This window comes from Lissotriton helveticus, chromosome 9 (assembly GCF_964261635.1).
Source record: "Lissotriton helveticus chromosome 9, aLisHel1.1, whole genome shotgun sequence".
Lineage (NCBI taxonomy): Eukaryota > Metazoa > Chordata > Amphibia > Caudata > Salamandridae > Lissotriton > Lissotriton helveticus.
The window spans coordinates 626286331-626574688 of NC_136070.1; the positions used below are offsets into that span (position 1 = coordinate 626286331).

At 43.3% G+C, this 288358-nt stretch overlaps 1 protein-coding gene across 1 annotated transcript; it reads left to right on the forward strand.

Moving 5' to 3' along the window:
• The first annotated feature begins 4407 nt into the window (after positions 1-4407).
• Positions 4408-213228, forward strand: LOC144781708 (cytochrome P450 2F3-like). Its single transcript, XM_078660682.1, has 9 exons — positions 4408-4587; positions 9519-9681; positions 14182-14331; positions 84113-84273; positions 90720-90896; positions 111396-111537; positions 190312-190499; positions 190978-191119; positions 212979-213228. Exons 1-9 carry the CDS (start codon positions 4408-4410, stop codon positions 213158-213160), a joined length of 1485 nt encoding a protein of 494 aa, XP_078516808.1. The 3' UTR covers positions 213161-213228.
• The last annotated feature ends 75130 nt before the right edge of the window (positions 213229-288358 follow it).

Below are 288358 nucleotides of genomic sequence, written 5' to 3' on the forward strand. Positions count from 1 at the left end.
TTACTGCTTATGCAGATGATATTTTGCTCTGCATCTCTTATCCAGCCACTTCCTTACCCTAACTCTTCTCTTTACTACATGATTACTCTTCAGTCTCTGGATACAAATTGAATGTAGATAAATGTGAAGTCCTACCTCTAAACAAGGATCTGTCTTTGAGTGGAATCCCAGATATATTAAGTGTTTAGGTATTCTTTACGCCAATACTATTAGAGAAACCATCAGACTCAACCATACTGATATACTTTAACCACTTGGATGCTGAGCTTGTGCATGGACATTCAATGTAATTTCCATTGAAATTAATGGGCACTCCATGACGAGCTGAGCTCGTCATGAGCGTCCAAGGGGTTAAAGGATTTCCTCTCTCATAGACGGTTGGTCCCCCCTTTTCTTATCCTGGTGAGGAAGGCTTGCAACTATTAAAATGATGCTTCATCCCATTGTCAATTATTTTTCTTGATGCTTCCTACTTCTCTCCCACATTTTTTCTTCAAAACCATAAACAGCCTCCTATTCAAATTCTTATGGAAAAAGCGCAAAGCTAGGATTTTTCTTGCTCGTCTTCAATAACCCAAAGAATTAGGTGGGGTTAATTTTCCTAACATTTCTAGATTTCACTCAGCCTTTACTTTAAACCAAATTTGGCCTTTCCAAACAGATTTGTCTTCTCCTCCCTTAACTGCCTGGAGCTCACTAGAACTTGCGCAACTCTCTCCTTTCTCTTTCCTTACTGCTACTCGCCTATCTCAACCTCACATACTCTTCCCAATACCCCTTGCTTACTCATGCCATAACCTCTATCATCTCTCAGAATAGATCCCTAACCACCACCGTCCCAACTCTCTTATCCCCACCAGATTTTTCTATTGCCTTTAGGGCTGCCGCCATTTATAAATTACTTTCCCTTCCCACTACTGAGAGGCTTAAATCTCCACTTAAACTCTTATGGGAAAGAGACCTCATTCAAGAATTTTCCCTCCAGGTTTGGGACACTTTATGGTCTAAAATACATACTGTCTCCCATTCTGCCAGCACCACACATGCTTTATACTTTTTTTTATAACAGACATTGTTGTACTCCATCTGATCTAAACAAATTCAAGTTACTTGACTCCAAAAAACGTTGGTCCTGCTCCTATGCAAGCAGTGACTTATTACAAATGTTTTTTCATTGTCCTGTGGCTAAATCCCTTTGGTCTCATATCTGGTCAAAATTAAATGACATTTTAGATACGAATTATCCTTTTGAGATTGTACATATTTTTTTGGGTGGTTCTTCACCTATATGGAATGTTCATAGTAATGTACGTAAATGTATAGATCTATATATAGCTATCTCTTTTCAAATAATCACAACCAACTGGAAGGATACTTCGAAGATTTCATATAATGCTTGGTGGAATTTGTTATGTCATCACCATAGGCTCAATCGTGCTTTTGCCATCACTATACCTTTATTAATCAAAAAAGATTTGTTATGGTTGCCTTTAACTGATTTCCTCTCTAGACATGTTACTCGAATTTTTACCTGTCATTCCTTTACTTCTTGCGCGATATTTGTTAATTGCACTTCACTTTCACTTTCCTATAGCATTTTAAGATATTGAATTTGTTTATTAGTTGGCATCCTTTTCTTCCCTTCTTTCCTCTCTCTCTCTTTCCTTTCTCTTTCTTTCTCCTTCCCACAAAATAAAATGCCTTTAAAAGTTTAGACCCAGATGCATCAAGCTAGAATCCGCTCGCAATGGGGCAGATTCTCAGAATCTGCCCCTTTGCGACTGGTATTGTTGCATTTGGGATGCATCATCCCAAATGCAAAAATCGCAAATTAGGAAATCGCAAAATTGCTATTACTTGCATTTAAGGAATCTCAAACTTAGATTCCTTAAATGCAATGCATTAAAGTTTAAAAATAGCGATTTCGCTAATAGGGCTCGCAAATTACCATGAAGTTGAACTTCATGGTAATTTGCAAAAACTTTGCATTTTTCAAAGTTTCAAGGGCATGTGTGTGCCCAACATATGTGCACAAATCAATTTCAGGGGGGGCAACAGGGTGTCCTTTGGACACCCCTGCACCCTTGAAATCGCATTCTCAATTTGCGATTCGCTAATTGCAATTCGCAAATTGAGAATGTCTTCCCATTCATTCCTATGGGCCTCTAGGCTCATAGGAATGAATGGGAAGGTATTCCTTAATTGCGACTCGCAATTTGCGAGTCGCAATTAAGGAATGTTAAGAAATCGCTATTTTTTTTGTGATTTCTTCATGCATTGCATTTTGCTATTCCTTAATAGCGAATCGTTATTTTTCGCTAATAAAGAATAGCATAATGGGTTCTTGATGCATCTGGGGTTTTGTTCCTTAGTATAGTTCTATAGCCCTCTTGGGGATTGTATTGCATACTGTTACATTGTATTATTCCTCTATCTCTCTTCATTGCCACTTGTTTTTGTAATGTTTTACTTGGTTTATCTTCTTTAATAAAGCTTTTTAAACAAAAAAAATAAAAGACTAGTCAGCCTTGGTATTTCAGTTTTACAAGCGTGCATGTAGTCGCTAAAGGTACATCATTGCAACATCATTTTTTAACATTGATCCTAGCCCAGAATAATTGCCTGCTTCATGCTATATCACCGGAGAGGCGTTTCCTGCTTCAAAAAGCAAAATGCCCATTTATGAGAAGTTTGTCTCAGACCATGAAACCAGCTACGCAGGTGTGCATTTAATTCCCTGTGTGCCTTTCAGAGAGGATTTAAAAATCAAACATTACTCCCTGCTCAGGAATGAATGGGTTAACTACAGGTGAAGTCTGTGAAGGCTTACGACATGTGGGAGGGAAGGATGGCTTTCTTGCTCAATGACCGTATATCTTTTGCTCGAACCGGGTATAAATATCATATGGTGGGAAAAACATTCTACAGAAATTAGGTCGAGAGGTCCCGCTTGAAAAGGAGCCAGTATATAGGATTTTATTTCAGTCACTCGTGGGTTCTACTCTCATCTTGGAGGCAGGCCAGTAAAAGGTGAGTGTAACTGCATACTATCTGTAACTATCAGCAACACATTTGAATACTGCCCAACTGTGTGTTGCACTTTACCGGCCATGCTGCTGTATTGGATTAAATCCACACTCCAGTGGTGTAACACAGAATTATGGTGCCCCCCCCTCACAGAATGTGTTGAGGGTCCCATTGAGCCTCCTATATCGCAGAGAAATCTACAAGCCTGAAGAAGAATGGATGCCCCTTGATGGTGACCCCCAGCCCCTTTGCAGAGGCTGCAGTGGCCTGCCTTAGGCCACCTCCACACTCTTGATTGTTACATCAGTGAGTATCCAAAAGCTTGACACTGTGTCAGCTGAATCCATTATTCTTGTCTCTTTACATTCATAATTTTGTGTTCCATATTTAACATTCAAAATATCGCAACTGACTCCATCCTAGCTTTTGACCCATTCAGGTTAACTTTGTGTTGTTGAGTTACTATGTAAGCTGTCCTTGAAGGCACCCCCCAACTTCCCTGGAAGGTTGTTGAGCCTCAGATATCCTATGAGGAGCATCGTGTTTCACCCAAAAGAGAGGCAATGAAATGTGTGTGATTGAGTAGGTGAAAAGGGGAAGATTAGGTGATAACCAATACATGAAATAGTTGTAAGAAGGAATGTGATTAGCTGTAGTGAAGATATGTGATGTCCAGATATTGTTTTCGTGTGGGTCAATACATTTTTCGTCTCACTGACAAAAAAAGGACACTTCCCATCTAATGTGCTTCTCTGGGAAAGTTCGGGGCTGTCAGGACCCCATCTCACTTCTCTTTTTTCATTAGCTGTTGTTTTCTAGACTCCACAGTAGTAAAGTCCAAGGGCCTGAGTTATATATAACCTGGTGAACGAGTACTGCCTCTGGTCACCCCTGTTGACATTAATAGCCTGACCATCCCCACACGAGACCATCATGGATAAAAAAAGAAGTTAAGTTAATACACCAGGAAATAAACTTGCATTCAAATCAGATTATTTTAAGCACTGCATGCACCATCATGCTGTAATTTAGAATTAAACAACTCGTAGATATTGCAAAGGTCATCAGCCTGACCTGCAGCACTGTGTATTTGTTTATTTAATGATGCACATAGGATGCAGAAAGGCAAAAAAAGCAAACTTCAAGCAGCTATAGGGACCTAAGATTATGAATTTTGGAAGAGGAAACTTTTATTTCATTTTATTTTTTGTTGTGTTTAATATTATTATTTTCATACATTTTAGTTTTTTGTGATAACGAGTTGGTTTTATGCACGGTCATTGTTGAATCATGCTTTGATTGCAGTCAGATATTTATGCCACTGTTAAACTGAAATGTTCCACCCCTCGCAGGACAGGAAAGAAGCACAAGCAGTGCGGGATGGAATTCAGCACAGCAGTCCTGTTACTCCTAATCCTGTGTTTATCCTGCCTGATTCTTCTTCGCATTAGAAAAGCGGGGAAGAGGCGGGCGCAGATGCCACCGGGTCCATCTCCGCTGCCAATTATAGGCAACTTGTTGCACGTGAACACAAAAGATATGGTAACATCGCTCAATGCAGTAAGTCACATTTAATAAACTAGGATTTTCTTGTTTACCTTCGACCTATAGCATAGTGCTATTAAAGGATACTACTTTAAAAATAATTTCAATTTCACTGTAGGACTTAAAACATCTTAAATCAGTAACATTGTAAGATACCTAGGGCCTGACTAAGATGTGATCGGTCTATTCCGACCTGTGCATAAACCCTTATTTAGTTCTGTTTGGAATTACTAGTTAAAGGATATTCTATGTTTCTGGTAATTATCAGATGCGTTAAATACCTCAAAGCTCGTTACATTTTGGCAGGTCAAAGCATTCGGTATTTACATTATCGTGCGGATTTTGGTGCGTTAAACACTAAGGGCCAGATGTAGGTCGCCAAATACCGGTCGGTAACGGCCGATTTCGGCTGTTACCGACCGGTATTTGGGATTTGACATGTAGGTGGCCTTAATGTTACAGAATTGGTATGTTTACCGATTTCGTAAATTTACAGAATCGGTAAAAAACCGAATCGGTAAATTTACCAATTCTGTAAATTAATATGTAGGTGGCACTGTAATCAGTGCCACAGGCCCTTACCGAATAGTTATTTACCATGGAATACTATTCCATGGTAAATAACGAATTCCAGCGTACATGCACATGTGTGCATGTACACCTGTGCCATGTGGCACACATACATGACCTAAGGGCATGTATGTGTGTCACATGGCACACAAGCCAGAAACAGGGGTGCAACAGGGTGTCAAAGTGACACCCTGTCCCCCTTGTAAAATCAGTAATTTTACCGATTCGGTAATTACCGAATCGGTATTTGCTATTGAATCCTATGGGCTTCAAGGCCCATAGGAATCAATGGCAAATACTGATTCGGTAATTACCAAATCAGTAATTACCGAATCGGTAATTACCGAATCTTACCGATTCGGTATTTTTACCGAATTTTTTACCTACATAGCAATTACCGAATAGTAAATACCGAATCGGTAAAATTCGGTATTTACCATTCGGTAATTTGCTATTACCTACATCTAGGCCTTAAACCTTTATGTTATTCTCCATGAACTCATAATAGATGCTTTTCATTGCCCTCGATAAATAACGTACTCCATGGTATCATTATCAGGCGAGCTAATTCACACTGACACTCGTAATCAGGCGCCCTAGAATCAGTACTTTGAGCCATTGATCAATATGTTGAGTATGCTTACGTAGGACTCATCCTTCTCTTTGTCTGTTTTTATACAGGACAAATTAACTTAACAAGTGTTAAGGTTATGTTAGGATATGTGGCTAAGTCTCCCTGTGCAGAGAAGGAAAGTGGTCATAAAAGCATTACATAAAGGTATCACACCGCAAACACTCTTGAACAGTGGATAACTGGCTAGCAATAAGCATGGAAATTCTGGAAAGGGGGGATATATGAATATTATGTGTTTGTCTACTTCATGGTGGTCATCCGAATATAATCAGAGTCCAGCTTGCCACCTTCTGCGGTTGTGATGAGCTTTGAGATAGTTAGACAGCGTGGTGCCTGCTGCTTTGTGCACGCAAAGGCAGGGGGGTACCATAGGTACCCCCCATGTGCACCCTCCACCCCCCCTTCACCCAGGGGGCCCGCAACGGGCCCCCGAAGTGAAGATCCGTATGCTTTTCCACGGCGGAAAAGCATCTCTTTTATACCATCCTAATATGTCTGGCGGTGTCTGAGAGACACTGCCACCATATTAGGCCTTTTCCGCCGCGGTTGTAAGCCAACCGCGGCGGAAAAGCGGCGGACTGAAACCAGGACCCACCAGCCATCCTAATGTGGCGAAGGTCTTTGGTGGGTCCGCCGAGGATTTTCTGCATCCTCCGGGCCGGCGGTGGCTTCCGCCGGCCCGGAGGATGCGGAAAATCCTCCATCGTAATCAGCCCCTTAATCTGTCTGTAGCAACTGTAAATGCTGTAAAGCCTCCCTACATTTCCGTATATTTGCAATTCTTAAAAGTGGCTTTAGAAACCGATTATTATTTTTTTTTTTGTTCTGTATAAAGTTCACAGAAGAAACAAGCATTAGCATAGCCAATAGGTCTCGCCTTTGGTACCTTATAAGTGTTTAGTCATGAAACACTTGATTTTGTTGCACCAAGGATATTGTACTGGATAAATAAACACTTATATGGTCCCAACGGCGAGACCTATTGGCTATGCCAATGCTTGTTTTCTAAGTATTAACTAAGCAAGTTGAAGTTGTGAAGGCAATAAATGATGTTACAAGAAAACAAGCAAGATGCGTGTTCATAATTTGATTCATAGCAACATTGATATCGCCAACTTGCTGCTTGTTGACTGTTCCAAGCATCAACTAATCTAACTCAAGATCGGAACATTACATGCAGTCTTACCTTGGATTGGAAAAACATGGACTCAACCGTGTCTCAGACTTCCCTGCCTACCCATCAGGCAGCACCTAAACATTAAGAGACACTGGCTTGATCCAGAAATTCCTGTCAGGAATTGTCCGTTTGCTTTATCTTTAAAACAAGCATTGGCAAAGCCAATGGGTCCGTTCTTGGACAGAGCATTGGCAAAAGGGATGGGAGTTCACATGATAGGAACGAACAGGATATGAGAACAGAGGATGGGAGAGGACAGAGAATGGCACATGGTGGAGAAAAGCACACAATGCCGAGAGAACAGCATAGGAAAAGAGAGGAGAGCACAGGACCAGAGAGAGAATTTGTAGACAAATAGAGGAAAGCAGGGAACAAAGATTATTGTTTTGAGTGTACAATCAGAGAATGCAAGAAGGGACAGGGACCAAATGGTAGATCACAGGAACACAGAAGCAGAGGATGGGAGAAAACAAAAGATCGCTGCAAGGTGAACGAGAGTGCCGGATGTAGTAGACCATAGGTTGGGAAAGAGCATAGAAGGGTGAGAACATGGCGCCTGGGACCAGAGGATGAGTAAGCGTATATTATGAGAGAATTCATCCCATGATGGGAGAGGACAGGATAGATGAGAGCCTGGAATTTGAAAGAACAGAGAAGAGAAGGGAGAGAGCACAGAATGGGAGAGGTAACATAATAAAAAATTATGAGAGTAGAAGATGGAATAGTGAGGCAATGGGAAAGCAAATGAGCACATGTGGAATGTGGGAGGTAACAAGATAGAGACATGCAGGAAATATACAACACAGGAATGGGGAGAGCTCAAAGAAGAGCAGCACTTCAGTGGTTGTATAATGTGGGAAAGTGCAGTCACAGAACGAAAGATTGAGAGCACAGAAGATAGATGAGAAGGGTGGATCAGAAAAAGCAAGTGATGGGAGAGCACAATATGTTATTGGGCTGACTGAAGAAGACAACAATTGAGAATAACAATCGGTCAGTTGAATGCATTTGAGAATGGAAATGGTGATGAGAGGGTAAAGGGTGATGGGGCACTGGATGTACGAGGGCAGGATGGATAAGAACACAGAATGGTTGAAGCACATCACATCAAGGATGAGAACACATTGGAAATACACAGTATTGGGGAGCATCGGATGAGGGCGCACAAGATGCAATTGATTGGTCTAGAGAGAGCACCGTATGAAGAACATAGGATCACGGAGCACAGAAAGACAGCCTCATAGTACTGAGGCACAGGACTGAAGAGGCAGTATCGTAATTGAAAAATCCATGATGAGATATCACAGTGCTGGGAGGAGGATGGATGGAACATAGGAGAGATAAACACACACCAGGATAGAAAGAACCTCATAGGAAGAACTCAAAATGTGAATGAAACACAATGTGATATAGCTGCAGATAAGAGAACAAGGGGTGCGAGAATGCAAGATGGAAGAGCACAGGATGAGGAGCACAGAACATATGATTTTTGAGCGGGATGGCATGAGACGGGGCTTTATATGACTAAAGAGGTCACAGAATAGGAGGAACCACACAACATGAAAACACAGACTGGAATGAGAATAAGAGCAACCATGTTTTAGAAGACCAAACAAGATTCGGGAGCACGGGCGGTGGGAGAACGTATAATGGTTGAGAATGGGCTGGGCAGATCCAAGCATTGCAGACCACATAATAGGAGATATCAGGAGAGAAAATGGTGAAAGACAATTTGTGTGGAGAATGTCCAAGATCACATTAGATACTGACACTCACTATGTTATTGGAAGAGCAGCCTAAATAGTTAGGATTTACGCTACTATACTGACGCCTGGCATAATAGTATTAGTGGACCACAATAGTTTCCAGCGTGTCCATTTCCCCTCAAAGTAGAAACTACTGCTTCATGTGTTCCTCTTTTTTTCTGTGCTGTTGCTTACATTTACAAGAATCTTCCATTTACAAATGCAACGTTTCAAACACAAAATGCTTAACAATTCGTTAGTTTGTGGTTGAAAATATGGAGTGATTCTGTTGGCCCAAATTTATTCATGCTTGCTTTTGCCAAATACATATGGAAGCCATAGGTCTTATCGTGCGGCATTATGCCAAACCTTGCAGGTGCATGCTTCACATTGTAGTGTGTAGGTGATCATATTTGCTCTTCTTAGCCTGGCATTTGCCATCAGGTTAGTATGAGAATTTTAGCATAGTATAGTTACTCTTAGACGCAACTAGACAGTCTTAGGTTAGGTGGGATTCGATCATAGATACTTTATATATGGTAAATTCGTTATTAAAAAAATACTTTGTATATTTTTAAATATGGTAACCTTGTCATTGTATGAATACGTTTTATTCGATGGGTACTTTATGGTCACTATATTTCGAGCCTGTTTCCCTAACCGATGTAACACAGGTTCCTAGCAAACATGTTCTCCGGCCACTCATGAAATGATCTCTTTGATGGATTGTACCGATTCATAATTTTGCATGTCTGTGCACTTTGTCTGCAATGTATGGGTCCTCTATAGGCAGACAATAAATATGGTTAATCTTTCACAGTTCAGTGAAAAATATGGCCCTGTCTACACCATTTACTTGGGGCCCACTCCCTCAGTGGTGCTGAACGACTACTTATCAGTGAAAGAGGCATTGATTGATCAAGGAGAAGACTTCAGTGGCCGAGGAGATGTACCTATGTTCTACAACTTCACCCAAGGAAATGGTAAGAGCCTGTTGAAAGGATGCCTAGGAACAATCACCATTTTAAGCAAAATATGTCCTTAATTGTTGAGTGTAAAGTTTAAGATATGTTGCTCTGCTCTGAATAGTAGCTGTCAAAAACAGCAACATGGCAACATTGTTTAGGGGAGAATGTTTATAGTGTGGGTTTGTAATGGGAGGCATGTCTATGAACTTGAAAAGGGATATCTACAAATGGATACAGTAGCTGAACAAACTTTAGAGAGGTCACAGCACAGTCTGAGTGGAAAAAAACACAGAGGAGCTCACTGACGGAGCATTTAGAAGGCATGAAGAAAATGAGATGGGACATTAAAAGAGGCGATCAACAACACACAGAACCTCATTCCAAATGCTTTTTTTATTCTGATGGATCCTGTAACTGAAATTATGGGGCCAATAAGAGTGGTTTGTTTAGTCTGAATACCACTGCTGAGTGGTAATCTCCTAGATTTCGCCTGGTGCATGCAAGAGATGTTTCTGGGTAGGATGTGTGGAAAAACAAGCAGGGATTATCACTGTTAATCAGTTTCCCACATGTTATTCCCCAAACACCTATGCTACCCATTATTTCCTTTTTCCACAACCAAAGTGATTCCCAATAACAGTAAGATGGGGAATATGATGGATCATTTGTAATCAGGACACAGATGCATTACATCAACCTACAACAGCAATAACTGGAATAGACTTAAATGGATTTCATAAATTACTGTTAGATTAAAACCATTGATAAGCTTGTTTTGAAAGACGAATGAAGAGCAACAGGGAGGAAATAAATCAAGCAAAAAATGTACATTTGTCTTGGATGTGTTCAAAACTTAAAGTGCAAACAGAAGACCAATAGGGTAAGGCGATGGAAAGCAGGTGATTGTAAACAGGTATTGATGATAAAGCCAAGAGGCTACAGATATGTCTGCTCTAGTGAGAAACTGAGCAAATGTATATTAGTAGATAAGGATACAGAACATAATAGCAAAAGGATGCATCTCTTCATACTTGCAAGCCAAGGAGTATACGTTGAGAAGAGGTTTCTAGAGAGAATTTCTATGTTCACAATGCATTAGAAATCTAGCATAATGGACTATAAGGACCTTGCAGAAGCTGTTTCTAGCAAGCAAGCTAGAGGAACAACTTTAACTAGAAGACAACCTTGACTGGAGGTTCTTCTAAGAAAGTGGTAAACATTTATATGAGGGTTGTGTAAGAATAGTGAAACCAAAGAGTACAATCATAGAGAGCAAGGCAATGAATCATGCAACAGGAGCAGCTTAGTGAGATAGAGAGAGAGAGAAGTCATTGCGTGTGGTGAAATAATTTGATATGCCACCCTTGGAAATATCTGACGCAGAGGACACAGAGCGGAGATAATTTGTGCCATGGGAACCAATTTGTTCACATCAATAATTCAATGGCTATGTACATGAAACCTGAAACACTCAAACACTGACATGAGGAGGTTGTTGTTGCTTCTGTTTACTCCATAACAGAAGAGCTGAACAGGATTTAGTGCTAAGCTGCACACATATTATCTAACACCCTACAAACATTTACTTACAGATTAAACCTGTATTGCTGGAGCTCAGATTCCAGTGTGACTGGTTTGCAAGGTCTAAGAAGCAGAGTTGATTCACCTTAGTCTAATGATTGGAATGTGCAGTGCATTTCTCCTTTAACCTGTTGGCACGCCAACCCTACCTAACGAAGTAATTAATAGTTGTTACCTTGTAATCACATTCTCCTTCTTAGATGTGCATCCTAATCACATTTAGCTCTGTCAAAGTTTGTTCATGTAAAACATGTGTTGGAATAGAAAGTTCCCAAAAAGCCATGTTTATTTATTGAATTAATAAGTTGGCAAAGCACTGTTCGCCGCAGAACAGTGTCATGACACTTAAATAATGGTAGCTTAATAATAACATCTAAGTACTCTGAAATCTCTCAAGAGCAATATAAATGAAGTCTGGGAATTGTCAGCATCACTCTTTGCATTGCTGTTTTAGAGGCTATTACTCATACTACCTCCGGAAAACAGAGGACCTGCTAATTCATTAAAAGTACCTGAATAAGTAAGTACTTCAAGTCAAGTCATGCTTTACTACTTGGTTAGATTTACAATATAAAAACTGTACAATCAAATACATTATCATATTATTATAAATGCCTTATTGCACTCTTTTGTGATCACCCTGACTTGAGGAACATTCAAAGTTTGTGGCCAGAGAATGAGACTCGGACTATCATGGCTAGAGAGTGCAATTGACAGAATGGTTTCTGGAATCTGGACAAATGTATTATAACAGTGTCCATAAAGTAAGGATGTTCAGCTAGAGAGCCATAGGTTTAAGGCATGGCATTCTCAAAGCCTCTTGCCTAAGGTGTGAGTGATTCTCTAAAGAGCATCTGGATCTCTGGGTTAATTAAGTGCCACTGATGGGATAGACTTGTAAACAATCATTTAATGTATGGCCTGGTGGTAGGAGCACTCCCTTGATGATAATAGTTCTATTTCAAGACTAGGGACTTAATTACGAGTTTGACAGATCAAGACATCCATGAAAAAGATGCAGACATTCTGTCCCCCATGTCTTGCATCAGTGCACTCACATTAATATGGGAGATGGTACACATTAATATGGTAGACGCAGCAACCTCTTCTTTTTAGCAGATGTCGAACATCTGCCAAACTATAAGTCCCTTAGTGAACCTGTTTTGCACTTTTTCACTCAAAGGCAGTGCTTGATTTGTATGTGAATGAGCGCCGGTGCCAAAAGCTCTGCTCAGAATCTAGTGGCCAGTGCAGTTAAATCTCTTGGTAGAGGGCTTCATTGTAGGGCTCAATCCTAAAGGGGTTAGGCATTTAACAGTGGAATTTTATAGGAGATTGACAGAAAGGAATTAATCTGGAAAGCAGAGGTTCAGCTTTGTGGTGCTATAGGCTGATCTCTCTCAAGTCGTTTTACAAGTTATAATTTCACTGAGTATTTCATAATTTGAAAATAATCCACATTGGTCATTATTGTATAATTTATGCAAAAGTGATCTTTATTTGAAATTATAGTACAGCCAGCACGCTCGTGTTTCGAGAGATAACTCTCCTCTCAGGGCTGATATTGTCCATTGATGATTGCATCCATGGTATATTTTTTTACCAAACAATTTCTTAGGTATAGGCCAAAAATTGCCCCATTCAGGTAACAGAAATTCTGCTGCATCTGTGACCTTCACTCATTACTCTGGCTTGCGTATACGTATACATGTGTTGGATGGCTGTACAGGAGGGGATACAGAGCATATCTTGCCACCAAACACTAAAACTCCTTACCCCTTTATATTAGACTCTCTCTTCACAAATCTTCCATCCATCAAGGTGGTCGAGGACATTATGTTCACCACTGTGACAGATTACCGCGTGTCAATTCCAGAGCTGACCCCAGGTCCAGTTGTCATCTCTGTACATTGAAAGAAACTGCAGCCACAGCAGTTCCTTTCAATGTACAAAAGGTTTGATGGATGACAGATGTCAGTTTTACCAGCCACTCAAGTCTTCAAAGTTTTAGTTTTTCTGAAGCAAACTCTGTAAGCGGCAGTTGGTTTAAAAAAAAAAATCTTGACCATCACACACTTGGAGAGTTCTCCCTGATTGTGGGGGTCATCATTTTTTCTGTCCCTCAACACTAGGTTTTTCATGGTGGTGATCGACAAGAAAAAAGGCATTGCAACATCCACCTTAAGTAATGCTGATGGTGCAATGTCATCCCTCCAAAGACCCCAACTCCATTGAAAATTTGGAGGAAGCTCTCTGTTGACAGAGCAAAGGGAGGTTTTGCTGATAGTAAACTTAACATCTGTCCATCTCCAATGAGGAAAGTGCACTGGGGCTTTGAAGGACAGTGTACTCCATCGCATTTGTGACAGAGTACCCTGTCATTTAACTCAACAGGCCTGATTCAAAATGGGCCTCTGTACTCCTGGTGGAGCCCCACAGTCGTGGAGGAGTATTCGCACTTGGGGCGTAATCTCTGCAATCATAATTCTCATTTCAGAGGTTCCACCTCGATGGTGGAGACTGCCCCATGACTGCGGGCCCTCAGCCAAAAGTACAGAGTCCCTTTGTGAATCAGGCCCTAAGTCAGGCCCTAAGTTCTCAAAATGACTCTTGAAGTGAGCCTAAAATGTGTTTCTCTAGCTGGCACTCAATAAAGACTTCTATAAGTTTCGCTTAAGGAATATCCAGATTGCTTTGTAGCGCTTGCTCCATGATCCCAGTTTCCAGATTGCTGTGTGGTGCCTACACGATGATCCTGTTTAGAGTGTGTGAAGTGCTCCTTGGATAGTTGGACCTAAAATAGTTATCGAGCTGAGGAGAATTGTGGCTTGTTAGAAAGATGCTATACAACATAAATTAACCCTGAATTAATTATATTGTTTTAAATACTTCTTTATTTTAATTTGATCTTTCCTCTCTTTTGTCCAATATCAGGGATAGCTTTTAGCAATGGAGAAAAATGGAAAATTCTTCGTCGATTCGCTTTGCTGACCTTAAGGAACTTCGGGATGGGCAAGAGGAGTATTGAAGAGCGTATTCTTGAAGAGGCTCAATATCTGGCCAAAGAATTTAGACACACAAAAAGTTTGTATCTGAAATCAGGAAATACAATGTGTTGTTTTTTAATTGTTTTGGATAGAGAGGCCATGTGATGCTACAATCATAGTGTTTCAGTTGTGCCCCGGTTTAAGATTTCTGATATTGAACAATAAGTATCTGAGAGGTGTACTTTAATGCACATATGCTATATTCTTCAAAATTACTAGTGGAAAGTCATTTGGAAGGAACACAAAAAAACACTTTCTAACTGCACTGTCCATATTACCCACATAGCATAGAAAGTCATATCACATCCCTACTTCAAATGAGAGATCACCCTGAAGCAACCTAGTGAAGAAATATGAGAAACCAGGGCTTTGCACACCTGCCTCCTAAGTTAAGCCTGCCTGCCTGCCCGCAGCCTGCTACCAAGGATTGAGCATGGGAATAATTTATTGAGACCTTGTCTGGACCTTATATTGTGCTTGTGGCATTATTAGTAGCGGTGGGTACCTACCTACACCTATTAATGAACCACCTTCCAACCAGAACACAAAAACAGAATCAGAAACATATTACAGTTTGTTTTTTTGGGCCAATGCAGCTATTATTACCAAAACAAAATCCCCAGAACACACACACAAACTAATTACAACACAAGGGATTACCTGACCACCTTAAAAAGAATGACCAGTTTCTGAAACCCTAAAACACTCAGCCAACAGCATCCAAAAATACTAGCATACATCGTTCAGATTTAAGCCAACAGTACAATAGTATGTTAAACTTTCTTGCACTAATAACACACACTAACTGCAGGTGTGAACCTGCTTGATGAAATGTGCTAATAAGCTGAAATTCATCGAGATCTAAATCATAAAGCACACATTTCTCAAGTAAGAAGCACTTGGAGGACAATCAACACAAACACTTTCTTCATCACAGAAGTGATTTACTTCTCCCAAAAACAAGCTCTACTCTTTGGGTACCATCCTAGAATTATCATTTACTTATAAGCTCTGGCCCCAAACAACTCATCTTAAGGGATACCAATCAATGGGTTAGTAGCCCTGAGAAAAGATGCATATAAAAAAACCTAGAGGCACTAATAAATATAGCAGCATACACAGTTGAACAATTCTGTAGATGGCGTTTAAAACTAATATCAATACAACAATCTGAACAGGGCTACTCCAGTTTGGGCTCATGATGATGAGGAGGATAATGATATGTCATTTATATAGCACAAGCTGCCACAGAGGAAACTGTTCTGGTACAAGAGGATTAAAGGTAGGATGAACGAAAGGTTTATGTGATTAGATACTGTGTGGGTAGAAGTGAGTCTTAAGTGCTTTCTGAAATTATACATGGTCTTCAATCGTCCTTAAGGATGTGGAATGGGAAGGCCATATTTTGGTTGCTAGATATGAAAATGATCAGCTTTCCAGTTGTGACTTGTTAACGTTGAGTATTTTCGAGAGTATTTTCAACAAGCATCAAAGCTGCCGAGTGCATGGCACAACTCCTTATTAATTTCCACCTCAGCCCGTTTTAAAAATGCATCCATTGTCCCAGCACCACCACCACTCCTCCGCAAAGTTTTGCTCATAATTGGTGATAATAGCAGCCTTCCAAAACCAAGATAGTTAATTGATGAGCCCTCCTACCCCAAGTTAATACAGACGAGCAGGACTTTAGGAAAACAATTGTACCGTCATATCAAGATTGTCACAACGTTAGGGGGGTGGCCCGTCCCGTCCTCCTCCGTCCCCGGACGGCCACAGACGGCCCGCCCTTTGCCCGGGCTTAGCCCGGCGCAGACCGCGCGCGGGCGCTGTCCGTTATTTCAAGCGCCTCCGGGCGCACAGGTGGTGTTGTGACTTCCGCCGCTGAGGAGCCGCTAAGGAGCCTGGTTCTTGTGGTCCTCTTCTCGGCGGCCTGCTTGAGTGGTAGGTAGCGGCGGCGAGAGGACCAGCTGCGCAGGGAACCCCCGAGTGTCAGCAGCAGGGAAAGGCAAAGGATTCAAACCCCACTGTCCAGAAAATAATTGCGGTACAACTCATTTTTTTTAATCTGAAGAGTGGGCCAAATCTGTTTATACCCTGTGTGCAATACACAAGGCCAGTAAGGAAAGCTTGCGTGATGTGAGACGTGCACGTTTTGTTAGGTTGTAGATTAGTCGTACTGTTGCATGTTGGATGCGGCCAAGGAAAAACATCAGAAAATTTGGCAAACCAAGCTATAGGGAGTTGAAGTAATCCGGCTGTGCGAAGAATCGATTACTGCATGAACTACAAACTGACAACGGAAATTTTCTTAGAAAGGAATATTCTTCTTGAGAAGCCTTACAAGGTAAAATCAAAAAAATATCATTTTGTTGAATAGTGGAGTGAGTGAAAGTGACTGCTCGAATCACAAGCCCACGATTTGGAATGTTGTTTGCCAGAATCAATTGTTCAAGTTGTGCAGATAGTTATTAGGAATTTGGTAGTGAGTTTGAGTTTTTCCCTATCAGGAGAAACTCTTTTTTTGTCAGTGATACCTTTCAAGAATGTTCTGACATCTATTGAGCTGCATTTAGACAATTGTGGAAGCAGTGCATGTTTCTGAGATGTTTGGGTGAAAGTCAACTATGATCCTGTGTACTAAGCTATAATGTGTTTATGCAATATTCTGTACACTTTAGCAGCAGTGGTAATTGTACATGGGTAGATTCCCCATTGTTACTACATGGTACATAATATTGATTTGCAAGTACTCACGTTATGTGCATTGATACAAACCAACAGAGTATTGGAAAAAGGATGCCTGAATGAGCGGTTGCCTGTATGCAGTAGTTAGAATTGTTTATGGTTTCTTAAAAATTTGAACATGTCATATTTGTTTTACATCACATCGTCTTTTTATTTAGAAAAATGCTGTTTGACATTTTATATATAATATTTAAATATACATTTGGAATAAATATCTAGTGTGGGTGATATTTGTGCAAATATCAGGATAAATAACAAATAATAATTGTGTTATATTTATACATTGCTCCTTCAAATTTTGTCTTAGAGTTCCTAATTACTTTCAGAGTGAGTAATATTGTGACACTATACCCATATTGAGCTTTTATAATGAAGTACAGAAGTACAGAAGTATACAGAAGAGAGTTTTTGTTTGCTATTAATAGCAGTGCCCCTTTGTAATGAGGGAGATTAGTCTTTTTCTGTTTCTGCTGGTTGATCACTAGTATGCAATGACATAAAAAGTAGGTGGCCTCATGGCTCTAACAAGAGGACCCAATTGACCGGAGAGGACAGAAACGTGCAGCTGCCTTTCTGGTGAAAGACCTGGTGCTTTGAAGCCTATTTGGCAATTTGGAGGCTGAAGTAGTGTCCAGAAAACACCTTTCTAACAGGTGGAGAAAAGGGAACATTAGAGCAATATTTAGAGTTTGAGATGAGGGATATGACATCAAAACTTGGCAGATTTATTACAAGTACCATGGGCTATGAAGCACTTGTAATAAGGCATTCGCCACTTTTGTGACAGTTCAATTCAATTCAATTCAATTCAATTCAATAATTTTATTTGATTTAGTTCTCTTACGAGAACAACAAATTTATACACGGTACAAATTAAATTTTTAGCTAAAAGAGATTATCACATTAATATAATTTTAAAAAAGACTTAAAAAAATTGTACAGGTTAATACACACAAATTCATTGGGTGGAGCATTGGAGAGGGAAATCAACATCTGGACCGAGTTTATATTACATTTTGTTTTGATCGGGGTAATGTATCTGTTCCTAGCTGCTACCACGATCTCGCTAGGACATACAAACAGAACATGTTCTAGATCTTGCACCCCACCTTTGCATAAGTCACAGAGATTCGTCTCTCCTTGATTTGATGCCCACTTAAAGGTGTATGATTTCAGCGGTAATATTCCTAGCCGTATTTGAAGTATAGCTCGCCTTACTCCATGATTTAGGTTAAAAAAGATATATGGTTGTGTTTTTTAAAAAACTATTGTGTCCGCTAACTGTTTGTACATTGAGAGCCTGGAGCAGTGTTGAATATCCAATTCCATGCTTAACCTCGGTGTTAAGTGCTTCAAGCAGAGTTTCAGCTGGGCTGGTGTCCAAGATATTAACATTTCTAGAGAGACTGATGATAATTTAAAAGCATTACTTAGGTTTTTTCCAAATATATACTTTCGATAGTCTTGCTCCAGTGTCTCTATTTTTAACAGTGCTCTAAGTGTTCCTGGGTCTGCGTGAGCTAGGTTATATGCCCATCTAATTATGTTTATGATCCCTCTGGCATAGGAACTAACTAACGATAGTTCTAGCCTGAGAGCTTGAACTGGAACAGCTTGCGGCATCCTGGTTAACTTCCGCAGGATTTTCCCTTCTTTGACATCTATTTGAGACCATTCTTTTGTTGGGATATGTTCTATTGCAAATGATAAAACTGCAGGAATTTTTGCATTATAAACCTGGAGCAAGGAAGAGAATTGTCTTCGACCAGTGGATGAGTAAAGTCTTTGGAGAGCCCCAGTATGGGCATCTGCTTTATGTCCCATTTTTTGCAAATGAGGCTGGTTGCGCAATGTCTGAGTAAATGTTCTCCCAAGATATATATATTCTTTTACGATTTCCAGTGGATTACCTCCTAGTAGCCAGTTATAATTGCAATAAGTCTTCTTTCCTGTAAATGGTAGAATTTTTGTTTTAGTGGTATTAGGGATTAAACAGTTTTCATCTGTATATGTAGTGAGTGCCCTGAGGTTTCGTTGGAGACCAAAGGGAGTCAGATCCAAGATTACTACATCATCGGCGTACATCAGGCAGTGAATTTTGGTGGAAGCAATCTTCGGCGGAAAGTTATTGACCTGATTAAGAGTTTCTGGTAGATCGCTCAAATATAAGGAGAATAATAGGGGGCTAAAAGACACCCCTGTCGCAGGCCGTTTGGAGTTGGAAATGGGGAGGTTAGATCATTTTCCCTCCCCATTTGAACTTGGCACCAAGTCCCAGAGTACAATGATGTTATTAAATGGAGAAGATGTTGTGGTATTCCCATTTTCTGTAGTTTGTTCCAAAGTTTGACTCGATGGACCTTGTCGAAGGCAGTGGTAAAGTCGACAAATACTGCATATACTACCTGCGATTTTTTCCCCACGTATTTTTCTAGTATTGTTTGAAGTACTGCAATATTATCTATGACTGAGTGTTTGTGTCTGAATCCTGCTTGGTAGAGTGGAATGGAGCCGGTTGAGAGTGCCCATTCTTTTAGGTGATCTAGAAGTACGGCAGCAAAAATCTTCCCTGTTGCATCTAGGAGAGCTATTTGTCGGTAGTTCCCGGGGAGCAGTCTCGAACCCTTTTTATGAATCGGGATTACTATGCTTCCCTTCCAGGACTTTGGGGTTTCCCCTGTGCGAAGTATGTGGTTATAAGTGCATGTTAAAAAGTTACTCCACTCTTTTGGGTTGTTCTTTAAGACCGTAATCGGAATTTGGTCTGGGCCCATTGCAACCGAGCTTCTTGCCTTTTTTTATGTAATATTCTACTAAGGAAGGTGTTAGTGGCTCGATGTTTATGACTTTATCCTGTCCTATATCGATTTGCATTACTGTGTCGCAGTTAGAGACTTGGTTTACTTTGTATAAATTAGTTATATATGTTTCCCAGTCTGAAGGTGGGACAGGGTTTGATTTTAACATTTTTTTGGTTCTTGTTTCTTGTGCTATTATAGTCCAATAAGTACGTTTGTCTTGTCTTTTTGCTGCTAACTGGATGTCTATCCATTTTTTATCCTGTAAGATTTGGTTTTCTTTTAATTTTTGTCTTCTGCGATAGTTTTTTAGTTTATTGATTTCCTGTTTTCTGGTGTCAGAGAAATACAGGAATTGTGCCCTAATTAATTTGTTTAATTCCCTTGCCTTGGGATCTGAGGTCAATCTTTTGTTGCCTTGTGTTTTTATCATTCTTCGTTTTCCGCTCTTCTGTAGTAGTTGAACAAGATTCTTGGCAACTGCCTCAAAATTTAATATTGGGTTTATGTTGTGATTAATTGAAAGTAAATTTGAGTTTTCAATGGTTTGGGTGATTTTTTCGAAGGTTTTAGGGTTCCACGCTAGCCGACCTTGGACTTGATTTATGAGAGCTGTTTTGTGCAGTTCCATTATATGTACTGAAGTTGTTTGTTTCTTGGTTATACCTGTTGTAGGCCTGGACTGCAGATCATATAGTCAAGGATTGATGCACTGAATCCTCCCCTTCTTGTAAAGGAAGCAGGAATGTCACCTTCTATATTGCCATTTAAAAGTACTCCGTTGAGAGTAGCAAGTGATGCTAAAATGATTTTCCCTCTCTTATTTGGTTTACATCCTGAGGGAAATTGAGGAATGGATATTGCCTGGGCCTCATTTTTTTCTCCTAAATGTTTCTAATAAATCATTAGAGATTTGTCCGTTTAGGTCTCCTATAAGGAGCATGTGCGGGAAATTCTGATCTTCTACCACCTTTTCGATATCCTCGAAAATAGTTATCGATAATGCATCCATTTTTGCTCCCAGTGGAATATAGACGTTACAGATAAGCATTTTGGTCAAGCTTCTGGTCTTATCAGTCCCTATTTTGATTTTTAAACATTGAAAGTTCTTTGAATGTGTTGGAATAATTTCCTGATCCCAGTGATAGTCTTCAGATAGGAGGATAGCGATCCCTCCTTTTGCGTGTCCATGGTTAACCGGTTCTGCTGGAATATCATACACAAAGTAGTCGGGGAAATCGAAGTTTGTAGTTGCCCAAGTTTCTTGTAGAGCCACGATCCCTGGCCGATCTTGGGAAATTGTTGCTAGTTTTTCTTGAGATTTTCCTGCGATGTTCCAGGAATAGATGGGTAGACCGTGGCTAAAAGGGGCGCTTGATTTCGGGACCGGTTTTTTTGTTATTAAGGTTTTCTGCCATCCAAGCCCATGAGTTGTCCATTGGGATTATTTGCAGAGATTGGTTATTCTTGACCCAGCTTCGTCTTTGTCCGTTGTTAATTGAAACCGAAATGTCATCTTTGTAGGGATTTGACCAGCTGTTATTTGTAAGCCGGGATGCTACTAAATAATGATGTTTGACTCGATGGCGTTCTGGTGTCGGACCGGTTTCCACCTTTACAGGGGCCACGTCGAATCCTAGTTTATGAAGGGTCTCTTTTTCTTTATATATTATTGCTGGGATGACTGGTGACCAAAATTCTGCAATAGCTAATGTAATTTTGTTTTCATCTGGGAAGGAGACAAATTTGATGTCATTTCTTGCAAGCGCTTGTAGAGGTTGTATCCGTTGAAGCAAATTTACTATTCTTTCCCTATTTAGGGGGTCCTTTCCCGAGGGAAAGAGGTCTGTAATTTCCACTCCACAGTTATAATTTACCTGTGATTTGAAAGGCACCTCCCTCATCATTGGGGTTTGTTGTTGGTTTTCCTTTTGCGTCTTTAATTCTTTATCTGTAATCTTAGGGACAAATATTGGGGTAATAGGATTTAGAGGTAGGGAAAGCACTGCTTGCGCCTTTGAGGTCGTATACTGTTGCCTTTGCTCCGGAGAGTTATTGCATATCTGATGTTCGTTTGTTTTTGCATTGATAATTGGTGTTGTTTCTGGGAATCTTGGTTTTCGTTCCTTTTGTTTTTCAATCGTTCTATTTATTCCTTTCTTTATCCGCTTACGGCAGTTGACATTTGTTCTCCTGATTTTTGTAGTCACTAGATGCGGAGATGGGTCTAATGATGTATTTTTTGGTGTTTCTACTCTTTCTTGATTTGTCGCTTTTAGCTCTTTTGATAGGTTTTTTGTTTTTGTTTTATTAAATAATGGATAGTAAGTTATAGACTGTTCCACCGATTTGGACTCTTTTTGCTCCCTAAAGAGTTTTCTCAATGAATATGTTTGATTATACTTGTTCTTTTCTTTTTTTTCTTTTTGTTTACTTTGACCAGTATCTGTCAACTAAATATGAATTAAGTCCTTTTTCTTCCACCTCTGGAGAATTGGGGCAAGGTTTTGAGGCTTCCTTAAAAGTGTCATACCATATGTGGCTATAAAAACATGTTTGCTGAGCTTGGAACTTTTCCTTGGGCTTAAAATGGTTTCACTACGACCCCATGTTAAGGTTACCTGGCTTTGTGTAGCCCTGCCAGGCTACAACTTCCGGTCTAGCCCAAAAAAGTGATGAAGATAATACTTGTGATGGGGTGATGCAGCAAATGGTATTTAGACAAAATAATGAACATTTAATATTGACCTATATAAATATCGAGTTGCAAATATAATATAGAAATATCATCAGCAATAATATATTTGACAAGAATATAGATTTTAAGGTAAGTAATATTGATGTTAAAAATATATGTGTTAATATTGATTTAAAAAATATCTATGTTGTTAATATTGATGTTAAAAGTATCATTGTTAATAATATCGATTTTTAATTACTTTTGTATATTTTAATATATATGTTAATTGTATATGTTATACATTGTTTGCATACATATTGCTAATGTTTATTAATATCGTTTGTACATTTTTAGTAGTGTTTAAATGTAATGTCATGGTGTTTTGACATTTTTAGTACCACTGTGGGTTGTGGGTTTATTAGGGTACAAGGTGAGAAATAAATAGATTATAATTTATTAATAATGAATTTTTAGTTAATATTAAATATTTAATTGAAAAATATTTATGTTACTGTATCATTCATGTTTTGTTTATGTTAAGTTTTAGGTACAGGTTGTGGGTTTTGTAGGGGTATAGGGTGGGAAGTAAATTATTTATATATAATAACTTTTTTTAAGTAAAGTTTGAGATGTGGGTTGTGGGTTTTGTAAGGGTATAGGGTGGGAAGTAAATTAATTATAATTAATTTATCATTTATTTTATTTTTAGCTAATAACAATTATTTGATTGATAATTGTTTATGTTAATTGTATAATTAATATTTGTTTGAGTTAGGATTTATGTGCAAGTTGTGGGTTTTGCAAGAGGCATAGGGTGGGAAGTAAATTATATATAAATATTTAACATGTATTTATTATTATAAATAATTATTTAATTTATACTTTTTAGGTAAAAGGTATTTATGAAATTAATTATAATACTTAAAGTTAATTGATAATAATTAGTTAATTGTTAATTAATTATGCAAATTGTGAAAATATGAAACTGTTTAAGGTATATATTAGCTGTGAGTTGTATTTGTAGGGGTAAAGTGTGGGCAGATAATTAAATACAATTAATCTATTATTCGTCAACTAATATTGTTAATTGTTTACTTGATAACTAATTATGTAAATTTTGTAATAAAAAAAAATTTAATTTATAAAGTAGGTGTGTGTTTTTTTTTGTACAAATAAATGCTGTAAATATAATTATTTTTGCTATTCGTTCATTATTATTATTATTATAATTGAAAACCAATTATGTAAATTGTGCAAATATAAGTTTTTTAGATGTGTGTTGTGTAGTCTGTAGAGGTTTAGGGTAGAAAGTAATAACAAATTTAAAAATAGTCAATTATTTTTTGATTTATGTTATTTATTATTGCATGTGTTAATTCTATTCTGTTTTTTATTTGTAAATAGTAATGTATTTATTTGTTGATGTTATTTTGAGAATATATTTTGGTATTTTAATTAAAATAATATTTGTATTATTTTGTGATATGTATTAAAGAATATAAAAAATATGTAATTTGTTCGTTTTGAAAAAAATACATATAGAATTTCTACATTTAAATATGTATGTTTTTTGTTATTTAGTATAGTTTCAGATATTTTATTTTCTGGAACTTAATTAGTCTCTTTCTAATGTTGCAGTGGGAGCAGTAAATTCAACCCTCTTCAATCCAACACTTTCTCTACTTTTGCACTGAGTGTAGTGGGAATAGTACATTTACCCCTCCGCAATCCAACACATTCCCTACTGTTGCACTGACTGGAGTGGGAATAGTAGATTTTACCTATCCGCAGTCAAACACATTTCCTACTGCTGCACTGACTGGTGTGGGAATAATACATTTTACCTTTCTGCAATCCAACAATTACCCTAATGTTGCACTGACTGGAGAGGGATTAGTAACTTTTGCCTCTCCGCAAGCCAACACTTTTCATACTGTGGAGAGGCGTGGCTCAATGGTTAGAGCGGCAGACCCTGATGCAAAGGTCTGGCCCGGGACCAGGGTTCAATTCCCGCCTCGGCAGCTCTTGGATTCAATTTCCCCGGACCTGATAATTCTCGCCTCGGTGCCTAGTCTAATCATGAGTCCCACTCTGTGACTCTGGGCAATAGCTTGCTTAATCTCCACAACGGCCCCAGCAGCGCTTGGATGCCTAGCTTCACCTTGGGGGTGCCCAGGAGTGGACATTTCACAGGAAAGCCAGGATGGGTTCCACAGCGGTATGAATACAGCGCTACGAGACCTCTGGGTAGAAGTGCGCTATATAAATACAAACACATACTGTTGCACGGAATGAACTGGTAATAATACATTTTGCTCCTCCACAATCGAACACTTTCCCTACTGTTGAACTGACTGTAGTGGGAGTAGTAAATTTTACCCGTCCACATTCCAAAACCTTTCCTTCTGGTGCATTGACTGGAATGGGAACAGTAAATTTTACCCCTTCGCAATCCAACATTTTCTCTACTGTTGCATGGACTGGTGTGGGAATAGTACATTTTACCTCTCTGCTATCCAACGCTTTCCCTACTGACGTACTGAGGGAGTAGTAATCGTGGGCCAGATGTACAACTATTGAAGTTTGTGAATCGCAAATTGCGACAAATTGCGAGTTGCAAACTTCAATGTACAACAGTGTCTCAGACACTGTTTGCGATTCCCAATGGAGTCGCAAATTGCATGCCTCATAAATATTAATGTGGCTGTCACAATTTGCGACCCCATTAGGAATGGCTGGCACTCCCAAGTATGGGGGCCTGGTGGGGTCAGCAGACCACCATGTCTGGGACTGCTTTGTCAATATTTTTTTTAATGCATCCTGTTTTCCTTAAAGGAAAATGGGATGCATTAAAAAAAAGGAAACTTTTCAGTTTCATTTTCTAAGTGAAGGCAGTGTTCCCTGGGGCCACTACCTGCTCTTGCAGTTGCAAACGAATCATACATTGGGTAAGGACTTGCTATTAGGAAGGGATGCCCTTGGCAGACCCCTTTCTAAAAGCGAGTCGCTAACCCTATTTTGCAAGTCGCTAATAGGTTAGCGGCTCAAAAAATAGGGTTAGGACATTGGGCTGACCTATTTTGCGCTCGCAAAGGGGCAGGAATCCCCTTTACAACCGCAAATAATGGTCGGACATCTGGCTCAGTAACGTTTACCCCTCCACAATCCAACACTTTCCCTACTGTAGCACTGACTGAAGTGGGAATAGTAAATTTTACCTATCCACAATCCAAAACTTTCTCAACCTTTGCACTGACTGGAGTGGGAATAATACATTTCACCCCTCTGCAAACCAACACTTTCCCTATTTTTGCACTGACTGGAGAGGGAATAGTACATTTTTCCCTCCCTTAATTCAACACTTTCCCTACTGTTTCACGGACTGGCCTGGGAATAGTAAATTTTACTCCTCCACAAGCCAACACTTTCCCTACTGTTGCACTAACTAGAGTGTGAATAGTACATTTTATCTTTCCACATTCTAACCATTTTCCTACCGTTGCATTGATTGGAGTGGGAATAGTAGATTCTACCCCTCTGCAATCCATTATTTTCACCATAGTTGCATGGACTAAAGAGGGAATAGTAAATTGTACCTCTCCGCAACCCAACTCTTTCCCTACGGTTGCACTGACTCCAGTGGGAATAGTACATTTTACTGCTATATAATCCAACACTTTCCCTATTGTCGAACTGACTGGAGTGAAAATAATAAATTTTCTGTCTCCACAATCCAACAGTTTCCCTATTTTTGCATTGACGGGAGCGGGAATAGTAAAGTGTACCCCTCCGCAATCCAACACTTTCTTTACTGTTGTACTGACTGGAGTGGGAATAGTGGATTTTACCCCTACTGAGTTTAACGCTTTCCCTACTGTTACAAAAATTGGAGTGGGAACAGTATATGTATTATTTGTGTAATTTTATAGTTTAGTTTTATATTGTTTACATTTATATTATGTTTTTGTGTTGTTAAAATTATATGAATTATGATTATTATTGTTTTTATAATGCAATTTTCTTTTTACATTGCAATATTTTATGTTGTCTAATTTATTCAATGTAAATAAATTGGTATGTTTATTATTTTCTTCTGCAATTCAGTATATGTGTATGTGTATATATATATATATATATTCCAGCTCCAACCGTCCCTGAATCCAAGGAAACGATCACGCACTCACGGGGGTATAGTTCTCAGTTGATTTTATTACCGGCTTTCTCCAACAAACAGAGAAACGCGTTTCGGACTGTAAGTCCTTCGTCAGTGTCAATGCATGCAATGTTATCCAGCACATTATAAGCAGACCTCACTTCCTGTCACATGTGAGGGGAAAAACAGACACCATTACGTACTGTGTAAATGGAGCGGCCATTTATAAGTGGGTACTTCTCGTGCATGGTTCTATTAACACCATGCAAGTTTGACCCCGGATTTATACTGATTCCTACATTCACTTAAATGGCAGTGAATACAATAATCTTGCTGTGGATCGGCAAATCACGGAATCCAGCAGATCCTATTTACAAAGTATTTACAAATTCCAACATATCAAATCAATTTATGATCAGAGTCCCATTGTGCCATGAGTTGTTTGTGAATCATCATTATTTGCATTACATACAAAAACAAACCCAAGTCGGTGATAAATCACAAAAATCTCGCCGTGTATCGGCATGTCACCGACTTTGGCAAAGCCAAAACTTCAGAAAATCTTAATCAAGCCAGATTAGCACTATGTACAATATATACAGTATATACAGTATAACCAAGTTCATCCCTTGTGGTCATCATTACATATTGCAACTTTTTATGCCATTTGAAGGGGAACAAAGGAAATTGGAAAAATATGGGGGAAGAGGGATAAAAACGGTGGGGGGAGAAAAAGAATTAGAATTAATTAATAGATTAATAGATTAAGCAAGTGGGAGAGAAGAAACACAAGAAGAGATTGAGAAATAATTCATATTCATGTTCGAAGTGCACAAAGAAACAATCTGACTAGCGCTGCAAGTGACACATGTCTGATGCATGTGTAAGAAAGACAACATGGAGCAAGTAATCATCAGCAAATGTAACTGCAGGTTCCAAAGTTCACATTTCATCCTAGACCTTCTGCATGTGTACACTGGCTATGCTCCATAAAAAGGGGGGGAGGGGCCTAGAGTCTAAGACTTAAGGCTATTTACCCAGATGGACACCTAATTCCTCTCCAATGTTCAAGCCCCCAGGCTGTTTCGTCTGCATGTCAATTATATGACGTGATTCCAATCTGCGTAGACGCGTAAGTCTATCCCCACCTCTAGGGTTCAGGGGGACATGATCTATTCCAAAATATTGGAGAAGTTCACGGTTGCTCTGGTGTGATTGGGCGAAATGTCTCGCCACCGGGTATGTTATGTCCTTATTCATAATGGCCCGTTGGTGTTCTAAGACCCGCATTTTAACCCCATTTATTGTACTCCCTATATACTTGTGCCCGCAGGGACACAACAGGCAGTACACCACATATGGTGTTGTACATGTTATAAAATGCTTAATCTTCTTTGGTTGTTTCAGGCCCGGGACAGAATAAGAGAGAATTCTCCGGCTGTTTTCACATGCGCGGCATTTCCCACAGGGAAAGAATCCAGCCATATCTCGCAGTGTACCCTGTCCAGAACTTTTCATGGGTGTGAGATGACTCTGTACCACCATATCCTTAATCGAACGTGATTTTCGGAAAGTAATCAGTGGTCTCTCCGGCACATCACTCCCAATCACTGGATCAGTTCGCAATATATGCCAACTCTTGTTGAGCATCACTCTGAGGGCATTCGCTCCATCTGAGAAAGTAGTTATCATTCTAAATTTGTTGATGTTTTCGCTATCTCCCTTTCTTTCCTTTTTTCTAGACTCGCACGTTAGGAGTTGTCGTCTGGGGATCCTAGACACTTTATTCAAGATTAGATCTAACAATTCCGGATCATACCCTCTCATGCGGAATCTCCGTATGCACTCATTGGCAGCTATTGTAAAGTCCTCCTCACGGGAACAATTGCGTCTCAGCCTTAGTAGCTCACCGTATGGAATACTTTTTACTAGGCTGGGTGGATGACTACTCTTGGCGTGGAGGATACTGTTCCCTGCCGTGGGTTTTCTGTAGAGGGTAGTTTGTAACTTTTCATCCTCTACAAAAACTCTGATGTCTAAGTAGTGAACTTCCTCACTACTCACATCAGCAGTAAATATCAGATGCAGATCATTATTATTCAGATCCCTGATAAAATTGTTGGCTTCTGTGGAGGAGCCCCTCCACACCACAAACAAGTTGTCAATATAACGACGCCACACCACAATGTTATCCGCCCATTTTCTGTTGACCCCGGCAATGGCCACCTGCTCCTCCCACCAGCCCACGAAAAGATTCGCGTAGCTGGGGGCGAAGCAGGTTCCCATGGCGGTCCCAGAGATTTGTTTAAACAGGGTATCCTGAAATAAAAATATATTATTTTGCAAACAAAATTCCAACATTTCAATCAGCATTATACCATGCTCCCTGTATTTGCCGGGTCTCTTATCAAGAAAATACTCAACAGCCTTCACCCCCAGATCGTGCCTTATGCAGGTGTAGAGGCTCGTGATATCGAGAGTAATGAGCAGAAAAGATTTGTCCCAAGTGATGTGTTCGATCTGTTCTATAAAATGTTTCGTATCCCTCACGTATGATTTTAAGTTCACCACAAACTCAGCCAAGAAGTAGTCAATGTAGATGGATAAATTCTCCGTAAGTCCACCTTTAGACGAGACGATAGGTCGTCCTGGCGGATTGATTATGTCTTTGTGTACTTTTGGGAGTTGGTAGAACGTGGGAGTGATTGGTTCAGGATTTCGCAGAAATAGAAACTCATCCATGTCCAGCATGGACTTGTTCCGCCATTTCGTTAGGAGATCATGGTACATCTTAATACTGCTTTCATACTCCCTCACATCAGTGATAATATAGTTTTCTGAATTATGCAATTGGCGGAGGGATTCCTTGCAGTACTGCTCTCTTGATAATAGGACGATATTACCGCCCTTATCAGATGGCTTCAATACCATTTTCTCATTTTTCTTGATGTTATCCAAGGCGGATTGTTGTTCTATGGTTAGATTATGTTTCTGTTTCACATTCCACTTGTTGCTGGTGTTCATTCTGTAATGCACAAGATCCTGTGTAACTGCCTCTGAAAATGTATCTATTGCATCAAAAGGCATCTGAGGGATAAACTGTGAGACAGCTCTAAAATGAGTTTGCGGTGATTCCTGCTCAATACCTATTGTTGTCTCAGTTGTTTGTGTTTGTTCCTCTCTTAGGTCTTGTAATGTCTGAACAGAGCGTAAATCTCTTACCGTTAAAATGTCAGTGGATTGTATGGCAGTTTTCTTTTTCTTCTTACTCTTGTGATGCAATTCACCATCCCTAGGTTTCATTTTGTGTAATTTATGTAACTTCATTTTTCTTACGAGTTTGAAAAGGTCGATTCTTGTTTGTGTGAATTCCAGTCTTTCACTCGGGCAGAAAGTGAGGCCCAATTGCAAGGTGTCTTTCTCAACATTCGATAGGTCTTTATCAGTGAGATTTATTATTGTTAGATTATCATCACCGTCTACCACCTGTTGCCTTTCTTGCGGGTATTGGAACTTGTCGTTTTGCCTCTTCCTCTTCCTCTGCCAACCGCCCCTTCTTGTACATCGTCGTCGTCTGGGGGTTTGCTCTTTCCCCCTCTCAGCCACGTTTTTTTGATTAGGTTGAATTCCAAGTGAAAAGGATTCTTCCGCACTTGGCTCGTTGTTCCCAGATTTTCTTCCCCGGAGGGCTCCTCATCTGTGGCACTCGACTCTGAGGTGACTAGTTCCACCGTTGGTTCCGCCATTTGCTTTTTGCTTTTATCCTTCATGGCTGCTCTGGCACCATCGTATTTCTTCGAAAACGTTAATACTCTCCCTTGACTGTAATCACGTTCGTCCCTTTCGAACTTTTCTTGTTTTCTAGATCTTATTTTGAGTTCATATTTCATAAGTCTCTTCTTCATTTCATCCCTCAGTTGCTGTATTTTTGTTTGGTCCTCCTCTTTGGAGAGGTCATTCTCCAGGGATGTGATTTCTTCTAGGGCTTTCTTTCGGTCACTCCAGGCGAACTTGACTAATAAGTCCAACATTGCCTTGCAGGACGCAGCCATCAATTCAGCCCATTGTTCCAGTAACATGGGGTCTGGATTTTCATATGCCGGCACAATATAAATCCGGAGCCCCCGTATATATATATATATATATATATATATATATATATTACCTACTGGCGGTCGCCAGTAGGTATATATAGTTAGGATTTTTTCCCTATGGGATTTTTGAAAATTCTATGTCTAATAACTTTGGCGTTTGTGGACGGAATTGGCTGAAATTTTCTGGAAAATGGAACATTTTGTTTCTGAGCAGCCCCTGAAAATTTGGGGGGGGTTCGTCCAGGGGGGGCCGAGAAAAAAGGGGGGTCCCAAAACGTGTTTTTAACATTGAGTTTTCCATAGGGCGGTTGGCCTCACTTTTAGCCCGAACGGCTGAATGGATTTGCACGAAACTTGGCAAAATTGTAGGGACTGGTAGCCCGATGTGCCTTTTGTAGGTCTCAATATATGTGCTTCAGTGGATTTTGAGAAATTAACGTTTAAAAAAAGATATATATCTGTAACAGCGGACCGGGCAGCGCTCCAGTTCGCGTACTTTTCGCGTAACGGAACTTCGCGTAGCGAAGCTGATTGGCTCTCCGGTGTCTGTCAACATTCTAAACAGTCCGGAGCGGCCGCCATCTTGTCTCTCGGTAGGATTGAGAGACAAGAGGAGGCCAAAACAAAGGTGGAAATAACCATAAGGGGGCATAGTAGATTCTCCCTGACCCCCTAGGTTTAATGTGGAGGCTTTAAAAGGGCCCCGCGGTGTGGTAAATAAATAAATAATACCCTATTTTTGACTAGACATATATCATAACAGATAGCTCAATAAATAAGAGTCAAGATTCGAGGTAGTGGGAGTTTTGCAGGTTTATTACAGCATAAAGGACAGGAACAGGACAACCTGCATAGGAATAGGATGACAGGGCCCAGCAGCTGCTGGGGCTGGGTCTGGGATGAGCGCGCTGACTTTTAATAACAATACATGAGCATATATACATAACGCAAACACATAGCATTACATTGCAGTAGGCGTAGCAGTGGGTGGAGCAGAAGGCGTGACGCGTAGCAGTCGCGAAAGATAAGAGTAAAAAGAAGGTGTAACTCAGGCATGTGATGCAAACGTAACAGAATATGTCATGAATGGGCGGAAACATAGGAGGGGGCTACCTAAGGAGCCGGGGCCTCTAACCTGGTGGTGCGCGCAAACTGGCAATGACGTGTTACGAGGAGAAGCTGGGGGCTATGAACTCTGTGCTAGGAGCAGAGACTAAAGTTTGGAGGGTCGGAGCGACATGTACCTAAACAGTATCTAGTATCTGATGTTTAGAGAACATGTTGATAGGAACTAGAAGTTAGGAGGGGAAAGGCTAACTTGATTCTAAGACTGGACCATGCATTATTCTACATGTAGTGCGTGATGAAGAATATTAAATGACCATTAAATACAGTATTTCTCTTAACATGGAGCCGCATAGGCTAGACAATGACGGAAACTATTGATGTAGTTCAGTAGCTTAGGAATGCAGAGAAGGAGGACTAAACTGATAACTGGAATCATAACATAGTCTTGGCAGACTCAGAGGCAGAGCCAAGCTGCACCGGGCACTGCGAGGCAGGAAGTAAGTGGAAGGTCGAGGATACAGGTGGGGGCTGGATCGCTCCTCAGCAAGGCTTCAGGAGACAGGAGCTGAATCTGGTGTCCAGGCCCTTTTGAGGCCTAGAAACGGGGACTTTATAATGAAATAACGTGCACACTGAGAAACGTGGCAACGTAGCTTTACATAGGCCTAATATTCGTAGTATTCACGAGGACTGGAAACTGGCATACTAGAGGAGGACACAACTGTAATTGCGTCTTGAATCGGACATGGGGAATAACATATGCATATTGGTCATGCACACATAACATATGATGGATGACACGTAGAGACACAGAACATGGCAAAATTTACTTTTCCACATTCCCTCCTTGTCACTACGTTTCCATCAGGAAACATCAATATTCATGATACCATCTATCATTTCATACAGTACCATTTGTTCATCTCGAATTGTCTTGGAACGGGATTTAGAACGGGGCTTGGGACTAGGAATACAAGTGGTAGCACACATGCCGCAAATCGCAGGGCCACATTGTATACAGAGGCAGCAGCTGAATATGATCGCTACTGCGATACCTAGAAAGGACAGGACTTTCCATCCCCAGGCGGAAATTATATTCCAGAACCAACCGGACCATGTCCAGGTGCCTGGATCTTGGTGTAACAGATGGGCAATTTTATGAAGTCTGGTTATAGCTGAATAAACAGACGGCGCGTTATTTGGAATGAAAATGCAACAACTGGATCCGATGACTCTACAGGCCCCGCCCCTATCGGCCAGTATGACGTCAAGGACGAGACGATTCTGGAGCACAACAATTCTCATAAAGGATTGCTCTTCGGTTAAGTTACCTAGAGCGGAGGCAGTCTCATCTACTACAGCTTCAAGGGTTCTTGTTAACCTACGGATTAGCTTACTATTTACAACTGTACCTAAATAAGGGAAAACACCTTTATCAATATCAATGAATTGCTCTGCAGCAGTTTCAGTATAGTCGACAATCGGGAGATTTCTCTTGTGTCTAGTATGTACTAGATGTGTATTTCTATGATAATCAGGTGGGGCTAGGAAAACAGGTGGCAGTAGGAAGGCAATGTAACAGGTTCCCTCCCAATCGAGGGGCAGACGAACATATGCGGTTTGACCACAAACAAAATAAGAATGACGTGAAGCTTTAAAAATAGATTTCCCACTGTCACTATACTGGATAATAGTAGTACAATCACTATGTCCTACGTGTACAGAACCATAATTACGGACACATAATTCGCCTTTGACTGGTAATACTGAAATAGCAGGTGAGTCTGGAGTAGTATCAGACTGAACATTCAGGACCATAAAATTCGACGAATAATTACCTAAATTATACACTTCATTTTCTAGATCTAAACCTGTTCGGTGAGGGAGACCTTGCTTGTCTGGGAAACATGTACTGTTAAGAAAAGACATGTCTGTTGAGGATGACGTTAACGTGGACCATGCTCCACACGAACCATTATGTGAAAAAGGATAAGGAAAGAGTGGCAGAACTCCCTTTGACGTCTGGAAAGGGGGGAGTCGACCACACACCCAACAATTAGTGGCATTGCTGGTTTGATGTGAATAATGCAACATGCGGATAAATGTATTGTTACGCATAGCGAGGCGGTATGAATATTCGTGAGGAGGCAGATCACTAAACGTGTGCTCTACTGTAACATTAGAAGGCTTATTTACATGAGGAACTGGAAAACACAGGAAAAATGCGTAACTAGTGCAGGAAATCAAAAGGCTGAGAAATAATATGAAACTTAGAAAAACGATACATCGGATTGAGTTTTGACTAACTCTCTCACTATGGGGGTCTATTTTATACATGTCAGAAACAGTCTAACCGTTTCACCTAGGGGAGGACTTAGACAATCAAACTGACTGACTTATTTTACTAGACCTTAATTTCTGTTTATACTCCTGTTGCGGAGTTTTCTCTAACAGGGGAGGGGTTGTGTCAATGTCATTTGCGGGACAGTCCTTAGGAACAATGTTTTGACAAGTCTTGATATCCTGGGAAATGTTCTTGGAGACCGGTTTCAATCCGTAGAATTTCTTGACGTGCGAAAGGTGCACCTAGCCGCGGCGTCCTTCCAATTTCACAGCTGTACGGGTGGTGAGGAGGACCTGACGGGGCTCCTTCCAACGTGGCTCCAGCGGACTTGATCTGTCGAAGTTACGTACGAGCACCATCGAACCTGGAACGATTTCATGCGGTGCCACCTCGGTATTGTCTGGAAATGTGGCGGCAACCTGTGAACGACATGAGTTGAGGGCAGACATCAAGGAAGCTAGGTAATCTGTCAGCATATTACATGAAACATCAGTAATACTTCGGGGTCTAGGAGTACCCCACATGTTAGGGGGGTGGCCGAATACGACCTCATACGGGGACAGACCTGATCTGGAATGTGCGACCATGCGCATATAAAACAAAGCAACTGGCAGAGCTACTAGCCAGTCCACACCCTTATCTTTACATATTTTGGCAATTCGGATTTTCAGAGTCTGATTATGTCTCTCGACTAGACCGGCTGCTTCAGGATGGCGTACACAATGAAACTTCCACTGGTACCCTAACAACAGGGAAACGTGCTTCATCAACTCAGATGAGAATGGCTGACCGTTATCAGAATATACGACTCTAGGGAGTCCATATCGAGGGAAAAACTCACGAACCAACTGCTTGGCAGTGGTCGCGGCTGTGTAATCTGGGACTGGATATGCTTCTGTCCATCTGGACAAAGCGCATACAACTACAAGAACATACTTGAAACCTCGACATCGCTCCATCTGAATATAATCCATCTGGAGGACCTCAAAAGGGTGGTCAGGAGGCTGGAAACCACCTTGTTCCACCGGGACACTTTTACCTGGATTAAACTGACAACATATCATACAGGTACGGACTTTCTGCTTGGCTGCAGCTCGTAAATGCTTGTTGAACCAAATGTTCTGGATACTGTCTAACATTGCTTTTTCTCCTAAATGTGCTGGACTATGTGCGGTATTAATGATGACTTGAACCATAGAGTCGGGGAGAAACCATGCGGTCCTACCCTTCGTCACCCATCCTTGATCTGTCTGGACCCCTCTTTGTTCGGACCACTTCTTGATTTCATCGGGAGTAGCATGTAACTGGATATCTATGACATCTTGAGTAGGGTCCTTAACTGTCATACATGTAATCGGATCTGGAGTATGTGTCATGTTAACTGGACTGTCTAGAGTCTGTGCTGTAAACTTGGTTGTGCGATCTGCTAGATCATTACCTTGGGAAATAATGTCAGTGACTTTCGTATGTGCTTTGCATTTCATGATAGCGATAGATGTCGGTAAATGTACTGCATCTAACAGAGCTTGAATAAGGAGACCATGCTGAATCTTGGTTCCATGAGAAGTCATGAAACCTCTCTCCTGCCAGAGCACTCCAAAGTCGTGTACAACTCCAAATGCGTAACGTGAATCTGTGTAAACATTAACTTTCAGGTTCTTGGCGTGTATACAGGCTTGTGTCAGAGCAACTAGCTCTGCTGCTTGAGCGGACAGAGTATCAATACGGTGTGTTTCAATAACTTCAGTGTCAGTAGTCACTGCATACGCGGCGACTAGTTCTCCTGTACTAGTTCTCATACATGAACCATCCACATAAAGTGTCAGGTCAGGATCTGGTAACGGAATGTCTGTCAGGTCTTGTCTTGGCTTTGTCGTAATGTTAACTACTTCCACACAATCATGTGTGGCAGAATTTGAACTAGCTGATGGTAACAGTGTAGCAGGGTTCAGGATGTTGCAGCGTCTAATATCTATGTGTGGCTGAAACAGTGTCAATTCATAACCTGTTAAACGTGCAATTGTCAAGTGCTGTGTTTGTGTTCGATTTAAAAGAACTTCCACGGAGTGTGGGACTTGTACTGTCAAGGTATGTCCTAAGACTATAGAATCACTTTGTCTGATAGCTAGTGCTGTGGCTGCAACTGACTTGAGGCACGCAGGCAACGCCTGGGCGACTGGATCTAATGTGCTAGAAAAATAAGCACAAGGCTTGTATTGTCCTGCTTGGTCTTGTGTGAGAACAGATAATGCTGTACCTTCACGTTCAGTAACGAAAAGTGTAAAAGGCTTACTGTAGTTCGGTGTAGCTAGAACTGGAGCTTGGCATAAAGCTTTCTTTAACTCGTTGAAACTAAGTGTATGTTCAGATGTCCAAGGGAGAACAGTCGATACGGCTGCCTCCTGTGTCGTTAACTGTATCAGTGGCTTGGCTAGAAATGCATACTGAGGAATCCATTGTCTGCAATAAGAAGTAAGGCCGATAAAGGCACGTACCTCCTTCTGGGTCTTGGGCTGAGGAAGACTCGCTATTAACTGGATACGGTCTGGTGTCAACTGCCTACCCCTCTTGGACAGTAAGTGTCCTAAGTAGACCACTTGCTGGACACAGAATTGAAGCTTCGAAGGGGACACCTTGTGCCCCATCTCGGCTAGGAAATACAGAACCGTCAGTGACGCTCGCTCGCAGTCACGTTCAGAACGGGCTGTGATCAGTAGATCATCGACATACTGGAGCAGGGCAGTGTCAGTTGGCATGTGAATATTGTCTAGTTGTCTCTTAAGTGCTTGACTGTAAATACTAGGACTTTCTGTGAAACCTTGAGGAGCGCGTGTGAACATATAGCTCCTTCCATTTAAACAAAATCCGAAAAGAAACTGGCTGTCTGGATGGATGGGAACACTAAAAAATGCGTTCTTGAGGTCTATGACAGTGAAGAACGTGGCTTCGGAATCAATAGCAGTTAACAGGGAAGAGATATCTGGGACAACTGGGTACTGCGGAATAATACATTTGTTAAGTTCCCGTAAATCAATCACTAATCGATATACTGGGGGTGCATTTGGATCAGTACGTTTCATGACTGGAATGATCGGAGAATTACATACATTGGAGTCAGTTTCTACAACTACTCCTTGAGCCATGAGCTCGTCTATAATTTTGGATAAGGCTGCTACAGCCTCAGGTGGCAATCTATACTGCCTGATTCGTGGTAACACTACACCTGGTTTGAGAGTCACACGATGGGGTGTGATTTGCATATAACCTACATCAGTTGGACCTTGCGCCCATAAATGCTGCGGGACATTAGACAGTCTTGAATCAAAATCTCGTAATACATAGTGACCCTTAAAGTCACGTAGGAACAGACGTATTCCCTCTGGGGAACAACATATAACTGCACCTAACTCTTTCAGTGTCTTAATGCCTAATAGATTTTCTGGACATGACTTAGTAAGTAACAGATCAGTAGTGCGGGACAATGGACCTACTTCTAGAGTGACTGGCTTTGAAATCTCATTAACGATAGGCTTTCCTGAAAATCCAAGGGAAACATTTCTTGAGCCTGAGAGCGGAGCCCCTGGAACTTCGGCATGACTAATTGTGGTCCTACTTGCCCCTGTATCAATCAAAAACTTTCTGTCTTTCCCTAATACTTGACTGTGAACATAGGGACCTTCTTGATCTACAGGTATCTCGATGAGAGGCAAACCTACCTCCCTCTCTAGGCTGTTTCATGAATATGGCTGGTACTCTGGATACTCAGACTGTGCATACTGGTACATCTGCGATGTAACATGCTGTGTTGCAGCAATAGGCTGCGGTGCTGTAACTGTCTGTGGTGCATTCTGTGGCTGAAGAGTCTGTGAAACTTGTTCCTGTCTAGGCGGACGTGGTCTTTCTTTGGTCTTACCAGTAGCTATGTTATGTTTCAGAACTGCACACTCATTTATAAAATGACCTGGCTGTTTACAATAATTGCAGTTCCCTTTAACGGGAGCTGCAGGATGACCGACTTGATTCGGACCCCTCTTCTGACTGTCTTGGGGAACAGATTGTGCAACTAGCACTTTCATTTTCGTGTCTTTCATACGTTTTCTTTCGTGTTCTTGCTCTTCCCTGATTCTATTCTGGTGGTACTGGAGCATCTGGAGCATCTGGGACGGAGTATTTGCTTGCCAGGTGCTTTCGACTTTCAAAACTCGGTTTTTAATTGGTGGACTTGAATTCTCGACTAATTTGGTAACGAAAAGGTGAGGGTATGACTCACTACTTGTCTTGAGGCCACTATTGATACTAAAGCACTTTTCAAACCTAGAATAAAAATCACTAATATCTTCATCTTGTTTCTGTTTACAGGCTGAGATTGCATCCCAGTCTTCTTTTCTCGTTGTTAATAATCTGGGTAAAACTTGAATTAATAATTCTGGTAATTCTTTACATTTCTCTCCAAGACCAGTACCTGGTACACGTATCTTATCTTCTGCTTCTAGGACTGCCCAATCTATCTTTTTCTCTCCCACCTCCCATTCTTTTTCCTTTAGCTTTTCATACACCCCTGCGGGTAGCAGAACCTTTAACATTTTAATGATATCTGGGTAAGTGTATTCTCCCATACGGAGCATGTCTTTTAATTCTCTATGGAACCCTGCTGGATCTTTGTCATGACAGGGAATTAATTTCTTCATTTCGAGGAGTTCCATCTTTGTGATTGGAGTGTATACAAACACTCGCTGCATTTCGCCACCCTCTCCTCTGACTGGGTGGACTTCTCGTAACGGATTCTGTCTGTCTATGTAGAATGATTTACTTTCTGGGGGTGAGACATGAACAAAATGCGGGTTCAAGAATGTTCTATATTTGTGGCGCTGTTCTAGAATGACACTAATTAAATCGGTACCTAGACCTCTCCATTTGTACTGGAGTAACTCGTTCAGGATATCATGTAACGGGCCTGGATCAGAATGTTGACCCTCATACAGAGTAATGAGGTGCTGAATCATATACATACCCACCAGTCGCTGCTCGGCTGGGGGCATTTTCAGAAACATTTGTGCCACTTTTTCGTCTGGAAAAGTGGTAGAATCAGTAATCCATCTGACTGCTGATCGGACTAGTTCCTGTTCATGCATAGTACTTAACTCACTATAACCGATTCGTGATTTCAGAATGTGATCGGTAGCTTGAAATACTTGTTCTAGGGAACCTTGTTCTGGTGCTGAATGATGGAAAGTAGACTTGTGTTCTAGACGTAAATGGCGATCTGGAAATCTAGATTTTCCTACATACGCTATTCTGGCGGTATTCTCGTCGTCTTCCTCTTCAGGATCAGAGGTACTTTCTTTCTCGCTTACTTGTGCTGCTTTACGCTGTTCGTGTATCTTTATTATCTCTCTACGGATTTTCTTGTACATACTTTCCATGGCACCAATGGTATTGTGCTTTCCTTCGGCTATATTATCACTCCATTTTGTTAGAGTTTTCATTTCTTCCGGGTCTTTAGACGGGTAATCCTGTTCTCTTATTAGACAGTTAATTAAGAACTTTAATATCATGCGCTGAATCTCGGCTTTCCTTTGAGACATGGCATCACTAATACTTTGTGGGTCATCCCCTGTACGGATGAAACGATATATCCTGTCTAGATCTTCTTTCATATTCGGCAGGGTGACTAGATACTCGGTCACTCTCCTTACGCGTACGGAATATAAAACCATATTAAACTCGCCTGGAACTGGGTCATAGACACATTCGCCAAGGGTTTGCCTAATCTCTGCAACAGACTTATTACTTTTAGGAGTACGCTGTGATGCTTGAGCATGTAATTCGAGTGCTGATAAACGCTTGTATGGCGGCGGGGTTTGAGGAAGACCTCCTCCTGCGGCCCCTAAACTAGAATCATCAACTGATGCTTTCCGTCCTGGCAGGGTCGGTAATTGTAACGTGGGCTGGACTTGTATGGCGGGCTGACCCGGGGGGGCTGTTAAGGGCACCCCGGTGTCTGGAGAAGCAGGAATTACCTGATTTACAGGGACTGGCGGAGCGCGAACAGGATTTGCATATTCGGGGACTGTGTCGTCCAGATAGGACGAAATAAAAATATCAGCTGCGGTCGGTTTGTGACGTAGCTTGGTCGGAACTAATGGTGGCGGGAAATTACTGGATGCCTCTGGGGTCGCTTTTGGCAAGCCTTCGGCAAGAAGAGGATACATACCCTTAATGAGGGCATTCCTCTGTCTGTCTGATTGCTCAGTTCTAACTCGTTCACCTATCTCGATTAATTCTCTTTCTTGGGCTCGTTCTTGGGATTCTCTACTTAGTTCTGACTTTCTGATTTCTTTTTCGGTTCTTTTATGAGCTTCTTTACGCCATAACTCGATGGCGTCTTTCTGTGATTGTCTGGCTTTCTTTTTCCATAATGCTTCCTCTACTCGCATGATGCATTCGGCATCCCATGTACCCGATACGGGCCATCTATACTTTTCTTCTAACTGTTTGGTATACTCTACCCATAAATCTAGATACAATATGGCGCTTATGCCATGCTTCTGATACATAAAGTGACCTGGACTGTCCCTGGGCGGGACGGGAACTGCTGCTTCCAGCAGACCCTTTCTAGTTTTTAACTGACGTAACTTGGAAAATATGGGCATGACTGAACTGTAATCTAGACACAATACAATACACAATAAACACGATACTTATTTCCCATTCATACCACGACATTGGAATACATAAAAAACATTTAAAACAACAGTTCGAACAGAATACTACCTGGAAATACTTGAAATTTCTCGAGAACAGAACTGACTAGAACAGAAACTAGATGCACTGCTGAAACAGCACGAAACTTACCGGTCTCTTTAAAGAGACACGTCAGGACCCGCATCCACCGAAGTGGACACTTCGTTTGTGGGACTGTGTACCACCAACCCACAGACCAGAGTCAATTAAATTGACCCTGTCTAGATACCACCCCAGTAACGGTACTCACCGGGCAGCAAGAACGGAAGGCCTCGGACTGGACTGGACTGCTACGACGACGAACTTCGGACTTCGGACTTCAGTTACGGGTGGACCTCCGGATACCTCGGACCTTGGACTCTTGGCTTGGGCTCTGGTCGGGACTCGCCGCGTTCCTCCACCGTCTCGTCTGGATGCTGGACCGCCTCCTCCGTCTCCTCCGTGGGCCTGAGGGATACTTGAGCAGAAATATCTGCCACTGCGCAGAAGAGTTCCGTCACGACTGCAGAGGGTCAGGGGGTCGGCGTGGCTTCACCGACGCGTGGGGAAAGGGCAAGTCCCTATTCGGGCGCCATTATGTGGTAAATAAATAAATAATACCCTATTTTTGACTAGACATATATCATAACAGATAGCTCAATAAATAAGAGTCAAGATTCGAGGTAGTGGGAGTTTTGCAGGTTTATTACAGCATAAAGGACAGGAACAGGACAACCTGCATAGGAATAGGATGACAGGGCCCAGCAGCTGCTGGGGCTGGGTCTGGGATGAGCGCGCTGACTTTTAATAACAATACATGAGCATATATACATAACGCAAACACATAGCATTACATTGCAGTAGGCGTAGCAGTGGGTGGAGCAGAAGGCGTGACGCGTAGCAGTCGCGAAAGATAAGAGTAAAAAGAAGGTGTAACTCAGGCATGTGATGCAAACGTAACAGAATATGTCATGAATGGGCGGAAACATAGGAGGGGGCTACCTAAGGAGCCGGGGCCTCTAACCTGGTGGTGCGCGCAAACTGGCAATGACGTGTTACGAGGAGAAGCTGGGGGCTATGAACTCTGTGCTAGGAGCAGAGACTAAAGTTTGGAGGGTCGGAGCGACATGTACCTAAACAGTATCTAGTATCTGATGTTTAGAGAACATGTTGATAGGAACTAGAAGTTAGGAGGGGAAAGGCTAACTTGATTCTAAGACTGGACCATGCATTATTCTACATGTAGTGCGTGATGAAGAATATTAAATGACCATTAAATACAGTATTTCTCTTAACATGGAGCCGCATAGGCTAGACAATGACGGAAACTATTGATGTAGTTCAGTAGCTTAGGAATGCAGAGAAGGAGGACTAAACTGATAACTGGAATCATAACATAGTCTTGGCAGACTCAGAGGCAGAGCCAAGCTGCACCGGGCACTGCGAGGCAGGAAGTAAGTGGAAGGTCGAGGATACAGGTGGGGGCTGGATCGCTCCTCAGCAAGGCTTCAGGAGACAGGAGCTGAATCTGGTGTCCAGGCCCTTTTGAGGCCTAGAAACGGGGACTTTATAATGAAATAACGTGCACACTGAGAAACGTGGCAACGTAGCTTTACATAGGCCTAATATTCGTAGTATTCACGAGGACTGGAAACTGGCATACTAGAGGAGGACACAACTGTAATTGCGTCTTGAATCGGACATGGGAAATAACATATGCATATTGGTCATGCACACATAACATATGATGGATGACACGTAGAGACACAGAACATGGCAAAATTTACTTTTCCACAGCGGGGCAAAAAAAAAAAAAATTTTTTTTGTTTTTTTGCGTGGGTAGCGCCCGGTCCGCGAACCGGGAAGCGTTCTGGGCAGCGTACTGCAATGAAAAATGAATGAGAGACTTTTCAAATGCAGTATGTTAATTGATTGTTGGTTTTGTTGATTATTTTTTATTTTCTTTATTTTTTAAGCATTTTTTTTATACCTACTGGCGGTCGCCAGTAGGTATATATAGTTAGGATTTTTTCCCTATGGGATTTTTGAAAATTCTATGTCTAATAACTTTGGCGTTTGTGGACGGAATTGGCTGAAATTTTCTGGAAAATGGAACATTTTGTTTCTGAGCAGCCCCTGAAAATTTGGGGGGGGTTCGTCCAGGGGGGGCCGAGAAAAAAGGGGGGTCCCAAAACGTGTTTTTAACATTGAGTTTTCCATAGGGCGGTTGGCCTCACTTTTAGCCCGAACGGCTGAATGGATTTGCACGAAACTTGGCAAAATTGTAGGGACTGGTAGCCCGATGTGCCTTTTGTAGGTCTCAATATATGTGCTTCAGTGGATTTTGAGAAATTAACGTTTAAAAAAAGATATATATCTGTAACAGCGGACCGGGCAGCGCTCCAGTTCGCGTACTTTTCGCGTAACGGAACTTCGCGTAGCGAAGCTGATTGGCTCTCCGGTGTCTGTCAACATTCTAAACAGTCCGGAGCGGCCGCCATCTTGTCTCTCGGTAGGATTGAGAGACAAGAGGAGGCCAAAACAAAGGTGGAAATAACCATAAGGGGGCATAGTAGATTCTCCCTGACCCCCTAGGTTTAATGTGGAGGCTTTAAAAGGGCCCCGCGGGGCAAAAAAAATAATAATTTTTTTTGTTTTTTTGCGTGGGTAGCGCCCGGTCCGCGAACCGGGAAGCGTTCTGGGCAGCGTACTGCAATGAAAAATGAATGAGAGACTTTTCAAATGCAGTATGTTAATTGATTGTTGGTTTTGTTGATTATTTTTTATGTTCTTTATTTTTTAAGCATTTTTTTTATTGTGATTGTGTTTCATAATTTATTAAACTTTCTAACATTTCATTGTCAGAAATTTCATAATTATCATGGAATATACATTGTAGTCTCTGAGGGTGTAAAATGTCCTCATTTGCAAGGAGGTTATCTACTGCTTGTACACATTGCAGTAGTTCATTGTCCCAAGTTTCATCGAAAAATTCAATGTCAATTTGATCAATTGTATCAATCAATTCTTGGCTGCTCTCTTGCAGGTCCATTTCAAAAGAAACTTGGTTTTCGCCTTCCATTTTGCCTGAAATTTTGATTAAAAAAATATATATTAGTAGAGATAGGGCAATGTTGGGAATAATTTTAGATAGGTATTTTTTATCAGTGAATTTATCTTTGGGCAGTGTATAGTATCAGAGTGGAAGTAGGAATATAAAAAAGTGTATGTGATTTAACGTAAGTAAATTCATAATTATACAAGAGAAGCCTAACTCCATCCATAACTATAACAGAGAAGTCTCTCTAAATCTATAACTACTACAGAGGGATAGTATATATCTATCAGAAAAAGTTTACCATATTAACTTATAGTGTACAAAATACTTCAGTTTTAAAAATAAAAACTTACCTTTAGAAAGAAGTTGAAGGAATTAGTGAAAATACTATTGAAATGTACAGCAAGAAGTAGTAGTCAAAATGGCTGTGTTTTCTTCTCTTCCTTTATATATATTCAGGTATATAACCAATGAAATGTCAGGTAAAAAAAGTAGAAAATGAAAGTAACATTTTCATTGGTTGTCAATTCCAACACTTCAGATGTGTTTTGTGAAGTAATTTACCTCAGGGTATTTAGAGAGGTCTACAGGCTAAATGACTAAATGGAATTCCAATCAAATTTGTGAAAATGGTAGGGATTGGTATGTAGTATGAGCTAATCTATATTTGGTGAAATTGTCTCCAGTGGCTTTTCTGTGAACTACTTTCCCACCTTTTTTGATGGTGCGCTTCCCAGGGAGCGACCCGGTACGCGAACCGTTGAGCGCCTCGGTTCGCGGACCTTAAGCGTTCCGGGAGTCCACCATTTTGTGTTTCGGTCGAATTAAGATACAAGATGGAGGGCAAATAATGTTCAGAATGGGTAGAAGGGGGCACGGTAGAGTTATCTTGACCCCCTAGGTTTTGTGAGGGTGGCTGAGGAGGCTTATATGTGCGAAAAAAAAACATTTTTTAAAAAAATTTCGCGAGGTTAGCTCCCGGTTCGCGTACCGGGTAGCGCCCCAGGGAGCGTACTTTGTTGAAAATTAGTGAAAAATGTTAGAGTAAAATAATAATTGTGAGTGATTAGATGTAGGGTAGCTCTGAGAAGAGCTTTTGGGTTTATGGTACATTTAGGTACTTATAAGTAGGTACCAATGCACATTCTTAAATTCAGAGTGAAAATTCTGTTGCCCTCATCTGAGAAGTGAACTCCATCTCCTCTGTAGATATCTTGCATGTAGTAACGCAAGTTATTGTTGTACAGGGAGCCCATTCCATGGTCTCTCATGTAAGCTGAAACAGATTTGTTTACATGCTTCCTCGACTTCTCAATTTGTGGACAAAATTGGTTTGACCACCTCCATTTCTGTCTTTGGCATATATTTGAATATACCAAGGCAGTCTGAGGAAAAAGTGCCATTAATTGCTCAAAGGTGTCCTTTAAAAGCATTTCCAGACCTACACCAGTCAAAGTGCCCAAGTCAATACCTCCACAGTGCACAATTAACAGGTCAGGTTTGGGCAAATGCATAAAGGTTTTCACCAATGGTATCAATTGGTGACATTTTAATCCTCTGTGGCCAAACCACTTAATTTCCACATCTTGTAAATTGAGGTTAGGTAAATTCCTGTTTTCAACGTACCTTTGAGCCCAGTGAATATAACTATGTCCAACAATCCAGACAGAAAACATGGTGAGAGAAGGTTCTCCTGCAGTCAGATGAAGTGTGGCAATGAAATGGCAGTTGAAAAAATGAGAGTGTAAAATGAAAAAAAAACTGTGGAGTTTCTGTGTTCATGAAGCAGTAACAGTGATTGGTGGATTTTGATTGCTGAAAACAGAAAGTTAGGGTGCACGGATGTGTTCTTTGAAAGATGTATTTTGAGTGGTCAATAAAAAATCATTAAATGAAAGAATGCACTGGATATGCAGGTGCACTGAGAGTTCAGAGTTCAATTGCAACATTGTTGTGTGAACTTGCAAACAACAGAGGTCTTCCAAGAGGTGGTTGCCATGCAGATAAGGCAGAAAGGGCTGAGGGGGGATGGGTTTTCATTTGAAAAAAAGTGAGGGAAGACTTTTGATTGGGTGACATGAGAGATATGTGTGAAGAATTACAGCATTTCTGTGCTTTTGATAGCTGCAGACTCTGGAGTGCATACCTTTTGCTCTGCTGAAGACAAATTGGTGTGTTTCTGAGACTGTTTTCAAACTCAAAGTATTTGCTAAGGTGAGAAAATATTTCTTTAATTTAGATAGAGAATAGTGTGCTTTAAGGAGAAAATTATGAATTATGTGGCGCAAATTGCTTGTAAATATGCTCCCACCTGTGCATGGAAAATTTAGATTTTGAATGTTTGTGTTACATAGCCATGTTAAAAGTGATACAAACATGCTGCAAAGGCAATCAAAAAACGCTTTTATGTGTCTTAAGGACATTTTAAGTAATTTTCCCATGTGCAGTGTTTTGAAATTATGATTTGAAAATCGTTTTTGGGGAAAAGGAATTGTTTTGAAATTTATGACAAGGACATAATGGTGTATGCTTCTTTATAAGGCAATTGACTGTCCCTGATGTTATTTTTCCCATTTTAATGTAAGACCTTTCTCTGTGGCGCAAATTGCTTGTAAATATGCTCCCACCTGTGCATGGCAAATTTAGATTTTGAATGTTTGTGTTACATAGCCATGTTAAAAGTGATACAAACATGCTGCAAAGGCAATCAAAAAACGCTTTTATGTGTCTTAAGGACATTTTAAGTAATTTTCCCATGTGCAGTGTTTTGAAATTATGATTTGAAAATCGTTTTTGAGGTAAAGGAATGTTGTTAAAATTTATGTGCGCCATATGCCCCCAAATTTCTTTTTCAGGGGTGCAGCAGGGTGTTATTGAGACACCCCTGCACCTTTGGAAAAATTCCTAATTTGCGATGAGCAAATTGTTAATCGCAAATTGCACCTTCATATATATGAGCCTCCTAGCCCATGGAAATGAATGGGTAGTTTGCAAATAACAATTTGCTCATCGCAAATTTGGAATGGTAAAGAATCGCTATTTATTCCTTAAAATTCGCTATTTTGGAAATGCAAAATAGTTATATGATACATATGGCGGTTGATGTCTAACAAGATAAGAAGCTTTGGGATACATTTATGATGACTGGCGCAATGAAGTGGACATCACTTACTTCATTGGTAGAGCTTTACATGTATTATGTCCTCTGTATTCTTCATCAAGCGTAACTTTAATCTGCAATCCTGAGTAGGCCTCACCTTAAACAAACCTCTGGATAGGCCACATCTTATTGTCATCCTGAATTAATCATTTAAAATGCTAGGGACAGATTTATGATAGGTGTATGCCTCTTTTGCGCCACTTAGAAAACACTGTCCATGGGGAAATGACTTAAAATGTCCTTAAGACACATGAATGTGTTTTTTTAAAACGTTTGCAATTTTTTAGGGTCACTTTTAACATGGCTATGTGACTCAAACAGTCAAAATCTAAATTCGCCATGCACAGGTGGGAGCATATTTACAAGGAATGTGCTCCATGGGGAAAGGTCTTATAATGTAATATGGGAAAAATGACATCAGAGACACTGAAATGCCTTATAGAGAAGCATACACCATTATGTCCTTGTCATAAATTTGCAAACCATTATTTTTCCCCAAAAACGATTTTCAAATCATAATTTGAAAACACTGCACATGTGGAAATGACTTAAAATGTCCTTAATTTAAAATTTGCTATTCCTTATTTTGCGATTGCACTGAAGGATTTGCAAATTTTGCGATTCCTTAAATGCAATGTATCAAACAAAAAATATGTAAAAAATGATATTAAGGATTTGGAAACTACCACCAACTTCTAGTTTGTGGTAATTTGCGAATTCTTTTCAAAAAGCATTTTTTTCCAAAAAACAAAAGGTCCCATATGACGCCCATACATGCCCTTAGGGCATGTATGTGTGCCATATGCCCCCAAATTTCTTTTTCAGGGGTGCAGCAGGGTGTTCTTGAGATACCCCTGCACGCTTGAAAAAATTCCTATTTTGTGATGAGCTAATTGCTAATCGCAAATTGCAAACTTCATTCCTATGAGCCTCCTAGCCCATGGAAATGAATGGGTAATTTGCAATTAGCAATTTGCTCATTGCAAATTAGGAATGGTAAAGAATTGCTATTTATTCCTTAAAATTTGCTATTTAGGAAATGCAAAATAGTTTGATGGTACATATGGTGGTTCATCTGTAACAAGATAAGAAGCTTAGGGATACATTTATGATGACTGGCGCAATAAAGTGGACATTACTTACTTCATTGGTAGGCCTTTACATGTATTATCTCCTCTGTATTCTTCATCAAGCGTAACTTTAATCTGCAATCCTGAGTAGGCCTCACCTTAAACAAACCTTTGGATAGGGCACATCTTATCGTCATCCTGGATTAATCATTTAAAATGCTAGGGACAGATTTATGATAGGTGTATGCCTCTTTTGTGCCACTGTGCGTCACTTTTATGATGCAGCGGCGGTGCAAAAGATTTGCTATGAGGCGACAACATTACAAATTTATGCATTTAGGCAGATATGTCATGGTGTAAAAAAAACGTACCACATGAAACCGATGCAGCAGTGATGCAAAAGATACACCATGTCGCAAGACAGGCCTCACTTGGGGCCATATGTATCAAGCTAATTAGCATTCGCAAAGATCAAAATTCTACGAATTTCGGCCTTTGCGAATGTTAATTAGACAAATGGTAGGTATCAAACAAGTTTGATGCAAAATAAGGAGTAGCAAAATTTGCTATTCCTTATTTTGCAATTGCACTGAAGGATTTGCAAATTTTGTGACTACTTAAATGAAATGTATCAAACAAAAAATATGTAAAAAATGACATTAAGGATTTGGAAACTATTGTGGTAAATTGGTGGTAATTTGTGAATTCTTTTCAAAAAGCTTTTTTTCAAAAAAACAAAAGGTCCCATATGACGCCAACACATGCCCTTAGGGCATGTATGTGTGCCATATGCCCCCAAATTTCTTTTTCAGGGGTGCAGCAGGGTGTTCTTGAGACACCCCTGCACCCTTGGAAAAATTCCTAATTTGTGATGAGCAAATTGCTAATCGCAAATTAAACCTTCATTCCTATGAGCCTCCTAGCCCATGGAAATGAATGGGTAACTTGCAATTAGCAATTTGCTCATTGCAAATTAGGAATGGTAAAGATGTGCTATTTATTCCTTAAAATTCGCTATTTAGGAAATGCAAAATAGTTTAATGCTACATATGGCGGTTCATCTGTAACAAGATAAGAAGCTTAGGGATAGATTTATGATGACTGGTGCATCACCAGGGATGTGTCAGTCATCCTGCGCCGCTGTTCCGCCACCCATGGTGTGCTGCATTTAGAATGTGGGGCATCATGGGGCAAAAATGACACAGATGCGTGACGTATCTGTGCTGTAAAGGTAGTGATTGCTGGAGTTGTATCGCAAGTGCGATGCAGCTCAAGCAAGGCTCAGGGGTGCCCCATCTCCACAATGTTGCGTCAAGACCTATGCCTGCTTAAAGCAGGCGCAGGGTTTTGACGAAGCTTTCTCCTATCTGATTGTAAATACGGCACACCATGGGTGGCAGAGTAGTGGTGCACGTTAACTGGTGCATGCCTGGGGATGTGCCATTTAACATAAATCTGCCCCTTTACATTTAAGTATGTGCAGGACACACAGAGTCGGTGAGGCTTATCCAAGGTTAAGGAGAGATGAGTCCTGTTCACTGAAAATTTAGACATAGTCTTCACCTGCTCAGCATTGTTGGACATGGCTAAATAATAGCTGCAAAATATTACTCTTGTTAAACAATTTTACTATTATAATCTCTGAGATTTGTCTCTTACTCTGCAACATCTCATTGTTGTTATCTTTCTTTAAAGATAAAGACACCCTCAACATGAGCGACAATCTGCAATCAGTTGATTTTGACCTCATCATTGAACTTGTAATTGAAACATCAGTGGATGTTGATCCCTTGGATGATTTAAATCCTGAGGATGAAGAAGAGCGTGATGAGGATGCAGATTTGTCCGAATTATATGACATAGGATGGGAAGCTGACCTGCTTGAGCCTATGGAAATATAAACATTTATTTTTAAAATTTATAATTAATAAAAAGTAAAAAGGTAAACCGTTTAATTTAAAAATAAAGACACCTTCAAAAGCAGGTTATGTGTAGTGTCTTCAATAAAATATTAAAATATGCTCATAAAATTAGATCAGATTCACATATAAAATAGCATAGGTAACATAAATATAAATGTCATTTCTTTTCTGCTATTTCTGTATTGTAAATTTGCAAGGACTAAAAAATCTTCTATTTAAAATGTCAAGTAGTGTGTTAAGTTTTTGATCACTGTTATTGTTTTACTGTTTGGTAATAATGGTTAATAACATTTTTTATTATATTTTACCACAGATTCAACTGCAGATCATTTCAAGATTTCACCATGCCAACAATAGAAAGACAGAGAAAGGCTGCAAAACGTCAAAGACAGCAGGTGAAAGAAAATAAGCAGCAGTCCTCTAACAAAAAGATTTGTCAAGTCACGAAGAAAGCACCGGGTAAGAGCACAAAATATTTCATAAGAAATATGTGTAGTAAAAAAAATATTACTACAGAAAATGTTTCAGTCCATAAAACGAGAAGGAATTCAAATGGAAAGGAAAGGCCAATCAAAAATGTTAGTGCTAGAGCAAGAGATAACTCTGTGCATGATAGTAGAAGGAAACAACAGTTTAGGGAGATTCGTAAACGAATGTTCCGCAACAGGATAATTGGCAATTTGTTAAAAAATATTAAGAAAGGTCAACAGAAATTAGTTTTTTATAAGAGAAAAAAAAAAGTTGAGAAAGTTATTGATCAGGCATTTGAAATTAAACGTAAGTTATTTATTTTGATAATCAATAGAATTAGGAAGCTAAACAAGGCAATTTATGATTTCAAAAGAAATAGTAGATGGAAGAGAATAGTTAATCGTAGTAATTTTTGTGAAGTTTTTTCTGGAGAATGGATGCATAGTTCAAGCTGTGAGGCATTTTTTAATGAGGAGAGTTATTTCCAGGATAATGATTTGGTGCATGCAGTTGACACCAGTGGTCGTGCTTATGAAGTGAAAGATGGTTGTCCAGTTGAAAAAGAAAAACTTGTGACAACAGAGGCAGAAGAGGTGTTAGGTAATGAGGTTTTAGGAAGACGTGCTAAGGGTCCTGTGTACACCTGGAAGTGTAGTAGTATTTGCAGTGTGCGACAGGATTCCATCAATTTGCTTTGTGATTTTGTACGGTCATTTAATAAGAAAAGTTTGAAGCAGAAAATAAGGTTGTTGCAAGAATTAGATCCTTGCAGAGTAAGAGAAGTGACAGGTTTGCATGGTCATTCACTGGCTTGTCTTTCCAGGAGAGTATGCCAGAGTGTTTTTCATCATTTCAGGATGCTAGCAGTGCATCATAATAAAGTGAGGAAATTAGTTAGAATGTTGTATTATGCTAAGAGTCCAGCAATTATGCTTAAACAATTATGCGCTGCTCTTTTGCATGGTTCTGAAATAGATGTGAAGAATATATGTGAAGAAATTGAGTTTTGTTACTTTGGAAGTAAAGAGGAGAATGTTGAAATTGAGCAAGAAGAAGAGGGTCATGTGGAAGATAGTGTACAGGTTTCCAGTACAGATAATTTCCAGAGGGAAATTGCGACGTTTGAGGTGAAATCAAGTGAGAGGCCTAATTTCACTTGTGTGTGTTGTCGACGCACTTATTATAAGAATCAGACTAAGTTAGTGGATTTATATGCAAAAAGTGAAAGGGAAAATAATAGTGAATGGAAGGATTTCGCAACATACTTGATGGTAGAAAATTGTTTTGATTTGGGATTGGATCAACGTGTGTGTAGTTATTGTTGTTGCAAATTAAATCAAAACCAGATGCCTGCTAGAGCAGTTCATAATAATCTGGAATTGGTTGAGATTCCTTCTGAATTGAAGGATTTAAATACTTATGAATCTATTTTGATTCAAAGTATCCATCCCTTTCAGGCTATTGTAAGAATGGAGCCAAAGACAGGGAAATTGCCTCCATCAGATTTACAGAGAGGATTAAAGGGAAGAGTTGTTTATTTGCCTCTAGATTTGAAGAAAAACATTAACACAATTGGAGTAGAAAAAGTGGAAGAGGAACCTCTGGTTATCTTAGTTAATGGGGTTCCGACAAAGAATAAGAAAATATGGCAAGATTTAGTAGATGTTAGGAAAGTTAAAAAGGCAACATTGTATTTGAAAAAAAATAATAAATACTATAAGAATGTATATGTTGCAGAAGAGGAAGTAAGTGAGGAAGAGGATAGCGATTTGTGTGCTGGTCAAATTGAGAAAGTAGAACCCTCTACAAGTGAAGAAATATATGAACATTATAGTGTTCATCCTTTGCATTCCAAGGAAGTCATGGGGAATGCTATTGAGTTGTTTCAAATGAAACAAGCCAAAGGGAGTCCCATTAGTGTTTGGGAGGAAAGTTTGGAAGCTCGGTGTTTCCCACAGCTTTTTCCAACAGGTCAGGGAGGAAGATATGATGAGCGACCTCATCAAATTCCTGCTTCTGAATACCGGACTTTGCGATTGTATGCAGGAGATGCTAGGTTTCGACAATGCATTCCTTATTTGTTTCATCTCCTGTTTGAAAGCGATCTGTCTGGACTGTCATATGCAGTGAACCACATCTTGAAAAGTGGTATACACATGCAAAACATCTCGGCAAGTGACTTTATGGATAAAGTCAATGTCCAAGACAGTATTTTGGATTCTCACCTGATTAATCTCATGGCGTGTCAGCGTGGTACTAATGAGTACTGGTACCGTCGTCATGGTGATTTAAAATGTATGCTGAGGAACTTAGGTACTCCCACATGGTTCCTCACTCTGAGCTGTGCCGAGTATGGCTGGGAAGACTTACTTGAATTTCTACGAGAGGCAAATGCTAACGTAGATAACATCGAATTCAAGACACCCGGAGAACTGTGCTCTTTGGATCCAGTCAATGTATGTAGGTACTTCAATCATAGATTTGAAGCTATGATGTCTTTCATCATGAATAAGAAGAATCCACCTCTTGGAGAGGTGTTGGATTTCTTCTGGAGAAAGGAGTACCAAGCAAGAGGTGCTCCTCATATACATATGTTGCTGTGGATCAAGGATGCACCTAAATTTGGAACGGATCCAGAAGACTCAGTGATGAGTTTCATCCAACAGTATTCTACGTGTGCTGTTCCAAACGCAAAGGAGAAGAAAAGCCTAAGAGAAAAAGTTCTGCGTTTCCAAAGCCATCGATGTGGAAAGTACTGCCGTCGTAAATTCCGAAACAAGGACAAGTTCTACACTAAATGTCGTTTCGGCTTTCCACGACCGGTGATTTCTAAAGGAAGAGTAAACAGTTTGATGTCTTCGCTGCGACACAATGTCATGAAGAAATCACCTAAAAACACTTACAATTTGAAGAGGAACGAAGAGTCCAAGTACATCAACGACTACAACCCGGTGATTTTGTCCATGTGGAATGCTAACATGGATATACAGTTTGTGGCTGATAACTGTATGGCTGTGGCTCGGTATGTGACGTCTTACATCACCAAAAAAGAGAAGACAGAATTGAAGGATATGTGGGAGGACATTTCCCATGAAAAGAGCCTCAGCAAGAAGTTGTACAGTTTCAGTCTGAAGATGTTGTCGCATCGAGAAATCGGAGCGTACGAATGTTCTGACCGGTTGTCTTCAGCAAGTCTCTATGCCAAGTCCAGGAGTATCGTTTGGGCGAGTCTTGGTCTTGCTGCAACGCGTAATCGAGTTCTCAAACCTGTGCGGGAAATTGAGTATTTGGCGGAAAAGGAGCCAAACAGTACCGACATTTTGAAGACCAACATGTTGGATACATATTATCCAAATCGAAGCATTCACCTCGACAATGTTTGTCTGTATGAGGTTCTTCAAAATTACATATTCAAGAGGAACATCAAAGAAGATACTGAGAAAGGAGTGTATGCTGTAATAGGAAGTGAGGGATGTCTGGTCAAGCAAAGCAAATGCCACTTGGTAACCATCGAAAATTGAGTGGCGAATCTCCTGAAAAAAAGGAGTTTTTCTATTTAGCACTTTTGCAACTTTTCAAGCCTTGGCGTGCAGAAGAGGAACTGCTTGGAGATTTCCTCTGTTACGAAGACTCTTTCAATGCCGCCAAGGAGACCATAGAATGTCCTGCTTTTCCCAAATATGTAGAAATGTTGAATGCGGAAATTGAGCAGGAAGCAACGATTGCAGCCGAGATTGCCAGAGACAGTTCCCAGGACAGTCAGAGTTCTGCTTCATTGAGTCAGGATCCACTAGGAGGACCTGTTATTGAAAATGAAGCTGCCACTGCTATGAATGAAGTGGAAAGAGCCATGGCACATGCTCAAGAGGATGCGGTTAACTTAGAAGAGTTGGAAAGACAACTCAACGTTGAGCAGAGGAAAATATATGACGAAGTTACCATGCAAATTGATCATGGATTAAGTCATGATAAGAAAGAGTGCTCATGTACGTCGTTGAAGCCTGTCCGACTGTACGTGAGTGGAGAAGCGGGAACTGGAAAAAGTTTCCTCATTAAAGCAATTTCATGCTATTTGCAGGAAAGGACAGAGTCATCGCTGTCTTGTGTTGTCACTGCTCCAACTGGACTGGCAGCACATAATATTAAAGGGATTACTTTACATCGTTTACTGATGCTGCCAGTGGAGCATGACAACAAATTACAATATCACAAGCTATCTGGAGATGCTTGTTTTGAAGTTTCAAGAATCTTGAGGAAAATGAAACTTCTTATCATTGACGAAGTAAGCATGGTTTCCAATGTCATGCTTGCCTTTGTGCATTTGAGGATGCAAGAAGTTCTCAAAACAGAGTATGATGTGTTATTTGGTGGCAAACACATCATTGTTTTCGGAGATCTTCTGCAGCTGACACCAGTGAAAGGGCAACCTGTGTTCAAAATGCTCACGCATGAAGATACCAGGAAGTGCCTAGGCAGCATTGGCAACGTCAATATATGGTTAAACTTCAATTATGCTGAACTGCATGAAAATATGCGTCAGGCAAAGGATGAAGTTTACAAGACTATTCTACAAGATGTTAGAATTGGAAAAGTGACCGAGCATGGGAAAGAAGCTTTACATGCACGATTACTGTCAAATTTATATCCAGAACAAGATGTTGTGCCTGAGAATATTTTTCAGAAAATTACTGAGAAGAAATCTGGAATATGTTTGATGCCAACTCTTGCAGAATGTGCCAAATTTAACAACAAAATGTTGCATTTAGAAAAGCAAGAGATTGTGAAACTGGAAGCTATTGATAGAGTAGAGCATATGGGATCAACAATTATTTTGTCTGAGAATCTGAAAACAAAATTGGATTCATTAGAGAAGAGTATATCTAAAACTGCAGGTTTTGAAAAGACTCTGAATGTGTGCTTGAACTGCCGTATAATTTTAAGAAGGAATTTACATGTTGAAAGAGGTCTGGTAAATGGATCAATGGGTAATGTTGTTGATTTTGTGAAATACAGAAATAGAGATGGAATTGAATTTTTAAAAATTAAATTTGATGGCATTGAGGAAGTACAGCTAATTGGTCGTTGTTCTGCTAGATTTTTGCTTGTAAAAGACTTATATGTTCGCCGTAAGCAGTTTCCTGTTTGCTTGGCATATGCGGTGACAATTCATAAATCGCAAGGTTTAAGTGTAGACAGTGCATTGGTGAATATTGGCAGTTCTGTGTTCAAGGAGGGTATGGCATATGTGGCATTGTCACGAGTTAGAACTTTATCGGGATTGTACTTGATTGAGTGTGATGTAACAAACATTTGTGCGGATCTAGATTGTGTTAAGGAATACAATAGGTTAAGAAGAGAGTATGCGCCACATTTGCCTCAGTATCCTTTGTTTGAGAAACGTGTGGTAGGCCGGAAACGAAGAAATGAGAACAATACTGGGGAGGTTGTAGCAAAAAGACAAAAAGTCAATGAACCTAAAATTACAAGCAGAAACAAAAAGGATTCTGTTGAAGATGTTGTTGGTTTTCAGTTTGAAAACAGTTCTGGTGTCAACTGCTATGCTAATGTAGTGGTTAATGTTTTGTTTTCTCTAGAAAATGTAAAAGAAGAGATTGTGGTCAATTCTGATCAAAGATTTTGCAGTTTGTTAAATTCTGTGTTAGAGAAATGTAGCACTGATAGAAGAAACATAGAAAGTGTGTCTGAAATTCGAAATCTGTTAGACAGATGTTCAGGCCAAACACAATTCTCTCAAAATATTCAGCAAGATTGTCAGGAGTTTTTAATGTATATGCTTGATGTATTACATGCTGAAGGTGTAGATGTAGATCAGCTGTTTGGGCTTTCTTATCAATGGCAGCATGACTGCGAGAACTGTATGGTATCAAGTACTACTAGTGTAGACTCAGAAAGATTTATATATTTAACTTTGCCAGACAGTAAATCAGTCTCCTTTAATAAGCTAGTAAAAGCAGCTGATCACAACATGGAGTGTAGCCAATGTAAATCTGAAATGATGTCCACATTATTTATACGAACATATGGCCAGTATGTCATTTTAATGTTCCAACGATGTAGGCCTGATGGAACAAAATTGACAACTTTAATTAAAAATTTTGTAGCTTCGCAGTTGTCAATATCAGGAAGGACTTTTGTAACTGCAGCAATTATATATCATGACGGCCCTTCAATAACATCAGGACATTACACAGCTTATTTAAAGTCTAGAAATGGCTGGTCATTCTGCAATGATTCTGTTTTAATTTTCAAAAAAAAATTGCCGTATGACCTTAAAAACTCTTACCTGGTGTTTTTAAAACCAAAATTTTAGGGAAATAATCTCGGGATGTGCTCTGTGGAATTTCAAGAAGTTCTAATGGCTCCTACACAATTTGGCCTTGAGGATAAGTGTAGTTCAGAGACATAACTTCTAACCATAGGACTGGACGTCATGGAGAAATACGTGCACTTTTAATGAGTTCAGAAAAACTGTTTCTTTTTATAAGCTAATTGAAGCAGCCAATCAAAACATGGAGTAGAGGGAATGTAAGTCTGCAATGCTGTCTACTGTTTTACATTGCTTTGTGATTAAAAGTGATGTAGAGAATTAAATAATTGTAGTAGTCATAGAGGTAGTGTAAGTCTGCTTCATAGTAAGCAGTATCAGTGTCATAGGAAATGTAGAACATGACTGAGCAAGAAGGGGAAGATATTACTATTCCAGGATTGTGAAAATGATCTTCAACATTTTAATTCTGAAAGTTGCGGAAATGCCAAATGACGGGATTGGCTTACAAGAAATCCAAGAGTTATAAATGGCTCTGACCAGATTTGGCCTTGTGGAAAATTGTGGTAGAGAGCAAGAAGTCATTTATTGCATGTAACGTGTTTTTAAAAACGATGGAGATTTTCTTTCAGAAAGTGGCGGGCTGAAAGTAATAACAGCACAAAAGAGTGTAAGCTGTTCATAGGACATCCTTGGACGTCATGGAAAGTAAGTTAACTTTAAGGAGTTCTGAATTTTGATTTCTGATGTTGTATGGGTTTTTTAAACACAATCATTTTGATTGTGTTTTTTTTTCCCCGCTGTTACATGATGAATACCTTCTCACTGTTTTTAGTGAAATTTGGTACATTCTGAGAACAGCAAAAATAAACCATTTAACATGTATAATTAATGTTCTACTTTTTGTACTTATGATATACATTTAGAAATGTGAGGTAGATATGGAGAAACTGAGGCTTCTGTAAGTGTCAAAGTTAATGCTTACAGTGCTGCACTTCTGGGTACTGTTTTTTTTTGAAAACTGAATAGGCCTCACCTTAAAGAAACCTCTTGAAAGGACACATCTTATTTGTATCCTGAAAGAATCATTTAAAATGTTAGACACAATTTTATGATGGCTTTACATCTTTTTTGCGCTGCTATTGCATCACTATTGTGAGACATCAGCAGTGCAAAAGATGCACCATGTTCCAAAATAGGCCTCACTTCATCAGCATCAAGATACTGTTTGTTTAAAATATATATCTTTAGGATTGTGTAGGGGACGTATAGCAGCAGAGGCTTCTGTAAATCTCAAAGTTTTTGAAAAACTGTTTCTTCTTGAACCTTTTCCCTTGTCTTTTCAAATTTTTAAATACATGTTTTAATATTTTTGAAATGTTTCTTCTCTCTTTTACAGATTGAAAGTATGAAAAAATATTTGAAAAAGTTAACAAGAATTATAAGGTAAATGTTTTCTACTCTTTTAACCCGCAATCCACTGCTGATGATGTCATTGACTATGTCATGAATGATGTAATAAGTGGACATGACTTACTTCATTGGTAGGCCTTCACATGTATTAATGCATACACTGCTGCACTTCTGCGTACTGTTTCATATGCTGAACTACATCTGCACTATGAGATACCTAAGCAAAGGCAACACAGGTGATGTGATTTTGAAATGAGCAAAAGAAACTCCACGTTTTTCAATTACATTACTTGTGTTTTCTAAGTTTGCGGATGACATTGTGCAGATGAACTTTAGGTCTGTCTATGGACACAGAAGAGGTCTGGCCGTTGTTCAAGAGTGAAGTGGACATGTTTTACTTCAATGGTAGGCCTTCACATGTATTATCTCCTCTGTATTCTTCAACAAGAATAAATTTGATATGCAACCCTGAGTAGGCCTCATCTTAAACTAACTTTTGGAGAGGACACACCTTATCGTCATCCTGAATCAATCATTTAATCTATCACATTTAACATCTATTAGTTCTAATGCTTCATTTCTTTAATCCTTACTTTCCTGCGTTTGCTACTTCTCTCATTCCTTTCTCTATTACTTAATTATTCTACTCCTTCCAGTATTTTTCTCAGTCCCTCTCTTCTCATACTTCTTCATTATTATTCACTCATTCTGTCTCTATTAATGTTACTGTTTCTGAATGATCTCAAAAAAATTTTAAAACAAGAACAGTAAGTATAAGGATAGGAAACATACATTTATGTTACAAGAAAGACAGCTATAGGAAGTAAACAAAAGATACTGTTACTCGCAATCCACTGCTGATGATGTCACTGACCATGTCAAGAATGATATAATATGTGACATGATCAGAAGTGGATTGCGGGTAACAGTATGTTTTCTTTACTCCCTGTAGCTGTCTTTCTTGTAACATAACTGTCTGTTTCCTTCCCTTATACTTACTGTTCTTTTTTAAAAAAAAAAATTTTGGTTCGCGTACCGGAGTGCGAACTGGAAGCGAACTAAAAGAAATAGAGGTTGGCAGAATTTCAAAAATTCTACCAATTTTTTTTATAATGGGGAGGTAGTTCTGAAAAGAACTGTTTTTTTTGGTTTTTGTTGTTTTAAATTTTTTTTATTATTTTTCTGAACATTTTTTATATTTTTTTTGTTTTTTCTGAACATTTTGTAATTTTTTTGTTTTTTGGGGGGGAGGGGGAAAACAAAAATGATTCATTGAGAAGGGCTCAACAGGAGCAACGAAAAAAAGAAGAATTTATTTTTTGGGGCGTTTCGGGCAAACATGATTTTTGATAGCTCTCATTATAAGAGTAATGCTACTTTCTCGGTAGCAAAGTGTTTGGCTGCACCACACGCACACTTGCTTTACTTCCCCCATGTCCATTTGAATGTTCGGGATCACCTCCCTCGCCTCTGGTCCCGATACTTCTTTGACAACAGATCTTCTCACCATTGCCAGGGGATTTTGCTGTTCATCACGAAGCTGGGCAGCACTATAATTATTTGGGTGCCACCTACTCATATGCCTGTGCATCGTATAATTTCCGAAGCTGTATTTCTTGTCAGTGCCCCTTGAAAGTCGATCGTTGCAAATACGGCAAAACACATATCTGGCATTGACTTTTTTTTGCCCTGCTGGAAATTAAAAAAATTGCCAGATGTAGTTTTCTTTTCTATTGTACCTCCAGGGCTCCTCTGGCAAAAACTCAGGCTCTTCCTCCTCTTCCTCCTCTTCTTGATCTTCCTCTTCTTCAAAGTTTGGTTGAGCAGGTGGTCCTTTCTTCCCTTGAGGAGGTGGGGGTGGTGGTGGGGGAACACTAGCTGAAGCAACAATGGAAGCCATTTCTCTACAATGAAAAAGGGTCTTTCTCTCACCAAGATGAAAGTCAGAGTGAGGAAAGAAGGAGGGGTTTTTATCATTTGGGAAAAGCAAAAGTTCTCAACCAATGAATAGTGTTATTTTTAGGTCACCTGACCTAGCCTTCCATCATTATGAAACCAAAAGTGAAATGAACCAATGAAAAAGTTTATTACCAAGTCACATGACCTCTCACGCTCATGTTACGCGCTGCGGAACGCTCCCCGGTTAGCTTCCGGGTCGCTAAGCTTCGCGCCTCGGTCCGCGCCCCGGGACACTTCCGGGTGCGCTAACGCGATACGTCACAAGACGCATTACGCGGCAACGCGATACGTCACAAGACGCATTACGCGGCAACGCGGATCGCTTCTGGGTCGCTGCGCTTCGCGCCTCGGTCCGCGCCCCGGGACACTTCCGGGTGCGCTAACGCGATACGTCACAAGACGCATTTCGCGGCAACGCGATACCGTCACTATGTTGATTTCTTATCGGTTCGCGGACCGGGTCGCGGCATCTATTTGAGCTAACGGAAAGCTTCCCGGTTCGCGGAACGGGAGCGAAACAAAAAAAATATTTTAAAAAATTATTAATAAACATATAAAATATATTTTTGTATTTAAAGAAGAATACATTTTACAGCTATAGATATTAGCTTTTAAAAAACCAATGAAATTCATTGAAAAAACCATAGGTTATAGACCATATATAGTTAGGAATTAGCATTTACAAAACCTTGAAAATTCACTGAAAAAACCATAGGTTGTACACCATATATAGTTAGGAATTAGCATTTAAAAAACCTTATTTTACTCACACAAAACCAATGAAATTCCATATATAGTTAGTTGTACTAACTATATATCACGCACCCGCAATCCACTGCTGATGATGTCACATATTACATCATTCATGACATGGTCAGTGACATCACTGATGACATCACTGATGACATCTCAAATGACATCACTGATGACATCACTGATGACATCTCAAATGACATCACTGATGACATCACTGATGACATCTCAAATGACATCACTGATGACATCACTGATGACATCTCATTTGACATTACTGATCACATCACTGATGACATCATTCATGTGATAATACGATGAACCTCTTCAGACTCTAATATAACCTTAGATACACTCAGTGTAAACAGACACTCACAGACTGTCACTCATCCATGGAGTTACTCACACACCTAGTCAGTCATGCAAAGAATCAATCACACCTCCATTTCCTCAACTATACAGTTATACACACCTTACTTATTCAAACATATACTAACACATATTTACTCTATTATACAATCCCTGATACAAGTTCACAGTGATCCATACATCCACTCACACATTCACTGGCTCTTATGCACAGTTATTTATATATGTCAACTCTCACATGTACTGTGTTTTACATATGTACTTACTTTGACATGCAGCACTGAGATATCCATTCACTCACCAATACACTCATGCACACAGTCAACCGCCCATACAGCTGTTTCCACATGCACTTTTGAACCCATACATCTAGTGAATCAACTGCTCACACATCTATGCACAGAGTCATACACCTCCCAGCCACCCACACACACACTCAGTCTCCCATACAAATACTTGGGCAACCAATCAATAACCCATATAGTTACTCATATAGCTACTGATCAACACATGCAGCAGTTTACAGAACAACAATCAATCAATCAATCAGGTCATTTGTAGAGCGCACTACTCACCCGTAGGGTCTCAAGGCGCTGGGAGGGGGGGGTGCCGCTACTGCTCGAACAGCCAGGTCTTGAGCTTCTTCCTGAAGGAGAGGTGGTCTTGGGTCAGGCGCAGATTGGTGGGAAGTGAGTTCCAGGTCTTGGCGGCCAGGTAGGAGAAGGACCTTCCTCCTGTTGTCTCTCTTCGGATGCGGGGGACGGCGGCGAGGGCGTGGTTGGTTGATCTGAGGAGGCGCTTGGGAGTGTAGAAGTTGATCCGGTTGTTGAGGTAGCTCGGGCCTTGGTCGTGTAGGGCTTTGTGCGCGTGGGTGAGGAGACGGAAGGTGATTCTCTTGTTGACCGGGAGCCAGTGCAGATCTCTCAGGTGTCCGGAGATGTGGCTGCGTCGGGGGATGTCGAGGATGAGTCTCGCCGAGGCGTTCTGGATCCGCTGGAGTCTCTTCTGGAGTTTGGCCGTGGTTCCGGCGTAGAGGGCGTTGCCGTAGTCCAGTCGGCTGGTGACGAGGGCTTGGGTGACCGTCTTCCTCGTCTCGGTGGGGATCCACCGGAAGATCTTACGTAGCATGCGCAGGATGTTGAAGCATGACGAGGAGACGGCGTTGACTTGTCTGGTCATGGAGAGGGAGGAGTCCAGGATGAAGCCCAGGTTGCGTGCGTGGTCCGTCGGTTTGGGCGCGGTGCCCAGGGCGGGGGGCCACCAGGAGTCGTCCCAGGCGGAGGGCGTGGGGCCCAGGATGAGGACCTCCGTCTTGTCTGAGTTCAGTTTCAGGCGGCTGGTCGTCATCCATTCGGCTACGTCTCTCATCCCTTCGTGCAGGTTGGCTCTGGCGGTGGCGGGGTCGTTGGTCAGGGAGAGGATCAGCTGGGTGTCGTCGGCGTAGGAGATTATGTTGAGGTTGTGTTGGCGTGCGATGGCCGCGAGGGGGCTCATGTAGACGTTGAAGAGGGTGGGGCTCAGTGAGGATCCTTGAGGGACGCCGCAGATGACTTTGGTGGCCTCTGACTTGTACGGTGGTAGGCGGACTCTTTGTGTTCTTCCGTCGAGGAAGGAGGTGATCCATTCCAGTGCCTTCTCCTGGATTCCGATGTTGCTGAGGCGCTGTACTAGGGTGCGGTGGCAGACAGTGTCGAAAGCCGCGGAGAGGTCCAGGAGGATGAGGGCCGCTGTTTCTCCGTTGTCCATCAGAGTTCGAAGGTCGTCGGTGGCGGCGATGAGGGCGGTCTCGGTGCTGTGGTTCGCTCGGAAGCCGGACTGTGAGGGGTCGAGGGATCCATTCGTCTCGAGGAAGGCGGCCAGCTGTTTGTTGACGGTCTTCTCGATGACTTTGGCCGGGAACGGGAGGAGCGAGATGGGACGGTAGTTCTTGAGGTCGGTGGGGTCTGCTGTGGGTTTCTTGAGGAGAGCGCTGAGTTCGGCGTGCTTCCAGCTCTCAGGGAAGGTGGCGGTGTCGAAGGAGGTGTTGATGATGTCCCGCAGGTGGGGTGCGATGACAGCGTCGGCTTTGTTGAAGACGTGGTGAGGGCAGGGGTCAGTCGGAGATCCGGAATGGATGGAGTTCATGGTGCGGATGGTGTCTTCGGTGCTGATCGGGGTCCAGGTGCGGAGGGTGGTGGTGGGTGGCGTCGTTGCGGTTGTGGCTTGCGTTGGTTGGTTGTTGAAGCTGTTGTGTATGTCCGTGATCTTGTTGTGGAAGTAGGACGCGAGGGAGTTGCAGAGTTCTTGCGACGGGGTGATGTCATTGTTTCCGGCGTTGGGGTTGGATAGCTCTTTCACGATGTTGAAGAGTTCCTTGCAGTTGTGTGCGTTGTTGTCCAGCCGGTCCTTGTATGCATTTTTCTTGGTGGCGCGGATCAGTTGGTGGTGCTTCCGGGTGGCGAGCTTGAGGGTGGTCATGTTGTCCGTCGTTGGTTCCCTTCTCCAGGCTTTCTCGAGGGCTCGACAGTTCTTCTTGGAGCTCTTGAGTTCGTCGGTGAACCATGGTGTTTTTCTGCTGCAGGATCTGCTGGGTGGGGTTCTCAGAGGGGCGAGTTCGTCCGCGCAGTCGTTGATCCATTTCGTGAGGTTGTCGGCGGCCTGGCTGGGGTTCGCTGAGTTGGCGGGAGGGTGCTGGTTCAGGGAAGCGGTGAGCTGGTCGGCTGTGATCTTGTTCCAGTTTCTTCGAGCAACCTGTTGCTGGTGGTGGTGGATCGTCGTTCTTCTGAAGGTGAAGTGGACGCAGCTGTGGTCCGTCCAGTGGAGTTCTGTGGCGTGGCTGAAGGTGACGTCTTTGCTGGATGAGAAGACGGCGTCGAGTGTGTGTCCGGCGAGGTGGGTGGGGGTGGTCACCAGTTGCTTGAGTCCGAGGTTGTCGAGGTTGTCGAGCAGGCTGATGGTGTTGCGGTCGTTGTTGTTCTCCAGGTGGAAGTTGAGGTCCCCCAGGAGGATGTAGTCGGCGGAGGGGAGAGCGTGCGGGCTGACGAAGTCGGCGATGTCCTCGCTGAATCGTGTGCGTGGTCCCGGGGGTCGGTAGATCAGGGTGCCTCTGAGGGTGGTGGTCGGGTTGGTGTGGATCTGGAAGTGCAGGTGTTCAGCGGTGGTGAGGGTGTCATCGGTGTTGGTAGTGATGCGGATGGTGTCTCTGTGGATGATGGCGATGCCTCCTCCGGTCTGGTTGTTGCGGTCCCTCCGGGTGATCTTGTAGCCCTCTGGGATGGCGATGGCGATGTCTGGGGCTGAGGAGGCGTTCATCCAGGTCTCGGTGATAAAGGCAACGTCGGGGACGGTGGTGTCGAGCAGGTTCCAGAGTTCTACGGCGTGTCTGTGGACGGAGCGGGTGTTGAGCAGGATACACTTGAGGTGGGTGCTGCTGGAGTTCGGCTTGGCGGGTGCAGGGAAGGTCCGGATGCAGGTGAACTTGCAGGCGTGGCAGCTGAAGGGACCGTGGGTGTGCTTCGGGGCGGCTCGGTGACATCCTGGGATGCGGCCGGTGTTGAGTGCGTTGAGGTCGGCGGCGCTGTAGGTTCGTCGGGTCGGCTTCCGTCGGTGGGGGCCAGGGGTCCTGGCACTGGGCGCGGTCCAGGCGCGGACGGGCGCAGACGGGCTTACCTTTGGCACGCCTTCGGCGCACAATCGGCGCGCCCGCTGCGCGTCAACGCTGCGCGTTCGCACGGTCGCCATTTAAGGCGAAGTGCGCGGGTGGGCGGGGCAGCTGGGAGGCGGGAGCGGGGAGGGATACAGAAGAGAAGAAAGGGGCGGGGCCAAGCGGCGGTGGCGGGAAGGGAGGGTGGAGGGCGGCGGAAAACACGAAGGAAGAACAAAACAGGCACAAATCAGCAACAAAACAAGGGGTATGAGGGGGAAAGATACCAGGAACACGGAGAAACTATACAAGCACAACTGTTGGACAAAACAGGCAAATGCGGAGAAAAAACAAAAGGAGATGCACGGAGTTTGAGGAGAAAAAAAACAGGCACAAATGTTAGACAAAACAACCCTGCTGCGGGGGCAGCCGGCAAAACGAGGCAGTCGCGAGGCAGAGGGCGAGCAGGGGCACACACAGCAGCTGGTGGCCGTGCGGCGCGGGGGTGTGACATAATGATGCACAAATTAAGACAGTTTAGTCACTAACCCATGCACTCAGTGAGACACATTTAATCACTCACTCATACAGTCAGGCATGCACCTACTAAATCCTTCATCCAGACACTTATACATCCACTCATTCTTCAATATGTAAGACATATTTTAACTTTACAGAAACATAGTCACTGGATGTTGTCATCAGTGATGTCATCAGTGATGTCATTTGAGATGTCATCAGTGATGTCATCAGTGATGTCATTTGAGATGTCATCAGTGATGTCATCAGTGATGTCACTGACCATGTCATGAATGATCTAATATGTGACATCATCAGCAGTGGATTGCGGGTGCGTGATATATAGTTAGTACAACTAACTATATATGGAATTTCATTGGTTTTGTGTGAGTAAAATAAGGTTTTTTAAATGCTAATTCCTAACTATATATGGTGTATAACCTATGGTTTTTTCAGTGAATATATATATATATATATATATACATATATATATATTTTTGGAGCTGTAGGAGTGCCGTTTCCACTCACCTGTTTGCCTGCACGGACCTACTGTCTTCTGTCTGCTCGCCCACGCCACTGGCCCAGTTTTGACCAAACAGTGCATTCTGGGATGGGTAGTTCTCAGGACTGTCAATGAACTGCCCAGGTGTGTCTACGACATTAGGGGGAGAAGTCTTAGTGCAGACGCGCATTTTGCACAGGATGGAGTAAGAGAAAGAAAAGGACTCATAACAGTGATGGGCACTGAAGAAGGCCTATTGCCGAAATGCATCTGCCGCCACTGACGACACCAAAATAAACGTGCTGTTTCCTTGAAGCTCCCTCTGGCCTCTTATTTCTTCCACAAAGAAATTTTCCGCCATGTAATCTTCGCCTGCCAGAGACGCAGTAAAGAAGGCCCTGCCACGCAAGTGTCCCGGTTCCCATCTGGCATCCCGCTGCTGCAGAGCTATTGTTGATTGAGTTATCAATAGGGCCGGAGACCGCCAGGACCCTCGGGCGAAGTTCGGAAGAAGGAGGTACTTTATCTCAATTGGGCGTGACGCCTCGCATTTGGCAGCCCCTACCCGAATATTTACCTGAGGAGAATGAGAGTGGCGGTATGAGGGAACCCAGGGGAGCATCGTGGATTTTTTTGGAGCTGTAGGAGTGCCGTTTCCACTCACCTGTTTGCCTGCACGGACCTACTGTCTTCTGTCTGCTCGCCCACGCCACCGGCCCAGTTTTGACCAAACAGTGCATTCTGGGATGGGTAGTTCTCAGGACTGTCAATGAACTGCCCAGGTGTGTCTACTACATTAGGGGGAGGAGTCTTAGTGCAGACGCGCATTTTGCACAGGATGGAGTAAGAGAAAGAAAAGGACTCATAACAGTGATGGGCACTGAAGAAGGCCTATTGCCGAAATGCATCTGCCGCCACTGACGACACCAAAATAAACGTGCTGTTTCCTTGAAGCTCCCTCTGGCCTCTTATTTCTTTCACAAAGAAATTTTCCGCCATGTAATCTGCGCCTGCCAGAGACGCAGTAAAGAAGGCCCTGCCACGCAAGTGTCCCGGTTCCCATCTGGCATCCCGCTGCTGCAGCGCTATTGTTGATTGAGGAATCAATAGGACCAGAGACCGCCAGGACCCTCGGGTGAAGTTGGGAAGAAGGAGGTACTTTATCTCAATTGGGCGTGACGCCTCGCATTTGGCAGCCCCTACCCGAATATTTACCTGAGGAGAATGGCTGTGGCGGTATGAGGGAGCCCAGGGGAGCACTCGTGGATTTTTTGGAGCTGTAGGAGTGCCGTTTCCACTCACCTGTTTGCCTACACGGACCTACTGTCTTCTGTCTGCTCGCCCACGCCACCGGCCCAGTTTTGACCAAACAGTGCATTCTGGGATGGGTAGTTCTCAGGACTGTAAATGAACTGCCCAGGTGTGTCTACTACATTAGGGGGAGGAGTCTTAGTGCAGACGCGCATTTTGTACAGGATGGAGTAAGAGAAAGAAAAGGACTCATAACAGTGATGGGCACTGAAGAAGGCCTATTGCCGAAATGCATCTGCCGCCACTGAAGACACCAAAATAAACGTGCTGTTTCCTTGAAGCTCCCTCTGGCCTCTTATTTCTTCCACAAAGAAATTTTCCGCCATATATATATATATATATATATATATATATATATATATATGAATTTGAGCAATGTGGATACAAACAAAGCACTGGAAGGATTTGTTCTATGTCTAGCAGTATGACCAGTATGCACTGTCACTTTAAAAAGGTATCCTACAAGTTGTAGCGCTGTCATGTCATGTGATCAAGGATGGGATCTGTGGAAACGCTGCATGGCGGATAGACTTTTGGTGTAATAAAACTTAATTACACAGAGGTCTGCTCGTGACGCAGAACCTATTGCCCTGAAGTCTTGTGCTGCTGTGCTCTGTCTGAGCTAGTATTGGAGCCAGAGGAGCTGTTTTACACTTGTCTCGTCGTTGGAGGTTTTTAAGGACCAACTTGTGGCCGCAGCGGAGTGAGAGGCGCCGGCCCCGGGACTGCGAGAACCAGCATTCAACACCTCGCAGCTGGTCCTCTTCCCGGGTGAGCCGCGCCCCCTCCCAGAGCCACACCCCCAGCCAGCAAGATAACTTCTCGCGGCCCCTGCTTCGCGGGGGCCGCTCGTGACGCAGAACCTATTGCCCTGAAGTCTTGTGCTGCTGTGCTCTGTATGAGCTAGTATTGGAGCCAGAGGAGCTGTTTTACACTTGTCTCGTCGTTGGAGGTTTTTAAGGACCAACTTGTGGCCGCAGCGGAGTGAGAGGCGCCGGCCCCGGGACTGCGAGGACCAGCATTCAACACCTCGCAGCTGGTCCTCTTCACGGGTGAGCCGCGCCCCCTCCCAGAGCCACACCCCCAGCCAGCAAGATAACTTCTCGCGGCCCCCGCTTCGCGGGCGCCGCTCGTGACGCAGAACCTATTGCCCTGAAGTCTTGTGCTGCTGTGCTCTGTCTGAGCTAGTATTGGAGCCAGAGGAGCTGTTTTACACTTGTCTCGTCGTTGGAGGTTTTTAAGGACCAACTTGTGGCCGCAGCGGAGTGAGAGGCGCCGGCCCCGGGACTGCGAGGACCAGCATTCAACACCTCGCAGCTGGTCCTCTTCCCGGGTGAGCCGCGCCCCCTCCCAGTGCCACACCCCCACCCTAACCAATAGGGTGTGACAATACTTCTACTAAAGCAACCCCAGTTACGCGCTTAGCGGGACGCGCGCGGGGCAAAGCCCGGGCAAAGGGCGGGCCGTCTAAGGCCGTCCAAGGTCGAGCAAGGACGGGTCGGGCCACCCCATTTTCACCTTTAATCTTTTAATTTGTATTTCTTCGCTACCTGGCCAAATTTGCTTCTTCTCAATTAGTATTTTTCACACAAGCAGAGACTAGTCATAACGTGGAAAACTACTGTTTAAGTCACTCCGATTGCTGACCACTTATACTGCTTACATTTTTGATCTTACTTAATCACGACACCTAATATTGAAGATCTCCTACTTAACTGATTTTCTTTATGGCATACAAAAAACTAAGATCTCGTACCATCTTTATGAAGAGAATGGGTACTGAGGAAGCAGTAAGAAAAAGTTCTGTAAAAGCAGTTAAACAAGGTCAGTTAATCGGTACTTCTGCTATCAGTAATTATTTTTTGGCCTTATCACCAAAAAATCGTTCTGGCTTACCAGCCCATGAAATGTCCAAAACATTGAAAAAAACATCATCTACAGAGGCTTCTGAGTTGCCACCTACGGAAATACTGACTACCTCCATCTTAAATGATTTAGGTCCTCATTCTACAGATCCAATTCTATGTCTAGAACAGGAGTCTCAAATTTTAACTCTCAACTCTTCTAATCCCATTACACCAATAAAACAAATGACTAACTTCTTGGATATCGTGGATCTTTGTACTAATGGTATACAACCAATGGAAATCACTCCTGAGATACAAATAGAACCAGATAATCCTCAAAATAACTCACATGAACAGCTATTTGATTTCAAAAGTGATCTGGATACATCACTAGAGACATTTCTACCGAATAATACGATCTCTTCTAATACAGTGACACCCATCTCAAAGGCTCTCTTTACTCTACAGGAAATACTGGAATCTGTCCTCTCTTTCTTAGGCAACATCTTAGATAACTCGGATCAAACCTTGGATGTGCAAATTGGAATACTGAAATTTTTAGTTGATGAAAAGAAGAAAAAAGATCAATCTGAATTAATAAACAGTTTACAGCCTCAAGAGGAAAGAAAGGAGCACTCTAAATCTTTCCCCCCGACTAAAATTTCGTCTCCTGAATGTTCAATGAAACGTGACAATAGTACTCAAACATCTGATCACCAATCGGAACATCAAAACACTGCTATGAACAAGAAAAACTCCAAGGAGGCCCGAATATACTCCTTAAAAAAACTGTTTAGAGAGGAGTCCTCTTCGACAACTAAAGAATATCCGATATTCACAATAACAAAGAATAACAATGTGATAAAGGAATTGGATGACGGAGTGGATGTAAAAAATACCTCCGAATCAGTATCAGTTGTAGCTGGAGATCAAAATTCCCTCCAAATGAAATGTGACAATAGATCAAAAGGAAAAATTAGGAAAAGGAAATCACTAAGACGAATTAACAAAAAGAGGTCTAGAAAAGTCAGATTCAAAAATGAAATCATTAACCATAAAAATGAGGATGGTCTATTTGACGAAGTGGTCATTAATCAATCTTCGACCGAGGAACGAAAAGAGATAATAAATAAATTATCTATAAAGCAATTGAATCCTAAAGCCACTGAATATTTACCTCCCAGAACAAAAAATAGTACTGACCTAATAAACGAAGATAGTGAGACTAGTAAGAGGTTATCTCTTGGAGGGGAACAATCTATGACTAAATATCTACAGTTTGAAGAACTTTTCCCAACTGATGATCTACCATTAAACCGTGAAAGGATAATCAACCTGCTGCAACAAATCTATATGCTACAATCCATCACTAGCAAAGAAATAGATTTAGTAACATTTCCTATAAAAGAAAATCAAAAAATCGTGGAAGTAGCTTTTTGGTCATCTGTTATTCCTGCTATCATCATGAGGGAAAAAGAAATATTGCACAAGCATGGATATGATGTCATGGAGATATCTTCACCAATGTACTATAAGAATAAAGTGACTGGTCCCCTAAACATGGTCATGAGTACTATAACAAACAAGTGGTCTGCAAACAACTCTGTCCATGTTGAATTGGAACGTACTAATACCAGGAAGGATATCCTGAAAATCCAAGTAAACAACGGTCAAAGGAATGTTTGGAGCCAATCTCAAGAGGGAAAAGAGGTCAGAAAAACAACTGAATCTTGGGCATGGGTATCTGAGGCCTTAAATAGCAATAAACAAGTTCATCGACCGCAATGCAATGTTTAACAGCAACTTAAAGATCACCTCCTGGAATATAGCCGGAAAAACCACCGATAAGTTGGACATTGTGTTAAAAGATAACCCTGACATTGTAGCCTTACAGGAAACATGGGCGACAAAGGTATTCAAGCAGAAGGGTTACTATGTCTATGACATCCCGGCTATAGCAGTGAGTAAAGGTCATGCAAAGGGTGGTTTAGCTATTCTTTTAAGTGAGGAACATCAATGGACTCAAGAAATAGTCGATTCTAAATCTGACAATTATCAGTGCATCAAGATCACGTTAAAAACTAATATTTCTGACCACAATAAGGCCCTGTTGCTTTTCAACATGTACATCCCACCAGGTACCTCTCAGGATGTCATTTTCATAGAGACTTTAGATTCAATGTCTAAAATAATTGATGAGAGAGGAAATATTCCGTTTTTAATTATGGGTGATGTGAATGGGAAAATTTCCAACGCTGAAATTGGTAAATGGGCAAAAACTTACGAAGACGAAACTTTAGATTTTCCTACTCCAATATTCCCAAAAGGAAAAGCCTCTGATAAAAGAGGGAAAATGTTATTAGCATCGCTTCCAAGCATAAATGGGTCAATTTTGAATGGATATGTAGAGGGTGATAGACCGGCATCTTTTACAAGGCGTGGAAACGGATCCCCCTCAACTATCGACTATCTAATATGCAATATAGAGTTAGCGGACACATTTCATTATTTGAAAATTATTTTCACAGAAGTCAGCGATCACGCACTCTTATGCTTAAACACTGGGTGGTCGCTCAAATCATCTTTATTAAACCCAAATATGTATTTTGATGGGAATGTTGAAATTAATAATAAGCAAAGGCGAATTTTCTGGAATGCAGGAACGGTAGACCACATAAACGGAATGATTCTGCAAAATAAAATTTTAACAAATCTACATTCGGAAGATCAAATAATAAATAATAAATTTCGAATGTATTATGACATATCTTAAAAAATTTCTCATTGATAGGGAAAATTCACGAAGAAATATAATTTACAAAACCTCCAACGACAACGTAATTAGGAGGAAAATAAATAAATGTATACGAGGGCAATTTTTAAATTATTCATCTGATATCCAACAAGAGATAAACAAATTAAAAAACCAACTCAGAAGAGACAAGAATAGAAAGAAAAGACGGCAACACGACAAAAACTGGGTGGACATACACGAAGCGGCAAAGCTATATAACCAAAGAAAATATTGGTCATTGATAGGTAAAATTACTGGAGCTAAAAAGAAATTGTATGCTATACCGGTACCACCCCAGGAATGGGAAACCTATCTAACTGACCTATATAAAGCAAACCCAACTGGAACTGATAATAATGCAGATGATTTTACCTCGGAAAGTAACTTAACCCCATTAGAGAAAAGCACAGTATTTTCTATTGAAATTCACATCAGAAAAGCCAGGAACACCTCCGCTTCAGGTCCAGATCTGATTCCAATTAAAGTTTTACAGTCAAACCCAAGGGAATGGAGCCAAATGTTAACACCGTTTTTTAATTTTATTTTTAGTACTAGGAGAATACCAAAATCATGGCAGGGAAGTATTATAATACCCATATTCAAAAAAGGGAACCAAAACGTGGCGAGTAACTACCGCCAAATCGCACTAATGGATGCGACAGGTAAAATCTTCGCTGCTGAGGTACTGGATAGATTAAAAGACTGGTGTTTTTCAAAGGGTATAATTCCAATGTATCAAGCAGGCTTTCGTCCGAATCACTCAGTACTAGACAACATCTCAATTCTCCAGACTATACTTGACAAATACATTGGGCGGAAATCACAACCAGTGTATGCTGCATTTATAGACTATTCCACTGCGTTTGATCGCGTGGATAGACAACTACTATGGAAAAAATTGCGAAGACTGGGGCTATCTGAAAGTCTGTTGCAAATTATAATCCAACTACATACGAATACCTGGTCCCAGGTCCAAATGGGAAGCGAAAAAGGTCTGACGAAACCAATTAATACTTCGAATGGTCTTAAGCAAGGATGCCTTATTGCACCAATTTTATTTTCACTATATCTGAGCGACCTGCCACTCTGCTTACAACAGTGCTCTAGTTTGCCACCAAAGGTTGCTAATCAAAGCATACAAGCGTTGTTGTACGCAGATGATATAGTTATGTTAGACCTTACACCGTTTGGCCTCCAAAACCTATTGGACTCTTTAAATGTTTATTCGAAGGAACATTTCTTAATCCCGAATTTGACAAAAACAAAAGTAGTAGCGTTCTCTGGCAGGAAAAACAGTGCTAAGTATAGTTGGAACCTTAATGGGATAAAAATCGAGGAAGTAGATGAATATACCTACCTCGGCAGGATTTTCACGAAGAAATTACAAAATTTTAAACAAATTAGTAATCTAAAGAGAAAATCCGAGATACACGCTGGGGCATTATCCAGAATGTACACCGCTACCGGAAACAGGCATTTTTCTTCACTGCTTAAAGTGTACAAAGTAAAAATACCTTCGGTTCTGTCTTATGCAACTGAACACTTACCAGTAAAACAATGGTCTTTCATGGACAAAACTGAAGGAAAGATTTTGAAAAGAATACTTAAGGTTTCAGCATCGACACCTGTACAGGCCCTTAGACTGGAATTTGCATTAACAAGCTCATATGCCACAGCTGTGGCAAATGTCATTCGATGGGCCTTTAACATCTTGCATGCAAAGGAAGGGACATTGAGATTCTTGTTAAAGACTGAGATATTTAAATCTGATTCTCGTCAATTTATCTTTGCCAAGAATATGTCTGATGCATTTGAACTAGCAAATATTACTGAAGATATCTTGCTATCCTGGACAAAATCCCAGTTAAAACTCTTTTTGAAATGCTTTACTCCGAGGCTAAGTTATGACCTTGACTTTATGCATTGTAGTAAGTTATCTACATACAAAATTTACATAGAGTCGCTGGAATATAAGCAAAAAAGACCGTATCTGGGGTTCTGTCTAACCCATGGTGCAAGAAGATCTATTGCTATGTTGCGCTTAGGCATTTTACCTGTTTCCGCTTACATATCAAAATGGTCACTAGGTGATTCCCCTATCTGTAGCCTTTGTTTAGGTGGTGATCAAGATATTGTGCATATCATATTTGTATGTCCACATGCAACTGTTGTTAAAGCGCGTAAAAGATATCTTGAACCTCTTTATCAGAAATGCAATATTACTACAGTAAACGGCTTAGTACAATTATGTAAATATCCGACTAATGAATGGGTTTGCTATAATTTTTACAAATTCTTAAAATCTTTTTTAGTATTATATTAATGATTATGCTTATTTGTAAACTGTTTTTTAATTTGTGGTCCTCAGTGGAGTACCAAAGCAAATAAAAACTTTTTGACTTTGGCTAGACTTTGGCTTTGGCTTGGCAGAGGTCTGCTCTCGTTTATTTCCCACAGTGAGGATTTGCGAAAACAAGCAACTTACATATATATATATATACATTGTGTGCGCTGCCACGGCGCATTTTGAGCCCCACCCCACAAAGTTGTCCAGCATTAGCGGTGGCAAGTGCTATTTTGGGTTACCTCATGGACCGGGGAAACGCTGAACCACCACATTTTGTAGAAGCAGCCTACCATTGGTTGGACCGTGACTGCACAAGGGAGCATCTTGCACTGTTGGGATCCTCCGAGGTTGCGGCTGCGCTATGTTGGGGGGGTGAAGGTCCAGGCCAGCCGCTTTTTCACAAGTAAGATCCAGGTACATTTGGGGAGTAAAGGCAGTCACCGCCCACTTGGGTAGTACTAACACTGTGTGACTGCCTTACTCGAGATCCGGAGTGCTGAGTTTTGAGATACTCCCCAGTATCTGCCAGACGACTTCAGCCAATAGTAGAGAGACTATCTGGTTTAAAAGGTGCACATTTGCGAGCATTCATGATTTGAAGACATTTGAAAATGTTTAATTACGAAACGCGTTATGCCTGAAAGCCAATTAAAAGTGCTCTGGACCTGTTACCTGTGTGTGGCTCGTTCTTTTTCTTGTTGAAGGGGATTTGAACTTGGATATTGTGTGTGCAGCTACTGCGTATTTTTAGCCCCCACCCCAAAAAGTTGTTCAGCGTTAGTGGTGGCAAGTGCTTTTTTGGATTACCCCATGAACTCGGGAAACGCTAAACCACTACATTTTTCAGAAGCAGCCTGCCATTGGTTGGACCGTGACTGCACAAGGGAGCATCTTGCACTGTTGGGATACTCTGAGGTTGCGGCTGCACTATGTTAGGCGGGTGAAGGTCCAGGGCACCGGCTTTCCACAAGTAAAAACCAGGTACATTTGGGGAGTAAAGGCAGTCAGCGCCCACGCTGTGTGACTGCCTTACTGGAGACCCAGAGTGCTGAGTTTTGAGATACTCCCCAGTGCCTGCCAGATGACTTCAGCCAATCGCAGAGAGTCAATCTGGTTTAAAAGGTGGACATTTGCTAGCATTCATGATTTGAAGGCATTTGAAAAAGTTTAATTATGAAACGCGTCATGCCTGAAAGCCAATTAAAAGTGCACTGGACCTGTTACCTATGTGTGTATCGTTCTTCTTCTTCTTGAAGGAGATTTGGACTTGGAATAGTTATATTTATTTTTAAATGAGTTAAGTATATGTAATTTGCATTATATTACTGTTACTTTTTATTAGATATAGGGCCTGATTATGATGTTGGTTGGAGTTGCCTCTGACCGGCATCTTTGTAGTTTCAGAACAGACCAACCTCTGGTCGGCGGTCCGGAGCCACAATTACAATGCAGCCGCACATGGTTTGGTCGCAAACTCCAATTTCCCTATAGGTCAGAAACCTGCTCCCATAGAGAAATGGGAGTTACTGTAAATTCCTGCACCATGTAGCAGGCACCTCGTGGTGCCTGCCACACAGTGCAGGTATTTATATGGGGCATGTCCATAACCATACACTGCATAGAGAAGGGGGCCCTGCTAGTGTTCCCAAAAGTCACTTTCCAACAGGCTTTCCTTGTCAGAAACCCTGACATGGAAAGCCCGTCGGAAACCAACATCATAATCCCAACAGTGTAAATGCCGTCTGTAAGGGATTATGTGGCGGCTCCGACTGGCCAACGGGCTTCTTGAGCCCATTGGAAGCCAATCAGATTGAACGGCCGGTTTGGACTCTGACCGCCATCTTTGTAATACGGCAGTTGGACTTCAAATCAAGGATGTCGATCAGTAAGCCTCCGAGGAGTGGTCGGAAGCTTACCGACTGACATCCTTATCAGGCCCATTAATGTTTAATATCTATACATATTTTTTTTAAGAGCGATATTTTGTACAACAATATTAGTAACAACGATATTTTTAATCCTATATTTTTGTCATTTATTTTATAAGTATAGGATGATGATATTTTAGACATCAATATTTTTGTCATGATATTTTGGCAGGATGATATTTTAAGCTTCCTTTGATATATTGTCAGTGAAATGCAGCAAATATATCACAGTAGAGAAATGACGTCAGTGGCTATGAAATCCAGTGTGGTCCCGCATCATTAGGAGCCTGACAATGGTGTATCTCACTTTAAGGGACCCTTGCTGCCTTCATCTTTGGATGTTGTGCATTTAAGACCTTGTGTTCCAAAAAAGTCAAAAAGAAAAACCTCTGACCAGGATTACCTATTTGGAGTGTTTGTCCTTCTCTTAATCGCAGTCTGCCTGAAATCACACATTGGGCAATTGCGACTAGGTATTTTTCAAGGACACTTTACCTTTTCTATGTGCATTTTACCTTCAAATTTGAAAATACCACATCTACACTTCCCCTTAGACTCTTTTGATTATGTTGGTGGCTGTTTGCTTGTAATTGCTTTCTTTTTTACTAAATTGATTTCGGAATTTGATTGTGTTGTTTTCTTTATTTTAAAATGCTAATGCAGCTTGACTTGGGCTAGTACGCATTCCTCTAGGGAATTTCCTGCTGCTTTTGACATAGCTATCAGGTGCTGAGCAGTGTTTCACTGTGACTTGTGTTGAGACCTAACCAGGGCAATTAATCTCTTGGAACTGTGTGATAGGAAGCTTCCTATTAAATATTGTACTGAAAGTTAAAATTTGGAGAATCGTCATCATGGTAAGATCAGGCAAAGATGCTTAACTTACCCTAGAAGAGTGCAACTGTGCTGCCTACATTTTCCCTGTTTGTCAAACTCTGAGCTTGTCACTGACAAATTAGAGGCTACCATGGATAAACAAAAAACTATCTAGCCATGAGGAGCCGCATTTGGCCATATCTCCCAGTCATGTTCCTTGATTTTCAAGAAGTTATTTTAAAGTGCACAGGGAAAACTTTTGATTGGGATGAACAACAAACCCTTGCCAGAACTTGCTTTGTCATGGTTGACAGCAAAGGGTGCCTTAAAGTCAGTACTCAGTAAAACAGGATCATGGCAAACCTACAACCTATATCGGACCTCATTTCATTGCTCGTCATCTTCAGGTAGGGCCGATGGGTGTGGTCTCCTGCACCAAATCTATTTAGATTTTATTTTAGTTTCCTATTTTCTTCTATTGAATTGTTTTTAATAATTATATACCTGCTGATCAATGCAACATCTTTTAGTAGTGTTGATCTTATTTTATTCATTACATTTCATTAATTGAAGGTATATTAGTTTAGACATTTTTACTTATTTATTTCTTAACTCTAATGATATTTTAGCATTGCTGTTTATGTACCACATGCAGTTTTCTCTAAGGAAGGCCATGCTGCGAATGCTGACTCATAGAACAATGTTCACTTAGGAACTAAATTGTTTTACCTTTAAGAATGTTCAAGTATGGCTCACAATAATATTATTGCCTCTCATGCCTTCCATTTAATCCACTGGAAACGGAACCTCAAAAGACTTTGTATGCACCAAGTCAGTGCAACAGATTATGCAAATGCTAAGTTAGGAATCACATCAGATAAATTGCTATAGAATTTGTAATTACAATTATGAACTACTATGCGCACATTAGAAATCCAAGCAAAATGCATAGGGAAGAATAGAGATAGAGGGGTGCGCTTGCTCCCTTGCAATATGCAAAGGAAAGCACAAATAGGTTGTGACCATTTTGTGGTTGCAAACCAGGGAAAGGTTACCACTTGCTGAGAGCAAGTGCTGAAAAGTTCAAGCTCTAAAAATTGGGAAAATATCAACTGTTTTTGCAGTTGGGAGGTATGCAGAAGTGCAAACACTAATCGGACAGACTGCTGAATGTACTTCACAATGTAAAAATCCCAGCATAATACTTGTTGTGGCATGGTGACCATATTTCTTTTAAGGGGTCCCTGAGAAAGCACCTGTTTTTGCACGGACGCCCCATTGTTTGTCGACTGATTCTGCTGGTTTTGAATTCCAAACATTAAGGGCCCGATTCCGATCTGGGTCGGAAAGCTCTCCGATCAAGCCGGATCCAGAGTGTTTTCCGACCGAGCCAGACTCCTGCAGTACGACAGAGCGAGTACGATGCAGCCGCATGCTGCCGGACTCGGTTCGGTCGGACTCCCATAGAAGTCAATGGGAGCCGGTTGTACGACACGTACATGGGCTCCCATTAACTGAATGGGTACGTCTTACACAAAGGTGCCCCCTACAGTGGGTACATGTCAGTGCCATCCGCCCTGTACATGCCTGTGTTGGGGAGACCCTTGGGTCTCCCCCTGTGTCCGAGTCGTAAGGCTGCGGGTGACAGGGGGTCTGACTGGGACCACCAAAGGCAACTTCCCGGACGTTTTGCTAGCCGGAAACTTTGGCTCGAACTGGCTGTCCGACGCGTGCATCGTACTGGCTCGGTTGAAAATTGCATTTATTGCACGCCGCTGTTTACATACGGATGAGACGTACGGAGCGGTTCGGACCCGGAAACAATTTTGGTCAGTGAATTTTGCGTTGCTCGCATCGTACTTGCTCGCTCGTACAGCTGTACGAGTCGGGCGGAAAACACGCGTACGGCTCGTACTTTTTCCAGCCGGATCGCGTTTGGTTCCCTTCCGAGCGAGATCGGAATTGGGCCCTAAACGTTGCCATCCTGGCCCTAATGCATGTGCTCTGACACTAAAACATGACAATATTGGCTAACTTCTAATTGGTATATTTAACTTTCCATTAAGGCAATTACATATGATAAACAAAATATAGGGAAAATTAAATATCACCTGTGGACTGCAGCACGTGTTGTGCAACCAGCTGGGCTGAAAAAAACATATCTCCAGGCCTGCCTGTGCAGCTTGGCTGATACAGTCTTTAAACCTGCAGTGAAATCTGTCAAAATAGCCTTTTTTGACATTAAAGAGACATCTTTTAAATATTAAATAGGTTACCCATAGGTAGGGTGCCATGTATTTTAAAGTGGTATGTGCAAGAAATGAGTGTTGGTGTGCACCTACTTTGAGTAGCCTGCATATTATCTATTCTTTGTAAAATCATAAATCTGATTTCTTTGGTGTGGGTCAAGCTACCATAATGATGCATTAAAGATTATTCTGACTGATTCAGCCACTATTTTTAATGGTCATTTAAAATCCAATCAATGGTGAAGATTCTGTCTGCCAAAACCCTTAGCTTGCTAATTAGCTTTAGCCTGCCAGCAGCTGACCCCTACCAGTGCTTACCCATAACGAGGTGTGAAATCTGCTCTCAGAGCAGAAACAATGGCTAAGGTCTTTTGGCAGTAGGACATGGGTGTGAGGTATGGGACTGGTTCCTATCAGATCAGGAAGAGTAGTTGGGGAGGGTTCAGGAACTTTGGTAACTTGAAGGGGTCTATGGTGGGTCTTTCAGATTCATAGGTAAGTGTAAATGGAGATCTGGGGAAGGGAAACGCTTGTCCCTATGCCATCTATACCCAGCTTGCTACCAGCTCATTGGGAGGGTGAGCTGTTCCCAGTACCAGTTTAGTGTAGTTGAGAAGGAGGGAACAGTTAATTTGCCCAAGCATGCCTTGGCTGGTATACCAGCGGTCTCTAAGGGCAAAAAAGCACCCATAATGGATTTACGCCAGATAAGTACACGGTCAGATTGCTTGCAGTAAGGCAAACAGCATGTGCTTCAACAATTAGTAGGCTTGCCCATGGGAGGCGTTTTCTCATTGGTTAGGGAGTGTCTAGAAGTGATTGCCCCCACTGGCTAGTGAGTCCTACACAAATGTCACCTCACCAACAGCTCATGAAAAAACACTTGGACCTGAGGAAGAGCAGAAGAGAAGTGGAACCACTATCTGTAACTGGTATGGAGTACTGAAGAACAGGACCTGCTCCCACTGTTCCCAGGACTCAGAAGTGTTAAGTTATTCAGGTTTGTAGAATGCACGATCACCCGGGATGGTATCCTGGTGCTGAGCAGGAGTGAGTCTAGACACACCTAGTGGGACTACTCAACAAGGCAGGTCTTGAGCTTTTTGCCGAATTCAAGAAGTGAGGAGAAGGTTCATATATATGGTGCAGGTTGTACCATGCTTTAGGAGCGATGCAGGAAAAGGCTCGACTGCCAGATCTGGTTTTCCACCTGCATGGGGTTTGTGCAAGTCGGAGTCCAGATAAGCGGAGGTGTCTGGAAGGATTCCGAAAGCTGATGCGATTGTTGAGATATGGTCGGCCAGTGTTATGTAGTGGCTTGAAATTCTGGGTGAGGAGTTTGAATTGTGCTTTTTGTGTATTGGGAGGCAGTGGAGCTCCTTCAGGTGTGGAGTGATGTGATGTGAGTATTGTATTTGTTGATCCTGGCACAGTGTGTGTTCCCATATTACAATGTGCCAGTGACCAGGGCTTGTGTGAGGGTTTTACGGGTGCTGTTCGTGAGCCACTTGGAAAAAAAATTCAGCATCTTCAGGCTATTGAATCAGGAAACTGTGATAGCATTGACTTGGATAGTCATGCCTAGTTAAATGTCGATGATGATCCTGAGGTTCTTGGCATGGGCCGTAGTTATGGATGTCAGACCCATCCCTGTTGGCCACGTGTTCCACTGTGATGTGCTCCTCTTTCCAGAGTCCTATTGATGTCATCCATGGAGGCCATGAGGACATTTTCCATGCAGTGATTGGGTCTGAAACCAGACTTAATGGTGTTGAGTAGTTGGTGGTTGTTAAGGTCGTTGGTGAGGTGTCTGTTGATGATTTTCTTTAAAACGTTGGCTGGGAATGGAAGCCGGGAGATCGGTGTGTAGTTAGCCAGCAGTGAAGTGTATGCTGAGGGTTTCTTTAGCAATGGGAGGACAGTGTCATGGTTCCAAGCACCTGAGAAGGTCGTGGAAGAGGTGAAGGCATTCAGAATGAGTGTGAAGATGATGCTGATGGGTTGCAGTCCTCTGCAGTGGGTACGGTGGGGCAGCAGTCCGATGGGCCCCTGAGGGGATGAACTTCATGGTGTCCGCAGTTTCTTCTGGGGTGATGACAGGCCGTGGAGTTAGATTTGTTTTTTGGATGAGAGCTGGTAGCATTTGGCATGGTCTAACAGGTCTGGCTGCATACTAAAGTAGCTGTAATGGTGGGGATTTTGTTGCTGAAGAATTGAGAGAGACTGTTGCAGCGGTTCTGCGAGGGGGTGATTGAGTTGGAATTGGCCGATGATGAGGTTAAATCTTTCATAATGGTGAAGATTTTTTTAATTTTGTTGGAGCTGCCACAGATCAGTCCACCAGAGCAGCGCGTTTGATGGCCCGGATCATTTGCTGGTAGCATCTCAGGGTGTATTTGAAAGTGCTGCTGTCTGCATTGTCCTGGCCCATTCTCCATTTGAGTGCCAGTTATTTTAAGGGGATGGAAGGGATCAGTTGGCTGAACTCCTCTGTGGCTACAGGACACAACAAGCTGCAACAGGGCTTTTTCCTGGAGCGACCAGCTGACTAGTAGCAGCTGGGCCTGAACTGAACACTGAAGGTGGCCTCTGTTTAAGTGAGCCCTGACCCCGAAGTCTGCCCCCTGAGATCTTGGCAGCCTATGAAGAGACCAAGAGGAGCTGCTCCAGGAAGTGTGAAAACTTCCCAATTAGAAAATATTTGGCCTTTCGATTCCTCCAGAGCATCAGCAGACCTTGCAGCAAAGGTGTCCAGCTGTGAAATGACTTCTTAAAAAGAGACTGAGTCCAAAGGTAGAAACCTTGACCAGGTGAAGGCGCAAAGGTTATTCTTCTAATGAGAGGTCTTCGAAGCTGTGACATTTAAATTTTCCTGCTTGTAGATTTTACAGGCAAATCCAGCAGCTTCAGCGGGATGTCGTCCATCGCTATCCGATTATGAGAAGACTTTGCCGGATTTTGATTTCAGCAGATAAAATCATTGGCAGGGATGTACCTATTGGTGTAGTCAACATCCACTCTCTAGGGGTCGGCCTGAAAAAGCTCCAAGGTCCTGGCAATGAGCAAACAGTTACTTATGATTGATGTTTACTTTTCCTTGGTGTTCTTTGCCAAAACATTTTTTTAATTATTTCTGTGGTTCTCCTTATTGGATTTTAGTTGCTTTGTTGTGAATATTATTCATATTACCTTTTTTCTGATTTTTTAAAATTAGTTTTAGGATTTTAATATGTTGTACTTTGACTTTTTATTTGTTTCAATACTGCTAAATACTTTACTCACATTTTCTTATGTTAGGCCTGTCTGCATTAGCCCTACCTACTAGATGTTTAGCTCTTGTTCATTTATTGAACTTGTGTGTTATGCCTAACAGGTTTTGGACTTATTACTTGGGAAAGAGTCACATCTTGCCCAACTAAAAAAACATTTTCTTGCAGGATGAGTGTTACAACATCAAGACTCTGCAATTTTGAATTATGGATATAAATCTGCTGTTACAAGCAAGACTTCATCCAACATTTGCAAGCTTTTCACTACGAGTCACAAACGAATTCTGCCTAATTAAGATTATTTAGGCAGGTCGTTTTGCACTCCTCATACAATATGTGATGGTACCTATTTGTACATAGGCGGTTTCTTCTCTTGGGCAGGGGAGCCCACTGCGAGCTGCGCAGAAAATGATAAAATGGCAATGAAAAGATTTCATTGCCCTTTTATTTTTTACCATGGTGCTTGCTGTAGCAGTCAGCCTGCCCTGACCTCGGAGACATACGGTACGTGTGCTCTACTGCCGATTGGCAGTAGAGGACAGGAGCAGTGACAGGCTGGATGCTCCAAAGTGTGCATATCACTTTGAACTGCTGTATTGCGCCGTTTACAGTGACATGTGTACTTTGAAGGTCTCCACCTAGCTGTCTTAGACAGCTGGGTGGAGACCAAGCCCAGGCCTGAAGTGCCTGAAGGAGTGTTCGGGCAGGACGCTTCATCCAATCCTGGCCCTGTAGAGCAGAGCCATGATTGGTTAAGCAAGTCGGCTGGTCCCGTCCTGCAGGAAAGAGGAAGGTCAGGTCCGGAGTGAGGTACGCAGTCAGGTAAGTGGCCTTTATCTCTTTTTTCGATAGCTGGCAGCGGCCACTGCTTTTGGTGTACATCCTTGGTTTACAAATGGGAATAGTACCTGAGGTTGTCAGCTTCTTTCTATGATTGTTGACTGTAAACATGTAGGAAATAAACACATGTATTTAGGTGTTGCTGGGGTTGTAGTCACTGCAAGGTTGATTTATGTGCATTTTTTACTGTAGGGATAAAGAGGGCAATATTCACTGTGACATAAAAGGTCATTTAAATCATGGGCTGAAATATACGATTATGTGTGTACATTTTTTAATCACTTTTCATCCTAGATATAGAACCCTTGGGCCAGATTTACATTGGTAAACTGAGACGTAAGTCTAACTTTACGACTTTTGGTCTTCATAGAGGGCTTTTACTACTCGTAAATGCCCCTTGTGAATACCAAAAGTTTAATTTTACGACTTTCGGTATTCTCAAAGGGCATTTATGAGTAGTAAATGCTCTTTGTGAATACCGAAAGTCGTAAAGGTAGACTTTCGTCTCATTTTACCTTTGTGAATCGGGCCCTTTGTTTTTAGCAAAATCACAAATGGTAAATGGCCTAGTACTCTGCTTGAGCATTACAACTTTATTATCTGTGCGTTAACATTCAGGAAATGTTAACATTCTTTTACAGATTCTTTGATTTTTTTGTGAAATTATGTTCGATGGCCTTATACTTCATTGTCCTTCATTCCTTACAGCATTGCCCATTGATCCTACTTTGTACCTGAGTCGCGCAGTCTCCAATGTCATCTGCTCCATTGTTTTTGGGAACCGCTTTGACTATGAAGATGACAGTTTTCGAACGCTGCTCAGTCTGATCAATGAGAACTTCCAACTCATCAGCTCTATTTGGGGAACGGTAATGAGTGCATTTAATTGATCATGTTAGTGCAGATTTATCACTTATCTGTTAACCTTATCTTCTTTTTTTTGGTAAATATTTCTTAATATTTAGAAAGCAGTAACAAGATATATAACAACAAAAGGATGCAACAATAGTATATATTACAGAGCAGTATAACTGTTAGTCAAGCTATAATATAACAAAATAATTATTGTACACAAACTACGTTAACCTTATTTTCAAATTACATTTTTCCATTTGAGAGCTGCATGCATTAACATTGTGTAATCTTGTGTTTATTATCATTCCACATGCACCCTTTGTCTAAGATGAATGGTGCTAGTAAGACCTGATTGTAAGTAACAATAGATCAATATTTGAATGTCTTATTTGTGGCCCTGTCAACATAGATTATGATGACAGTACAATGAGTAGGAATATACTTAAAACACCGCTAATCTAATTGCATTATGTTAGTGATATTGTGCATGAGACACCCTTGAGGGATATATGAGGCTAATTGGTAGAGAGTGAGGGAGACTTGCACTGTAGGGCCATAACCTCGGTAGGACTGGAAATGCTGATGACTATTTCATTGTTAAACCTTTCCGGGAATAACTTTATGAAATGCAATATTTTAGTCTTGTTGAGTTCTGCTTTACCATCGTGGATGGAGCTCAGTGCAACATTGGAAAACTTGCATTATGTCTGTATATGGAGACCACTGTAACATGGCTGCCAGGAAGAAGATGCCTCTTCCTGGAGGGATTCAGCATCAGCTCCTCCATTGCCTCATGGTTTACTGTGGGGTAGAACTAAAGCAATGCATGCTGCTAGTCTTTCCTTTGGCTGCTAAAGAAACAGCAACAAGACTTAACTTCAATGCCTTGGTGGCATTTAGACTGTATAGAAAGGCATGGAGGAATATTCAGGCCTGATAAGGGCTGACCGTCTTTTAGGGAAAGGTGGAGATGCTGTGTTTTTTGGGGAGCAATTACACAAGTTTTAAATGAGATATGGCAGAGCGACACTTCAGTGTGACATGAGGGAGAAATAAAAAAAAATTAAAAAAAGAACTGGAGATGGTCATTGAGTCCAGGAAGTAAATCATCTTCTGACTTGTTTCTTATGAATAGAGAACAAGCAGATGAATCGGTCGTAAACGAAACTGCATGGAGCAAAGATGTAGACGATGTATCACTTTTGAGCAATGTTTGGTCTAAAAGACCTCAGATGTTTAGTATGGATAGTGTGGTTTCAGGTACTTCAACCTAAAAAGTTCAACAAGCCTTTCCAGCCTTTCCAGACTATTATTCAGATAGAGGATTTATTTGCACTGAAAGTTCATGTGTCAGGGGCATAAGATGATTATATTGGATCATCAGTCACTGGAACTCGTAAAACTCTGTAGTAGCTGTCATATATTGTCCATCAAGGTAGAGTATGTAGGAGGAGGTCTCATTGGAGGATATCTGCATATCTGATCACTCCAAGCAGCAAGAGTAAATCCAGTTTCCAAAGGAGGAACATTAAAAGGCTAATTGGACATTCGAGAAAGGCATTTTACTTAATCAGGGTCTAAGAATAGATAGATATTCTGTAATACTCATTTCACTTTATATTGTTTGTAGACCCAACTGTAAAGTTACCCTTAAAATGAGAAATCTGACATAGTAATACATACTTATTCCACATAAAATTCACAACCGCTTTTCTTAGTGCTAACCAGGAGGAATGGTGTCCACAGGTAACAGAACACGTTTTCCTATCAGGAATGTCCAAATTTTTAACAGAACATCATCCTTATCACAGCAGTAGGAACCTGCTGTGCAGGAGGCTTGCTGCTGCCAACTTAGCAGAGGGAGAGTTGGATATGTAGTGTATTGTACTATCAAGCAGTACCTAAATAGCGCTTACTACCCCTGTATGTGGTGCTGAAGCACTTGCCTACATGAATAGCATGCTACACCAAGTAGAGTGTGTGGTTGGAAGGATGAGGTGTTTGTTTTTATCCTATGTGAGAAGTGTTTCCATGTCATTTGTGACGACCACAGAGGCGGGGTTAACATGTTATGGGACCCAGTGCATAGCAGTGTGTTGGATGATGAAGTGTAAGAGACAGGTGTACAGTTTAACCCCTCCCACGCTGGTGACGAACCCCAGCCGTTACGCCCCGCGGTGGGCGTGTGCTGATGACGGCTGGGGTTCGTCACGGCCCCGCCCTGTTCGTTTGTTTACAGCACGGCAGAAAAATTGCGGCCGCAGCGAAGGGGTTAAAGGATTTCATTATGCTGGTTGCTAGGAGTAGCTCTGCAGGTACTTGATATGATAATGTCTGGTTAGCTGGTTATTGCATTGGTTCGTCCAATGTGAGATTTTGTGCATAGTTTTGGTCTTCATCTGGCATGATTGGAGGGAGGGAGACATGGAAGGATATGTTGGAATGGGCATTGTATTAATATAATCCCATATGTGAGAGTTTTTGTGAGATGTAAAGAAGTAGTCAGATTGTACAGATATTTGCGACCGGTTGAGTTTGCAATTTGTGTGTTGTAAGCTGAGGACTTTGCTTCATAGTGCAACTGTTTTCTGGACTCTGCTGCTGGGATGTGGGTGGTGCAATTATCTAGGAAATAGTCATGTTTTCAGCTGCCTTCGGCAGTTTATATGCTCCTGGGTGCTTCTAATGCTAGATGGTAGTGAGTTTCAGAGCTTTGCAGCTTGTACTGAGAAAGCAGTGTCTCCTACAGATTTCTTATGGTAAGGTGATATGATGATAATTGTTGGAAGCCAGGAGCACAGTATTCTGTTTCATTTGCATTGCTTGGATTTTAACTTGTAAGTATAGCGGTGCATTTCCTTGGGATGCTCTGTGAACAATCCAGAAGGACGTATGATGTTACAATGCATACATTTACATTGCGGTACATTGCATTGCGGTTTTTACAATGCAAGCCGTTACAACGACTTGCGTTGGAGGGCGCTGGACTTAGGAGTAGTATAATTTACTATTCCAACTCCAGTCTACGTACAGTAGGGAAGGTGTAGGATAGTAAATTATACTATTCCTTGTCCTAGAGCGCCATCTATCGCAAGTCGCTGTAATGACTTGCGTTGTGAAAAACGCGATGTAATAGCATTGCGATGTAATCCCCGCGTTGTAAATGATGTTTTCCATCCAGAGTGTCTCAAACATTGCCCTTTTGGCTGTATGTAGCCAGTGGAGAAATTACAGGACTTGGGTCTAGGTAGCAAAGAAGCCTTGTGGCAGCATTTGAATGAGCCGTATTTTGCATATTATGAAAACGGGTGGGCCAAGGTATACGCTGGTGGCATAGTCAAGCTTGGGGATGACAAGCGTAAGGATGGTTTACAGTTTATGTTAATGTGCAGGGTATGGGAAGATGTGACATGTTTTCATTGTGTAGAAGGCACTCTTTGTGACATTGTTAGCGTGCGGTATCAAGGATAGGTCTGAATCCATGGTTACTCCGAGGTTTCTAGCTTCTATTGATGTTGTTGGGGGTGCTTTAAGTTCCTTAGGCCATGGTGTAATTCTGGAAGTTTTGCTATTGTCCGCAGGTCATAATATCTCTCTTTGCTTTGTTGATGGCTTTTCATCTTCCATGTGTTTATGGCATGAAGGCAGTTATTGAGTTGTGAATTGTACAGGTGTTCAGAGCTATCCATTAAAAAAATAATTTGGGTGTTATCTGCATAGTTTTAACAGGTGAGGTTGTATGATTTAACGGGATTTGGTAAGGGGTTAGGTAGATATTGAATAACAGAGGGGATAAGATGCACCCCTGAGGAACTCGACAGTAGTGTGTGGGAGGAGGCGATGTAATAAGTAAGGTGTGTGAGATAAGAAGCAATCAATTGGAAAGAATAATCACAATTCCAATATTGTGAAGTCTTTTTTGTAGTATGTGGTGGTGGGCAGTGTCAAATGCAGCTAATAAATCTAGAAATAATAAGCCAGGTACTCCGTTTTTGTCTGCTGTGAGTTTTAGATCACCCAAAATGGATCTGATGGCAGATTATATTAGCTTTTTTCATTTCCAGACTCGGACTTCGGTAATGCCATTCTGGAAAGTATTCTGTTCACAAATTTAACCCTAAAAAGCTGTGCTCTATTCGAGGCTGGGCTGTTTTACAATGCAAAAATTATGAGAATGCCACCTATTTTCCTTGACCTTCACTGGCTATGCATTCCAGTCACAAGCCAATCCAAAATACATATCCTTTCTCACAAGGCCATAAGAAAAGACAATCCTACCTCATGACTGCATTTATTACCATTCTCATGAGGTTCTAGGGGAATGGAAAACTACAGACTCTTTGCTGGTAGAAGTTCCAAAATTCAAGACTTCAAAAACTCTTTCTGGGGCAGTGGTGTTGGCATAAAACTCTCTCCCTAGGCCAAATCAAAGTACATTGAAGCTCACATTATGAAAGCTCAATGTCCCAAAAAGATTTGCTCTATGCTTAATGATATGATAAGCCTTGCCAGTACAAGTCGTGTTTTTTAGTCTGCGAAAATAGAAATGATCTTCCAAAACAAAAATCTGCAACCTGCTAACTTGTAGTCTATATTCTGAAGCCTGAGATGCACAACATATAAGGCAGGCTCTTGCTGCAACACAGTGTGGTACAGATGGTAGCTTGGAATGATAGGTATATAAACAATATTGTCCTCTTAAAAGGGACCAGTTTGGTGCAACACTTCAACACTACCAGCACCTGTATATTCAAAGGGAAGGCTAGTCTAAAACTATTTAACCAAATAATTGTGGTAGAAGTGGTATTGAAATGTTTAGTAAGCATCAAAAAGACCCTCTAATAATACTATTAAAAAATGTTCAATAGTAGACCAGGGCGAGGTTTTCATTATGCTAGCTTAATCTTTCAGGATCACACAAATTATGTGTTACGCGTGTTGTGTGAAAATCCCGAAATAGCTCATTAAACTACAGGAACAATGCGAACAACCAGAACTTTAGCTTCTGTTCTCCCCAGGACTTACATGTGTTCCCCGTTTTTATTGTGAAATGTGTCCTTGCATCCAATGTGGTTGTGAGGATGTATGCTGAGCTCAAATATAGGTTTTACATTTCACATGATTAGGCAAAAGAAAATTGTGTTACTTTTGCACACCCCTAATAAGCAGTTGTGAAATAGGTAATGTCCTGGTCTAGATGGATCATAAAGGAAAGTGGGTTAAATTTGAGAACCCAAATCTACCTCTTGGTTTGTCTTTCGTCTTTGACCTCGGTTTTTTAGTTGGTATGGGTTTGTGGTTACTTAGGTGTTGATTATGATGGTGGACGGACTTGCGTCCGTCCGCCAACCCCGAGGTGGAGGGACCATCCGCAAGGGCAGCGGTGTTCCCTCCATGCCAATTAGGATGTGACCGCCACCCTGGCGGTCACATCCTGTATCTTTAACATTGCGGCGGGTGCTGCTTCAAGCAGCACCCGCCGCAATGTTAAAAATGCATGCATTGCAGTTGCATGCACGAAGCGGCAGGCACCGCGCGGTGCCTGCCGCTTAGTGCATGCACATGCAGGGGGGTACCATAGGTACCCCCTATGTGCACCCCCACCCCCCTTCACCCTGGGGGCCGCAAGGGCCCCCCAGAAGCAAAGGTCCATATGCTTTTCCACGGCGGAAAAAAAGCCGCGGAAAAGCATGATTACACACGCTTCCTAATTTGGCTGGCGGTGTCTTGCAGACACCGCCACCAAATAGCGGTCTACACCCCGCGATCAGCGGCGGACGGACCTGCCGTCCGCCGCTGATCCAACCGCCATCCTAATCTGGCGGGTGGTGTTGACAGGGAGCGTGGCGGTGAATCCGCATCCTCCGGGCCGGCGGTGGCTTCCACCGGCCCGGAGGATGCGGATTCACCACCATCATAATCGACCCCTTAGTTTGCAGAAGGGCGCAGATGGAAATAAGCACCTGATGCAAGAGAATGACAGAAAAAAGCTCAACAGAAGAAAACTTGAAGGGTTGAAATCTGAAGTAACCTTTTTCTGTGCACAAGGAAGTCAAAACTGTATCTTGTGGTTGTATGACTCTACATGAAGGTCAATAAAATCAAGGTACAATACCTACATTTCCTCTACTTCACACAGAACTATATTGGTATAGCGAGGATATTTTAGTTATTCTTATCTCTGCATCAACGTACATACTCTTACTTTGCAAGGCGTTGGTTAGAGCTACACAGTGGCTCAATAATATTGTAATGCTGTATAATGCATGTGAAAGAGTGAGGAGTATACCTATCAATTTCTTCATTAAAAATTACAATATATCTTTATTTTTGAGAACAAGAAATTACCGTTTTTTCAGACAAGGTAATGAAAACCTGGGAAACAGTGATTAAAAAGCACCTGAGGGCTGAATTGTGCATGAGCATCTCCTCCACAGATGATGTTCTTCTATCCTTGCAGATGTACAACATGTTCCCCTCTATCATGAAGCACCTACCAGGACCTCACAACAAAGTTTTTGACAACTTTGAGAAGCTAAGGCTGTTTGTGTTGGAGAGAATCAAAATGCATGAGGCGTCGTTTGACCCCAGCTGTCCCGGGGACTTCATAGACTGTTTCCTCACCAAAATAAAGCAGGTAGGTGTGCCTAAGCAAAAACGTTTGTGTAGCTGTTTTTGTGTGACCTTTGTAATAACTTCTCCTTTCCTTCTTTTTTTTTTTCAATCCTTGTTGTTTTATTTATAATAACCCACTTGTAAGCTGCACCACACTGAATAACAACTTTACTGTTGCAAAGTGTTACATAAGTGCCACTGTGCAATACTGTACCTTTTAAAAAACTGGAAACCTAATCAAACAGACTATCCTTTGAAATGTTTGCTCAATCGCAAAATACTATTATCATATATTAAAATAAACTGTTGCACTCATAACAGTGTTTTATCTTAAGTTTAGAATACCCATACACATTCTAGATAAAATAAATGTTGTCATCCCTTACAACTTCTAAACATTAGCTTCATTAAAAAAAAAAAATTTTTATTGAAAATTCATTGGTACAAAACAGATACAGCTTAATAAGGAAAATTCCATTATTTCATACTAGTTTTCGATAAGCATTAAAGCATCATAGATAAAGCCAGACATTCACTAAATAAATAGATAGGTGTTTACATATAAGAATAAATATACAGATAAGAAACTCATCACCAGTTGATTAAAACTGCCCCTCCCTCCAGTTTTTAAAGGGGTCCCATACCTTATTTCCAAAATCACGCTTTTTCTTACCCTTATAAGAATATAGAGTAGATTCGATGTTGGGAATGCCAAGAAGCCTGGTCAGCCACATTTGGAAGGTTGGGGCATTAGGGTCCTTCCAAGCGGCTGAGAGTAGGATACGTAAGACGGCAACAGCTAGAAAGATAAAAGCCTCTGTTTCTTTATTCAGAAGGGCCATTTTACTATCACTCCCAAGGATCATTATTGTCGGGGATAGGCAGATCTTTAAGCCTAGCAGCCCCTCTAAAAATTTCTCTATCTCAGTTTTAATCAAACTAAGCTGCTCGCAGTGAAAGAACATATGTAATAGGTCTCCTGGACCTTTCTGGCACCTAGGGCAGTTACTGTCGATCCTCATGCCCCAATCATGTAGCTTAGATGGTGTGTAATGCAGGTTAAAAAGTGTAATGCTGAACCTTCAGATTTGAGGATCGAAGTACCTGCTTATCCAAACTCAGAGCCTTATCGAGGTCAGTATCCGGATCTTGAAGTCTAACTGCCCAGGCAGCTTCATGTTTCTCAAGATCATCAGGGGATTTTTCAATAAGGGCTTGATATATATTACTAATCCTATCTCCTCCTCTTAGCAAATACCCTAGCACAGGGCAGTATGACTCTGGCAAGATATCAGAAATAGCCGATTTAAGTGTTTGTGAAACTTGAAAGTACTTAAAGATTTGGTCGTTGGGGAGACCATATTTCTCTTGCAACCAGTTGAAGCTGGCGGTGCTTCCATTCAACATCACATCGCCCACAGTCCGAATACCCAGCTGCTCCCAGCATTTCCAAGCCCCATCCACACTCAAGTTTGGTGTATACCCTGAGTTCCACAGTGGGGTATATAGATTTATCTTGGGGATATGACACAGTTTCTGCAGATTTTTCCACAAATCCCAGGCGCTCAATGCCGCCTTATACCGGGATTTTTAAAAAAATCTGCAACTGGTTTTTCTCAGCAATACCCCCACGGCCTCCTTTCCCATCAGCAATTCATAAATTGATGGCAAGACGTATAGATCTGAGGTAGGGTCGTATGTATATCTCCCTCTGGAAACTGGCTCGAATAATATAGACATCTGAGTTAGCAAACCAGCCCAATGGAAGAATCTGATATTTGGAATTGCCAAACCTCCACGTTCGTGAGGAAGCGTCATAGATTTTAGTGCCCTCCTGGTTTTACCATATTGCCATAAAAAACTGTTAAAGATAGACTCAATCTTTTTTAACATCCCTTCCTCAATTAAATATGGAATACATCTAAACAGATAGAGGAGTTTAGGTAGCATGGTCATCTTTAACACGTTGGCTCTCCCAATGAGTGTTAAGTGCAATGAGTCCATCCGCTTTAAGTCCGATTCGATTTTTTTAAGAAGCGGGAGGTAATTATCTTGTATAATAGAACCTGTTTCAGCATTAATTACTACCCCAAGATAAGTGGCAGAATCGACATATCTTTGATTGATTTTAACAATCTCCTTGGAACAGATTACCTGGGTCTTCGACTCATTCAGGCGATACCCCGAATGCATACCAAACTCGCTAGCGATTTCTACCAGTATCTGCATACCCTCGACTGGCTTTGGTGTAATTACTGCCAGGTCATCGGCATATGCCAATATTTTGCTAGTAAATCCATTAGTTACTGCCGGCTGTATTCCCCCATTCTCGAGAATCTGCCTAACCAGCGGGTCAATATACAGAGCAAACAGGATAGGTGAGCAAGGACAACCCTGGCGGGTGCCCCTGCTTATCCCAATTCTGTCCGAACTTTGGCCCATCAGCTGGATTCGGGCCATTGGGTCGCAATACATGGCTTTAAAGGCCGTCCTGATTTTTGGGCCAAACCCTCTCTCCATCAATACATTCCATAGCTAGAGCCACCTGACTCGATCAAATGCTTTTTCAGCGTCAAGGAGGATCATGGCGACTCCTCTCCCCCCAGCAGCATAGGCCTCGAACAGCAAGATTGCTCTTCTAACATGGTCCGCCGGTCCTCGACCAGGGATAAACCCATGCTGCCAGGGGGAGGCGAGCCCACCAATAACCCTCCCCAACCGCATGGCCAGGATCTTGGCATACAGCTTATTATCAGAATTAATCAAAGATATAGGCCTATATGACCCTGGGTTTTCCCTCGGCTTTCCTTTTTTATGGAAGACTATGATGTTGGTATCTTTCCATGTTTCCGGGATCTTACCCGTACCTATTATGCCATTAAATAGATCCACCAGTATTGGACCCAGTTCTCCTGAGAGGCATTTATACATCTCGAGAGGGATACCATCTGGCCCAGCAGCCTTACCAGCAGCCAGGTCAGATAGTGCCTCGCGGATCTCATCCCCCGTTATATCCAGCTCCAATTTTTCTCTCTCTGCTGGTCCCAGTTTAGGCCCATTATCCGGATACCTGCGGTTGTGCGTGTACCACCCATTTCCTCCTTATACAAGATTTCATAGAAATTCGCAAAGACTGAGAGGATGCCCTGGGGTTCCACCACATCACGTCCATTCTCGCGAATGCTTGTTATTATATTCTTAGTATAATCTTGCCTGATCCTTAGCGCTAATTCCTTGCCAGCCTGCTCCCCAATTTCATACACCCTCCCCTTATATGTCCAATATTCTGCTGCCGCCTTTTCTGCAAAATGTTTTTGTAATTCTGCTTTAATTAGGCAGATGTTGGTTTGGCTCTCTCTACCTTCCCTTCCTTGGGTTATATCTTGGCAGTGTTGTTTTTCTGCCTTACCTAGATCTCCCAAAAGCTTAACCCTGGTGGCTTGTTCTTTTTTCCTGGACTGAGCAGAATAGCTGATAACCTCCCCCCTTAATACCGCTTTAAATGAATCCCACACACAATTCCTTGATGCGCTATACCGATTGGCATCAAAGAATTCGCGAGCCCATTTTTGCATATGTTCAACAAACTGTACATCAGCCAGAAGCTTTCGATTGAATGTCCAAGCCCTACAATTCCTAACTAGCCCCCTACCTTTGTATATAATTGCCAACGGGTTATGATCCGAGAGGACCTTGGGAAGTTTCCTGATACTGATTTTACTAATTTCTGTAGATGATATTAAGAAATAATCCAATTTGCTATACCTCTGGTGAGGACAAGAGAAGTATGTATAGCCTGGATCTCTAGGCTCCTTTGCCCCCCAGACATCTATTAACCCGTGCGAGGACATCATAGAATGGAGAGCCATAAATACCCTTGGTTTTCTGCCAGCATATGTACTTCCCTCAAAAAGATCTGTGGAGATATTAAAATCACCACAAACCAGTATGGGAATCATCCAAGATGACAGTTCCTCTTCCAAAATTTCAAAAACCTCTGGGTCGTCCTGATTTGAGCCATATATGCCACAGATAGTAAGACCTCCTGCCAACTCCACCAGAGCCCATCTACCAAGTGCGTCAGATTTAGCCCGTTTTGCCTCCCCCAGAAAAGATTTCCCCAGAGTCACTACCCCCCTTACAGTTGACGTTTGGGTAGAACATGCCAAAATATTGAACCCTCCAACCCTCAACAGCTGCCTCTTCGCCCATGGTAGATGGGTTTCCTGTAGGCACAAAATATCTACAGACTCAGTCTTGACAAACTGTGCCAGTTTTGATCTCTTCCTCCAATCGTTTAACCCCCCTATATTTATTGAATATACATTAAGATTTGCCATGCTTATTGCTAGAGAAAAGCCTTACTTTCAGCTGAACATCATAATCATAAAAAAAACCTCTTCCAAAACAGATTTACCATTTCCCAAAAACACCAAAGCTGTAAAAAACATTGTACCACAAATTCTCATTTTTTTCTGCTTTTTTACCCCCCTTACCCTTCCCACCAGTGCCCCCCCTGAGAACCCCTCCCTCTTCCACCTCCCACCCTTCTTATCCCCCCTCCCACTGGAAGCACTCAGACCTTGGTCTGAGCTAATGATGGTTGTGTGCAGCAGCGTGGAACATGGGTGCAGCTATTTCTTAAATCGCAACAATCATAAGAACCATATCTTACCATATCTTGCCTCCCCCAGCCCGTCCCCCCTAAGAAATGAAACAGAATCCCACTGTTGAACCAATCAGTTTCAAATAGATAGTACACCACACATCAAAGATATTCTACATTTTAGACACCTTGGTGGACTTAATACTCCACCAGTCAGACTATTTGAATCACAGAGAGTCCAGGAACTCCTTTGCCTTAACTTCTGATGAATAATATATGGTCTTCCCATCTTTCAGTATCTTGAGCTGCGCTGGATTTACTAAATAAGCCTGAGTGTACTTGTCCTGAAAGGGCTTATTCAGCTGACGGAGTCTCCACCGCCTCTCCACTGTCGCGTGACAGAAGTCTGGCCTCATGAAGAAAGAAACCCCCTCACTAGATCTTTTAGCATCGGGCGAGCCTTTTCAAATATGATCTGCCAGAGAACAAAGTTACCCAAAAATATTAAGACTGCCCTAGGTTTATCATCGCTTCCAGCTCCCCGGCGAGCTCTAAACGGAGTACGATGAATTCTCTGCATTTCCGCAGCCCAGTTCCACTCAGATAGTTCCGGGAATGCTTTTTTGAACAGGTTGATCATGAAGACCCTAATATCTGAGCCCTCTGCCCCTTCCGGAACTCCTAAGACTCGAAGGTTATTGCGCCTCAGCCGGTTCTCCATATCTTCCAGTTTCCACTGGATGTCGACAACCTGAGCACACTGGGAATCTACCTTAGAAGATGCTGCTGCGGCTTCTGCTTCAGTTGCCACAATCCTTTCCTCTAAATTAGTGACTCTGTCCCCCACGATGGTGCATGCCTTAGAGAGTTTTCTAACAGCCCCCTGTATCTTACGCATTGCTGCCTGTGACTTCCGGGTGTCCTGCCTAGCTTCTTCTCTATGCGTAAGGATGGTCTGATATATGACATCCAACAATGGAGGGTACGATGATGGGGCCTCGGTATTAGGGTTTCCCTGTAGGGGCGTAGCTGAAGAGTGATCCCAAGTCAAATCCCGCATCTGATGCGCACGGGCCTCTCCATGACCACCCGGTCTTTTGGCCGTACTGGGGGGGGGGTCCCGTTCTAAATCGCTGTCACTATCAGAATCCAGATTGCTCCCTTCCTGGGAGCTCCTCTCCTCATCGGACCATTCCGCATCCTCTGTCACTGAGAAGAAGCACTCACTGCTATCTTTCTCTCTCTCTTGCTCCTTACCCCCTTCATCCGTGGGGGTGAGCTGAGCTAATGGGCAAAGTAGCGTGATTTCTTTCTCCTTCCCTTTATCCATGCCCTCTTCAGTCACCAAACATTGTCCCGTGGCCTCCTCTAGCTGTTCATGGAGCAGGTGAACAGGAGGTGACAAAGTTTCAGTTATCCCCCCGTTATCTAATGCAGCCCCATCAAATTGTTTATCGGTACCTGTACCTGTAATCACCGGGGTCCGTGAGGCTGGCTCTTGCCCCCTTGCCTCAGCCTGCTCCTCCTCTGCCTGCGTAGCAGTTGACAATGATGCAACTTCCTGCCCCACTACCTCATCCAGGGGGAGGATAGGTGCAGGCCCTCCAATCTCCTTGGGGTTCTGTGCCATTAGCTCCTGAACTAGGGGTTGAGGCTTCTCAACAACAACCGCGTTCTTCTGACTCCTTCCCCCGCAAATTAATAGCTCCAAAATAGAAGGGGACTGCCGGGGATGCTGTGTCACCTGTTTACCTCTCTTGGGCGGCAATGGTGTTTCATCGCCTTCACCATATTTCGGATCCACTGTGGACAGAGATGTGTCTTCCGTCCCTTGGTGTGCTTGCTCCGAGTTTAGGGGTGAAGCTGGAGCCGCCTGTGCTGCCTGCGCCGCCTGCGCTGCTTGGGCTGCCTGAATTTTTTTCTTTGCTGCAGCTGCAGCTTTAGCTGCTGCACTAGCTGTCATTTTCGGGGCCATTGCCAGCGCGTTGGGAGCAGAGTGCTCCTTCAGCCGAAAAAAGTTAATCGGCAGAGAGATTCTGCCTGCTTCTGCTCCCCCGGCTTCCACTGCCTGCCTCGGCCTCGGTCAGCAGCTGCCACGCCCCCAACGCCGTGGATGTCGGAGCCAGATCACCAGCAGCCCATCCGTGATCGCCGACCGCCTCCACTGGAGGCTCGCCGCTCCGGACCACCAGGGAACGATCAGCATCGGCTCTCCTTCACACCGAGAGTCAGCCAGGTGAGCCGCTGCTTATATGGGGGGGGTCGGGGAAGATTGCTGCACCTCGCCCACGCCGCTGCTCTGCGGCTCCTCACACAGCCGCCATCTTGCTTCCCTATCCCTCCTTTCCTTCTTATGAGTTTTTGTGTGGTCTTGTGACATTGTCTTCAAGGAGGGCATACTGAAAATATTACTGAGCCCTCTGAAAGCCGCTTGCGATGCCCTATGCCATTTAAATGACCCACATATCTTAGGGGCTGATTGACATGTTGACGGAACAGGTATTCCATTGCAATGGTGATAGAGTTCCCTTCCCATAAAAATATCATCCACCAATCAAATTTAAAAGTGAGTAGACCATAGATGGACAATGGTAGAGACTCCTCCAGCTCTGCCGTGGAAAACGTGTCCATATGTCCACTCACCCACTTTAGGAGGACAGACATGTAGCTGTCATTTACTGCCCGTCTCCGCCAGGGAAACTCTGGCTGCAAGGGGAAAGTAAAAACATAAAAATGTTCCCCTCACCATGGGAGATGTCTTCCATGGCGAGGGGGGCATACTTTTTTTTTATTTTCTAAAGCAAAATCCCAATTAGGGGTTTTGTGTTCGACAATTAAGAAAACCTTGTAACTTTTCTGTATGGCTCTGTCATGTTTGAAGGAGCCACAAGACAAAGTTGTAACGTCAGTTCCTATTGTGGTAGCGGAACCCCAATAATCATCTGAACTCTAGTATTTAATCATCCCAATATTTTACCAAAGTAATTTGGCTACAAGGTGTCCAGTTGATCTAAAGGTTAGAGACTATACTCCTCCTCAGGTCACACAAATTTATCAGAGTTAAACGGGATAAAATAATGAAAGCATAAAGAATACATTTTCTAGATGAAAAATTAAAGAAAAATGTGGATTTAATATAAGCGTGGGCGTAAAATCCGCTACGCCCGCGGATTTGCGGATTTTTGGGAAATCCGCAATCCGCGTATTTTGCGGATTTCCCACAAAATCCGGGAAAAAAAATCCGCGGACGTAACGGGTTCAAACTCGTGTATACAATGGCGCCAGCAAGCTGCCAGCGCCGTTGTAAAATAGTTACAAAGTTAGCTTGCACAGGAAGCACTTAGATAAAATAAAGCAGCACCTGCTTTATTTTATCTAAATGCTTCCTGTGCAAGCTAATTTTGTAACTATTTTACAACGGCGCTGGCAGCTTGCTGGTGCCATTGTAAAATAGACAGTGACCCCTGCGCCCTTCGGCGCGATTACATAGTAACACACACATGGTCGCTGGAACTAGTTGAAGCTCAAATGCAGTGACTCATTCATCAGCCCAGAAACAATCGTGAGCGTCTTGGAGGCTGGGCAGATGTGCCTTCTTCCCAAATCTACCATCGAAAATCAGCTGAGATGCTGGATAGAGGCCTTTGCATCCTTGCCTTTCACGAGCGCAATCCCCGTGCTGTTCCTGTGACCAGGAGCTTCTGTATCTTTATCTGCTGCTCTGATAGGTCTCTGACCTTTTATACACAGAAGAGACATGTGCACTCGCATGGCAGCCCCGCCCGTTTGGCCCCACCCACACCCTAGCGGTGTGCACCGTCTTCCCGCCATTTACCGACTATGATGGACAGCTCACTCAAGAGACCCCTGCGCCCTTCGGCGCGATAGCATAGTAACACACACATGGTCGCTGTAGACAACTCTCTGGCACTTTAGGAAGCTGTAGTATAGTAAAAGCACTATACATTTACCCAACGAGGTAGCACTTACTGATTATCCAGTAGAAAGTACTCCAGTTGAGTAGAGGTATGGCAAAAAACGGTGGCGTCTTCTTGAATAAATATGAAGGGCAGGGTTCATTCTGGCACGATGGTCCTGGCACAAAAATTAAACCTCAACAGGAAGCACTTACAGATATCAATAAAGCATGTGCCCTAGTTGAAGCTTAAATTCAGTGACTCATTCGTCAGCCCAAAAACAATCGTGAGCGTTGTCAAGGCTGGGCAGATGTGCCTTCTTCCCAAATCTACCGTCGAAAATCAGCTGTGATGCTGGATAGAGGCCTATGCATTTGTGTTCGCACGGGTTTCTGCCCGTTCGCGAGTGTTTTGTACAATAAAACCCTCGCGAACGTGCAGAAACCCGTGCGAACACAAAAAAAAAATACGCTAGGATCCGCGGATTTTGCGTATTTTCGAAATACGCAAATCCGCAAATCCGCAAATCCGCAAATCCGCAAATCCGCGGATTGCCGATACGCAAAATCCGCCCATGCTTAATTTATTACAGAATAATTAAAATATGGTACAGCGAAAATAATGCATAAATCGACACTAAGACCCAATTACAAAAAATACACATAAAAACTAAATCGTAAATTATTAATCCCTAGTTAATGAGGATCTAAACAACAATTCTACATGTCAAACTCATATATAACACTGACATCATCATAACAGAAGTTTATAAGCAAAAGCGGAGCATGTAATATTACCTACAAGGAAAATGGTAAAGACAAAATCCCCATCAAAATAAAAAGTAAAAACTCTCACAAAATAAAAAAGGAAAGTTCTCCACGAAAGACACAAACCCAAAGGTTCTATAGATAAATCACACAAGCTGTTAATAGTTTCTGCAAATTCAGCTTAATATGATAATGATATGGCCACATTGGCATATCAGAAAAAGCAATGTAATTTATAAATCATTAGTGTAGGAAGCTTCCTTTTTATATAGTGTAAACACAACGAAAGCCCTCATTATGCACCACATATCTGATGTTTGTGTGGGCCCCCTGTTATTGCTTTTAATTTGGGGAGGTTCTAGTGCATATCTATGAACCATCTGATTATGTGTGTTTTATGAAAACTAGGTCCCATGCCTCGTGGTGAATCCTAGATATGAGAAAAAAATGTGTCAATAGAAAGAGTCTAACGTAAGCAAGCACCAAAGAACGATTGGCAGGTTCTCGCCAACTTGCTCACTCTTTCATCTTCTGCAGCCTTCCTATGTTTGGGAAAGGAACCAACACCCAGACAACTGCAGAAGAATGTTGTGTGTGTGGGTAACTTCAATCATTTGTGGTACACATCTCAATTACTCCCCATGGGTCCCCTTGAAGGGAGGGGAACTTCCTCCTCACAAGCAAAAATGGTTAGAAATGTGTTGCGATAGGCCCACTCCATACGTCTTGAATTTGTAATGCCTGTACTCATGATTAGACCATTTTAAGCAGGATATCCATGTATGTATTGTACCAAACAAAGGGAACACTATGTAGAAAGTCCAGGAAACCCTTATTGGCTTAGAGGGTTTAAATTAATACTCCCTAACGCTCTCTTTTGTGGTAGTGTCGTCAAGCCGTTTATTCTTATCAGAGGGTAGTGTTAATGCATTTGTTGAACATACACAGAGTCAATAAATGAGACACATGCTAAAGAAAAAATTCAAGACTGCCTGATAAAACTCACACTTGGTTTTATATATTTTTTAAGACCTAGAACTTCAATCTTATGTAAGTACTTTTCAAGATAGTAATTTCCACGGAATAGAAAATGCACTGTATTTGCAGAGTAACACTGAAATGTAATCCTATGGAGAAAAACAAACTGCATACATTCACTTGTCAATGAGTTACAGGACTGTTCTTCTGGACATAAGGTAAGTAGGTGTCAAGGTGCAAGGCAGCATCAACAGGACACCTTGGTTGGCTCTGAAGCATCTGGGTGCAGAGGTGATTGTTGGTGTCAGGAGCTCCGGTAAAGTCATTGGGGAAGAGTACTTGTAAAAAGAAGCTGCAAGTGGGACCTGGGGGCCAGTCCAGTTGAACCCAAAGGAGGGCTTGGTTCTTTAGGGTCTCTGAAGCTGGCATGCACTAACGGTCAAACTGGACTTGAGCTATGGGACTTGTGTGCAGTGGTCTTTGGTATGGCGGGTCGCTGCAGTCGAAGGCACTCAGTTTTGGAGAGCTTCCCTAAAGAGACTGCAGGCGGAGACTGGGGTACCAGTGTGGTCGAATTCACAAGTGACCTCGGGTATTGGTGGATCTCTGGGTGCTACAGATGCTGTTGGTTGTGCTAAACTCATGCTGTGGAGCTTGGGTGCAGTGGTCTTTTGTCCGGTCTGTCTCAGCGGTCAAAGGCACTTGCTACAGGTGACAACCTGGAGATGGGGACACAATAGGACAGCTGTGCCACTCTCAGTACTGGCTTCTGTGGTGCTGACTTCCCTCAGCAGCTGGTCAGTCAGTGTAGGGTTAGTGTCTGCATTGGACCAACAACAAGTCTTGGCTGCTGCACGGGGTCCGATACCACGGGTATTGGTGCTGGATGGCTTCTGAGGGGTCTAGTGTCTTGTTACTCACTGCAGAGATGGGTCTAACCTCAGGGAGCACGGAACATCTCCTCCTGGGTGGCTGATGCATTGGTGGTCAGCAGTTCAGTGAACTAGAGCTTGTGATTGGTACCTGCAGGACACAGGGGAGTAGCTCCTCTACTCCAAGGGAGTTGCTAGCTTGATTTATGAAGTGCCGGCAGCTCTCTGAGGGTTTTGGAGGGTGCACAGCTGAAGGATGAGTTATCTTTTGCAATTGTCGGGACAACAGGCAGGCAGGGTTTGGTGCCATGTCTGGTTCTGGTCCACAGTCCTTGTTTCTGTGGCTCTTCTTGGTCCTTCTTGTTCTGGAGTCAGTCGAATCTGAGCTCCTGGCAGCAGTGGGCCACCTAAATACTCAATTTATTGGCATTAAGGGGATTGATGGGCAGTATCCAATGGGTTACTAACCCTTGAAGACACTACACTCCCTATTTGACCACTTCCAGTGGGGAGTATGTATAACCCTGTCCCAGAGCTCCTACTGCCACCAAAATCAAGATACTGCAATCCTTCTTTTGTGGGTCACATCAGGCAGCCCACCTTAGGGGAGTTACTGAACTGATAGTGCACCACACCTCCCTGCATAACTAATTTCCGCTCTGTCATGGGGCCAAATGGGCCCCAGGGCATGGAGCGGCATCTCCCACATATGGGGGTAGCCAGGGTCACATATCAAAGATGACTGGGACTTTGAAGTGCCTGGCCCTGATATGCTAAATAACTTGCAATCCTGCTGAAGTAGGTGGGAACACCTTCCTCTGGAATAGGCATTGCTTCTGGCCTCAGAGAGCATGGCCTCTCAACTGCAGGGAGTCATAAACCTGTCTCCGGTGGCAGGCTGGATTACACCAGACAGCTAGCATACTAGAGGTTGGTAGGTTTTTGAGGGGGAACCTCAAAGGTGCCCTCTGGGTGCATTTCTTAATAAATCCCCTACTGGTATCAGTATGGATGTATTAAGACAAGGTGTTTGATACTAAACACCATAGATGTCAGTGAAGCAATCATGTAGCTGGAACACTCATAGTGACCAGTGCCCAGTACATATACCTAAGATGGCATTCCTGTTCACTTGAACTATCCAGTAATTGCACTAGACAGCGTAGAGACATTTCTGCTCATACCGATATGTCCACACATGTAATATAATGCACACTACCTTAGGGCTATAAAGGCCTGCTATAGGGGTGACTTACATATATTGCATGCAGTGTCAGTGGGCATGGCACACAAGGTGTGTCCCATGTTGTGTTTTCCCTTTTGTCTGCACCATTTCAGGTAGCCTGCAATGGTAGTCTGCATGAGTTTTGATGGTGTGTCCCTTAGGGTGGCGCAATGCATGCTGCAGTCCTTCGGGACCTTCTTTAATACCCATGCCGTAGTTACCAGAGGTACCATTTCCCAAGGACTTACAGGGATGCTTAAGGCCTTGCCAATCAGGGCCAATTGAACAGTTACCTTGTTTTATGGAAAGAGAACTAGCACCGGGGACCTGGTTAGCTAGAACCCAGTGCACTTCGGTCAAAATTGCGTCAAATATCAGGCAAAACGTGGAGGTGACTATGTCAAAAAGGGGCACTTTCCCGCAATTAGCACAACCCCATTTTTTAAGATAAAAGAAACCTTTAGTAACTTCCTCATCATCTGCACTCCAGAGATGTACTGCACAAATGAAGCATTTATTAAACAGTGGCTCATATAATTAAAATGACATAGAATTGACAGGATAACACTTCCAGCAGAAGTCCCGGAAAATGATACTTTGGGCACATGATTGAAGCTTTATTCACAGTATACACTTTCTAACATTGTTATATATAGCTCTTACATTTATGTCATTCACTTGATGAGCATAAAAAAGTTGAGTAGAACACCTGAAACACCTGAAGCTGCATCCATTTGAAAGGAATGGTGTATTATCACAAATGTGGCGTAACTATTCATAGCATTATTTATACTACTAAATGACCTAGGCAATTTGTTCCAAAAACAACATCATTAGTTCATCAGTTAATACTCAATGCATCATAAAAATGCTAATTATCAGAAATAATTTTCATACAAAATTTGCACATGTTTGTATATTTCGAAAACGTTATAACGCTGTAAATGTTAGAAATGTCTTCCAGTCTGACAGACATGTTTTAATGTACCTGCTTGGACCTCTTCCAGGGCAAAGCAGTAAGATTTTCATTTCTCTGGCAGAAGATGGCCCGACCACCAAAAATCTAAATCAGGGCCTTAGTTCTTTGTTGTAGTCAGGTCATTTCAGCATACTGATCCAGGCAGGGTGATTCTTTTTTCTTCTGTGATACCTGCCTATGGTGAAGATTAGGATTTTCTAAATGGATGTTGCATTTCGAGGTTCACAAACCATCCCAGTGAAGAAGCCATACTCAAAGCTTCTAATCTATTCTAAATGAAGAATATGTGGGGCAACAACCCAAGGTAACTGATTTCCACTAATAGCAAGTAAAGGATTCATAAAAGAGGCAAGGTTGATGCAAAGTTCTTCAATTTCTGGAGAAAGTTCTAAATCCTCAATTGGTGAATGCTCCTCCACTAGAGAATCTATCAGTAGAATTCATTTCTGTCCATTTGCTGAGGTCATTCCACCGGCAGATTCTCCACTTGCGGTAAATACTCCAGTAGATCTTCCTTTAGAGGTAGTGGTTGGCAAAATCAAAACATTTGCTCATTGGAACAATGCATACATTTCTTCTCGCTAGTGGTCTGAGTGAAAAACATGAGGTAAGGCATACTTCATGTGCAAGAATCAGAATACTTTTGGGAGAATGGTTTGCACAGAAAATTTCTCATAGCCACTGTCCACGTCAGTTTCAGATTTCCCTTGTTACATCTCTTGCTTGATTGAGTCTCATGTGAACAGTATGCAAAACCTGGAAATGGGGGGAAATCACATTACATGTCTGTAAAGCGTTATACCATACATATCAAAGGAGGGAGTGGAGAGGGAACGTGTCCACGCGGACACAGGGAGTGTATTCAATCTCCCCAACTGTAATTTATAAACACGTAGAATCTACCCACACAAGATAGGTGAAAAACTGAAAATGGTCTGAGGTTTGATGTGCTTCCTACAATGGTGGGAAGCAAGTTGTGTCATTTAAATACCCCTCACACACCAAAAGGGCCCTTGCTGTCATGCTTCATATTAGGGGTTTTCGGTCCCTCAACGGAACGCGGTGTGCTACTTACCGACGGGTGCGTGGGAGCACTGATGTAATCACTATGTGTAGTGTGAGAGGGTTATGAGTGGTAGGGTCAGGAGTGGATGGTGAGTGAGTTATTAAAAAATATCTGGCAATGCCACTTTAAGTGAGTGAGTTTTCATCATTACATTGGAATTACCATCCCAACATATTATTCAGGCAGAGGTTTAGAACCTGTTGTAATATATACTTGTGTTCAAAAGTCAAGCCTTATGTGCCACTTCTTGCAGGATATGGAGCTAAAGCTGTGACCTTTGACCTTTCTGGATGAGAAACATGGGCTTACTTTTACATCATTCTAGTCCAGCAAAAAACCAGAGCGACATTATCAACCTCTGTGTGCTGACAATGTGGGCATTCATCTGGACAAATAAGCATGCATCATTCAGACCTCATTAAGAAAGATGTTATGTGCTAGATTAATACCTGGTGAATATTTGTAGATTCCCTTTCGCGGGCAAGGAAGCTACATTGTTTCTAAATATAAGTTGGTGAAGGCATGTGATGGTTTAATTGGTTACAATTTACAATGACATAACTCAGGCTGATAGAAATGCTAAGGAGCAGCAAAAATGTTCTGTCTCGATCATCTGCCTCTCAAGTCTCTAGATATCTTGGCAATTTATGTACGCTTTGTGGATTACACTTATTGCAGAAATATGCTGTTGTTTGAGACTGAATTTGCCATCAGTTGGTGCATCAGAATTTCAGGGAACACTGTCGGGCTTATTTATCAACTATATTTTGTAGTATGAGAAGTAGTACTGCTGTAGTACGACACACATATAACAACAAATGTTATGTGCGGGGATCTCCATTAAGTTGGCGCAGATCTCTGCACCCGTATGTGAACTACTTTGTAGTAAATGTGGGATATCCGCTCCTTAATGGGAAGGGTTTAGGAAAAAATAAGATGGGGTTTAAGGAGCTGCATGCTAATACAATCACTCACCCACAAAACAGTCAGATCAATGCTATTCACAAACAAAACGCTTGAAGTTATTACAGCTCTAAAGGTCACAAAACGTTGGAAGTCTACATAATCCCAGCTTTGGAGAGACTCAAACTCCACGCAAGGCCGCTCACAGATACTGAGAAAAACACACATCAAAAATAATAGAGTTGGAGAATTATAATAATGCCTATTGGAAATGATGTTTTCAAATTTTAAATGAAAAAAACAATATATGTGATTTTTAGTTTTTCCACTCATAAACTCAGCTTTAGATGTCTCCAACCCTGAACTGAGGAGGCAGACATATATCATTTTACAAATAGGTGTACCTGTACCCTTTGAAATGGTGTGTAGAAAAAAAGTTAAGAGTTACCCTTAGTAGATTAATAAATATACACTTGAGTAAATATCTATCTATCTATCTATCTATCTATCTATCTATCTATCTATCTATCTATCTATCTATCTATCTATCTATCTATCTATCTATCTATCTATCTATCTATCTATCTATCTATCTATCTATCTATCTATCTATCTATCTATCTATCTATCTATCTATCTATCTATCTATCTATCTATCTATGTATCTATCTATCTATCTATCTATCTATCTATCTATCTATCTATCTATCTATCTATCTATCTATCTATCTATCTATCTATCTATCTATCTATCTATCTATCTATCTATCTATCTATCTTTCTATCTATCTATCCATCCATCCATCCATCCATCCATCCATCCATCCATCCACCCACCCACCCACCCACCCACCCACCCACCCACCCATCCATCCATCCATCCATCCATCCATCCATCCATCCATCTATCTATCTATCTATCTATCTATCTATCTATCTATCTATCTATCTATCTATCTATCTATCTATCTATCTATCTATCTATCTCTATCTATCTATCTATCTATCTATCTATCTATCTATCTATCTATCTATCTATCTATCTATCTATCTATCCATCTATGTATGTATCTATCTATCTCCTATCTGTTCACTGAAAAAAAACAAAGATTAAAGGAAGGTTATAGTTAGGTGAAAATGTCAGTTAAAACATACCGTTTTGAATTATCAAAGCCACTAAAATTCACCAGTTATGGTTATCTGAAGTAACTATAATTCATGCCTGAAAGTAACTATAACTCACACCCCTGCCACGAACAGTGTTGTCGTGAATTATGTAATTGCAGATGTTGCAGTGACGTTATCAATTATGCCATTCAACATGTCATGAGTGGTGTAATATATTTGGAAATTAGCAGGCATGGCAAGGGCACAAGATACAGCCACTTTTGGGAGCCTTATCAGTAACTTTGCATCTGCTCAGGTGTAGAAGCATTTTACTCTGCTCCTGACTGGATGAGAGAAAAATGGTGTTTCCTGATGGGGAGAGTGCAAGAAAGGAATAAAGTTTGTATTTCCTGCTCACACACTCCCGGGCAGGGACACAACAATATCCCAGAGAATTGGTTTGTGGGTCTGATTGAAAGCTTGTGGAAGGGGAGGCGTATGCCCCTTCCCAAAATTAAAATCACTGCCCCAGGGGATGGGGTCCTGGTGAGGGGGAGCCACAAGCCTCCCTTCCATATTTGAGATTTCAGCCCTAGGGGATGGGCTCCATGTGGCCAAATTTAGGGATATCCCATCCTCTGAAATATAAATCCCAATATATCCTATGGGATTTATATTTTGGCAGATAGGGTATTCGTCACTGTTATGATGGGGTAGCCTGTCTGCCAAGGTCAGGCCCTAAATATGAGGGAGGGGGCCTCTCGCTTCTTCTCCCCTTTAAATTAATGTGGCTCCAAGTATCAGGGAGGGCAGGCGTAGCCCCCCTCCCCTATAACAGTATATCCACCATCCCCTGGGCCCTGACCCACCCCGGGTTTGTCAAAATGAAAACAGACGGGAGACCTTTTTTTTATAGGAGACGCAAATCCTCTGCGGATCTGCGGTGTCAATAAAGAAAAAAAGTATTTGGCCCTCTGGAGAGGAGAGTCCCTTTGGGATCCTGTCAGTAGGCTTAGGGTAGGGAACAAGGTATCCCTACCCTGTGCCCTATAACTTTTTGTAACCTTTTGACTGGACAGGGGACTGAATCCCAGAGTCCTAAAATGGCTGCCACCACATCTTTGTTGATGTGATGGCCATCAATGAGATCTTCCCTCAAGATCTGGTGGCTCTGCGGACCCTACATGGCATGAAATATCTATACATTTTGAGGCTTAGTTTCTCAAAAAGTAATGAACGAATTCACACCAAATCACACAAAACATGCTTCTTGGCCAAGATCTAGACTTTGCCTATTTTGGGACACGCTCTTTCGTGGTCCCTGGTTGACAGATCACTCCAAAATCTTCACAGGAAGGACATGAGGTGGATGAAGTTTTTGGGGAAGTTTCTTGAAGATTCGTCAAACAATGCCACAGTCATTAGCAAACCAAAACATTTTTAATCTATGGAAATATTACCCAGTGGCATCAACCACTGGGTAATATCTATCTACAGAAACCAATATTTGTTGAGAGGCCTGTGTTTCTAGCAATTGTGCCCAATGCTCAAAACACTTTGCATTTTAAAGGATATAGGGTCAGATGTAGGTCGCCCAATACCGGTCGGTAATGACCAAAATTACCGAATTTCGTCCGTTATTGACCGGTATTTGGCATATGAGATGTAGGTGGCATGATTTCTGGATTCAGTATTTTACAGAATCGGTAATTTAAGTAATCGGTAAATTACTGAATTCTTAACATACCGATTTGGTAAATTACCAAATCCGTAATGTAGGGAGCACTCAAGTTAGTGCATTCCTGAGTTAAGGATTCGTTATTTACCACCAATTACAAGTTGGTGGTAAATATCGAAAACCTTTGAAAAAGCAATTATTTTGCTTTTACAACAGTGCGATGTGGCAGACATACATGCCCTTAGGGTATGTATGTGTGCCACATGTGCACCCAAGCACTATTCAGGGGTGCAACAGGGTGTCAATGTGACACCCTGCCACCCTTGAAAATGTTCCCCCTATTACCAATTCGGTATTTACCGAATTGGTATTACCGAATGGATTCCCATTCATTCCTATGGGCTCCAGGGCCATAGGAATGAATGGGAAATACCGAATTGGTAAATACCAATTCTTAATTACCGAATCCTACTGATTCGGTAAAATTAACTGAATAACTATCTACATCCCATTTACCTATTCTTAAAATCTAAATCAGTAAAATTCGGTATTCAAGAATAGGTAAATAGAGATTACCTACATATGGTCTATGAGATGAAGGTGCCCCCTATTTCTTTGAGGTCCAATAGGAGGGGAAATATAAGCAAAACTATGAGACCTCTTGTCAGACCTATCTAGGTTGTCAAAAATGGCATTTACTCAATTAACAATTTACAAATGTACAGCACAGGTACAACATTTCACATACAAGTTGAAATCTTATTAGTTTCTGTTTTATTGTCAGAAATATTTGACTGATGTCTGACTTCTTTGTTTATAATTGTGTTAAGAATACTTTTCTAAGTTGTTTTTACATCAAAAATAATAAAAAAGAAAAATAAGTAAGACAGAAGTAAATAGAAAGAAAAAATATGCACTTTGAACAATAAAACAGAAACGAATAAGATTTCAACTTGTATGTGAAATTTTGTACCTGTGCTGTATATTTGTAAATTGTTAATTGAGTAAATGCCATTTTTGACAAACTAGATAGGTCTGACAAGAGGTCTCATAGTTTTGATTACCTACATATGGCCCATAATCTTTTATTTAATATGAGTATTATGGACATATTTGCAACTTTGGTAATACAGTTTCAATGACTAAATCGCCAAGTGTATTCCTATATGGCTGTGAATATCGTAAACTAACCAACCTTGTGGGTGTGTGTGTATGTGTGGGTGAAAAGCATGTTTGCATTGCATGAACTTGGCTACTCTTTGACATGACCCTTTTACCCCTTGAGATCCACACTTCTATTTATGCATATTTAATGACAACATGCATTGTGCAAGGTGTAGTATAGAAATAGAGTAACCAAAAGGTTGCCTGACAGAAATATTTTGAATTTCGTCTTCAAAAAGATCACTTCTCCGAAGTTAATAACAGAAAATCTAAAGATATAAACGTGATGGGACAATATTTCTGAAAATTATATTTAGTACACCGCATTTCTGTGAAAGTATATTTTGCTAGCAATTATTTTACATACAACCTTATGAAATAAAATATATTACACCTATATATGATACACTAACACATTTTTATCTCAGCTGGCTTTGGGTCAGTTAATCATCAAAACATTTCCCTCAAGTATAACATATTTACCTGCAGGCATAGCTTCAGGCTTTTCTCAGGAATATTTTACTTTATTATATTGGTATTTGTGTAGCACCTTCCTACCCCTTGTGAGACCCAACAAACATTCTGGATGGTTTGATTGCTGTGCTTCATTCCCTCTGATTGTGCCATGCAGCGTTGGCTCCCCTGCAAAGGCGGAAGAGCGTCGCCCCACTGACTTCAATAGGAAAAAATAAAGCAGTTTACACTCCTTAAGTGTGCGTGACTGCTTGGTCTCAGACTGGCCAAACAGTCCTGTGCACTTTGCATCTTCCCCACCAGGCTTGCTTTACATAGCCTGGTGAGGAACATGCAAAGCCTCCCAGTATCCATCCGAGTGCTGTGGTTTGGCATTCAGAACAATGACAGTGCTGCATTGCAGCATTGTGATTGGCTATGGGGAGCCTAGGAGCCCGTGGGCTTCCTGCTCCTTCCTACAGCCGGTTGAAATAGGCAGAAGAGGATGGAAAAGAAGCGCCAGCCGGCCAAACCAGGTAAGTGTTTTTTTAAATTTTCATTCCGTCCTGCAATCCCCCGGCCCCCTCCCCACCACTTCAGCTCGGTAGCAGCGCCTACTGATGTCATGTCAGATTTTCAGAACAGACTTTTAACGGTCAAAATATATTTTTTGCCTAAATGTGTTTTTGCTGTATAAACATAAAAATTGCATGAACACAAAATGGAAAAATATCTATTTTAATTATTTTCTCTCCAATACTACGTTGGTTTCAATACTAATGATGGTGTTTCTAATCTGTTGCTAGGAGGAGAAGAACCCCAAGACTTATTTTCAGACTGAAACTTTGGTGATCACAACTCACAACCTATTCTTTGGTGGAACAGAAACCGTTAGCACAACTTTAAGATATGGATTCCTGATTCTCATGAAACACCCGGAAGTGGAAGGTACAATGTAATTTTAGGCTATGCCGGTCCCAATCGATAATAAAAGCTTAGAAACAAGCTGCTACTTCAAGCTGCTACTTCAAACAAACATTACATTCTACTTCTCTGATGTATTGCTTGCACTTCCCTATGAACACCTAATGCCTGATTGAGATTTGGGAGTAATGGAATATCTTATGATTTCTGAAGAAAATGCTACATCTACTTAAGCTACTGCACTGGGTGTGTTTTTCCCTCATATGCCTGGGAAAAACTTTGATTACGCCGTTGTAATCAGAGTAATTTTGGTAATTCACATTACTTTTTGATGCGGATCTGCAGATTATTATGTGACTCCTCCTCCTTGTGTAATTAAGAGTAAATTATGGGAAAAATCCTACGGCAAAAATCCATTTAGCGAGCACGACTGGCTGTTCATGCTCATTATTCATGTTCTGCTGCATTTCTTTTTTTGCAGTTTTATATAGTGTAAACAACCCAAAAGTATTTGAGCACCTCAATGAGGACCAGTTGCATTCAACAAGGAAACATTCATTTCTGTATGTACAGGGAGATTAAGTTATTTGCAAAACACACAAGATGATGGACGGAATGTTACACATTGGCAAAACATTCACCCCAAGTCACAGATCTGGGTTTAATCCATCGTTATTTTGCTCACCACGCCATCCCAGTTCAGACATGGCCATATGCAAATCAGTCTTGACCCTGTGCCTCATGGGAACAGTCCAGCCCGAATTGGCAAGCCATGTCTTCCCTGGACCGGAATCAGGCATCCTAGGACCGGTTTCTGGCTATCAGCCGTCATCAACCAGGATAGCTTGACTCCAGTGGCGTAGTGAGCACGGGACCCACGTCTGGGCATACCCTTCCCACATGGGGCGAACAGCAAAACACACAAGACGATGGACGGAATGTTGCACATTGCCAAAACATTCACCCCCAGTCACAGATCTGGGTTTAATCCATCGTTATTTTACTCACCACGCCACCCCAGTTCAGACATGGCCATATGCAAATCAGTCTTGACCCTGTGCCTCATGGGAACAGTCCAGCCCGAACTTCCAAGCCATGTCTTCCCTGGACCAGAATCAAGCATCCTAGGATCGGTTTCTGGCAATCAGCCGTCCTCAGCCAGGATAGCTTGACTCCAGTGGCGTAGTGAGCATGGGACCCACATTTGGGCATAATCTTCCCACATAGGGCGAACAGCAAAACACACAAGATGATGGATGGAATGTTTCACCTTGGCAAAACACACAAGATGATGGACGGAATGTTGCACAATGGCAAACATTCACCCTCAGTCACAGATCTGGGTTTAAGCCATCATTAATTTGCTCACCAAGCCACCCCAGTTCAGACATGGTCATATGCAAATCAGTCTTGACCCTGTTCCTCAGGGGAACAGTCCAGCCCGAACTGCCAAGTCATGTCTACCCTGGACCGGACTCAATCTTCCTAGGTCCGGTTTCTGGCTATCAGCCGTCTTCAGCCAGGATAGCTGGACTTCAGTGGCATAGTGAGCAGGGGACCCACGTCTGGGCACACCCTTCCCACATAGGGCGACTAGCAAAACACACAAGATGATGGACGGAATGTTGCACATTGGCAAAACATTCACTCCCAGTCACAGATCTGGGTTTAATCCATCGTTATTTTGCTCACCACGCCGCCCCAGTTTAGACATGACCATGTGCAAATCATTCTTGACCCTGTGCCTTATGGGAACAGTCCAGCCCGAATTGCCAGGCCATGTCTTCCTATTTGCCCAGAATCACACGATGTTGAGCCAACGCCGAGACTTGAACCTGGTTCTCTTGTTCCAAAGTCGACATGTCTTTTACGCCACACCCATGTTGGACACAAGGGTGCATTTTTCACTATGAATATAGTGCTAAATGGCAGTAATAAGTTGAAGAAAAATCTTACCCCAAGAACATATTTTGCCAGCGTGAGTGGATGCCTGTGTAAGCTATTTGTGTTCTGTTGAATTTAGCGCTTTGTCTTAGCGTAAAATGCATCCTTGCATCCATTTTTGACACTAGGGGACATTTTTGTTTAAAGAAATAGTGCCAAATGCAGAATTGCTCTTCTCTCATAATTCAAGCATAATCTTGCAAAATTTTTAGGTCATTCTGCATGATTACGTTACATGCAATTACGCAAGTTATGTCCACCTCTACATAATAGCCCTACGATGGATACAATACTAACAATGGATTGTTCTCCAGATTTAGCACTTCATATATAAATTAGAGAATTGTCTATCAATACCCAAAGTTCGAGGAGTCCCCGATCTCTGCATTCATATGTCTATTCACTGACACTTTTGCTTTTTAGTGACCGTAACTATTTGGGAAAGACTGCCAACATGAGCACAGCAAAGGAACTACGGGGCATATTATCAACAACTAGCGATATTTATCGCTAAAGAAGCTTAACAAAAAAATTTTTATGGGCAAGCTTCGCTGGATTTTATCGCAGAGATAACGTGCTATTAGCAACGTTTATCTCCAATGCAATAAAATATCTGCCGATAGCGGCGAAATGCGTGAATATCGCTGGTAAACCAGCGATATTCAGGCATTAACGCCTATAGGGTCTTAACCGGAATATCCACCTCCCATTGGATATACAGGTTAAGAACTGGTCTGAGCAGGAGTTAGTTTTTAGCGATATTCCCGCTTAGCGCGATTTGTTTTATTGCTACTCCTGCCTTGCTAATACGCGATAGCGACGTTAGTGACTGCTTTCAGTCGCTAACTGGTTGGGTACACCCATTTTGCATGTCATTAGCGCTGACATGCAAAGCGGGCCCCAAACCGCTCGCTATCACCTAAAAGCTGTCGGTAACTGAGGTTAGCGACAGCTTGTTAATAGGGCGATGAAATTATCGCCGCCTAGCGGCCGCAAAAGCCCCATTACTTTCATTTTGCCTGCCTTGTTAATATGCCCCTCCATTTTTCCTTTATTGGTTATCGTAAAAAGTTTGTAGTGAGTAGGTTTCACTTACTCTTGAATTACTCTTTACTTACTACTACATTTCTGTAGTAAGCCAGGGGTTCCCCATAACTAAGCAACAGCAAATTTCTTGTGAATCAGTTTCACAATATTATTTTTCCTTTTAGGATGTGTTTCAGACTGCTCTTAGTGGCCAAATTACCCATGTCATGTGTGTCATCTTCAGCAGGTCCCAGTTGTTAGGTTGCAGGATATTGTTATGTATGACTTCCATGGGAAGCCATCAAGTAAAACACAGTATTTGAAACCTGGTGATTCACTTTCCTAACATAAGAACAGTAAAAGATCAGTAGTCGAGCCCCAGTCTTCAAGCCTGTGGTCAGATTCACGGAGATCTGCCTCGTCCACCAGGCCTCTGAAAACCCGAGGGGGATAGGGCAAGTGTGGGTGGTTGTCCTGTGCCACAAACTCTAATCTCCTTTGTCATATGCACGCTCACGCTGACAGGGGAAGCAAGATGCAGTGAAAGTCAGACCCGCGCTGGCTCTCCACCCTCGACTCTCAATGTGATGGCTTGGTGCAGGGAGAGAGAAAGGATGTTCACCAATTTAGATGCTTGTCCAAAGAGTATACAAAAGCCTATCTATGTGTACATTTAACTTTGTGGCAATTTAAGTCGGGGACATAGTTTCCCTGGCTTGCTTTATTAGCTAGGGTATACAATCGTTGATTCTTATTATAGAGAAATACATTCTCAGTAGCATTTCTGAGAAGGGAAAAGGAACAGGAGTGATACAACAGTCATCATTTCTATTGTGATAGTTTGAGGATGTGGATGTTTAATAGCACTGGTGCATCTCTGTTTAATGTTACTAGAAAAATTAACCACGTCTGTGTCTGACTGAACTACACCAGTCTCTACAAAATATAGTTTATGCAGCTAATAATACTGATGTCAGTACAGTAAAGTAACGAATGTTCAAAGGGGCTAGAGCTGTGTGTATCTCCAAAGGATATGTTACTATTAACTTTTATATAGGCAATGATTGCGAAAGAGTAACCACTTTGGAATCTAATCTAATCTGCGCTTGATGTGATTTGCAAACGATTTTTAATTCCTTCCAGCTAACTCAGTGAAACCTGACCAAAGGTAGGCAAAAAAAATGTTATACAAATCTGGAATCAAATTAAAATCTTAAAAAGAACAGTTGATAAATTTGATTGGAGCTAGTAAAATTCATGGAGTTTTCGTGTTTAATTTGAGGATCCCATGTATTTCTTACTTTGTCATTCAAATTTTCAGATCCATGTTACCTACATGTAGCATTCATTTTACATGCCTACGGCATGTGTAATACAACAGTTCTACACGTCAGCATATCCCCTGATTGAGGCCACCACCAAACTTTGACGCTGTGTGGACCTGGATGCTTTCCCCTGGACGGACCAGCTTTTTCTCCCAAATCGGAGTCTATTGTCCTCTCCACCTCAGATTTGTTATGCCTTGCTCCCTCCTATAATCACCAGTGTTCCATCGGGTGTCAAATACTTCCATCCCACCCTGTCTCAATAGGCTTTAAATATAGACCTTCCCCATCAAGGATACTGTTAACTGAAATGTCCCTTTGACTTATATTGTACTTCACTGAACAAGATGACAACCTACCGCACCCCCTACTGCATTAGGTCTCCAGTATCCATCAGGTCTCATTGCCAGACCATCTCTGCATCAAGTACTCAGCATCCATCTTGCTCCTCAAGTGTCCTGTGACCAGCTCCCTCTGTAGTTTTCCCATGTCCCCTGCCTTCAACTGTCCACACCTTTGACCGTCCTGATCCTACCAGAAGCGGTCGCTCCCCCACGCAGCTCCCCAACCCGACTGCAGTGGTATCGTAGCGCCTCACATTTGATATCTGCCTTCCTCGCTCTTCATATTAATCATTGCTGCCAATTGAGTATTTATTTAATTAACTTTGCCTCGTACACACGCATTTGTGACTGTCTGCTGGCGGGGGAAGTCAATTACCGAAACGCTACAATTTACAAGCGCGCAGTGAAAGGAATCGCATTGTGCCTTTAATTAATTTTATTTCACTGTATGGTTGCATAGCGTGTTTTGATAGGTATTGCCCCAATCCAGTTTCGTTTCTTGCCTGCTGCCATCTTGAAGTTAGTTGTTGTGACTCCCTGCCCGGACCTACACCCCGCCCTCCGCCTCCCAGCTGACCCTCCCTCCCACAGACTCATCTGGCCCTACCCTCCGGCATCTCCTCTGTGACCGTCCTGATCCTACCAGAAGCGGTCGCTCCCCCACGCAGCTCCCCAACCCGACTGCAGTGGTATCGTATCGCCTCACATTTGATATCTGCCTTCCTCGCTCTTCATATTAATCATTGCTGCCAATTGAGTATTTATTTAATTAACTTTGCCTCGTACACACGCATTTGTGACTGTCTGCTGGCAGGGGAAGTCAATTACCGAAACGCTACAATTTACAAGCGCGCAGTGAAAGGAATCGCATTGTGCCTTTAATTAATTTTATTTCACTGTATGATTGCATAGCGTGTTTTGATAGGTATTGCCCCAATCCAGTTTCGTTTCTTGCCTGCTGCCATCTTGAAGTTAGTTGTTGTGACTCCCTGCCCGGACCTACACCCCGCCCTCCGCCTCCCAGCTGACCCTCCCTCCCACAGACTCATCTGGCCCTACCCTCCGGCATCTCCTCTGTGACCGTCCTGATCCTACCAGAAGCGGTCGCTCCCCCACGCAGCTCCCCAACCCGACTGCAGTGGTATCGTAGCGCCTCACATTTGATATCTGCCTTCCTCGCTCTTCATATTAATCATTGCTGCCAATTGAGTATTTATTTAATTAACTTTGCCTCGTACACACGCATTTGTGACTGTCTGCTGGCGGGGGAAGTCAATTACCGAAACGCTACAATTTACAAGCGCGCAGTGAAAGGAATCGCATTGTGCCTTTAATTAATTTTATTTCACTGTATGATTGCATAGCGTGTTTTGATAGGTATTGCCCCAATCCAGTTTCGTTTCTTGCCTGCTGCCATCTTGAAGTTAGTTGTTGTGACTCCCTGCCCGGACCTACACCCCGCCCTCCGCCTCCCAGCTGACCCTCCCTCCCACAGACTCATCTGGCCCTACCCTCCGGCCTCTCCTCTGTGACCGTCCTGATCCTACCAGAAGCGGTCGCTCCCCCACGCAGCTCCCCAACCCGACTGCAGTGGTATCGTAGCGCCTCACATTTGATATCTGCCTTCCTCGCTCTTCATATTAATCATTGCTGCCAATTGAGTATTTATTTAATTAACTTTGCCTCGTACACACGCATTTGTGACTGTCTGCTGGCAGGGGAAGTCAATTACCGAAACGCTACAATTTACAAGCGCGCAGTGAAAGGAATCGCATTGTGCCTTTAATTAATTTTATTTCACTGTATGATTGCATAGCGTGTTTTGATAGGTATTGCCCCAATCCAGTTTCGTTTCTTGCCTGCTGCCATCTTGAAGTTAGTTGTTGTGACTCCCTGCCCAGACCTACACCCCGCCCTCCGCCTCCCAGCTGACCCTCCCTCGCCCCCGCCCCCCCACCATCCATATATGTCAGATGCATTTTCGCGCAGCGTTCACGTGCAGCGGTCGCGCCCCATGCGCGCCGAAGGTGCGCCAAAGGTAAGCCCGTCTACGCCCGTCCGTGCCTGGACCGCGCCCAGCGCCAGACCCCCTGGGCCCCGCAAACCGCACTCCTCCTGCATATCGTATGATGCCGCCACCCTCCTAGCCCTTAACCCCGGACGCACACCACGATGCTACGAAGCTGCCCCAGGACGTACCCAAGGTCCATTCGCCTGCCACTCCTGTAAGTTCGCCTGCTTCAAGACCCACACCAAATCCACTTCCTCAAAACACAGCTCCGACTCTAACCACCTGAAGTGCATCCTGCTGAACACCCGCTCGGTCCACAGACACGCCACTGAACTCTGGGACCTACTCGACACTGCGTCACTGGACGTCTCCTTCCTTACAGAAACCTGGATGAACGCATCATCAGCACCCGACATCGCCATAGCCATCCCGGACGCTTACAGGATCATCCGAAAAGACCGCACCAATCAAACAGGAGGAGGCATCGCCATCGTCCACAAGAACACCATCAAAATCACGACCAGTTCCGACTATATCCTTGCAACTGCCGAACACCTCCACTTCCAGATCCACACCAACCCTAGGACCACACTTAGAGGCACCCTCATCTACAGGCCTCCAGGAACCCGTAAACAATTCAGCGATGACATCACTGACTTCATCAGCCCACATGCCCTCGCCTCCGAGAACTACATTCTACTGGGAGACCTCAACTTCCACCTGGAAAACAAAAATGACAGAAACACCACCACCCTTCTGGACAACCTGGCCAATCTCAGACTCAAACAACTTGTTGACTCCCCCACCCATGTTGCCGGACATACGCTCGACCTTATCTTCACCTCCTGCAAACACATCTCCTTCGATCACACCACAGCTCTCCATTGGACGGACCACAGTTGTGTTCACTTCAACTACAAAACCACCTCGACCCACAGCCCCCCACAACCTATTCCGCGAAGAATCTGGAACAAAATCACCACCGACCAACTCCTCACATTACTCAACAAAAACCCTCCCACCCTCTCATTGGACCCAAACCAAGCTGCCACCAAACTCAAGCAATGGATCACTCACAGCGCTGACGAATTAGCACCCATGAAAAACCACCATATCTAATCAGGTAACAAAAAGGCTCCCTGGTTCAATGATGACCTTAAGAAATCCAAGAAGCTATGCCGTACCCTAGAGAAAACATGGAGAAAAAACCCAACCACCGACAACATGACCACCTTCAAGGCAGCCACCCGCAAACACCACCAACTGATTCGAGCCACCAAGAAATCAGCATTCAAGGATCGACTCGACAACAACGCCCATAACAGCAAGGAACTTTTCAACATCGTCAAAGAATTCACCAACCCCATAGCAGCCTCAAACGACATTACTCCCTCCCAGGACCCCTGCAACTCGTTATCCTCCTTCTTCTACAACAAAATTGCCGACATTCACAACAGCTTCGAGAACATTCCCTACGAACAATCCTCTCCACCCCCCTTAGAACCCACACCGCCATCCAACATCCTCTGCGCCTGGAACCCAATCACCACTGAAGACACCATCCGCCTAATGAACTCAATCCACTCTGGCTCACCAACCGACCCCTGTCCCCACCACATCTTCAACAAAGCAGACTCCATCATCGCACCCCATCTCCGTGATGTCATCAACTGTTCATTCAACTCTGCCACCTTCCCAGAAAGCTGGAAACACGCCGAACTCAGCGCCCTCCTGAAGAAACCCACAGCAGACCCCTCTGAACTTAAAAACTACCGCACATATCCCTCCTCCCATTCCCTACCAAAGTCATTGAGAAAGCCGTCAACAGCCAGCTCGCCGCCTTCCTTGAATCCAACAATTCACTCAACCCCTCACAGTCCGGCTTCCGTGCCAAACACAGCACCGAAACCGCCCTCATCGCAGCAACAGACGACATCCAAACACTACTGGACAACGGAGAAACAGTAGCCCTCATTCTACTCGACCTCTTCGCCGCTTTCGACACAGTCTGTCACAGCACCCTTATACAACGCCTCAGCAACATCGGCATACAAGGAAAAGCCTTGGATTGGATCATCTCGTTCCTCGCTGGGAGAACTCAAAGAGTCCGACTTCCCCCATTCAAATCAGAGGCCACTGAAGTAATCTGCGGCGTACCACAAGGATCATCACTCAGTCCCACCCTCTTCAACGTTTACATGAGCCCACTCGCATCCATCGCGCGCCAACACAACCTTAACATGGAGTAGTGTGGCTCACTGGTTAGAGGCGGCAGGCCTGAGAGCAGAAGTCAGCCTGGGACCAGGGTTCAATTCCCGATGCGGCAGGGTCGTGGACCTTGGTCAGCGGACTCGATAATTCTCGCTTCGGTGCTTACTCTAATCAGGGGTTCCACTCGGCAACTCTGGGCATTAGCTTGCCTAATCTCCACAACAGCCCCACCAATTCCGGGAATGCCTGGCTCCACCTTGGGGACTCCCAGCAAGGGACCATCCCACAGGGAAAGCCAGGACGGGTTCCCCAGAGTTATACAGCGACGGGACGCCCCGTTGCTGGGGCAGCTGTGCGCTTTACAAGTATACTACATTTACATTTACATCATCTCCTACGCTGACGACACCCAGTTAATCCTTTCCCTCACCAAAGACCCTAACACCGCCAAAACCAATCTCCACGAAGGCATGAAAGAAGTAGTCGAATGGATGAAACACAGCCGCCTAAAACTTAACTCAGACAAAACGGAGGTGCTCATCCTAGGATCTTCCCCCTCTGCCTGGGACGACTCATGGTGGCCCTCTGCTCTGGGCACAGATCCCATTCCCACAGACCACGCACGTAACCTTGGCTTCATCCTAGACTCCTCACTCTCGATGTCCAGACAAGTCAACGCAGTCTCATCCTCCTGCTTCAACGTACTTCGTATGCTCAAAAAAATCTTCCGTTGGATCCCCTCCGAGACCAGAAAGACTGTCACCCACGCACTTGGCACGAGTTGACTGGACTATGGAAACACACTATACGCCGGAATCACAGCCAAATTACAGAAAAAACTCCAAGGCATCCAAAACGCATCAGCGAGACTCATTTTGGACATCCCTCGCCAAGATCACATTACCGGACACCTGAAAGGCCTCCACTGGCTTCCCGTCAACAAGAGAATAACGTTCCGTCTCCTCACCCACGCACACAAGGCCCTTTACAAACTAGGACCCGAATGCCTCAACACCCGACTGTCCTTCTACACACCCACCCGCCAACTAAGATCCTCCAACCAAGCCCTCGCCGCAGTCCCGCGTATCCGAAGATCCACCATGGGAGGTAAATCCTTCTCCTACTTAGCGGCCAAGACCTGGAACTCACTCTCCACTCACCTCCGCCTTACACAGAACCACATCTCCTTCAGAAAAGACCTTAAAACCTGGCTATTCGACAAAAAATGAACCCCCCCCCCTCCCCAAGCGCCTTGAGACCCTCTGGGTGAGTAGTGCGCTATATAAATCCCTGAACTTGAACTTGAACCTTTCTTCAGGTCCCTGTTCTCACATTCCCCCCAGTTTTGCACCTCTGACCATCATGCCCCTGAACAAACAGCCCATCATGGTTTTACATCTCCGAAGTTGTCTTCTTCCTCTCCAACAGCTTCCTCAGTGACGTTGTCTTATGCAAGAGATGTAAAGAGTGATAATTATGTATGACATTTAATGTTATTGCAAAATATGCTTTGATGGATACACACTCACTGACGGACATCCACAACAACACACATACATTCACCAGCTCGTACATTTATCTATTCAAACAACTAATCAATTTCACAGGAGTATTTGGAACCAGCTGTGATCAACATGGTCAGGGTTTGACTACATTAAAGATTCTGTAATGGAATAGAGTAATGCTTATTTAACAGTTCATATGCTGTGATTATAAAGGGAAAGGCGTAACCAGAAAAATCTTCTGAGCACACTTTGTTAGCTGCCCCTTGGTAAAATGTACAAGTTTGATTCATGGAGCTAAGGGTGCTCTTAGGCTTAGATAATTTAAACATTTACTTTAAGGGTGTTTGTTTCCCTAAAACTGTCCTACTTGTGAGCTGTGGAGAGGGCAGCATCCCTTCATTCTCACCCCAACCTGACACTCAATCACAATTCTACCACTAAACTGCTGGCTTGTTCACCTACTCACTCACTCTTCCCATCACCCTCCTACTCACTCACTCTACAATGCTCCTACCACACACACATTTATCTCCTAACTCACCCACTTACCTCATGCTGCATTTCCACCCTTGCTCATCCACTCAGATAAGCACTTATAGTCACAGTCTGCAATACTTAAAATTACTTTTAAACACAGACACCTAAACACTTATAAGTATCGCCCAATCACTTTTAAGTCCATTGTCCGCCCCATGTCCAGTTCCTGAATAACATAGAATAACACTTAAATATGAGCCACTCTTATATACACATGCACATGCATTCAAGCGCTCATATCCCACAATCTCTTACAATGGTTGTGTGTTAAATCATACAGTAAAAACACAGTGTCACCTATTCACAAACTCAGATGAATCAACATGGTTACACACTTATGCAATGCCCAATTCATGTACACTAGCACCAACACAAACACCACACACACACACACACCCAGACAATTGCACAAACATGCCAACTTACACAAGAGTACTATACTCATGCAAATCCATAATTCTTCTAAGGGTTTTAAATAAGTCTTCTGAAATGCACTGTGCTTGTGCTTAAATCTCTCCCATGATGGAGCTGAATTCAAGTGGAAAAAGGGGGTTACAGGTGCAATGAAAGAAACAGGAAATTGTGAAATTTTGCTACACAAAAATGTAGGTTAAAAAATGTTGGTAAAAAAAGTGACAAGTTTCATGTCATTTTCTTAATACTAACATTCAATGTATTCGAGCTTGCAGGGACATAAACAAACCCAACATAATTGATGAAATAGAATCAAAACATCTACAGCATCTTCACGGCTGTCCTTCAGTAGCACAGCTGTCTTTCCAGACTGCCAAGCGGGATAAGCAAGAAATGGCACATTCCTGCTCTCTTTCTGAGCGGATGCACTAGTGGTTGCCAAGTGTCATTGCAGGCCCCTTTCCACCATAGTGCAAGGGTGCCTGCGTTGCAGGGAGGATTGTTTTTGTGCAGGAAGGGGCAACTTTCTGCACAAACACAATACTCTGAGTTTATTCTTGTTTCTATGTGTGCTGTAGAGCGCAGCACATGCAGAAAGAGGAAAAACAAGGATAAATAAACATATATTTTTCCTTGTTACACCTCCCAGGTTTCCAACTGATAATACATCTGGGAATGTGCCAAAAACCATGAGTGGATGTGTGAGATCACTTAAGCTCCACCCATGGAACTTCTTCCCAGGGCAGAGTAACGCAATGCAACAACTTACGCTGTCTTGCCTTACTCCAAATGTTGCTATGCCAAGCAGAGCCATGCAAGGTGGCTGTGCGTCGCATAGTAAATCTCACTTAAGGGCTTTGCAATGCAATTCTATTGAGAAAGAGGGTTTTTAGGATGGGGGAAATACCTGGCTATCAAAAATATTAAATGAAGATTTGACCTTAAAAGACATTGGTGTTCTCTCTGACAGCTGCGATTTGATCTTTTAGGTGTCCATCGTGACACAAAATCTGTACTTTTTCTTTGGATGTCTGCAACAGACATTTGTTTGTCCTGGCTTTGCAATGCAAGCCCTCATTAAATCTGGGCAGGTGTGTCTAAGCTGTGAACAAAGCAAGCATTTTCGAGTGGCATTACATTTAAGATGAGAGAACAATATAAGCGGAAGTGTTGTATGCCGAAAGTAATTGCATGTTATTTAACTCAAGAAAAAAACATTTGCAAACAATTTTGCCTGCAGATGAAATTTCCAGCTAATGTTGCATGCAAAATGTGGTTTGTTAAATAAAGGCATAATCACACAGAACCTTGGTATTAGACAAGGTTCGAAACTGGAAATCCACACAATCCTGCTGGCAGCATAACATTTTTATCTACACTTGGAACTGAGCTGAAACCTGTGGAGCATTGGAAACATAGGCATGTTTCTGACAAGGAAAGTTGAGGCAACAGGCCAGATCTATTATTATTGGATGCAACACAGAAAGAAACTGGGAGAGAGCAGAAATGAGCCACATTTACCAACATATACCGCATTCCTGCTCTCTGCACTGGTGCACTGTGTGCTGACTAGTGCTAAAAACAGGTACCCTTTCGCCATGGTGCAAGGGTGCCTGCATTGAAGGCAGGATTGTTTTTGTGCAGGATGGGACATCTTCCTGCACAAAAACAATCCTTAGAATCATTTTCCTTTTTTGCAGGGTGCTGCAGAGTGCAGAGTAAACAACAAAGAGAAATAAAGATATTTCTCCTCGTTGCGCCTCTATAGGGAAAGCGTACCATTTTGACACATTTCCCAAGATTACCTGTCTTGGTTAATCTAGGAATGCACCGAAATACATGGGTAAACGTGTGGGAACACCCACTCTTCACCAATGTAATGTTTTTCCAGCACAGAAAAATGCAAGGCAGCGAATGTCGCAGTCTTGCATTACTCCACATTTACAAAGCAACACAGGGCTAAGCAAGGTGGCCTTGCGTGGCATGGTAAATCTGACTTAAGGATTGTGTTGCCCTTACGTTCCCCTGCATGGTGGAAGGGCAACACAATCCTTTGATAAATCTGGCTCAACGTATATTGTTGCTCAGATATGAATTTACCGTAAAGAAATTTAAACACAAGAGGCGTTTGGCAAACTACGAACAAGTTGGTTTAATTAAATGCAGCAGCCGGGAGAGCATCGGCAAAGTCATGTCTGAAGATTTTCTCCATGTACAGAGGTTTGGGCTGCGCATTTATACAGTTTGAGTGGTACAATAAACCAATTTAACATTCTTATATTCTTGTACATGTTTTACCAAAGCGGAAGCATAAACCATAAATCCAATCATCTGATAAGGGGATACAGAGGGCTCTTGACTTTGCAGGGAGCTATTATGGGCCAGTGTCTTTTGTCAAGATGTCCGGCATGGGGAGCGCATGATCACAACGTGTTGTGTGTATTGATTGGCTGACCACGTGTGGCATCTGACTTTGTGGTATTTTGGGAAAGGGCGCCTCTGACCAAACATGTTTGATTGGGGCCAATTTCCTTGAACCTGTTGTGGTGTAGCTGCCTATCTGTGGGATCGATCTGGGTTTTACTGTGCATGCGCTTGTCTTTGGGCTAAGTGTAACCCCACATTTAGGCTATCAATCCGTATGCTTGGGTTTTGGGTTGAGGGGCTGGTCTGACCACGTACCTCTGACTCGGAGTTCATGGGGAGGTCATCTTGGGTGAATTTGACAGCAATGAAACGAGTTCATTATTGTGTGCACATAAAAACTGGTGGTCGTTGATCTCAATTTACCGTCATTCTCATTATTATGCATACAGTTGTTATAGTGTACATCAACATAATCTTTACTGATATTAACATTGTTATGCAGTCATAAAGTACGGTGTACATCAACATGGTACTTGCTGATATTAACATTGTTATGCGTGCATAGGTTATGACGTACATCGATATTCCATTTATTGATATTGCTGTTGCTATACATTCATATATCATGGCGTACATTGACATTGGGGCATATTATCAAGAACAGCGTTAAAATTATCACCGGTTTAGCGGCAGAAAACTGCAGCTAAAGTGGCGATAATGGGCTTGATAATATTCCCTGGAGAATTCCAATAGAAGCCCATGTTCACATCAGAACATGGACTTCTATTGGAATTCTCAAGGGCATATTATCAAGCCCATTATCGCCGTTTTAGCGGCAGTTTTCTGCCTCAAAACCGGCGATAATTGTTAACGCCGTTCTTGATAATATGCCCCATTATTTTCATCACCATTAACAATATTGTACTGTATTAGATGTGGGACAGGGTTCTTTCTAGGGCATATTGGAAACTGCACATTTTGTTTACTTGGATAGTTCTAAAAAATAGATTGTGTTTATTTTGGTATAATGGGAGCAGCAATATGTGCTTATTGTGGCATTATAGAAATGAGCAATATGCTTACTGAATATAGGTTCAATAAGCTTAAGACATTATTAAAACAAGGCCAACATGGATGCTGGGTTGAACTGTATATATAAAATGCTTACTGAGGAACAATGGGACATTCATGGAAACTGTTCAAAATGTGTAAATGGGGTATTTTAGCAAATGCACATTCTCCACACTCATGGCAACACAATGCAAAAATATCCAATTCCCATTTCTTTTCAACATAAAAATGAGACAACCTTCAGATGTTATCTTCTCCTTTAGTCTAAACTGCCATTTGTATGCTAAGGCACATTCAAATTCTAATCAATCTCAGCCAGCCCGGGCTCTTCTTCCATCAGCCCATATTTGCAGGCTACAAAGTAACAAAGTATTGGATGGATAAAAGTTTATTTTGCCTCAATTCTAACAAAACAGAAATCAGGACTTTCTGAATGAGAAACTAACTAGTGATTTCTTTCACATGATCAACTCACTGCTTTCCACCACCTAAGCTTGCTGAATCAGTCTAAAAAGCCCGAAGTGCTACTTGGAGCTATCTGGTTGTACCACACTGGGAGAAAGTCACAAGTTCAAGCTGACTGCAAACAAGAGTGGGTCGGATACAGGGACCAGGTTGGCCCAGTTGAAAACTTACCTTTTCAATCAAGCACAAAGAGTCATGTTCATGGTAAAAGGGGCCCCAGGGAGAAGGGAAGCAATGGGGAAGCTCCTCGATGGAGCACAAAGAGCAGCGCTGGCGTCAATGACGATTGTCGTGGTAGCATGAAGATCCTGTTGTCATGAGTGGCTGGGCTAGAGCTTTGCAGTGGCACTCCCCACAAACGGTCAATGCTGTAACATGAAGAGACCGGTTGATGGAACTTCGTATTGGCAGGCTGTGCGAGCAACAAAGTTTTGGCACCAACAGGCCCATTCTTGGTTGTGAAGAGCCCAAAAACCTCAATTTAGCTTCACTGAGAACACACCAAGGGTCCAGGACCTGAGGGCACCACTTGAGTTTTGGGCTGGTTCCAGCTAGATCTGGGTGCTGGTTCAGGTGGTTGGCAGCCTATTTTGTCCCTGTGGCTTTGAAAAAGAGGCTAGAAAACTAACTTTTGGAGTCACTCTGGAAGTCCCAAGCTCAGGGGCAGGTCCAAATCCCTCAGATGAGAAGGCAGCAGGGCAGTAATCCAGCAAAGCAGCAGGTCAACAACCCAGTAGTCAAGCAGCGCAGCAGTCCAGCTGAGTGGTAGACCTTTCAGCAGCACAGCAGTCTTTCTTCCTGGCAGAGTTTTGACAGGTCCAGAAGTGTAACAAAGAGTTGGTGTCTGAGGTCAATATTTATACCAGGTGCTTCCTTTGAAGTGGTAGAAGCTTCTAGAGGATTCCCTTTGAAGTGAATGGGTGTCCTGCCTCCCCTGTTCTGGCTACAGACTAAATGCAGGAGATATGCAGCCCTTTGTGTGGAGGCAAGACACAGCCTATTCATTTGTAGGGGCTGCGCCCAGCTCCTCCCTACCATCCTGCCAGTGATGGCCCATTCAGGAACACCTAAGCCCTCTATTGTGTGTGGCTGTCTATGAGGAATGCACAAAGTCCAATTGTCAGCTTCACCCAGTCATGTGACCCAGAGACAGACTGCGGACATTAAATGGCTAAAAGTTTGTCAAAAAAAAGGCAACCCAATAAACCCTTTTGTGCTTGGGAAATTAAATATCAGGTAGTAGTGCCTACAAGGGGTATATTTTGGGATCTTCTTTGCTGAATTCTCTTTTTTGTATCAGATATCTGACCATGACATCAAGACATCAAGAAAACAATTATGACCATGCTCATACACGTTATTCAAGATACGAAATTTGCAACACCGGGTGTGTCTCTTATTCATTATATTTCAAGAACTGTGCTTAATTCTTTCTGTCTGTCTTGTGGTACATCTATGAGACATCTTAAATTAGTAGTGATGTGGCCGACGTCAGTGGTCTTCTATTGCGTTCCACATGGAGTTGGATGCTGTCAACTACTTTAATGAAATGCAACTGAAGTTAATAAATGTTGACTCGTATTGTTCCTTGGCATTTGAAATTCTGCAACTGCATGAGAGAATTAATTTTCAGAGCCTTTGACTCATTGATGAAGGGGTCTTGGATCTTCATATGAATTGTTTTGTTCTAAAGATGGTCTCATAGATGTACCACAAGAGAGACCGAAACATTGTCGTCTTTTAACCCAATTTTCCTTTTAGTTTTTGTTAAGACATATTTGGGGAGAGCTAGATCCTTTGTATAGGACAGACTCCATATTTTTTCATTATATGGAATGGGTTATGTTACATTGACTAGTGGAATCTAACTTAGAAGAACTTGAAGTTCTCTCATCAATGTATTGGAGTATTTTCTGGTTTTGAACCATGAGTGACCGGTTCCATACTTTAGCAGAACAGCGATATACTTGTGGGGATGTGGGACCAGAGATCCTGGACTGTGTTGTGCACACTGCCAAAGGAATCTGATGTGCACAAGCTGGAGACTGTCCTTTGAAGGGACCATGCACCCTGCCTGAATAGTAACTGCGCACGCATGTGCAGTTCTCGCAAGACGTACGTCGGACGTTAACGTTTGAGGGAGAGAGACCACGGCGAGGAGGAGGGCAGCCCGGAGATGCCACAGTACATGTAAGTGCCATTTTTCCATTCAAATTTGTGTTTTAATATATTTTTATTAGGAGGTGGAGGCGGGAAGTTTTTTTTTGTCTGGGGGCTGGCTAACTCCGCTCCACTGTGGAGTTGGAGTTTTGCCTAAATTTTGCATTCTAAGCGGAGCGCGGAGTAGGCTAAACTCTGCACACTCCGCTGGCAGAGCAGAGTTCTCTGCCCGGCCATAGTCATGAGTGATGTAATATGTGAGGTCATAAGCAGTGCTTTGCGGCGGTGTGAGTTGTGGTTAACTTAGATAACTGTAACTGCTTAATTCCTATGGTTTTGTGCGTGTGTAATCTGAGACTAACTATAAAGTCCCTGTAACCTTTGGCTCTTTCAGTGAATTTCTAGGGTTTCTTAAATTCTTTTTCCTAACTATAACATCCCTGTATCCTTTGGATGTTCAGTGAATTTCTGCAGTTTTTTAAATGTCATTTCCTAGCTATGACGTCCCTGTAATGTTTTTTTTTTAATGAATTTCTATGTATTTTTAAATTGAATGTCCTAACTATAACCTTTGACACTGGGTATGCATGTGGCAGTATAGGTTGGTGAGTGGGTGTGTGAGTGACTGTGTGGGTCTGTGAACGGGTGTGAGAGTGCCTGTGTAGATTTGTGAGTGGGTGTGAGAATGGCTGTATGAGGCTGCGAGTGGGTGTGAGAATGCCTATGTGGGTCTGAGAGTGGGTGTGTGTGAGTGGCTGTTTGGGTCTATGAGTGAGTATGTAAGTGCCTGACTTCATCTGTGAGTGGGTCTGTGAGTACGTGTGTGGTTCTGTAAATAGGTGTATGAGTGGATGTGTGGGTCTGTGAGTGGTTCTGTGAGTGCCTGTGTGGGTCTGTGAGCGGGTGTGTGAATATCTGAATTGGTATCTAATTGGGTGTGTGAGGGCCTGCATGGGCATGTGAGTGGATGTATGAGTGGCTGTGAGGGTATGTGAGTGAGTGTGAGAGGAGCTGTGTGGATGTCCAAGTGGTAAGTGGTATGTTTTTTCAAAGTGCGCCAAGATCCATAAAGTCATTGTCCATTTACATGGGAGTCGTGGTGAGCACCGTGGCAGATCTGCAAATTTCTGCTATGGGAAGCAAAAGGTTTTAAGGCAATTTCTTACCCAATATAGGTCCCTCTGAGTCCCCTCTAACACCTGCATGGGGCCAGGAGACCTCTACCCTGACCCCTTTAATTTACCGAAAGATGAAGTCCAGGAAGAGGTGTGGCACCGCGGCTAGGGCGACTGACTCTGGAATCTGGGGATCACGGTTCGATCCCCGGCACCGGCGGCAGATTAGCCCAGCACCATGTGACTCTGGGCAATAGCTTGCGTAATCTTCCCAACGGCCCCCAGCGCCTAGAGACCCTTACGGGTGATTGTGCGCTTTACAAATGTGGATTATTATTATTATTACTTGTGCCCCCCTTTTTTATCACTATAAAAAATGGGAAGGGGTCGCATCTGGGGCCAATTTAGACCCCATGGACCCCATCCCCCGGGGTATGACCAGAATCAAAAAAAATGTTAAAGTATATTTGGAGGGGGCTGCGTGGCCCCCCTTGAGGCCTATTATGGCCCTGGGGACCCCATCCCCAGGGACCTGGCCTCACCATTGGAAACTGTGGGGGGAGCCCCAATGCCCGCACGGTCCCGCCTGCTCCCCACCTCCTGTGGGAGCCGGCATTGCTTTTGAGCAAGGGGAGCTGCTGACATGCAGCTCCCCTTGCTCAAAAGCAACCCTGCTTTGCTTCATTGAAGCGAGAGCAGGTTTTCCTGCTCCCGCTTCAATGAAGCAAAGCAGGAGTTTGCTATTACAAGGTGAGAGCTGTGCTCCCGCCCTGTCCTAGCTGACTTGCAGCTTCCTGGGGGTAAAAAGCAAAGTGTGCTCACTTTGAACAAGCAAAAGCAAAGTGCTCTTGCTTGTGTAAAGGGAGCGCACTGTTTGCTATGGGATGGCAGAAGCATCACTTCAAACTAGTCCTGGTTTTAAGTGATGGGAATGTGTCGGAGTCGGGATGGGGCATTGCAGTCATCGGGGAAGCGTTGTCTGAGACTTGCACAGTGGCGGTGATTTGGAGGCAGTGCATCAGCAAAATCGGGGCTGCATTGTAAGTAGAGGTCCTTGCTTTGCACACTCGGTGAGTGGTGCCCACAGTTTTGGTGCAGGCAGCGGCAATGTGTCAGTTTCATAGGGAATGCGCCTGTTCTGAATGACGCTTTGGAGTTGATACATTGGCCTCTTGGGTTACAGCACCAAACACTCACTACCAAGGTCCCAAGACTGTATTTGGCACCACTTGGTAGAGCAGGACTCACATCAGAGGAGCCCAGGTGCTGGCAGTAAGCTGTAGCTTAAGTCTTTGATAACCCTGAGACTTCAGTAAGAGAAGGCAAGCCTAAACAAGCCTTGGAGAACATTGAGATGCAGGATGTAGAGAATAAAGTCCAGACTGCTCACTCCCAAGCAAGAAGCAGCAGGCCAACACAGTAATGCAAGCAGAAAAGTGGCAGTCCCTCCTGGCATCACAACAGCTAGCAGAATGCCCCCAGTCTGGAAGTGTTCTGAGTATATGGTGTCAACGGTCCAGTACTTATACCCATTTTAGCCTTTGAAGTAGGGGGACTTTAAAGAAAGGTCTGTGCAGTACACAATACCCTTCCCTTCTTGGCTCCAGATACACTATAGGGGGTATGCAGCTCTTTGAGTGGGGACAGACACAGCCCTTTTCACGTTTAAGTGTCAGCTCAGCTCCTCCCTCTCTCTCCAGCTCAGGAAGAAGCATCAGCCTGGTGATGGGCAATCAGGATCTACAGGGCACACCACATCTCCCTTTGTGTGTGACTGTCTAGAGCAAATGCACAAAGTCCAGCTTTCTAAAAAGTGGCAGTTTAAACTTCACTAAAAGTTGTGTTATTAAATTGTGAGTCCAGAGACACCAAACTCCAATCTCCTATCTGCTCTCAATTGGACATTACATTTGTAAAGTGTTACAAGGTAACTCCAATGCTAAACTATGAGCGAGACAGTGAAAATTGTTGTAGTGAAAAATGAATTCAGCAGTTTTTCATTAATAGGATGTGTAAAACTCATCAACAAATGGCATACCTTTTAAATACACTGTACCCTGTCCAGGGGGCTACCTAGGGCCTACCTTAGGGGTACCTTTCTTGTAACAAAAGGGAAGGTTTGGGCCTGGCAAGTAGGTGAACTTGCCAGGTCAACATGGTAGTTTAAAACTGCACACACAGGCTCAGTAGTGGCATGCCTGAGATAGGTGTGAAGGTTGAAGGGCTACTCATGTGGGTAGAACAATCAGTGCTGCAGTCCCACTAGAAGCATTTCATTTACAGGCCCTGGCACACTTACTAGGGATGTATCTCTAAATCAAATATGCCAATCATGAAGATACAAAATGGTATTACATTTTAGACACAGAGCACATGCACTTTAGCACTGGTAAGCAGTGAAAAGGTATCCAGAGTCCTAAAACCAGCACACAGTCAAAACAGGAGAGCAGAAGACAAAAAGACAGGAGAAATCACGTCAAAAAATGCCAGGTCTAACTAACAATTCCTATGGGAAATTGTATGGGGAAAATGTGTTTTAGAACTCCCCTTTTTTCTCGGCCCCTGCTCGATGAATCGCCCAGAAACTTTCAAGGCAACAGCTGAAGAGAGTGGGGTACTAGTTTTGAGGCTTTCATGAAGATTCGTCAAACGACGCCCAAATTATTAGCAAAACAATAAACACTTTGTCTATGGAAACCAGGTCCTAACTATAAATACCTACCGGCGACCACCAGTGTTTGTAGAGTGCAAATACTCATTTCCAGAGGGATTTGGGATATCACTGCACTGAAATTGCCACACATCCTATCTATTAATTTACCAGGGGAAGGGGCAATTTAATAGATTGAGTCAGTTACCCAGGGAAGAGCCATGTTTTAAGATTTTCTTCTGTATCTAACATAGTCACTAGTGAGGCGGAGGTCCAGAGTTAAAAGCTTTCACTAGACTGCTGCGAGACAGCTAAAAGAGCGACCTCAGCTTTGACTATTTTGACTAGATTGGTTTTGACTAAGGCTAGATTTACTGATCTCAAATTTCTTCTAGGTTTGTATAACTCAACCTTATTATCTTTTTAAAGGTATATACATGCTTAACTTAATATTTATGGTGTATAGTAATACAAAATACATTCTGCAGGATTGTTGTGAGATGTTTTTAATATAATGTTATTATGTACCCAAAATATATCACATAACAGAAAATTATTGTGATTGGAGTTAGAATAATGTGTCTGACCCCTAAAATATCGGCATTTTCATCCGTGTTAGTTGAACAGGATTTAGAATGTAAATCTGCCCCCCACCAAAATATGTATGTTCCCCAATTGGTTTTGGGCTGAAGTTAGATTAGTAAATCTGTCTCCAAAAGATATACACCTTCCCCATTTTATGTTGAGTTGGAGTTAGAAACATAAATCTCCTCTCTCTTTAATAAAAGTTTTTTAAGGTTTTTGAGACTGCCGTAATAACATATTTCACCGCTTATATATAGGTAAATTCCTCCATTTTTGTTTGATTAGTAAATCCCACCTCATTGATGTATGCAGTTTACTACATTTTTGTTGACTTGTGGCATTTACCTGCTTAAATTGAGTGGTATAATCCTTGCCTCTAGAATTTCTGTCGTGAATGCAAAGAAATTGTACTTTCTATATCTGATTCAAAGTCAAGGATTATGCATTTTAAAAGTCTATTTGCTACCAAAGAAGGTACTCCCTGTTTAATAAAAAAAAGTCTTAAAGGACAAATTGCAGACCACTGCGCCTCTCCCTTATTGTAGTTCTTTCTTCATTCTTAGGAAAAGGCTTTAGATGCTATTGCCCCTCTGTCTGAAATACCACCAAAGCATGAATTGTTGATGCCATCCTCTGAAATGATCCAATTAACATGTCTGGTGATTGTCAATGAAAACGTTACAACAAAGGGATTTTAGTATTTCCCAATAAGTGGGACGGCTATGCTCAGGAGTGGGTCCAGTGCACACAGTGTCACTGGAGCCAAATTATACCTGGCTGAGGATCCCTAAGCAGGGTAAAACAGGTCCTGGGGTGATTGCGTTCTGGTTCTGGCCCAACTGTCCCCATTCGAGCAGGGTCAAGGCTGGTTTGCATATGGTTCGGCCCAATTGAGGTAGCATGGTGTGCAAATTAACGGTGGATTGGGATGCGGCCTGAGTAATTACCAGTGACAGCGAATAATTCATGCCTTCCATCCATCACTTTTTGTATCCATTAAAATAATACAAAACTGTAGCATTCCAGGTTTTGGTACAAGTTAAGAGTTCTGTTGCAGTAGATCATACTCTTCACCAATTTCAACAGAGACATGTGAGGCTGACACTCAGTCTCAGAATGGTGACTAGATATCCATAGCAAACACAAAGAGATCATGGACGGAGCGCTGAAACTTTTCAGACACTCTCCCCCAGTCACAGATCTGGGTTGAATCCATCATTGTTCTTTAGCTCACTTCACCACCCCACTTCAGACACAGATATATGCAAATCAATCTTGACCGTGTGCTTCATGGGAACAGTCCAGCCTGAACTGCCAAGTCATGTCTTCCCTGGACCGGAAACAAGCATCCTCGGACTGGTTTTGGGCTAACAGCCCTCATCAGCCAGGATAGCTTGAATCCATTGGTAAAGTGAGCCATAGACCCACGTCTGGGCATACCCTGCCAACTGAGGGTGAACAAAGCAAATAAAAAGAGATGATGGACGGAGCACTGAAACTTTACAGACACTCACCCCCAGTCACAGATCTGGGTTGAATCCATCATCGTTCTTTAGCTCACTTTGCCACCCCAGTTCAGACACAGCTATATGCAAATCAGTCTTAACCCGGTGCCTCATGGGAACAGTCCAGCCCGAACTGCCAAGCCATGCCTTCCCTGGACCAGAAACAAGCTTCCGAGGACCGGTTTCTCGGAAGGTGATGGATCAAACCCAGATCTTTTGACTGGGTGTGAGTGTTTGATTAGTTCAGGTGCTCCGTCCATCACCACCCCCTTTTGTACCACTTTGGCCGCCATAAGTGTGGCAGGGTATGCTCAGACGTGAGTCCCTTGCTCACTTTGCCACTGGATTCAAGCAAGCCGGGCTGAAGAAGGCTGTAATGCCAGAAACCGGTCCTCGGAAGCTAGTTTCTGGTCCAGGGAAGGCATGGCTCGGCAGTTCGGGCTGGACTGTTCCCATGAGGCACAGGGTCAGATTGATTTGCATATAGCCATGTCTGAACTGGGGTGGCAGGTTGGGCTAAAGAACGGTGATGGATCAAACACAGATCTTTTGACTGGGTGTGAGTGTTTGATTGGTTCAGATGCTCCGTCCTTCACCACCCCCTTTTGTTCCACAAGATTTGTAGCATCTGCCACGGATGTTGTGACCGAGTCTAGAATTGAAGAATATCCTTTGGGTTTTGTTCTGATTCCCATGGCTATGTATCAACACTTCCAAGTACAAATACATTATTTATTTATTTATCTATTATTTATTCGACCACTAACACGATCATAGACAGTACAAGAAAAAATCATAAAACATATAAAATGCTGTCAATGCAATCCATGCACAATAATAAAATGTTTGACATAGCAAGCAGGTTTAAGAGTTGATGTATAAAAATATGAAATGGATTAAAATGTAATTAAAATAAAAGAAAGTATACCATTGTTTCTACAACTTTTTAAACTAGAAACCCATTCTGACTACCCACTGTATTTATGCCCAAGCAGCTACAATGGGTCTATTTTAACCACTCTGGATCTCTGCCACCAAGCATAGAGGAGGTACCTTGATAAGGTGAAGACAAGCCAACTTGTTGTATCGGAGCTAAATATACGTAGAACATCTGTGCGACAAGTAAATACCAACAGCCAACAAGCAGGGATAATCCATAATTTCCTCAAATTGGCATAAGGAGGGCAAAAAAAACCCATAATACTCTATAGTTTCTATTTAGGAATTACAAGACGGGCACATAGAAGTGACAGTGGTTTTCGCCCAACTGCTTTTCGTGGCATTCAGAGGTAGGGTTCCCTATCTAAATTGTATATAAAGTGCTCATGCTTGCGGTGGTTCAATATCATCCACATAAAATTCGAGGTTAAAACAACTTTTAACATTTAAAAAACACGATGTTAAAATGCCAAGTGCCTAGGACTCATTGCCAAAGGAATCAACGAAGTTCCAATCGGTTGCTTTGAACTGTGGTAGCATATTCTTTGTAATAGAATGTAGATCATCCCACAAATTTCCTACCCCCAATCTAAAGGGTCAAACTTTGATTTTCCCAAACCATGGAAGGCAGCCAGATCTCCTTTGGAGGATTAATAGTTCTTTTACTGCATCTTTGATAGGAACTTGGGTGTTACTAGTCCAAAGTCTAAACCAGAATGTGAGCGCCTTGAGGACAGCAAGTGAGTAATGGACTTTAGACCAAGATCAAGGCGTAAGGGTAATACAGGAGTGTTCTTAGGAAGAAGTAAAAGAGCTCTTAAAAACTTTTTTTCAGTGACTTCCAGCTGGCTAGTATTCTCCAACCCTCATAATTCGACCCTTTTGATCTATGTATTTGTAAGGTAGGCAAGATTGGACGAAAGGTTGAGCGCTTAACTGTCTTTACGATTGCACAATCCGCATGCTGAAGGGTCAGCACGCTTTTCTGGATTTGGGGGGACCATGCCAGATATTCACTAATTCTTACACCCAGATAATCAAATGCCTTGACCTGTTCTAATAATTGAGTATCAAGCCTCACCTTCTCTTTGGTGGATTCGTAGGGGTAAAAAGCTATGAACTTTGGGGCATATTAGCAAGGACCTTGTTAAAATGATTGCCGTTTTAGTGTCAGGAAACTGCTGCTAAAACGGCGATAATGAGCTTGCTAATATGCGTTATGGAATTCCAATAGAAGCCCAGGTTAGATGTGCAGGACATCTAACCTAGGCTTCTATTGGAATTCTATAACGCATATTAGCAAGCCCATTATCGCCGTTTTAGCGGCAATTTCCTGCTGCTAAACCAGCAATAATTTTAACGAGGTTCTTGCTAATATGCCCCTTTGTTTTTAGACTATTAATTTCAAGGCCACAAGCTTTACAGGCTATTGCAAACTTGGTTAACACATTTTGGATGCCCATTGATTTTTTTTTATATAAGCATCATATTGTCTGCAAATAACAGAGCTGGAATTTGCCTGTCTCCTTGTTTGGGTGGATCACCTCTACAATCATGCAGCTCACTTTTAAGCCCATTCATAAACAAAGTGAACATTGTTGGGGGCAGCATACATCCCTGATAGACTCCTTTCATGATGGGTATACTGGTGGTTCGGCTACCATCAGGGTTCCATCTGACCATGGCATAGTTGTTCTGAAGTAAACTAATTATAAGTTGGAGCAAGCCAAGGGGAAGTCCCAAATCCCTAAGGGCGACCCATAGTTTAGTACGGTCGATGGGGTCAAATGCCATTTTGAGGTCAACAAATACTACAAAGAAATGACCTCTCTGTAGTTTGACCAACTTCCATATCAGCATGAGAAATCAAGAAACCTGGTCAAGGTGCTGGTAGAGGCTCTGAACCCTGCTATATTATTGTCCTCTATCCAGCTTTGAAGTTGTAGAAGAATTATTTTACTAAACATTTTCTACAGATGTGGGTTCCTTGCTCACTGTGCCACTGGATTCAAGCAAGCCTGGCTGAAGACGGGTGACATACCCTGAAACTGGTTCCAGGATGCTTGTTTCCAGTCCAGGGAGGACCTAAATTGGCAGTTCGGTCTGGACTGTTCCCATGAGGCACAGGGTCAAGACTGATTTGCATATGGCTGGGTACAAAATGGGATGGTGTAGTGGGCAAAAGAACAATGGATTTAACCCAGATCTTTTGACTGGGGAGAATCTTTGCATTGTCAGCACTCCGTACATCATTTGTTTGCTGTAACACTTTTCGCTCTAAGTGGGAAGGGTATGCCCAGACGTGGGTCCCGTGCTCACTGTGTCACTGGATTCAAGCTAGCCTGGTTGAAGAAGGGTAACATACCCTGAAACCGGTCCCAGGATGCTTGTTTCCCGTCCAGGGAGGACCTGGCCTGGCAGTTCGATCTGGACTGTTCCCATATGGCTGTGTCCAAACTGGGGTGGCATAGTGGGCAAAAGAACAATGGATTTGACCCAGATATTTTGACTGGGGGAGAATGTTTGCATTGTCAGCATTCTGTCCATCATTTGTTTACTGTAACACTTTTTGCCGTGGGTCCCTTGCTCACTGTGTCACTGGATTCAAGCTAGCCTGGCTGAAGAAGGGTCACATACCCTGAAACCTGTCCCACAGGGCTTATTTGTGGTCCAGGGAGGACCTGGCTTGGCAGTTCGGTCTGGACTGTTTCATTGAGGCACAGAGTCAAGACTGATTTGCATATGGCTGGGTCCAAAGTGGGGTGGGCAAAAGAGCTGTAACACTTTTCGATCTATGTGGGATGGGTATGCCCAGACGTGGGTCCCTTGCTCACTGTGCCACTGGATTCAAGCTAGCCTGGCTGAAGAAGGTAAACATACCCTGAAACCGGTCCCAGGATGCTTATTTCCGGTCCAGGGAGGACCTGGCCTGGCAGTTCGGTCTGGACTGTTCCCATGAGGCACAGGGTCAAGACTGATTTGCATATGGCTGAGTCCAAACAGAGGTGGCGTAGTGGGCAAAAGAACAATGGATTTAATCCAGGTCTTTTGACTGGGGGAGAATGTTTGAATTTTCAGCATTCCGTCCATCATTTGTTTGCTGTTAAAATGTTCGGCGGCACATCTATGAGGCTTATTGTCCTATAATTTGCAGGGTCACCTTTTGCCCCTTTTTAATGTATTGGGATGATTTTGGCGCTTTTCCAAATTGCCGGTACATCACCCCCATGTGCGATGGCGTTAAATACAGTGTGGAGCATGGGGTCCCATATGTTGGGTTCAGATTTATAAAGATCTCCTGGTAATCTGTTCAACCCAGGGGCTTTCCCATTTTGTAGTGTACTGATTGCATACAAAGTTTCCTTTAAGGAAAAACAAACTACCTCTGGGTCATCTGGCTTTTTAATATAGGCCTCCGCTAACTCAACTGCCTCCTGGGCGGGGTCGCAGTCCATTTCAAAACATAATTCCTGGAATTATTCTTCCCAGAGATGTGGTTGTATATAAAAATCAAAGTAATCAACTGAGGAGAGAGGAGAAATTGTATATCTTCCATTCATTTCCCCATTTTTAATATTTAGGTAATCAAGTGGTGGAATGGACACTTGTAACTGCTGGACCTTTTGGTTAGCATGGATCACCCTCATAAACGCTATGTTGTTCGAATGCGGTATATTACTGTACTCCGCCCCACATTAGCGTTGTGGCATTATCATCGGCTGTCCAATTTTGTGCTGTATGCCAGCCTCACCCAGAGGCAACCTCAGATTCTGGCAGCAGTGTCCAGAGAATAAAAAATAAAAAATAAAATATGAGGGAAAATGTTGTTAAAAAACAAAACTTAACCTGAAGAGGACTTTATTGAAAGGTTAAGTCTGTCCTTAAAAAGTGGTGGGTATAGGTTAGGGAACAAGTTAAAGGATCTCACTATACCACTTTATGAATAGCGTCGACATGTTTCAGCTCCTTAGTGCCCAGCCGGGTCTATGGAGCCTTCGTCAGGACAAACACACATAGATTACTTACACTACTTGTGTAGTAATTGGCAGTGTCGTATTGTGACCACTGAGTTAATTGCTCTCAAATCTGTAGGTAAAGAATAAAAAGAAAAAAACAAGCAAATATATGCAGAAAAGCTTATTCAAATACATATCAGCACAAATTCATATTGTACAAAAAAAATTATTTTTGTGGATTTTAAAGCTTATCTTAAGTTCATGTTTCAGAAAAGGATTGTGTCCCCGTATTGCTCTAGTGCAGACAGCCGAGGTACAGTATTCTCCCGCAGCTGTGCGCTGCTTAGACTTAGTAATCAACTGAGGAGGGAGGAGGAATTGTATATCGTCCATTCATTTCCCCATTTTTAATATTTAGGTAATCAAGTGGTGGAATGGACACTTGTAACTGCTGGACCTTTTGGTTAGCATGGATCACCCTCATAAACGCTATGTTGTTCGAATGCGGTATATTACTGTACTCCGCCCCACATTAGCGTTGTGGCATTATCATCGGATGTCCAATTTTGTGCTGTATGCCAGCCTCACCCAGAGGCAACCTCAGATTCTGGCAGCAGTGTCCAGAGAAGAAAAAAGAAAAAAGAAAATATGAGGGAAAATGTTGTTAAAAAACAAAACTTAACCTGAAGAGGACTTTATTGAAAGGTTAAGTCTGTCCTTAAAAAGTGGTGGGTATAGGTTAGGGAACAAGTTACTGGATCTCACTATACCACTTTATGAATAGCGTCGACATGTTTCAGCTCCTTAGTGCCCAGCCGGGTCTATGGAGCCTTCGTCAAGACAAACACACATAGATTACTTACACTACTTGTGTAGTAATTGGCAGTGTCGTATTGTGACCACTGAGTTAATTGCTCTCAAATCTGTAGGTAAAGAAAAAAGAGAAAAAAACAAGCAAATATATGCAGAAAAGCTTATTCAAATACATATCAGCACAAATTCATATTGTACAAAAAATTCTTTTTGTGGATTTTAAAGCTTATCTTAAGCTCATGTTTCAGAAAAGGATTGTGTCCCCGTATTGCTCTAGTGCAGACAGCCGAGGTACAGTATTCTCCCGCAGCTGTGCGCTGCTTAGACTAAGTAATCAACTGAGGAGGGAGGAGGAATTGTATATCGTCCATTCATTTCCCCATTTTTAATATTTAGGTAATCAAGTGGTGGAATGGACACTTGTAACTGCTGGACCTTTCGGTTAGCATGGATCACCCTCATAAACGCTATGTTGTTCGAATACGGTATATTACTGTACTCCGCCCCACATTAGCGTTGTGGCATTATCATCGGATGTCCAATTTTGTACTGTATGCCAGCCTCACCCAGAGGCAACCTCAGATTCTGGCAGCAGTGTCCAGAGAAGAAAAAATAAAAAATAAAATATGAGGGATAATGTTGTTAAAAAACAAAACTTAACCTGAAGAGGACTTTATTGAAAGGTTAAGTCTGTCCTTAAAAAGTGGTGGGTATAGGTTAGGGAACAAGTTACTGGATCTCACTATACCACTTTATGAATAGCGTCGACATGTTTCAGCTCCTTAGTGCCCAGCCGGGTCTATGGAGCCTTCGTCAGGACAAACACACATAGATTACTTACACTACTTGTGTAGTAATTGGCAGTGTCGTATTGTGACCACTGAGTTAATTGCTCTCAAATCTGTAGGTAAAGAAAAAAGAGAAAAAAACAAGCAAATATATGCAGAAAAGCATTTGTCATCTCCCTCCAATACGGGTTTGATGTCGTCAGATTGGTCTAGTTCTAGATCGGAGGACTTAAAAATATGTGTGTCCAGGAATGAAAGGCGAGTGTCATATAAAAATCCTCCTCTTAAACAAACTGTGAAGGATGATCAGTCTAAATGGAGTTGGTTACCTGGAGTTTTAGCGAGTAAATCTGCTTCCTGCCCCAAACCGCATTCAAATTTTTAACAGAGAGCTGAAGCTCATTTCGTGGAATACTGCAGGTTTTAAAGATCATAAGGAGAAACTATGCTTCTTGCATTCCCATAAGGCGGATATAATCTGTTTACAAGAAACATGGGTGGAAGGGAGATTAGCTCTAGAAAAAGATTACTTTGTTTTGGAAAATAGTGCAACCTCCTCTAGAAGAGGCCATGCAAAGGGAGGTATAGCATGCTTGTTAACAAATAGAATAAAATGGAATTATTCACATTATCTCGATCCAGGGAAATTGTTCCAGGCAATAACCTTAAAAGATGTATTTGAGGATTGCCCTAATAGATCGCTGGTAGTGATAAACATCTATATTCCCCCAAATTGTTGCTTTAATGATGGTCTAAAAACACTGTTCTCCTTTTTAACTAAAACGATGGATGCTTCCCCGTCTCCTCATGTATTAATGGTTGGGGATTTGAACTGCAATATATCCAATTGTGGGCTGGATTTGTTTAGAAACAACCTTAGGGAAGAGTCTCTGAATATACCATCGGCCCAGTTCCCTGCTAAAGTTAAAACTAACAAAAGAGGTAAACTTGTCCTAGAAAGCCTACATAAAGTTGATTGTTTAATAGTAAATGGGAGGCTCCCCTCTGACACCCCGGCAGCTTTTACGCATAAATCAAATAAGGGAAAATCTATCATTGACTATGTTATGGTAGATTATGCTTTATTTTCCCAGTTGAAAAATATGAAAGTCATAGAGTCTAATCTTAGCGACCATAATGCGTTGATGCTTATAGTCTCTGTCAGTCTTCCGAAAGTGGATTCTTGGAGTATGGATACGGATCTGGTGAATTTTGACTCCAATTCAGGGAAATGTTTCTGGAATTTTCGCTCTTTTGAAAGTTTGGTGTCCCTTTTGAATCAAACTGTCAAGAGTGTACCTCTCTGGGAAGGGAGAGAGCTGTTGGGATTTGCTAACTTTTTAGAATCGGTAATTTCCGTAGCGAAAAAGAAACTTTGTGTGAAAAAATCTTTTGCAGTCCCTCTTCCACTGCGGGCTATAAATATAGAAATAAATAAAGTAATAAGGGGGCAATATTTATCATTTACCCAAGAAGCCAAGCTTAAGTTGTCAATTTTAAAAAGAAGGAGAGTTAGGCTTAAGGCCCGTTCAAAACGCAATAAGGAAGACTCTCTTTGGATACAACTGAGGGAAGCTTCTTATAACGGCCAAGCCAAGATTTTCTGGTCTTTAATTGGCAAGGGTTGTGGGACTAGAGCCAGTGCCACTCCTATTGCCATTGAGGAACAGATTTGGGTCCAATATATCGAGAATTTGTACAGTAACAATAATTCACAATTATACATGGTGGAATCTAATTATGTTTCACGTGTATTTGATTGTCCATCGGAAAAGGAAATTGAATTTGCTATTATGAACATGCGTTCCTCTGGTGCGATGGGTCCAGATAAAGTCCCCATCTCTGTATTAAAACAACAGAGTGAACTTTGGAGCAAAATCCTCTTTCCAGTGTTTAAATTTTGCTTCTCTAATGGAACAGTCCCCCCCTCTTGGAAAGGAAGTATCATTGTTCCTTTATATAAAAAAGGGGCAAAAGATCTTCCCCAAAATTATCGTCAAATCGCTTTGCTTGACGCCATTGGTAAGGTTTTTGCAAAATGTATTCTTACCTTAATGAACCAATGGGTAACTGAGTTTAAAATCCTGCCTATTGAACAAACAGGTTTCAGACAAAATCACGGAACTCTAGATAACTTGACGGCACTACAAGTTATCACGGAAAAATATGTGAAAGTCCGTGGTGGGCAGGTATATGGCGCTTTTATTGATTTCTCCACCGCATTTGATAAAGTGGATAGAATATTGCTGTGGAGAAAGTTATTTGATTTAGGTATGCCCCCCTTTCTTATTAAGTTAATTCGCGCTCTCTACTCAGATACCTGGTGCAGAGTTCTACTGGGAGGTGAACGTGGTTTATCTAAAATAATTTTTACCTCTAATGGGTTAAAGCAAGGTTGCCTTTTGGCTCCTTTGCTGTTTTCCCTTTATACAGTTGATTTACCTTTTGCCCTCTCAGTATGCGCTGGTATTGCCCCGTCTTTGGGTGGAGTTCCAATTGCATGCCTTATGTATGCAGATGATCTCTTGATTTTGGATCTTACCCCGAAGGGCTTGAATAATCGCTTGCAAGCGCTTTCTGAATACGCTGAAAACCATTACCTATTGATAAACACGGCAAAAAGTAAAGTGATGTGTTTCTCCGGTAGGAAGAAACCTAAATTCCTTAACTTTCCTTGGGTTGTGGGGGATCAAAAATTGGAAATTGTGAAATCCTACACCTTCCTTGGCAAAATTGTCACAAATAATCTAAGTGACAAAGCACATATAGACAATAACTCCCGGAAGGCTATTTCACAGGGAAAGAGTTTAGTATCCTTGTATAAAGCCACAGGTAGAAGGCATTTTTCTATTCTTCTAGATGTATTTAGAGCGAAAGTTCCTGCCTCCCTGTTATACGGAATAGAGTTAATAGATCTAAAAAAGTGGAGTTTTTTAAACTCCGCGGAAGGGAAAATTTTGCGTAGTTTATTATCTGTTAGTACAGCAAATTCGACTGCTTCCCTGAGATAGGAACTTGGTATACGTAGTAGCTGGGTTCAAGGTTTGGCCAGTATCATACGTTGGGTAGTAGGTATAGCAAAAAGTGAGTCTAACACCTTAAGACATCTTATAAAAAATGAATTGCTGGGAAACTTCAATGACTATTCCATGATTGTAAAAAACTTCAGATTTGCCGTGGTACAATTGAAACTGGATAAAGAGACTTTATTTTCTTTATCCTCTTACCAATTAAAAACCATCTTGAAGTCTACCACATGGGAACTGGGGTTTTGTCAGGATAGAGATTCCCGGCTGTTAAAAAAAGGTTGTACTCCTGTTATTGAGTCCTGTATTTTGCGGAAAGCTCAACCTTATATGTACTGGAACATCTCTCATGGCGTTCAACGCTTAGTGTACTTAATAAGACAAAATCTGCTTCCGTTGAAAGTTCTTTGTGCCAGATGGTATGGCCATTCAGCACTTTGTGATCTTTGTCAGATGTATGACCAGGACTTAAATCATGTTATTTTTGTTTGTCCTGCCCTGATGCCTTTCAGGCGTAGATGGTTACGACCAATTTGCCATCAACTCAACATTCTCTCAGCTTCGTCATTTCAGGCGGCCTTGATTAACCCACCTAATGAAATGTTTTGTTTTAAACTGTACAGTTTCTTTAAATGTTTTTTGGACCTGTATTAAGATGTTAATTTTTATTTTGTTCTTAGTGTTGAAATGACATTTTATGTGCTTCTTGCTTTGTATGTATATTCTGGCTTTTATGTGGACCTCATAAAGAGTTCCTTTATCATAATAAATAAAACTTGAAACTTGATGCAGAAAAGCTTATTCAAATACATATCAGCACAAATTCATATTGTACAAAAAAATTCTTTTTGTGGATTTTAAAGCTTATCTTAAGCTCATGTTTCAGAAAAGGATTGTGTCCCCGTATTGCTCTAGTGCAGACAGCCGAGGTACAGTATTCTCCCGCAGCTGTGCGCTGCTTAGACTAAGTAATCAACTGAGGAGGGAGGAGGAATTGTATATCGTCCATTCATTTCCCCATTTTTAATATTTAGGTAATCAAGTGGTGGAATGGACACTTGTAACTGCTGGACGTTTTGGTTAGCATGGATCACCCTCATAAACGCTATGTTGTTCGAATGCGGTATATTACTGTACTCTGCCCCACATTAGCATTGTGGCATTATCATCGGATGTCCAATTTTGTGCTGTATGCCAGCCTCACCCAGAGGCAACCTCAGATTCTGGCAGCAGTGTCCGGAGAAGAAAAAATTAAAAATAAAATATGAGGGGAAAAGTTGTTAAAAAACAAAACTTAACCTGAAGAGGACTTTATTGAAAGGTTAAGTCTGTCCTTAAAAAGTGTTGGGTATAGGTTAGGGAACAAGTTACTGGATCTCACTATACCACTTTAGGAATAGCGTCGACATGTTTCAGCTCCTTAGTGCCCAGCCGGGTCTATGGAGCCTTCGTCAGGACAAACACACATAGATTACTTACACTACTTGTGTAGTAATTGGCAGTGTCGTATTGTGACCACTGAGTTAATTGCTCTCAAATCTGTAGGTAAAGAAAAAAGAGAAAAAAACAAGCAAATATATGCAGAAAAGCTTATTCAAATACATATCAGCACAAATTCATATTGTACAAAAAAATTCTTTTTGTGGATTTTAAAGCTTATCTTAAGCTCATGTTTCAGAAAAGGATTGTGTCCCCGTATTGCTCTAGTGCAGACAGCCGAGGTACAGTATTCTCCCGCAGCTGTGCGCTGCTTAGACTAAGTAATCAACTGAGGAGGGAGGAGGAATTGTATATCGTCCATTAATTTCCCCATTTTTAATATTTAGGTAATGAAGTGGTGGTATGGACACTTGTAACTGATGGACCTTTTGGTTAGCATGGATCACCCTCATAAACGCTATGTTGTTCGAATGCGGTATATTACTGTACTCCGCCCCACATTAGCGCTGTGGCATTATCATCGGATGTCCAACTTTGTGCTGTATGCCAGCCTCACCCAGAGGCAACCTCAGATTCTGGCAGCAGTGTCCAGAGAAGAAAAAATAAAAAATAAAATATGAGGGAAAATGTTGTTAAAAAACAAAACTTAACCTGAAGAGGACTTTATTGAAAGGTTAAGTCTGTCCTTAAAAAGTGGTGGGTATAGGTTAGGGAACAAGTTACTGGATCTCACTATACCACTTTATGAATAGCGTCGACATGTTTCAGCTCCTTAGTGCCCAGCCGGGTCTATGGAGCCCTTGTCAGGACAAACACACATAGATTACTTACACTACTTGTGTAGTAATTGGCAGTGTCGTATTGTGACCACTGAGTTAATTGCTCTCAAATCTGTAGGTAAAGAAAAAAGAGAAAAAAACAAGCAAATATATGCAGAAAAGCTTATTCAAATACATATCAGCACAAATTCATATTGTACAAAAAAATTCTTTTTGTGGATTTTAAAGCTTATCTTAAGCTCATGTTTCAGAAAAGGATTGTGTCCCCGTATTGCTCTAGTGCAGACAGCCGAGGTACAGTATTCTCCCGCAGCTGTGCGCTGCTTAGACTAAGTAATCAACTGAGGAGGGAGGAGGAATTGTATATCGTCCATTCATTTCCCCATTTTTAATATTTAGGTAATCAAGTGGTGGAATGGACACTTGTAACTGCTGGACGTTTTGGTTAGCATGGATCACCCTCATAAACGCTATGTTGTTCGAATGCGGTATATTACTGTACTCTGCCCCACATTAGCATTGTGGCATTATCATCGGATGTCCAATTTTGTGCTGTATGCCAGCCTCACCCAGAGGCAACCTCAGATTCTGGCAGCAGTGTCCGGAGAAGAAAAAATTAAAAATAAAATATGAGGGGAAAAGTTGTTAAAAAACAAAACTTAACCTGAAGAGGACTTTATTGAAAGGTTAAGTCTGTCCTTAAAAAGTGTTGGGTATAGGTTAGGGAACAAGTTACTGGATCTCACTATACCACTTTAGGAATAGCGTCGACATGTTTCAGCTCCTTAGTGCCCAGCCGGGTCTATGGAGCCTTCGTCAGGACAAACACACATAGATTACTTACACTACTTGTGTAGTAATTGGCAGTGTCGTATTGTGACCACTGAGTTAATTGCTCTCAAATCTGTAGGTAAAGAAAAAAGAGAAAAAAACAAGCAAATATATGCAGAAAAGCTTATTCAAATACATATCAGCACAAATTCATATTGTACAAAAAAATTCTTTTTGTGGATTTTAAAGCTTATCTTAAGCTCATGTTTCAGAAAAGGATTGTGTCCCCGTATTGCTCTAGTGCAGACAGCCGAGGTACAGTATTCTCCCGCAGCTGTGCGCTGCTTAGACTAAGTAATCAACTGAGGAGGGAGGAGGAATTGTATATCGTCCATTAATTTCCCCATTTTTAATATTTAGGTAATGAAGTGGTGGTATGGACACTTGTAACTGCTGGACCTTTTGGTTAGCATGGATCACCCTCATAAACGCTATGTTGTTCGAATGCGGTATATTACTGTACTCCGCCCCACATTAGCGCTGTGGCATTATCATCGGATGTCCAACTTTGTGCTGTATGCCAGCCTCACCCAGAGGCAACCTCAGATTCTGGCAGCAGTGTCCAGAGAAGAAAAAATAAAAAATAAAATATGAGGGAAAATGTTGTTAAAAAACAAAACTTAACCTGAAGAGGACTTTATTGAAAGGTTAAGTCTGTCCTTAAAAAGTGGTGGGTATAGGTTAGGGAACAAGTTACTGGATCTCACTATACCACTTTATGAATAGCGTCGACATGTTTCAGCTCCTTAGTGCCCAGCCGGGTCTATGGAGCCCTTGTCAGGACAAACACACATAGATTACTTACACTACTTGTGTAGTAATTGGCAGTGTCGTATTGTGACCACTGAGTTAATTGCTCTCAAATCTGTAGGTAAAGAAAAAAGAGAAAAAAACAAGCAAATATATGCAGAAAAGCTTATTCAAATACATATCAGCACAAATTCATATTGTACAAAAAAATTCTTTTTGTGGATTTTAAAGCTTATCTTAAGCTCATGTTTCAGAAAAGGATTGTGTCCCCGTATTGCTCTAGTGCAGACAGCTGAGGTACAGTATTCTCCCGCAGCTGTGCGCTGCTTAGACTAAGTAATCAACTGAGGAGGGAGGAGGAATTGTATATCGTCCATTCATTTCCCCATTTTTAATATTTAGGTAATCAAGTGGTGGAATGGACACTTGTAACTGCTGGACCTTTTGGTTAGCATGGATCACCCTCATAAACGCTATGTTGTTCGAATGCGGTATATTACTGTACTCCGCCCCACATTAGTGTTGTGGCATTATCATCGGATGTCCAATTTTGTGCTGTATGCCAGCCTCACCCAGAGGCAACCTCAGATTCTGGCAGCAGTGTCCAGAGAATAAAAAATAAAAAATAAAATATGAGGGATAATGTTGTTAAAAACAAAACTTAACCTGAAGAGGACTTTATTGAAAGGTTAAGTCTGTCCTTAAAAAGTGGTGGGTATAGGTTAGGGAACAAGTTACTGGATCTCACTATACCACTTTATGAATAGCGTCGACATGTTTCAGCTCCTTAGTGCCCAGCCGGGTCTATGGAGCCTTCGTCAGGACAAACACACATAGATTACCTACACTACTTGTGTAGTAATTGGCAGTGTCGTATTGTGACCACTGAGTTAATTGCTCTCAAATCTGTAGGTAAAGAAAAAAGAGAAAAAAACAAGCAAATATATGCAGAAAAGCTTATTCAAATACATATCAGCACAAATTCATATTGTACAAAAAAATTCTTTTTGTGGATTTTAAAGCTTATCTTAAGCTCATGTTTCAGAAAAGGATTGTGTCCCCGTATTGCTCTAGTGCAGACAGCCGAGGTACAGTATTCTCCCGCAGCTGTGCGCTGCTTAGACTAAGTAATCAACTGAGGAGGGAGGAGGAATTGTATATCGTCCATTCATTTCCCCATTTTTAATATTTAGGTAATCAAGTGGTGGAATGGACACTTGTAACTGCTGGACCTTTTGGTACAATATGAATTTGGTCTGATATGCGACACTGCCAATTACTACACAAGTAGTGTAAGTCATCTATGTGTGTTTGTCCTGACGAAGGCTCCATAGACCCGGCTGGGCACTAAGCAGCTGAAACATGTCGACGCTATTCATAAAGTGGTATAGTGAGATCCAGTAACTTGTTCCCTAACCTATACCCACCACTTTTTAAGGACAGACTTAACCTTTCAATAAAGTCCTCTTCAGGTTAAGTTTTGTTTTTTAACAACATTTTCCCTCATATTTTATTTTTTATTTTTTCTTCTCTGGACACGGCTGCCAGAATCTGAGGTTGCCTCTGGGTGAGGCTGGCATACAGCACAAAATTGGACATCCGATGATAATGCCACAACGCTAATATGGGGCGGAGTACAGTAATATACCGCATTCGAACAACATAGCGTTTATGAGGGTGATCCATGCTAACCAAAAGGTCCAGCAGTTACAAGTGTCCATTCCACCACTTGATTACCTAAATATTAAAAATGGGGAAATGAATGGACGATATACAATTCCTCCTCCCTCCTCAGTTGATTACTTAGTCTAAGCAGCGCACAGCTGCGGGAGAATACTGTACCTCGGCTGTCTGCACTAGAGCAATACGGGGACACAATCCTTTTCTGAAACATGAGCTTAAGATAAGCTTTAAAATCCACAAAAAGAATTTTTTTGTACAATATGAATTTGTGCTGATATGTATTTGAATAAGCTTTTCTGCATATATTTGCTTGTTTTTTTCTCTTTTTTCTTTACCTACAGATTTGAGAGCAATTAACTCAGTGGTCACAATACGACACTGCCAATTACTACACAAGTAGTGTAAGTAATCTATGTGTGTTTGTCCTGACGAAGGCTCCATAGACCCGGCTGGGCACTAAGGAGCTGAAACATGTCGACGCTATTCATAAAGTGGTATAGTGAGATCCAGTAACTTGTTCCCTAACCTATACCCACCACTTTTTAAGGACAGACTTAACCTTTCAATAAAGTCCTCTTCAGGTTAAGTTTTGTTTTTTAACAACATTTTCCCTCATATTTTATTTTTTATTTTTCATTCTCTGGACACTGCTGCCAGAATCTGAGGTTACCTCTGGGTGAGGCTGGCATACAGCACAAAATTGGACATCCGATGATAATGCCACAACGCTAATGTGGGGCGGAGTACAGTAATATACCGCATTCGAACAACATAGCGTGTATGAGGGTGATCCATGCTAACCAAAAGGTCCAGCAGTTACAAGTGTCCATTCCACCACTTGATTACCTAAATGTATATAAAAATCTTCTACGCTGACCTGGTGGGTTACCCCTTTAGAAAAAAGATGCCAAAGTATTCTACTGTCCCTCTGCCTGGAAGCCTCAACTAAAGTACTCCAGTTATCTATTTTCCAGTCACGTTTAGCTTCGACTTGCATTCTTTTGTAGAGCCTTCTTTTGTAAATTATGTCAGACTGAGGCCCTGCTTTTACTGCTACTATAAGGTCTCTCCTAGATTGCTTACAGGCTTCATTATACCATGGGGCTTTATTGCAACTAACATATGGTGGCCTTCCCTGATTACTGAAATATGGCTGAATATTATTTGACAATTCTTAATAACTATTAAGAATGGTATTCACATTTATATTATCGTTGCTCCATTTCTCTAGTACTTGAGCAACCTTACTATAAATGTGTGAGAGGGCCTTTCCATCAGACATGAGATTTGCCCGCTTGACTCTCCTGTTATTGTTAGTTATGACCAATGACCTATTCACTCTGGGTGGCTGGATCTGAAGGGTAGGAAGCTCAGAAAGACTTAAAAGCAGCGCATTGCGATAGCTGTCATTACGGTTAAGAATACACATCGCTAATTACGGACTAAATATCAAGATCTACAATGATGTAGTCAATCCTGCTTTTAACATTTCCCCTTTTAAAAACAAACTTTATTGTCAATTTGCACACTAAACGCAGGGACCGGTACCCCAGAGGCCACTGCAGCATCCAGTTATAAATTTGCATGAACGCAATTGACCTTTTCATAAACAGAACAGCCAAAATCTTTAACGTTGAGTGTCCTTCCATATGACAACCCCACTCACCCCAACTCCCCCCCCCCGAGTTGCGCTACTGTCACTGAGGACCACCCATCTGCCGATAACAGAGGACCAAAAGGGAAAAATAAAATAGACAAAATACCAGAACTGAGGAAAGACAATACCAAGCTTAGCACACACAAAACCCAGGCAGCCCCCCACCCCCGGTGACAGTCCCAACCACCTCATCTCTACCCTTATTCCACTGGAATAACCTCTGTTGCAGCCGGAGGCTCCAGCACAGGCCCCTATAGTCCGCCCACCGCTTCCATATTTTATAATGCTTACGCGGACATCCCCGGGCCACAAAGATGGGCTGCTCCAGCCCCATGCAGAAATCCAGGCCATTTTTCCAGGCGGCCGCCATGGGGGCCCGTGTATCCTTCCACATCCTGGCAATATTCCGTTTTGCCAACGTGAGGCCCAGCTGCATAATATGCCGCTTATAAATATTGCCCCCAATCCCGTCCATCACATGCAGCAGGGCGAGCTGTGGCGTGTGTGGGAGCAACCACCCCAGGACCTGAGATAGGCAAGAGAATACCCCCCTCCAGAAGCGGTCCAACGACGAGCATTGCCAGATCGTGTTAGGAATGTGCCCTCCACCCCACCACACTGAAGTCCTTCCGGGGAGGAACATTTCCCCTTTTAAAAGTGTGGTTGGCATTGGCATCTGACAGTGTCCACTCATTACATGCTTGCACCCCATAATCAAGGGTGAATGATAAAACTTGTTGCCCAATACATGTGTATTTTTTAAGGGTTGGTAATTGGAGCTTTTTGACACCTCTTGCTTGTTCTTCATCCTGAACAATATCCTGGACATAACCTACGGGCTCAAAAGTTGTATTAAAATCGCCTGCTCTGATGAGGTGGTAAACATTTTTGGGGCTGTCCAGTTAATTTGAAAGTGACAACATAGTGTCCGAGGGCTTATGGGGACTTTTAAACCGATTATATATGTGAATTAGTCTAACACAAGTGCCACCTCTGAGCGGTTCCAAGTCAAAACCAAGGAGCTCCTGTGAATCTATATCTAGGCACCTAATTTTGCATCCCAGCTTCTATACTGAATGTTGAGATATCCACCCTATGGGTCTGTTCTGTAGCCTAAGTTTCATTACATTCATGGAAACAAAAAGTAAAAGGTTTGGCAAAATCATGGAGACCTAAGGCCGATGCAGAAGCTAATGCCTGCTTAATGTTCATATATGCATTTTAGGCTTCCCCAGACAACTGCAAAGGTTCAGGGGTACCTTTCTTTCACAGGATCCTGCAAAGGCTTCGCTGTCTTGACATAGCCCCAAATCCACTGCCTGCAATACCGAGCCATGCCCAGAAAGATACATTCCTAGGAGACAATTACAGAGCAGGACATTTTATAATTGGCATTAACTCATCCAGAACACAGGTGTTGCTTGCCAGCAGAGATTTCATGACCAAGGTATTGCACTCGGGAAGGCAGAACTGTTCTTTCTCCTTTGATGCTTCATACCCTTTATTTGCCAATCCAGTGTGGAGACAGACGTTTCATTTCAATAATCTAGAGTAACAGATGCCAAATGCAGATCATTAACATATTGGACTAAAATAGAACCCGGGAGGGAAACCAATGTATCTAGATCCTTCTTTGGTGCCTGTGAAAATCTGGAGGGGGACTCCATACATCTTTGATGAAGTTGCTGCATGAAGTTAAGACACAGAATATGAATTAGAATAGATACTGACTGTTCTCATGTATGGGAGTAGAGAAGAAAGCAGAGCAAAGGTTAAAATACAATAAACCATTGAGCTATTGCTGGGATACAAGAAAGGATGGTGGCTAAATTGGGAACCACAGAGAAGATACGTCCAGTATGAGACGGTACATGCTGGCTTTCCCTACCTTGCCTATTAGGAGAATAGTTATGTTACATTAACTACCAATAGATTAGACAACCCCTTGCTTAATTGAAAGTGCTAGTACTGGGCAAATACTTTCCTCCGCCTCTGGTTTTAAGAGATACTGAGATATTCTGGGTAGCTTTTTCTGAAAGGCAACTGTCACCTCCACTGACTCCATCGATGATATGAACTCCACATTACGGGGCCCTGAGTACCACAGAGTAGATGGGACTTCTGAATGTAACTCAGTTAAATCAGGGGACATTGCAGTTTCTATTGCATAAGTTGGCCACTTTGTGCTCAGACAATAGTGTTAATACTTTGTTTTCTTTCTGACAGGGTATATTTAAGAATACACCTTTAGAAGGTAAAATTATGTAAAATGTAATTTATAGAGAATGAATGAATCAATGAAAGAGTCCTGTACAGTGCAACAGCTGCTCCATTAGGAGAGTCCCTGCACTGTGAGCTGGGGTGTGATAGTAAGTAGCTTAAAGATTGAAAAGATTAGGTGTTCTAGCTTTTTCTTAAATATGTGAACAGAATGTTACTGTCTGACAGTTTAGTAAGGGATGCTGGACTGAAGAAAGAGTAATGTTTAGCACTAATGGGTCCCAGATATGTATATGTCAAATACATTCTAAAATCCCTCTCTGAACTGAGTGGAGTTTTCCCAGATGTTAGGGAATTGTTTCTTATTGATCATTAAATCAGAGGGGTCTGATTGAGGAAGAAAAGTTCTCATCCTCGGTTCATCATCAGTCTGTCTCAGAGTTTTTAGAGTAATAGTTGAGCTTCATTCCACTGCAGTCTAATGCACAGACCAGGCTTTATCCTGGTCCTAGACTGATTCATGGTAGTGTAGTCAGCCTCTACACTGCTTGCTTGCACCTCTCTACTGGGTGCTTTACTGTAATTCGGTCATATTGCAATGCTCATGTGCACATTACCCCCTTGTACTGCAGTCCCTGGCAGTTACACAGGCACTGCTTCCTTTCCAGGTGCATCTAGGGCTGATCCTCCAACACCTTCAGTTGGCATTGGAAACAAATTAACTCTTCTCTCTCACACCCTCACTGTCGAAGGTAAACTAAGAAGGCACTTACTCATTTTGGTATTCACAGAAGACACTTACTCATTTCGGTATTCACAGAAGTTAGGAGTCCTAACTTTAGGACTCCTAAATGCCTTCTGTGAATACCGAAAGTCTTAAAGTTAGGATTTTTCTCAGTTTAGGAGTAGTAAAGTTAGGACTCCTAACTTTAGGACTCCTAAATGCCTTTTGTGACTACCGAAAGTCTTAAAGATAGGATTTTTCTCAGTTTAGGAGTAGTAAAGTTAGAAGCTTTCGTCTCATTTTACCTTTGTAAATCAGGCCCATAAACTTTAAAACAGTAAATTCTATATGAACAATAGTGTCAGTTTTACATAATGCCATTGCATTTACAAGGTGGGTTTTTCTCCAGCAAACAACATAGTAATACAATCCTGGCTCTTGGTCTGGAGTAAACTGGGCAAAGGAACAACATATACTGCTCAGTTTCCTCTGTGAGGATACATGCAGGGCATACCATTGGCACAGAGAATCACCACGTAGATGTAAAAGTGGCTAATGGCATGATACCATACTTAAACTTCATAAACAGAATCCTGAACATAATGGATTTAATTTATTCCAGAAATTCCTTGTAGGAGAGTGAGGTCTGCTTCCTATGGTCACCCCCATATTTTGCTGTGATTTTCTGGTTTTTCGACTTTAGTGTGGATGTGGGCCTGCTAATCAGACCCACAGCCCAGCTGTTCTCCCTCTAAATTGATACTATGTACTTTAGGTAGATACCAGATTGGGTATTGGGTCACCTTTTTGAGCCCTTGTATAGTGTTAATCCAAAAAACTTTTGTAAAACAAAAGTCAGAAACCTGGCCGGTAGATAGTATTCACAACGCTTGTTGGGGTTGGAATATCTGGGTGATGTAGATAGAAAGAAAAAGATATCCTACTGTCAATGAGTTAGGTATGCCTATTCACTTGTGTCAACATGTTTCGAGATTCCCATATCTCTTCTTCAGGACTACACAGGGACCAGCCCTGTGTACGCCACTCCTAACCAGTGCTAAATTAAGGAAAAAAGTGAATGAAATTAAAGAAATAAATGCTGCAATAATAAGGCATGCATTAGTACATTCGTCCTAATGGTCACGTTGTACATTGATATGGGACCTAACTCTGCCCCATGGTCTGCGGAGGAATGCTCGTATCCTGCCCAAATTTGGTATTCAGGAATACGTGGCTCATTCACCTACAAACCTTCCTCCGGACCGCATCATTGACAGTAGGATCCCTAGTTCTCTACCCCACTTTTAATATACCACCCAGGAGCAAGAATAAATCATTTATAGCTCACTAGGCAGGTATTTTTAACACACATAGATCATACCACTCCATATTCACAAACACCACTTGCACCACACATAGTCCATCACAAGAAAAGTGCTCCTACGTAGTTCACAAGTCATAGCACGCCTCAGTCTGTAGAGGACTGGGATGGCCCCAATGATGAAGCATGTCACCGTGGGGAAACCCTGGTGAGTGAGGGGACTCAAGAAAGGAATATCCTTTTCTTTCTATCTACATCACACAGATATTCCAACCCCAACGAGCGTTGTGAATACTATCTACCGGCCAGGTTTCTGACTTTTGTTTTACAAAAGTGTTTTTGATTAGTGCTAATGATAGGAGGGTGAACCTGGCACTACCCTTTTTCTCCCCCCTTTTGATGTAACCCCTGTATAGTGTGCCATAGGTACCCAGGGCATAGGTGCATCCAAGGCCTACCAGGGACTGCAGCATGTATTATGCCACCCCTGGCTGGCCCTCCAAACTGACACCACAGGCTGATCACTGAGCTTGGGAAAGGTGGTGTAATCACCCCTTACTTAGATATAGTATACCTATATCCACCTTATATATAGACACATATGCACCTATAAGTCACTCCTATGGTAGGCCTCGACAATCCTGGAGGCAGAGTGCTTGGTTTTATGTGAGAGGGTGCCCTAGCATGAGCTGAGCCCCTCTGCAGCTTTCGGAACCATATCCTTATAGCTGTTCTATGATATAGCCATACCATATACTCTTAAGTGCATTATAATCCTCGCGGTTAATGCTAACTTTGGTTTGGCTTTATCAAAACATGTCATGTAAGGTGTCAAACACTTTGGAAAACTACCCCCCTCCCCGCCAATTCTGGCAGCGGGGGTAGCATTCCACCCTTCTAGAAGGAAAGGACATGTATGTTACTGCTTTACCCGGTTAAAGTTAAACAGAGCCTCAGCATCACAAAATGGATGCTGCTGCCACAGACACAAGTCTGAACTCCTGGTGCTGGGGGAAACTCCAGCAAGGGCGGCCTCGACAATAGGTTTCCTGTCCAGGGAGGTGCCAGCACCTCCCCAGACAGGGGTTTTGTGTATTGGGTTAGGGAGGGCAGCATTCAGTGAATGGATCTAGACACTGCCTGGGGCACACAAGGTGCTCCATGCACAGCCCGGTTCAAACCAAAAGCTGGGGCGCTCCAGCCCCAGCTCTGGCGCAAAACTGGACAAAGGGAAAGGGGTGTAACCACCCCCATTCTCAGGTCCACCCATAGGAGGGACCTAGGCAAGTAATCCAACCCCTTAGCTTAGTATAAGTATAGGAGCTGTGTCCCCATGACTTTAGATTATCCTGTAAGGAAACTTTGATACAGAACTCGTGGACCTTCGACATTCTATTCTGACTAGAATACGGAAGACATCTCCCTTGTGGTCAAGGAGTGACCACCCTGTGCAAACAGGCACCACCAGTAACTTGCCGGTCTGCTTTCTCGACGCTCCCGTCGGAATCCGAAGACTCAGCGGCACAGGAACTGGACTCTCAGACTTCTCTAACTCTGACCCACATCCACAGCAAAGCTGAGACCCGTGGCGGACACGGGAGACGTGGGACCAGATACCCTGGACTTCCTGCATTTTGCTAACTGCTCAACTACCGAGGTACCCTTGCAGTTGTGCATTGGGGTACGAAAGCCCCAGACCCAAGCATCATTTGCAACGAAGCTCAACCCTCCACACTCCACGAGTGCCGCTTGGAGCCCGCTCTTGCATTTCAGCTCGACGCGTCTTCCTGGTTCCTTGCCCATTTGCTAGTGAGCCCCCTGAAGACTTTCCTTTTGAACTAAACTGCTTTCCTGGTTTCTCCAGGCTTTCTCCAGCTTCCCTTCAAAGGAGAAGTGACACAGACCTTGCTGGTCTGCAACAGAGCAAATCTTGACATCCAGCATGGGTTGCGGTTGCCAAGGCTTGTTGGGTCCAATCCAGATACCGACACCGCAGTCAACTAGATCATTTGTGGGACAGCTCGAATCCAGTGCCTGGTCATTGTCGATGCCTCCTGGACCTCGTGGCTGAAGAGACAAGCTCACCTTCTTCACCTTCAAGCACGCGACATTGCCTGGTTCCTTCCTGGTCACTGGCTAGTGACCCAGACTCTGTCCCCTCTGCTTTCAGGTTCTTCACATCGTCGAACCACCCTTGGATCCACCCGGAGACTTTTCCTCTGGTCGCCTGCAGCACTTCTTTGCAGCTCTCCATAGAAAACGACGACGAAACCCGACACCAAAAGGCACCTATGCACCCGGCTTCCCTGGGTGAGGTAACACGAGTACTCTGGTGCTCCCGTGGGCCTTGACTCTCGAAGTGTCCTAGTCTAAAGGGGTTTATCGTAGTCTATCCGGAAATGTCCTTAAACAGTAACTTTGTAACTTCTTTGTTTCCCATTATAAGTCAATGGTAACTCGTGACTGTGTTTAGACACTGCACGCGTCTCCCGTAGGCCTCCTACTTCCTAACCTTTGGTTGTTTAGTGTAGTCCCAGCGATTCTACAGGCACTAGGCCTGCTGTCTTACTCTCACGTGGTTCTCTTATACCACTTGCTTAGTATGTGGTTTGTGAGGACCCTAGGGCATAACTGTATTTGTGCAACTTATTGTATGTTAATTGAGTAACTTGTGATGTACTTTTACCTCTGACCTCATAAAGAGTGCAGAGGGGTTGTGTTTATAATAAATACATATATATATTTGATATATACCTTGTGTGGTGTCCTTTCATTTGGTATTCAAGGGATTATAATTGATAAAACAGCTTGCTTCACATGCTCTCTGATGTCTTAGCCTATGACTGCTGGTCCAAGCTACCACTAGGATAGCTTGTCTGTAAGGGTGACTTTACAACCACCATCAATAAGGGTCGATTAGACAGGTGCAAGGTGCCCACTAGAATAGTGGACATCATATGCCAGGCTAACTTCTTACATTGGTGTGCAGAGGATGGGATAAGAGCTTGCTGTTGTTTTACCATATAATCTTAAGATATCATTTAAAAGATCACAGTAAGGTACCTGTAGGTACATATAAATCAAGTTCTTATAATACATAAGTTCTACTGAACTTAGCAGTTGTAGGTGGTAAGGGCCTAGCACACCCTGACTACAACTCCTAGAGAGGTTCTAGTAGGAAAACATTTAGTGTAGGTAGGTGCACACACCACACCCCACTAAAAAATGTCCTTGGATGCAGGGCTTAGTGGGTCTCTGCCAGAAGCTGACCCTCCCAGGGCACCTTCTAAATATGACACATTCACTTTTCATGAATTGAGAAGCCTGTGTACAGCCAGAAGGCTGATACAAGGACAGAGTCCAACCTTTAACCACCTGGTAGATATTTTAGTGGAGTATGATGTAGAAAAGGCATCCACCCCAGATCAAACAGGTAGTACAGAGGGGGGGCAGCCCTCAACAGAAGATCCCACTGGTGAGAACCCAGAGGATTCTGATGATGATGTGGTTACTAACCAGGTAGAAGTCAGGGAACTGAACCAGGTTAACCTAGGACTACTTGGGACTGGAGAAGGAAGAATCCAATTCAGGCCCCCAAGTAGGCCTTACCCTGAGCACAGAAGAAGAAGGTCACTCTCCAGTGAGTCCAACCACTCTGATGACTCAGTAGGGTCCCATGCCTCAGCTCTAGGGAGAATGACTTCCCCTCAGAGGAGAGAGCATAAGGCTAGGATGAGGGAATCCAAGCTTAGAATCAGGAGGCAAGAAGTTGCCCTTGCAAAAGAGACCCTGGCTCTTGAGAGAGAGAGGAAATTGTGTGCTAGAGCCCACTGGTGGCAGCATAGTACCTAGAGACAGGGAAAGGTCTCATGACCTTAGAAACCTGAACAAGATTGTCCCTCCCTATCAGATTGGGGATGACATACACAAATGGATAATTTCTTTGGAGAGGGCTTGCAATCCAAGAGAAGGTCCTGGCCTGGACCACATCCTTCCTCTCTGGCAGAACCCAAAGCGTCCGCCTCCCACCCTTCCGCTCCAAGACCACCGAGATCATCTGCGGCATTCCACAGGGATCATCCCTCAGCCCGACGCTGTTCAACATCTACATGACACCACTCGCCCACGTCGCCAGACAACATAGCCTCAACATCATCTCCTACAACGACAACACCCAGCTGATCATCTCCCTCACCGAAGACCCCCACACCGCCAAAGCCAACCTCCACAGAGGAATGAAGGTCGTCTCCGAATGGATGTAGGACAGCAGACTGAAGCTGAATTCAGACAAGACGGAGGTCCTCATCCTCGGCCCCACCCCCTCAGCCTGGGACGTTTCCTGGTGGCCAACCTCGCTAGGTACAGAACCAGAACCCACCGACCACGCACGCAACCTAGGGGTCATCCTCAACTCCGCCCTCTCCAAGACCAAGCAGGTCAACGCCGTCTCCGCTTCCTGCTTCAACACCCTCCGAATGCTCCCCAGGATCTTCAAACGGATCCCCTCCGACATGAGAAAAACCGTTACCCAGGCCCTCGTCACCAGCAGACTGGACTACGGGAACGCCCTCTACGCAGGAACAACAACCAAGATCCTGAGATGGCTACAACGCATCCAGAACGCCTCGGCACGACTGATCGTCGATGTCCCCCGACGCAGCCACATCACACCCCACCTGAGAGGTCTGCATTGGCTCCCCGTCGACAAGAGGATCACCTTCAAACTACTCATCCACGCACACAAAGCCCTACACAACGCCGCACCAGCATACCTCAACAACCGACTCAGCTTCTACACCCCCACCCGCAGCCTCCGCTCCGCCAACCTCGCCCTCGCCACAGTTCCATGCATACAGAAAACTACCGCCGGCGGCAGATCCTTCTCTTACCTCGCCACGAAGACCTGGAACACTCTCCCTACCAGCCTACGACAGACCCAAGACCTGCTGGTCTTCAGAAGACTTCTCAAGACCTGGTTCTTCGATCAGTAGCAGCCCCTCTCCCCCCCCCCACACACAGCGCCTTGAGACCCTCACGGGTATGTAGCGCGCTTTACAAATGATGATTATTGATTGATTGATTGAAACTACAGCAGGTACCCCAAAGTCAGTGGGCAGCAAACTGGTGGCTGTCTTTTTCAGATAAAGGCAGAGACAAGCTCCTGACAGTTAATGAACAGGATGCTGACAACTACTATGTCCTGAAGAGTGCTCTGATAGATGGGTTTGGCGTAACCACTGAGCAGTACAGGTTGCTGTTCAGAGATACCCAGAAGACACAGACTCAGGACTGGACTGACTTTGTAGATTGTGCTACTAAGGCTGGTTACTGGGCAGTAAGGTCAATGACTAAACAGGATTGTATAATTTAATTATGAGAGAACGAATTCTTAACAACTGTCAGAACCAGTTATTGCATCAGCACCTGGTTGACTCTGATCTGACCTCTCCCCAAGAATTGGGAAAGAAGGCAGAAAAATGGGTCAGAACCAGGGTGAAGCAGAAGGTACAGAACCAAGGTGGTGATCAGAAGAAGCAAGACCAAAAGGGTGTGGAGAAAGCAAAATACCAGAAGTCTTCTAAAGGTCCCCAAAAAGCTTCTAATTGTAGGGGTTCCCAACCTGCAAAAAATAAAGAAGGCCCTAAGAAACCATGGTGCAAAATATGTAAGGTAGATACTCACTGGACCAGTGAATGCACCAAGAAGGAGGCAGCTCCAGCCACCATTGCCCCTAAGGCAACTATTCCCCCTAGTACAGCTAATAGTGGTGGTTCTCAACAGAAGGGTGTAGTAGGGTTAACCCTGGGAACTGAGATTGATTCTGGCCTTGTCAGAATACCAACTCAAGCTGTTCTTGTCTGTGTTGTGGACGTGGCTATATCCTCTACTGTGAGCCCAAGAACAGACAGACTCCTTTAATTAATAACAAAGGGGCTCAGGCCTACAGGGACACATGTGCTAGTGTCACAATGGTGAACCCCAGCTTTGTGGACCCTGGACAGATAATACTAGGTGACAATTACCTAGTGACCAATGCAAGCAATGTCACTACCACCCATAGTATGGCAATTGTTAATTTCTCCTGGGGAGGGGTAGCTGGCCTCAAAAGAGTTGTTGTTAGTTCAGACCTCCCTGTAGAATGCTTGCTTGGCAATGACCTAGAATCTTAAGTCTGGTCTGAAGTGGAGTATAGGACTCATGCAGAGATGTTAGGTATATCAGCACATGTCCTTGCTGTGACCAGGTCACAGGTCAAAAATTGCAAAACTGGACAGGCCCTGGATCCTGAAATAATGGACCAGTTGCCTACCAGGAGAAGAAGCAGTAGGGTTAAGGCAGTGCCTTCCTCTTGCCTCAGGAAGAGGATCAGCCTTCTCAGGAAATTGATTGTGAGACCCAAGAGGAAACTGTCCTAGAAGAGCTTGAGCCTGATCAGGTTGAGTTTCTTGGGACAGGGGGACCCTCCAGGGTAGATCTGAGGCAGGAGCAGTTGGACTGCCCTTCTCTTGAACCCCTCAGACAGCAAGCTGCTGCTGAGGCTGCTGGGAATGCTAGTGGGATCCACAAAGTCTATTCGGATGATGGGCTCCTGTATTCAGAGGCTAGAGACCCCAAGCCTGGTGCTTCCAGGAGGTTGGTCATACCTTTGGTGTTCAGGGGCTTTCTTCTCATACTAGCCCATGATGTTCCCCTTGCAGGACATCTTGTCCAGAATAAGACTTAGGACAGGCTTGTCCCTCACTTTCACTGGCCCCACATGTCAGAAGACACCAAGGAGTTTTGTCTCTACTGTGTCACCTGCCAAGCCACTGACAAATCAGGGGGCAACACAAAGGCCCCCCTAATACCACTACCTGTGGTGGGGGTTCCCTTTGAAAGAGTAGGGATTGACATTGCTGGACCAATGGATCCCCAAACAGCCTCTGGGCACAGGTTTATTCTGGTGGTAGTGGATCATGCCACCAGATACCCAGAAGCTATTCCCCTAAGGACCACAACAGCACCTGTTGTGGCAAGAGCCCTCCTGCGAGTTTTCGCAAGATTGGGTTTTCCAAAGAAGGTTGTCTCAGACAGAGGTGCAAACTTTATGTCTGGATATTTGACTGCTATGTGGAAGGAGTGTGGAGTGAACTACAAGTTCACCACACCCTATCATCCACAGTGCAATGGTCTGGTGGAGAGATTCAATAAGACCTTAAAGGGCATGATCAAGGGTTTATCTGAAAAGCTTAGGCGAAGATGGGACATCCTGCTGCCCTGCCTTTTGTTTGCTTACAGAGAGGTCCCACAGAGCGGGGTTGGCTACAGCTCTTTTGAGCTTCTGTTTGGGCATCCTCTGTAAGGGGACCCCTTTGTCTGGTGAAGGAGGGCTGGGAGTTACCTCTCAAACCTCCCAAACAAGACATTATGGACCGTGTACTTGATCTCCGCTCCAGGATGGCTGAGTACATGAAAAAGTCATCCAAAAACCTCAAGGCTAGTCAGGAATTGCAAAAGGCCTGGCATGACCAAAAGGCTGTGCTGACTGTTTGCCAGCCAGGATAGAAAGTGTCGGTGTTGGAGCCAGTGGCCCCAGCAGCTCTCCAAGACAAATGGTCTGGACCCCACACTATTGTTGAGCAAAAGGGAGAGGTAACCTATTTGGTTGATCTTGGAACTCCCGGGAGCCCTCACAGGGTGCTTCATGTCAACAGATTGAAACCATATGTTGACAGGGCAGACATGGGCTTGCTCATGGCTACAGATGATGGACAGGAGGAGGAGAGTGACCTTCTCCCAGATCTGCTTTCTCAGAACCCTGATGATGGTTCAGTTGATGATGTAGCCTTGGCAGGCAGCCTCACTGACCAACAGCAACAGGACTGCAGACAAGTTCTACAGTCCTACAGACATATGTTTTCTCTGACTCTAAGTCAGACTACCTGGTGCACTCATGAAGTGGACACTGGGGACAGTCGGCCTGTTAAAAGTAAGATTTACAGGCAACCTGATCATGTCAGGGACTGTATCAGGACAGAGGTCCAAAGGATGTTGGAGTTGGGAGTCATTGAGCCCTCAGAGAGCCCTTGGACCGGTCCTATAGTCCTGGTGCCTAAACCTCACACCCAAGATGGTAAGAGAGAGATGAGGTTTTGCGTGGATTACGGAGGCCTCAATGCTGTCACTAGGACAGATGCCCACCCAATACCAAGGGCAGATGAACTCATTGACAGATTGGCATCTGCCAAGTTTTTGAGTACATTTGACTTGACAGCTGGCTACTGGCAGATCAGATTAGCTGATGATGCAAAAGCCAAAGCAGCATTTTCAACCCCAGGAGGACATTATCAATGTGTGGTAATGCCCTTTGGTCTGAAAAATGCACCTGCCACATTCCAAAGGTTGGTAAACCAAGTCCTCTCAGGTATGAATGACTACTGTTTAGCTTATCTAGATGATATTGCTGTCTTTAGCTCCACTTGGGAAGATCACCTGATCCACCTAAAGAATGTTTTAGAGGCCCTGCAAAAGGCATGCCTAACTATCAAGGCTACCAAGTGCCATATAGGGCAGAGCAAGGTTGTATACCTGGGCCACCTTGTAGGTGGAGGTCAGGTTCAACCATTGGAGAGAAAGATCCAGATCATAAAGGACTGGACTGCTCCCACCACCCAGACACAGGTCTGAGCTTTCTTGGGCCTGACTGGGTACTACAGGAAAATTGTCAAGGGATATGGTTCCATAGTGACACCCCTTAATGACTTGACTTCCAAGAAAATGTTGAAGAAAGTTCAGTGGACAGTAAGCTGTCAAAAGGCATTTGATGACTTGAAGCAGGCCAGACTACTCCAAATAATTCATTGTTCAAACCGATGCTTTTGAGTTGGGGGTAGGTGCGGTTCTTTCACAACTGAATAAAGATGGTCAAGACCAGCCAGTAGCTTTTATTAGCAGAAGGCTGACCCCTAGAGAGAAACGTTGGTCAGCTATTGAGAGGGAGGCCTTTGCTGTGGTTTGGGCACTGAAGAAGCTGAGGCCATACTTGTTTGGCACACACTTCAAGATTCAGACAGACCATAAGCCCCTCTTGTGGCTAAATCAGATGAAGGGTGAAATTCCCAAACTGCTTAGGTTATCCATTTCCCCACAGGGGCTGGACTTTACAGTGGAACATAGACCTGGGACTGACAGATGGACTCTCCATAAATTTCCATTTAGAACTTGAAGACTCAACTGGTCAAGGTTAGTTTAATGTCCCTGCGTTGGGGGGGGGGGTTATGTAGGAGAGTAGGGTCTGCTTCCTATGGTCACCCCCACTTTTTGCTGTGATTTTTTGGTTTTTCGACTTTAGTGTGGCTGTGGGCCTGCTAATCAGACCCACAGCCCAGCTGTTCTCTCTCTACTTTAGGTACATACCAGATTGGGTATTGGGTCACCTTTGTGAGCCATGTATAGTGTACCATAGGTACCCAGGGCATAGGTGCATCCAAGGCCTACCAGGGGCTGCAGCATGTATTATGCCACCCCTGGCTGGCCCTCCAAACTGACACCACAGGCTGATCACTCAGCTTGGGTAAGGTGGTGTAATCACCCCTTACTTAGATATAGTATACCTATATCTACCTTATATATAGACACATATGCACCTATAAGTCACTCCTATGGTAGGCCTCGATAATCCTGGAGGCAGAGTGCTTGGTTTTATGTGAGAGGGTGCCCTAGCATGAGCTGAGCCCCTCTGCAGCGTTCGGAACCATTTTCTTATAGCTGTTCTATGATATAGCCATACCATATACTCTTAAGTGCGTTATAATCCTCGTGGTTAATGCTAACTTTGGTTTGGCTTTATCAAAACATGTCGTGTAAGGTGTCAAGCACTTTGGAATACTACTCCCCCCACCAATTCTGGCGGTGGGGGTAGCATTCCACCCTTCTAGAGGGAAAAGACATGTATGTTACTGCTATACCCGGTTAAAGTTAAACAGAGCATCAGCATCAAAAAATGGATGCTGCTGCCACAAACACGAGTCTGACCTCCTGTTGCTTGGGGAAACTCCAGCAAGGGCGGCCTGGACAATAGGTTTCCTGTCCAGGGAGGTGCCAGCGCATCCCCAGACAGGGGTTTTGTGTATTGGGGCAGGGAGGGCTGCATTCAGTGAATGCATCTAGACACTGCCTGGGGCACACAAGGTTCTCCATGCATAGCCCAGTTCAAACCAGTTGCTGGGGCACTCCAGCTCCAGCTCTGGTGAGAAACTGGACAAAGGGAAAGGGGTGTAACCATCCCCTTCTCAGGTCCACCCATAAGAGGGACCTAGGCAGGTAATCCAGCCCCTTCGCTTAGTATAAGTATAGGAGCTATGTCCCCAGGACTTTAGATTATCCTGGAAAGAAACTTTGATACAGAACTCTTGGACCTTCGACATTCTATTCTGACTAGAAGACGGAAGACATCTCCCTTGTGGTCAAGGAGTGACCACCCTGTGCAAACAGGCACCACCAGTAACTTGCCGGTCTGCTTTGTCGATGCTCCCGCCGGAACCCGAATATTCAGCGACACAGGAACTGGACTCTCAGACTTCTCTAAATCCGACCCACATCCACAGCAATTCAGAGACCCGTGGCAGACACGAGAGACGTGGGACCAGACACCCTGGACATCCTGCATTTTGCTAACTGCTCAACTATCGAGATACTCTTGCAGTTGTGCAGTGGCATTCGAGAAACCCCACACCCGAGCACCATTTGCACTGAAGCTCAGCCCTCCACACTCCATGAGTGCGGCGTGGGGCCAGCTCTTGCATTTCAGCTTGATAGGTCTTCCCGGTTCCTTGCCTGTTGGCTAGTGAGCTCCCTGAAGACTTTCCTTTTGAACTAAACTTTGTTCCTGGTTGCTCCAGGCTTGCTCCAGCTTCTCTTCAAAGGAGAAGCGCCACAAACCTTGCTGGTCTGCAACAGAGCCAATCTCGACATCCTGCGTGGGTTGCAGTTGCCAAGGCTTGTTGGGTCCAATCTGGATACCGACACCGCAGTCAACTAGATCCTTTGTGGGCCAGCTCGAATCCAGCGCCTGGTTATCGTCAATGCCTCCCGGACCTTGTGGCTGAAAAGACAAGTTCACCTTCTTCACCTTCAAGCACGCGATATCGCTTGGTTCCTTCCTGGTTCCTTCCTGGTCACTGGCTAGTGACCCAGACTCTGTCCCCTCTGCAGGTTCTTCACATCGTCGATCCACCCTTGGGTGCACCCGGACACTTTTCCTCTGGTTGCCTGCAGCACTTCTTAGCAGCTCTCCATAGAAAACAATGACGAAACCCGACACCAAAAGGCACCTATGCACCCAGCTTCCCTGGGTGAGGTAACACGAGTACTCCGGTACTCCCGTGGGTCTTGACTCTCGAAGTGTCCTAGTCTAAAGGGGTTTCATCATAGTCCATCCGGAAGTGTCCTTAAACAGTAACTTTGTAACTTCTTCATTTTCCATTATAAGTCAATGGTAACTCGCGACTGTGTTTAGGCACTGCGCGCGTCTCCCGTGGGACTCCTACTTCCTAACCTTTGGTTGTTTAGTGTAGTCCCAGCGATTCTACAGGCCCTAGGCCTACTGTCCAACTCTCACGTGGTTCTTATACCACTTGCTTAGAATATGGTTTGTGAGGACCCTAGGGCATAACTGTATTTGTGCAACTTATCGTATGCTAATTGAGTAACTTGTGATGAACTCTTACCTCTGACCTCATAAAGAGTGCAGAGGGGTTGTGTTCAGAAAAAAATATATATATTTGATATATACCTTGTGTGGTGTCCTTTCATTTGGTATTCAAGGGATTATATTTGGTAAAACAGCTTGCTTCACATGCTCTCTGAAGTCTTAGCCTATGACTGCTGCTCCATGCTACCACTTGGATAGATTGTCTTTAAGGTTGACTTTACAACCACCATCAATAAGGGTCGATTAGACTGGTGCAAGGTGCCCACTAGAATAGTGGACATCATATGCCAGGCTAACTTCTCACATTCCTCAGTCACAAACACACATTTCAGGAGCAAAATAGTGTGGGATCGACTTCACAACCAACTCCTTGTTGTCTCATACACAATGACAACTGTGCAACTATTTCTAAACCACACATATTCAACAACCAAACAATACAGGCCATGCAAAGCAACAAGCGAACAAATATTGGGTAACTGCAGTAAGACTTCACTTACATTTTGATTCAGTCATACTCATGCTTCAAGGTGAGTGCTGAGACATGCTCAACCCCCGTCCTCCGGGTGAAATTACCCCCATACCTCTGGTGATTAGGGTCATCATGTAACTTGGGTTTAATGCAAACCAAATGCACAGCGAATAATCAGGGGACAATTGTCTTTTCAATCAAACAAAGGTTGCACCCAACATGGTCAGTTAGAGCATGTAATGCTAAAATGTATACAAGGTAACCAGTCAAAATATCGAGTTTTTTTTATCGACTAGACATAATATCGAGTCAAAAATATAGAACAGACATAATATCGACTAGACATAATATAGACTACCAAAATATCGACTAGAAAATTGTAATATCGAATGGAATGGACATAATATCGAATCAAAAATATAGAATGGACATATTATCGACTAGACATAATATAGACAACAAAAATATCGAATTATAGGTAAGTTAATATTAATTGTTTTTGTGTAATATAAATCTGTAGCGGCTTGTGGGTTTATAGGGGAATAGGGTGGGAAGTAATTTAATTATAATTAATTACATATGTTAATTTATATATTGTTATTTATTTAGAATTAATTGTTAATTAACTATTAATTGGTGATTAATTAAAATATAATTGGTAATTAATTTTAATTGATTAATTGATAAATATTTTAATTTTAGTAATTTATTTTCTGTAGTGGGTTGTGGGTTTATAGGGGAATAGGGTGGGAAGTAATTTAATTATAATTAATTAAATATGTTAATTAATTAATTGGTAATTATTTTGAATTAACAATTATGTGAATAATATTTTTTTTTCAGTAGCGGGTTGTGGGTTTATAGGGGAATAGGGTGGGAAGTAATTTAATTTTAATTAATTAAATATGTTAATTATTAATTGATTGGTATTTATTTAGAATAAATTGTCAAATACATTTTAATTGGTAAATAATTACATTTTTAATTGATAATTAATTTTTATGAATTGAATAATTGATAATTATGTGAATAATATTATTTTATTTTTAGTAGCAGGTTGTTTGTATATAGGGGAATAGGGTGGGAAGTAATTTATTATAATTAATTAAACATGATAATTAATTAATTGGTATTTTATTTAAATAAATTGGTGATTCATTTTTAATTGGAAATTAATTAATTCTTAATTGGTAATTAAAATGTAATAATTGATTAATTTATAATTATGTGATTTATATTAATTTATTTTCACTACAGTGGGGATATTAAAATGTACCCCTACGCTATCCAATGCTTTCCCTACTGTTGTACTCGCTGGAGTTGGAATAGTAATTTTTACCCTACGCTATCCAACGCTTTCCCTACTGTTGCACTCTCTGGAGTGGGAATAGTAATTTTTACCCCTACGCTATCCAACGCTTTCCCTACTGTTGCACTCTCTGGAGTGGGAATAGTAATTTTTGCCCCTACGCCATCCAACGCTTTCCCTACTGTTGCACTCTCTGGAGTTGTAATAGTAAATTTTACCCCTACGCTATCCAATGCTTTCCCTACTGTTGCACTCGCTGGAGTGGAAATAGTAATTTTTACCCCTACGCTATCCAACGCTTACCCTACTAATGCACTTGCTGGAGTGGGAATAGTAATTTTTACCCCTAGCTATCCAACGCTTTCCCTACTGTTGCACTCTTTGGAGTGGGAATAGTAATTTTTACCTCTACGCTATCCAACGCTTTCCCTACTGTTGCAGTTATTGGAGTGGGTATAGTAATTTGTACCCCTATGGTATCCAAAGCCTTCCCTACTGTTGCACTCGCTGGAGTGGGAATAGTTATTTTTACCCCTACGCTATCCAACGCTTTCCCTACTGTTGCACTCTCTGGAGTGGGAATAGTAATTTTTACCCCTACGCTATCCAACGCTTACCCTACTGATGCACTTGCTGGAGTGGGAATAGTAATTTTTACCCCTACGCTATCCAACGCTTTCCCTACTGTTGCACTCGCTGGAGTTGGAATAGTAAATTTTACCCCTATGCTATCCAATGCTTTCCCTACTGTTGCACTCGCTGGAGTGGGAATAGTAATTTTTACCCCTACGCTATCCAACGCTTACCCTACTGTTGCACTCCCTAGGAGTTGGAATAGTAATTTTTACCCCTACGCTATCCAACGCTTTCCCTACGGTTGCACTCTTTGGAGTGGGAATAGTAATTTTTACCCCTACGCTATCCAACGATTTTCCTACTGTTGCACTCTTTGGAGTGGGAATAGTAATTTGTATCCTTACGCTATCCAACGCTTTCCCAACTTTTGCTCTCACTGGAGTGGGAATAGTAAATTTAAACCTCTCGCTATCCAACAAAAAAAATATTGTATATGTTTTTTTAATAATATGTATATATAGATATATATATATATATATTTAAAAAATATATATATTTTTTTTTAAGTTACAATAATTATTTATTAATTTTAGGTTTATTTAAGTATTTAAAGTATGTTTTAATTTAATATATTTATTATTATAGTACTTTAAAATTACTTTTAAGATATTTTAAAAAATCGATATTTTGACTGTCTATATTTTTTCCTATCGATATTTTGGAGTCGATATTTTTGTACTTACCTGTTTGTAGATAGGAAGTCGATATTTTGGCATTCTATGTTTTTACCTCGATATTTTGGTAAGTCGATATTTTGACTGTCGATATTATGTCAGTGATCAGTATACAAATGTGAATGAATTATATGTATGTATTTCTTATTATAGGTTGATGGGGTGCACATGCTATTGGAGGCCGATTTTTAGAAATGTGTTTTTTGGTTGGTTAGGGTATACACCTAAGCCAGGCAGAATACACCACTATAGTCAGGATAAGGGGATTTCATTTCTAAAATAATCACTGCTCGCCGCCTAAGCAGCTTGGCTCAAGCAGTCAGGCTTGTGTCAGAGGCAATGTGTAAAGCATCTGCACATAAAAAACAGTAATACAGTGAAAACACTACAAAAGGACACCATACCAGTTTTAGAAAAATATTCAAAATTTATCTCTGTAAAACAAGACCAAAAGAGCAAAAATCCAACATACAGTTAGCAAAATACGAATAATGCAAAATATAGACTTTATATACAGTCCCTTGAAGTCGATAGCTCCATCCAGGGCAATCACAGCATTTTTAGCAGCAAATCCAACAGTTCCGGCTGGTTGCGGCATTGCGGCCCAGCTACGCTGTTGGGGAGACTCGTAACACAGTACCTTTGGAGATACAGGGTGTCGGACCTTGCGGTGAGTTCCGGAAGACTGGCGTAGGCAGGCATCGGTTCCGGAAGTCACATGTGTTGCAGGTCAAACTCTGGGAGTTTGAATTCAGGAGCGCCAGCAGGCATCGGGGCTGCAGTTTGAAGCGGAGCAGTGTGATGTGCAGTGCCCTCAGGTTGGGTTCAGACGGCGGCTCAGTGACGGTCATCCAGCGGCCTCAGTGAGACCAGGGCTGCAGTGAGAAGTGGGCGGTGCTCGTTGTGATGCTGACAGGTCACAGTGCTGGCAGTGGTATCATCGATGCTGAAGTGATGTCGTCTGTAGACCTAATGCTGCTGTGCAAGATGGAGTAATGCGGTGTGCAGGGCCCACAGGTTGCGGTGCAGGCAGCAGCATCTGTTGACAAACTGGAGTCAATGGCGCTGGCATCAGTGGGCCACGGCTGAGGTATGAGATGGAGCACTGCATTGGGTAACTTATGAGCAGTGCCCCCAAACCATGTTGCCGGCAGCTGCATCAATGTCAGCTTGGAGCGTTGTCATCTGTGAGACCACGGCTGCAGTGCAAAGCAGGAAGGTGTTCTGTGTTCTCCACGAGCGCTGTCCAAAGGTCACGGTACAGGCAGCAGTGTCACACGATTGTCGGGCATGCCAGGGTGGCAGGGTGAAGTGAGGCTGTGAGGAGTGTGGGGCCCACAGGTCATGTTGCAAGAAGCGGGTCAGTGGCGGCATCGGATAGTGGCAGTGGATGGCGGCTGTGGTGAGACCAGGGTTGCGATGTGAAGTGTGGTGGTGCCTTTTGCGGTGCTTTCAGGTCACAGAGCTGGCAGTGGCATGTTTGAAGGTGTTGGGTTACCTTTCTCCTGTATAGCAGCTGAATACTCCAGTTCCAGAAGCTGATACCCAGAAGATATTGAAGTCTTTGATTTCCCTGAGACTTCCAACGGGAGGCAATCACTACATCAAGCACTAGGCGATATTTATTGTGCAGAAAGAACAGTCCAGACCTTTTCTTGCACAAGACAGAAACAGCAACTACAGGCGAACCCAACAAAGTAAAAACAGCAAAGGGGCAGTACCCCTCCTGGCACGTCTTCCAGCTCCTCTTCCTGCAGGTTCCTTAGTCCAGCCTAATCTAAAGTTCTGGGGTCAGGGCCTCACTATATATATATATATACCTAATTTTCCTTTGAAGTTGGCGTAAACAAAGTTCCTCTGGTATACATAAACGGGTTCTGCCTGGCTCATGCCAGGTTCACTACAGGAGGTGGAGACAGCTATGTGGAAGGCAGCCACAGTCAATTCAGGTGCACGTGACAATTCCTCCCACTACTCTTATTGCAGCCATGTCTATTAGGCCAGGCTATGAGTAACCAAGGAAAGGCAGGACACACCTCAATCCCCCCCTTGTGTCTGTCAAGTGTGAATGCACATCCCCACCCCCAATGGTGAATACACAATCGGCAGAGGCACTCAGGATGGTTAATCAAGAAAAGGCCCACTTTCTCAAAGTGGCATTTTCAAACACACAATAAAAAAATCATCTTTATGAAAAAATTATTTTAAATTTTGAGTTCAGGAAGCCTATACTTTATTTGTCTATCTTGCCCCAATGGAAAATTAAGCTTGTAAAATGTTACAGTGCAGCTCCCATGATAGCCTAGGGAACAGATAGCCTTCCAGAAGTGAAAAAAAATACACAGTCTTTCACTAGAAGGACATGAAAAACACACAGCACATGTTCTGCCTTTCATATACAGTGCACCCTGCCCCTGGGGGTACATTGGGCTCACCTGAGGGATGCTTTATATGTAAGAAAAGGGAAGGTTAGGGCCTGGAAAGTGGGTGCACTTGCCAGGTCGACATGGTAGTAAAAACTGCATGCAAGCAGTGCAGTGGCAGGTCTGAGATACTTTGAAAAGCTACTTGTGTGGGTGGCACAACCAGTGTTGCAAGCCCACTATTAGCATTTGTTTTACAGGGTCTGGGCGTACACACAGTGCACTGTACTAGCGACTTACCAGTAAATCAAATATCCCAATCTTGGAAACCCAATCAAAATGTAATGTAATTTAGTATTTGTAAAGCACGACTGCCACTCCGCGAGGAGTATCCTGGCGCTGGCTTGGTTGGAGGTGAGAGTGGGCCATAAAGATACTAAATAAGAGAGAGGCCTAATTTTTCTGGGACAATAAATACCCAAGTCTGCAGAGCCTTCCTGAATTGAATTTCTGATGTAAGTAGCCTTAGATGAGGTGGAAGTAAATTCCAGGCTTTGGTCCTGAGGAAGGCAACTGTCTTTCCTCCTTTCGTTTTATATCTGAAAGTGGGGAGTTAGAGAAGGTTAGCTTATGATGACCTGAGAGACCTAGTTGTGGTGTATGGAGCAAATCATGCTAGGAGATACTTAGCTCCCAAGTTAAGCCTGGCTCTATAGGTGATCAGGAGAATTTTGAAAAGAATTCTCTTGTGTACCGGAAACCAGTGAAGAATTTTTAATGCTGCAGATGCTGAGGATCTTTGTGGTAGTTTGAGCACTAGACATGCCACTGCGTGTTGAATCACTTATAACTTCTTTAGAATTGCTTTGTTAGCTCCAGCGAGAAGGCTGTTACAATAGTCTAAGCGCGAGAGAATCAGGGCCACTGCCACTGATTTCCTTACAGCAAGCAGGAGAAAATTGAAGCATTTTTTTAGCGATTTGATAAGGCTGAAGCATGTCCCTGCTACAGCAGTGGCATGTGGGAGGAAAGAGAGTGTAGAATCAAATTGTACTCCCAAATTCTTGGCCACCTTGACCACGTCCGGCGGAGGAGTGGTTTCCTCAGGCCACCATTTACAAGACTGGAACAGAACATCTTTCCCTATAGGGAGGATTTCCGTTTTGTCCGTGTTGCATCTGAGGTGGTTGTTTCTCATCCACTGGAGGACAGCAGATTGGCAACTTTTTATATGGTGAGCATAAACACTTTAGCACTGGAGAGCAGTGGCAAAGTGCCCAGAGATCTACAATCAACGTAAAATAGGTCAAATACAAGAGGTCAAAAATCAACAAGTCTAGGAGTAAAACCCACTGAAAAAGCCAAGTCTAACACCGGTTTAGAGGGCAACCTTTATTACTTTTCCCTGTGTCTCCGAGGTTAACTGCAGCAGACACAGGGAGGCTTCAGGAGAAAGCAAAAGAAAGTGTGAGAGGGAGAAGGCCTAAAGAATTTGATCAGTAAGGGATACCAGAGAGAGAATAGAAGAAGAGAGAGTATTAATGTACAGAAAGAGAGACAGGATCAACCTGTGCAGGTAAGAGCGGGGGGCAGTGGGGTGGGGTAGGGAGGGATTTGACAGACGGCAATGAGGGAAAATTAAATAAATAATGGATTTTCCCATGTTGTCGTCAGTCGAATCCCCCCTACCCTACCCTCCGCTCTTACCCACATGGCCCGCTCCTGAAGAGAGACTCTGAGAGAAAAAGAAGTGAGCGGGCTGATTTGAGCATTTTTGCCAGGGCTGCTTTTGATTCTCCATTCCGGCTTTGTTCATAAACATTGAACAGATCATTTGCTCCAACAAAGCTCTGCATTTGTGTTATAGCTAGCGTCTCTGATCCAGCGCTCTCACCAAAATATTGCACAAATGACACTATCTACTACCACAAAACTTACACTACAACACTAGGCCCATAACAACAATAGAGCGCTTGAATCATGAGGCGATAAGATCTAAATATAGTTGTTTAAACCATCTGCAATAATCAAGACCAGCTTGTCATTTTAGAAAGTTTATTTTAACACATCTAGAAAAACTTAGGTTTTGGTATTTTATTAAACAAGCATTAGAAAAATGTCATAAAGAAAGATTTATTCAGTATTAATGAAAAGAGCATAAATCAAGAATTATTATTCATTAGCAGGAATAAGTAAAATTAAGCATTTTCCAAAATCCTAACTATATTTCTGTTTCTACCCTCATCACCTAGTAATAAAGTAATTAATAAAAACTCCTGTCCTCACGTGTAAAGTCCATCAGCATAACATCGTCCTCCAGAATTTCTCGAGCGTAAGCCAACTATGTGTTCTCTGAACCTATTCTTATACCCTAAATTGAGCTGAGCTAACTATTTTTCACATTCCAGCAGACGAATTCTAGTTCTCCATTGGCTGAGCCACCTCGTACCACAGTAAACTGTGACACCTCCTTCTTACATGCCCGGGCAAATTCACTTGTCCATTGTTCATTTAGAAGTCTTGGCAGCTTCTCCTTAGGCTGCTACATTTTGTAGCGACAGCTTCCTTTTTAACCTTGAGCTAGTCAGCTCTGAACTCCCGTGGCACGTTAGCAAACGTTAGCAAATTTCTCCAAAGAGTCATCTTTTTAGCAGTTCATTCCAAAACCTTTCAAAATAAAAGCTCAGAGGCCTTTTCCATCCTTCTCAGAATTATTTCACTTGAGCCATTTTCATCATTAGGCCTCTTTTCAAAGAGCGTCAATTTTCCTGCGCCACTGTCCCTGCGCCACTTTTAAAAGGGTACTATTTTCCTGCAGCCATCTCTAAGCTTCATTTGTAAAACTATTATATAAACAAACACAAAGAATAATTAATGAAAGAAATACAGTTTGTTCTGTTGCCTCCCATCATTGCTAATTATTAACCCATTAGTCTAAATTACCTAGCAGTAAAGCACAAATAAAGCAGCATTTTATATCTACCAGTCTTCATAATCCATAAAGCCTTATGTGCACCTAGAATAGTAGAAATGACATCACATAGACAAGGGAAGCAAAATAAGCACATGCCATTATTTTAAAAACAGCTGCTATTAGTTATGACATGACAATAGACAGGATTAATTTATTATTTTCCACATACATAAGAATGCAACATAATGCACATTTATGAGCACACATGTTAGTTTCCCATGTGTTCTGTAATGTAATGTAACTTTAAACTAGGTTGAATTAGCATACACATATCACAAATTGTTAGCATTATTAATTTATTTATGGAAATGTGACTTCACGGGTTTAAACAGAATTCTGTTTTCTATCCCGCTCCATCAACTCCCTCATCTGGTGATTAACAAATCACCACACCACCACCCAATATTTTAGCAAAGATTTTATCTAAGATGAACATGATTCAATTTCACCTGTGTTAGTATTTCTAAAGACTTATCTCATCAGTTTATCTACAATTCTCATATTTATATTTAAGAAACCCCTCTAGTTCTATTTCTTTCTCTTGTGTAACATACAACTAAGCTTCAATAAAAGTGTTGCAAAAACTATAACTAATAAAATTGTCAGTATCTTGCTTGTCATATTGACCTTAAACTTCTCCTTATTAATTTCTCAAAGAACAATAACAACCTAAATTAACCAAAGCAGAATTATATTTTCATTAAGCTTGCAAAGAAAAATAAAACAAAAATTTAAAAAAATTTTACCTAAATTTTCTAAAAATTTCTAACACCCCCCTTTTTCAAATTTTTTTTATTTATTTTTTTTTTATACTCTTTAAACCTTCTAACAGTTTTTCTTCGACCTAATGTCACATTAATTTTTCAGCTAACAGTATTTCTTCGACCTTGTGTCATCTAACAATATTTCTTCAGCCTTATGCCAAAAACAGAAAACCTAAAATTTAACAAGTATGTACTTCAACCATTGTCACTATTCTCTTCAATCTTTTCCTGACTGTAATCCATTACAGGTATCACTTCCATTTTCTTTCCTGCCTCACTTTTCTTTTCAGAATCTTTTTGACTTGATATCTCATCAATCTGCTCCTTTGATCTGTATCTCAATTTGAATTTTAGGCCTTCATTTTCTCCTAGCCAGTTATCACTTTTTCTTAGTAATTTCTTCTTTTGCTTGGTCACATTACATTCTGTTCTCCAAGCTCCTTTTCTGAATTTTCTTATTTGAGAATCTTCATCACTCTCATTAGTTTCAGTGTCAGAAATTTCAACTTCAGACTCAGGCACTTCTTTACTCGGCAGCTTCACTCCGTTAGGAACATCATCTTTGCAGCTGGTACTTGGCAATTCATTTTTTTTTTTTATTACCTTCAACTTCCCAGTTTCAGAATTCTTGTTCCTGCTTTCAGAGCTACTTTTCTGCTTTTCAATACTCTCCTGGTCTTGAATCACAATCTGATCACATTCTTCTTCTGCTTCTTTTTCTGGCAGATTTCCATCATTTTCTGAGTCTTCTGTCACAACTTTCAAGTCTTCTTCAATCAAGGCTTGTTTTCTTTTCGTGTTCTCCAGATATCGACCAACTTGTCGATCTTCAAGATCTGGATTCTCTTCAGGCTCTTCTTCAGAATCTGAATCAACAATTGTGACACTATCCTCATCAGGATTTTCAGGTGTAGATACACGAAAAGTATGGCCAGTGTCAATCCACTTCTTCAGTCTTTTGCATTTCACTGCATTTGTTGTGACAAGACTGACTGGCCTCCTTTTCTGCCACCTTGGCACTAGAGAATTTCTTTTTAGACGAACCTTTTTCCTGATCCTTTTACCTGGTAATAGATCAAGTACTTGTTCTTTTTCTCTTGTTTGCACTTCAGTTTCATCTTCATCAAACACAGAAATCATTTCATCTGATAAATTCCTGCAGTTCTCCAAATTGATGCTATCATTGATAGTCATCATTCTCTTCTCTGGTATGAATGTCTGTCTCATGACCTTGTCCATCTTAATCTCACGTGGACTTAAATCTGTCTTTTTATCAGTAGTGTTTCTCAGAAACATCAAAACAAGTGGAAGAACATCTGTCCACTTTGTACCTGCAGCTAGGCACATTTTTGCATCTCTGTCTTTTATAATACCGTTCTCTTGCTCCTCAACACCTGAAATTTCTCTTCTATCTGTACAAAGGAGCAATCTGTTTTCAATATGTCTTTTGCCTTCTGATAGCTTTGCAACAGTAATTTCATCATCATGTCGCATCTGAAATGTTTCAATCCATTTTGTAATAAAACAGAAAATCACAAAAATGTAGCACAGTTTTTCATGTAGTGCCATCTCACAGAAATCCAATTGTAATTTGGTCAATGAACCACTCTCCTGTAATTCTGTTCCCAATCCCACAATTATTCTCTTAATTGTGTTTACTTGCTTATAAGTCAGACACCTCTGGTAAAGAAATTCTGCAATTTTATGGTACATATTGTCCATATCAGTAATCATGCTATTTAGCAAAACTACTCTGTTATCTTTATGTGACAAAATCTCATCCTCATCTCGCTGTCTAAAATCTGTTCTCAACCATGTGTTTCTCAACCATGTGTTTTTCTCCTCATGAGTTGCATCATCTCGTAAGTCTTTGATTACCTGCCATGTTTCAACTACAGATGTTAGTATTAGTGAACTCAAAGCATGTTCATCATTCATTTTGTATGCTGTACATATCACGACAGCAAACTTTTCTGCCAATTGAATATCATCAGTCAACCCTTTAATTAAATTTGCATTTCTGAAAAGTGAACTTGCAGAAGTCAAAATTTCAATCTGTTGATCAATTGTGTCCTTTACTTTGATGTCTTCACTCAAAAGAACATCAATTTTATTCCAACATTCTGGAAGTGCATTTAATCCTTTTGGACTGTTTTCCTGTTCTTTATTTAATCCTGTATCTGTTTTCTCTGACTGTTCATTAATAACATTTTGCAATGGCGATAAAGCCATCTCAATCTCTTGAGTCATTACCTGTCGCTGTATTTGTAACTCTTTATTTAGCTCATTTATCTCAATCTCCTTTTCCTTTGAACATAATTTTGACTCATCGGACTGTGTCAATTCAATTAGGTCAATGTCAGACTTCTCACTTACCAGAATTGAAGTCATCTCTGTTTCTTGCTCGGTTACAATCCCTACTAATTCAATTTCAAGTACAATAGAATAAACCTTTTCAGTTAATGGGACCTTTAAAACTGCGGAATTAATTTCATCCTTTCTAAGTACAGGGACTATCTCTGTTTCCATAATTTTCATGGACTCCTTTAAATCATTTGATGAATTTACATGATCAGGAATATTAATTCCAGATGTACCAATCATTTCATCATGTTTTTCTATCGCATCAAATTTAGTAGAAGTCTGAGCTGGCACTTTATCAGTTTGATCTGACACTTTTGGCGTTGCATTAATCTGCTCTAGGGGTCTTCGTGAATTTCTGTTCTGATCCATATTTACAACATCAATTTTACATTGATCAACATTTTCTACTCTGACACCTTTATTATTTATTTTCGCTAATTTGGGAATCTTTAATTTACTCTCACATTTAGCAACAACCTTTTTCATTTTCTTATATAAGGAAGACATTTTATTTAATTAATTTGGTAAATGTACTCTCTAAATTTGCCTTTCAGCGCTTGTTGATCAATTAATTAATTAATTTTAACACTATCAGGTGTATAAAACTTTATAATTTGGTCAATTTAATATTTCTCCTAATTTACCTGTATCACTAAATTATAATTAACCTGTAAAGAAAAATTTCAATTTGCAAAAACAGTAACAACGCAAAATATTTATTTATAACAATAATACCAACATATAATCACATGTGTTTTAAATGTACTTATTTTTCACTTACACACCTTCTGCAACATATACCTGTAAAAAAGAAAACCTAATCTGTTTTGCCTTAATTTACATATAATGTCTTGCTGCTACCTTGAACACAGCGCAACCTTCTAAATTACACCAGTAATTACAGTAAGTATCAAAATGCTTGGAAATATTTATTTATTTAATTTTGCTGCACAATCTTACATTCCCCTTAAAACAATTTATCATCTCTTAGGAGTTTCTTTGTGAAGAGTAAGCTACAAGCATGTACTTTAATAAACTTATCACTAAAGCAGTAAAATAATAATAAGCTTTTATCCCTCTTGGAATGTTGCTATTCAAAACATCTGCCTTATAAAAACAATGGAGTATGAAAAAGAACTTTTTATTTACATGTGCTTCATTGCCAGGGCATTTGACAACACTCTTTCACTAAACCAATGCCCTGTTCCCACACTGATGGGAAACCATGAGAGGACTGAGCACTATGCTCTTAAAATGTGTCTTCCTTTAAATCTGTGCTCAATCTTGCACATCTATTTGCATATAAGGTCTGCACTGACAAGTATAGAATATGACATGCAAACGCAATTTCACCAGAATTCCCGGCAATTTTAATTTTAAAAAACGAAGCTCTAAGCACTAGCGCTAGAGCAAATGTAAACAATGGACATCAGCCAATCACCGCGGCTGCTACAACACGCAACCAATCAGAGCACGGCGGCGCGCATCGGCCAATCACAGCATAGCTATTGCTGTGACGTATGCTGTTATTGCTGCAGTCTCTCTCCCTTCGTAAAATGCGATCCTAATACAGCGCGCAATATTCACAACACATATCATCAGCTGAGACACGCATTCTCAACTCTACTTTCCACATATGCCTCACTTAAAACGCACCATAAGCGCTTAATACTCTTAATACGTTTTGCGAATAACTTACTGTGTCACTACTCAACTAAAGACTCTCTAGATACTTTAATAACAACTTGGCAGTGATTACGCGCAGGAGTCAATTGTAGCGCGTCAAAAACTAAAGCGGTGACTTTACTAATTTGTAAATAATTTGGCAAACAGTGGCAACGTGTATCAACCAATAACAGCACGACCACTATGACATCAGCCAATCACAACGCTGCTTGCGATGTTTCAGCCATTCACAGCACGGCGGCTTATGACGTATGTAACCACCGCTGTAACTCTAACGAGCGCTGCTGTTAATATATTCTCTCTCTTACTCTTCTTTCTCGCGCGCTTTTTACACATTAGCTGTAACTTAAAAACAATAGCGTGACTAGGAAGGAATATCCAAAACGGGAATATTTACTTTGTTATCATTTATGAAATTTCATTCTAGTGTACTCGCTCGTTCAAATTATTTACTACATGCTTCTCTCTTATAAAACATTAAAGCATTGAGGAAAAAGGTGCTAAAGCGATGTTTTAACGCTTATATTTTATTACAGGACACTTATACACAGTTACAGGGCTTTGCCCAATCAGGGCGCAGCTCACGGAGCCTTAACCAATAAGGTCGCGGCCCCTGTATGACGCTGCGCGTCAACAGCCAATGGGTGCGCGGCCTTGCGATGACGCGACGGGCCGTTTTAGCCAATGGCAGCGCGGCGGCTGACGCAAGCAGCCGCTGCAGCTAGCAGCTCTCCCACTCGGCTCTTCGATATCCCCCCTCCTTCACAAAATGTATTTAATTTACAATAGCGCTGCCAAAATGAAGAGAAAGACTACACTGGGGACATTTAAAGTAAATAACTAGTTTTAAAGTCAACGCGTTTTATCCAGATTCAGTGCTATTGACGATTCTTCAGCCAATTAGAGCGTTCCCTTTCTTTGACGCTCCGGATGCTTTAATCAATTAGAACACAATGTTCGAAATGTTCAGCCAATTACAACGCTAAACTTGAACTATAATGTTATTGTTATTACTGTTGCTGGTGCTTCTCTCCTCTCACACCCTCATGCTTATTAACGCTAATTGACAGATATTAATTATTCTTCATACAGTGTGCTTGCCACACGCATCAGTGTTTAATTTAACTGTATTATTGAAATAAAGGGAACAAAAGTAGACGTTTAGCTTGTTACAGCATAACGACACCTCAGCCAATCAGGGGGCAGTTTTTCATTTACAATGCTGACGCTCTAGCCAATCCGAGCGCGGCAATTCTGACGTAGGCAGCTGCTACAGCTGCAGGCTCTCTCCTCACACGTTCCCACTCCTAAAACCAGCCCCTCCCTTACAATTTTCGATCGGGGCACATTTTAATGGTTTTAAACTACGGAGAACAATTTATTACTATATTTAAAACGAGGAATGTTTATAAAATTAATTCTGATCACTTTTTACTTAATTAAAAATGTTTAACAACGTGGAATACTTTAATTATAGCCTAATTAACACAGAACATTCTAAAATGCTCCTGAATGTTTTAAAATAGCACAGTTCACCTTTTTATACTTTTCAACTATGCTGAACACTTTTGATTTGAGTTTTATTAACGTGCAGAGCTTTTAAATGTATTTAAACACTGCACAACATCATAAAAAGTCTTAGAATGGTACAGACTTTATCCTGAACTTTCCTAAGTACCTTAGAATTACTTTTGGTACATTTTAGTGAATATATAAAACGAAACACATCTGTCTGCTTCTCTAATTAGGATAGTTTACATACATTCAAGTATCCACACTTCGGAATAGACGGCGCTATTCACACTAAGGATAATTTCCATTTGCCAGTAGAGCAACTCTTACCCTACCCTTCTAACACGTAAGAATATGAACTCATTTTCCTCTGAACGCACCGCGAAGTGACAGTATCTAAGAGTTCCACTTGAACATACCTTACAAAACAATCACGCATTTTCACACTGAAAATTCCCTAACTTCAGTCACACATGAAATCCGTACAGGACTCTCACCTGTTTATAGAAATCATGCACCGTTAGCAAAATAACACCGTTATCCGTACAGGACTCTCACCTGTTTATAGATATAAAACATGTACCCGTACAGGACTCTCACCTGTTTATAGATAATCATGCACCGACATTACCCTACCCTTCACTCAAGCTTGAATATAACTAATACTCTTATCACAGTGAGTTTTATGGAAGGCGCTTTGTCCCTATTCTCATGCTGCTCTAATTTCTTAGAAAACCCTCACTATTACAAGATTCACACCTAGCCCTAAAACTGTGTTGCACGGCGACAACACTGTATTGCACGGCGACAATACTTCTGGTACACGGCGATACCAACAGTGATACTCGGCGATATCACAGAAACAGATCAGATATTCTGCATGACTACCTTCTCATCACACAGTTTTTGTACCGGTACACACATAGCACAAAATAAACAAACTCAACATGTGTTAAAACTTAATCCTATGAATTTACCAACATATATGTATCATGCATGTAACATGTATGTCAAAAACAACATATATAAACCGTCCTCTGCTACCAGAAATTGATCCAGCGCTCTCACCAAAATATTGCACAAATGACACTATCTACTACCACAAAACTTACACTACAACACTAGGCCCATAACAACAATAGAGCGCTTGAATCATGAGGCGATAAGATCTAAATATAGTTGTTTAAACCATCTGCAATAATCAAGACCAGCTTGTCATTTTAGAAAGTTTATTTTAACACATCTAGAAAAACTTAGGTTTTGGTATTTTATTAAACAAGCATTAGAAAAATGTCATAAAGAAAGATTTATTCAGTATTAATGAAAAGAGCATAAATCAAGAATTATTATTCATTAGCAGGAATAAGTAAAATTAAGCATTTTCCAAAATCCTAACTATATTTCTGTTTCTACCCTCATCACCTAGTAATAAAGTAATTAATAAAAACTCCTGTCCTCACGTGTAAAGTCCATCAGCATAACATCGTCCTCCAGAATTTCTCGAGCGTAAGCCAACTATGTGTTCTCTGAACCTATTCTTATACCCTAAATTGAGCTGAGCTAACTATTTTTCACATTCCAGCAGACGAATTCTAGTTCTCCATTGGCTGAGCCACCTCGTACCACAGTAAACTGTGACACCTCCTTCTTACATGCCCGGGCAAATTCACTTGTCCATTGTTCATTTAGAAGTCTTGGCAGCTTCTCCTTAGGCTGCTACATTTTGTAGCGACAGCTTCCTTTTTAACCTTGAGCTAGTCAGCTCTGAACTCCCGTGGCACGTTAGCAAACGTTAGCAAATTTCTCCAAAGAGTCATCTTTTTAGCAGTTCATTCCAAAACCTTTCAAAATAAAAGCTCAGAGGCCTTTTCCATCCTTCTCAGAATTATTTCACTTGAGCCATTTTCATCATTAGGCCTCTTTTCAAAGAGCGTCAATTTTCCTGCGCCACTGTCCCTGCGCCACTTTTAAAAGGGTACTATTTTCCTGCAGCCATCTCTAAGCTTCATTTGTAAAACTATTATATAAACAAACACAAAGAATAATTAATGAAAGAAATACAGTTTGTTCTGTTGCCTCCCATCATTGCTAATTATTAACCCATTAGTCTAAATTACCTAGCAGTAAAGCACAAATAAAGCAGCATTTTATATCTACCAGTCTTCATAATCCATAAAGCCTTATGTGCACCTAGAATAGTAGAAATGACATCACATAGACAAGGGAAGCAAAATAAGCACATGCCATTATTTTAAAAACAGCTGCTATTAGTTATGACATGACAATAGACAGGATTAATTTATTATTTTCCACATACATAAGAATGCAACATAATGCACATTTATGAGCACACATGTTAGTTTCCCATGTGTTCTGTAATGTAATGTAACTTTAAACTAGGTTGAATTAGCATACACATATCACAAATTGTTAGCATTATTAATTTATTTATGGAAATGTGACTTCACGGGTTTAAACAGAATTCTGTTTTCTATCCCGCTCCATCAACTCCTGGCGCTCAAAGTGTCATCATTATAGGAGAAGATTTTCATTACAGATGCCAGGCCTAATCTCATATAGAGCACAGTAAAACATCACTGCTTTTCAGTGTTATCAAGAGACCCGCAAATCTCAGCAAGAGTCCGATTGTAGGTTTTGGTAGTTAATTTTGAAAGGCTTACTATTACTAGTTATTTAGATTGCATCACGTTGATACACATTACATTGCATATATGTTATGGGGCTGTATTGCATGAGGTAAGAGTATTCCTGAGGTACGTTTTCACTTTGCAATAGATCTCCCTCGATGAAATCCGGTAGCAAAAATATGACATCATTTACTCCATTGGGGCTCCAAAATCTATTGAATTAATTTCAGGAGTTCTGTTTCATCCACGGACTGGAGGTGAACACCCCCAAAACAAAGAATATGGTGTTTAACCCGGCCAAATCACAGAGAGGGAACTTTCTGTTGAACAAGGAGCCCCTCCAGGTAGTGGGTACATTTGACTACCTGGGAATCAGTATTGATAAGAGCAGGGCATGGAAAGACCAATTGGATAAGAGCGAGGCGGTTCTTTTACACTCTGCCTCTGCAATCACCAAAAAGTACAGGGCAAATACCCCTAGGATTGAATCCTCACCTATTTAGGCTGCTGCTTTATAAGGTTTGAGGGCCTTCTAACACCAAAGGCCTGATATCTAAGGAAAAAAACTTTTTGAGAACTCTAGTTCACCTCCCGCAGAGTGAAACCCACTCTCCCACACTTCTATGACACAGGATTAAAAAGGGTGGGTGACCTAGCAGTGCTAAATTCGCTTCTATACTGGGTGAGGCAGTGGTCAACCCCTGAGTGTTTCCATTACAGGCTAGCTCTGGAGGACATCATGTCCCACAAAATCGTTAATCTTCTGCTCTGGCTAAAACATGTTAAATTTCGTATATGTGACCTTAGCTTGAGTGATATTTGGATGAATCAATCTTCAATGGGGGCTGGCACAAAGGGTAAAGTCAAAGAGGCGTTCTAGGATAAGACAATTAATAACAATCACCAAAAAATGAGTTCTTGGGGGCTGGTTGAGGCTTTTTTGGCTTGTGAAGTAGTCCCTGCCAAGGAAGCCTAAGTAGACCAGATTCAACCACCAATGGCACGCGCATTGTACATTAAGTCAGGACTAGAAACACTCCACGTAAATAAATTCACACATAAATGGAAGTGTTGCCAAACTATTTCCCCAAACTGTGATACTTGTAAACACGCCATTGAGGATGTTGAACACGTTCTCTTTTTTTGTCCTGCCCAACTTAGATCCAGGCAGAGATGGATCAAGCCACTGTGCGCTCTCTGGAGTGTGAGGGCATACTGGGAGGCATTCCGTATTTTGAGATAGGACATTAGATAGTGGTATATGGTGTTAGTTGCTATCTTTACACAATGTGGCTACACAGGAAAAAGCAGGCGGCATTGTTTTAACAGGATATATATATTTGTTTTAATCATCTATCAATACTCATTTATATGTCCCATGATGTTCTTGGGTAGATGTATTCGGGTACAGTAGCTCCTGCACTTTTATTGGGAAAGCGTCAGCTGCTATATTCAATTTTCTTTAAACCAAGCTCTCCCGTTATGGTCAATTAATGGACTATGAATAGGAACATATAATTTTTTATGTTTTAGTTGATTCTTATAACTTGTAAAAATGGTTTTATATTTTTCGCTATTTCAACAAAACAAAATTTGGTTTTGCAGATGTTATTGACTCCTTGTCTATAATGTCTGTATATACTTTTATGTTTAAATAACCGAATTAAAGATCAACTGAACTGAACTAAATATCATCCAATTCAGCAAAATGAATAATATCATTGTAACACCACAAAAAAGTTAATTTTTTATAAATGCCACGTATTTGGTTCACAAACGATACATCAAACAATACATCTTAACTATATGCTCAAAATAGGCCCTCCGTATGAACATATATATGCATTTATATACGCAGTTATTGCAGATAATGGAATATTCAATATTAATGATCTCTTCCAAATCAACAGCGGGTGATGGTGGACAAGGCACAAAATAGAAGTCATGAAACTAGAAGGGCAAATACTTGAGGAAAATAATTTAATACACCTCATTTTAATGGTGCAACCCCTGCCAATGTCAGTGATCGCATGCTTGTTTTTGAAAACAAAACTAAAATATTCTTTGCAATTGATATGTAAAACTGAAGTTAGACTTTTTGTATCCTGCTAGTAAAATACTTTAAAATGAAAATCCCTATTTTCATGCTGAAATGTGACTCACGCATACGCATGAAAATTGCAGTTTACCTGTAAAATTTCGAATGTTTCTTCTAGATAATATCTGGAATATCTCAGAGGTTACTCTTGAAAGTAAATAGACTTTATCAGGCACATTAGCCAGATAATACTGAGAGTCATTAGTTCTGGTTTTGAGTGCTTCTTTAAATAATGGCATGGACTATTGTGGAACTGGCTGTACTCACGTTTGAGATTATTCCACATGAATTTGTTTAATTTAAATGTTTTGTGATGTTAATTCCTACATGCTACTATCCACAGCATCATAGAGATTTCTTAGGTGAAGGAGGAGAATGTCTAAGCAAATGCAGTGATTGCATGGTAGAGAACAAGTATGTTCAAATGGCTTCCAAAGCTTTGATAAGACAGCGTGGGAGGTCTGATAGTGTAATCGTGATAGGTAAGAATTTTCGAAAAAGAGTCAGTGGGTGGTTGGCTGGCATTAGAATGGCCAGCTTTGAGGGTCGACAGGATGAGCTGGTAATGGCCATAAGCAGATACAGGAACAACTCAGTAGATATGTAGACCATACTTGTCTTAACGTGCATGGAAAGTATGAGTTTGGTGTCTATTAAAGAACCAATGGATGTCATCTTTGCTTATCAGTGGTGCTGTGATGACATTCCTGAGCAGTGACCTCTAGGAGTGAAACAATATTCAAGCAAAAGTTGTAGAGCTTTCTGGTTAGATAGGAACTAGGCGGCATATTAACAAGATGTGCGATAATAAAAGCACATTGCACATTTCCATATCGCCGGCTATTGCCGGATTTAATCAACGTGATAGCGCGTAATTATCAACGCGCAACACGTAGGCGAAATTAAATCCGGCGATAGTCGGCAATAGGGAACATTAGCGCATGAAAACAAGCGTTGTTTTCAAGCGCTAATGTGTGCCTTGATAATATGGGGGGGTGGATTCAGCTTTATGATCCACACCCCCATGTTATCAATGCCTAACACCTGATCAAAGCAGGCATTGGGAGACCTGCGATAAACAAGTTTATCGCAGGTCTTCTTCTCCCAACGCCTGCCTTGATAATAGGGTGTTAACACCTCCAACCACATTTTACATGTGGTTGGACGTGGGAACGCCCACCCTGCATCCCATTAGCGTTATCTATCGCCCCCAGCGCGGGGCAATAGATGACGTCAAGAATACGTCTCTAACTCAGGTTAGAGACGTATTGGTAATAGTGCGATAAAAAAGAAAATGCGCTAACGCATTTATCGCGGGCTTGGTAATATGCCCCTTGGGTTATTATGGCTGTATAGAGAAGTTACCTTGTTTGATCTACTTTTACATTGGTACCATCATCTCATGTGTACACTGTTGATGCTGCTGGCACTATTGGCTATTCCACAAACCCTTGCCGGACCTGGGTCTCACCAGGCAGCATTATTGCACCTAAGAAAAAGTTAGTACCTGGTTGTTCCAACAGTATCTATACACCTGCAAATAAAAAAAAGACTCCTACTTTAGAGAGTGTTGAACTGAGATTGCCCTTTGCGAATATTAAAATCAATCTTTGCATAGCTACCCTACATTGATTAATCTAAAATTAATTTGTTTTGCTTAGGTCCGAATATAGTGGTTTTCCTGTGTCTAAACATTAAAGGGGCTCAATACAATGACTTGATAAGAAGAAAAGGCTGAGGTGTACTTGTTGAGATTCGAAATCGTGATTTCCTGCGGGAGGTGTGGTGCAGCAGCCAGAGTGGCTAACGCTGGAGTGTGAGGCTCAGTGTCCGATCCCTGTCGACAGCACAGCTCATCATCATGTGACTCTGGGCAATAGCTCACTTAATCTCCAGAATGGCCCCCGGCGCCTGGATACCCTTAGGGGTGATAAGTCGCTCTTTACAGATCTGGAATTATTATATCATCATATGAATATCAATGACAGCTGCTTAACATATACTGATTTTACTTGCATGTACATGACAGTCTAGTTTATTAATACATGTTATTTTAGTTGTCGTTACCAAAGCGACAAATGATCCATACAAATATGGCCTCCTTCACGATGATCTCCAAGATGAATATCAACTTAAAGAATGTAAAGTAGCTTCTAGCGTGCCCAATCTAACACATCCCTGGTCTGCCTCATCATGACACGTTGGGATTCTACAGGGTGCTCCAAAGTCATTTTAAAAAGGCGTTTATACCTTATTGCTGAGATGGAAAGTAGGGAATCAATGCTATGTATGAATTAACTGATATGGAAAATGTATTTGAGGCACTGTGCTTAGGGGTCAGGGTCTCTGTACTTGTGTAGATGACTTTTGTACCTGCAGTACTCATCTAGAAATGTTTGTTATAAACAAAACCCAATGCTATAACTAGGAAGGCCAGAAAATCCTCAGATCCATGGCATCTGTGTTTAGGTGTCAGGTAGGGATATTTATTTCCCAGACATTTGATCTTCCATTCGATCACTTAACCTGCTTTCTGAGAAACGATATTGGGAATTGGAGAATAGAAATAACTGGGATGGAAAAATACAGTGTCATAATATGGAAATTACCTCTTGCTATATTTCAACAACCTCCAGTAGTGGAGTAACCATGTTAGTGAGAAGAGTGTTGCACTTTGGACCAGTTTCTTCTTTAAGGGTCAATAATGATATGTTCTGCCATTTTCCTTTACATCATTTGGATTCCAAACAATTGCCATTTTCTGAACACTATCAGTTACTGTTTCAATGTAAGCGGTAGATGCTTCTTAGTGTCCATCTTTGCCTAGCTTCTTGTCTACGGAGGGTTTTCTTGGCATGTCACAATTCTTCTTGATATCTGAAGTTGTCTTTGTTTCATCCACCTTCAGTTTTGTGGTCTGTCTCATAAACCTTTTACATTTCTGTAAATCGATTCTAACTTTAATCTCTTTTTTTCAGCTCGTCACAATAATAACATTGGGTTGGCTAACAATAAAGTATGGCAGATTGCTCCGTTACACATGTGACGGATACACCACCCTCCTTATTAGAAGTGCATTAAATCCTATGGCATTTATAATAAGGCGAATGGGATGTTTGTAATATTTGTGACAGAGTAACCGATCTGCCAAACTCTGAATCAGGCCTTTACAACCCACTGGTATATATATATCTCTTCTATATAATCGAAGCATGCCTTATGGTTTCTAGACAATTTGACCATTCATCATTCTCTATGCCCTCCTACAGGGGGTAGATACAGCAGCAATACAGCCCTGAAAGCATTCCCTCATAGAATATGTCATCTATACCCAGTATGTCTCTCTTATAGATAACTTGTACGTAATTGAGGTCACTCTTATTCGCAAAAAGAAAAGACGACAGAGCAAGATTGAAATTTAATTTATAGCCTCTTTCCTAACAGCAAAGCTCCACGAGGAGATTGACAGCGTAATTGGTCGAAACCGCAGTCCCACTATTGAGGACAGAAGCCGAATGCCGTACACCGATGCTGTGATCCATGAGATTCAAAGATTTGCTGACATCGTCCCCATGAACCTCCCACATTCAGTCATCAGAGACACACAGTTCCGTGGATACATGATCCCCAAGGTATGCCAGAAAATTGCATTTCTCAAGCTTTCATTATTATTAATGTTGCTGCATTTCTGCTATAATGCCTTTTAAATAAAAACTATCACATTTTACTACACTTAAAAAATCTAGAATGATATCTGGTTTCTTTAGGAACACACTGTTGCATTCTTGAGATGATCTTAGGGTCTGCTGTAAGTAGGCAAGGCCCGGTCTGTTAAAATTCCAGAAATCCTTACATAATAATACATACATAATATTATTATTTAAAACGATATTTCCTTCACTAAACACGATTTCTATCTGCGTTTGATATTATACTGTTTGATGTTTAAATTGCCTCATATAACGTTTGCCTGGTATTGGTTTTGCACGATGGAATGGTGGCACGAATCTTTAATTGGGGGTGACATTTCTCAATGACATAATGTGGTGATAACAATCAGTGTAAGGTGTTGCTTGCTGTCAATAATTCTTTTTGGGGTTTTCTTTTCAGGGCACCACTGTTATTCCAGTGCTTTCTTCTGTGCACTGTGATCCAGCCCATTACAAGGACCCCACATGTTTCAACCCACAGCATTTTCTGGATGAGAATAACAAATTTAAGAAGAATGATGCCTTCATGCCTTTTTCCACAGGTACCATTTTATATGAATGGGGAACAACCTTTACAATGAAGGTTTTACAACGCGGTACTGTTACCACGCAACTTTTACAACGCAAGTCGTTACAACGACTTGCGCTGGGGGGGCGCTCCAGGATAGTAAATAGTTTAATTTACTGTCCAACTCCTTCCCTACTATCCACGGAGACTGGAGTTGGAATAGTAAATTAAAATATTTACTATCCAGCGCCCCCCAACGCAAGTCGTTGTAACGACTTGCGTTGTAAAAGTTGCGTAGTAACGGCACACGTTGTAAAAGTACGCGTTGTAACGTCGTACATCCTATATGAATGCCTTTCAGATGGGAAACAGCCTTTACAAGGTTGCATTTTTTACCTCGCATGCTATAGAAGGCATATTTTTTTCAATTGAATCTTTATTGCGGCTAGATATAGCCATAAAAGCACATTCACGTAAAAGCAATTAATTTTACCAATCCAAGGTCAAAATAAGCAATTCATAGTAAACATGGCATTTGGGCGAAATAAGAAAAATACCATTAGGTACAATCGTCATTATGGGAATTCATGATTCTAAAATCCTATAAAAATATAATTTACAATACAAATTTCATACAAATGTAAAAACTTTAAAACTCCATATAGAGCCATCCATATCACTCAGATCCCTGTATGCATCCACAAGAACACCCTCCTCAGCCGATGCATATATATACATCTGATGTGTGTCCAGGTACTCTGTATGTAAATAGTTACCACACTAATCAATGGCTATAGATAGTTCCGATTTTAGCAGATTTCTGCGGATTAGCCACATAGAGAACAGGAATTTTGATACTGCGACCACATAGACCGGATCGGTATCAGTCCTTAGAATCCTGAAGAAGTCTAGGTAGTTCCTGACTCCCAGGTTCCTGCAGAGTTGGATGATCCATTTACGCCTTGGATATTTATATGCTTCACAAAAGAGCGTAACATGGATCAAAGATTCTTCCTCGGTCTGACACCCGGGCAAAGGTAGGAACAACCTCCTGCCCACTTGTTGGTGATCGCGAATAGCGGGAGGGTTCCATATCTAAACTGCAAGAACAGTTTCTTTGCTAGGGTCGGATGAATGATGTCCAAAGCCCTCTCAAAGTCATAGTGGCACTTAAAATCAAGGAATCTATGCATTAGGCTTGAGGGGTTGGCTAACTGGAATATTTGTGTTAATTTGTGCTCTTTTAATGCGTTCGCCAGAGATTTCTTGGAAATGGCTGGGCAGAATGTTTCAGGATCTGTCCATAGTTTTTCCATGCCAATGGTCTTAAAGGATTGCTTTACATAAGAAAACCAGGGTATATTACCCGCCCCCAGTGTGGACAGCACCACTTTTAGCTCCTCCATATAGCTAATCAGCTCAGGGGTGCTCCACAACCGCCGCCAGTATAACAGTGGTCGGGTGGAGATAATGTCCGCAACAGGAACAATATATAAATCCATCCTAAGCGGAACAAGCGGGGTGTTTTTTGGCAAGGTCAAGATTTGTCTAAGAAAATAGTTTTCAGTGACTGTGAGGGCATTATGAGACTTGTGCCCCCACAGTTTGGCCCCGTAGAGAGAGGCTGATCTAGCTTGGACCCTGTATATTTCCAGTGGTGGACTTATGTTTTTTAGAACACAACTCTTATGAATTTTTAACCCCTTCAGTGCTAATGACAAGGGTAACTCGTCATGGAGTTTCCATTGATTTCAATGGAAAGTCAATGGGAAGAGGGGGATGTACCTTAGCAGCCAAGTGGTTAAAATTCCCCCAACTGACTGGGTAAGTTTTAAGTTAGCCTTAACCATCTGGGGCCCCCACCCCATTTTTTTGGTTAATGTGACACCAAGGTATTCAAAGCTGGGGACCCTTTCAAGTGTTCCAGCGTCTAGCAAGGGTTGTGGGCAGTTAGTGGATCTAGCATTAAAAACCATATATTTAGTTTTTTTATGTTGATCACGGGATTCCTTTTGTTGCAGAACTGTGAAAATGGGTTAAGAACACGCTGCATGCCTCGGGCTGACTTTGACAACAGCAGAATGTCATCCGCAAACATCTATGTGGGAAACCTAGTTTGGGACACATTTAGGGGAGTCTATATCCTTGTTAGCGAGTAGGTCGTCTATCAATCCATTTAGGAAGAGGGAGAAGAGGGTAGGCGCCAACACGCAACCCTGCCTCACCCCCTTCTCCACGGGGAACGGATCTGTCAATTGGCCGTTCCTGCCATACCTAACTCTTGCAAAAGTACCTTCATAAAGTTGTTTAAGTTGATAGCATAAGTATGGTGGAACCCCCATAGTCAGCATGATGGTCCACAGCTGGATACGGTCCACCGTGTCGAATGCAGATTTTAAGTCAACGAAGGTGAGATATAGGCTCCCACCTTCCAACACAACATGCTTCCAGTAGATTAACTTGAGCCTGAATAGTAGGTCTAACGTGGAGGTTTTTGCCCTGAAACCCCCTTGCAAAGGAGTAAGGATGACGTGATCACTGATCCAATCCTGCACTCTTTGTAAGAGTACCCTTGCGTAAATTTTTTGAGATACATCGATAAGGCTAATTGGCCTATAGTTAGCTGGATCCATAGGAGAGCCTTTTTTAAAAATAGGAATGATCTCAGCCCCGGACCAGGTACTGGGTAGTTCGAGTCTCTGAAAGATTGCATTAAAAAGCGAGTGTAAGTAAGGAACCCAAACTACCTGCTCACTTCTATACAGGTCTCCAGGGATCCAATCTAGACCTGGGGCTTTATTCATTTGGAGCTTACTCAGAGCTAACGTTACCTCAGCCACCGTACAAGGTGGAATAATCCAAGTAGGATCAACTGTCAGGAGAGATACTGGTGGCTCATATTGCTCGTTTTGCAATAGGGTATAGAGGTCTTTAAAATATAGATGCCATGATTCCTCTGAGATATTTGGTTCCACACAGGGCTTACCCTCTGAATTCCCTGTGTGGACCAAATTCCAGAAAGCCCTTGGATTTTTTTCATCGAGGGCGGTCTTAATATCTAACCATCTATATGTTTCCCATTCGGATTTAGCAATGGTAATAATTTTTTTTAAATCAACCCTAGATGCCTTAATAGCTAAGGAGTCCCCACCCTTCAGGGATAATAGAAGCATTTGTTTAGCAACCCTACAGCCCTTATTAAACCTTGGGTTTTTATGACTACGGGGTTTATGCTTGGTTGACTGGGGATGATAAAAGAAGTCCGCAAATGTTGCCACCATCTCCTGGTGTATTCTTCCTAAATCATACCTGGTGTTACTATCGGAGATAGTCTCTTGGGCGGTGGCTACCTTTTCCATAAGGGGAATAATGGCTTTATACATACTTACCACTTAATCTAGGGATTGGGCAATTGTTGCCCAGCGAATATGCCTCCCTCCATTTACTATTCTGAGGTCACATCGGGGCGAAATAAAAAGACCTTGGTCAATTTTACTTATTTGGAAATCTAGCATAATGGTGAGTTGGTTGTGGTCACTTTCCGAGCGCTCCACAACCTTAAAGTCTATCATTTTATGTCATATTTCCATGCTAATTAAAAAATAATCAATCAATGTTGCTTGGTCTAGTCTTTTAAAAGTTGGGAGCCCTGGGTTATCATTCTGGAAACACCCATTACACGCCCTTATAGAGGAGGACAGTGTAAGGGAATCATTTGAAGCACTAATGGAGTACATCTCTTTACCTCATAGGTATTAGGGGGTGGAATTGACCAGATTGCATCCTCTTCTACAGTGATGGGTTTCATGACTCCCTTGAAAGGTTCGTAGTGGCAATTGAAGTCCCCACCAATAGCAAAGGCCACATCTCCAGGTAGGGATTTCAAGAGGGTATCCAATTGGGCCAGAGTCGAAGAGATGACACAATGCTGGACGGGTCGGGAATAAATATTAATGAGGGCCAATTTTTGTCAACTTTTAAAGGTCAAAAGGATACAAATTATATCTTGTGAATGGGTGTTAACTCTTTTTACCTCACATTCAAGGTGGATTCCCACCCATGTGCACATGCCCCCTGAAGGTCAAAAGGATACAAATTATATCTTGTGAATGGGTGTTAACTCTTTTTACCTCACGTTCAAGGTGGATTCCCACCCATGTGCACATGCCCCCTGATGGCCTGCCTCTAGGGCTCTTTACGGCAGGTTCTGAATAAGTCAGAAAACCCACCCGAGGGGTCAGACTAAGGGCCCATGTCTCTTGAAGGATGCAGATCCAAGGGGAGTCTATAAGAGCTCCCCAATTTGGCAGTTCCATCTTGGCCATTATGCCTGCAATATTCCACGACAATATACTAAGACCACCACTACAGCCTTCCAACCCCCTTCTAGTTGCAACAACAGTGGCCGGACCCTCCAGTGGACCTGTATCCAACGAGTACAGATCAACAATGCTGGTTTGGATACTCTGGCCAGCTTGTAATGAACTCGGGGATGAACGAGACGGTGGCAGTCAATCAACCTGATCAAGTGAATTAAACCTGTTACTTACAGGGAAGCACCACAAGAACTGGTTCCCATCCGTTTCTTCGCCATAATTTTGGGGGTCATGATGGTCAACCCATCCCCTGTTGCAGCCACAGTGATGATGGTTTGGACTGTTGGTAGGGGAGGGATAAAAAAGCTTACGTTCATAGGATAGATTTTTGAATGGGCCGATGTTACAGAGCCCCTACATATATGTTCTACCACCCTTCTATCTTTAAAATTGATAACAATACAATCCCCCTCCACATTTTTAACTCTACTTCCTACCCATCCCACTCTCCTGGCAAATATAATTTGGCAATGCACATTCCAAGGAAGAGGTCTATAAAGATTCAACCAGTGGATACATTTGTTTTTTTACTCGGGGTATGATTCTGTCCCATTACCAGTCAGTTTAGGGACCCCAGTCAAAACAACAACATATGGTACACTTTCCGGAGGAAGTTCAATGCATGGTAAAGTTCAGTGCGGACCATCAACTGCCGACATCCCGTTTGACAAACCCCTAGAATCTCTCGACACTTCTCCTCCCAACTGTTTTTGGTTTTTCAAGTTTGTGTTGCTAGCCACCGATAGAGTGGCCTTTGCAAGGTTGGTACAGGGTGTGGGTATTGGCCTTTTTTCAGGGGCAGTAGTCGGCAACATATTAGATCTTAACAAAGACCCTTCTCCTGGGTTTATTGCTCTTGGTTGGACTGTTTGGTCCTTATTGCCCTTTAGGGTGTCAATGCTCCCTTAAATTTTGGTCAGCCTCAACTCAATTTGTGATAGTCTCCCCTCAAGGGGCTGTAGTAAAAGCTGCAAGAGAGTGCCCAATTTTGTCAAAATAACATCCTCGTTTGGGGAAGAATCAGGGCAAGTGGTTGGATCGATAGAGGCAATTAATATTGGTTGTGTGGGTTGTCCACTTACTAGAGCGCTGAGAACCGGGGTGGCAGATTCAGTGTTATTGTTAAGCTTCGGGCGTTCGGTCTTCCTCCCGCGCGAGGCTCCACCACCACGCTTCCTTTTGAAGACTGCTCCTTCCAAATGCCCACGTAACCGTCTAGTGTTTGACTCTTCCGTACAGGACACCACTATGTTAGTTTCAGATATTGACACCAAGTCATCGCTCATGTCGTCCTGCAGCAGGAGCTCGCCAATTGGGGGAAGTTTTCCCGCTCCCTGGACTATTTGCGTGCAATTTCCATTCACTCTCCCCTCTGGAACAATGATTTGCGGAGTGGGTAGCATGTGCTCTGGTGTACGGGCGCTCGCCAATGCCCCAAGAGAGGATCTTTTAGCAAAAGCTAAATCCTGGGAGAGCCGACGCTCCGTGAGGATAATTTCATATTTCAAGACATTCGTGGCCCTTGTGATGAACTTATCTAGAGTCCCAGCCACATAACCCCCTGTTGTCGATTTCTTACTCCGCCCTTCTCGCCCAGCCATTAACCCACAATACTTAGGATGACTACTAGTACTCACAGGATGGAGAGATGGCCTTTAAGAGGCTGTGTTGGCGATGTTAGAGGGGTGGCCCGGTCCGGTCTCCCCCGGGCTACAACAATCAATCATGCCACTTGTATAGCGCACTACTCACCCGGGAGGGTCTCAAGGCGCTTGGGGGGAGGGGTATGCTACTGCTCGAACAGCCAGGTCTTGAGTTGTTTCCTGAAGGCGAGATGGTCCTGGGTCAGCCGAAGGTGGATGGGGAGGGAGTTACAAGTCTTGGCAGCCAGGTAAGAGAAGGATCTTCCTCCGGTGGTGGCTCTTCGGATGCGTGGTACGGCTGCGAGGGCGAGGCTGGTGGACCGTAGCTGGAGGGTGGGCGTGTAGAAGGTCAGGCGGTCGTTGAGGTACTTGGGGCCCAGGTCGTGGAGAGACTTGTGTGCGTGGGTGAGGAGCCGGAACGTGATCCTCTTGTCGACGGGGAGCCAGTGCAGGTTCCTCAGGTGGCTGGAGATGTGGATGCGTCGGGGGACATCCAGGGTGAGTCGGGCGGAGGCGTTCTGGATGCGCTGGAGTCTTTTCTGTAGCTTGGCTGTGGTTCCGGCGTAGAGGGCGTTTCCGTAGTCCAGTCGGCTGGTGACGAGTGCCTGGGTGACAGTCTTCCTGGTCTCGATCAGGATCCAGCGGAAGATCTTGCGAAGCATACGCAGGGTGTTGAAGCACGATGAGGAGACGGCGTTGACTTGTCTGGTCATCGAGAGGGAGGGGTCCAGGATGAAGCCCAGGTTGCGTGCGTGGTCGGTTGGCTTGGGTGCGGTGCCCAGCGCTGGGGGCCACCAGGAGTCGTCCCAGGCGGAGGGCGAAGATCCCAGGATGAGGACTTCCGTCTTGTCCGAGTTCAGTTTCAGGCGGCTGTCCTTCATCCACTCGGCGACGTCTTTCATCCCTTCGTGTAGGCAGGTTCTGGCGGTGTCGGGGTCTCTGGTGAGGGAGAGGATCAGCTGGGTGTCGTCGGCATAAGAGATGATGTTGAGGTTGTGCTGGCGTGCGATGGCTGCGAGAGGTTTCATGTAGATGTTAAATAGGGTGGGGCTGAGTGAAGATCCTTGCGGGACGCCACAGATGACTTCGGTGGCCTCGGAGCGAAACGGGGGAAGGGGGACTCTTTGTGTTCTTCCGGCGAGGAACGAGATGATCCACTCCAGTGCCTTCTCTTCGATACCGATGTTGCTGAGGCGCTGGACTAGGGTGCGGTGGCAGACCGTGTCGAACGCAGCGGAGAGGTCCAGGAGGATGAGGGCCACTGTTTCCCCCTTGTCGAGCAGGGTCCGGATGTCGTCGGTGGCTGCGATGAGGGAGGTCTCGGTGCTGTGGTTGGCTCTGAAGCCGGACTGCGAGGGGTCGAGGGATCCGTTCGTCTCGAGGAAGGCGGTCAGCTGTCTGTTGACGATCTTCTCAATGACTTTAGCAGGAAAAGGGAGGAGCGAGATGGGGCGGAAGTTTTTGAGATCGGTGGGGTCCGCTGTAGGTTTCTTCAGGAGGGCGCTGATCTCGGCGTGCTTCCAGCTCTCCGGGAAGGTGGTGGTGTTGAAGGAGGCGTTGATGATGTTCCGGAGTTGGGGTGCGATGGTGGAGTCGGCCTTGTTGAAGACGTGGTGTGGGCAGGGGTCGGTCGGTGATCCGGAGTGGATGGTGTTCATCGTGCGGGCTGTGTCTTCGGTGGTCACCGTGGTCCAGGTGCAAAGGGTGGTGGTGGGGGGCATTGGTTCGACAGTTGGGTGCGTGGGTGGGGCGCCGAAGCTGTTGTGGATGTCGGCGATCTTGCGGTGGAAGAACGAGGCGAGGGAGTCGCAGAGGTCTTGTGACGGAGTGATGTCGTTGGTGCCGGTGCTGGGGTTGGAGAACTCCTTGAGGATAGTGAAGAGCTCTTTGCTGTCGTGGGATTTGTTGTCCAGTCGTTCCTTCAGGGATTTCTTCTTGGTGGTGCGGATGAGCTGGTGGTGCTTGCGGGTAGCGTGTTTGAGGGCGGTCATGTTGTCGGTGGTCCGGTCGAGGAGCCAGGCTTTCTCGAGGGTGCGGCAGGTCTTCTTGGAGTCCTTGAGGTCGTCGGTGAACCAGGATGCCTTCTTGCTTCTGGGTCTGCTGGGAGGGTTCTTTAGTGGCGCGAGGTCGTCTGCGCAGGCGGTCAGCCACTGTGTGAAGTTGCGGGCTGCTTCGTTGGGGTCCGTTGTGTTGGCGGGTGGGCTCTGGCTGAGGGAGGTGGTGAGCTGGTCTGCGGTGATCTTTCTCCAATTCCTGTGAGGTACCTGTTGCGGGTGGTGGTGGGTCGTGGATCTTTTGAAGCTAAAGTGGACGCAGCTGTGGTCGGTCCAGTGGAGTCCGGTGGCGTGGCTGAAGGTGATGTACTTGCTGGAAGAGAAGACGGGATCAAGGTGTGGCCGGCGTAGTGGGTGGGGGTGTTGACCAGTTGCTTGAGTCCGAGGTTGGCGAGGTTTTCCAGCAGGGCAGTGGTGTTGCGGTCCTTGTTGTTCTCCAGGTGGAAGTTGAGGTCCCAGAGGAGGATGTAGTCAGTGGAGGGGAGGGCGTGCGGGCTGATGAAGTCTGTGATGTCTTCGCTGAATTGTGTGCGTGGTCCCGAGGGTCTGTAGACGAGGGTGCCTCTGAGGGTCGTCTTAGGGACGGTGTGAATCTGGAAGTGGAGATGTTCGGCTGCGGCGAAGTAGTCGTTGGCGTCGGTCGTGATGCGGATGGTGTTCCTGTGGACGATGGCGATGCCACCTCCGGTCTGGTTGATGCGGTCCCTCCTGATGATCTTGTACCCGTCCGGGATGGTGATGGCGATGTCGGGTGCAGAGGAGGCGTTCATCTAGGTTTCCGTGAGGAAGGCGACATCCGGTGATGTAGCATCGAGGAGGTTCCAGAGTTCCACGGCGTGTCTGTGGATGGAGCGGGTGTTGATCAGGATGCACTTGAGGTGGTTGCTGCTGGTGTTTGTCTTGGCGGGTGCGGGGCAGGTTCGGAGGCAGGTGAACTTGCAGGTGCAGCAGGTGAAGGGTCCGTGGGTGCGTTTCGGGGTGGCTCGGCAGCAGGCGTGGGTACGGCCGGCATTGAGTGCGTTGAGAGTGGCGGCATCGTAGGTCAGTCGGGTCGTCTTGCCTCGGTGGGGAGGGCCAGGGGTCCTGGCGCTGGGCGCGGGCCGGGCGCAGACGGGCTTACCTTTGGCGCACCTTCGGCGCTCCCGCTGCGCGCGTCGCTCTGGGGGCGTCATAAGTAAGGAGCCGGGAGGGAGGAGCAGCTGGGTGGCGGGAGCGGGGCGGCGAATGGAATCACAGGGGGGGCGGGGCCGCAGGGAGGCAGCGGCGGGAAATTCCAAGAAGCAGCGGGCAGCGGGAAATTCCCAGGAGCAGCCGGAAATTCCCAGGAGCAGCGGGCAGCGAGCGAAGGAATCTGCAGGAAGGAGGCGGCAAAGGCAGGCAGGAGCGGCAGCAGTGAGTGGGGCGACCAAGCCCTGTGGAGGGCTGAGCGGTCACAACAGGCTTAAGCGGGCCCGCCCGTGGCCAGGCTTCGCGGCGAGGCGCTTTGTATGCGCCGGTCCTGCCGTTCAACGAGGCTCAGGTGAGGTCTGTTCAGCGTGCCTCCTGGGACTTGTGGTTTCCACCTTCAGTTAATGGCCCAAATCCGCGATGCTAGAAGGCATATGCTTATACAGCGTATGCCTTTACTACACATTTAAGGTAACTACGGGGGTGTCGGTGGTCTCCTCCACAAATACATTGGGGCAGATTTACAAGCACCTTGCAACACTTTTGTGACACTGTTACGTCACTTTTGTGATGGAGCAATGGCGTAAACAGTGCGGCCAATGTACAACGTGGTGCATCTAGGGAGATGCGTCACGTTGTAAAGCCCTGGTTCAAATTATACCTGCGTCAGGAATAATGTACACAGGGTGGGCGTTCCCACGCAGGAAAGCATTGTAGAAGTGATGCTGTGTAATCTACAAGATTTCACTGCGTCACTTTTAGGATGCCGCTGCATCAAAACCTTACGCCTGCTTGAAGCAGGTGTAAGGAGTGGCGCAGTACAATGAGCATAGGCCTTCCCATGCATTGCTTGAGTTGCGTTGTGCTTTGCAACATGACCCCAGCAATGCAGACATTTGGGCGAACAGATGCGTAGAATTTCTGACGCATCTGTCAATCTTTGCGTCAGGTGCGCCCTATTTGGCGTATCCATTGTGGCGCAACGGTATCGCATGCTGGCGCAGGGAAACAGACTCATCTCTACAGAGGCATCAGTTACTTGTAAATCTGCCCCATTGTTTATATAGATATATATATATATATATATATATATATATATATATATATATATATATATATATATATATATATATATATGTATATATATATATATATATATATATATATATATATATATATATATATATATATATATATATATATATATATATATATATATATATTCCACCAATCCCGCTTCCGGGCTGACACATGCTCGACGGTGCACCAGGAAAGCTTTATTTTCACCTTCAGAGCATTTTACTGAAAATGGCCTGTCGCCATCGCTCTCCCTCTGGCAGACGCGTTTCGGCTTGGATTGCCTCTTCAGTGCCAGTTAAGTGTGACAGTGTGCACTGGTGAGGGTCTTTTGAAAGTCCAGTGTATTACTCCTATTGGATGGTATTGTGCGGCCACAGAAAACGGACTGCAGGATCCGGTCCGTGCCTCTCACTGCATGCTGGTAATTTGAGTCCATTTCAGCTCACACACTTCCAAGCCCCCACTCAGTCAGTAGGATGCGTTATTTCACATGCAGCACAACAAAGGAAGAGCACTTGTCCAGGTTGTGAACATAGTTCAGTGTCCATGTAACAAGCAAACTCGTAGTGCCCTGACGTTGTCAGCAAACTGGACGTGTTCTTCCTGTCGCTGCAATTTGAAGGTGATTCCGCTCACCTGAAGACTTGTCTTACGGCGGATGATCCGCCGCTCTCTCCCCTGCAGGGTCTCATGGAAGCCCCTGCTGGGGGGGCGCTGCGCTGCGTATTCAGTACGCTCTCACCACAGTTTTGTTGGTTTTGCGCAGAGCACCAGAACGAGAGGCGTGCCAGTCGTCAAGCACCAACCGCCTGACTACATACTCCACCAATCCCGCTTCCGTTCAAAACGGACTGACACATGCTCGACGGTACACCTGGTAAGCTTTATTTTCACCTTCAGAGCATTTTACTGAAAATGGCCAGTCGCCATCGCTGTCCCTCTGGCAGACGCGTTTCGGCCTGGATTGCCTCTTCAGTGCCAGTTAAGTGTGACAGGGTGCACTGGTGAGGGTCTTTTGAAAGTCCAGTGTATTACTCCTATTGGATGGTGTTGTGCAGCCACAGAAAACGGACTGCAGGATCCGGTCCGTGCCTCTCACTGCATCCACCGGGCGAGTTCCGCACCACGTGATCGGTGGGGCGGACTCGCACCGGAGAACTCTTTCAGGACGCCGAAGCTGGAGGCGGCAGGTTAGTTGACGAACACAATATTATTAGTTAGTTTTGGTAAGGGCGGCAGCCTTACAGCATTGGACTGACCGCGAGTCTTATTTTAACACATAGAATGTTGCTGGGCGACCACTTCTTGAGCAGCGTCTGCACCCGTTTCTGAAGTTGGCGGTAAGATTTGTTTTGAATTCAGAATCACACTGGCATATAAATATAGTGCACTAGAGTAACAAAGGCTCTCATTCTTTTATTTGTTGTTTAGGTTTTGACACAGAAAGGGATATTTATGCTGGATAAACCATTTGATAAACGTGAGACTGTTTACACGAGTGTACGTACTCTTTTATATTGAAGATGTACCTTTAGACTTAAGGGCAGACATTTGAATACTGCAATTCACCTGGTGAAATTGTCACCGGCATGTTTTTTGATGTCACGGTTTTGTAGCCTGTTTCTCACTTTTTGAGAGTGCAGCATGTTTAATTTTCAGTACTTTTCATTAATGAGTCGGTTTCATCTCCTGCACCTCACATTCATTGATTGTTTTGTATGACACGGGTGTCATCTTTTGGTGGCGTGTACTTTGGCTTTTTTCCCTCAGTGTTCACTCCAGAATGTTCTTTTGTGATGAATTCTTGTACATATGAAAAAAATTCAATATATTCTGGTATGTTGTTGTTTTTTAGATCCTGTCGAATCTGCACTTTGAGATACCAATCATTCAAGGACGATTGAATTTTTGACTGTATATAATTAATCCCCTGAAGAAGGGTTCCTCACGTAACCCGAAATGCATTGGGATGTTGGTTATTGTTTTTGAATACCTATTATTGAAGAACCGTTAATACCATTTCACAGGAATTGAAAATATGTCTTGTTAATATTTTCATGTGCCTAATGTTGACATTGATTACGAATGTTCTTTGAAACATGTGTATATACATTTTTGATGATTACTACTTATGAGCAAATAAGCTATTCGTTGAAAAATAAATGAAAACATTGAAGTCTGATTACATGTGTAAAAATTCCATTTAATTTTGAGAGGCTTAATGCCCAACTGCTGTGCTTCTAGCAGCCCAGGGTCTCCCTGGACTTGTATTTGAATGATTATTATTTAGGAGGGAGTTAGGCACGCAACCCTCAGGCTAGTAAGCACGCTAAGATTTCCTCAGAATCCACATAACCTATTTACACAATTGAGTACTGGTGTGCAGATCCACCCCACACAAGCAATTTTATACCCACAGTGCCAACCAACGGATCAGCACCCAAGAGCAATCATGTCCTGGCAGGACATTTCAAATCTGACCACGAATCAGGCAGAAACAAAAGTTTATTCATCTGAAGAAGCGGAAATAATTTATGCCTTAGTGAAGGAAGTGAGGGAATATGGAACATCAACAGGAACTACGACGCAGCAACTAAAACAACTCGAATATATGATGAGAAAAGAAGTGAACCAAAGACTACACGCAACCACGTTGATAGAATATCACAAAGTCAAGCGTATACCTCGAGGCTTAAGGGTTGCACTACGCCCAATGCTCTTCAAATATAATAAATCCTTTATGGCCCGTTGGAACGCAATTCTGAACAAATGTTCGCTCGATTTGATTCTGCTCATAATAGAAGAAATATCGTCACTATTAAGCGAATTATTGTTTGACATCAATAAATTAAAAAACGAAATAAGTAATCGAATGGAGAATGAGAACTGGAATCAAGTACTTGAGAAAATAAATAAAAATCTTGATACGCATGCTAAGGAAGTACACGAAAGGAAGATACGGAAGTTCCGAAGGGACACGATCGATTACAAATTGGACGAGGTTTACACCTGGGCCGAAAAATATGCACAAAAGAGGGTCTTCAAAAAACCAGACGCAACATCGTCTGAAGAAAGCATAGTACAAGATGAGGACTTAACGATGCAGAGGCCACCTGCTACTTTGACACATCTCACAGTACCAAACTTGGAAACTACAGCTACCACCTCCACAAGTAGTGGACCTTTTTTAGGGGAGGGCCCCACGACCAAAATTCCACCAGACAAAACGTCAACACTACAAGACGAAACACAAGGCGTGGACAAACCAAAGGCGCACAAAGAGCAAGGAAGGCCACAGCGAACTGTGAAGAAGTGAATTCTTTGGTAATCAACATCTCATCAAGACAGTTAACCATGGAGGAGATTAAGGTACTCAATAAAGGAACCTCTTTTGTTCCATCCTACACGTCCAACGCTTTAGAGACGGAGGTAGCCTTTTTTCAAATTCATGCGTAAATTAAGATTAAGATGGTTCTTCACCATCAACCCCAGTCAACAAGAACTTACGACTGAACAGAAAAAAATCAGACCAAAAAGTAAATTTTTATCACCAATCTCCCATAAGACCCTAGACACTTTTGAGTCTTTGGTCAAAAAGGATTTAGAATCAATCAAATATGGCTCAATACAACATCAAAATTTGAGTCCTAAGGAACGACGCATTCTAAACAAGTTGAGACAAGATTCCTCAGTAACATTTCATCCAGCGGATAAAAGGGGAGCTCTAGTGGTGCTCGACACCGACTTTTATAACAAGAGTGTAATGGAACACATTCAAGATAGAGATACCTATCTTCCTTTGGAACAAGATCCAACAAATGAATTGCTGAGAATACTGGATGAGTTCTTGTCTAGAGCCTTAGAATCTGGTATCATAGATGAGAACACTAAGAAATTTTTGTTCAACTCTGCACCCAAGATTCCGACCTTATACATGCTACCGAAGGTGCACAAGCACAAAACTAAACCTCCTTTTCGACCTATAGTAGCAGGGTGTGGCTCTATCCACGAGACTCTTGGATACTATCTTGACTTTTATTTACAACCGTTGGTCCAGTCCTGGAAGACATACGTGAAAGACACCACCGACTGTTTATTGAAACTGGAATCACAAAAACATCTCTTTGCGAATGACATCTGGCTCTGTACAATTGATGTGTCGCACTATACACCTCTATAGCACACAAAGAAGGACTGGAGGCAATAGAATGGCGATTATTAAATTCTGATATTGATCACGATAAAGCAGTTTTTCTTCTAGAACTACTACATTTTGCACTCTATAACAACTACTTTGTGTGGAAGGATAACTTTTTCATACAGCGCACAGGGACAGCGATGGGTTTTCCCGGAGCACCGTCATACGCCAATACTTACATGGCTCATTTCGAGGACCAACACATACTTTCTAATTTGATGTGGAAAAGACACGCAGCACTTTTCTTGAGGTACATTGATGACATTCTAGTCATCTGGACAGGCACCAGAGATGAACTGGAAGAGAGCATTTGCAAACTGAATGAATTGAACCCTCGCATCCAGTTCACTCATAGTATCGAAAAACAGAAGATTCATTTTTTGGACATTGAAATAAGCAAAACACCAACTGGGTTATCTACGTCGGTATATAGGAAGCCAACAGACGTTAATAATGCGTTGCTTTTCACGAGTGCACACCCGTACAGCTTAAAAAAACATCTTCCGATTTCGCAGATGATGCGAATTAAGAGGATAACATCAGATGATGTACGAAGTAAGGAAGAGATTACTAAACAGACGCAACAATACAAAGAGCGAGGTTACCCAGAGCAAATACTTAGTGAAGCTGCTCAGATCACGTCTAGAAAAACACGCGATGAACTTCTAACACCCAAAGAGAAAGTACCGATGCAACGTGAGGTATTTGTTCTTAAGAACTCCACGCAAGCTACACAGATCAAGACAATAATTAGGAATCGTTGGGAACTCATCGAAAATGAACCTGACTTCAGAACAGTTTTTCTAGGCAGTCCCCTTTTCGCACATACCAGAACCAAGAATCTGAGGGAACTCTTGAAACCTCAAAAAAGAACTGCCAGACAAAGAGAGAGGGGCATGATGAAATGCTATAACTGCGGACAATGTGGTAATGTTATCACAGGTGATCAATTCACTCACCCGCAATCAGGTGTGAGCATCAAACTAAGACACAATGCAGATTGCAATACGGAAGGAGTTGTATACGCGATCAAGTGTCCCTGTGGACTAGTTTACGTGGGACGTACAAGTCGAAAAATAAAGACTCGTATAGTAGAGCACAAAAGTCGAATTAGGAATCGCACTACAACCTCCCCATTGGCCAGACATTGGGTAGAAGCTAATCATACAATTCCCCAACTCAGGTACACAGTCCTAGAACGAATAGAACGCTCTCCAGGATTGGATTTGCATACACTTCTAGCGAGAAGGGAAACACATTGGATAAAATTCTTAGGAACTATTAATCCAAATGGGTTAAATGATCATTATGAACTCTTGTGTTTTCTTTAAATTTCATATGATGACGTACTTCAGATTGTAAGGGGGAACACTGAGTCTTGGCAATCACTCATACTTTTCTTTTCTCATCTTTGTTACAGCTTTCACATAAATCATTCAATTGTGTTATGAATTAGCTCTTTTTACTTTTTTTCACTTTAAACGTTTTTTTCACTTTTACCCTCACTTTCACTTTTACCTTGTCACCTTAGACATTCTTGTATCAAGCGTAGGAATACAATAAGAATCCATGACAGTATGGCTGAGACTCTCTTTGAGTTTATTTCAACACACTTTTGTGCATAATTTCACTAATGAGGGTAGTACACTACTATTTCTCTGTCTTAACTCAGGATAAAGGACTTTAGAATTAGTGACCCTTTAAGAAAACTCTGAACAGGTTCACTGATGATCCATACGACAGATGCACTCATTGTACACAGTGTTAAGGCAGCAGGGCGCACCATAACCGCCATGTTTAGAGAGGCAAAACAAAGTTGCGTGACTATTGTCCCTCCTTTGTGTTGAGTAAGGCTGTATCCACCGGGCGAGTTCCGCACCACGTGATCGGTGGGGCGGACTCGCACCGGAGAACTCTTTCAGGACGCCGAAGCTGGAGGCGGCAGGTTAGTTGACGAACACAATATTATTAGTTAGTTTTGGTAAGGGCGGCAGCCTTACAGCATTGGACTGACCGCGAGTCTTATTTTAACACATAGAATGTTGCTGGGCGACCACTTCTTGAGCAGCGTCTGCACCCGTTTCTGAAGTTGGCGGTAAGATGTGTTTTGAATTCAGAATCACACTGGCATATAAATATAGTGCACTAGAGTAACAAAGGCTCTCATTCTTTTATTTGTTGTTTAGGTTTTGACACAGAAAGGGATATTTATGCTGGATAAACCATTTGATAAACGTGAGACTGTTTACACGAGTGTACGTACTCTTTTATATTGAAGATGTACCTTTAGACTTAAGGGCAGACATTTGAATACTGCAATTCACCTGGTGAAATTGTCACCGGCATGTTTTTTGATGTCACGGTTTTGTAGCCTGTTTCTCACTTTTTGAGAGTGCAGCATGTTTAATTTTCAGTACTTTTCATTAATGAGTCGGTTTCATCTCCTGCACCTCACATTCATTGATTGTTTTGTATGACACGGGTGTCATCTTTTGGTGGCGTGTACTTTGGCTTTTTTCCCTCAGTGTTCACTCCAGAATGTTCTTTTGTGATGAATTCTTGTACATATGAAAAAAATTCAATATATTCTGGTATGTTGTTGTTTTTTAGATCCTGTCGAATCTGCACTTTGAGATACCAATCATTCAAGGACGATTGAATTTTTAACTGTATATAATTAATCCCCTGAAGAAGGGTTCCTCACGTAACCCGAAATGCATTGGGATGTTGGTTATTGTTTTTGAATACCTATTATTGAAGAACCGTTAATACCATTTCACAGGAATTGAAAATATGTCTTGTTAATATTTTCATGTGCCTAATGTTGACATTGATTACGAATGTTCTTTGAAACATGTGTATATACATTTTTGATGATTACTACTTATGAGCAAATAAGCTATTCGTTGAAAAATAAATGAAAACATTGAAGTCTGATTACATGTGTAAAAATTCCATTTAATTTTGAGAGGCTTAATGCCCAACTGCTGTGCTTCTAGCAGCCCAGGGTCTCCCTGGACTTGTATTTGAATGGTAATTTGAGTCAGTCAGTCAGTCAGTCAAGATACTTTATTTCGATAATTCAATATCATAAAAAGACGGTGATGCATACTATACAATCAAATACACTATAAAAACAATTTCAATTCATGTATTTAAAAATATCCCACAAATTTCATAGAATTGTTAAAAGGATCATTTTACAATACATTTAGCTGCCATGTTACGTTACTCAATTAAAAGAACAATATATACAATACAGTAAATCCAACGTTATAAAAATACAATCATTTACAATTTATCATTCTCTTGTTCCAAACCCTAACAGCACCCACCAAATAACTGGCAACATGAAAAATGACCCTAGGGCTGTTTAGTATTTGTAAATATAGGAGAGCGGGCTTAACTTGAAAAAACCCTGCCTCCTTAAGGATAGGAACAAGAAACGTAGTCCTTACTGCCGTGTAGTGACCACAAAACATCAAAAAATGCATTGCGTCCTGCGTCGAAAAATTATCGCAAGAACACGATGGTGCCTGTTCAGGACTACTCCATTCAGAAAAATGACCTAAGTTAAAATGGATCATGTTTACACGAAAACGTGTTAAAAGAAACCTGTGGTAAGAACGATTAACTAAAACAAGGTAAAGTTCAGGTCCTGGGGGATTAGCAACAATAATGTTGGCCCTTACAGTGGGTTTTCTAAGCTCAATTTCCTCTCTGTTTAAGGATAGTATCTGTAGCATAGCTCCCTTTATTAATGCTATGTCCTTACGAGTTATTTTATCTGGTGAGAAAAAGAGCTCCCTACTTTGTGAAACCAATGTTTAACGTAAGATAACCACTTAATTTTATTAACATTGTCGAGTAAGAGGCAATCTTTAAGGATGACATGATTCAGGGAGAGTTCATCATTCAACCAAGTCTTCATCCAGGATATTAAAGGGGCCACTCTTATCATACCTGTAATGAAACCAGCCCCTAGCTCTGAATGAATCGTGTATGATGGGGTAGACTGTGACACTGATAGGATCGATCTCATAAATTTATTTTCAGTGACTTGTAGACAGTCTATAGCACTATACCCCCATAATGAGCAGCCATATGTGGTTACCGTCAAACATTTTGCTTTGTAGATGTTCAACAGGGCCATTATGGGCCTAGCCCCCAGTTTTCTACTAAAGCCCATAATTGCTGAGGAGGTTCTAGCAAAAGCCGCATTTCTGTTTTTAATCTGCGGTCCCCAATTCCCCTTCTCCTCGAAGGTGATCCCCAGATACGGGAATGAAGGGACTCTAGTAAGTTCCTCCTCACAACAGAAATTTTTTTTCAGGTTTTTTTTTCTTGAACCCCTTCCCATAATCATGATTTGAGATTTCTTTACATTTATTTTGAGGTCCAGGGAAGTCATAAAAAGGCCAAAAGCATCCAACAAACGTTGGAGCCCCACTCCGGTCCGTGCTAGGAGGACCGCATCGTCCGCATACAGGAGAACCGGTATACCAAGTTCCCCTATATGCGGTATGTCAAGCGCGGCCTCCCTAAGCACGGGTTCAAGGGCGTTTATATAGACTGTAAACAGAAGGGGTGCCATAATACAACCCTGCCTGACTCCCCTTTCTGATTTAAAGTGGCTAGAACAACACCCCTCTGCGTTCACCCTAACAGAAGCCAAGAGACCAGAATGTAGGTCCGCTAAAAAGTTTACCAGGGCAGGATCAAGACCTAAATCAATTAAGATCTGCCAGAGTTTTGTGCGATTTACGAGGTCGAAGGCTGAGGACAGGTCCATAAACCCAAGGTAAAGTGACCCATCCTAAGCCTTGGTATATTTATCCACCAGCAATTGTAAATTAAGGCACTGATCCAAAGTACCTCTTTTGGATCTGAATCCATATTGCACATTTGACAATATCCCTTTGTCGTCAAGCCACTCCTGTGATTTGTGCAAAATAACCCGCCCCAGAATTTTAACAGATGAATCTATTAAGGAAATTGGTTGGTAACAGGCTGGATCTACCCTGTTACCCTTTTTAAAGACTGGGACGATAATGGATTCTTTCCAGGATGCTGGGATATTATTATGATTTAGTGAATTAAAAACCTTGCATAGAATCTATTACCACAATTTTGGAGCATATTTGAAAATATAGGCAGGGACCCCATCGGGACCAGGTGCCTTATTTATCAAAGTCTGGTCTATCGCCCTTTCCACTTCTTGCACATCAAAGGTGACACAGGAACCCTCCTTACTATAGGTGGTATCATTTATTGGTTCCTGATGGGCAGTGTTAGAGTATATATTCCCAAAGTGTTTGATCCATGCACCATCAGGAATATTAGACTCAAGGGGGCGATTCTCATCGTTTGAGAAAAGTGGCTGGTTTACTACTTCCCAGAACTGACTGCTATTTTTTAATGTCTCTGGTTCAAGTAGCTTTAACCAGGCCTTTTCTTTTAGCTCGTTCTTCCTTGTTTGCATAGTATTTTTATAACATACTCTTAACTTAGCTATTAGGGCACGGTCTTTTGGACTAGTCTTCAGGGCCCTAAGTAAATCAGCATGAGCCCTTGAGCACGAGTGATCAAACCATCTCGTTACATGATGTTTGGGGGCCCCTTTGCCCCAGTTAAACTTTGGTTGATCTGTTTGCAGATGTTATCAAACGCCACGACTACTTGAGTACTTAGTGCCCCTGTGTCTAGGCAAATAGCTACGTCATCCTCCGCCCTAGCCAAAACGTCCTGTACAATAGTTTCAGGATTAATATTCGACCACTTCAACCTGCGACCTTGGTCTATAGTAATCACACTTTGGCCTCCCCTATGTAACACTGATTTCATAGTTAAAAAGTCCCTGGACAATACCTCTACTAAGACTGGGTTGTGATCACTAAAAACTGAAGTGTGTGAGCTGAAACAGACTCAAATTACCACTGCATGCTGGTAATTTGAGTCTGTTTCAGCTCACACACTTCCAAGCCCCCACTCAGTCAGTAGGATGCGTTATTTCACATGCAGCACAACAAAGGAAGAGCACTTGTCCAGGTTGTGAACATAGTTTAGTGTCCATGTAACAAGAAAACTCGTAGTGCCCTGACGTTGTCAGCAAACTGGTCGTGTTCTTCCTGTCGCTGCAATTTGAAGGTGATTCCGCTCACCTGGAGACTCGTCTTACGGCGGACGATCCGCCGCTCTCTCCCCTGCAGGGTCTCGTGGAAGCCCCTGCTCGGGGGGGGGGCGCTGCGCTGCGTATTCGGTACGCTCTCACCACAGGTTTGTTGGTTTTGCACAGAGCACCAGAACGAGAGGCGTGCCAGTCGTCAAGCACCAACCGCCTGACTACATACTCCACCAATCCCGCTTCCGTTCAAAACGGGCTGACACATGCTCGACGGTACACCAGGTAAGCTTTATTTTCACCTTCAAAACATTTTACTGAAAATGGCCAGTCGCATTAACAATGCATAGTAAAGGCATAAGTTGTAAAAGCATATGTGTTCCCCCCAAAATGTGGGATAAAAAATGCGTGGTAAAGGTATGCAGAGTATTTCCCTGCGTTTTTCCATCATACAACTCTCTCAGATTAACACAGGATATATGTGTGGTGGCACACAAATGAGGATAACATAAGGTTGCATGAAACAAAATTGTGAAACAACTTTTACAAAATGCAAGTAGAGGATACCTATGGATAGCTGCTGCTCCCGAGGTGTTCTATCTATCATGCTGGAGAACCTTTGCGTCCATCAAGGACTCTGAGTTGAACCCAGTTTCTAAAGGATTTTGGTTCTCTATGAAGGACCTTAAATCCGATCATTTCCAGAGCACAAATTTAATAACTAGCTTCAAATCATACTAACTGTAAGTGATGAAATTGCCACTCAGGTGACTGGTTATAGTTTGTGCACACTGGCCATTGATTCTCAAGATATGGTTCTTCATAAGTGGTTGTATGCTCTCCCTTTCTGCGTGATGGGCCTGGAAGGATGTAAAGGGTATTTAAAATGCAGTTGTAATTATTGATTCTGACTCAGATGTGTTTGCAAACTGTAGACCAATGTGAACAATGATATTTACACCTTCTTCGATGACTGATAAAATGAGACCAATATTGTTGGATTAAAATAGCTCCCATTATCAGTCACCACAGACAATTCTAACTGTAGAGCATGTATTATAGGGTTGATGTTTTTGTTCCTGTTACTTCTGATGCTGTTCCTGTTGCTGTTGTTGCTGCTGCTACTGCTGTTGATGTTCTGCATGAAATAAATTGAAGAATGGGACTTTAATGATCCTGTTTGACAGTTGTAGGTGATAAGCCACAAATGAAATGAAATGAAATGTACTTTTTAAAATATTCTTATTGTTTTAGGGAAGAGACTCTGCTTAGGAGAGGGCCTCGCTCGTATGGAACTGTTCCTGTTCTTCGTCACTCTCCTGCAGAACTTCACTTTTAAGCCTTTAACCAGCCCGGAGAAAATCGATCTAACACCAATGATTTCTGGTTTGGGGAAAGTGCCACGTCCATACCAGTTATCTGTAATTCCACGTTAGCATAAATCAAAGAAAATCTGAAAATGTTAAGAGTTCATATTTCTACTGAGTACATTGACCAGAGTCATGGGATCATCAAGTATGAGATCCCTTTAGACCTGCTCAATCCGTTCACTTTGGGATCCTCCATAGGCAGGGTGTTTATTGAGGTAGCCTGGGCACCATGATTTCAACTATTCTTTCTTAGCCAAGTAGCCCTAGCATATCCTTTGTGGATTTTTTAAATATATGGATCCAGGGTATTACACTTTTGGAAAACTGCTTCCAGCAAGGAGTCTGCTTATTTACCAAAACGTATTGCTTCAGAAATGCTTTTATTTCATTTAATTTCATAGCATTGCCTGTGATCATGTGATTATGAACGCTTTCACTATTTAGGCAATAATGAAGATAAAACATAAAAGTAACAAAGTAGAGTTTTAGCTCTGAATCTACCACAAATGAGAGGCCTCTTATAGACCCTGTTAATTTGACAGGGAAATGGCAAATTCAGGAAAATACCCATGTATATTTTAAGCAGCCTTGAAGAAGAAATGTCTGTTTATACTTTATTTTGGATTATTGCAATCTCTGGATCCTTAAGATCAACCTCTTCAGTTCTGTTGTTGTGTCTTCTTTATTGTGCTTTGCACTATGTATGGCTTGTCATGAGATAGGCACTGGGGCACTAAAGGGATAGATCTGGTGTAACACCCTAAACCTGCTGAAAGTGCAGCATCTCCCAAAAGGACTGCTTTTATAAGCCTGGGTGCCAATGCAACTCACTTCTGAGTACTGTTTCTCCTTTCCCCATAGTTTTTTAGATTGACTTTGAAGAAGTGTGTCAAGGGGTTTGGGTGACGTCTTGCTATCAATAATTATTTTTTACAGCTGAAACACAATGGCATCTGCAATTTTGACAGTGTCCCTTATACCCTGATGGTTCTGATGAAAAAGGACAGTTTGCCACTTATATTTGTCACTGAGTCAGACATCTTTGGTGTGACAATAGTGCACCTGGCTCAAGTAATATTTAATGTGTGGCAAATACTGAGATTGTGCCTTTCCTTTTTAGATATAGGTATATGGAGAAAACTTGCAAGGAATGTGTGTGATAGTGAGGAGGTGTACCGAGAACAAAGGAGAGACAGCAAAACATATCAAATATGTAAACTAGTGAAACATACATGACTTCACTGCTAATGTCACATATGCCTCCATACACAATTGGTAGACCAGAGTCCCTGCAATTACTATTTTCATGGGCTGTCATTGATTTTAAAAACTTCTAAAGTGACACAGCATAGCCAAAGTGAAGCATTTTGGTCAATTAAATCAAAACTTTGCAGTAGTAAATGCATTTCTCTGATCTAAACTAAAAGTTATACTTCAAAAGCCACAGTTTCTACTGTTTCCGCATTAGTGGGTGCGGAAACAGTGCAAGCGGAGCAGGGAGGCTGGATCGTTTTTATCAGATGGTCAATTGAAAAAACCACTCCAGGAGGAATTTCCCCTTTCTTCAACTTGACTGTCCTTTTAATCCTCGTACCATTCGAGTACAATTACAAATCTCGGTGGCTCCCTTGTACTTATATACATAAAAGAGACAGAACAATCTCAAGAAAACTGTCCTGATGAAGGTGTAAAATATTCACCGAAATGCTGCGTCGACAACTTGTGTTTTCTGTTTTAATCTTTTTAATATGTCTATATGAATTGACACTGTTTTATTTTTATTTTTAATCTTGCTTCATGGTACTTCTGTACAGAACTTGGATTGTTATGTATTTTTAATAATATTTTCATTTTTTGATCATTGTTTTAATTATTCACTATGATGATGTATAGTTGAACTTCTGGGTTGTGTGAGGTCAGTGGATGCTATATATACATAGGAAAAAGGAATATTTTTCTTTCTCATGCCAAAGAGCCATATCTAAGTCAATTGGATAAAAATACTCATAAGGACAAAGGAGATGACCACACATTGGTCGGCCTCTCTAAATTGATAACATCTCATAAATTGGTAGATTTTGCCTTGCACATCCTTCAGAAGACAACTGGCCTGCTCTTGTTATTTGTATTTTTGCTGTCACAATTGTGATGTCCCTTCACTCAACTGCTATGGATTAATAAGGCGATGAAATCTATTTTTGACAATTCTAATGATCCATCTTTTCAGATTTTTAGATTAAAAAAGATATTTAAAAAATTAAATAAAAATCACACAGCTACCTTGATTTTAGCAAGACACTCCAGAACAAACGAATAATTTAATACCCACATTATACTAAACATCTGTGTGGTTTTGTATCCCTTTATGTCCCCATCTGCCTGTGTGTGGACTTTAAGGATAGTCAACATTTCTTCTTCTTTCTTACATTGGCAATGTTTATTGCCTTGAGCCAGACCATATGAATTTATTATATAGAGACATGGGCAGGTGTTTAGTTTTGTGATATCGTTTTAAAAGTGTGTTCCTTGTGCACACCTTCGTAAACACTACATGTTGCTCAGTGTAGATTAATTGTTTAATATAAAACATTTAGGTAAATTAAAATCCTTTGAAATATTTATAAGATGAATTCACTTCTCAACTGCATCACAAATACATCTTGTAAAGGCAAGGTTTATCAATAAATCTATTCGACTTATTGACCATGTAATAGTATGCTGTTCCCTTCCTCCCTCCCAAACAGAGGGGCAGATTTATGATGACTGGCGCATCCCTGCAATTCAATAGAGATGCGCCAAATAAGATGCGTCATGCAAGTTTACCCTTGAGCTACTACATATGCGCCGCATTTAGAATGCGGCGCATTTTGGCGCAAAGATAAACAGATGCATGACGTATCTCCCGTCGGATGAGTGACGCATTGCTGGAGTCGTGTCACAAGCGAAACGCAACTCCAGCAATGCTCGTGGCTCGCCCATACATAACGTGGTGCGTCAGGCCTTACGCCTGCTTCAAGCAGGGGCCAGGATTTGACGCAACGGCGTCGGAAATGTGACTGAGTGAAATCTTGTAGATTTCACCCAGGCACTTTTCCGAGGCGTTCCTGCACCGGAACGCCCCGCCTGCGCCGTAACGCCCACATGAAACCTGGCGCAGGTTTCATGTGGCACAGGGCTTTACAACTGACGCATCTCCCTAGATGCATCACATTGTAAATCCGTTGCAGCATGACGCTAGCTTTACGCCGCCGCTGCGTCACAGAAGTGACACAACAGCAGCGCAAAAGGGGTGCACAGGGCTTGTAAATCTGCTCCAGAGAGTTTATTCCTTAGAGTGCAACTGAAATAAAATTACACAAAGCTCATATGGAAGTAAACATCACGTAGTAATCGGCAAATCAGCTTTCACTTAAAAAAACTGATTTTTCCTCTCCGTTTAGAACCGAGGCGTCCAAGAGTGCCTGATTGCAGCAAGATTTCGGGGGTATCCACAAAATAAATATTTACATTGTATTAATCTAATACGATCTCATTTATACATAGTGAGTGATTATCATGAATATATGAATAGCATGGATCATGGATTCTGTATCTGTTTTGGACAGCTTGGTTCAAACCCTGTGCAAATGTCATCAAAGCGTAAAGCATCTGTAAATGTTTCCTTCCAAGTGAAATCAGTCTACAGGGAAAGACCTTTACACAATTTAAAATGCAGCAAATAAAGTTTAAAGAGAAAGATTTAAACATTAACCAAAAGTCCTAAAAATACTACTCATATAGGACAGCCTTCCACCAACGTATCCATCAATCAACTCCTTTACATAATATGTTGATTGGGCCCTTGGAGAGTTTTATGTAGACAGGAGGGTGTTGCTGTAGGATTCCTCTCCAATACCCACTCCACTTTCATAATCAGAACGACCTTTCCCCAAAATATATCTAAAAGCAGCCATTATTTCTCTACTTTCTTAGGCACATATCACTTGCCAGAATCATAGTAGTGATTCACAAAGTGGTATTGAATAATATCACAAAAGTGGGTAAGAATCACTGTACAGCACTACATAGAAGAAATAACTCATTAACGGCAGCATTCGCTACCCTACAGAATAACTTAAAAGAGCTCCATCTCTGACATATGGTGTAGAGATTTTAAGAGGGGGTACTGATAATATCATAGACAAGCTTGTGACAGGTACCTACCGTCGCCTGTTTAATCTCCCTTAGAATACATCACCAGTGCAAATTCGACGTGAGTTCGGTCTTAAATGTAAAACAGCTTTGGGGCATATTTGAAAATCAGTCATAAACTTAGAAGGGATAATAACTCCATGCTAATGACAGCGGTCTTGGGGGCTATATGTGATAGCAAACATAAGCAGGCCCATGAATATTTCAAATTGGCTATAGACCCGTTTAAGGCTGAACAATTATGGGCTTTACCCCTCTCACAGGTGGCATTTAACAAAGTTATAAATGGGCTCAGTAAAAACTGTCTTTGCTATTGGATAGAGCAGTATTGGCAAATAGATCCCATGTGTGGGCAGTGATTGCTTCCTATGGCATGCTCAAACTCTGAGTTATCTAGGGGATCTGAATAGCCAAAGGGCTAAGCTGAAGTTTATAAGACTCCGATTTGGCAATAGCCAATTTCGTGGAGACACCCCATCTTGGAAAAAGCTGAGTAGGGAAAAGACGTGCTGTCTCTGTAATTACAAGAGGGAAGACATCCGCCACATCATTTGTAGCTGCTTAGCTTTAATAGTTGTACGTAGAAGACTGCTGAGGCTGGACTTCAATAGTCAACTGATATGAACATGTCGACAATCAGTCATAGCCTGCTTGCAGGGAAAATTTTTATAATTCACTGGCAGATTTTTGAAGTTCATAGATATAGTAGAGAGGAAACTGATTAACAGTGGTTAATGAAGAGATTTTAGCATTTATTAATTGATGAATAGTATTTTTAATTATGTGGTTTTTAAATAAGGGTACAGATCAGATTGGTAACGTACGTATGAAATGTAGGAACATTGTATAAAGGTGTTTTATTGTAAGTTTTTATTAACTGAACAATAAATTTTTTCATTCATTCATTCACAAAAGTGGGGCTTTGCCGTTAATACATGTTAAATTGATGGACAGTGTTCATAAATAGTGAACAGACTTGCACGTTATTGATGCAGCACTGTCAACTTTGTTACTTCGTTTAGGTCAATATTATAGCCTTATTGCCTGCTACCAAGAGATATATCCATGGTTAAAGGTCCAGAAACAGAGTTATAGGCCCATGCCACAGATGAGGGCCTATAACGAGGGAGAGAGCCTTTATCAACCGCTATAGCCTGAGGCTGTAGGCCTTCAAGACTATTAGAACATTCCATCCACTGAAAATAGAATGTTCTAAATTAAAAAGAGACAAACAAAAATACAAACATTGAAATGATGGAGCAGAAAGCTTATAGCAGCCATTAGGATCCCTGAGCCACCTCACCGTCTTCAGTAGAGCTTCCAGCATTCCAACCTGCTAATTAAGCCTTATGGCCCACCATTGTGAGCTATATCAGCCATTAATGGCCCGCTCCAGCGTTAAAGGTTTGAGCCAAATACAAGGGCATTTAACAAGGGAGCGGGCCTTTAATGGCTGGTATAGCCCGCTTCAGCAGGCTATAGGGCTATCAGTACATTCCACCACCTTGAGGGCAGAATGTCCTAATTATAAAAGCAAAGGCCTTTTGGAGCTCAACGGGGAGTTGAAATCTTTGAAGCTCAAAAGCCTTTGATTCACAGGTGTTTCTTTGATAGTTCAAAGGCTAACACCAGGCGCAGGGCCAAGGCTAATAGGGGTTTAACATTCACAGTAATAGCTGTGAAAGGGAGCTGAAGTCAGCCCCTAATTCTCCCTGAGCTCAGCTAAACTGCTTTTTCTCTAGCGCTAAGCAGCATTGCCTCTCTCTCCTTCCAAAGCTCAATTGATTCTGTGAGCTACTAGAGGAGGGAAGGGGAAGGCTCCGGTGTGCCCTGCAGCACAGCCACTGACTTTCGCTTTCCCCTGCACGCTCCAAATATTTGAAGAGGTAGGTAAAAGAAAAAGGTACAAGGGCTGTGTATCAGAACATTGAAATGTTGACAGGAGCATGCCTATATCAGTTAATAAAGCTGCTGTTGATTCATTGCCTTCAATGGAGCTCTGAATATTCCAATGTTCTAATACATTTTTAATCCGGACCATTGGGAGATTCCATTATTGGCAATACTCAGACCTGCACGGATAGTGAAGACAGGGTGGAAGTATGTTTCTATGGGTTCCATTGCCATCAGCATGCAAAGAAGGGAAACATTACATTTTAAGTTAGCATGAGGTAGATCGACAAATAATGACTAGTGGTATACCTTGGACCTGAGATTAATAAGTAGTTCAGAATGTCTTACCAGGGAATCTTACCCAGACAATGTTCGAATGGTTCGATCTCCTTGACTGATGACACATTCAAGGCAAACAATAAGGTTTATATCATGAAGAGAAGCCACCACTGATACATTTTCTTGCTGACATGATTCTGATTTGTTCAAGAAAGTGAGAGTCTGGGAGGACGATTTGCTGGATGTCCTGCCTATCTATTATGTTATTAAATTGGTATACTTTTAAGACTTTTAATCATATTTATGTGGATTTTTTTTAACACGAATGGGATGCAGTTCTAATATCAATTGTCACATTAACATCTACTAAACGAAAACACGTTCATTACTGTATGAGGAGCTATTGTGCATGGTATTATATCCAAATAAAGATCCTTTGACTTGACTTGGTATTAGTGTTCTTGGTTTTGAACATACTAAAAAAGACTCCAGAACCCACAATCCATAGTTTGTTGTACAAACAGAAAATAATAAGAATTTATAACACAATGTCTGACTCCATCCAATCAAAGCCATGACATTATGACATAAATACAGAGGCATCAATTTGTTAAGAAATAGAGGCCCGATTCACAAAGGTGAATTTAGACGTTTTGTCTGAACTTAGACCAAACAGGAGTAATCCCAGACACTCAGCCCACCGCTGGTGCGGTTAGGGATCTCCTGTGACCTTACTGCACCACCTATGGGAATGCCTGAATCTCACTGCTCACTGGACAGAACTGCTAAATGACATAGACACTCAACTCAACACCCAGCTACGCTGGTTCCCCACCTTTACAGTTTTGGGACTGCCCAATGAGCTTGCCTTTCCTCTTTGAATCATGTAGGGGACAGCAGACTGGATTGGCTTTGGGGGCGGCCCTGCAGAATATTCTGACACTCTGGGGTATGGCTCAGACTCCCTCACACCCGGGATGGCTTCACCACCTCAGGTACTTATTAGAGATAGAGAAGCTGACCCTGATTCTTTCAGCACAGGTCACTTAATTTGCTGAACTCTGGTGCCCTTTGATAACTTTACTATCAATGGAATTCACGATCTTTTTCGGGGCGGTTTATAGATGACATCCTTAATATTTGGACTGGACAAATTGGATGTCAGACACACAAATTCAACACTACTTGACCTCCATGCATCAATGGGGTACATTGCGCTGAGACTTTCAAAATGCCTTGAGCTAATATGTATATATTTTTTTTGTTAGATTGTATGACTCTCGCATACAACTGTTGTAAAGCACTCCGATACCTTCGGGTCTGGCCAGCGCCATAGAAAACTCCTAAAATAAAATAAAAGATAGTACTCGTAATTGCCCTTTGTGAATTCCCAAAGTCGTAAACTTAGATGTTTGGCCTAAGTTTGGGCCAAAAGTATATGTTTACCTTTGTGAATCAGGCCCCTAGTTTTAATCATTGTGTTAATTGCAGTTTTATTATCTCTCTAAGCATCAACTCTGGCAAAGCAGATGTTTCAGGAGCTCAGCAGAGTAAATTAATAGTTTCACTGTGGCCCACTGATAGATGCCAGAAGCGAGGAGTAGACAATATGAAAACAAGTGGAAAGGCTGTGGGCGACAGCAAATTAGAAAGGAGGTAATGGAAGAGTTTCACATAGGTACCACAGACCTGATTTAGAGTTTGGTGGAAATAGAAAATGCACTGAATACTGGCGGAAATGCTAAATCAGCAGAACAGCACAAGTGTCACTACACAGCTGAGCTTTGATGCTACTTTTAATTGTATCTTTGAGTTCAAGTATTGTGTCTTGAGTATGTGTGCCAAAGCCATTCTTTCACCATCCATTCTACATTCCTTCAAATAGAAAAAACCTTCAGCACCGTTTATACCCCTTTTGGGATCTTTTCATTTGTCCAAGCCCGCAGTACACATAAAACTTAACAAGGCTCTGGCCCAGCGATTATCCAGGCAAGGTTGTCTTTTTCACCCCTCTTTCTCACTTAGATCTGATCTAGCCAAGCCCATTTAATCAGAAAGCCAAAATAATGGAATAGAGGTAGGACCACTCTTTATCTCATGAGAGTGTGCTTTCCTCTCTCAAAATCACTGTAAACTGCAGCTTTTTGACACCTGCCTCAGCACACAGTGGAATCATATCTGTGCACTGGCGGTACCTGTTCTGACAAGGATTGAGACCCACACCAGGATTCTGTGGCCATAGTCAGCTCACCAGAGTGTAGGGGACTGATAGTGGTGGTATTAATTCAATTCCAGGATAGGCCACGTTACCCGTCCCCTGCTAGGGAACATAGCCTAGTTGTCTCTCCCATGTTTTTAATTTCATATTCCAGTCCAGTACAACCATGTCCCCCACCCATCCATGTGATAAATGAATGTTGCAAAGTGCGTACAATTTAGTAGGATTAGAAGATGTAGGTACAGTGTGTTTGTGAAATAGGGCGCAATAGCCACATTTGGATCAATTTTGTGCTTGATACTTTCTAGTGGTTTGTAAGATGGAGGGTGGGAGGAAGAGTCTAGAATGTAGATGTGAATAGCAGGCCTCCCCTCAGAGCACTCAATGAATCCATTGAAGTAGGTCAGACTGAGGAGTGTTAAGACAAAGGAGCTAGAGGGCCCCTTTGAAGCTAGGGGAGTAAGGGAGTTTCTCTCAATCCTTTCCCTGTCCATTCTTTTCTGAACGTGCTACCTCCTGTGCAGTAACATATAGTTAAGTGGGGCATCTTCCCTTGCCTTTGTGACCTTGTTTGGGTTTTCCCAGTCAGAAGTCTCCTATCTCCACCTCTTCATACTTCGAGACAAAGACTTGGGCTGGACTATATGAATGGAATAAGCAATTGGGCAGAACTGGCAAAAGCTGGTCAGTGAGCTCACTGAATGAATACACAACTACTGTCTGCAGCCTTGGAATAAAGATGGTGTGGAAACTACCAGGTTGGTGCTAGGATTTCTCTTCCAAAATCCAGGGTCCCACACCATTGGCAACTGAGAAACTGTTTTGTGGTCCACCCATCAAGATGGGGTATTCACTGCCAGCTCTCTTTGCCAGATGTGGGACTAGAATATAGGGAAGTTCAACAGCCAGCTAAGAAAGGCTGCCTTGGAATCTGCCTTGAAGGAAGGACCTGACAGACAGTTTGAGGGGCATTAGAGGTGTTTGTGAAAGAACAAAATACTACAGAGAAGAGGAAAGGAAATCAGTAGTAGTAGTGATGCTGATGGTGAAAAATGTTGTGATCTAGGAGAACATGCCATAAATATATATACACATATATGACTGGAGTAATGCCACAGGATATTATATCTTGTGGAACCTCGTCAGAACTCGTGGTCTTCCAGAATATCAGCAAAGTGTATGGCAGACCATTCTACTGATGACACAAGATAAAAATCATAATGCACAACACATTTACTGATTTATGCCACAAAAAGCTGCAAGTGCATTTTGTACCCATTAGACACAGTAACATATGAAACTTTGGCAAGTATAGTAGAAGCACCGTAAAAGCATACTTTGAAATGAAAGATGAAGAAAACATATATACAAAACAATACTAATACATATAAACGTGTTGCATTAATGAGATTACTTCTGAAAATGTTGTTTATTGTCATTTACTGATGAAACAATGTGCTATTAAGAAAACAGCCCAGTGTTTATATTGTTTTCCATTAGAAGGCATTATGTAGAGAAGTTGGTGCAAAACTGTGAAAATGCTAGATATGAAATTTGAAATTTAAACTGATAATACTAGTGGTTCTTTAGTTTATAAAAAGTTTTAAAAAAATGTTACATTAACTTAGAAAGTTATATACTCGTGAAAATTGAGGAAAATTGTGGGTCTTGGCTATTTTTAACATTAGTTATTTTCATATGATAATACTTGATGAAAGTTCCACTTTATTTCCTATATGAAATGATTTTAGTGCATTATATTTGAAATAGGCTTAGAGTTTATTTCATTTAAAATTGACATGCAATGGTAGACCTTTTTTCAAATGTGCTTTTTCTTTAACCATGACTTATTCCTAAGCCTGATACAATTGTCCGTTGCAGCTTAGTAAATGTTACTTTATTGTTCAAGTACATGTAAACAATTTGACATTTCTAAAAGTTTCTATAACGTTCACAGTGAAATGCTGTTGTGGGAACTGAGTTTTCAAGTGCTACATAGACTCGTAGTTTGTATACTTTTTCAATGTTGTGAGGCCTAAGAGGACTAAAAATTTCTCATTTCTCATGGCTACCATGGGAAACCATTGTATCGTTACGAATGTTCAGGGTGACATTATGTGAATCGGAGCACAGTACAATCGTACGACAGTGGTATGATGTAGCATCCCAAGGACTCTGCAGAGACTTTATAAAAGAAGAAATCCCACAGAAGGAGCAACTCTGACAACATACTTTTTCTTTTCCCCATGTGAGAGGATCGATTTCTTTTGATGATTATTAAGAACCATCCTTTGTACTGGCTTTGCTGATGCTATAGCAAAAAAGAAACAGCAGCAGAACCCTGCCAATTTTATATAGAGAGGTCCGATTAACGGATCCTAAAATTCAAGGGATGGTGACAAACGTGGGTATCAGAGCCAAAAACACATAGGACCTTTCTTTGTTTTTTTATTATTTTATTTTTTATTATTTGCTGATGCTGTAGTCAGTAGCTGATGGACTGAGATCTTCTTTACTGAACAATTTTCACTTTCTTTGTTTTCCCTTTCATTCTCATGCTAATGGGCTCACCCTCAATGGACATTAAACCTTGAACCCTTTCCCCTCTTCCCGAGGATTGCGAGCTGTTAGATAAATTAACTATCCTTCTGCCTTTAAGGGTAGTAGGATTCTGTAACTCCGTAAATTGATTTCTATGATAACCATCCTTTAAAGTTTTGCCTAAATGCTTTGCATTAAACTGAATTACTTAATAGACTGCTTATTGCTATGAATTTTTAATCTTTAATACAATAACCAAATTAATGTAATATCTGTGTGAGTCTATTACTGAGTCTGGTTGATTCTTCCATTGAAACTGTGCTATGTATCTAATGATTTAATTGTGTTGTAGGAGAATCAGCTAGCTTTTTCATAATATCAAATTCTGCTTCATTTATTCTGCACTGCCGTAGCAGAACATTTGTTCTGCATAATTTTAGTCTAACCTAACTTCTTTAGGAGGTTAGGTCTTCCTATTGTAATTCTTTATTTCTACAGCATGGTCTTGAGAGTGGTGTACTTAAATCTGATTTCAAATTTGTGAGTTAGCTGTCAATTTATGGTCCTCTTCAGACAGATAACATGGTATTTTAGTCACCCTAATTTCCATCCCTCCATTCGGCTGAGAAAGAATCATCAAAGAATCTTTGCCTCAGTGATAAATGAAAATGCTGCAGGTTGTCTAATCAAAAAGGGCCCAATACAGTTAGAGTAGTAAGGAGAATAAGAATCCAGAAAATGTTTACCATGCTTGAGCTGCAACAAAACTTTAGTAGCAGAGCTATGGTTCTGCCTAGTGAAGTGAGGTTTTAGGGTGCCAAAAATAGTCATTTCCCCAAGTTTGAAGAGTCCATAATATTTGGTTCAGCAAAAAGAAGGATTGATGGAGTGCTGATGGAGTATCATTTTGGATAGAGCCGACAAGTAGCAGCAAAATAGTGTGAGTATTATTAGGGATGTGTGTTGCTATTGCTTTTGCTTAAGATTGCAGTCTGTGTTGAGTAGAGTGTAGTGGTCAAAGTCCACATGGTTAAAGACCATGAATGAGTGTGGCACTTTGTGCAAAGCTGAAGTTGCAAATTGGTCCGTCGTGGCCTAAGATCTCAAAATATTTACCTACGGGTTGTCTCAGTGTAGGAAACACTGAGTATGTTGTCTGCTGTTTTATGGTGTTGGTTTGGGTGATCTCAGGTGCACAGGGAATAACTATATTAAGAGTGGAATCCAACTGCCCGAGGTTTCACTTGACGCCCATGAGTATAGAAATATTTTAGTTACCTTTTGAAATGAATTTCCTTTAGTGGAACTGACAGTTTTATTTGTTGCTTGTGTTGAATTGCCATTTTGCTTAGAGGGGTATGCACAGAAGAAGATTGTGAAGGAGAGTGAACTGCTGCAACGACATCACAGTGTGCCACAAAGTGATTGGTTCCTTAGTGTAAAGCCGCTGCTGGGATTGATTGGCTATGCCATAAGAGTTGCACTGTTATTGGCTGAGGTTGGCGAACAGGTGAATTATGGGAGAATATCTTTTCCTGGATTTACGGAAATCATTTGTGAACATCGAATTTAATAAGTTTCAAGTTGTTGCAGAAATTAGTTGAGAAAAATGAGACCATATCTGCTAGAGCAAAGGTAGAAGCACTCCCTCAGGTTCCACCAGGATACAGTGTCATGATGGACAAAGGATTACATCCATGTCTGTGGCTTGAGTTTTGACATTAACTTACTGAGAAAGATGAGACCTTACAGTTCCCTTGTTACAGGACATTTAATTTGAATTTAAGGAAAAGACTGTACAAAATGAAAGATCCTGTTCGAACTACAGCAATTGAGGCTTTACATATCTTGTAGCATATTGCACATTAAAAAGACAAAGAAAAATATCAAAGGAGGTATAGGAAAACCATGGACCATTATGCAAAAGCTAAATGGAATGCTCAACAGAAATTGTGGAGAGCAGATGTAATACATAGAACATGATTGCATCCAGTGTTAAAAGTTGAGGAAGATGCTAAGGGCAAGAGGAGAGAGAATCATAAGCATATAGAGACAGACACAGATGACTCAGGGAAAGGAGAAGAGAGTGACATAGATGATGATCTTTTTAATCATTCATTGATGAATCGTCCACCACCTTACAATGAGACACAGATTAGAGATGTGAGACATATCAGTTCAGCTGAGAAACCAAATGCTTCTATAATGCCTGAACTACCAAAAGAATATATTCTTATTTCTCTTGTGAGTGGGAGGACAGAAATGCCAGCTCCTATGAACAAGATTGACTGTTCCTGTTAATATTGGACCTGCTGTGTCCCTTTACAAGTCTGGGATACAGATAAATACTGTTCACAATTTGATTTTACCTACTGGAGTAAATACTGTAAGTCAGAGTTCATCAGGTTTGACAGCAAGATCACTTGCTTCATACACTTATGGTCCGGATTCAAAACAATAATGCTGCAGCAATAAATATTGTCCCAAATCAGACACAATTTGATCAGATTCAAAGAATGTACAGAGTTTTCCACCTTTTTTATTGCCCTAGATCGAATGGACCTCCTGAAATGAAATATCATGCTTCTGACATGACCCTGCCAATGGATGCTTCAGTTCCAGATACATCCTTTACAAAATGTGCAACTGGAATGAGTATACATTTGAATAATGGAAGCTTACATTTCATTAGTACAAGAGAGCAACCAGGGTTTACTCCTTAAGAATTCAAAAAATGACTTAACGGATATAGTACCCCGAATTAACAGAATTCAGTAATAGTACCAGCTTCAGTTCCAGTTTCAGCTATAACTGTAATTCCACCTCAAACTCCATTTTCTTGTTCAGCACCTGCTTCAATTTTGGTTATACGTTCAAGTTCAGTCCAACATTCAGTCCCGGAAAATAGACAGCTCATGGATGTGAGTGAATCGAAAGTTGAAGTAGAAGAAATGATTCATGGAACACTTTGCCCTTCAAGGCGAGATGCTTACCATGAGTCAGAATTAATGTTTTTTAGTAAAGACAGAATAGATATTTGGAATTCGAAGATTGTACCAAAATCATACAGGTCAGACTTTACTGACAAAGACATTGCCAACATGAGGGCACCAGGAAAGAAAATAAAGATAAAAGAACTATTGCCACTAATCAGAAAATTGGCAGGAGAGAAAATGGGAAGGCAGGTGGTCTAAAAGAAAGGAAACAAAGTGAGTTATGGTGCAGTCTCAACCTGATATTTTTTATGGAAGTGTAGGGGAGGAGCAGACGCTCCGTATGAGAGAAGAACCTCGAGGAGGTTTTGTCCTTGTTGCTTAAACATGACCTGTCATTTTGTCATTTACAAACAATTTTCTGAAACTGAGAGAAAATCCTGCGGAATGGTACAGACTGATGAAAGGTTTTGTGGATTGTTTTAAACACTTTTTGGGGTCCATTACGATGTCGGGCGGATTTCCTCCGCCAGGCTGGCGGTGGCCACCGCCAGCCTGGCGAAGGAAATCCGCCCGACATCTATTGCCCAATTCCCCCCGCCATATTAGGATGGCGGAGGGGACCGTGGCGGTGTGAAACAACGCCCGCCTGTTTTCCGCCCCGGTCCCCTTGCGGCCGGGGCGGAAAATGATTAATACGGAGGCGGTGTCTGTTAGACACCGCCCGCCATATTACAATGGGCTTTTGCTGATGCTTTTCCATGGCGGCAATGCCGCCACGGAAAGGCATGCAGAGACTCCCTGCGTGGGCCCCTTGCGGGCCCCCTGGGAGTCCGTGGCTTGGGGGGTGCACATGGGGGGTACCTATGGTACCCCCCGCATTTCTAAGTGCAACATGGCAGGCACCGCGCGGTGCCTGTCATGTCGCGCTTAGAAAAGCACAACTTGCACTTTTACCATTGCGGCGGGTGGAGATTTCTGCTCCGCCCGCCGCAATGGTACATATACAGGATCCGCCTGCCTGTGTGGCGGGCGCATCCTAATGCCCTGATCGGAACCCCCGCCCTTATGGCGGGCGGTCCCGGGTCCCGGTATGATGGCGGGCGGACTAAGTCCGCCCGTCATCATAATGGCCCCCTTTGTTTTTAATTGTGGTGCAAGCAAATTTGTGGGCCAAATGTAAGATTTCTATAGAATGGCCAGAAGCAGAACCGCCAAGAGATCCTAAAACAGGATCACCATCTCCAGTGGTATTGAAGAAATACCGTCAGGTGATAAATCACCTGAAGATTAAGATTTCCGCTGAGGAGATTGATTTGCAACAAACTGATAGAACAACCCAAGAGCTGAAAGAGTGAGTGCATGCTTATTATGAGAGATTGGTACAAGCTTTCAAGCAGTATAGTGGATTGGATAGTATTGCAGACAAGGATGTGGGAAATTTTGTTTATAGATATGTTCATTGCTTGAGACCTGAGATTTGCAACATGACTCAACAGCAGGTACTTTGTTGGCAGAATAAGCCATTGGGTGAGATTTTGTGTTAGGCAAAATATTGTAGTGACAATATTGCGATGAAGCACAAGAAGCTTAAGGAGAAGCTAATGATTGCGCAGATAAGAACAATGCAGGAAGGTCAAAATCAAATGGGTTATAATAAAGCTCCGGTGATGTAGGGTATTAATGGTTTTCAGCAGCAGAGTATCCCATCGCAAGGTAGAGGTTGTATCAATCGCATAGATCCCAGACCTAGTGTTGGTGTGTAGCTTTTGATGAAAACAAATCCATGTCAATCGTGTAGACTATATGGACACTGGAGATGCGAGTGTAAGTCTGTTATGAATAATGTCGGAAATCAGATGCAGAATATGGAGTATGCACAGTCCAAAGAGAATAATAAGGGACAGACTTAACAGGTACAAGGAAAGAGAATTCTAATGTCTCTATGACAATTCAAATGCCCCAAGCTCCAATGCCCCAACAGAATGTTGGTGCATACCGCCTAGAAGTGCAAGCTGCAGAATGACTTAAGACCACAGTCGGAAGTTGAAACTGACTCAATTGTATGTGGAAACGACCCCTTTCATCAGATGAGAACAAGGTTTGTCTCACTGCTGTATCTGGCTTGGGTGCCAAACCTTGTTCTGGGTTGCTATTTGTGCCCTTGGAAGGACCTAAAAAGCAAGACTCATCAAACCATAAACATCTCAATGTCAGCACAGTCACCACTCCACTGATAATGGCATTAGCCACACTGTCTGAGCTTAAGTCAGTGCATCTACCACAGACTGCAGACTCAGTGCGAGCTCAGGGTGAAAAGCAGATAGGGTGAGTTCCACTACTTGTGCCTTCACAGGAGCCGCAGAGGCTAGAATAAGGCGGGCTGGACCCTCCGAGATTTGACCCTGTTACTATGAGGTCAAGCACAGGCCCCTGCAGTGGATGCTTTAGTTTACTAAACCACTAGATGCAGCTTACTGATTAAGCTGGCTCTCACATGTTCTTCTCTTGCTAGAGGCAGGAGAAACATTGGACATTTATTTATGTTTTATTTGGAAGGGCTAAAAGGTACCACCCTGGACCACATTTTGTGTCCAATTCTTTTTTATCTGTTGATTCTGCCTGCTTTCTTTGATGATCATTTAGGGTTGGTTTTGACACCATCAAAGTACTTTTGAAGTGATTCGATGTTTTAAGTCTATATTCTAAAGAAGAAAACTTGTGTTTTTTTTACTATTTACAATTTGTTTTCTAACTATCTTGGCTTACAAATTTGGCCTCATCAGAAAAATACTAGTAGGCTGCACACTATCCAGTAGTAATTGCTCTCAGATGGCTGACATAGACTCATATTGGGCTCCAAAGCACTCTAAATGTAGCCTGAACTTTTTTACCATTACATTCAGTCATTGCAGATTTCCAATAATGTGCAATTCAAAGTGTGGCAATTACCACAACGATAGATACAAAAGCGCATATTCATGACTTTTGTGGCACAGGACAGCACAGCTTGTCAACTTGCTGTCTGGTCACAGGGAAAGGGTTGGAATGTGCTGTATTGGATAAATACAGCACATCCTGTACTTTTTCCTTGCACTCTCACCCGCCCTGCACAAAAACAATTCTAGGAAGCTTTTTCCTCTTTCTGTGTGTGTGCTGCAGAAAGAGGTAGTAACGAGGAGAAATAAACATATTTTTCCTTGCTATGCCTCTCCTGGGGGGGCGTATCTTTTTTGTGCATTCCCAGGTTTTCCTGGTCTTCTAAATCTGGGAATGCATCAAAAACCATGGGAGTTGGGTGGGAACACCCATGCAATGCCCATGAAAGGCCTTCTCTGGACAAAGTAACTCAACACAGTGATCTGCGCTGTGTTGCATTACTCCAGATGTTTTAAGCCACTCAAAGCCTTGCAATGTGGCTTTGTGCCGCTTCAAATATCTGACTTAATGTTTGCGTCGCTCTTGCACCACGTTGCATGGTGTGCTAACAACACAAACTGGGTCATAAATATGACCCAAAATCTGTGTGATATCCGGGAATATTTGTGTCTGAACCAAGTATGACACATTGCACAGTCGGGTGTATGACGTTACAACGCATGCTTTTACCACGCATGCTGTTACAACGCGGTTTTTACAACGCAAACCTTTACAACGCATAGCACTTTGGGGTGCTGGACAGTGAATAGTTTAATTTACTATTCCAACTCCAGTCCCCGTGGACACTAGGGAAGGTGTTGGATAGTAAATTAAATCTATTCCCTATCCTAGAGCGCCCCCCAGCGCAATGCGTTGTAATGGTTTTCGTTGTAAAACCTGTGTTGTGAAAGCACTGCGTTGTAAAAGTTTTGTTGTAAAGGATGTTTCCCTGCACAGTCAATTGTATAGTGCAATTGAGCATCCTAGATCGTTGTCTTTCAATTTTGGGAAACTACTCCCCTTACCGTGGATAGGCCGAAGGATAAGTATATCATCTGCAAAGTGTGAATCACACCTAGGAAATTTAGAGTGAGATAGCATTTTCCATATGTATAACCTATTATGTGTATAATATGACTGATTAATGCTCTTATATTGTGTAGCTGCAAATTCGAGCATTTAAATATCTTACGACCCCTATTTACAGGCTTTTCAATTTCTTTCACGTCTATATTTAATCCTAATTTATCCGACCATTTGCCGGCAATACTGTGTAGATTATCTTCATATGCAGCTAATACATGCCTCTACATTTTAGAGCCTTTCTATTGAATCAATCCATAATTCGGATATTTCAACCATGTGAAAATAATCCCTGATTTGTAAGTACAAATTATGATCTGGAATAATGGATTCCTCCTTTAACGCAGAAAATAAGCTTACAAAACCACCAGTTATGAAATGCCTTACAGGCGTGATACTGTTGCGAGCCCATACCTTCCAGTGGGAGTTCTTGAAAATATCTGGGAAAGCGAATTGCACCACATAGGGGCATAAGTATTAATCTCAGGGATCTGGAACTGACTTTTAAGGGCTTTCCAGATAGCTTGTGCAGTTAGCACAATCCTAAATTAAATCTTTTTAAAGAACCCTGGATCAATGTACCTTAACAAAACGCCATTCACATCCAAACTGCAGCACGTCTGATACATATGCCTATATCTGCTTTCAGGGTGATTAATAATTAAACAGGTGATTTTTTGCCCAATGTCAGCCCAATAATATGATTTGAAATTGGGCAGTGACCTCCCACCTCTTTCATATGGAAGCAAGCATCAGAAACCGAATTGCTTTCCAGGGTTTCTGATAATTCCATATGAATTGGCTAGTTGCTGCATCTCAGTCATTTCTCAAAAATGAGCTTGGAACCAAAAGTGTGACTGAACAAAATAAATATAACATTGTTGGAGGCTGCCATGAAGGAACACTGGTGAGGTACACCAGGGGAGAAAAATAGGAGAAAAAAATAGAACTTACCTGCCAGCTACAGCTTCAGTGGTCTACTGCTCCTCTGCTCCTGTCGATTCCCAACAGCTAATGCATAGGCTTCCAAACATACCCATGGCCAATCCAGGCGCTGCACTCATGCTGGTAATGCCATTACTGGTATTAGAGTTGCTCCAGGATTGTTATGAGAGGCCTGGTTAGTTGCTCACTAAGGGACAGGGAGCATGTGGCTGTTCTCCACCCGGCTGTGTAGTATAGCTTGGGTTGGAGAGATGTAAGTGAGCATGTTGGTTTGACCGTCCTAAGACCACCACTCCTCCCTGCTTGAAGATGTTGCCCCTCAGGATGGCCTCGCTCCACTGTAGACTTGGCTCAGCTAGGAAAAATTAAATGATAATAAACTTGTTTTGTTATCATTTTATTTTTTCTGTTTGCACTGTTGAGATAGCAGGGGGTGATGCTCGTCCACCTTAACGGAGGAGCCGCTGCTGGATGCACCTCCCTACCAATGTGAGAGGGAGTTTTTTCAAAATTGGAAGTGCCATATACAATCTCTCAGTAGTTCTGCATTCTTGATCTGGATTAAAGTGGTGAAAAGTCATGGTATGGGGCACAGTGAATCTTTATCACAATAATTTAGGAAAATATCTAGAACTGCTAATATCTCGCAAAATCTTTTAGTGCATGTTGGGTAAGACAAAGTGGACCATAAGAAAACAAGAACTTAAGTAATGTAATATGTAGGCACTGAATGGCATCATTCCATTTGTAAGAAAGTGGGGTGTTAGTTTAGGGCGAGTGAGTACACACCTCAAGAAATAACCAAAACCCTTGTGAGGGTTGTGAGAAGTTGGCCTGGTATATGATGCTCACTAGTTCTAGTGATCACCTTGTACCATGCCAAGCAACCCTTATGGTGCAGGTTGTAAAGTCAACCTTATAGACAAGCTATCCTAGGGGTAGCATGGACTAAGCAGTCTTAGGCTAAACTCTGTAAAGGCATGTGAAGCAAGCTGTTTTACCATACACAATCCCTTGAATACCAAATGAAAGGACACCACACAGATATATATTAAAAATATATATAGATTTATTACTACAAATATCCCTGATACTCTTTATGAGCACAGAAGCAAATGCGTTAAAACAAAACACAGTTTAAATACACAAAAGTTGCACAATTTTGGATGAGCCCTAGGGGCCACCTAAACCATATACTAAAATAGTGGTATAAGAACCACTATGGGGAAAGTGAAGAGGCCTAGGGCCTGGGGAATCGCTGGAGCTGTTCGGGACTAGCAGTGAAGAAGTCGGGAAAGGCCCGCAGGACTCGGGTGCAGTGCGGAAAGTGCACGCTTTACCAATGCAATGTCAATGGTGCGTAAAAGTTAAAAAGTTAGTTAAAAAGGAACCTTCCGAGTGACCTAGGAGGATGAAACTTTAGACACAGACACTAGAGGTGTGTACCAGTGTGGGAACACCGGCGGAGCAGAGTTACCTCACCCACAGGAAGCGGGTGCATAGGGTCGAAGTAGTGTCGGGTTTCGTCACGCAGGTCGATGGTGCTTGGAGCTGAAGATGCTGCAGGCGACTCGATGTGAAGAGTTCCGGTGGATCCAAGGATGGATCTGAAGAGGTGAAGACCTGAAAGCAGAGGGGACAATGTTCAAAGTCACTAGCCAGTGACTACCGTGGAACCAGAGTGGAACCAGGCGATGTCGGGTGCAAACAGGTGATGTTGTGTAGCTTCTCTCGGCAGCCACGTGGACACGAGGGGTCAAAGACATCCAGGAGTCGGTCACGAGCTGTACCAGGCAGGCTTCTCGCTGTTGGCGGTGTCGGCAACTTGATTGGAGCAAACAGGCCTTGGCTAATGCAAGCCACGCAGGAATCAAAAAAGGCTTGTTACTCGGACCAGCAAGGTCAGAGCAGGTGCTCCTTTTTACAGGAGCAAGGGCACGTCTGGAGCAACCAGACTCGCAGTGTAAGTTGAAGGTTTCGTTGCCAAGATGGCCGCTAGCCGCGTGGCAAGTGGCCGGGATGGCGCATCGAGTGGCACAGTGCAAAAGGGCCCCACGCAGATCGTGGAGATGCTGGGGGGCTGATCTTCGGTGTAAGGGCTGCTCGAGGTTGGGGCTTCTAAAACCCCAAAACACAGCATCGAGGGTGCCTCTGATGCTGCGCAGTCAGCTTCTCGGGGGTCTTTCAAGAGGTCCGGTCCCACGTCTCTCGGTGCCTCTACGGGTCCCTTCTTTGCAGGGACTGTGGATCGGGCGGTGAGAAGTCTGGGAGTCTGGGTCTTGTCAGGCTCTGGGCTCGGGCTCCGGCGGGAGGCGGCGGCAAAGCAGATGTCGAGTTGCTGGTTGGTGCCTGTGTTCACAGGGTGGTCACTCCTTGGCCACAAGGGAGATTCTCTTCCGTCTTCTGTGCAGCAGAATGTCGAAGTCCAGTCTTCTTCTGTATTTCAAGTTGATTCAGGATGATCTGAAGTCTCAGGACACAGCTCCCACTCTTATTCGAATCTGGAGGGCCGGATCACCTACTAGGTCCCTCCTCTGGGTGGAACCAGGAAGGGGGTTGGTTACACCCCCTTTCCTTTGACCAGTTTGGCGCCAGGACTGGGGCTGGAAAGCCCCAGCACCGGTTTGAACTGGCCTATACACAGGGACACCTTGTGTGCCCCAGGCATGTCTGATTCTATTCAGCCCTGTCCTACCCAATACACAAAATCCTGTCTGGAGTGGTGCTAGCACCTCCCCAGGCAGAAAACCCTTTGTCCAAGCTGCCCTCGCTGGAAGGACTCCCAGCAGCAGGAGGTCAGACTTGTGTCTGTGGTGGCAGCATCCATTTTGTGATGCTAAGGCTCTGTTTAACTTTAACCGGGGTTCAGGCTAGGTACATGTCGTGTCCCTCTAGAAGGGTGGAATGCTACCCCCGTCGCCAGAACTGGCGAGGGGGTAGTATTCCAATTCGTATGACACCTTACTCGACATGTTTTGATAAAGCCAACCCTAAGATAGCATTTAACCGCGAGGTTCATAATGCACTTAAGAGTATATGGTATGGCAATATCATGAAACAGCTAAAGGACATGGTTCCGAAAGCTGCAGACAGGCTCAGCTCATGCCAGAGCACCATCTCACATATTTCCAAGCACTCTGCCTCCAGGATTGATGAGGCCTTCCATAGGAGTGGCTGATAGGGATATATGTGTCCATTTTAGGTTAGGTATAGGCATACTACACCTAAGTAAGGGGTGATTACACCGACTTACCCCAGCTGAGTGATCAGCCAGTTGTGTCAAATATGGAGGCCAGGCCAGGGGTGGCACAATACATGCTGCAGCCCCTGGTAGGCCTTGGAAGCACCTATGCCCTGGGTACCTGGGTACACTGTTACAGGGGCCAATAAGGTGTGCCAATTCCAATTGTGTATGTACCTAAGGTACATGGAGTCCATTTTAAGGAGAGAGCAATTAGCCTAGGGCCCTGGATAGCAGGATACCAGGCCAACTAAAGTCAAAAACCAGCTAAACACCAGGCAAAAAGTTTGGGGGTAACCATAGTCAGATATCCACCTTCCTACATAACCCCCCCCCCAAACGAAAGGAGATAAGGCTATCCTTGACCAGGTAAGCCTATATTGCCTAAGTGGCCATATAAGGAAGTACCAGCTCTGGCTTGGTTACCCCCTGTCTCATGGTCCACTAAGCAATCCCTCACCCTAAGGGCACTGTTCCCACTAACCAGCGCGCCTGTGCGGCCGCGCATCTGTTTAATCTGAGCGCGCAGTCACCTCTTTGAAGCGCGCACACCGCCAGAGGCAATTTTTCGTGTTAATCGCAGCGCCCTGTAGAAGCATGATGGGCGCTGCGATTAACACGAATAGGTGAAGAAATGCAGGCAATCTGCCCCCCTCTGCGCTCCATCAGGAAAAGGCAGACAGCAAGCTTAAAAGCGCAACATGTGCTTTCACAATCATTAACATACATTAGTGATTGTGAAAGCACACGTGGTGAAGTTGTGCGTGCTGCCTGCCTTTTCTTAACAGAACTCTGCAGTTTGTGTGCCTAGAGTTTATCCATTTGTATCTCTTCCTTGAGTGACTTTACAACTTGTACATTTGCAAAAATTTTTCCTGTTTGTATCTTTTATGTAACTCATGTAATGCTAAATTCTTATGTATCGCAACTGGTTCTTTTGTAAAGCGCTCAGACACCTTCGGGTAATGTTCGCGCTATAGAAAATCGCATTAAAGAAAAAAAAAAACAATCTGTGCAAAATAGGATATTGTTCTAACAGCCTTCCTGCCGCAATGTGTGTAACTGAGAAGCTAAAAAAAAAAAACGTCTGCCCTCATATGTCTCAATATTGCATGCCTGTCAGGCCGGCAAATGACTGTTAATAGTCCCTGCTGCGGCACCTACAGCCACTGGCAGCGCAGCCTGTGACACGCCGCCGTTGGTGAATCTCTGCTGGCGTGGTATGCTTGCCATCAGCTGCTTTACCACAAGCAGATAACTCAGCAGGTCACTGCACCTGTTGTCGAATATCGGAACAGGGAGGCAATCTACTTAAATATATAGCTCGGTTGACTAATGCCCCTGCAGTGGAGACCGCGTGTGTCATCGATGGAGACCACCCGATCACAATTTCCAACTCTGGGCTTATTAATATATATTATTATTATATATGGCTTTGAAAGTAATCCCGGGTCTCAAATTAAGAATACATCGTGCAGTGGGCAGGAAAGTTGCTTCGGAGATTAGCCTGCATGTTGCATATTCCAGCCCCAGGAAGATATCTCAGTGGGTCATGCGGATGTGGCAGAGATGTCCGTAAAACTGCAGGGCGCGTGTTTGAATCACGGTTGGGTTGAAAATGTGCTCAGCACCTACTGAGGAGAGTCTGTGTGTGACTGGTGAGTCACGGGTTTGAATCCCAGCAGGCCTTTTATCCGGCAGAGGCCAGAAATAGTGTTATTTCTGTTCCCCTCTGCGCTCATCCGGGCACCCCGGGGCTGTGCGGGCACTGCCCTCTGGTACAGGTGTGAAAGGCTCCAGGCACGCACAGAGGCCTGCCCTTCACATCCCAACTCTCCCCGAGTCCGCCGGCTCTTCCCGCTGTACCCCCAGATGCTGGTAATATAGTTCCGCAGGATAAAGCACCTGCTCGGGCTGAGATTGTGTAACATTCCGCAGTTGTCAGGTTTGCTCACGGAGGGAGACAGTGAGATAGAGGGAGGAAGACAGGGAGAGACAGAGGGTGGGAGACAGAGGGTGGGAGACAGAGGGTGGCAGACAGAGGGTGGCAGACAGAGGGTGGCAGACAGAGGGTGGGAGACAGAGGGTGGGAGACAGAGGGTGGGAGACAGAGGGTGGGAGATAGAGGGAGGGAGACAGAGAGCGACATACAGACAGAGGGAGGGAGACCAAGGAAGCGAGACAGACAGAGGGAGGAGGAAGACAGACATAGGGAGACAGACAGACAGAGACAGACAGAGGGAGACAGACAGACAGAGACAGACCGAGGGAGACGGACAGACAGAGACAGACAGAGGGAGACAGACAGAGAGACAGAGGGAGACAGAGGGAGACAGACAGAGGGAGACAGAGGGAGAGAGAGGGAGGGAGACAGGGAGAGTGAGGGAGGGTGACAGAGGGCAACAGACAGAGGGAGGGAGACAGAGGAAGCGAGACAGACAGAGGGAGGGAGACAGAGGAAGCGAGACAGACAGAGACAGAGGGAGGTCGACAGACCGAGGGAGACCGACAGACAGAGACAGGCAGAGGGAGACCGACAGACAGACACAGACAGAGGGAGACAGACAGAGACAGACAGAGGGAGACAGACAGACAGACAGAGGGAGAGAGAGGGAGGGAGACAGAGGGAGAGAGAAGGGGAAGGAGACAGAGGAAGAGAGAGGGAGGGGGACATAGGGAGAGAGAGGGAGGGAGACAGAGGGAGAGAGAAGGAGGAAGACATTTACAGAGAGAGGGAGAGAGAGAGGGAGGGAGACAGAGTGAGTGAGAACCCCCCTCCCACCCCCCAGAACCACCCTTAGGTAGTTTGGGCTCACAATGCTACGTTCGCTCGCTACACTGCCTTACTGTGTCCCAAAATGATGCATCTCCAAAAAGTGTGTCCCCACCATAAAAAGTTTGGAAAGCTGTGGCTTAACTATTCTAGATAGACATTATAGTGAAGATCCGCTTGCCCTGAAGAAGTCCTTCTGATAAGGACGAAACACGTCGGCTGTCTCTCAATCATCCTGAATATGTTTTAAAGACTCCATTGAATAAAGGAAGTCATTTTTGAAGAATATTTTGCGGACATGTATTTTATTTAATCCGTTGTCCAATTTGTTATGTGGCGCACCTGTGATGATGAGCAAAAATTGCTAAACTCCTGTATGGGAATTACAGTGTGACAGTGGGTGTTTTTCAGTGTGCACACTTGTTTTCTGGGTAATTCCACACCACTTATATATTGATTAGGGATAGTGGGTTAGGTGCAGAGGCCCATGTTTAGTCTAGTTCTATTCTTCCAGTGCATGCATATCTCCTAACCGGGGACTGCAGGAAGTGAAAAGCTGCCCCTCTTAAGTAAGTGTAAAGAGCTAACAAGGTTTGAGCCTTTATTTCCCCTCCGCTTAACTTACATCACGTGTGAGGCTCCTGACTGCTCTCAGCCAAGAGACTCGAACAAAAGGAGGCCTGATGACCCCTCAAATTCCGCCTTTGTTTTGGGTCCAGCAGGAGTCTTAAATAAGAAAGCCCCATCCCCGCCTGAACATTGTTGCTTGTTGGAGTTGGAAAGCAGACAATATGCAGGTGCTACTGAAAGTGTCCCAGTGTTTGAAATTACACCAGGACGAGTTCAGAACATTATTTAGTAGGGCCCAAATTCTTGGCAGGGTGGACAGCATTCACCCTGTGAAAAAAGTGGGTGGACACCATCCACCCACATGTACCCCTGACTCGTGCCCAGAGTGCAATTATGAGTGACATTTCAACAGCTTTGAGTGGCACTTTCTTGAGAGCAAATTCAGCCTTATTCAACCAAGTAAACTAGAACCCCATTCTCAATCTGAACAAACATTCCCCACACAGTGCATTCAAACACCACACAGCCATTAGAGCTAACTCCATTCATATCCACCAGAACCAACCTGCTCCTTCGCAGTCTATCTTAACCACATTCACATCTGCAGTGTTCAGTTCACCTGTGCCAAGCAAGATTCAGGCCAGGTTGAGATGGTGTTGCTTTGCTGATTTTTGCAGGAGAGAGGCCGGGCCTGGTCTTTCAGGACTGGCCTCAGATTGTATGGTGCTTCGTTATGGGTATTTAACAAAAGTGGTAGCAAGGGATACATTATTACATTAAAAGACTTTTTAATGGAGAATATGCTTTTGAATACTGTATCCTTTTTATGTTTGTTGTAAGTTGCAAACCTGTCTTAAGACCCTTCATGGGGTGCTGTATGTTTAGAAATACACTGTCTTTTCACTTTATTAAGCAAATGTTTGAGTGATATTTGCACTCACACATGCGGTTGGGTTCTTGGCGCACATAGCCTTGGCTGCAGTGCACAGAGACCTTATCCTGCCGCACACAGAAGAAAAATATTAGAGGGAACATTGCCTAAGGGTATCTGAGGGTCTCCACCATAGGGAATCTCTACCTGTGGTGTGTCTTTGCAAAGTCAAAGGCTGGTGTTGGGATGGAGTACTGAAGTGAGATTCCTCTGTAGGACTCAGCTTCCTCCAATCACTCTCCACCATGTGTGCCTTTCTTTCTTTGACTGAGTTGCACTGTGCTCTCAGGGTCAACCTCTGGCTACCTAAAGCTGGAGGCTGGGTCCCTCTTGTTGGCTTACTGGAGGGACAGGTCAGGTTTGGGGCCTTGGGGTCCCAGGTTTGGCTGTGCCCAACAGAATCCATCTGTGGGAGGTCCCTAACTACTTTTAAGGGGGCTCCCTCAGGAGTTTTTAAAGTTTTCACCTCACTAGGGCTACTAGTTTTGGTGCCCCTAATCTGTTGATTTTTCTTTGGGGCTCACTGTCCTTCTTGTCCTCTGCAGCCCTGGGCTGAGTAAGGCAAGGTAGAGAGGGGCAGGATACCTGCTCCAGACTGGGTCCCACATGAGAAGGGTCCACTGACATCAGAGGCTCTGTCAGGCTAGGCCTGACTACCTCTGGGGCAGTTCCTTCATCAGGGGTAAGATCAGTTCCCTGAGGAGGCTGATCCTTCCCTAAAGTCTGGTGGGAGGGAGATTTCTCTTCCTTCTCAATGCTCTCTGTTTGTGTGGAGTGATCCATCTTTTCAGGCTTCACAACACATGTATCAGTCTGAGTTTGGGCTGTGGCAATCACAGCCCCACCAACCTTTTCAGGAGGAGACTCAGTTTGGGTATGGGCTGTTACCATCACAGCCCTGCTAATCTTTTCAGGAGGGAAGTTAGCTGAAGATGGGGCTGAGGTTTGCTCAGCCCTACCAACCTTTTCAGGAAGGACATCTTGTATTGGGGCTGTGGCCAGCACAGCCCCACTAACCTTTCCATGGAGATTTACCATTCTAGAATGGGTTTCCTGTTCAACCTCAGCCCAGGCTGAGATTTCTAAATCATTCCCCAGTAGACAATCTACAGGCAAGTTTGATGACACTGCCACTCTCTTTGGGCCAGTGACACCTCCCCAGCTAAGATTTACTACTGCCATGGGGTGATTGGTTTCTATTCCATCAATATTGGTCACCTGATATGTGGCATCAGGTAAAAGTTGCCTTGAGGGGACTAGACATTCAGCCAACATGGTGATGCTAGCCCCTGTGTCTCTAAAGGCCTCAACTTTCAAGCCATTGATGAGGGGCTCCTGTCTATACTTGCTCAAAGTGTTTGGGCAAGCAGTGAAATTGGCAAACCCCATGCCAGTCTCATAGACAAGAGTATCTGAGGTAGGGGACCTGGTTAGGCCAGAATCCACCTGTCCTCCAAAAGTAAACCCACACAGATTCCTGGGTGTGCTCCCACTTCCTGGGGGATTACTGCTGACAGTAACAGGAGGTGTTGGAGCTGGCTTTGGAGGTATATTCTCTTTATTGCCATTCTTGGGACAACAGCTGTCTGTTTTGTAATGCCCAACCTGTTTACAGACATGACAATAAGAAGTGTCTTGGGACCCACCCCCATCCTTGTAGTTTTGGGGCCCTGGGGAAGTCTTTTCCTTACTTTTATCCCCACCCTTCTCTTGAGGCTTGGTAGTCTCTTTCTTTTGGTCACCACCCTGGTTCTTAGGCCTGATCCTGGTTCTGACCCATTTGTCTGCCCTCCTACCCAATTCTTGTGGGGAGGTCAGATCAGAGTCAACCAGGTGCTGATGTAGAAGCTGATTTTGACAATTACTTAAGATTTGCTCTCTCATAATTAAATTATACAATCCTGTATAGTCAGTAACCTTACTTCCCAGCAACCAGCCCTCCAGAGCCTTAGTGGCACATTCAACAAATTCAGACCAGTCCTGAGTCTGTGTCTTCTGGGTGTCTCTGAACATTAACCTGTACTGTTCAGTGGTTAAGCCTAACCCATCAATCAGAGCACTCTTCAGGACCATGTAGTTTCTAGAATCCCCATCACTAACTGTGAGGAGTCTGTCTCTGCCTCTACCTTCAAAGGAGAGCCACAAGATTGCTGCCCACTGCTCCTGAGGGACCTGCTGTACTTTGCAAGCTCTCTCAAGTGCAGTCATCCATTTGTGGATATCATCCCCAACTTTGTAGGGGGGCACAATCTTACTCAGGTTTCTATTGTCATAGGACCTGTCTTTATCCTTAGGGATAGTGCTGCCACCAGTGGAAACAAATCCACTCTCTCTAAGCTGCCTTGCTCTAGCAAGTTTCTCTTTGGCCAGGGCAACTTCTAATTCTTGTCTCTGGATCCTAAGTTCAGCCTCTCTCATTTTGGCCTCATGTTCCCTTCTCTGAGGGCTAGTGAACTCCCTTCTGGAGTTACCATGAGAACCTTTAGAAACATGGGAAGTATTGGATTCACCTGAGTGATTCCTCCTCCTCCTATGCTCCTGGTTAAGTCCATTTGGGGGTCTGAATGGGTTGGACCCACCTTCAGTCCCAAATAAGCTTAGGTTAGCCTGGTTAAGCCTGCTGACTAACACCTGGCTATCTCTATCATCATCAGACTCACTTTCTTCAACCTCCTCCCCCTCTTCTTCTTCCTCAGGCTGAGAATTCCCAGGGGTCTGGTCTTCCTCACCTATCTGGATGACAGGGGCAGGGGCATCAGGGTTATCATCTTCAGAGGGAGAGACTTCCTCACCAGTCCCTGATGTGCCTGGCTTGGAGTTCTTTAGAGCTTCAGACTGATCTAGCAGCTCTCTGAGGTGTCCTGCTGTAGGAGTAGGACCTGTTTTGATTCCTCTCATGGAACACAGTTGCCTCAGTTCCTTAAATGGAAAGATAGCAAATTTGGATGGTGCCCTTGGAGGGTCACTCTCAACAGAGGTGGTTCCAGTGGATCCCTCTGCTCCAGACATTGCTCTAGTGTGGTGGATGTGTTGCAATCTACCCACACTTGTGTTTTCTTACAAAACCCATCTAGTAGTTGTAGTCAGGGTGTGCTACTCCCTATCCTCTACAACAACTAAGTTCAGTAGAACTTAAGTATATCTAGTCTTGTTTTAGTGTACCTATCAGGTACCTTTATGATCTTTCAAATGATATTTTCAAAGATTGTAATGGTAAAACAACAGCAAGCTCAAATCCCAATCCGCTGCTCACCAATGTGAGAAGTTGGCCTGGTATATGATGCTCACTAGTTCTAGTGATCACCTTGTACCATGCCAAGCAACCCTTATGGTGCAGGTTGTAAAGTCAACCTTATAGACAAGCTATCCTAGGGGTAGCATGGACTAAGCAGTCTTAGGCTAAACTCTGTAAAGGCATGTGAAGCAAGCTGTTTTACCATACACAATCCCTTGAATACCAAATGAAAGGACACCACACAGATATATATTGAAAATATATATAGATTTATTACTACAAATATCCCTGATACTCTTTATGAGCACAGAAGCAAATGCGTTAAAACAAAACACAGTTTAAATACACAAAAGTTGCACAATTTTGGATGAGCCCTAGGGGCCACCTAAACCATATACTAAAATAGTGGTATAAGAACCACTATGGGGAAAGTGAAGAGGCCTAGGGCCTGGGGAATCGCTGGAGCTGTTCGGGACTAGCAGTGAAGAAATCGGGAAAGGCCCGCGGGACTCGGGTGCAGTGCGGAAAGTGCACGCTTTACCAATGCAATGTCAATGGTGCGTAAAAGTTACAAAGTTAGTTAAAAAGGAACCTTCCGAGTGACCTAGGAGGATGAAACTTTAGACACAGACACTAGAGGTGTGTACCAGTGTGGGAACACCGGCGGAGCAGAGTTACCTCACCCACAGGAAGCGGGTGCATAGGGTCGAAGTAGTGTCGGGTTTCGTCACGCAGGTCGATGGTGCTTGGAGCTGAAGATGCTGCAGGCGACTCGATGTGAAGAGTTCCGGTGGATCCAAGGATGGATATGAAGAGGTGAAGACCTGAAAGCAGAGGGGACAATGTTCAAAGTCACTAGCCAGTGACTACCGTGGAACCAGAGTGGAACCAGGCGATGTGGGGTGCAAACAGGTGATGTCGTGTAGCTTCTCTTGGCAGCCACGTAGACACGAGGGGTCGAAGACATCCAGGAGTCAGTCACGAGCTGTCCCACGCAGGCTTCTCGCTGTTGGCGGTGCCGGCAACTTGATTGGAGCAAACAGGCCTTGGCTAATGCAAGCCACGCAGGAATAAAAAAAGGCTTGTTACTCGGACCAGCAAGGTCAGAGCAGGTGCTCCTTTTTACAGGAGCAAGGGCAAGTCTGGAGCAACCAGACCCGCAGTGTAAGTTGAAGGTTTCATCGCCAAGATGGCCGCTAGCCGCGTGGCAAGTGGCCGGGATGGCGCATCGAGTGGCACAGTGCAAAAGGGCCCCACGCAGATCGTGGAGATGCTGGGGGGCTGATCTTCGGTGCAAGGGCTGCTCGAAGTTGGGGCTTCTCAAACCCGAAAGCACAGCATCGAGGGTGCCTCTGATGCTGCGCAGTCAGCTTCTCGGGGGTCTTTCAAGAGGTCCGGTCCCACGTCTCTCGGTGCCTCCACGGGTCCCTTCTTTGCAGGGACTGTGGATCGGGCAGTGAGAAGTCTGGGAGTCTGGGTCTTGTCAAGCTCTGGGCTTGGGCTCCGGCGGGAGGCGGCGGCAAAGCAGACGTCGAGTTGCTAGTTGGTGCCTGTGTTCACAGGGTGGTCACTCCTTGGCCACAAGGGAGATTCTCTTCCGTCTTCTGTGCAGCAGAATGTCGAAGTCCAGTCTTCTTCTGTATTTCAAGTTGATTCAGGATGATCTGAAGTCTCAGGACACAGCTCCCACTCTTATTCGAATCTGGGGGGCCGGATCACCTACTAGGTCCCTCCTCTGGGTGGAACCAGGAAGGGGGGTGGTTACACCCCCTTTCCTTTGTCCAGTTTCGCGCCAGGACTGGGGCTGGAAAGCCCCAGCACCGGTTTGAACTGGCCTATGCACAGGGACACCTTGTGTGCCCCAGGCATGTCTGATTCTATTCAGCCCTGTCCTACCCAATACACAAAATCCTGTCTGGAGTGGTGCTAGCACCTCCTCAGGCAGGAAACCCTTTGTCCAAGCTGCCCTCGCTGGAAGGACTCCCAGCAGCAGGAGGTCAGACTTGTGTCTGTGGTGGCAGCATCCATTTTGTGATGCTAAGGCTCTGTTTAACTTTAACCGGGGTTCAGGCTAGGTACATGTCGTGTCCCTCTAGAAGGGTGGAATGCTACCCCCGTCGCCAGAACTGACGAGGGGGTAGTATTCCAATTCGTATGACACCTTACTCGACATGTTTTGATAAAGCCAACCCTAAGATAGCATTTAACCGCGAGGTTCATAATGCACTTAAGAGTATATGGTATGGCAATATCATGAAACAGCTAAAGGACATGGTTCCGAAAGCTGCAGACAGGCTCAGCTCATGCCAGAGCACCATCTCACATATTTCCAAGCACTCTGCCTCCAGGATTGATGAGGCCTTCCATAGGAGTGGCTGATAGGGATATATGTGTCCATTTTAGGTTAGGTATAGGCATACTACATCTAAGTAAGGGGTGATTACACCGACTTACCCCAGCTGAGTGATCAGCCAGTTGTGTCAAATATGGAGGCCAGGCCAGGGGTGGCACAATACATGCTGCAGCCCCTGGTAGGCCTTGGAAGCACCTATGCCCTGGGTACCTGGGTACACTGTTACAGGGGCCAATAAGGTGTGCCAATTCCAATTGTGTATGTACCTAAGGTACATGGAGTCCATTTTAAGGAGAGAGAAATTAGCCTGGGGCCCTGGATAGCAGGATCCCAGGCCAACTAAAGTCAAAATCCAGCTAAACACCAGGCAAAAAGTTTGGGGGTAACCATAGTCAGATATCCACCTTCCTACAAGGGTGAACCCTTAAAGTCACTAATTAGGCTACGTTCAAACCCCTAGCACCTACGGCACTGAGCAGATAGGCTTAACTTAGAGGCAATAAAGTCAAAGCACAACACAAGAAGGGGGCATGGCTAGGGAGGAGGCCTGCCAATATGTGTCTCCCCTGAGCTCTTAAACTGGGCCCCTATTCCCCAATATTTGGGACTGTAAAGTAGGTGTTTTTCCAAGGGATGTGACACCTAGTGATTTTGTGAGGCTGAAGTTGTACAGGTGTGGTGCCCTGATGTGGAGAACCTGTTTGTTTTTCCTGATTTTGCACCGATCCATTTGTGAAGACAAGATGGCAGTTGTCATGCCCTGATGGTGCTAGCAGCCCCAAGGAAGCTATCCACGTCGGCTACCTGCTCCCTAGCATCGGTTGTGGGGAACCGAGCCATGAGGACATTGCCAGGAGGAGCAAGGACACCAGGATGCTCGGCAGGGGCCGCCGAGACATGACTGGTTGATACTGCAACATCCACATGCCACAAGAATATGCAGTGAGACCCTGCTGTGAGCAGACCCAAGACCCGTGGAAAGCTCTCGGCTGGGTGTTAGCCATCGAAGCTCAAAGCGGAGCAATCAATGGTACTCTAGACACTCCGGAGTCTAGTCAAGGGCATCAGGGGCACGGCTCTCCTCCCTGCCATACAGCAACAAACTTTGCAGGTGAGGCGGGGAGGTCCCAGGGGGGCCATCCACACCCAGGAAGACTGTGGCGAGGGCATGGGGAGTCCAGTGCCAGCTGAATCAAGGCCCTAGCCTGAGAATGTTCAGATGACCACCCGCTTGCTAATGGATTCTTGAGCACCCAGTTCTGCAGGGTCTCACGGAGGATAAGAGAGAGTTCCCACCTTGAAAGATACCTGCTGCCACCAGCGCGGCCAGGTCTCCCTGTGAGTTCACCGGTGGGCATCTTTGAGCATACAGCATTGTGGCCTTACCCCCATGTATGCCCCACAAGGACTCCCTAGAATCCCTCACTTGCCTTGATGTAGGCTGCACTACCATCAATCACATAGCTCGACTTCTTAGCTCATACACTGAAGAGCTAGTGAGGCCACTGATAAATCCAAAACCCCGGTGCTTCCTCCATCAAGGATATGCTGCCCCACCAAAATGTCTCCCACCCTCCGTCACAAGCTCAATACGTTCCTCATTGACCTCAAGCAACAAAGTCAATTTACAGGCCCTGATGACAAAGGACGATGAGCCAGATGTACGACTATTGAATTTTGCGACTTTCACATTGCAACAATTTGCGAGTCGCAAAATCCAATGTACAACAGTGTCTCGGACACTGTTTGCGATTCCCTATAGGGTAGCAAATTGCATCCCTCATGAATATTAATGAGGCTGTTGCAATTTGCGACCCCATTGGGAATGGCTAGCACACTCAGGGATGGTAGCCTGCTGGGGTCAGCAGACCACCATGTCTAGGACTGCTTTGCCAATAAAGTAGTTTTTTTCTTTTTTAAATGCAACAAGTTTTTCTTAAAGGAAAACAGGCTGCATTTAAAAAAGAATAATTATATTATATTATATTTCCATTTCAATTTTTTAAGGGCAGGCAGTGGTCCCTGGGACCACTACCTGCTCTTAAAAAATATTTGCTTGCACACTCACAAAGGGGAAGGGGTCCCATGGAGACCCCTTCCAGTTTGTGAGTGGTTTAGCACCTACTTGAAGTAGGTGGTAAACTGCAAGTGTTTTGAGACTGCAAATGCGGTTGCGAAACAACAGTACATGGCATGGTGACTCGCTATTAGGAAGGGACACCCCTTCCTAATCGCGAGAGTCGCAAATGCTATTTTGTGGGTCAATGACTCGCAAATTAGCATTTGTACATGCCTGGAACATTTTTTGTGGTCGCAAACAGGCCAATCTCCCATTTGCGGCTGCAAAAAAGGGTTGTATATCTGGCCTGATATCTAGATTCTCCTCCTGGACGTTCGTAAATACATGAATTCCCTGCAGCATGATTTTAACAGTGCACTCAGTGATCTCAACCAATTGTTGTGTATTTCTTACACAGCCTGTTGTTGCGTTTCCTAAGTAAGCCTAACTATGCACTTTGTAGGGTGCTTTATCTTTTGAACATGTTACCAAATATCACGCTTGTCTCATGCCATATTATATTTTCCCACATAGCCAGCACATGTCATTGTATTATATTAATTTCCTGGGATTTAGTCTTAACAGCCTATGCAAGGTCAAACATCAACGCTCCATGTTATCCTCTGTGGTCGGACAATAACAACCAGACACAACAAAGCAACCCAGTTGCTGTTTTGGAACACACATGTTTTGTCATATAACCCTGGATGTGTCATTCTGTGGTAGACTAGAGGAGACTGACACACATACAGAACAAGTGTCCAAAGACGAGAGGGTGATGCCAGCTGGGATGCAGAACAGCCATTTTTGTATGCTAAGGTATGGGGTCTGCCACCACATCCAGAGATCTATAATCAATAAACACTTAGATTTAGTAGTGGGGGGGTAGGGAAGTCTGTCAGCTAATATGACAGTTCTTTTTATTTTATACAGTCTTTTAAAAATGCTACTGACATTATTGACCTGCATCTGTTTTCCTGTTGTGGCTCAGATGTGGCATATTAGAGTACAATAGTTTAAATAAATATTACAAACTCACTTTGCATCTCTTCTTTGTTAATTGTGGACAAGTATGAATGAGAGAACAAAAGGGGCTGACCTGCTACCGCAATTCCTGGAAGGGTCAGGAGAGTGATGTTCTGGAGTGTCAAATTACTCTCTGAAATGGTTAGGAGTACACGTGAGGCACTATAAGCTAGTCGGATTCTGGTCCATAGGTACTGATAGGGTTTCGTGACTCAGTCCCTAAATGCTGATGTTCTATGGTCCCAAGCATAGTTTTGTTCAACAGCAGAATCACTGCAACACAATCACTCAGACAGAGAGACTCCCAGCTCAAGCAAGTGGAAACTACAGTAGCTGACCAGGTTCTGGATAATGTGATTCACACAGCTGGCATGGAAAATTTTGGACGTGATCAGGCTGCGATGTTGGAAAAGCTCAATGATCTTGAAAATTGCTTGAGAATAAATACCAACAGAATCAGGGGCATTGTGGCTATTGTCCTCCCAGTAGACCTCAAGGCATATGTCTAGGCGCTCTTCGCCCATCTACTTAAAGTGACCAATGGCACTCCACGTCTACTTGACTACATTTATAGTGTCTATTCAACTTACCAATATGGTCCATTACTTTCACATCAAAGAAAAACGTTTACAAACTGAACATCAACTGGAGCCTATTAATTGTGGGGGGGGGGGATTCAATATCTCTTTTCCAGGATGTATCTGCCAAAACGCTGGCGAGATATCATGATTTCTGGAATATACCCAAGATCTACAAAGTTTAAACTCTGCATATTGCTGGGGATTCCTTTTTGACTACTCTTTACTGCCAATTTTCAAAGGTACATTATTAGTAAACCGCAGGAGGCTTGTGAGGTGCTAGTGGCCAGATGTTCGACCCATGAAAATAGCCACTCACTATGTGCAACAAATTGTGATTCGCAAATAGTGACTCGCTATTTGGTACCTACTAACACCACAGACAACATGATTGTGAGTTGGTATTGACTCGCAACGGTATTTGGCTCACTCGCTATTTGCGAGTTGCTAATATCTAGCAAATAGCGAGTTCCGCTAAAAAGACCTATTTTGCATCCACTATTTGCGAGTGTGCATTAAACAGGGCAATAAAGCACTCACAAATAGCTAAATTCATTAAAAAAAAAGAAAAACACTTCCTGTTTGAGCCGAAAGAACCCAAAACAGGAAGTGGTGTCCAAGGATACTCCTGAACAAAAGTCAAGTACAGGTTCAGGTGGAGCAGCACTGTTAAACACTGCTGATTGAGCACTAGAGACATCATGAGCAGCAAGGACAGCAAGAAGGGAGGCAAGGAGAGGCTGAGAAAGTTCAAGTTTTGCAAAAAAGAGCTGGATATAATCACGGAGGAATGCTGTAACCACCACGAGGAGCTATTTGGTAGTGCCTCACAACGTCTCCCGAGACTGAGAAAAGGAAGATCTGGCGCCGTATGCAGCAACGCATAAATGCGCTAGGAGTTTCACACCGCTCCATAGATGACATAAAAAAGCGCTGGTATGATCTTCGCTCCTGGGCAAAGGAGAGGGTGGCAGCATGGCTGGAAGAGGTGAAAAGAACCGGAGGGGCACCATCCACTTCAGAAGAGCCATCAGCAGCTGGAAGCAATGGTGGAAGCTACCCTGGAGAGGGCAGCTGTAGCAGGCTTTGGAAGCCTTGATAATACAGCCCAGCCATCAAGAAATCCTGGTAAGTGAATAATGTGCATGTAATGTGTGAATACTCACTAACACCAGTACTGTGCCTGCATACTAATCAGCCACAAGCAAAATCCATGTACAAACAACAAACAACACTAGGGTGCATCATGGGCGATGTAGTCTGTGATAAATTCAGTGTTGTGAAGGAATGACTTGAGCTGATAAACATTGCAACACCACTGAAACAGTGACTCACATTTTTTATTATTTTCTATCATTCTTTGTCACATGGACACACCATTGGAAGCAGACAACACTGCTAAGGACACAGTGGGTAGCCACGCGCCTGAGCAGATGGAGGAAGGGCAGGACGTTTTGAAAACATGTGGGCACAGGTCATCTGATGTCCCATCTACTGTGGCAGCAACCACTTCTCAGTCCACACCCACTGTCACCTCAGCTGCACAGCAGAACAACACAAGACCCCTATCCACCCGTGTGCATCTTTCATGGCTAACATGACAGTCCCTGCGTCAGAAGAAAGGTTTGTCCTCCACTGGATCAGCCAGTCAGGCCATTGCAACACTAGACCGTGAAATGCTGCAAATACAGTGGCTGCAAAACAAGTTACAACGACAAAGAAATGTCAGGATGACCCAGGGCTTCCGCATATTAACCAACAAAGCGGCTGAGAATCAGGCCAGGATGGATGCAAAACTGGATGCCCTCAACAACACTGTGACAGACTTAGCCAAAGAGTGGTCTGCAGAAAGGGCAAATCTTAGGCGCATGGAGTGCAGCAGGGGCCAGAAAATTAACACATTGAACAGGGCCATCAATAGGCTGGCGCATGCAACCAACAAACACAGCCAGCGCATGCTTGGCCTGCAGATGGAGATGGGCAACTACAGTGGGGATGTAGCTCGTGGCCTATTGAAGATAACTGTTACAGCAATCAAATGATGGACGGAATGCTGACAATGCAAACATTCTCCCCCAGTCAAAAGATCTGGGTTAAATCCATTGTTCTTTTGCCCACTACGCCACTCCAGTTTGGATCCAGCCATATGCAAATCAGTCTTGATCCTGTGCCCCATGGAAACAGTCCAGAACAAACTGCCAGGCCTGTTGTGTATCGATTTAGATTCCGTATGCATTTCCCGATTCATAGGTACAATTCACATTGCCCTTATATAGGCATAGAAATCCAGTCCTTATGTAGGCATAGCCCATGCTACCCAAATACAGGCATGGCTACTTCCATCCATTCATCTACGTCACAACAATTTCTTGGAAAACCAGACTCTTAAGCTGAAAGGACTTCCCCTTGCCTGGATATTGATTTCTCCAAGAACTCAGTTATTATGCATGAACATCTATTCCTGAGGAGTTCATTCATGACGTTCATATGCCCGACTTTCACATCAATACTGGCATTCCTAAGCACCTTCAAGGTATAAATATACCTTCACTTGCTATGGCAAAGCAAAGTGTGATTCGGTGTGTTCGACTACCTACTTGCACAACGCAGCTCGCTACAGCAAGTGCTGAAGAAAGCCAACTCCCCAGCTGACGCTGACGCACTGACTAGAAGCTGTCATCCTCCTGCCGAGAATCCATCTCCAGTGTTTCTGACTCCCCTTGCAGGGTGTTGAGGGATCGAGTCCAGGGAAAGAGATACCAACTTCTCTCATTCTAAGGTACAGAGCTGATTAGAACCTAGAGAAACCGTTGGCAATTCTTGGCAGATCTAAACTATAGATACTTAACAGAAAAGGGGTAACCCTGTGTTCCTCAGAACTTGGGTAAGTTTATAGTTAAACAAAAAGTGGTTCTGTTTGGTGGAACAAGCGTAGTTTGAGGATGCTAATAATGCAATCTGAAACATAAGCTCTCTAGCACACAGCGATAAAGCAAAGTCTTAGCACTTAATGAATAAGACATGGGAACAAAAGGAAGGTTTTATAATGAGGTTATTTATATCAGAATTACTTCATTGATTGATATACACATTACCAAGGTAGACTGTCAAGATCAATAATAGGTATAGACATGAAGTGCATATAAGTGACAGATGTGCATGGTGCTCAGGTGGTGAACATTATATACCGTGTAAGTATTTACATATATTCAAGTGGTAGCAAAGTATCCCAGATGTTGATTTCAATCCAAATATTCCTATCTTTCCTAGTATAGAATCCTGGTGATGCTGGACCTAGAAAAAGCACTGACGTTTCGACCCTGTGGTGCCTTAATGGGTGGTCATAGCGGGTCTTCCTCAAGACAGATGAGGGGAGGGGGCGGGGGCGAACGAGGATTGTTTGATGGCAGTCCTCTTGAAGGCTGGGTACCTCAGCCTGGAATGATGGGGCACAATGGCAAAGTATCTCAAATGCTGGATACATCAGTGAGTGTGAAGGAAGGTCCCAGGTCCCAGCCAACTCCTGCTAGAAGTCAGGTTGGAGCATATACATATGGCTGGGTCCAAACTGGGGTGGCGTAGTGAGCAAAAGAATGATGGATTTAACCCAGATCTTTTGACTGGGGGAAAATGTTTGCATTGTCAGCATTCTGTCCATTATTTGTTTGCTGTAACACTTTTTGCCCTGGGTGGGATGGGTATGCCCAGACGTGGGTCCCTTGCTCACTGTGCCACTGGATTCAAGATAGCCTGACTGATAAGGGCTGTGAGCCCGAAACCGGTCCCAGGATGCTCGTTTCTGGTCCAGGGAAGACATGGCTTTGCAGTTTGGGCTGGACTGTTCCCATGAGGCACAGGGTCAGACTGTTTTGCATATAGCCATGTATGAACTGGGGTGGCAGAGTGAGCTAAAGAATGATGATGGATTAAACCCAGATCAGTTGACTGGAGGTGAGTGCTTGCAATGTTCAACACTCCGTCCATCATCCCCTTTGGTTTTGCTGTGTTCGCCCTAAGTTGGCAGAGTATGCCCAGACATGGGTCCCTTGCTCACTTTGCCACTGGATTCAAGATAGCCTGGCTGATGAGGGCTGTGAGCCCGGAACCGGTCCCAAGATGCTTGTTTGTGGTCCAGGGAGGACATGGCTTGGCAGTTTGGGCTGGACTGTTCCCATGAGGCACAGGGTCAGACTGGTTTGCATATAGCCATGTCTGAACTGGGGTGGCAGAGTGAGCTAAAGATTGATGATGGATTAAACCCAGATCACTTGACTAGGGGTGAGTGCTTGCAATGTTCAACACTCCGTCAATCATTCCCTTTCGTTTTGCAATTGTAAATGTGGCTACTGCAGATCTAGCTGCTTCATCAGCTAAACTATTGCCAACCGTGTGTACTCCTACACGTTGGTGGCCAAGAGTATGAATTACATTTGTGAGAGGCAGACGTTCTTTAAGATCTGCGACTCAAACCCAAAGCATTTTATGCTTGATTGCGCTGCCTTCAGAATCACGATAGTCATTTTGAGACCAAAAGTGTAAGTAGTCATTGAAAGACGGAACACAGTAGTTGGAATCGCTCACAATGAGAGTAGTCACATTCGGATCTGCAAACTAAAGTGCCAGCACCAGAGCGCGCAGCTCTGCCAATTGGGTGGCACAATCGCCTAGTGCCTGAATGTGTACAACACTTGACTTGAACTCTCCGTTCACTATTGCACCAGCCAGAATTGCGCATGCTGCAGAAAAAGAATGCTTTGACCCCGTTGCCGGTTGCGCTGAACCATCAGTATAAATTAAACAATGGTACTCCTCCAACGGACGCATTGACATAGGAGCGGATGAACAAATTCATACTGTAAAAACTCCTGGATTTGCAGGGTGGTGTCGAAGATGAAGGTGACATCCGAAGATGTCAATGAAGAAGCCCATTGTATCCAACGTGGAGGCAAAGCTTTTGAGTTTGGTACATTTGCTTTTGTCACTGCTTCTAGAGCAGGATATGGTGTTATAACCAAAATGTTCTTCCTTTGCGCCAGGTCGCGGTTCATCAGAATCGCCATCTGGCCAGCCGTCAAGATTTTTTCAACTGTGGAAAACCGCAGCTCAGCCGAAGTGTACAAATGTGACTTGTAAGCAATAAGCACTGTGTCGCCTTCATTAACTGTCAAGTATGTGAAACCCACCGTGCCTGGCATGATACGTATCACGTGTGAACAAGTATTTTGATTCAAGAACATCAGACTTCAAAGATTGCAGAATAGTTGAATGTTCCAGAAGCCAGCAGGCTTTTGAAAAGGTAGGTTGTATCACAGCATACAGTGGTTTGATAATTTGGACATATTCTGGAATATAGGTTCGTCCAAAGTTTAAGAATCCCAGCAAAGACTGTTGTTTTTTCAGGGTAGTAGGAGGTTGCAAACATGCTCATTTCTCCAAGAAGTGAGGCACCAAGCCTTTACCGTCATTAATATTGAGCTTGTAGCCCAAAAATAGCACTGTGTATTCTGCAATATGCGATTTAGCAAAGTTAAACTTATAGCCGTTGTCCGCAAACAAAACTATGATGCGGTCCACTCAACAAAGATGCGCCCATAATTCGTCATCCATGAGATAAATATCATCAATGTACGAGTATGCATCAGGGTCAATGCCATCAAATAAAGAGATGACACGGGCGGCGAATACACCTGGGTTGTTTTTGTTTTTGTTTGCCACCGAAGGTAAAAGCGGTCCATCGACTACTTTCATGTGACAAACTGTGACTGAAAAAGCAGTTGGAAATATCAAGGGTATGGTAGTTTTATATTTTTTACGAACTATACTGTCCACTAGGGCAGAACTATGGGTATTCTGAACGGCACAAGTACAACAATGAGAATTTAAATGCCGATAATCCAAAACTAGGTGGTACGATCCATCGAGTTTGGTTACGGTAGAATTTCCGAAATGAGAGCTTTTGCCTACCGACGGATGGGATACTGGGGTTGTGGCTGTGGCATAGACTGTAATGTTATCTCATGCTGGGGAGAATCTTTATCCCATCCCACCTGAGTACGGTACAGTGCAGGTGCAAGCACCAAAGCAAACTCTTTGGCAAAAGCCTCCAAGTGCTTCTTAGAGACGTTACATGAAAAACTCAGGAGTATTACTTCCTCCCCTCTCGGAGCTGCAAAAACAAAAGGTGGGGGCTAATCTGTCTCTGCCAACAAAATGTCATAAGAAGAAGTCAGATTTTCCCAAAAGATCCCTTTAATTACTCTTTGTATGTCACCTTCATTCATAAGGACTATGTCATATAATCTGTCAGGGGGAGCCACTCGGGTGTCGGCGGTTTCAACCGTGATGATCGTTTCAGTTGCTGTCGCCTCCAGAAATGGACGCAGTGCTTGCCACACTATGGTAACCTTTGCTGCGCTGCCTAGCAGCGTTCTTGCCCATGTTAAGTTCTGGTGCGGTGTCCTCACCGTCTGTGGTATATCTTGCTGTTAAAGTAGGAACTTTCTTTTTCTGAAACTGTCGGCACTGATGAGGAAAATTGTCCGGTTTCCCTTTTCCATCAGTTGGACAAGGTTGTTCACGTCCTTGTGGGGCACCTCGTCCCCTTCCGCGCTCCTGGCATTCCCTGCCACCAGCCTGTGAGCTTGATGTGTCCTGTAAAGAATGAGGAGAACGCTGATCAGGGATCTGAAATCTGTCAGGCGATCTAATTCTCACGCAGTCGCGCAAATCATAAGTGAGCTCAGAAGACTCGGGTGCCGGTGACGTGGCACGCCACCCCTTTTTCTGCTGTTGCTTTCCCTGTTTTTTATTCTTCCAATTTGTATTTGGAAAAGATGAATGGTGGCCCTTAGCGGACTGTGCTGTCTGTGTTTGCTAGTTGTGCAAATATCTTAGCAAAAGGCTTAACACCCAAACTAGTGCGGCCAATTTTCTTATAGGTATTTGCAATGATTTTTGGTAAAGCGCTGGGTTTCTCACCTTCAGGGACAAGGCTTAAGGCATTAGACACTTGAAAGTTGACTGCATGTCCCTTGACATTTGCAAAGATCAGGTCAGCAACTACGTTGAACCCTCCAACCAATCTCATCCCCAATTCCATAGTCGCCTCTGGTCCGTGCTCATCCTGAACACGCTTAATCACGGAGGGGAGCACTGTCATAGATGGTGTGCCAAAACATTTCGCATACACTGCTGCGAACACTCTACCCCAATTTTCACAATCGGTTACCTCGAGTATTAAGTCTTTCTGAAAACTAAGTTAAAATCCTGTGTTTTTCTACAGGAGTAGTATTCGGAAATACCGCTTCCAGCTGGTCAAATTTCTCAGCAAGCCAGTAAGGTAAATCATCCTTATTTTGGGGTTACTTGCCCATAACCAAATTAACCATGACAGGACTAATAGACATCCCAGCCGGTCCAGCTGGTGGCACAGCAACCCCAGGTGCTCCCACCTGGAGATTGCGTGAAATGTATTGCACGAGTGCTCGGTGTACCTCAATCGAGGAGCCTTGCAATACACAAAGTTCTTCCACTCTGACTGCCAAATAACGTGGATGTGGTGTGCACCCGGCCAAAACTAGCCAAGTTGCCCTGGGAATCGATAAAAGACCTGACCGTATTCACTGTGTGGGGAAGGGCGCACTAAACCAAAATACGGTGTTGCAACGCCGAAATCGGAACCTCAAGAGTCCTATAAGCCAATATACATTAGGTGTTGCAGTGTGAGTGTATACATGGAACAAGTTGTCATCTCCATTCAGAGCCAGGAAAGTCACCGAAGAATAGAACACCTCAAAGTGAAAAGCTGGATCATCTCCCACTACAAAAATAAGATCGACACCCGCATCTGGCACGCCACATGCTTGCAAATGACGATGAAGCAGTGCACTTTTATGAGCAGCAATATCGACTTCAACCATAAGGAATAGAAAAAAATAACAACTTAATTGGTGGCAGCGCAATATAAGGTAGTAATTCAAACTAAAAACCATTTAATTATATCAAGCTTGAAATATAGATAGGTTATGCCATCACGACTGTTTACCGGAAAACAGAAGCAAGGGTATCATGGACAAGCGCCAGTACTACTCGAGGGCTTCAAAAATAAGAACCAGACCAAACTTTAGGGGCGCCATGTTACAGGGATTCTGCACATACACAGAACTATGCACAGGAAACCAGGACCTCTGTGTGTACTGGTGTACCAGAAAACCCACCTCAGTACCCAGAATCCCAATCTGAATAGTTATAGTGTCTCATTCGTTCTCCGCACTACAGCAAAGCTACAAATGATTAACCATCCTAGAACATGCCACTCAGGAAATGTGGGAAGAAGAACACTCTTGTTCAAACACTAATACTTGTCCACAACGTGAGTAAATAGAGACACAATATAGTTTAAAATGTTTATTTTAACGAACGTGCTCTACAATGCAGTATACTAGCCAACACAAGCAGCGAAAGGCGTGAGAACAATATAATCAGCATGGTTACAATTCCATAGAGCACAAACGGGGCAATAATTTTATAATGATAGTGTAAACAGGGCTACAGCACCTTATCACCCTCCCCGTGCTACAAGCTAGTTTATTATAATTTTAGAAGACCTCTAGGCTTGGTCAGGGGGACCCCATAACTCTAAGTTTAGATGTAAGCAATCACATCTCAGGACAAGCACAGCTCTTCTGCGTTGGAATTAATCTCTCCAAGTGCCTTTTCATGCATGCAATGCCATATTAAAAGCACTCGACTTTCAATAGTGCAGCTTGCTCTATGGTGTGTCTATGGGCGCGGGACTGACCAAAGTGAATCATTAGCATACATTGTTTTTCGACCTTTGACACGCTGTGCAGACTATTAGTACGGTGTACCGCTAAAAGTATAAAGGGCAGACAGTTCTCATGCACAAATGCATCAGCAGTTTTTCCATGAGAATATAGGCATGTAGTAACGTGTGCAAAAGCGGCAAGATGGCTGCCAAGCATTAATGAACAAATGCTAAATTAGCAATGTCTGCAGTTAATTCTATGACCTCTCTACACAGGCTTAGAATACATGCATGTGTCTGGGTAGTGCTGGAGCCAAATGTCGACCAATTCAAGGCTGCTCTGCACCTACATTCAATCAATCAATCACGATTTGTATAGCGTGGCTGCTTCACCCATGAGAGTCTCGAGGCACTGTGGGGTCCTGCTGCCGTATCATGATACCTGTTTCCATTTTTTTGAACATCCAGGTCTTGAGGTCCTTCTTGAACTGTTGGAGTAATGGTGCTGCTCTGAGGTGCAGGGGAAGGGTGTTCCAAGTTTTGGCTGCTAGGTGGGAGAAGGAGCCCACTTTTCACCCAGCGGATGCGTTGAGTAGCTGCTAAAGAGAGGGATCTGGAACGGAGTTCCTTGATAGGTTGGTGGAAATTCCCTCATTTGTTGAGGTGCACTGGCCCTTCGGCGTGTAATGCCTTGGAAGCATGGGTGAGCATCAATAAAGCGGAGGTTACGTGGGGCTTGGCGTCCAACCGGAGGAAGAATGATCCAGTTGGCTGTCTAGGACGAGGTTGATATCGCCCGGCAGTATAACATTTACTCTGGGGCATATATGCGTAGCCCTCAACACAGCACCCATGAAAGTACCCTCATCAGTATTTCGGGCGTAGACATTTATAAGGCACAGATCATGTGCATCTAGTGTGCCCTCTAATAAAACAGAATTACTTTCAGTATCCAGGCACGCTCTCATGGACTTAAATGGGATCCTCAGGGCCACCCATGTCAGGGCTCCATGGGCATAGCCTAAGTATGATGTGGCAAAGAATTGGCCCTATGCTGTGTGGAGCGACAGTTCACCTCAATTCCAGTCGCACAGTGAAAGCATAAATATGCAATGCTACTTCTGCATGGTAAATTCATCCATTTTACTCCATTAAATCAATGTTTAGTTCCAATATTTAATGTGCTTTTTCTTGTACTTTTTAAATCTGCATGTAAGGTATTATGCTTTTTTCAAAAGCTTCCAATGCTGAGGATGTGCCCATCCGGGCCTTATTAAAGAACACAACAAAAACTCATGGTTTGCCCTAGGATGTATTATTTATTTAAACCCAATGCATTTCGGGCTTTAACAAGCCCTTCTTCAGGGGTAATCAAAGTGTAGATTCTTCTGTCACACTGCCAACATATAGATTAGATTGCCCACCCATGCTCAGTATTCGCGTGGTTCGTGAAGTAGCGCTACGCGTAACTACGTGAAGTGCACTTCGCACTACGCGAGCTACATGTAGCACCACGCAAACTGCGTAGTACCCTGTTCGCACTGTGCAAGATGTTGTTTTCAATGATTGCACAGTGCAGGCAAGCATCCGGCACTGTGCAATCATTGAAAACAGCATCTTGCACAGTGCGAGCTGTAGTTTTCTGCCGCTCAAGCAGATTTTTACTCGAGCGGCAGCTTTCTCAATGCGGACTGGTAGTTTCTCATTGCAAGCGGTCGCGAGCATACATGACCACTCGCAATGAGAAACCTTACCTCCCCGCGTTGAGAATCTCACCGGGAGGTTTATTTTCCACGCTCATGATTGGTAACTTGATGTTGCTGATCGCGAACGAGGAAAAAAGTCTCGCCGGGATGTTGTTTTGCTTGCTCGCTGTCGCCAACTTGACGTTGAGGACCACGAGCAAGCAAAAAATGACTGTTGCACTACGCTACGCTACGCATGTTTGCACTGTGCTACGTGCAGTTTGCGTAGTGTGAAGTAGCCCAAACTTCGCAAACTACGTGAGCGTAGCTTATTGCTTTACCCAGGGTTAATCATAATTATTAATTGCCGGCATTGACTTTTGAACATTCCAGCCCTGAAGGTTATGCTTGTCCACTTCATAGGTCGTGTCAACTTCAGTTTGTAACTTGTACTAGGCTATCCCTGCCACATTATGTTTTTTTTTTACTTTAGCATTGCTTATTATTCATCATCATGGTTCCTTGTTTGGCAGTCTTCCTCTTGTGTACTGTACTTCTACTATTCGTTCCCTAGTCTTCCACAGGTGACTGACTGTCTCATTTTCTTGTTTCACAAATGCAGCTGTGTACTACTGCTGCCACCACCCACCACGGCACCTTAGGAAACCAAACCATCACCATGCTGCCATCGCTTTGCCTAAACATCAATCACAGGTAGAGAATAAGTGTGAGGGAGGCAATAATGTATATGCTATGGAAATCAATAAATTCACACACCCACATCCTTCCCAGTACATACTACAAAGGGGTTTTAGTTGCATAGTGCATAGACTAGGGGGAGAGACTGACAGTAGTAGGACGAGTGAGGGTACTGCAACTATCTGTTGGTGTGTTCGCACTACTGTAACGTCCTCTATCTTGGAGCAAACAAAGATGTGATATGCAGATTATAAGTGGTGCAGAAATGTGCTGCGAGATTGTTGAGTCGCATTCCCAAAACATCTCCCATCTCAGGCTCTTTGCGCGACTTACACTGGCTAAAAATCAAGAACCGGACCAAATTCAAGGCCTTATGCTATATGCATAAAATCAAATCAGGCACTGCTCCCCACTCCTTATGTTCTTAAGTCCAGACATACCATCCTACTCGTTTGCTTAGATCCTCTTCTCAAGCCAAATTCTCAGTTCCTAGAGTTAGATTTGCACGTGTGGAAGGACGCTCCTTTTCCTATTTGGCCCCTGTGCTAAGGAACTCACTTCCATGCCCGCTTCGGCATGAAACCAACCATATAAGCTTTCGTAAAAAACTTAAGACCTGGCTGCTTAACCCCTTTGGTGCTGATGACGGCTCCCGGTCGTCATGCGTCATGGTGGCGTGTGCTGATGACGGCCGGGAGTCGTCATGACCACGCCTGCGATCGGAATGTCCAGCACCGGCGCGGAATTCCGGCCACAGCGAAGGTTTTAATCAGTAAAGCTTGTCTCCTGATGCATCTGTCCTTGGCGCCAGGAAACCTTCTGGTAGCTGTGTGCCCTATAAATAAAAAAAAATAATAATAAATAAATAAAATACTGGCAGATTTCAAAAACTGGCTGTGGCCGTGCAGGAAAAGGAGGAGACAAACAAGGCGACATAAAAGAGTAAACCCCAGAAAAGATTTACATCATATGTATTGTAAAACTATAAAAAAATTATTTTCCTAACAAATATAAACTAGAAGAAGAAACCCACAACACCTGACCCAACCCTCTCCCTACCCAACCGATGTCCAGTAAATTATAGTGGCACAGTAGCACTAGCAGTTGTGGTATCCTCCTCACTTCCTCTGCCCCTAAGATTTGGATGTGCTGATTAGACTTTCAGACACTAGGCACTATGGAGTAGACAAGTATTCTTCTTCTTTCTCTTGTTTAGCACAATTAATCTTGTAGGCATGCCAGCTCAGTGAGCTTGTGCAGACACAATATTTTAGTACTGTCTGCAGGTGGGGCAGCTGTACTACACAATTATCTATTTTTCCATTATGGCCATAATGTTAAATCAATGGCAAATGTTACATTTCACTTTCACTCTGACTACTGCAATAAGACTCATGACATGCTTCTAAATTATAATGATGTACGGCATAAAATCACATCACTCACATGATGATGATGATGACATACTGATTTGTAAGTAGTTACCATGCAGCCGACAGGCTACCCATGGCTGACATGGTCAAAATGACATGGGTAGGGACTGGAGCGGAAGTGGGCCCTGGAGTCCAAAGGAGGCGATTGATGATAGGTGGGTAGGGTACATAAGTCATGCACAATATACATGTTGTGCTTGCAAACTACTGTGAGTCAAGGGAGTATTCCGTTCTGAAATACAACCTCAAACCTTTGAATCAGATTAAAAAAACTTGCAAAAAAACTGTTCTTGTTCTTCCCAGGGCCTTTTTCATTTATGATTGAATTGCTCTTCTAGCATTATTTTATTCTTCACCCTTGGCTTTGGTACTCTGGCACGGTTTAATTTTCTTTAACAGTCTCTTCATCCAGTCTGACTCTTCTCCCCTACTGTGATACCATCCAGGCATCCATCCATTCTACCATGGCTTTTATAAACCTTTCACTGACAACATACATTTGTCATAGATATAACCAACGACCACCCATGAGTCCTTGCTTGCCTTTGAATTTGACCCATTCAAAGCCCCCGGAGGATTCCTTTCACCCATACATTTCACCCACCCAGGCAGGCATCCTTTCTGCTTTCTTTCACCTTTCACCCATCCTTCAACTATCCATGCATCCTATCATCAGCCATTTATATGCATCCCGGGGCCCCTTTCTTCACCCACGCATCCTTCTCTGCCAGTCATATAGTATATGTAGTCTGACTCTTTGTCTTCATCATAAAACGTTCTCTGCTGAGTTGAAGATGGAATATAATAGGCCATTAGTTACTCAATGTCCACCGCTAATGCTAATGTTAAGTAAAGTGTGTATTCTTCAACTGTTCAGTGTTCACAACAACTTAGTCTCAGCAGAGGTACAGAGTACTGAGTGTATTCACCATTCTCAATAAGTAAGGAATATGACTTACCACTACCCGCCACTGCTGCTGGCTCACCCCCTGCAGTTGCCGCATCCGCTCCCTCCGGAGTGGCATGGCCCTCACCACTGGCCCCGGCAATGGTGGTCGGTACGTCTGGAAAAAAAAATCACATTTTTTAGATGCCATATACGCCTCCTCTACTTATTTATTTCATTAGCAAGATTGAAAATACATCATTAATAATACATACACCACCCACATCACTATCTATAATTCAGATACTAGAGTAGAGTAGAGTCCTATAAAAAATAGCAAAATAATATCCGGCTGGGCATTTTTGAAAAGCCTCTGAAGAAGAGGAAAACCCAAAGGACTGGACTCAGTGGGTAGAGCTATTGATGTAGCACATTTTTTTAAAAAAAGGAAAGAGTGGCCAACTGGGCGCACATGAGGTCTCTCATAGTTGAAAAATAACGGTGCGGTCCTACTCATATTTAAGTTACTTCCTGCCATGGTGCACGGTAATCAGTTGTTCAGTGTTCACCATCCACTGCTGCTAATAAAAAAGTACTAGGTCTGGATTAGAAAAAGTAAAATACACCACTTTGGGGTGTCCAACGTGAGTGACCACCATTTACTTATTGAGCATGAGACAGTAAAAGAAAGCCTTCTCATCTCACAAGCCTGCGTAGAATACCTTACTTGGGCATGCGATCTGCACAGCGGATTAGTGCTACTAGCACTAATAGTAGTAAGGAGTCGTTAAGACTACTAGTACTAATAGCAGCCCGGGACCAATGGGTTCTCTGAGTCTTACAGTACCATTACTAGGCAATCCACCTATATGGGGAGTGGGAATGCTGAGTGGAAACCCAGAAGAAAGCAAGCTACAGACACACTAATACAGAGTCAGAGGCAGTTTGATTTGATGTAAAAAATAAAAACAGACACTACAAAAAATGTTAGTAGTAGTAGGTGATGGAACAAAAACAATAATTTAGAAACAGATAGATTGAAGAGAATTTTGGAAAAATTAAAAATAGGAAATGGAAATAATAGAGTGGTAAAAGTTAGGGAAATATTAATATTGCAAAACCAGGAGGACTTACTGGGGCCGGCAGCATAGCCATCTGCACCTGAGCACCCGCCTCAACACTGTCAGGAGACCCAGTCTTTTTCTTGCCCCTGATTGCTAATCATGTAAGATATAATTAAAGAGACAAAAAAACTATTTGTGTTAAATAAATAAATGTAATCGCTCTAAAAATATTTTTAGACAGGAAACGGCAATTACAATAACATTGACCTATCCTAAATCAGATCGACTAGTAGTAGACTAGCATCACAACCGTGCACCATCCTATCTTTAATATTCCAGAGTTTAACTCCTATTCCTGAATCCTAAACATACCTAGCCTGCCTTTTCCAGACTTTGGAATGAATTGCAAAAAATATATATTTGCTTCTAAGTTCCGATCTCATTCTCAATCATCTATAAGTCTCAACCCCATCCCCCTTTGATGGGCCAATTAATAAATCTGCATTTATTCTTCTTAATGGATAGATGGACACATGCATATTGCATTTGCATACACCAAATTGGTTGGTTGCTATTGACTCACCATACAAACTACAAAAGGTTCCAATAGGACTGAAGTTATATGAGAGGACGAATCAGGCAGGCTGCTAAACAAGGTTACATAATACTAACTAACTAACTTCTACCACTATCTTAGTGACAGGACAGCCTGACAGGACAAAGGAAAGAACTGGAGTCTTTCCTATCTGCATTACCTAATTTAAATTCTCCAACCTCTCTTACCAAACCATCCCAAGAGAGCGCAAAACTGCAAACAAGTACGATTAGTTAGCAGCGCTGAGCACCTGTCTGGAAGTAACAATTACATAATATAACATTTTTAAACATAAGTTTAGCTGCATGAGGCATCAGCATGTTAGCTATTTGCAAAAAAAATAATATTTGCACTAACACACAACAGAAGAACACAATAGTAATATAATTAGCTACTCACCTAGCCCCGGGACCTCAAACCCTAGCAGATCCAGCAGGTCCTGCTCTCGGTCCAGGATGTCGGACCACCGGTGCGTCAATTGGTTATGGGTGTGCTCGACCCCAGAGCAGCAAAACATTGCCCGGCACACCCTCTCCCACTGCTGGTGAGGCTCCGGGAGACCGTACCCAGGCATGCTGCCTGCTGGCAGGGTTAAGGGGAGGTGGCGCTGGACAAAAAAAAACAGTGCAGCCACCTCCACCTCAGATAATAAGGCCCATGGCTGCACCCGTTCTGGGGGCCCCTTTCGCAAGGAAGGCTGTTGCGGCTCTCATTCCTGGACCTGGACCTCTTTTCCTGGCCCTTAGTCATTTTAAGACTCCTCACCATGGTTCTGGGTAGGCGGGGACTGAAAAGAAAATGTAGGAAGTAAGAAAGTAAGTAAAAAAATGTAAAAAGCAAGTAGTAGAAAAAGAGTGAAAAACGCACTAAAAACACACAAAAAGTAGAAAAAAATGCAAAATATACAATCAGAAATAGAGAGGGATAGATATTAAATAAAAAAATCAGAAAAAAGTTTCTAGAAACAAAGGATTGAAAAGATATAGGGAGGATAGCAAAACACTCTCAGAACCATAGCAAAAAGTGAAAAAAAAGATGGCCACTCCCATTGGCGAACGTGTGGTGAAGTTTGCGCAATATTTTCCAATATTGCGCAATAAGCGCCCCCGAATACGCAATTCACGTTCTCAAACGTCAAAAATGCATCACGAACGGGTGGAACAACCAACTCCACGCTCTCGCTGAGTTTTTCTGCAACTTCACAGGATTCCGCGTAGCGTGGCTACGCAAATTCCGCCCTGGGTTACTTGATATACACCAGCAACAGATATATATATAATTATATAGCTATCTAGACTATTTCTTCATTCTCACAGCTGCTGCCCACTACTTGTCCCACTACATTTCAGACCACTCTCTGCTCTTAGTTACATACTCACTGCACAGACAGGCACCAAAAATACCACTGTGGAAGCTTGATGTAGATCCAATTGTGGCCTCAGTATTCCGGGGCACGCTGTTGTAGTATTAAAGCACTATATTGAACAAAACTGGGAAACAGCGAGTAGCAGGGCCATAGAATGGAGCAAACACAAGGAGATGATGATCCTTGCCGACATTGATGCCACTGCTTGCACTGTGGTTCGAGGGCACCACTTGTAAGTTACCTGATGCACTGTCCTCATCCCACACCGCAGCTTGACCTATCGACGCCGGCGCCATCGACTCCAGTTCGTCAGCCGACAACAGCACTCAGCAATGACGATGACGCAGCTTGCACCATGACCTGCCAGCACCGCGACAAGCACCACTGCACTCTGTATCGCAACACCCGACACCTGCCGACGCCAGCGCTCCTGACTTCAACTGCGAGCAGTTTGATCTGCAACATGTGTGACGTCAAGGCCCGATGACTCCTACACCGACGTCCAGAACCGACGCCTGCAGACACCGTGCTTTCGGAGCTCAACGAGTGGTCACCGAAGCCCTGCATTTCTAAAGGTACTGCTTTGCGGGTCTTCCCGACATCGTAGCTGTCCCGCGACACCGCAGTCAGCCAGAACAGTTTGGAATTTGTTGTTCATGATGCCGTCAAAGCCCCAGATGGAGCTATCAACTTCAAGGAACTTTATTTCACGTTTATTTTGATAACTAAAGATTTCTAAGTTCTGTATTGTGGATTTCTATCGTTTTTGGTTTTGTCTTAAGTATATGATAATATTGGATATTTTTCCAAACTGGTGTGGTGTCCTTTGTAGTGCTTACACTGTGTTACTGTCGGTTAAGTGCAAATGCTTTACACTACCTCAAAGATAAGCCTGACTGCTCGTGCCAAGCTACCAAGGGGATGAGCAGGGGTTATTTTAGGAGTGAAACTCACTTATCCTGACTAGAAGGAAGGGCCCCTACTTGGACAAAGGTGCAAACCCTTGCCAAGTAGAGACCCCCATTTCTAACATAGACCAACGGGAGAAACATAGTAAGAATGTGAGGTGGCAGCACTGGTACTTGGAGGGGATAAGAACATCCAATTGTTGGCCCGCCTAATTAGATAAGAGACACAGAGGCAGCCTATCCTGGCAATTAGAGACCATGGAGGCAAAACTGTGTATACACGGCAGGCAATAAATACTGTATTTGCAGAATATTTGAGACAGGTGTATGCTGCACCTCAGAGTGCAGGGGGAGACCAAGATGTGTCTTGATACTTGGATGAACTATCATTGTCAAATCCTGACGCAGAAGACCATGATACATTGAGAACAATGATTGTTTGGTGCTGTTGGCGCTCTGAAAATTGCTAAATCGCCGGGAGTCAAACGCCTCCCGGCAGAGCTCTATGAGGAGTTCCGGAAACTCTGATAGATACATCTTTGCTGGCACTGACCGAGGGATTAGAGAAGCAGGAACTTCCAGTCACTGGGAGAGACTTTAATAGTGGTAATACTAAAGCCAGGAAAGTATCCCACAGAGACAGGTTTGTATAGACCCGTCTCTATGCTAAATGTGGACCTAAACATCCATAGTCATGTGCTGGCGGCAAGGCTCCTACTCCATCTCCCTCACTTAATACACAATGATCAATCAGGATTGATTCCCTGGAGAAAGACACTATGCAACCTATGGAGGCTTATACACTTTATGCATGCACCAGAATTACAAGAAGATCAATATGCTCTGGCCTTTCTGGATACTGAGCAGGGCTTTGATTCTGTGAGATTGGAATATGTGTGGGAGGTATCCCATAAAATGGGACTTGGGAGCCCAGTTTGTGAATTGGATTAAATTACTCGACACAAACCCACAAGTGAGAATACGTACGGGGCACAATGTCTTGGCAGAGATAGCCCTACAATCCGGCGCCCAGCAGGGATGCCCCATATCCTCACTAATTTTGCCATTGCAATGAAACCTTTGACCTGTCGTCTCAAAACATTCCTTTAAAGTATGGGGTATATGGATAGGTAAGATGTAATTTCACTGTACGCTGATGATGCAATGGTTTACCTGAGACAGTGGGACATCTCTGTTCCAATACTACTAAATATATTAAAAGAGTTATGGGAATTCTCCAGACTACAGATTAATGAAAACAAATAGCTCCTATTACCGATTGGTTGGCTCGTAGGGTTGCCTGTGGAACAGCTTCCACAGGCAGGCCTGCCCTGGATGGTTGACAAGGTCCGTTACTTGGAAATGCATATCATGCATGATGCACACCAGTTCTATGTACATAATATGGTACGGTAGATGATGGCTTGCGCCCATCAATTAGGTTTTGCACTTATCTGTGATGGTTAAAATTGCACTCATAAAGATGGTGGTACTGGCGCAATGCTTATATGTCATGTAGGGAACCTTCTATAAAATACCCAGGAGTGTGTGCTGTGAACTGGACACTCTCTTCGTATATCTTCTTTGATACGTTAAAGAGGGAATGGGACAAAGGAGGAATGAAAGTTCCGGATTTGGAGCTGTATTACATGGCAGCCCAATTACAAGCTGCTGTACACTGACTAGACGGAGAACCCAACCTGGGAGAGGTCCCTGCGGAGTGGCACACATGAGGGGCATCAGCTTGGGACACTCTTGATGAGTGCTGGGAGGATGTCTCCTAATGTCCTGTACCTGATGGCCAGACTTTGGGAGTAGGCAGTCAGGCGGGTCATACAGTGGGCACCCTATGCACCGGACCTGGATATCTAGATTATATGTCCCTTTGAACAGCTGACCCGACTGATGTCCATTGAGAAATGGCGGAAGGGGGATGTCTAATGTTCTCTGACCTGTATCCAGAGGGTAATTGTATTACCCTACAAAATGCAATGGAGACGTTCGACTTAGGTTCTGGTCAATTTCTCTAATATGCTAAGATCGCAGCCACGTCGTGCCAGCTATTGCCGATGGTCCCTGAGGCTCCTTAGAAACACACACTTACTACTTTATTGTTAATGGCTGAAGGCCATAATATTGTTACAAACCTTTATCGAGCACTGAACAAAGACAGACCAGTTAAGCTACTACGAATCGAGGAGACATGGCAACGTCTCAGTGACAAATCCCTCTTTCTGTAGTAGGGGATCTCTGTTATAGTCATAATCTAGTGAATAGTCCCGCCCATGTGCGTGGAGCCCGGAGCAATCAAAAATAATCTCTTACAGTGTCGAAAAATGCAAAACCGCACAGACACTTAAGAGAGAATGTAAAGACAGATAATGCAGCCTAAAAAGGCTACATTGTCCAGTACTTCAACAGGAAATTCCGCCACAAAAATCCACAAAACAGCAAAGCCTGTACAGATTTCCCTTGCTTTAACAGCAAAATCCCTCAGGAATGATAGAGAGAAGAACCTGGACAGACAAGCCCCATAGGCTGCCATTATGTGGCTCAGAACAGGATACTGTGCCTTTAAGAGAACTTTCCAGAACTTCACAGTATCCCAGAATGCCCTGCAGGTCCCAGTTACTTTCAGTTCTTTTTTCCGGCTCCTGCAAGCAGGACCCTGGAGCATTGAGCTCTCCCTTTTCAAGGGTTTATTGGTGTTTTTTCACTGTAAATTCGATTTGAGTACTTTCTAAGTACTTTTAGGCTTTTCTTCTTGGTGTTTTGCACTCTTTTGATGTCAAATATGCCTGCATTATTTGACAAATGCCCGGAGTGCTCCAGGAAGAAGGCAAAGTCAGACCCTCATGAGGTGTGTATCCTCTGCCTGCCCTCTTCCCATATTCCAGAGGAGTGTGAGATCTGTAAAGGCTTCTCTGGCAGGACCCTGAAGGAAAGAATGAAGATAAGGCTTCAGGGCCTTGAGGAAAGGAGGCTGAAGGCGCAAGGTGGGTCTGGAAGGGCTTCATCTGCCCATGCTGAGGCCTCTGGGGGGCTCCCCAGGGCCAGGAAGTCCAGCAAACGTCCACATTCTCCGTCTGGGTCAGTAGCACTGACCACGACGTCGAGAGGGAGGTCCATGGCCAGCTCCCGGTCTCCCCAGGGCTCTGGGTCGAGAAAACGTCACCCGTCGACATCGAGGGACTTACACAGGCCGCCGTCGAACCCAGTGACGATTTCTTCGTCGTTGTCTTCGGCGTCGACGTCGAGTGATCGGCGTCGACAGGCCCGGCGTTGGCGCTCGCCTTCGAGGCGACACCGCTGATCGCCGTCGACGGACAGGACATCGTCGTCGTCGAGGGGATCCTCGTCGTCGAGACCGCCGTCGAAACGGAAGAGGTCGCCGTCGAGGCAGAAGAGGTCTCCGGCTAGGAAGAAGTCACCGTCGAGGCGGTCGAGTTCGCCGTCGAGGCGGACAAGGTCGCCGTCCCGGCGTTCGAAGAGGTCGCCGTCGAGGCGGTCGAGGTCGCCGTCAAAACACAAGAGATCGCCGTCGAGACATAAAGGATCGTCGTCGAGATGGTCGGGCTCGACGTCGAGGCATGGAGGCCGTTCGACGCCGAAGGGGCGCTCGACGTCGAGGGACCTACGTTCGACGCCTGGTCACCGTTCTTCGGCGTTGAGGGGTCGTGCTGACAGGCCTAGGACTGTGGGGGACTCCCCTCAGTCCGGAAAAGAGGTGTATACCCCAAAGAAGGCTGTTCCACCTCCTCCTCCATTGCCAGGAGGTCTACCTCCGAGGGCTCCAACCCCTCCTCCGTTGCCTCCTCTACCTCCACTTCCAACGGGACCTAGGACCCCTGTGCCAAGGTCGGTCTCATTGCCCAGGCTTCCGACCCCTCCCAAGAAGACTCCTAAGTCTAAGGAACCGCCCAAGCCCAAGGCGTCCGCCCCGGGGAAACCGGCTGAACGCCCCAGACCTAGGAGGTCACGGTCGCGCTCCAGGCGGAGAGACAGATCGAGGAGCAGACACAGGTCCTCCACCAGATCTAGACATTGCCACAGGAGGCATAGGTCCAGATCCCGTACAGCATCATCTAGGACCCGTTCCTATTCGCCTACTCTATCGGATTCTCCGCAGACTAGGGTGTCCCCGGTCGACGACATTGGCACGTTCCAGGAGGTGCTCCTGAGGGGGGCTGCGAAGTTGGGTATCACGGTGACGGCTCCTACACCTACGACGTCCGTGATAATCGAGACGCTTCACAAGAAGCACCTGTCTCGCCCTCTTCTGCCGTTGGTCCCAGGACTGGTCGAACCGGCGGAAGTGCTGTTCCTTACAACGGCGGTGGTGAAGGCTGCTCCCTCACGACTCCTGAAAAAGTACCGAGCTCCTGACTCGAACCCGGCCTTCCTACGTGTGGACCTGGTGCCCGACTCGGTGATAGTGACGGCGGCCAGGAAGTTGCATTCTACCTCCCTGTCCTCCACAGTGCCACCGGATAAAGAGAGCCGCTGGATTGATTTGTCTGGTAGGAAAGCCTGTGGGACTTCTTCCACCACTATGAAAGCCTCCAGCGATTTGGCTTTGCTAGGGCGGTACAACCGTGCGCTATGGGACTCCCTGGAACAGTTTGCGGACCTTGTGCCACGCGACAGGAGGGAGGACTTCCTGGAAATTGTCTCGGAAGGGAGGCTGGTTTCCAACCAGGCCATCAGTGCCGCTGCGGACATAGCGCTGTTGGCCGCACATGGCTACTGTCACGGGGTCAACCAGCGCCGCCATGCTTGGCTCAGGCTTACGTCTCTCAAGCCTGAGGCGCAACAGCGGGTGGCCAATCTGCCGTTTTCCGGTGAAACACTCTTCGGAAAACATGCCGACGACGAAATGGCCCGGATGAAGGCCGAGGCTGAAACCCTGACGGCTGTGGGTCTGGAGAAACCCAAGGACAAAAAGCCTTACCGCCAGTTCCAACGGCGGTTCGGCTCGCAGGGGAAAGGAAGAGGACAGTCTTCTGGACAACAGCAGCAGCAACAACAGCAGCAGTTCCGAAGACCCTTCCAAAAACGTCAGAGGGGTAGAGGTGGACAGCAGTCCTCTACCGCGACCAAAGGCCCGGCCGGGTCTCGCCCCTGAGCGGTTACCTCCCCTTCATCCGTTACCCGCTCCGGTGGGGGGAAGCGTTCAATTTTTTCTGGCAGAGTGGAGAAAAATTACTCAGGACAAGTGGGTGCTGAATATTGTTTGCAATGGATACAGTCTTCGGTTCATCAGCCCTCCTCCATCGATTCCTCCGGTCAGCTCGCAGTATCAGCTGCGCGAGCTCCAGGCGGAGGCCGATATCCTGTTAAGAAAAAGGGCGATAGAAGATGTGCCTCTGTCTCAAAGGGGAAGAGGTCTGTACTCCCGGTTCTTTCTGGTCCGCAAGAAGGACAAGAACGAGTTCAGGCCCATTCTGGACTTGCAACAGGCGAACAAGTGGATTCGCAGAGAAAAGTTTTGCATGCTGTCGTTGCATCAGATTTATCCTCAGCTGCAACGGGGAGACTGGCTATGTGCCATAGACCTACAGGATGCATACTTCCATGTGCCCATTGCACACAAACACAGGAAGTTCCTGCGATTTCAAGTCAGCACCAATCACTATCAGTACACGGTACTTCCGTTGTGGCTGAAGTCTGCGCCCAGAACGTTCTCGAAGTGCATGGCAGTGGTAGCGGCACACCTGAGGAAGAACAAGGTGTTTGTCTACCCGTACCTGGACGATTGGTTGATCAAGGCCTCCTCCTTCTCGGAAGCTCAAGCACACTTCCAGAAGACGTGCGTTCTGTTGAACAAGCTGGGGTTGCACATCAACATGTCCAAGTCTGTTCCGACTCCGGTCCAGTGCATTCAGTACTTGGGAGCCTCCATCGATACGCTGTCAGCAAGCGTGTCTCCTTTGGAGGAGCGACGATTATCACTCCTTCGGAAGGCTCAGGCTCTCATGTCCACTCCATCTACGACAGTAAGGACGGTGTCTTCTCTACTGGGATCGATGGCCTCTTGTATCTTCCTGACGCCACATGCGCGGCTGCACATGAGACCACTGCAGGAGTGCTTAGAAGATCAGTGGGACCAGAGGAGAGGTTCTTGGGGTGACAAAATACGACTGTCTCTGCATGCTCTTCAGTCTCTGAAGTGGTGGTGTTCAGCGGAGAATCTCCTCAGAGGGGTTCCCTTCCACAAGGACATTCCCACACAGACTATCATGACGGATGCTTCTCTCCAGGGATGGGGAGCGCACTCCGGAGACTTACAGATTCAAGGGACGTGGTCCCCGACGGAGTCCACGTACCACATCAATTTCCTGGAACTCAGAGCTGTTCAATTGGCGCTGAAGGCTTTTCACCCGTCCTTCCAGAACAACTCTCTGCTTGTACAGACGGACAATACGACTACGATGTATTACCTCAACAAGCAGGGGGGCTCGAGATCCCGCACTCTGTCGCAGGAGGCGCAGGCGATCTGGCACTGGCTTCTGGCTCGAGGACTGTTGATAACGGCCACTCATCTGCCAGGTGTGCAGAATGTTCAGGCAGACGAGCTGAGCAGACTGATTCAGGAAAACCACGAATGGGTCATAAACGACGAAGTACTAGGAGAAGTCTTCGCAAGTTGGGGAACTCCAGACGTAGATCTGTTCGCCACCGCCGAAAACAGCAAATGACGAGACTTCGCCTCCAGGTACTACCAGCCAGGGACGCTGGGGAACGCGTTATGGATCAACTGGTCAAACAGCTTTCTGTACGCTTTTCCGCCCATTCCCCTGATCCCGACGGTTCTCATCAAGCTGTCCCAATCCAGGGCGAGGATGATTCTGATTGCCCCGGAATGGCCCAGACAGTGGTGGTTCACGGACCTGCTTCACCGGTCTCTCCTTCCTCACATGAAGCTGCCGTGCAGGCCGGACCTTCTCACGAAGTTCGGGGGGCGAATGGTGCACCCCAACCTCTCGTCTTTGAGTTTGGCGGCATGGCTCCTGAAATAGTGCAATATGGCCATCTGAATCTCCCAGAGGATTGTATGGACATACTGAAGGAGGCTAAGCGACCTTCCACTAGGACTTCTTATGCTTACAAGTGGAAGAGGTTTTGCATCTGGTGCACGTCTAAGAACTATGACCCTACGACATGCAAGGAGGATGTCATCCTTCCATATCTGCTACATCTGGCGCAGTCTGGCCTTAATGTCCATTCCATTAAGGTTCATCTGGCTGCTTTGACTGCCTACAGGAAATGCCCTTCACAGACTTCCTTCTTCCAGATCCCTGTGATCAAAGATTTTCTGGAAGGCTTGAAGAAAGTATTCCCTCCTGTCAGGCTTCCTTCGGCTTCATGGGACTTGAATGTGGTGCTGTCCAGGTTGATGAAGGAGCCTTTTGAACCTATTCATAAGGCTTCGTTGCAGCACCTGTCCTGGAAGGCGGCGTTCCTCGTGGCATTACATCGGCCCGCAGGGTGAGTGAAATTCAGGCGTTGTGTTGCCAAGAACCTTATACTGTATTTCATGCTGCTAAGGTTGTTATGCGTACTCACCCTAAATTTCCTCCCAAGGTTGTTTCTGATTTTCATATCAACCAGACTATAACTTTACCTACGTTCTTTCAGAATCCTTCATCTCCAGCGGAAAGGTCCTTACATTCCCTGGATGTTAGGAGGGTGCTGAAATTTTATCTGGATAAAACCAAAGATATCCGTAGGTCAGACCAATTGTTCATCAATTATGGATCAGTCAGGACGGGTCTTGCTACCTCTAAACAGTCCATCTCGAGGTGGATTGTGTCCTGCATACAATTGTGTTACCGACAAGCTAATAAGACCTTAGGGGGAAAACCTAAGGCTCATTCCACCAGGGGCAAAGCCGCCACGACGGCTTTGCTTCGTAACGTGCCAATTGCGGAAATCTGCAAGGCGGCCACTTGGAAGTCGGTCCATACCTTTGCTAAGCATTACTGCCTGGACTCTGATGCCAGGGCAGACGCTCGGGTTGGGCAGGCTTCGCTGCGAAATCTGTTCGCACACTAGTGGTGTTATTTCTCGTTTCTCCACCACCGCTTTGGTGTGGGGATGGGCTTGCCATTCTATTCACTAGATTATGACTATACACAGAGATCCCCTTCTACAGAAGGAGTAGGTTCTGTCCTGTAACTCCAGTTCTGTAGTAGGGGTATCTCTGTTATAGTCATAAGCGCCCGCCCTCCTCCCCGGTGGAGAGAGATATTCATGTAAGGAATGCTACAGGTCTAGCGTGTTACGCCTTCAAAAAGAACTGAAAGTAACTAGGACCTGCAGGGCATTCTGGGATACTGTGAAGTTCTGGAAAGTTCTCTTAAAGGCACAGTATCCTGTTCCGAGCCACATAATGGCAGCCTATGGGGCTTGTCTGTCCAGGTTCTTCTCTCTATCATTCCTGAGGGATTTTGCTGTTAAAGCAAGGGAAATCTGTACAGGCTTTGCTGTTTTGTGGATTTTTGTGGTGGAATTTCTAGTTGAAGTACTGGACAGTGTAGCCTTTTTAGGCTGCATTATCTGTCTTTAAATTCTCTCTTAAGTGTCTGTGCAGTTCTGCATTTTTCGACACTGTAAGAGATTATTTTTGATTGCTCCGGAGTCCACGCACATGGGCGGGACTATTCACTAGATTATGACTATAACAGAGATACCCCTACTGCAGAACTGGAGTTACAGGACAGAAACTACTCCTTCCCAAGGATTGGTCCAAGATTCACACACAGGTCTGGAGGGTATCAGTGAGTGCGAGGTTTAAACAGATACAGTATAATATTTTCCATATGGCCTACCTGTTTACCAAACTGGTACACACTATATAAACATTGAGATAGGCTCTTTTCGAGGTTTGAAGTTGCAGGGGCTGATTTTTTGCATATGGTCTGGCATTGCTCTGTGATAGTTGCTTACTGGATAGAGATTCTGACCCATTGTAAGCACTTGATGGGATGGAATATCCCACGCACAATCAATAATTATTTGCTTGGGCTTCTTCCAGACAGGCTGAAGCACTAACTGAGTAGGCGCTTCACAGTACTAGGCCTCAATGTGGTGAAAAGGTGCATAGCTATACGTTGGATGGACCACCCACCCCCAACATGGGAAGCATGGGAGAAACACCTGCTGTAATGGGCAGCAACAGAGAAGGGGCATATGAGAAGGACCAAAAAAGAGGATAAGGCACAGGATGCCTTACTCGCCTGGAGCACAATGGAGCAGGCACTGCTGGAGCCCCCTGGTCAGACGCAATTTACGCTTGACCACTTGAGTGGCTCGGGACACTATTGTGAGGTTGGGGAGAGGTTGGCTGAGTGCCAAGGCTCTCACATTGGAAACAGATACACAGGAGCATACTGTGATGCATTAATACATTCTGAGATGGGGATTACTTGTGGAATAAGAAGTCATATCCGAATGGAAGCTTCAGGGGCGGGGATGGGTGGGGTTAAGATGTTTTCTGGAATATTGTCTGATTATCTCTTACTTCCTATTATTGCATAGTGCATTGCCAGGATTGTCTTGATTGCTCTTTGAATCCTGTATGCAATTTATAAATGCTAATAAAGAAAGTTAAAAAAAATAAACCTATGGGTTTTGGACAGGAAAGCAGTGAGCATTGACAAGCTCATGATGAATATTCAAGTTGCTCTTTATGCAACAATAACTGATTGACAGTAGAGTGTATGTTGTAGTCCCCGCATAGGGCTGTATAATTTTCTGTTCCTGCCGAAGCAAGTTGACTTGAACTTGGGAGCCAGTTGGTGGAATGGTTGGTGGGGAAGAAATACCAGATTGTGGTCGTAATTCAGTGGCCATGCAGAAAGTGAAAGAATCAACTGCTGGTCCACCAGAGGTTCCCTCCTCTCGTTGGGCCAAATCCAACTCATGCCTCCTTTCTGCCAAGCCAAATGGGTGGAATGCATGATGCGCAGGCGTGTCCTCATATTGGTTGTCCCTAAAGAATACTGCTGCCCTGTTCCATGTGAGATGACTCACTTGCACAAACAAGTCAACTTCCGGGCGTTCACTTTCTTCTCCCCGGGTGGGATTCTGAAAATTGCCAAACTACTGACTCCTCCAGTTGTTACTGTCACTCCTACTCCTGCTCCTCCTTAGCAGAGGCCTCCTCTTCCCCCGCCAATGCATCTGGAGCAGCTGGAGCAGTTTGACATCCTTCATTTATGTCTGCAAAATATCCACCTACAATGGAGAAGCAGCAGCAGGCCTGTTTGACTTCTGAATAGGTGAAAACCACATCAGAACTGAGCCAGAAATTGAATAGAAGCTAACTTTGCTATTATCGCGGAGTACTGCTGTGGTACTGATATAATACCATGGTTCCAGTGAAATCCCTCCCAAAAAACAAATAGGATATTGCTACATAATGTTAGTATACCCTGCTTACAAGTTCTACTTGGCAGGTAAAAAAAAAACTAACATTCCTTTACTTATAAATCATTTCTTGAAAACAAAACACAGAATAGAATTTGGGATTTAAAAGTGTAGCCCAATTCTACCGAATTGAAAACAAAATTCTACAGAACATTTAAGTTTTCACATAACTTTAAATGCACTCCATTACATAGGGACATGTTTTACATTCTAAAAACCTAAGAAATTCACAAAACAAAACAAAGGGTTAAAACTTAGCAATAGTTAGGGTTTATTCCAATACAACAACAGCAGATTTAAACTACACAAACTTTAAAAATACAACAGTTATAGTTTAAAAAAATATATTTAAACATGATTTATAGTACTAATAGTTAGGCCTGGGCAGAGAAATCCACTCTGCTCGAAGAGATTGCGGAGTTCGGGAACTCCTTGTTTGGCTTGGAATGCAGAGTTTCTGATAAATTCACCTTCCACTGGGTAACAGAGTTTTTTTTTCTCTTGGCACATGCAAGACTTGTGTTTACTCACGCTGGCAAGCACAATAAGACTTGCCGACTGCTAGCGAGTGTGCGGCTGTGCACGACACTTGGCAGGCTTCCACCATTTTTTCATGACATTGGCAAATGTGATCAACCACGGTTGCACCTCGAGCAGATTCTCTAAGTGAGAAGCAGCTAAATCTACTCGAAAAGGAGTTTTAGAGTTGGTATTCTCCCTCAACATACGATTCAAGTTTTTTTTTAGTCTGAGAAGTTCACGATGAATATTCAAGTCACTCTTGACAATAACTGTTTGATTGTAAAGAGAGTATGTCGCAGTCACCGCATAGGGCTGTATAATGTTGTGCTCCTGCTGAAGCCAGTTGACTGGAACTTGGGAGCCAGTTGGTGGAATGGTGGGTGGGGAAGAAGTACCAGATTGTGGTCATAGTTCAGTGGCCATGCCGGAAGTGAAAGGATCAACATAGGGTGGAATATCCCCAGGTCCAGCATAGGTTCGCTCCTCTAGTGTGGCCAAATCCAACTTACTCCTACTTTCTGCCTTGCCAAAGGGGGAATGCATGACGCGCAGCTGCTTTCTCATTCTGATTGTTCCTAAAGAATACTGCTGCTCTGTTCTACGCGAGATGACTCACTTGCACAAACAAGTCAACTGCTGGGCATTCACTCTCTTCTCTACTGGTAGGATACTTAAGAATTGCCAAACTACTGCCTTCTCCAGTTGTTACTGTCATTCCTACTCCTGCTCATCCATAGCAGTGGCCTCCTTTTCCTCCTCCAATGCATCTGGAGCAGCAGGAGCAGTATGACATCCTTCAGTCATGTCTGCATAGTATCCACCTACAAAGGAGAAGAAGCAGCAGGCCTGTTTGACTTCGGAATAGGTGAAAACCACAACAGAACTGAGCCAGAATAGAAGCTAACTTTTCTACTATCGCGTAGTACTGCGGTACTACTGAGATAATACCACGGTACCAGTGAAATCCGTCCCAAAAAACAAATAGGATATTGCTAGGTAATGTTAGTATACAACCTATACACTGCTTACAAGCACTACTTGCAGTAACAGACTTCAGGAGGTAGCCTGTAAACCCTATAGAGACCAGGGCAAATGTTTGTAACATAGAACAGTGTCTCTAAGGGTCTTATTTTTTTTTGTTTTATTTTTTTTATTGAGTCACCAAACTGTACACAGCCTTGTGCCTACAACCCGGAGGCCGGCGGCCATTGAGTATGTAATTATCCACACAGCTAGTTTGCCAACAACCTCGGAGGCAGGCAGCGTAGTATTCTGTAGCAATCCTTGTTAAAGATTATTACTGTGCTTCTAACAAAGTTCGATAGGGCTTGGTACTTGTAGTGTACCTATAAAGGAAAACTCGCTGTAATCAACATTGCCATATCTGTTTTGCTGCTATAATTGCTACTATAATGTCAATCTGTAATCTTCTATGTTAATCTGTAATCTTCTATCTAATCACCCTAGATAGCATACCGCCTTCAACCTCCATATCTGTTTTGCTGCTATAATTGCTACTATAATGTCAATCCGTAATCTTATATGTTAAGCGCTCTGATACCCACGGGTCTTGTTCGCGCTATAAAAAACACTATAAATAAATAAATAAATAAATAAATAAATTGCCATTGTCAACATGTACAAAAGTCAAAGATGATATGCACCACTCAGCCAACATGTATTCGTGGAATCTTGTGTATTCTATTCCAAACAGGTCTCTACTTCTCTAATGTATCTATCTCATTAATAATATGTAGTAGTGTTGGAGCCTTCCCGAAATTCTCTATCACTCATGCGTGAGAATTCATCGATGTCCAACAAGACAGGAATCATTCTGATTGAAAGTCCGCCCCACCCATCCTAAGCCAGTCAGCAAATGGGGTCCATATATCTACAGGCCTAGAACCACTCGGCATCTGCTCCCAGTACAGCTCTAGCTGATCCTTGCAGTACACTACTGCCTTAATCCAATCAGCCACCGCCGGTGGTCGTTGTTTCCTCCAGTGTATTGCTACCTGTCTCTTGGCCATCAGCAACATCATCGCAGTAAGCTTGCGGTTCTGCACTGGAACATCTCTTACATATCCCAGCAATGCCAGCATGAGCGAGCTCCCCGTCACAGTCCCCACTATGTGACCAACATGTGTAAAAACATCCTCCCAATAGCGCGCTGCCGGAGGACAATGCCAAGCCATGTGTATGAAGTTAGCGGCCTGCGCATTGCTTCTCCAGCATCTGTCATCCTCCCGAATTCCCATGCGGTGCATCTTTGAGGGTGTAGGTATAGGCGGTGTAAGTAATTAAAATGTATTAACCTGAGTCTGTAGTTCGGTGATAGGTGTTCTAATTGAGTGCAGCAATAAGCCCATTGTTCCTCTGTTATGTCTATAGATGACTCTTCAGCCCAAGCCTCCCGCGATCTAGTTCTGGTAAGTGGGTTCTCTTTCTGTGTGATACTGTGAATTCGCGTGATAAGCTTGCGGGGCGATGGATTAGCCAATATATTCTCCAGCGCGGGTAACATAGGGGGCTCATCTGGGAACGTCTTATAAACGATTCTACAAGCTGCTCTAATCTGATAGTAGAGCAATGTATCAGAGGTTGTGGGGGTCTCTGAGTCACACATAGCCTGTAATGTTAAAAATTGTCCCGCCGGGTATAGGTCACTCCCTTTGAGCAAGTAGTACGCTTGCGCTCTTTTCGTTACGGCTGTATCCATAAGAGGTGTTAGTAATGGGTTACCGCCTAAGGGCATGGACGGGGCGTAGAGTGCCTGAAGGTGTGCTCTCTTCGCTATCTTTCCCCAAGCCCATCTTACACATTCTACAGTATCAATGTCTTGACGTGATTTTTTTTGTATGCCTGAAAAACTGCAGTGTTAATCGTTACATGTGGCTGAAATGGAATAGAGTGCTGCCAATAGTGCAAAAACTGAGCTTGTGCGCTGTATGCATATAATTCAAAATCTGGAGCTCCCAGGCCTCCCTGGGAGAAGGGCAAAGTTAGCACCTGCCAGTAGACTCGAGGCTGTTTGCCAGCCCATATCAGGTCCAGCACAGCAGTACGCAGTCGCTTAAAAAAATGGGTATTGAGTGGTATGGGCAGGTTTACAAAGAGATATAACAATTTAGGGAGGATTACCATCTTTGCAATGGCTATGCGCCCCGTCAAGGATAATGGGAGACTCTTCCACCTCGCCACCTTGCTCTCTATCCATTCCATTGCTCTGCCATAGTTCGTTCTCCAGAGCTCCTGTATCGTTCGGCTTATGTGTATGTCCAAATAGCATCATGCATCACCGTATCAAAGTTTTCACGGGGGTTATTTAGATAGACGGTAACGTCGTCTGCGTATAGTGAGATTAAAATACAGCGCATGGTGAAGCCTATGCTTTTACTCGCGTGTTGCTTCCTGAGTTTAGCCGCCAGGGGCTCTGTGGCAATCGAGAAAAGCAGGGGGGACAATGGGCACCCCTGTCTGGTACCTCTGGAGATGGTGATGCGCTCTGATATCTGACCATTTACTCTGATCCGGGCTGAGGGCCTGGTATAGAGAACTTGAATTTGTTTTATAAATAAAGGGCTGAGACCAAGGCGGTGCAGCAGGGTAAATAAAAAATTCCACTCCAGTGAATCAAATGCCTTCGTGGCATCTAATAGAGCTGCAGATGCTTGCACATGCAGAGCTAAGTAATGGAGCACTCCAAAAATGGTTCGTAGATTGCGTGCAGTTGATCTGCCCGGCACAAAACCAGACTGGTCTGTTAGTGCAATTTGCGGTAGCATAGGCGTCAATCTATCCGCCAGCAATTTAGCGTAAATCTTCGCATCTAAATTAATCAGAGACAGTGGGCGGTACGAGTCTGTCTTAGTGGGGTCTTTATCCGGCTTCAAGATCATAATGATCATCGCCTCCCGGACAGTGGGCGGCAGTATGACAGTTTCCATGGCTTCTTGGAACATCCGGTGCAACCGGGGGGCTAATATGTCAGCGTATTCCTTATAAAAGGCTGCCGTCAGGCCATCCGCCCCTGGGGCCTTATCGCCCGGCATAGCACTGATAACCTCTTTGATATCTTCTACTGTGAAGGACTGCTCCATGTATTGCCGAGCTCCGTTATTAAACCAGGCTAGACATATCTCATCTAAGTAGTCAGTTAACTCGGTCTGCGATGGGGTCACCTTAGAGGTGTAGAGCTCTGAGTAGTAGTTGGTGAATTCCTCTAATATATCAGGGGGTGTGCGCATTATCAATCCCTCAGGTGTGTGAATTTCAGATATATAAGAAGCACCCCTAGGCGCTCTAAGCAAATTTGCAAGAGTCCTGCCAGGCCTATCGCTTTCACCATACCACCTGGCTTGAGCATATTTATGTAGATAGGCTGTCTCCCTGTCAGCCTCACACTGTAACTCAGTGAGTTTGGACCTGATATCAGCAACTGTGTCATGTGACGGCCTGTCTGTCTGGCGTCTTTCAAGTTCTCTGATCTCTCGCTCAAGTCTCTGTAGTGTGTTCCGGATATCCCGTAGCACCCCAGTTTTAAGTGAGATGCAATCACCCCTCGTCACAACCTTGAAAGCCTCCCATAATATCCCAGGAGAGTCTACCGAGCCTTCGTTATGTGTAAAGTAGTCCTCTATCTTGGCTCGTAGGGCTTCGTGGAAAACCTGATCTCGCAGGGCTCCCGTCGGGAATGCAAAGCTTAATCTGTGCAGGGGCGTGATCCGAAAGTGTGCGGGCAAGGTGCGAGGCATCGGTCAACCAGGCATGGAGATCGCCTGTGAGCAGCCAGTAATCTAAACGCGACCAGGCATTTTGATGATGTGTTATGCAAGTTCCTTCCCTGCACATCAGGTGCGTGGCTCTCCACGAGTCCACTAAGGGGATATCATCCAGAATCTCGCGGAGGAACGCGGCCGCCCTAGGGTGGTGAGCGCGCGAAGCCCCTTGTCTGTCAAGCTCCGCAGAGAGGGTCACATTGAAGTGTCCGCCCGACATAATCGCTATAGGACCTAGTTTGTGAAGTTCGTGTCAGATAGTTTAAAAAAAATTCAGGGCTGGCAGTGTTAGGGCCATATGTGTTAACCAAGGCGATAGCCGTATTATACAGAACTCCTACCAATATTATGTACCTGCCATCGCTGTCTGTAATCGTATTGTGCGTGCGCCAGTGTAACACCTTCCTCAGTAGTATCGCCACCCCCCTCGAGTAGCTGGAGTATCCTGTAGTAACAACCACCTCCCACCGTCTGTGTCTCAATGCAGTAGTGTCAGGTCGGAGCAGGTGTGTTTCCTGCAAGAAGCAGATATCAACCCCGTGTCTTGCTAAATGCGAATGTATAAGCCTGATTTTCCTTCGGTCATTGAGGCCCGCACATTCCACGTGAGACATGTTAGTGTATTCACATTAGGTACATCAGTGGGCACTACCATTCTTGTAGTAGAAAATTAGTATCGAACAGGACCTGTTGGATCAAAGATCTCATGTCACATAGTGTAACATCCCCCCACAGGGGCTCACATCGTACATGCTTCGGGCAGTATATGCATCTCACCGAGTTGTCATTTCCAAGGCTCAATCGTGACTTCGCATATGGTGGCTTCGTAATTAACAGCAACATCAACATACAAAACTGTCTTATTGTCCTCCCCCCTCCCACACCAACCCCCCAATTAGGTTGTGTATCCCAGCCACCCCCCCTCCCCAATTTGTGCCCTACCCAAACTAGGATACCAAGCATAGGGAATCATCCCAATGGGTACAATGGCTTCCGGCATACAACCCTGCTCTCTTGGCAGGGTGGCCAAGCTGCTGCTGGCATATTGCATCTCACTCCCCATGCCTACACTCTATAACAGTAAAGGCCCACAGTTCTGCAGACTCTGACATCACCAAAACAGTCAAACTCTCAGGATAAATAACAGGTCGCCACCTTACCAGCCATCGTGTCTCGACCAGGGCAACCATTCGTCACCCAACCAGTTTAAAGACTGGCATGTAGGCCTGATCGTTGTCACTTAATCCATCTTGCAATTTTACCAGCTTCCACTGTCCATTTTCCGTACTCGGCCAACAGCGTCACATCTGTCCCAAACAATGGCAATCAAATCTATTCATTGTCGCCGAGACTACTCTGCAGTTCACCATCCGCGTGCGAGTTTTGCACTTTATGATCCTTGGCCAACTGTTTCACAAATGTGAATGCAGCCTTCGCGTCAGTGAAGAAGGTAGGCCTGCCAGGGCCTTGCACTCTTAACTTCGCCGGGTAGATTAATGTGTATTTTGTACCAATTTGTTGGAAAATCTTTTTGGCGGGAAGAAATTCTCTTCTCGCCGCTTGTACCTGCATGATGAAATCCGGATACAGCGCGATCTCATTCCCTTGGTATTGAATGGATCCCTTCTCGCGAGCTAGACGAAGTATCATGTCGTGGTCTCTATAATTTAAGACCCTCGCCAGGATCGGTCGCGCTGGAGCCCCCGGTTTAGGCCTCGGGGCTAGTGTTCTATGTGCTCGTTCAATTAGGAACATTGATGAAAGTTCAGGGCCGAAGAGGTCTTTCATCATACCTTCTACAAAAAGCTCCATGTTTGGTATGTTTGAGGATTCCGCCACGCCTGTAATGCGGATGTTGTTTCTACGCGACCGAGCTTCCAAATCCTCATTCTTTTGGCGAATGAGCTCCAGTATCTTATCCATACCCCTGAGCTTCTTTTCCAGTTCCGTCTGTCCCTCCTCAGTCTCTGTCACTCTTGTCTCCAGAACACTTACTCGGCCCTCTTGTTTGTCCATTCTCTGGGTAATTTTGTCCATCCTACCGGCCAGTGCATCCATTTTAGCGTCTATCCCTTGCAACCCTTCCTTCATCTTTCGGAACATTGTCTTGACATCGTCTGCAGGCAGCTGCCTCGTCGCGTCACCCTCAGCCTGCTGGCGTTCTCCCTCCTCCGCCTCATGGTTCTTGGCCCCCTTTTTACCCCCTTCAAAGTTTATGCGGGGTTGGCGCGTATCTGGCTTTCCCATACCACCACTAATCTAGGTGCCGTAGACGTAGTTTGACTGGGCCGGTAGGTTTCTCGCTTCCTCCCAACAGGGATCGCTATAAAGAGGCACCTCAGAAGTATGTAAGGGCAGCAGGTCGTGTAGTCTAATATTGCGCGCTGTTACTACTCCGCTACTCTTGCTCCACACAGGCAGCACAGCGCCGCGGTCTAAGAATTCAGCGTTTTCCACTGCCGTCTCAGTGCGTGACTCACACCAGGACCCGCCACCCAGTTCACACCTCTGCTGCCGACGCCCATCCAGGTAAAGTCATCCTGTCCCACTGGCCTCAAATCGTGATTACTCTGCAAGTGCAACTTAACACATGTGCTCGCTTTACCTCTCCCTTCAGGGGGTCCCCCGCAGTTGATCCACACCTAGCCGCACAAGCGTTGCTTGGGCCTATGATCCGCTGCAGTTGCACTCCTGATGTCTCCTATAGCATCTTCTTGCATGCAGGCTATTGCCCTGATCCGGCTGCACAGGTTACAGTCTCTCCATAAAATGGCGGCGCTGCCAGGTCTCCGACTATTCCGAATCCTGAATGCTTATATTGCGGGCCACAGCATATCCACTGCAAGTCTCTGGCCGACCTCCGAGCTGTGTGTCCAGTCGTGCTCCAGCGCCGTATCTGCCGCAAGCAGGCTCGTGCAGGGGGGCCGCGCCTCCTCTATTCCGCTGCAGCTCCGCTGTCGCGGCGAAGATACCGTCTCCCCGGGGGGCCCCGCAGGACTTCTCCTTTTCTGTCGGGATGGCCAGCTAGGTGGCGCGGGATCCGATCGCCCCCATCCCCAGCGCCGCGTACATTCGCGGCTCAGCAATGGCGCCTCGCAGTCGGGTCTCACTCACTCTAGGCCCCGGCTTCCGCGCCGCCGCCAGGCCGCAGCAGTTGTGGCTCCGTGGCTAAAATACCGTCTCCCGGGGGGGTCTGCAGGACGTCTCCTTCACCGCCGGGACGTTCAGCTAGATGGCGTATGATCCGATCGCCCCCAGTACCAGCGCCGCATGCATTCGCGGTTCAGCAGTGGGGTCTCGCAGCCGGGCTTCGCTCCACTCTAGGCCCCGGCGTTCGTGCCGTCGCTAGGCCGCAGTCCCAATCTCAAGGCCGGCCTCCACTCCAGCAATGTCTCAGCCTGGGGGGGGGGGGGCCCCGGGTGTGCCAAATTCGTGCGCCAGAGGTCTTCCGCTGATCAGGCGCAGGCTGGGGAGGAATTCAGCAGCCAAATGGTCGGATAAATTGCGGATTTATGAGCTTGGCCGGCGGAGCCGCTTCAGTGGACGGCCATTCCGCAGCTCGGCCAAGCCACGCCCCCCCCCCCCCCCTAAGGGTCTTATTTGAAAGACAATTATCAGGGGCACAACTAATTGCTCCAGAAGCACTAGAGGAGAAACAGGGAGATAATAATTTACAAAGACAACAGTTATTTGTTGCAAATATAAGTCATATATTTAAGAAACAAGAAAAGCACTTTGTTACATTCAAGGGCATGTAACCTGTGTAATACTGTGCACAAGTGCTCGTGAAATAGTGAACGGCACAAGTGACACGTGAGGAAGTATGTACAGCGACAGGGGGGGACGCAAAAACAAAATAAACTATATACAAGATGTGTGTGTAGAGATGCCCATACAAGTAAATACAAAGTAATTTAAATGGGTATTCTTGAGAGACGGGCACAGTCAATGTTGCTGTAAAAGTCAACGTCATTTTGGCCTGTAGAAATAATAGGCCATCATCAGGACCAGGTTACAATTAGTTACACAACAGTGACCGATTGCAGCAGGGTGCGTACGGGTCCAGAAGTCTGGGACAGACATTGTTGAATGTATCCAAAAAAGGGGGTACGCCAGCAATGGTCTGGCGAAACTGCTTCTGTGCAGGACAGCACTGTCAGGAGCGTAAAACCACATACACAGTCTGGTGTCGTAGGGGTGTAATTCCAATGCTAATTGCTGGCAGTCTGCAAATGGAATGAATCCAAAGGCAGGGGAGCGAAGGTCTGGTGATACTGCTTCAGAGTAAAGCAGCACTGTCATCAGGAGCTTCAAGGTGCAACCATTGTGAGTGGAAGCAGGGGTAGAAATCCAAGGTAAGTAGCTGATACCCTGTGTATGGAATTAATCTACAGGAAGCGTGCAGCATCAGCATGAGTCAGGCCGCTATGAGTAAAATCCTTCCATAAAACGAATAGGATATTGCTACGTGATGTTAGTATGCAACCTATACCCTGCTTACCAGCACTACTTGGCAGGTAAAAAAACTAACATTCCTTTACACAGAATACAATTTGGGATTTAAAAGTGTATCCCAATTCTACCGAATTGAAAACAAAAATCTACAGAAAATTTAAGTTTTCACATAACTTTAAATGCACTCCATTACATAATGACATGTTTTACATTCTAAAAACCAAAGAAATTCACAAAACAAAAACTGAAGGTTAAAACTTAGCAGTAGTTAGGGATTATTACAATACAACAACAACAGATTTAAACTATGCAAACATTAAAAATACAATAGTTATAGTAAAAAAAAATAATTAAACATGATTTATACTATTAATAGTTAGGCCTGGGCGGAGAAATCCACTCTGCTCGTAGAGTTTGTGGAGTTCGGGAACTCTGCGTTTGGCTTGGAATGCGGAATTTCTGATAAATTCCACCTTCCACTGGGTGACAGAGTTTTTTTCTCTTGGCACGTGCAAGACTTGTTTTTTGCTCACGCTGGCGAGTGCGATAAGACTTGCCGACTGCTAGCGAGTGTGCGGCTGTGCGTGATCAACCACGGTTGCACCTCAAATTGATTCTCTAATTGAGAAGCAGTGAAATCTACTCAAAAGGCATTTTAGAGTTACTATTATCCTCCAATGGACTATTCAGGTTGTTTTTTACTCTGAGAAGCCTTTTTTTAATTTTACTTTTTTTTCTCAATGAAGGAAGTGCCCTAGAGACTCCAAATTCCTGTTCATGTCCATCAGGTTCCTCCCAATGCTTTGTCCATCTCCTGGTCACTTTTCATTTTGATTTAGAGCTGGAAGGACTCTCGATATCCACTGCATATATACCAGTGGATTTAAGGACATTGTTCTTGAGATTTCGAAAATAAGTCCAAAAACCTTTTTAAAAATGGGTTGTTTGTTTCATTGAGGGCATGCTTGTGGAAATAAACAAGGACCCCCTAAGAAGGATAAAATTCCTGGGTCAGGGTAAAGCAATTTGAAACAAGAATATAAACCCAGGCAAAATATAATATCTAGCAAAAATACATTAAAGAGAGAAACAACAAAGTACAACGATAGCATAATTGATTTAATTTGAATTATTAAAAAATTGGCATGAACATATTCATTGACATTTTCGTAAAGTATTAAAAGAAATGTTTAAAAAGAATTTTTCCTTCTAGTTGATACATAAAATTCAAGGAATATTTGGACATCAATTATTCTCCAAGATGTAACGGCGAAGATGGTTTTCGTCTACGCGTTTCGACACGTGCTTTGTGTCTTCATCAGGACGATACCAACATTTTTCTAAAAATGAACAGATAATATTTTTTAAAATGCCAACCTTGTGTTACATAGTACAATGTGTTTCATACATCATAGTTGTATTAGAATCTCTCGCTAGATATCTGATAAGAAAAACATGATACACTGCCATAGTTTAACATATTATCTAGTTAACAAACAGTTCTTCAATACATAATGTTGACATTATACATTTTAAAGTGCAGATATCGGTGAGTACATAAAAGTGAAAAGGTGACACAACAAGATCAATGAGAGAGCAGTAGATTCAGGTGGTACTGGTGCTGTTTTTATATCTAATCCTAAGTTAAAGTTATCCCTTCTCTATAACCAATGCTCCTATTATGGCCTATTTAGATGCTATAAGTCATAAGATTCCTATATTGCACTTCAGTGCTTAGGATAGAAATTTGTTCGTGAATATTGTTGAGTCCCTGGGTAATATTATAGTGCAAGAAGGGAAAAGTCCTATTTTAATTAGTTAGGCCTTTGTCTATAATACTGTGGCTTAACTCTGACTTGGGAAGGAAATTTAATGTTGTGGATCCGGACAGGGAGTTTAAAAGAAAC

Coding starts and splice junctions, on each gene's coding strand:
- LOC144781708 (XM_078660682.1), top strand. CDS start 4,408: ATGGAATTCAGCACAGCAGTCCTGTTACTCCTAATCCTGTGTTTATCC. Junction 14,332..84,112: donor AGAATTTAGACACACAAAAA/GTTTGTATCTGA, acceptor CATTCCTTACAG/CATTGCCCATTGATCCTACT. Junction 190,500..190,977: donor GTGGATACATGATCCCCAAG/GTATGCCAGAAA, acceptor TTTTCTTTTCAG/GGCACCACTGTTATTCCAGT.